This window comes from Anas acuta, chromosome 3 (genome assembly GCF_963932015.1).
Source record: "Anas acuta chromosome 3, bAnaAcu1.1, whole genome shotgun sequence".
Classification (NCBI taxonomy): Eukaryota; Metazoa; Chordata; class Aves; order Anseriformes; family Anatidae; genus Anas; species Anas acuta.
In genome coordinates this window covers 2,207,262-2,495,619 of record NC_088981.1, presented here as the reverse complement: position 1 = coordinate 2,495,619, position 288,358 = coordinate 2,207,262, and the positions used below count along the sequence as shown (strand labels likewise).

Below are 288,358 nucleotides of genomic sequence, written 5' to 3'. Positions count from 1 at the left end.
AAACGATAAAGCTACTATTTTTAGAACTAATAAATCAATGTATACTCCATTAGTGTATTTAAATGAGGACTCCTTACTGCCAAAAAGTTGTTTCAGGTGGTTACAGTGTGCATGTATACTGGCTGTTGAATGCTGTGACAGACTAGAAGAGATAGTAGCAGATGATCTTTGTCAGATAAACAGTTTGAAACACCTTCAAATAACATTCACGTGTGGTTATAAACAGAAAATCCAGAGTTGTAGCAGCTGAAGACTCCATGAATCAGTAACCTATCTGTTTGCATGCCAGTCACTGAGAGATGCCTGTTGTGTTACTGTGTCATACAACTTGGAGTGAACTGGAGCAGAGTCCATACTAGGAGGGGAGGTTTCACAAGCTTATCATGAAGTGGTCATTGTACAGTGTGAGAATCAATAAATTGAACTGTATTTTTTTAAAAAAAAGTACAAGTTATGGTTCATCTTCAGGGTCTCAGATTTGCCTCACAGTAGGTAGCATGGGTATATGTTAGTGTTGTAATTATTCTAAATACTTCTGTGTCAGTTACCAATTCTGTCCAGTTCACAGTAAAACAGAAACTTAAAAATGGGGGGACAGGAAGTGTGGTAATCCTTTTTAGCAAAGCAAAGGAGAAACAGAATCATAGAATCACATAATGGTTTAGATTGGAACTTACCTTAAAGACCATCTAATTCCAACCCCCCGCCATAGGCAGGAACACCTCCCACTAAACCAGGTTGCTCAAAACCCTACCCGTAGCTTTACTATAGAAGAGATTTTCATTTTAGGATAACACCTTTATTTATATGATCAAATAGGAATACTCCTATATGTCTGATGCTTTATTCAGCTGGCAAGGATACTGGTGCTCACTGAATAACACCAGTTTCTTTATGTTTATTCTTTATTTAGAGATTGGTATTTTTTCAAGGAATACATGCCATTTCATTGCCCAGTCCATTCTGGGCACTGATAATTTTTGTGGACTTAAGTCCAAATTTGATTAGTTTAAGAATACCCCAAACTTAGCGTTGAATAGCTGTGACTATATAAGACTTGCTTTAGGTACAGAGGTGTATGTAGGACTTCTAACTTCTTCTATTGCAGAACTCATATTTTTCTATTAATATTTTACTTTATTAGACTATCATAGAACTCTCAGAAGAACGGGACTCCCTCCGTTTTCTACCTCATGCATCAGCAGCACAGTCACCTTGTGGATCTCCTGGCATGAAACGCACCGAAAGCAGGCAGCACCTGTCAGTAGAGCTAGCAGATGCCAAAGCAAAGATAAGAAGGCTTAGACAAGAGCTGTGAGTACATGTAGGATACAGATGTGTGTTGAGAGTTGTAGTTTTAAAATGCTTCTGTCATGCAACAGTAATGCTCTACAAACAAATTCTTCATTTTTTCAAATGTTAAATTACAGTTTAGAATGCCTTTTTAAGTTCTTGCACCCCACAACGTGTATTTCTAGCATGTAAGCTTTTTTTGTGGACCACTGTGACAAACGCAGCTTTTCATCTGAGTGCCTCTTAACAATGCACAACTAATCTAATGCGGTGTTGCCTTTTTTTACATGGAGTGTCCGTACTGTTTGAGAGACAAGTTCTGTGTGCCTCCTCTGTTCTTGTGGGTCAGTAATGTGTGTTTGACTGTGGCTTTAATGTACCTGTACGCATATATGTTTTTTAAGAGAGTATTTTTGCAAGGATATTTTAGGGGGCAGGCAAGTAAGAGCTGAAAGTAAGAGCTGTGTCCTTGATCGCTCAAGGAATAGTAGCAAAAACATCATACTTAAAAGGAGAAGGTGCTGTAGTGTTTGTTGTGTTTATGCTGCTTGTTTGCAGCATAAATAAGTTACCTGTTTGTTTTTGGAAATATAGTAAGAAATGCTCACCTGATTCATTCGTGTTTTACAAAACATTTTAATTTGTTGCAGATAGGAAAAAATCACTCATTAGAGTAATTTTCAGTCCCTACTCTCTTCAATTCTTTCTGTGTGGAAGACTTTTTCTGTGGTTGTCTGCACAACCCATTTTTTTTTATGCCTCTCAATAACTGTTCCTTACTTGGAGTGGCATGCCACTCTAGAAATTAAATGAAGCAAATCTAATTCCACTAAACCTCTTTACCCACTGCAGACCTAAACAGTAGAACAAGCTTTGAGTTCAGTGTCAGGAGGTGGTTATTTATGGCAATGGAGGATGTAAATTGCAATGTGAGTAAATGTTTTAGGTGGGGTTAGGTAGAGTTTCTTAGTTTCCAGCGTGCTAGGTTCATCCAGTTAGGGAGTGCTGCCTTCTCCCTCTGGTGGTGACCCTTTAGCTAAGGGGTTACACCTTCCTTCACCTAGTCCAAGTACTGAGAAAAATCAGTCTCACTGTAACAAAGATCTGTTTCCTTGTTTTCGTATTCTAATTAAAACCTTCTTATTCTTTCTGTTTTATGAAGAAAACAGATTCAGGGTCCTTAGAATCTAGGAACAAACCTGAGCTATTGGGAAGAGTTAAACAGAAAAACAATAGTGGGAGAGTGGGAGAATTTGATTTTCCATATAGCAATATGTTACTGTTTTTTTTTTTTTTTTTTTTAACTAGAATGAAAGGTGCAGTTTGAACTTAAAATTACAGAAGCTAAATTTAAAGAAACTTAATGTGTATGTAAGTAACTTATATAGAATGGAAACAGCCTAATTAGAGATTTTTATTCCAGTGTATCTAGTGGGAGACAAGACAGGTAAAATTAAGAGTTGAAAGTAACATAAGTTAAAATTACCAGCTCATCAGTCTGCCCTTATCAGTTTGTTGATCAGATAATCTCTGGCTGGCTGGATGAAGTATCTGGCTGATTTACTCAGAGAATCCCCTTCCCCCACTACATCTTGGTTTTTATGAAGAATAGAGGACAAAAAGATATAGCTTTTTTTTTCTTTCCCCCTGATGTCTGTATTATTATGTGTCTACTGAAATGAGCCCGCCCAGGATATTCTATAAACAGCTGCACCAAGAAAATTAGTGAAAAAATTGCTGTTATTAGTTTGATTGACAGTTAATAGATAGCCTAAACAGTGAACACTGGTATGTTCTGTATAATTTAGTACAATCCTCTCTAGTCTGTAGCTGAAGCATGCAATTAGGGCAACAGTGATGGCTCGGAACATTTCACATTTTGCACTCTATTTGAATTCAATTCGTAAATAAATTTCCTTTATGTGTAGCAGTACATTTAAAATACTAGATTTTGGTAAATTAAATTCTGTCTGTAGCATTTGCTATTAAGTGTTGTTGATACATTTAAAAATAGGTTCATTCCAGAGTTGAAAAATAGTCAGCTTAAAATTTACTTGCAACATCATTTTGGCAGTGAACCTTCCTATCTGGTTTAATATGCACTGTAGCTAATACAGTTTCATACAAAAAGTCTGGAAAGATGAGTTTTCTTTGTGATGCCATATACAATGTTTGGATGCATGGAGTGATTTGAGGCTTGTGGTCTAGAAATTCCAGAATTAGAAGTTAACACAGCTAATTTTCTATATTAAGTCCTGTGGTTTTTGATATAAAGCAATAATATTGGACCATGAATGTTAATAGTAAAGCTATAATAACCTAAGGTAATACAGAATGCATTTATATTTCCTTATTGTTTCTGAACACCCGTGTAGAGGAAGACCTTTGATAACTGCTGTGGACACTGTTGCAGTCAGTGAGCCATATATAGACGAACCTCTGCATACCTATAGGCTGTCAAAGACCTTTTTGAAATAATGCGTGGTTGCAAAAAGGTCATTCAGTGTGAGATTGACTTATTTTTCCAAGCCAGATTGTTTCAGTTCTGTTTAAAACAAGTGTTGTTGTTTTTTTTATTTTTTTTTTTTGTTTTTTTTTTTTTTGACAGGGATACTTCTAGATTGTATTATACATTTCAATTTACTAAATTCTTATTTTCCCCTTTTCTACTTCTTTATTTTGTATTTCTGTATTTTCTACTTCTGTAATATTGAACTTTACTTATTCTGTCCTTGAAATAATTAAATATTTCTTTTGCATTTACTTGTTGTTTAAATAACTCATTTTCTGAGCATTGAGAAATTAGCATTAGCTGGAAGTTAAGAATATGAGTCCAAACACTGCATTGTTTCATAAAACTGAAATTCATTCTAAAAGAGGCTGCTTTTCATAAAATCAGGTTATTGAGCAATATCTATTTTTAGTGAGTAAAGACACTTGAAAAGCTTAGTTCTTTTCTTTACAAACAAACAAAAAAAAACAGAAGTATAAAAGTGCTTTTTAAAACTGGATTGATTTACCTCGTCTTTGGCATGGTGGTCACTGTGGTGCTGCTAGAAAAATATCTGGACTGTTTGAATAAGTATTTTGAAGTTATTCCGAGTTTACTTCTGGAATCTCCTGGTGCACACTCATTTGTGTTCTCCTGTTATTTTTTTTTTCTTTTAAACAAAGATATTCCTTATCACAAAAATAATTGCATAAGTAAGAAATAGTGAATAATTTAAAGAACTACAGAAAACCTGTCTGAATTAAAAAGATTAGATATAGGCTATAACCTGGAGAATACCTGCAGCATAATGCATACCTAAGCGTGTTACACTCTGATGTCCATGAGATACTTATATTCACTGAGACTTCGTTTATTTAATCCCGTACCTTGTTCTCAAACAAGGTGATAGTTAGGAAGTTTTGCAGTCATGTTTAACTGTGTTTCGTATTTTTTTAGTGAGGAAAAGACTGAGCAGTTGCTTGACTGTAAACAAGAACTTGAACAGATGGAAGCCGAACTAAAGAGACTTCAGCAAGAGGTATGGGCTTTGTAAATCTATTGTTTGTTTGTTTGTTTTTAAAAAAAAAACGCGGGCTAAAACAAATTGCCGCTACCAGAACAATATTATTTGTTTCTTTTATCATATATGGTATTAAGAAGTAGTTTTCATGCTTTTTAAAAATATATTTTGTTTTTATACTCTGAACATGAACTTGTATAATTTCCAAATTTATTTAGACTAGTACGCTGGTTGAAAATTCTGAATTGGGTTACTGCTTCTTCTCTAACTTTTTTTTATTTCCGTGTTCAAGATATTTACCACCACCATATCCTGTAAGTGTACATGTGCGTAATTTTTCTCAAAAACTGTCCACTCAAATTTTGGCTGTTTTCCTTTATACTTTGAATCTGTGTAGGTAATGAGGGACAGCACGATTCACATTTATTTGACAAATAAATATTCATCCAGGTTGGTGGTCAATACTCATCTTTAATTATTGAGCAACTAGAGATTAGAATTTCTCCATGCAGGTACCTGAGGTTTGAACAGGAAGTCAGAAATAGTCATCTTCCTTTCAGTGAGAAAAACATTTGTAGAAATGTTCTGTGGCTGAATTCCTAAATTATGTTCAAATTAAAAATTTATTAAATTATTATTAAATTAAAAATTAAAAATTTGTACATAATGTACAGCAAATGACTTCACTGGGATGTTAGTGAACCTCAGCTTGGTAACATACTTTATTGTTTATGTGTGTAAACAACGGTTACAGAAAATAACAGTTCTGGACTCAAGTATTTTTCTCTGTTTTCATAGAGAAATATTCCAGAGATTTAGATTTACAAAGATTAAATCTTAATAAAAGTTGATTGTCATAACACTATTTACCAAAGGTGATTTTTTTTTAACCTAATTTTTTATGGACTTTTAAAATCCTGCTTTGCTTTAGTAGCCTGTAGTCAGTAGTCAAGAGATACTGATACTTTTTATTATGAAGTCGCTGTGGTAAAAGTCAATTGCTGTGATGAAAGTCTTTTTCATGCAAGATACATTACGAATATTAGTTCTTAATGTAATACATTTAAAGTAAAAGCATACTCCATGCTTATATACTTCTAGTACATGTGCAGAATGGTAGTTAGAAAATAACAACAGTCAAGTCTGTGAAATTTATCAAAATCTTCAAGGGATTTTTAGAATTGTGTACTTGTATATTTCTGTGACCACAGCAGTGCTATTTTAAACACTTTTAAGCATTGTGAAGAGGTAAAGGGTCTAACCATGTATCAATGAGCATGGAGAAAATGTTCATGGGATTTAATACTCTTCTTTAATTTCTATGTTTTCTAGAACATGAATTTACTCTCAGAGGCCCGTTCTGCCAGAGTGTACAGAGACGAATTAGATGCTCTTCGTGAGAAGGCAATTCGAGTCGACAAGCTTGAAAGTGAAGTCAGCCGGTATAAAGAGAGGCTGCATGATATTGAATTCTACAAAGCTAGAGTGGAGGTATATTACAGAAAATACTGAAGAGCCATATTTTTTTGTTTACTGTGGCTTTTTTAAAGTTACTTTGATGACTTAAACATTGGGACGTGGAAACAGTATCATAGCTTCTTACTCTGGGATATGTAAATAATCAGTCTTTATCATAAATTACAATTCTTACATAAGACCCCTGTGTCTAATCCCATGCAGTTTCATTTGAAATCAGCAGTATTCACCGTAACTCCAAGCTGTCAAGACCAATCAGAGAACCTCAGTTTAGGAAATATACTACATGATGAGGAAGCCAGAGAGGGAGTTGGTTAACAATATACTGTAAATATAATAATTATTTTCTCTTGTGTAAGTCTTCTCACACAAGGCAGATTTCTAAATAAAGTGTTGAAGAAATAGTGGCTCAGCAAATACTAAATGAGCATAGAATGACAACATTCTGTGGATAAGCACGCTAAAAAAGATGCACTAACCAGACAGGAGATTGTTAAATTCGTTGTGAATTAATTAAGAAATCATCAACATGCAGGGTTTTATTAGGCATTCATTCTGTCTGTAAATAGCAAATTTGTTGGGCAAATGTGAGGATGGTAGGATTTGGGAATGAAACAATTACTTGTGGTAGTCAAAGCTAATGAAAGTTTTAAGGAAATTTCAAGAAATGTATTAAAGAAGACGACCCCTAGAAAAGTGGGGAGAACCTGAAATGAATGTTTATTGGAAAAAATAATTGGTATGAATAATAACTAGTTTGAAGATCTTTCTTCAGGGAAAAAAATGATCCAAAAGCAGACAAGATACTAGGCTAAACTACGATGCAAAGTTGCAGAATATTATTTTATGCAATTTTTACATTTAATGTGGATTCTTAGAGTCACAAGGTTGGATGGGTGTCTCAGGAATTCATTCAGTCCAGCTTTTAAAAAATTAGATACTTTTTATATACCTCTACCACTCCAAACAAAAGCTTGGCATTAATCTGTTTTAAGACCTGAGTGGTGAAGTATCCACAACCTTTCATAGCAACTTTTTTTCTTCTCTGAAGACTGAGACATACCACATGAAGACTGAGACATGTCACATGTCCTCTCTCCTACTTCTTTATGCTCTACTGCCCTACAGTATTCTGCCTTATAAGGTGTGTTTTTCTGTTTTCTGGGTTCTGTCGTAATTCATACCTTGCTTAAAACTCAAGAAGCAAGATCAAAACATTGTGATCTGTGGTAACCTCCAGATCTTCACAATACAGATCTGTTGTCTAGCCATGATATGATACAATATCCCCAATCCTATCTTTATCGATGAACTGTGTGAGGTTCAACAAGGCCAGGTGCTGGGTCCTGCACCTGGGGCACAACAACCCCAAGCAGAGCTACAGGCTGGGAGAGGAATGGTTGGAAAGCTGCCTGGCAGAGAAGGACCTGGGAGTATTGGTGGACAGTCGGCTGAATATGAGCCAGCAGTGTGCTCAGGTGGCCAAGAAAGCATCCTGGCTTGTATCAGAAACAGTGTGGCCAGCAGGGCTAGGGAGGTGATTGTCCCCCTGTACTCAGCTCTGGTGAGGCCGCACCTCGAGTACTGTGTTCAGTTTTGGGCTCCTCACTACAAGTAGGACATGGAGGTGCTCGAGCAAGTCCAGAGAAGGGCGACGAAGCTGGTGAGGGGCCTGGAGAACAAGTCCTCCGAAGAGCGGCTGAGGGAGCTGGGGTTGTTCAGCCCGGAGAAAAGGAGGCTCAGGGGCGACCTTATTGCTCTCTACAGATACCTTAAAGGAGGCTGCAGCAAGGTGGGGGTTGGCCTGTTCTCCCACGTGCCTGGTGACAGGACGAGGGGGAATGGGCTTAAGTTGTGCCAGGGGAGGTTTAGGTTGGATCTTAGGAAGAACTTCTTTACCGAGAGGGTTGTGAGGCATTGGGATGGGCTGTCCGGTGAAGTGGTGGAGTCACCATCCCTGGAGGTCTTTAAAAGACGTTTAGATGTAGAGCTCAGTGATACGGTTTAGTGGAGGACTGTTAGTTTTAGGTCAGAGGTTGGACTAGGTGATCTTGGAGGTCGCTTCCAACCTAGATGATTCTTTAAATTAAATAACTTCTCAGTACATGTAAGCTTTTTCATCTTAGCAATCATAGTGCAATAAATTCCACAATTCAAATATGTGGTATGCAAAATACTTCCTATTGCTGCTTTTTTTTTTTTTTTTTTTTTTTTTTTTTTTTTTTTTTTTTAACCTCAGACCTTTAACTTTCATTTCAAGTCAGCCTTTTAGTTGTAGTCCATGCACTTGCAGTGCATCTTTCCAGGTTACATCTCAAATCACAGAGATATTTATGGTTTCATAGAATAATAGAATGGCTTAAGTTAGAGAGACCTTAATGATCATCTAGTTGCAATCCCTCTGCCATAGGCAGGGATGCCACCCAGTAGATTGTTCGATTGTGATTATTGACAGTTTATTTATTCTTAATGCTTTTCTCTCTCTTTTTTGTTTCTCTCAGGTTATGTAAAGTTTTCTGTAAGCTACATTTATATGAAATTGCTGTAAATCTGTTTTTAAAGTGTCTGTTACAGCTTTGAAAAGAATATTTCAGCATTTCTAAAACCAGGTAGCATCATATTGTGTTAATTATTGTTGTTGTTGCTCTCTTAGGAGCTAAAGGAAGACAATCAAGTGTTGCTAGAAACAAAGACAATGTTGGAAGATCAGCTGGAGGGGACACGAGCCCGTTCAGATAAATTACATGAGTTAGAAAAAGAGAATCTACAATTAAAAGCTAAATTACATGATATGGAGATGGTAAGTGTAAATGGAGGATGAAAAAGACCATTGATATTCTATGCAGTTTATTTGCACTTTTAATAAAATAAGGCATTCTGGTTGAAATGGCGTGGGAGAAGAGGAAGTTCTGTCCTAATTTAAACGTTTTTCACGTAGGCTTTCCTGCATCAGTCTTGGTTCTGCCTAGGGAGGTAAAAATTGCAAAGACAATACAGTGTTTAATAAGATAGCTAAAATATGATGATAAGGCATATAGAGACTCACTAGTAAGAAGGATGGGATCAAATCTTTTGGAGCTGAAGATGGTTTGTTGTCACTTAAATACTTGGATAAAAGAGATAATTTGTGTTCCAAATTCTAGCAATATAGTGACGTATTTTTCAGAATGCTTGTCCCAAAATAATTTCTGTTTTTAACGCTTTCTTCCACCAGAAGTAAATATTGTAAAATACAGGATTGTGATTTGCCAGATTTGTGGGTGGGTGTTTACTTTTGTATGTTGTTGTAGTTGTGTTTAGTAAGTTCTCCTTAAAGGTCAAGAGATTGCCACCCCCTATTTGCTTTTATTTTCTGGAATTTTTGAGATTTTTATAGCTACAATTAGTTTCTGTAAAAGTAGCATGTATTGGGAGGGGGACTGGGAAAGAGTTGGATGAGACTCTTTCATTGTGGACCTAGTCCTGTTACAGCTTTTTGTATTATAGTAGTATTATGGTAGTCTAGAGAAGATTAAATTTTGTTTCTCTGTATGTGCTTGTTTTTTGTGTGTGCTACCAAGCTGTGCTTATTATGTGTACTTTTCTTTCCTAATACTCTGAGAGAAGTGAACTTTGAAAAAGACCAAATGGAGTCATATCTATAGGTTATGTTGAGAAGTTCTTCTCTGCATATTTTACTGTCATGCTGTTGTTCTAGGTCCTTCATAATTTTGTTTTTCTTCCCTGTCTCACTGTGCATTAACAAATCACTTTGCATTTGTCTGTGGTATACTTGATAGTATAAAAAATGGTGCATGTTGAGACATAGCTTTTTCTGAAGTTACACATGAAATAATTTTTAAGGAGCGTGATATGGACAGAAAGAAGATTGAAGAACTCATGGAGGAAAATATGACTCTAGAAATGGCTCAGAAACAAAGTATGGATGAATCGTTGCATCTCGGCTGGGAACTTGAACAGATAAATAGGACTACTGAAATTTCTGAAGGTAAGCATAGTAATATTTGCAAACTGCTAAAAAGTGAAAAAATTTAAAGTTGGAAGTAGGGCAGTATTAGGAATTTACAGCTCCTGATCTCTGTAGTACAGGATTTTTGTCCTCTGGAGAAAGGTGGCAGTTCTAGGGTTGTTTCATTTGGTTTGTGTTTCATTTGGTTTGTTAGCTTTTTTTTTGTTGTGATTAGTTGGTTCTTGTTTGTTTACTCAGTCATGTATATCCATGGAGATGGACCCTAAATTAAAAGTTTCTGTTCCTGTAATTCTTGTTCACTTAAACAGAGATGTATAACCCATAAAAACGGTGGACTTAAAATGGGTTGCCATTCAAGCATCTATACTCTGTAGTATAGGTTGGGAATCTTCTTGCTTTACTATTCTCAAAGTTATGAAAGATTTGTTAAGGTTTCTCGGAGTAGTTGTTTGCAGAAACATCTGTGGAAAAAATTTTGACCCTTCCAGTATAGAATGCTTGGTCATAACTGGATTGCATATAAAGGATTTGAGGCAATTTGGGAAGATACGTTCAGTTGCAGGAAATCTCTGTCGTGATTAGGAACTGTAGGATGTGTAGGACATTTATTTCTATGCGTATGTAGTATTATCTGTTGGGTAAGGAAAATGGGTCATTGATCCTAACTAGCCCTATTCAACAGAAAAGCATTGCAGGATCATCATAGGCTTCTAAATCCCCTAACTCTAAAAATGCAAAGTCTGTCCATGAAGAACTCCAGGTAATAATAAATATTAATTACTTTTTTAAATGGTGTTTTAATAGTGCCACAGAAATCACTTGGTCATGAAGTGAATGAACTGACATCAAGCAGATTACTGAAGTTGGAAATGGAAAACCAAAGTTTGCTGAAGACAGTGGAAGAATTACAAAATACAGTGGGTTCTGTAGAAGACAGTAGTTCAAGGATTCTGAAAATGGAAAAGGAAAACCAAAGACTTAACAAAAAGGTACTCACCAGTGTATGTTTGAATTATCGTGTGTTAGTTGCCTACTGTTGCTTGCTGTTTGACTTCTAACAGGTAACTTTATAAATTGCCATTATTTTGAATAAAGCAAATATTGCTAGTGTCTAAATAGTGTTATGGTGCTAATAAACTTAGAGTAAAAAAGAATGCAACTTCTGCAGGATCTTTTTTTCTATTTTTAATTGTTTTTCATTAATACATGATCACTTTATTCAGAAAATGCTTAAATCAGTAAGGAAGAAAATCAATGTGTTAATGTAGGGACAGTGAATAATGAAAATATTTTATGACGCTTAATAAAAATTATTTCTAACTTTGTAATTATTAAGCAGGGGAGAGTGCGTTTACATAGAGATATCAGCCAGTATTCACCTATGCAGAAAATTTGGTCATGTCTTTGTGCATTACTGAGAAAAGAGAGAAGATGGGCCAAGCAATTGATGAGCAAGTGAATGAAGAAAACTACTCAGATATATCTGTGCTGGTCTACAGTATTTTACTCTACAAATCATATATCAGGTCATATAATTCAGTCAATGATTATTATAGGGAATCAAAATTGGGAAAAAAAAAAAGAGACTACGGTGGAGTGAAATGTCTAAAGTTTTTGAAATACCGATGTCAGACACTAGATTATTGTTGAAGATAGAAGAAGAGGTGGTAATAATAATAATAATAAAAATCCCTTCTCTATTTTATACTTTCACGCTATTCCTAATTTCTTAAAAATATGCTTTTTTGCAGCAGCAGCCTGTGTGCTGCTTTGAGATTTTGTACAATACAAGGAAGACAGTTAGGAGAGTACAGAGAAAGGGAACAGGTTTAAGAAACAAGCAGTAGTAACTCTTCATAATTGTCTGATACTGTTCTTACAACTTCGGATGTCTGGCAACGTCCTTTTTCTCAGCTGACCCTAAAAAACATTGTTCTGCATTGTGACTACTTCAGCAAAATGTGTGAAGTTGAATGAAATGTTTATTATGGATCTTCTGTGCATAGCCTGTTGCTATTTGGACGTGCTTTCTCTTCAAGCAAACTGTTAATACAGAGTCTACACTACACTAAAATGAGCTAGACAAAGTGACCGCAGGAACTCTATCCTCGGTGTTGAGTTAGCAGACAGACCAACTGAGACACTTGGGCAGTCTGTGGATAAATTTGGTTCCCACAGGGTGTCTGACTGCATCTCTGCCTAGGTGATTGAGCCAGTTCCTTCTCCTTTGCAAAAAATCAACAAAGGCACCAATATCCCCGTAAAAGATGCATTGCTCTGTTAAGCAGGGGATCAGGACAATCTTAATTTTGGAGGGAGAGGGAAGACTGGTCAAACATTAGTGTTCTCATCCTAAGCAAAACTCTTCAGGTTCTGACTTAACTGATGTCGTGCTTTTTGCCTACTTGCAACAAATAAATTCTTCTGTGGAGTAACAAATTCTATTCTGCCATCTTTCTGTGATGTTTATTTTTCACTATTTTTTAACAGCAAATTAAGGTATAACTTAGATAATTTCTTTCTAGAAATACTGTGCCCTGCTTGTAGTCTGATTTACGTCTGGACTCCTCTAGCATTGGGAAATGTGGAGCGTGGGTTGAAATAGAATATAATCTTTCCAGCAGATGATTGTTTAATGTGTACGTTGCTTCCAAGTTACTAATTTTGACTTGGATGTGACAGAAGAATCACACTTGGTGACTTTCACCTGTAAACAAATTTGCTGTCCAGTGGCATTATGGGAGTTGTAACCATTTGACAAAACAAACCTGTGTATTGAAGTCATAAGTAATCGTCATAAGTATCTCTTGAAGTGTTTAAGATGAAATAACATACAGCTCAGCCCTTTTAAATTGAAAGGGAGGTTGAGTAGCAGCATAAGCCTCACTGAAATATATTTTTTTCTTTTTTAAAAGGATGCTTGGGGAAATATCCCAATCCTAATAAAATCTGACCATTTTTTAAAATTAACAAGTTACTTATAGATATATTTTTTTCTAAACCAGGAGTTAGAAGTAATTTTTTGCTAAAAGAGATGGTTTCAGAGAATAGAAGGTTTCATGTTATTCATTCCTTTAACTTGCTATACTCATTTTTAAAAGACTCCCTTCAACCCAGCTAAGAGTAATGCTATGATCATTTTCAAGTAGGTTTTTAAAAACTTATTTCTTTTCCTCTAGCTTGAAGGACTAGAGAATGAAATCAGCCAAGAGAAACAAAGTCTGCAGAACAGTCAAAATTTGAGTAAGGATTTGATGAAGGAGAAAACACAGCTTGAAAAGACACTTGAAGCACTTCGAGAAAACTCAGAGCGACAAGTGAGTAACAGAATTAAATGTTAATGGAGCATTGTATTGTTCTCCTTTGTACTTCTCTATAGGCATAAAGGGATTGCAATTGTAGCAGATTTGCCAAAAGGATTTACCTGCACCAAAATAGTTTGTATAAGACCTGCAGCCAGGGAGAGTCATGACTCATTTTAAGCTGAGGCTTTACTGTTAGTTTTAGGACTTTTTAGTGTTTAGTAATGCTTCTGTGGTTTTCATGGGCTATGCATTTGTTGTAGTTGCTTAGAGGTTGTAGCACAGCCAAAACAGAAAATTGGGAACTTTGAAGTTAGGCCAAACACCTCTCAGTGGAGGAAAACAAATTCCAAGCAGCTGGTCAGTGTTTGAAGTAATGCTGGAATACTACTGAGAACTACAGCAGCCTGTCCCTTGAAGGGACCTGAGAAAGACCAGTGTATCCAAGCTGGTTTGTCTGTTCCGCTGCTGTGCCACTTACCTTCAAAATTATCTGAGGCACCTTCCTGACAGTCCTTTACATTAGAATGTTTGCTAGGTGAGACTTGCAGGTAGATGACAGAATTTATTTTGGTTGTCCGAAATAGGAATTTGTGTCTTTGTAAAAGATTTGGGCTGTATTTGGGAAGTACTAAATGTCACTGATGTCTGCACTCACTACATAACAAATATAGAGCTTTTTCAGATTAGAAGTATATTTATCTTTTTATGAATTCTACTGATATTTCTTGGTCAGTTCAACAGTTTTGGGCTGAACTGAAAATTTAAAAGTACACTATTTTGGAATACCGAATATTATAAAAATTCTGAAAATTTTTGCAGGACCAATTTAATCAGAAAAATCAAATTCCAGCCATAACAACAACAAAAATGCTCATTATTGAAGCTTTACATTCATTTAAAGACAAGTGGGGATAACTTGAAAGCAAAACTAGCTTGTCTTGTTTAGATGTTCATTATCACAATAATCGTAACATTTAGACATCATATTTGAAGTGTATTCCAGGGAAAAAGGGACTAAAACTTTATAGAATACTGTAATAAGTTGTAAATCCCAGTTCAACTATTAAGGATACATATGGTGTTTTCAATGTGTTGATGCAGGACTGACACTTCAGTGGGGATAATTCTATTTTAATTATGTACTTAGGAGCTGTGCTGGGTTAGCAGCATCTTTTGTGTCTTTTACAAATCCTATGCTGAAACTTCTTGGGAGGGGCTCTGAAGTACATTCGATTTTTGTCAAAAAAAACGTGGAGGCACTGATTATGATTTTTTTTTGTTAAGTTTGAATTATGGAAGCTGAATTCATAGAAAGTAATTATGTATGTTCACTAAGATAGTAATTTATGTAAAGAACCGTTTAAAAAAAAAAAAAGTGGGCTTAGACACCTTTTTAATAATTTTAGAACAGATGACCATTTCCAGGACCCAAATTGCAAATCCTGTTATTAATAGCTATATTCAGACTTAAATATGAAAGAACAGTCTATAATTTTCTCGGTCGCTGTTTTTTATTGCAGCTAGCACTTTCATTTTTCTCCAAAGCAGTTGAAATGCCCCTTACAATACGTGATCTGTGTTTTCCTGATAAAAAATCAGGAATTTTTTTCCTGATAAAAAATCAAGATACGAAAGCTACATTTGTCCTTAAAGCAGGTCTGGAAATATGTTTCCTAAGAAAATAATTGAGTCCTATCAATGATTAACTTTCTTTGGAGGCTGTTTTGAAGCAGTATGTCCCTTCTTAACTGAAAAATGAGCATAGCTTTGTGTTTGTTCCCAAAATGTGATTTACTATGATCAGGATGCCTTCATATCCCACAGATCAGTGCTGTTTTTTCAAGTGAAATAAAAATAATACTTTTGGAGTTCTCTCACCTCCTTTCATCTGAAGTTTGGTTTAGAACTTGACAGTTTTGTTTTTTGTTTATATGTTTCTAGGAGAGCACTCTCTGGAAATTACAGAGTTTAAGGAAAATAAACTAGATCTGAATAAACACAAATGAAAAGGAAATTAAGCTAACAAATAGATACAGCTTTATTTTGTTTCATATTTTGTTAGTTTTATTTCTGTGTCGTCTTCTGTCCAAGAGTAAAGTGTTTGAGGAGTCACGTTGACTTAGGATTTTACTGTCAAACTCTCACTTGGGTTCATATGCAGTGTTTGTAAGGCTGCAAATAAATATCAGTAGTGTAAGAAGAGAAAATCTTATTAAAAAAAAACTACAGTAAAAGGGAAATATGTTGTAATCTTAGTAGTAATCTTAGTAGATTTCAGTTTATGTATGGGATTGGTTATTTGTTGGCATGTTGCTTACCAGAATTTACATTTTTCCCCAAAATTAGATTAAGCTATTAGAACAAGAAAATGAACATTTGAATCAAACTGTAGCTTCTCTAAGACAACGCTCACAAATCAGTGCTGAAGCGAGAATGAAGGAAATTGAAAAAGAAAATAAAATTCTTCATGAGTCTATTAAAGAAACGAGTAGTAAGTTAAATAAGATTGAATTTGAGAAAAAACAAGTGAGAAAAGAACTGGAACATTATAAAGAGAAAGGGGAGAGAGCAGAAGAACTTGAGAATGAGCTGCATCATCTGGAGAAGGAAAATGAATTATTACAGAAAAAAATTACTAACTTAAAAATTACTTGTGAGAAGATAGAGGCCTTAGAACAAGAAAACTCAGACCTGGAGATGGAAAACAGAAAGCTGAAAAAGACTTTGGATAGCCTAAAAAATCTCTCTTTTCAATTAGAATCCTTGGAAAAGGAAAATTCACAACTTGATGAAGAAAACTTAGAATTAAGAAGAACAATTGAATCTTTGAAGTGTACAAGCATTAAAGTGGCACAACTACAATTAGAAAATAAGGAACTGGAGAGTGAAAAGGAACAACTTAAAAAAAGCCTTGAACTAATGAAAGCCTCGTTTAAGAAAAGTGAACGCTTAGAAGTCAGCTACCAAGGTCTAGACACAGAAAACCAAAGGTTACAGAAAGCCCTTGAAAACAGCAATAAGAAAATTCAGCAACTAGAAAGTGAATTACAAGATTTAGAGTCTGAAAATCAGACTCTGCAGAAAAACTTAGAAGAGTTGAAAATCTCTAGTAAGCGCCTAGAGCAATTGGAAAAGGAGAATAAGTTGTTAGAACAAGAGACTTCTCAACTGGAAAAAGATAAGAAACAGTTAGAAAAAGAAAATAAAAGACTTCGACAACAAGCAGAAATTAAAGATAGTACTTTAGAAGAAAACAATGTAAAAATAAGCAATCTGGAAAAGGAAAATAAATCTCTATTTAAAGAAATAGTTGTGTATAAGGAGTCATGCATTCGCCTGAAAGAACTAGAAAAGGAAAATAAAGAACTTGTGAAAAGAGCTACTATTGATAAGAAAACCCTTGTCACTTTACGAGAGGTAAATAGAAAGTAGTTACCATTCTTAATGTAATCTGTATTTTGGGGGGGGGAGGGAAAGGTATTATGCATTCTTCTGTGTATGCTGTTAGTGTCTTCAGTGGTTACAGTAGGGATGGAGTTACATAATAATAAATACATAATAATAAATGCAGTCACGTTACATTTAAATCTGTAAGGATGCATACAGGCAGTCATGAAGCCTTTGTTAAATTAATGTTTTTCATATTCTTCATCTTAGTATTTGTTTTGGCTGCAGTGTTGCCCCTTGATCCTAATGCTCAAGACCAAATCAGGGCAATTCTTCAGAGAGGAAAGGAGTAAAGAGCTATGGTGAAATCATACTTATGCCTGATGCTAGCTAAAAGCTAACACTTGGAAGGAAAGGAGAGTTAATGACAGTTAAATTTTACATAGTAATAGAAGACTTGTACATAGGCGAAGAAAATTAAGACTGCATTATTATAACTGTATAATAACACTGCTTTTTTTTTTTTTCTGTGCAAGGACTTGGTGAGTGAAAAATTGAAGACCCAACAAATGAACAATGATCTAGAAAAGCTTGCCCATGAACTTGAAAAAATAGGCTTAAACAAAGAGCGTCTCTTGCATGATGAACAGAGTAGTGATGACAGGTGAGAATGTCAAGGCCTATCTACTCAAGGAATAGTATAGAATTGAGGGTCTTTTATATTCATAAAGATAAAACAGCTTTACAGACTTACTGTGTATATGCTTTGGTTTTAATGCACCGTAATAAGCCCAAAATGGAACTTGAAATTCTTTTAAATTTATAAGGTAGCTGATGTGCTTCTGTGTTCTGTCTCTGGAAATGAATGACCACTTCTTACTACTAAGAAGTTTCTTGAAGTATGTCAGTAGATACAGTTAATATATTATTAAAGCTTATATTGTAGTTAGCAATGGAACAGTAGCAGTAAAAGAAAACAAGCCCATAGTGAGGCTTATTTCTTTTTGACTGATAGAAATGTTATTTACACTTCCGTCACATAATGGTTAGCTTGAACTCTCACACTTTCCTTGACGCTATTTTCTTCTATTTTTTTCTACCAAAAAAGAAACCACTTGTATTCCCTCTTATACATGCTGGGATGTATCCAATTCTTGAGTGTCTCCAAAACTTCATACTGGCTCTATCACTCTGCCACACCTGCCGGTATAAAGCAGCTGCTATCCTGACATCTGTTTGCTTTACTGTATGTTGTGTTCTGTCTTATCCTGCAGGGATTTAGGGAAAAATTGTGACTGGAGAAAAGCAGATTAGTATGGGCTTCTAGCCAATCTTTCTTTCATGATGCTATTCAGTTGTGCCCTTTTTAGAAAGGAGAAGGGGAGAAAAAAAAAACTGGCGTCATGATCTGTTATTACCACTGATTGTCATGAACATGTAGATTGATTTGGGGCCTTCTATATCAAAAGAAAACCAAATGATTTTTTTTTCCCGTCAGTTTCCCTTTCATGTTGCCAGAGCTGTGTTAGTGAGGTGATGCCAAAATCCTGTATGGAGAATCTGTTGACACCTCTTGTTTTTTGCTGGGGTCTTTAATCTACCTTTCTCAGCTCACAGATGAGAAGTTCAAAAAAAGCCCTCAGAGCTTTGACTAGTATGACTTCTTGTGGGGAAAACGTGTTATTCTGTAAAGGTGCTTTTAGAAATTACACTCTGTGAAAAGATTTATGAATCTGCATCTACATTTCAGGCAATGCCGTTAGTCTCTTGCAAGTGCTTATACTTCTGAAGATTCAGATGTTCTGGGTTCACTTCTCATTGGTTAGTTGCTTTGGGCAGCTATATTAATTACGACTTTGGGTCATGTAAAGCTAGTGTTTCCATCACATTTTACAGCATGATATTATTGGACCTATAAATTGTAATTCAGAAGAAAATTTGGAGTTGACTTATCTCCATGGAATTGGGAGTTTTATTCACGTTTAATTAAAATATAAACTGGAAATGAACTTCTAACATAGAAGAGGTCACTGTTGTGACCTCTTCCATTTTTGTGTGCGATTCCATGTTAGTCAAGAGTGGGAATTACACAAATAAACAGTTCTCAATTGCCGTACTCCCTTTGGTGTTTTTTTCTCTCCAAGGAGTTAGTGCATTTTTTTTTCTGTGTATATAATGAATATTACTTGTTCTTGGCTTGTTTTCTGCTGGCCTTGGTCAGGCTGATTGGTGGGAAGGTGTGCAGTAAAATTTATGTCTTGAACCTTACTTACCCAGAACATTATCTAAAGCCCGCTTCTGAGCTCAGGCTTGTGACAAATAGTTTTAGATGTGAAGGAATTAGGGCTAAGCTACTGTTTTGAGACCATTCTACGATCAAAATGTAGACTGACCTTTAAAAACTGCATGTAGAGCTGGAGGACTCTGAGTGGGAAACACTTGTTTGAAAAGTGGAAGGGTTGATTGGTGTGAATTTGTGCTCTGCGACTATCTTGCCTTTCCAGTGTTCTCAACTTTTCACGTATCCAAAAGGTGAGACATTAGCAATTATTTGATCAGGTCTGTAGAAAGCTAAGTTCGTTATGGCCAAAATCACTTCTTGGTGTATTTTTGGTCTGTCTCTCTCATTTTGGTGACAAATTTAAAAAGCACCATTTCTCTTTCTCGGAGAGAAATAAAATTGAGAAGAATCTCCTCTTTGCTGAGGCTTAAGCCAACCACTTTTGGTGAGTTACTTTCAAGGCGTTCTTCATTTAGTCTTATCTTTCAAATGGCTGTTGTCTTTAGACAAACAGATTTGCAGATTCTGACCCTGAATTTGAAATGCCCAAGTCTTAATGGGATTAGAAAGTTTAACCATTTTTTGTAATCAGGTGTTTAAAAGGAAGGCGGAGAATGGCTCTCTGCTATTAGTCTTTTTCCTTTTCTGCATAAGTGTATAACTTTGCAGTAACGAAACTTCTCATTTGCAGCTGAATATATGCTTCAGCTCACTAAGATAAAATTGTGTCTGTTCTACTGCTTGTAGAATGCCTGTATTTCTTAAATCCCTGAAAATTATTTTTCATACCCTAAAATCTAGAATTCTCTTACTACTACATAATGTTTTTGGACATCTTTCTACTTACCGTTGGTCTTCTGCTCCAGTTCCTGCCTAGATATAATGCTATTGTCAGTTCAGGAGTCTCTTGCAATCTATTCTCTTCACTTAGCTGATAGATTCTTTGGCAACTGAGATTAGGAAGGGGAATATTTATGGCTTGTTTTATTTTATCCTACCGCAGGCAAAAGTGGGATGTTTTCCAAATTTTTAACACATGTACAATGATGGAACTGTTGAAAAGTGATGAATGAGTGTAGAATTCTGAAGTAATTTTTTTCAAGGACTAATAATGCATTAGAATATTGTACAGACAGTTTCAGGAGATACTGCTTTGAAATAATATATTCTAAATCCTTATCACTTCTCTCCTAAATATGTGGTTCAGGTTTTCTGTGTACCCTACAATATTGTAAATACGGTAAAAACTGGAATCATACACATCAGGAGTGGTAACAGTCTTAAAATCCCAGCAGCTGGGCTGAGCGAGCAATTCGCACACTCATGCATCAAATGAGTATGCACCTGCAAAGAGCTGTATTCTTCTCCTTCCCTATTGCCTCCTCTATTTAAGCAGGCAGGAAATGGAAACTGATGAAAATCTTGCTCTCTGAATACTTCACATTCGAATTTAGTTCAGGTCCCTGCAGGATTCACTGGAGCGGAGCCAGAAGGAAGAGTGCTGTCATCACGCACATGCTTATGATCCAGATAAAGCCAGTAGATTACTGCTGTAGTTGAATGTTGCTTTTTATATACCTGATGTTTTCAAAGAATGAAGGATTAAAAAATGTTTTGGACTGCTGCCTTCTGTTTGCTTTAGAAAAAGAACTTGGTATTAATACCAAGGTGTCTTCATGCTTTTGAATAGTCAACATTCCTGTGTTTTTGAACGTAGTTTTAGGGCTGCTGTTTCAGAACTCTTTAAAATGTAAATACCTGAAATAATTTTCCAAAATACTATTTTTCTTTCTTTCTGGGATGTTATTGATCAGTAGGTACAAGCTTCTGGAGTCAAAATTAGAATCCACGCTTAAAAAGTCTCTTGAAATAAAAGAAGAAAAAATTGCTGCTTTGGAGGCTCGTTTAGAAGAATCAACAAATTTAAACCAGCAACTCCGTCAAGAGCTTAAAACAGTAAGGAGAATGACATTTTTTGTAAGACTAAATGATCCATATATCAGCTATTGTTGTTTCTATACTTTGCTTGACCTTTTCGTTTTAAGAAATGAAAGGGAAGAGAAAAAAAAAAAGGGGGCGGGAGGGATAGAGTAATATAAAGCAGGGCAAAAGTATGACTGCTTTTTAAAACTTCAGTAATACAGGCCTGGTTTTGAAATCACATGAAAAGGTGTGGTGGAGTTGATTCAATGGTCGTTGAATATGTCAGGTAGATTAATAATCTGAAGTTTATTTGATTGTGGAATGCCAACAATAGTCATTATTTAGTGTCACATTTTCTGGTCTGCCTTAAGCAGCCTGAGTGGAGTGCTTAAAAAAAACAACAACAACAACAAAAAACAATCTTGATTTGTTGGACTTCATAAAAGTTGGGGGGTTACAGTTGAAAGCACTAAAGTAAAATACAGACTAGAGGCCTCTTTGTTGGTCTCCTAGTCATACCTGTCTTAAATGTTTATTATGGTTAAGCTACAAGTAGCCATATGTTATTTGTACATCATCTCATCAAACATACTCAGAAAGCAATTTTACAAATACAGTAAGATATGTACACATTGCACTTTCTGTTCTCTGAAAAGTGTTACGGTCATGTAATAGGATGTTGAAAATGGAAAATTTTAAACCTAATCTAAGTTGTTCTAAATAATTTTAGGTGAAAAAGAACTATGAAGCCCTCAAACAAAGACAAGAAGAGGAAAGGATGGTTCAGAATTCTCCTCCAAGAAGTGGAGAAGAAAATCAGTCTGTCAATAAGTGGGAGAAAGAAAATCAGGAAACTACTAGAGAATTACTGAAAGTTAAAGATAGATTAATTGAAGTTGAAAGGAATGTAAGATGATGTGCTTTTTCTATTATTCTGATTTTAAGTATTTGTTGTGAGCTGCTCCAGTAATACGAATGAGAATATTCTGAAGGAGGTGTGCAATTTATGACCTAGTTTATAGACTAAGCATAATCTGTATAAAATACAGTGTATGATACAGCTGAATTCTGCACTGACAGATGCCATAAAGCACTTGACCGGTATTTAAAAGGAAAAAATATAAACCTGGATTTGACTTTTTGAATCCACAGATACCTCACAAATCTCTCTTATATAATCTTTGTTTACGTTAGTAATTGAGATTTCTTTACTCTTTCTACATAGGTCTAATGTTACTTGCGCATTTTTTAAATCAATCTATAGCAGTATCATTATATGTTACTTTGTTATATAAGGTGACACAGTTTGTTCTCCTCTGGAAATAACTGTGAATATTTTAAATCCTTTTTCTCTACTGAGGGTAAAGCATAAAGAATCATAGTAGCATAAGTCATGCTGCTTTATCTGTTCTGGAAAAACAGTTCTACCTGAAGTTCAGTAAACAGCCATGAACTCAAATTTTCTTTTCTTTTCTTTTCTTTTCTTTTCTTTTCTTTTCTTTTCTTTTCTTTTCTTTTCTTTTCTTTTCTTTTCTTTTCTTTTCTTTTCTTTTCTTTTCTTTTCTTTTCTTTTCTTTTCTTTTCTTTTCTTTTTTTGTTCAAAGAATGCTACACTGCAGGCAGAGAAACAAGCACTGAAAACACAACTAAAGCAGCTTGAAACACAGAATAGTAATCTGCAGGCTCAGATTCTTGCACTTCAGAGACAGACTGTTTCTCTACAAGAACAAAATACAACTCTACAAACTCAAAATGCTAAGCTTCAGGTAATATTATAATATTTTATTTTTAAATACAAAATTAATGTTTTTTCAAGTGAAAGTTTTAAAGCTAACAGAAATGCTACAAATCATGTTTTGATTCTGGTACAGACATGGAAGAGGAAGTAACGTACAAATAATCCACACTACGAGCAGTCTAATATTTTGTGATGGCTGATAAAGAATAAAATTTCCAGAAGTTGCTTTAATCCTTTGTGTTTATCCTATTTAAATCCTTGATTTCGTAGTCAGGAGTAAAAAAGACTGTTACCCAGTTTTGCAAGATTTTTTTTTCAATTTCTTTTTTATTTCTAAATTAGGTCAGGAAAGCGGTTAGCATCTCCAAAGAGACTTAATAAATCTATTTTGTCTATTTTTATAGATATAATAATAAATAAATAAAAATCATACATAAAAGGAAAATCAAGATGTTAGTAATTACACAGCGTTTGCAAAAAGGTTGAAAATTGAATAAAAATAAATATGCAAAGATGTAATTCAGATAATGTAGAAGTAGAAAAAAAGGTAATGAGTGGCCGTGGAAATTATAAAAATGTTTGCCTGCAGAATCTTCCAGCCATTGTGGCCAAAATTCATATATTATCCTTCATGCTTCAACAGTGTCAAACACGTTTTTTTTTCTCTGATAAATGAAATATTCTTGTTAATGAATCAAATCCTTTTTGGAGCTGTAAGAATACTTAAAGAGGAGATATGAAATCCACAGTTCAGCACAAATAGTAAACAAAATGCCAAAACTGATGAAAAACAGACATCCATGAGTGAAGGAATCTTTAAAAGGGTGAACAAATAATGCATTTCATGAATGCCTCAAGTCATCTTTCTGTCTCTTGCTGGAAAGCAGAACCCAGTTGTACCACAGATGCACTTTCTGTCTACCACATTGAAATCTAATTAGTGCACAGTACTCCCCTTTGTGTCTGTCAAGCCTGTGAACAAAACAGAACGTTTGTGCACGTAGTGTGCCTCATCTAGTTGTTAAAAATTTAGTGGACATGGGCATCCTTGACTGTTCTAGACAGATTAGGGTATATATCTGGGGTTCAGAACTCTTTGAGTATTTTGTAATTATATTTGTCAAAATAGCAGGAATATCTTAGAGCAGTTTGCTTTTTTCATGGATTGCATAATAGCAGAGGCCTTTCCTGTCTGATAAAGCTGGAGAATAAAACAACCATAGATAAGTCAAAGTACTGGGACAATGAGTTAGAAGGGGAGGCGTTTTCTGCCTTTTTTTGTGTGTGGTGAATCTCACCAAACAATGTAATTTTAATTGCTGGGGATGACAGGAGGATGTTGCACCCAGCAGTCCAAGAAAGGGAGTTCGACTTGCAAGACAACTCTCTATTAACTCTAAATCAAAATGAAAGGTGAAGTATGCTCAAGAAAATGTGTGACTGTTAACTAAAGCCGAAATGTGAACTAAGACAGTCTACGTAGACTGTATCAAGGCTATTTTTAGGCAACTGTAATTCTAGTATTCTTCCTGATACCCATAAAGAACAAACAAGAGAAAGGATGTCTTAAAGGGTGACTGGGAATTCTATACTAAAGCGAACTTGGAATTCAGTCTGAAGTTTTACAGTATACACTTGCCATCAGACATTACTTCATTTCCAGTGAAACGTTCAGCTTTGTCACTGTAGCAAAGAGTGCTGCAGTTCCAACAGAAAGGGATTTGTTCCTTAGTAACAGCATGCATTGCAGTGATAGTTTTTTTTTTTTTTCTCCTTAGCAGATATCCTGAGGGTATTAGAAGCCTTAGTAGTTGTTGTTTTTTTTTCCTTTTTTTTGAATAGGAAAGAGGAGGAAACTAGACTATTACAGGTCAGATGACAAACATGTCAGGTATCCTTAATTCCTTAAGATATCCAAGGATTAGATGATGTTAATCTTTTCTAGAAGCACGCAAGTAAAGATTTTTATATGTCATATTTTGAAAGCTTGAATGTATTAATGGATGTAAATAAGATTCTGACATAACTCTTAGAGAAATGGTACTCTTCCACAGGAATACTTTCTGTTAGATCTAACAACATGTACAAATTGGAGTTGTCTGTAAGGATATAAGAAATAAGTGTTTCCATTCAAGGCTTTCAGATGATGGAGTAATTAGAAGGTTGCGGAGATAATGAATCGATCATTCAAGAAATCCTTCAATAGAATGATACAGACAAGATGATCCAGTCTATGAAATTAATGTGCAACTTTTGTCAAATGTTTATGGTTGCAGGTTGAAAATTCCACCCTAAATTCTCAAAGTACATCTCTTATGAATCAGAATGCTCAACTATTGATCCAACAGTCTACTCTAGAAAATGAAAATGAATGTGTGCTCAAGGATCGTGAGGATCTGAAATCCTTGTACGATTCACTTCTCAAAGATCATGAAAAACTGGAACACCTACATGAGCGCCAAGCTTCTGAGTATGAATCGCTGATTGCTAAACACGGAAGTCTTAAATCTGCACACAAAAATCTGGAGGTGGAGCATAAGGACTTAGAAGATAGGTAAATACTAATATTCATGACTATAATTAGAAGACTGATCCTCACTAAACAGCAAGAAATGCTGTATAGCTATGATGAATAGAATCTGTATTCCTGAAATACAACACTAAGATCTTAAAACTTGGAAAGATCACATTTTCAAAAACAAAACAAAAAAAAACCCTCCATGTTTTCTTGTTCAAAAAAAAAAGAAATGTAAATACAATTCTTGTTTGCAGGTACAATCAGTTGCTGAAACAGAAAGTGCAATTGGAAGAGTTGGAGAAAGTGCTCAAGATAGAACAGGAGAAAATGCTTCAGCAAAATGAAAAACACGAAACTGTAGCAGTAGAATATAAGAAACTTCGTGATGAAAATGATAGGTAAAGCAAAACACTGGTGCAGTCTGAACAAGCATTGCATCCTCTCATGTATCTGGAAACCTGATGCTGTGCCCCAGAATATTAACGATCCATACCTTACAGAAACACACTCTTTTGTTCTATAGTATAATTACTTTAGGAAAACTGAAGAGGGAACAGTTAAAAAAACAAACACACACACACAAAAAAAAAAAAACAAACAACACCATAAAGCATAATTATTGCATGCTGACTATACTGAATTCCACATAGCATCTTAAGAATGCGAGGCCATGCACTGTGCTGTGTGGATGTGGGCTGTAGAGGGAGCAAGCCATTCTCTGTGAGTTGCGTGAGGCAGAATGACTGGTTAACGCTGGTAGGAGTAGAAATTCAGTGTTGTGAGTGGTGAAGGGCAGTTTGATCCCTACTACTGAGGTACAGCTTGCCCTAAATAGTCTGGTTGAAATTAATATTACTATTACTATTTACATAGTACAATACTTACCCACCTGAAGAAGAGGCATTAAGAGTTGTTAATCGGGCAGGGATGTTTGCAATGAAATGTCTACTGCCTGTGGTGTTGTATGAGAAGAATTAGTGGGAACTGGAAATTGTTTTTAGAAATGGACGTGCCAGAGCTGGGCAAAGGGAGCCTAAGAGTCCATACACAGCTTATGCAGTTACCAAGATTTGGACCATTCCTATTTACTTACTGTTTTGTGTTGGCAAGAAATCTTAGCTATTTTGTGAGATTTTCATATTTTGAAAAGTGGCATCTTAAAACTAGTTTTTATGTCCACATTCAGAAATCCTAATTATTTTTAAAAATCTGAAGACCCAGACTTGGGTAAAGATTTGATACATACCTAGGAACTTTAGATTTACAGGTAACTTACCTACAGCATGTGATACCAAGAAATTCTTAGGTGTATTTCGTGAAGTAGCATCAAAGCCTGGAAGTTTCATGTTTCAGGAGCAGTGTGGGGTCATGAATACCTTTTACATGCGTGTATTCTTTTACATTCTCTTAATTCCAGGCTTGCTCATACATACAGTCAACTCTTGAGAGAGAATGAAGTTCTGCAAACTGATCATAAGAATCTGAAAACATTATTGAATAATTCCAAACTAGAACAAACGCGATTAGAAGCTGAGTTTTCTAAACTTAGAGAACAGTACCAACAACTGGATATTACATCTACCAAATTAAATAACCAATGTGAGGTATGTGACAATTATCCTGTTTTTAGGACTGGTATTGTTGCAATGTTTGTATAAGCTTATTTACAGATTCATAAAAAATGAAGTGCTTGAGAATTTGACATTTGGATTATAGATAACGTCGTGAGTCTGAAGACAAATGAATTTGTCTGTTTTATATGCCATAAAAAATTGCAGTTTGTGTTAGGTAAACTGTAAGTTATTTAAAGCATCAAAGAAGATTTTACCCACTGAGTCATGATTTTGTTAATTTTTTTGTTTGATTTGACTTTCTAAATACATTGTAGGCCTAAGTTTCCTTGATAATATAATCTGTATATGAAATATGTTCACATATACTTATGTACATACCATTTCATTTATTTTAACAGCTGCTTAGCCAGCTTAAAGGAAATCTGGAGGAAGAAAACAGACATCTACTAGATCAAATTCAGACATTAATGCTACAAAATAGAACATTACTTGAGCAGAATATGGAAAGCAAGGATCTCTTCCATGTAGAGCAAAGGCAGTACATGTGAGTTTTAAAAACAGTTAAATTACTGTGATTAGGGCAGTTACATAATATTAAAAAACAACAAAAACAACAAAAAAAAAACACTTTCATTGTATATAGAAATTAATGTTTCCGAAGTAGCATGTGTTTCTTTTCTTAAAAAAACTAATTATGTGTGAAAAGCAGGTAATTAAAACTAAGAGCATTTTATTTTTAAATCTGAAAGATGAGTGCAACTGCATTCATTATTGGTGAAATATCTAATAAAAATGTTATTTATTCCCCATTTGAAGATGATAGATTTGTTTGAAAACTGTAACCCTTTTAGTGAATTTGAGAGAAGAGAAAATATGCTTGTGTAAATGATTCTGGTATAGCCTATGTGCACATTGTTACTTAAAAAAAAAAAAAAAAAAAGGCAAACTTCTGTCGTATAATAAACAAAGCTAGTGGAAATATTTATAATGATATATTGTGGCGTTAAACAGAAGAATACTTGTTTTCTTTATCTCACTTTCTTGATTTTTTCCAATAAGAAACAGCTGTTACGTAAGAATTTCTCATGAAAACCTACAGTTTTCGGATAACATATCCAGAGGATCATGTTACTCACATATACATTTTCCAAACATAAATTATCATTAATTTCTCTTTACAGTGACAAGCTAAACGAATTAAGGCGACAGAAGGAGAAATTGGAAGAGAAGATAATGGATCAGTATAAATTTTATGAGCCATCTCCACCAAGAAGGTAGTGATGAATATTGTGTAAAAAAAAAAACACAAATCTAAAGCACGATTACCCATTCTGTTCTGGCTGAAAGACAAGATTTTGTTCAACTTCAGAGGAGCAGAATCATGTCTGTTCTTGCATACAAATTGGGAAAAATACGAAGACCTAAGTAATGTATTATAAATGCAATAAATGTATTGTCTTATTGATAACAGAAGGGGTAACTGGATTGCTCTGAAGATGAAGAAGCTGATAAAATCCAAGAAGGATGCCAATCGAGAACGTTTGAAATCTGTGACCCTTACGCCTACCCGTTCAGAATCCAGTGAAGGATTTCTTCAGCTGCCCCACCAGGACAGTCAAGATAGTTCTTCTGTGGGCTCAAATTCTCTTGAAGATGGCCAGACCCTGGGAACCAAAAAGAGTAGTAGTGAGTACAGCAAAACATTTATTCTCTTTTAATACTTCTCAGCTAAATGTTTTTTTATTTATTTAAAAATAAAAAGGTGCTGAGAAAACCTATGAGTTCTTGAGGTTTTTTACAGTTAATTCTGAAGGTCTTCAGGAAATGAGCCTGGATTTTCTCATCAGTGACAAATTTATACTGACTTCATGCAGACTTGAGTGTATGGGCAGATGCTCTTTTTTTTTTTTTAGCATTTCTGCAGCTATAAAGATGTCAAAATATGTTTACTAAGGTATGGTGAAGTAGGTAGTGTTACTGCATCAGGTGAACAGAATTTTGTATAGATTGTCAGATACCACCACAAGCACCATATTTTGTTTCTCCCTCTTGTCCCAGCATGCATCCTTCCCCTTGTCTTTAAAAGTGGTTTCCAAGCTGTGGCTGTGCTAACATCCTTCAGATCCTAAACAGATCTTCTGTCTGAAGATGTTTCTCCAGCATCACAAAAAATAAGTGATGAAGTTTTTTGATATTGAATATGCAATAGGAAGTTCTTTATGTCTTGGGTTTCACAAGACATCAGATCAATATTTTTGAGCCAGGTATGAATTTACTGTATTAAAAATGATTAAAGCTATTATGGTGTATTTTTTCTTTTAAGGTTACTACATAAACATTTAAGGCATCTAAGAGCGCTATTTCAGGGAAACTTTAAATCAGATTTGTGATTTATTTTAAATAATAAAATTTAAGTTTGAGGGTAAACTATTGCTTTCATTGCTAACTTGTCAGTTTTGGGGAGCTTAACATTTTTCAGCCTAAGGGTGGTTGGTAAAGATTCAGAACAGGTATTTCTGAATAAAGAAACACAACTGTGGCTTTTGGAACGTAAATTGGAAGTCTTGCGGAGTTCAGGACTGACTGAAGCTATAGCAGATGTTTACAAGTGTGTATGCTTTGGATCAGGTCAGGTGCATCAACGATTTTATGGTCAGGACAATTTTATGTGACAATATTCTTTGCAGTGATACTTGGGACCTTGTAGAGTGCAGCTGGGCATGCTGCTGCTACACTCAAAGCACTTTTCCTCTTGTTAGAGCCAAGGTTGAAGTTAGTGGTAGCTAACACTCAAAAGAAGTTTGAAGTTGTTCAGACCTCATTAATTTTGTACTGTATGGGCCTTGTTCAAGTTCCTTTTAATCCCAATGTATTTATGCGCAAACTGGAAGGGCTAATCTAATTCTGAATCCCAACCTTCGTACATTTCACGTCACCACAGAAACCATATTTTTGGACAGAATTTGGATAAATTAGGTGCCAGTTCAGTGCTGACTGTCCTTCTGAGACAGTCTGTGTCTCATGGAGTTAGGACTAGAATATGTCAGTGTGAAAAGAACCAGTAGTGGCACACATTTTGCAGTCTATTTCTTCTTCTTTTAGAATGATTGTAAATCCTAAATAAAAATCCTGTGAAACTGTGGCTACTTTCTATTCTCTAAGTAGTGGCCTCCACACACACGCACACACACACACACACACACACACACACACACACACACAAAACAAACAAACAAAAAAAAAACTATAAGAAAGGAAGTTGCCTCCTGTCTAAGCAAGTACTCAGGTGTTGTAGCTTTTCACACTGACTGAAGGCAGTCTGCACCAAGGGAGGGGACAGGTTCTGGTCCACACTAATCATCTGTGTCTGCAAATGGAGGTGGTCCCTGCAGGAACTGTTGAGATGGAAAATCCTCCTGTATCCTTCAGGAAGCAAGAGAAGGTAATTTTCATTCCCCAGCCTGCAGCCAGTGACACAAATCAGTGGTGCTCTCAAAAGCTTTGTTATTCTTTGTCCTCTAATGATCTTTTTGACATACAGGTTTCCTATCCCTTACCCTCTGTCAGAGGAGGTGAGGAGATACAGATGTCCAAATGTATTGCTCAGTTACCACGACTGACAAATAATTAGCTATGTGACATCTGTAGACTTTTTTTTCTTTTGCAGATAGTGGAGACAGAGTGTTTTCCTAATACAGGACGCTCTCATGCAGATGTTTTCAAAAGACCTGTTCTCTTAGAAAGACAGGTGATCTTGGTGCAAAGATCAGGTTATGCTGTTGAAAAAGGAAGACAGCACCTGAGATTTTCATCTGCTCACAGAGCGCTTGAAGCTCTTTGTTTCCAGAGGTACTCTCAAATGTGGGGCTGCCTGTATGGCTGGGAACATTTGCAGCACTGGTAAAATCCTGCAGGCAGTGTGAATGCTGGATGCTCCTGACTGCAGAGTTTCACCTTTGCTTTTCACATCTGCATTCAGTGATTGCATCAGCTGAATACTGTGGATCTGACATCTGCTTTCTGCAGAGCCTTTCCTCTTGGAGGGGATGGATACCATTCTGAGTTTTTGCATAGAAAACTCAAGGCAAGCAAGTGGAATCTTTTTTTGTGTGGAGAAAAACGGATTACTTTTGTGAGCATCCACTTCAGGTGTTTCAGATTGTCAACAGCATTCCAAGGAATTAAGGCTGTTACTAAGCCTGTCGTCTTTTAATAGTACCAGTAGCAGACACATCGCATCCTCGTGGAAGTAATAGAAATATATTGGGCTGCCCAGCGTGGTATTGCTGTGGTTTGACTTGGGCTACTGGATGCTGCTTGAAGAATACATGGCATTGTAGACTGCTTGTTCTAAGTGCTAACACAGAATAATGTGATGGAGAGGGGTATTTCCTTCTAGGTAGTTCATGTGCACTCGTAAATGTATATGTATATATGTACTCCTGTGTAAAATCAAAATGGCTGTATAACAAGCTGTTGGCTGAGTAGAAAACAAAGGCAAATGACAAAGCATGTGTCCTGAAAAGTCACTTCAAGGAGGTAAAATAAGCAGCTCCTGGGCTGACAGATTGCTCTACACTGCTTTCACATTTGCATAAATACAGTTTTCTCAATAATTCCATTTTTTGTTTCTTCCTGGATCTTTATATCCTAATTTTTTGCATGTGGCTCCTGTATACTTCACAGTCAGCTGACACGTTTATCTGATGCTTCCAGATGCAGGTGTCTGCCAGTAATCAGTTACTAATGGAGAACAGCTGAACCTAAGGACAAGATTAATTGTGATTTCCCACTCCCCATCTTTTATTACTACTTAAAATTTTAACTCCTATGATTATGTTGTTTTAACTTTACTTGATCCTTCCTAAAATTTAACAGTAACACTCACATTTGGATTTTCTTTTGCTATTTTTTTTTGAATCTTGGGTATTCTTTCAGTCAAAAATTTGGTGTATATCATTCCTGCCAACACATTTTTATTTTATTTTTCTAATTACAGGTTTGATTTGATTTACAGATATTTCAGTAAAATACTGAAATCAGTGTGCAAGTAAGCATAGTTATTTGAGTGTGAGGTCCATGTAATTTTTCAAGAAGACAGTAAGTGATCAAAATTAGTGATGAGCAAAAAGTACAACAAAAGAAGATTGTTTCCTGCTGTGGACAGTGGGAAAAAAATTACAAAAGTTAGTCTCAAAAACAGCGATATGTTCATATTTTAAAGTATAGTTTATACTTGGTTACTTTCATTTTAAACTTTTTCTGCTTCACATTTTTCTTTACGTTCAAGAAATACATTTTTCACAGTAAAAAAAAATTAGAGCCAATTTTTGTGATCTGCAAAGCACTTGCGTTTAGTTTTTTGTGATGGTAGTTAGGACTTTCAAACTGTGTTACACTCTTCACCATTATTTTCGGTGCATTTCTGAGTATATTAAAGTTTTCATAGTGTAGTTTTCATATTTTGGTGTAGTTTTCATATTTCATTGTCACACAGAAGCATGAGAGTGATAGTTTTTAGAATAGCATACATAGCTTAAACTCAGACATTCATTTCTGTCCTTAGTTTCAACATTTAACTTCCATCTGTTCTTCTCCCTTTTTTTCTTTCATTTCCCTGTTTCCGTTTTTCCTCATGCTATGACATAAAAGTGGTTGCACTGAAAAGACTGCCCTTTTTGAGGAACAGACCGAAGGAAAAAGACAAAATGAAGGCCTTCTACCGTCGCTCCATGTGTAAGACTTTATGACAGTTCAGCTTCTTTTAAATGGCTACACTGGCTTCCATTACTAATTTTTCACTAACCTCTCCCTGGACTGCGCTTTATTTTTCCTTCTATTTTGCAATGTGCAAGTCCTGCTACTATAAAAGGAGCTGGAGCTTTTTCTTTTTTTTAAACCTTGGCACTGAATACCTTATATATGTGCATATGTGCACACACTCGTACCCACACATTCACATGCACAAGCACACACATATACATATATATATTCAGTGCATTGTGATTACATGTATTTGTATACATATTTGTCTATATACACATTTGTGTATATAAATTTACAGTGCACTGTGTTAACATTAGTAGTTCTAAATTACACATTTCATAAGCCTTCAAAAACTGCTGCAATTTTTTTGTTTAAAGAAAGTGTAGAAAAAGTAGTGCAAGGCTGTATGGTGGTCTGTCACTCTTCAAGTATTCATCAGTTGTTGTTGCCAAAATGTTGTATTGATTTGTTTTACTTTATTTTACTTTTTCAAGAGTAGTGGATAATTTTCTCTGTCTTTGCAAAGTAAAGGTGAATATCATCAGAAGTCATCTTTTTCAGATCTTTTTATTTGTTATGTAAAATACAATATCCCTGCAGTAACCTGCACTGTTCAAGGATCCCGTGTCATTGTTGACATAGTTGTGTTAGCACCTTGCCCGTTTTATCCTTATTCATTCCATCTTATCATTGCAAACAGTATATCAAGGCTTCTAACATATATATTGCATATCATTGCAGCACAAGCATGATGACTATACCTAATAAAATCAGTTTAAAGAACCATACTGAATTCAGAGAAGTCTCTGACTTACAACACTTCTCATTCATTGAGCTGATTGCATGTTATAACATGGATGATCTTGTGCTTGTACCTTGCAGTATTCTATATGCTATAATGCTTAGAAAACTGTCAAAACATTTTGCAATACAAGATAAGAACAAAAGCAAATACATTGACCATGCTGATCATTTGCTTTCATTTGCATCCCAGCCATGAATGACCTGGTGCAGTCCATGGTCCTAGCAGGAGGACAATGGACAGGTAGTTCTGAGCATCTGGAGGGTCCTGATGATATATCTGCGGGTAAAAGGAGAAAAGAATTGGGAGCTATGGCCTTCTCTACTACAGCTATCAACTTTGCAGCTGTCAACTCTTCTACAGGCTTCAGATCCAAGCAGTTGCTAAATAATAAAGGTATAGGTAGAAGCTTTTTGCACCATGATGTGTCTATGTGTAACAGCAATTTCCTGTAAATCTTCATTTTACTTTTATTTTTTTTCTACAAAATGAAAATATATAATAAAAAAAAAGGCAACCTGAATAATTGAGTTACAGTGATAAGATACTGAACAGGTTTATTAACTGCAATTACAAAATGTTTCAGGATTATTCCTACAGAATGTTACATAAATAAAATTCTGACGATTATTTTAATATATTTTATAGACAATGAAAAAAATACACCTATAATCTATTTTATTTTACATCTGCTTTTATGTCTCTGTGTATAGATACTACATCCTTTGAAGATGTAAGTCCACAAGGTATTAGTGATGATTCTAGTACAGGATCAAGAGTTCATGGTAAGATGTGAATTTTAATTAAATGACTTAAGGATATATTATGTGAATGTGAATAAGGTCTAAAAAAACGTGAATGGTTTAATTATGAGTGAGCATGTTTTCTGTGATTTGCATACCTCTTGAATGTATAGCATCATTTCTTCAGATTATTGCTTGTACTATCTTTTCTTCTTCTTAAATACTATCAGATATTCTCTAGTAGAAAGTATTTATGAAGTGCATCTGAACAGGATCAAATTTTTTTGCCTTTTAAAAATATATTTGGAGTTGATAGTAAAATAAAATCAGTTATTACAATTCCAATCTTAAAAAAAAAAAAAGAAATCTGGCCAGCTTTTCCAATGTTTATTGTTCAGTGAAATGTAAATTTATCATCTCGTGATTTTATAAAATACAGTATGTGTTCCTTCAAGCAAAGCTATGAAGTGAAAGCTGTAATAAGTGAAGTTTTAACTCTTCTAAAAATACTTGAAATTAGTATGAGCAATAAACATTTTTTAAGATCATAACAGTGCATTTCCCTTGTATTGGATAGGAGTACAGGACATTAACTGTGCAGATGCTCTTGCTCCTCCTGTTCGTGGCATTTCAACAATGTGCAAGGTTCCTTGCCAAATCTGTTGTAAGTGACCTAATCACAAGCAACTTTCTGCATGCCAGTCCTTCCATCTGTAAAATCCTGGTTTCCCACTAACCAATCTGTTTCAATTCTAAATGTACACTCTATTTCTCTCTTCCTCTCCCTTGTACCTTACTATTCCTGTAGTGCCCTTTTCTAAAGTGTCCTCTTGGACTGCCTGGAAATCCCTTCGCTTTCTGATCTGTAAGAAACCACTTTGTTGACAATGGGCATGCTCAGCCTGTGAAATAGTGCATGATTCCTGCCTCAGAGCATTCTGTGATCAGAATGTAAAGGTACCGTGTCATCTGCTAAAACTTTGTTCATCATGGTGTCTCCTAATTTTCCATTTAGCTTCCAGACCAGCCAGCCTTGATAGTGGCAGAACATCCACTAGCAATAGCAATAACAATGCTTCACTCCATGAAGTCAAAGGTATGCTGTAGGTGAATTTACATACATGCTTCATTTCCATTACTCTTTGTAGGATTGTCTATATGGGTTAAAAAACAAACAAACAAAAAACATAGCATGCTTTTTTGTTTAGGCATTTTTATACCGCAGTCTTTGTTTTTAATAGATGTTCAAATGATGATACTGACGTGACTTTCAAACTATTTGAGCCAAAGCTTACCAAGTAACAATCTTGCAGAATAAGAATTCCCCCCTCAGATTATGTTAAAATATTGTATTTCTAAACAGAGAAGTTACTCTGCTTTTTCTCCTAGCATCCAAACATCTGTGCACTGCTGCTGTAAAGTCGTGTGGTATACAACACAAAACACACAAATGGTCTATGTAATACTGTCCTGCAAATGGTTATGTTTTGATTTTAAAAGATTAATAACATTCCTTGAAATTTGGAAAATATTGCCAAATCATATATTATTAGCCTTGACATACTTTTTTGTAATAGACATTCAACAAGATTTTTAAAAATTACTGTTACTTGGAGACCATTGTATGTAAAATACTGCCAATTTGAGATCCATTTAATGTTTGTGATTTACATTTTTTAAACAATATCTGTTTGGAAATTGAGAGGTGAATGCTAGCTTAAAATTTTTAGTCATTTATGTTCTGTCTGTCTGATTAATCCCTTTTACAAAGAATTCTTTAAGGTACTCCATGCCCTAGTTCATATAAAGTATTAGAAATTTCTTCTGTAAACAATTTATCATTCTTCAAACTTTACTTCATTTCCTAGGAGTGACACGAAATAGGAATACTTGATTTTTTCATCAGCATTTTCTAAGCAATTGGCAATTACTGAAAAATAAGCAGAAATGGTGTTGTAGAATTTATTGTGCATTTAATGCCACATGCCTTCTTCAGGTAACAGCTGTAATAAACTAGAAGTAATGGCAGAAACTGTTGGAGAAGGAACATTCTAAAATTGTTCTTGTTGAAGAACTATGTTGAAGACAATACTTGTTTTGCATTCCATCTTTTTTATTTCATTTAATGTAAAACTCATTTATAGTACATTAAAATGTGTACTTCACAGTCACGCTGAACAAGAATGGAGGCATACGTTTGGCCTCACAGAATACAATGTTATGTAGATAGTGGTTCACGTTGTAAGTGAAAGGTAGTTTTTATTCAAAAGTTATTCTGTCATGTTGAAAAAGCTGTAAGAGGTAAATCAGGGGAGTGAAATTGTACTCATATTTGGTTTGAGCAATATAAGACAACTAGATTTCTTTTTTTTTTTTTTTTTTTAGTATTCTAAATTGAATTGCCTTTAGCTGAATGTGAAAGTGTTCAAATTTGGGTAAGGTTATACTAACAGCTTTCATATACTTCTGTTATGGGATATTTAATACTGTTTACTCCAAAAGCAGGTGTGGTTAACAATCAAAGCAGGCCGCAGAGTCACAGCAGTGGAGAATTTAGTCTGCTACATGAACACGAGGCTTGGTCTAGCAGCAGCAGCAGTCCTATTCAGTATTTGAAAGGTCATACAAGGTCTAGTCCTGTGCTCCAGCAAAGAACGCCTGAAACACTGGATAGTCGTGGAAAACAGATCAAAAACGGTTCTCCTGGAAGTGAAGTTGTTACCCTGCAGCAGTTTTTAGAAGAAAGCAACAAAAGTACCTCAAGCGAGGTTAGTTTAAAAATTACTTCCTACGCCATGTATGGCTACAGAATGAATAGAGTACTTAAAGCATGTAGAATTGCTTTAAAACTTCGTAGAGATTCTGGTTATGCTTGTATTTAGTAGTAGTGTGCACTGTATCCCGATAAACTCTACTTGTTGTATTACATAAATATCAGTTTGGAATTTTGCAGCTTCACTCTTTCTAGGATGCTGAATTAGGTGAGAAAATCAATCTCCACTGCACCAAATTATCCGGTGTACTGATGCATGATACACTCACCAGAGTTTCGATGGAAGACCATAAACTCAAAGGAAATTCACTTCTCACCTTCCAATTCAGCCATTGATTTCAGTAGTAGCTATTGTCAGATCTATCTTATATTAACAGAAAGGATGATATATACAGATATATGTACAGATAGAGATAAAGATTTTTTTAACCCTGTTTGGCAAAACACCTAAACAGCTGACCATCAAACTGATTGAAATCTGGAAGGAATAAGACGATGTTTATCTAAATTACTGACAATTTGTTAGAAGCTCAGAATCAATCGTGTCTCTGCCAGTATTCTAATTTCATCACTAGTTCTCAAGCAGATCTGTCCTAAGCTTAGAAGTCCACTAGGGTAAAGCAAATTAGTTACTGTGGCTAGGGCCTATCGAGAATAAGGATCAGACTCCATCTATTTTTGACTACACAATTATAATGGAAACATACATATTCATAGCTGAATTGATTAGCATAGTCTGTGACTTGAATCTGGAACAGGTCACTGGATTTTTTGATAGCTACTTAAAATTATGCATCGCTTGTGATTTCTCTGGCAAGAGAATTACTGTTATTACTTTTATTACCCGTTAGCCTTAGACAGTTCTGGAAGTAGAACTAAAAGAAACGACCTGAGTCATCAAGTCAGTCCACTGCTGTTCAGGAATCACAAAATCGCTTTCATAGCATCACAGAATAATTCAGGCTGGTAGGCTGCTCTTCAGGAGATCTCTCTTCATCCTTGTGTGGAGCCTTTCCTTAATAATCTTAGCTTAAGATTTTTTTCCAAATTGTCACCTTCACCATTTTGAAAAAGACTGAAGTCTTTCTCTGAGTCTGTGAACAGTATTCACTGACAACTTATTTTTATTTTTATTTTTAATTTCTGAAGTCTTTTCTCCAAAAAGAGAGGTTTGGAAAGCCAGCTGATCAAATTTCAGGCACCAAGGTTATGTGTTTTGTATTACTTCCTAAGATTCTTGTCTTTATTATTTGAATATATAGAGAATGTAAACTTTTAGCTTCGTATTATCAGTGTAAGTTAAAATAATAGCACATACGAATCTGCTTAGCAAATTATTGATTGGTGATGGCAGAGGGAAAGTGGGTGAGAAGATGAACTTGAAGTTTTCAACTTCTGAATTACTGGATTATTCAGTATTACGGGAGCTAATTCCAGGTACTTATGATATCTCTTGACACCTAGTTTTCAAAGTACTTGCTTGTAGGTAACCTGTACAGAAAACTCATAAATGTGTACTCTAAACATTTACGTGATAATACCACTTATAGTTCTGAGAACTTTAAAAATATTTTAGAATACTTTTTTTATGTCCATGAAGATTGCTTAAGGAAAAGTCAAAATTAGAAATTATAAATTTATAAGGCATTTCGTATTTTTGACAGATGAAATCTGCAAGTGAAGAGAATCTTTTAGATGAAGTAATGAAAAGTTTATCTGAGTCTGCTGAGCTGACAGGAAAGGAAAAGCTAAGAAAACAGGCATCTGCTGGTTGTGGTATTGTGAGGTCGTTAAGTGTAAAAAATACAGTTGATTTCTCAGATGGACGATCCATTAAAACAGAACAACTTGTAAGGCCCAGCTTCCGTAAAACTGAGGATGCCTACTTTACTAGCTCTCCAATAAAATTTACATCAGGCACTCAAGGGAAGACCAAATCAGTTAAAGAAAAGATGCAAGCAACTGTATCACAGCGACAATCAAGAGATTGCAATCCTTATGCTACCTTACCTCGTGCAAGCAGCGTAATTTCTACAGCAGAAGGAACTACTCGAAGGACAAGCATTCATGATTTTTTGTCTAAGGATATTAGGCAACCTGTTTCAGTTGATCCAGCACCATCCACCGCTGACAGAAGTGTTCCAGCAACATCTAGTGAGTACTCAGCACACCAGTTATCCCCTAATGTTTTGCACTGTGTGGCTTACAGAGTAGATTGTGTTCCACAAAGTGATGCAACTAATACAGTTAAACCACGTAATTTAGGATGTAACTTTGATGTGCCTAAGACTTCAAGGATGGAAAGGTCAAATTTTCATGAGAAAACTTTAAGCACAAATGTCTTTAATGATAAAGTCAGTGCATCTGGCAATGATAGCACAAGATCATTTACTGTGGCTCATCCATTTTTATCCCTTAACACTGAATTAGTTAGTAATATAAGTGGATTGCCTCCAAGGTATGCATCAAAAACTGATCAGGTGAACCTGTCAACATTTAGATCTGTACTGAAAAGCCAAGAACAGCCTTCAGCTAATCAGAAATCTGATCATAGTGACCTACGGTCAGCTCTAACTAGTGAATTTGCTCCTACCACTTCTGTAAACACTAGTGAGGCTGAATCCCCACTGCTTGTTTCTGAAGATAATAAAACTGTGTGGTATGAGTATGGTTGTGTATGAAAAGAAAATTGTATTTTTAGATATATAATCATATATGACATGTAGGATTTCTTTTCAATGTCCACTGGATTTATAGAAAATTTCACTACGATGAAAAAGTGATTTGCTTTTAGATCTATGGGTTGTTGTTTTTTCTGAGAACAATGACACAGAGTTCAGCTGTGTACTCTAGCATGTATTCGAATGTAAAATTGTAATTTCACCAAAGTTTGCATGAAACGTTAATTGCACTGTGTATATTTTGCATGCCTTTAAAATTCTTTATAATACAAGCTATATTTAATTTGTCATCCATTACAAGTATTTTGTTTTTTTCTTTTTTCTCCTGTATGTAACTGAATGCATGTTAAACCAGTTGCATGCTGCATTGCCAAAAGCGGCACAGTGAATTAATTTTTGGTCCAAAGCAGTACTTTTCAGTTGTGGTCGTGCTTTCAGATGCATCAGTAACATGTTGGTTATGTATTTGGAGTAGAAATGCATTTTTTTTCCTTCTTTCAAAAATACTTTGTTTCATTAGCATTTCATTTAGAGATTTCAGGATCTCACTCCTAACATTTCTGCCACGTCCACTGTGTCACTTCGCACATGGAACAAGTTATATCCCAATAATTCAGTGACTTACCTTGCACAACAGATATGCATCCTTGTTCAGATTAACATTCAAATATTTTAATAAGTAACTACAATTAACATTCATAATCCTGAACATAAATGATAATTCTTAAGAGGTAAACAGTGTGCAGCACTTGCAATGAAAAAATGACCCTTTCCACCGTTTCCCTTTCATATGCATTGTTTTTTCCACGTCTGTTGTACAAATGTGGTGAGGTATGCTGTTCAGTAGGAGTCAAGTAACACAGTTATCTGAGACTCCGGGTGATGTATGGTAATAAAAACTTGTACTGATTATGGTGGAAATTCATTTTTTCTTCTCACTCAAACACTCATGTAATAGGAAACAAGGTGCAACAATAACAGAAACTGTGTTAAATATTAGTGCTGCAGAAGCCATATAATTTAAAATTTGCTTACCCAATTATAGGAATATAAGAATGCTTAAGTGAATAACTCATTACTGTTTAGCTGCTCATCTGGAATTTAATGTTGAAAAGTAATTACTTAAGCCACTATTTCAAGCAATTGCTAGAAACTTTGCAATGATAAATATAAACAACAGATTAAAATTGTGCCATACTCAAGTTACAATTCCATGAGGTTTTAGATGTTGGTGCTTTTTTTGAGAGGAAATAGTTACTTACAGTTGCAGCTCAAAATCATATGGACTATGAAAAAAAAATAATATATATATATATATATATATATATATATATATATAAAGGAAAAATACTTAATTGGAAATAACAAATATCCTATTCTGATTTTTCCAATTAAATTTATTTTGCCAGCAGTTTTGCAGCAGTCATGGTACTGCTGCATGAGTTGCACTTCAATTTCTTCACATTTAACTAAGGAGGGGTAGAAGTACTGCAGAAATACAGTTCCTTGAGGGAAAGCAGCAGGCATTGTGCGTGTTGTTAGTCTCTAGGATCTCCATTTCATATAGCAGAATTGTTAACAAAGTGCAGAGGTAAACCTTCCCTGAGCTTCAGCTAGTTTTCAAGATGGGGAAAAAAATGAATGTTTTAAACACGTTCTGTGAAGGGCAAACTCATTGTTTCAAAATACAGCAGCTATCCTTTACCATGTTTGCAGGTATCCATTATTATTGGGCTGAGAAATTTTTCAGTTCATCATTGTCCACAATGTGCTGCTAATCACTGCTGTGTCATTGCCTCTAAAATCATTTCACCTTTTCAAAAAACAACAAACAAAGAAGATTCAAAATCTGAAGCAGAATCTTAGTTTCACATGCATTTTACTCTGATCTTGGGTCATATCATTCATCTTCATTTCTATTAATCCACAGATGAGTTTGAATTAGTTTTGAGATGAATAGTGCTCTTAATCTGAAGTGACACATTCATACTGTATTTCATAAATTGAGAAATTAGAGAAAATCTTCGTAGCTCTGACAGTACGCGCTATAAGCTCATGCTTTCAGTATCTTTTTTCTTTTTTGGCTTAACTGATTGCAAGGTTGTGCCTTGCAGCAAAACTTCTCATAATGATGAGAACAAGGCTTGTAGCTAGAGACAGTATCTTCTATTTAAATCAGTTGCTGCTGTTTGAGGAAATCAGCTAAATTTTCAGGCACACTGTTCTCTCTTGTGTGCAAGCCTTACCTTGCTTAGGCCCTTAGACTATCACAGCTACAAAAAATAGCAATATCGTCTCCAGATACATGTTTATTATTAACTTCCCAGCACAAGCCCTGGTCCCCGATTGTAATGAGCAAGGCCAATCTAAAGAGAAATTTAACTTCATGGGGAGAATGCTTAAAAGCTTGTTTTGAGGGCATCAAAAAAGTGTTGTTTTTTTTTTTTTTTCTTTTTCCTGCCACTGCTCACAGAGCACTTGTTTGCATCGTTTCATTTCTTTTCACAGCACTAAACTTCCACACACAAAACAAGTCTGATAGCGTTTGTTTATACCTGATAGTGAATGCCTTTAAAGCCTGTGTCTTGCATTATGCCAGGGAAGGAGGGAGCAGCATTAAAACAGCTGCTTTCACTAATACAAAGGGCTTCAGTATAACTGAACACTGGTGTCATCGAACACTGGTGCCTTGTGTCCTCTTACAGGAGTTCTTGATAATCTTGTCCAACTCGAGCTACTATTTGGAATTGTTTTATAAAGTTGTAATGAATTACATTTCAGTTCTGAGGATAATAATTTTTGTGCTCCTATACTTGCACCACTGCAGCACCAAAAGCATGGGCTTTTTTTCATGTCTCTGAAAAAAAAAAAGTCAGCTTTTGTTTATTATATATGAAAGAAATATTCTCCTGTATAACAAGGATTATTTTTTGTCCGTTTTTTGGTCTTTACACATTAACAATGCATACATACGTTATGGATGTCTGTTGGTTTCTGCCTAGGTAGTGGAAGGGTCTGTGAAATTCCTTTCAGATCTGGTCACTGCTGCTCTGTGGCCATTCAGGTGGCTAACTGTAAAACCAAATGCACTTGCTCATTTCTTGGTCCCTGTTGCCTTTAAAAATGATGTCAGGGCTTTGCATGGTAATTATGAACACTAAATAGTGGCTGCCAGCCAAAGAAGGTTTTGTTGTTCAGGTTCAATAATTTGCTTGCAGTTAAATGTTTGCTTGATGCTTTGCTTTAAGTGAATAGTAAATTGAGATACTGCATTTTGCATGTTCAGCTGTTGCATGCAAAGATAATTTATGGCTTTTCTGAATTGAATGTGAGCATTTCTGTAAACATTTAGCAGATAAAAAAGGCGAAGGAGTTCAGTTCTCAGCTAAATTCAGTCAATCTTGATTAAATGTGATATTTTTCCTTTTCATACAGACAGAAATGTAGTGTTAGCATATATCATAGTTAAGTATATCTGATTGTGGCTTTGAAAATAATACCTGATTATTCTAAATGCTAAGATGAATTTTAATGAGTATAATTGAGTAGGTGCTTCAAATTATTCTTCTGTCCCTCTTGTCTGTCCTTTCCTCTTATAAAAAAAAAAAAAATGTTTGTATATCCTTTTGCTCTACTAATAAGTAGAATGTGTTTTAATGCATGAGGGTTTTTTCGTGTCCTGATAAACACAATGAATAATATGAAATGCTTTTCTCTGCAGATGTGGAAGCTATCCCAGAAAGCAGAAATTCAAAATGCAGGTCTAGGGAGCAACAAAGCTCCTAATTCTATTACCCACTACATGAGATGTGGGCCAAGTGGTGAGTTTCCTGCCCAATATGTAAATGAGATTAATTTCATTTACAACAAACTAACAGCATTACATATAAGAAAAAGTGCACATGGCATTAACCAGATGTAAATACTGCTTGCTTAACTGGCATCTATCTTGCTTATTAGTTAAGCCAGAACAGGTTGTTTTAGAGCAGTTATTTTGCCTATCTAGATAGGGAGCTTCAGTCCGTTTATCCTTTTGCTTGTAAAAATGCCATTTATTTTTATTTTTTAAATTTCTCTTGAAGAAAGTTCAACAAAATCGGATTAAGAAGTAATACTGAAATCAGTTCTTAGATAAATCTAAAAGAATAGTTGAACAAAACATTTTTGTTTCATAAAGCATTCAATAGTATGAGGAAACTGCCTTTTTATAAAGCTTGTCTTTGGCGTTCTGTCCTTCTCTTGACTTCATTAAAACATCTTTAATGCATGCTGTTAGTGCTGTTAGTTCTGTTAGTGACTTAACTCTGTATTTTATATTTCTTAACTTTAAGCTTTTCTTATGTTCTTTTCTCTTTCTACCTTTTAACTGAACACAGAGAGAAAAGTGTCCTTCAGTATCTCAGTATGAAGCCTTTATTTCTGAAGTAAACAAGACAGCGACTGTAGGAATCATTAATAAAAATTAAGGGAATTTTTTACATTCTTCGTGACTAGAGCAGGCAAGAAATAAAAACCTACCTACCTTCCTTCCTTGAATCAAGGAGCTCTACTGGAGTCTACTGCCGAGAATTTGTAGATGGTCTTAGGAATTATTGCACATTGCACTGTTAAGATCTACTGAAAAAAGGACAGTTCTCATCTCCCTAAGGACCAAGAATTTTAAGGTCTCAAGAATTACTCCAGGAAAAAACAAAAAACAAAAAACTTTTAATCTTCTGTTTATGAAATTAGCCACTGATTTGCTTAAGCTTCTGCTAATACTTAGCCAAAAAACATAACTTGCAGTTTATATTTACTTCTGTAAATTTAAAATAAATGCTGTAGTATTTTGTTGAAAGTGACTGTATATACAGATACAAAAACCTCACAGCTTACTGGCACTTCACTGCCTTATTTGGTTAGCATAATCTGCATGAAATTGCTCTTTAAAAAGTTTATGCTGATTTTTTTTTTGTTGCATACTGCAAGAGAAAAATTTGTTTACATACGTGAAAACATTTGATAACTAACAGAAGTGGGAGTCATGGGATAATCGTATTATATTGAAATTGTTTGTCATTTGTGTTTTTCACATTCCCAAGTTATTCTGCCTATGTACGTTCAGATTTCTTGACAGGAAATTGTCAGGTATGACTTTTCTGTAACTTTTATTTTAATATAAGGCTGTTCTCAACAAACGGCATTTCCAGGATAAGACTGTCTTACAATGTTTATGTATTGACTAATTTTTTCTTTTATTGTTTATCTTTTGACATGAGCTGTTTGTGGCTTAGGAGGTTTCTTGATGGCAAAAAATAATAATATCATGCATTTTTACAATCACCTCCCCTTAAGGTTATCTTTTATTAGTAAGATACATTTTGTTCATTATTGATTCATATTAAAGTCAGCAAATGTAATTGGTACATTCAACGGTTGTATACATTTGTTGTCTTAAAAGCATTTGCAGGGAGCTCAAAGGAAGCATACATGAACTTAGAAACAGATACAAAATCAGTGTAATTCTATTATATTACAAATCAGTAGGTACATTCATATTTATTTTCTAAAGGGTTATGTTAACTGTGTAACCTCCTAGTGCCAGCTCTTCCAAACAGGCGCGTAGAAAACGTTCACCTCCAACTTTCTCTGTTGATTTCCGGTAAGCATGGCTTGAATATTCACAGAACTTGGGTTGCAGACTGCTTGGAGATTGATCACACTGCTGCTTAGGTGGTGTGATACAGCCACTGCAACTTCTTTAACTTCATAACTTTTTTTCTTGAGGCTTACAGGTTTTATCATTATCAAGTCTCAAGCTTTCAGGAACAACTGAAAACGAATCATTTTCCACTGGAGAGAGAATGTAGTTCAATAGGTTTAAAAGCATATTGGAAAGTCATTTTTGGATTTTACTGAAATTATGTCAAAAGCAGGGGGGGGTAGGGGAAGAGTTCAATAAGGTTTAGAATGGGAATTTGTCTTTTTTCCTCTAAATGACTTCTTTCTGAAATACTTTTTTTATGACAGTGTTAAAAGATCTAGATCAAAGCATCGGTTTTGCAGTATAAACACTTCGTTCAGCCTGAGATTGTTTCCACAAAGAATTTTATTCCCCCACCCCCTTAAGTGAAGATAGGATGAATTTAGCAGCTTTCCACCATATAGAATTTCCATTCTTCCTCTAAAGACGTTTTTGGTGTTTTATTAAATTCATTAGTTTACTTTGGTTACCAACTCATACTAGGATCTGTTTCTGGTCCCCTTATTCTCCATGTCCAGATGTTGTATGAACAGTGTTCAGCAGCTCCAGGAGTGATCTGAAGCCTAGAGTGTTCCTGAAATCCAGTTCCACAATGTTTTTGTAGGCAGGCTGAGCTCAGTTGCACGTGGAATAATTTCCCATGCTGTAACTGGCAATATGACCTTTTGGGGAAGGTTTCAGAGCACTCCAGACTGTGCAATGACAGCTACCAGATGTCACCAGAGGGGCAGGCGGGATGTATGGCAGTGGCCAGAACAGGCAGGGTGTGTCATGGCACGTCTGTACTGCAGGTAACTTGGGTGTTCCTGTATGCACTCAGAGCTCAGGGCATGGCTGAGTTTCTCCCACAGTACCAAGTGAGCCAGGCAGAGCCCTGGTGTGCTCTAGGAGAAAAATACTTTAAGCAATAAGAACTTGGTCTCAAGCCTGATCTCTGTGCCATTCCTGTACTGCAGTAGTGGCACAGCCATAGATCCTGAAGGGACACTTGCCTTTACATCATTTCGTAGACATGAAATTGGTAAAGCACAGCTCTTTCTGAAAGAGAATTGAAATATGGTAAATGTTAGGAAAGCATCTCCTATTCTGAATTTTGATACTTTTCAGGCTCGTTTCAGGGTCTGACTGTTGGTGGATTCTTCCAGAAGCTCTCCTCAACAACAGAGGACCGATGCATTTCAAGCTATTAAACCCTGACTGAAGTAGCATCACTATTTTTAGAAGAACATGTATCTCGAATTAACAGATTTAACCTCTAGTGCCAAATGTTTTTTGTATTCACAGAATCTGTGCAGTTGTATGTGCTTAGGTATACCATGTACTCGAAGACCCTGGGAATGTGTGAGAGAAAGGTGTGTTGCCATGACTGATGCACAGCACGCTTCTCTGCAGGGAACATTGTTGGACACACGTAACCTTGTGCTCTCACATGTGGCTGTGCCATTTCCTTCACAGGGGCATCTCCTGACTCTTCATTTATTAGCTTTTTTTTTATATTCCTGAAGTTGTCCAAGATACCCCATCACAGCTTCCTACGCTTGCTTTTTGTATGTTGTCACATCTTAAAGAATGGCTATGCAGTCACAACCAGGATGTTTAGTCACAAACATCACAATTACTATTCAACCGATGACATGTGTTGGAAGTGAAATCCCCTTACCCAAAAAACTCGGCAAATCTTCCTTGCCTGAGAGAATCAGCAGGAATTTGAGGGCGAGACAACAGAATGCATCCCGCTAGGTCAGCCTAGCGTAGGTGCATCTGCATGCCAGAGGCCTCGCTAGGGTCCATCTGCGCCATCATGAGCAGGTTTCAAGGCGCTCAGGCTGCATCAGTGCAGAGGGGATTTTGGTTTGTGTTGACTGAATTATCCAAAAGCAGCACCGGGGTTATATTCCCAGCACCTTCTTCTGCAGAGAAGTTTCAGAGCAGAAGAGCTGTCCAGATGTTCCCTGTGCTCTGATGATGATGATGATTTTTTTTCCTTTCTGAATTGGTACAAAACTTACATAATGCACTTAATCTTTCCAGTCTGTGCCCATAAAATTAAAAAACAAACAAACAAACAAACACCAATGTAATTTGGGAGCCACGACCCCTTTTTTTGAAGCACAGACGCCCAGAAGAGTAACACAGCAGCTGGTGGGCAGCCTACAACAAGAGTACATAGCTGTTTTCAGCAAGAGTTAAGAGTTGCCAAATGTGTTCCTGTTAGTTCAAGTTTACAAAAGATGTTTTAATACCGTACAATGTGTAATTTTCATTTGCTTTGCTGGTAGTCTGCTGAGGATTTAGTAACATTCCCACGTGTATTATTTTTAAACTTTTTCCAAGACATGATGCAGCCTAAACAAAGGAGCTCATGTATGATTCTTAGAGGTAGATGATAATGTATATGTAAATAATGCTTTGATATTAATAAAACTGCCTTAAAGGAATGTACCTAGGTGTGAAACAAAACTTAAAAAGCTCTTATTTAAAACTGTAATTTCCTTTACATACTGATTTTTTTAATGTTTGCCATTGTATACATTTATTAATGATGTTATTAAAATGCCGAACCAAATAATTTTTATTCTTATTTTGTGTGTACATTTATGCACACTTTTTCTGGAAACTGATGTTACTGGAAGAATATTGGTGTTAAGTAATGGCGTTGTTGACGGTAATGTGTTTAGTGACTATTTCTTCTGGAAGGAAACCTATAAAACTGTAGCAGAAATTTTCTGGACAGTGTGTAGTTTGTTTTTGTGTTGCTTATTTGTAAAAATCTGTGTAGCTTTTAACTATACATTATTTTAATATTATTTAAAAAAAAACAAAAACAACACTAATTTCATACAATAAGAACTCATTGCATATTTGCCAAGTGCAGTATTTGATACTTTAGTTTTGCTTGGTCATTATTTTTGCTGGAACAAGTCTCAGAATCTCTTCTAAAGATGAAGGTAGTTGAAGTTTAAGTTGTACAGATTTTAAGATTCGTGAAGCATAGTAAACGGCTATTGTGCATGTCTTTTAAACTCATCTTTCACATTTAAATTCTGTGTTTTTTTAAACTTGACAAGTTGCATTTACTCTTTTTTTTTTTTCTTCTTGGAAGTGATAAAGGATTTTGGGGGTAGCACGAAGAAGAAACCCTAAAAGGAAGGGAGAGTGAGTGGCAGGCAGAGGGTAAGATAAATTTCACTTTTAAAGATACCTAAGACTGTATCTTAATATCTAGGTATTTCAGTAACACATCTGTCAACCCAAAGTTCCCCAGGCAGTCCATTAATCAACCCAGTATTTCCAAACAACAGATGTTCATTTTAGTCTTTGATTTAACAAAAAGTATACAGCCATGTGTATCTGGACATCTTTTTGTGACTCTTATACAGGTTTCTATCTATATTCAGCATTTTTAGGTCGCTTCTTTCTCATTTGAGCCAACTGCCATTATAAATGGGATCAGTTTCTGTCTTTCCAAAGTAGACAAGGAGAACTTAAACTGCTATATCGTGAAGTACGCTGTAGTTCTGTTCATATCTGTGAGAACAGGTGCCAAATATCTCTGAAATAAAGGAAAACATGTTAACAATGTTTGAAATACCTTGTCTTGTCCTAGAAGCAGCTTTTTTTTCTTAATTAACTCAGTTAATGGAAGTTATTAATTTTCAAGATTTCACTGGGGCCTGGGAGAACTGTTCATGTTCTCAGCTCCTAGAATTGCCTTGGCTATATATAATGAAACTGAGTCAAATTGGGTGATTTTTGCCTTTTGTTGATTTAAAGTGTTTCCCTTGATCACTATTAGTATTGCATCCTTTAGCATGATACGGTAGCAAAAATAGTCCTTTTATATAACTGGTTGGTTTTGTTTTGTTTTGTTTTTTCATTTTTCTCTGTGCTCACCCTATTGCTTGCCTTTAGGCATTGTTCTTGCACAACAGACACTTTCATCAGGCTGTGTTTAAAAGCCCTTTTCCCTGTCATCTTCAAATTTCACACTTTCACAACTCCTGTGTCTGGTTTTTAAGGGGTACTCATTACCACAGTATTTCTGCTGGACTCCATGGAGTTTCTGCTTCTTCTGTCTTAATACAAAAAAAGTCTTTTGAAGGGAGTTTTATTTGTTTAGGTAGGAGAGAGGAGAAAGATTAGAAATTCAATGTTGAGAATGTGCTGGTCTTGTACTTGTGATAGTAGGTACTCTTCTATACTAAATATATTCTGTATTTAAAGCAAAATCAACCTCCCCACAACCTTTTAAACATGGGGATGTTTGCATGTTCAGTCCCCTTCTGAAGGGAGAAACTCAAGTATGTCTGCTGTTCCACTGTTCTTTCCACTTCTGTAGGCACCTGATTAAAAGGGCACAGTGGAGCAGAGAATATGCACATCTTCCCCGTGAACCAGTAGAAATTGCACACAAAAACACAGTGCCAGGCTGTATTTACTTTCCTCCCAGGAATCTTCAGGTAACACTGCAATTACAGGAACTTGCAATAACACTGTTCCTTAAAGCTCTTTTCCTTTGTTGCACCCCTCTCTGCTTTCAGACGTCTCCTTCTCGTTCTCGTTGCCCTAACGCAGCCGCTAGTAGTCACATCATCTGGGAATTACCAGAAGACCTAGTAGTTAGTTCCTGAAGGGAGGATACTGGGAGAGTGAAAATGCAGCTAAAAACGTAGACAATCAAGTACATTTTCTGTAGTGCAACTAAGTTACTTTTTTCTAGATTAAAAATAAGGAAAAAAATAAAAGGTAACATAGTAGGGGATAAATGGATATAGTTTAAAAAAAAAAAAAAGCACATAGGACAGAAGTGTCAACAAATAGTTTAGACCTGCTAACTCATTATTTCTTAATTTAGATCTTCAAGCCCAGTACCACACACAAAAAGTTCCACAACATAAAATTCCGTTTCTACTTGTTTACTTACAGGTACATCGCAATCATCTTTTCTTTGTAAGAATATTCTGTTAAAACTTTTAACAGCTGAAATACCGTATTTTTTCCTCACCAGATTATACAACATAAGAAGGAGGATGCCTATTTTTTCAAATTGTATTTGTAATAAAAAAATTAACCAGTTTTGCTCTATAAAATCTTTGCCGAGTAATAAAAACGTCAACTTCTCCTATTTACTGTCTTCATCAAAATGTATGATTATGGGATCGTGGCCTGTCGATTTCACAAACTTCATGAAGTCCTCAGGGCTTAGGCCCATGGTTGCAGAGTTCGTCATGGGATGGAAATACACCTTCTCGTGGCCCCCCTCCAGGAAGCCAGCATCCAGCACGAACTTCACGTCTCCTTGGTCGCAGAAGAGGGCCAGCGGCGTGGCGCAGCCTTGGCCCACTTTCAGTTTTTCCAGCATGGCGTTTTCATCAGCAAACCTCAGGTTTCCGCTGCCAACGCCCAGTTTTTTGGCAAGCTCGTTCAGGTTGATCTGCCTGTCGTGCAGGACGGTCACCAGCCAGAAGCCTTTCTTCTTCTTGTCTCTGAGGAAAAGGTTTTTGCTGTGCCCTCCCTTCAGGTGTTGGACGTGGGGCATCATCTCCTCAACCGTGAACACCTGCGGAGCACAACGAGCGTCGTGTGAGGCTGGCGGGTGAGGCAGCCTCACCGGCAGCTCTTGTTAAATATTTACCAAACGCCGCGTGTCCCGCTCAGCCCCAAAACCCTGCCTTTTGATGAAGAAATTCCCCAAGAACCCGAATAAAACGCGAGGCGCTGCTCCCGCGCCCTTTCCCGTTCCTTTCCCACACGCGTCCGCGCTCGCTCGAAGGCGCCAGAGGGAAGCGGCGGGGGCCGGGCCCGGTACCTGCGGGTGCTCGGCGGTGAGCGCGGCGATGCCCAGCTCCCGCAGCCGCTGCTCCAGCGCCGCCCGCAGCCCCGCCGCCGCCATGGCCGCCCCGGGGCCGCCCCGCTCCGGCGCCGGCACCACGCAAGCGCCGGGCCCTCACGAGCCGCGCCTGCGCACGGCGGGGCGGGCCGCTGGGGACCGTTGGGGACGGTTGGGGGCCGTTGGGGCGCCCGCAGCGGGCCCGGCTGTGAGGGGCCGCGGGGTGTGAGGGGAGCCCGGCGCCCGCCCGGTGACCGCTCAGGGCGTTTGTGCCCTGCGAGCGTGTCCGGCTGTTCCTTCAAGTGCTCCTTAAGGGGGGAAAAAAGGAGCTGTGGGTTGGTTACTTCGTCCTCTGCTCGCTCGCTGTAGGCGCTGTGGTGCAGGAGGGGTTTTAAAGCGACCGTGGGCGTGTGGAGAGGGACTGAGGATAGCGCCTGGTCCGAGTGCTGCTTGGAGGATGGTACAGCACCGCCTGTGAGAGCACACAAGGTACTGGGAACGGGCCGGGGATGCAGGTAGATAGGAGCCACGAAATAGTGAACTGAACGAGAAGGGTAGCTTGAACAGGAGACTCTGCTACAGGGTAGGTAGCAAAATGACTCAAAACACAGTTAACGTGGTTAAAAGATGCGGGAGGATCTGACAGCTAGCTTGAAAAGCTTAATTGCTAAGCCAAGCCTTAGCATAGAAAAACGTCTCCGTACACGCAATAACACTGTTATCATGGAATCGTATCGTTAAAACAATGTCATTAGAATGCTGCAGTCTCTTAGTGGAGGTATGTGCTCGTGTAAGTGGCATTTTGCAAATTTGTCTTACTGGCAGGAGAGGTAGGTTGCACCGGGTGTCTGTCAGTATGGTACAGATGTCACTTCTTTGAGGTAGTATCAAAGAACCTCGAGTTAGGATTTTAGTAATTTCCATTAAAGGTCAGCAAAGACAGACAGAAGACTTGTAAGTTATGGCAACATCAGTAAATCCGTATGTCTGAACTGGAATAGTGACAGTGGCAGAAGGTGAAGTGCTTCAGGAAAATTAAAAATGAGCAGATCTACTAAGTAGTTTAACATTGTCCGTATCAAAAAACCTGCTTTGAAGCATTATAGCGTTTATGCCTTGTTTTTCTGTGCATATTGTCATAGCAAAGAACAACTTCCAGCCTTGAGACTGATTTCAATGTGTCCTTTGTATTTTCAGTGAAGAAATGAATCGAGGGTTGATAGCGAAGTTTGAAAATCTGGTCCAGTTACGTGGTGCTTGCCGACAGCTGCGTACTGTTTCCTACAGGAAAGTCAACAGAGCACAATGGAGGCCTGTGCAGTCATCTGTGTATCCCGTACAGTCCGTTCATCTGTATCCACGGTTCTGGCAAAAAGACAAATCAAGCAGTGCCACCTTATCTCAATACAGATATCTAGCTACAAAGGAGGTAATTAATAAAATCCAATAATATCTGATTCTGTGTGAAATTTCAAAGTACAAAAAATCAGTTTGAATGCTTTATAACAAAAAAGGAGAACTTTACAGAAGCTATTCTAAGTTTATGAGCCAACATGTACTTATTTGAGACTACATTGTTACTTCTCTCAAATATTGACTTGAAGTATTTGTACCAGTAGCATCATGAATCTTGAAGAGGCAGGAGAACTTTTTTTTCCCCTTGTTTTGAACGAATATGGAAAAAAAATTCAGGGCATAATGCTATACATTTTAAATATTCAGTGTGATGTTTTAAGTCATTAATTTATTGTAATTCATTCATATTATAGACAAAAAGATGTGGCTTCAGACCATTGTCTCTTTAATATTGTTTTTACTATTTCTTAGTTTATGCCAGCTATATGTTCCTATATACATGTCTAATTCCATATAGGAGAAGAAAAAGAACAAGAAGAAATTGCCGCAGACCAAAGGTGAAGTGGAGATAAAGCAGCAGATGACGGTTGAGGAACTTGCACATGCAATGGGCAAAGACATAGGTGGGAGCCTGCTTTGTTACTTGGGGTGTATTTTAACTGTTGTGTTTTAGTCAGTCACGACGCTTCCATGTGTGGTCAAGGCAAAAATGTTCTGAGATGGTGCTAGTTGTTCCTAATCCTTCCCTTGGCAAGGTGGATTGTGCCCATTACCAAAGTAACTCCTTTCATCAAAGATATTTAACTGGAGAAAAAGAACATGTGGGTAGGCGTGATGCCAGTCTAAGGAGAAAAAATGTTAGGCCATCCAAATTATTGGACAGGACACTATGACTGCTCCCAAAATGCTAGATTACATTGCGGTAGGAGAAACATTGCACCCTGGTTTGTTAAGCTGGATGAGAGCTGCTACGTAAAGAATTCGGGGCTAAAGAAAAGGCACAAAAGACCTTCAGCCTGAGATACTTGTCTGAGAGCAGGATGTTGGGTTCGGGAGCAATTTGTGTTCCATTAAAACAGTCCTATTGCCAATTTCTTCTTCTCAACCATGTATTTTTTCTGGCAAACTTCTTTCTCAGTAGGAAGGAGAGAAACAAGAGTCTGTCATGTCTCTATATGTTTCAGAGGGAGATTGGTAATGGTGCTGAAGTCAGTGTGAAACAATCTTTGACTATTTGTCCTGTATTTCTTCTGCCAGAGAAAGTCACAAATGAACAGATTTATCACATTTTCTTCCTCCTTGAATCACTTCTTAGCTATTTAGTTTAGACGAGTTTCAAGTAGGAAAGTAAGCTGTGAAAATTTGAGTGAAAAATAAGGTTGTAGCAACTTCTAGATAAATCTACCTAAAGCAAAAATGCTTCGTGAATGAAACTTACTGTTACAATATAACCTACTAACCCAAAATCTTAAATTGTATTTAACAATTAATAAACAGTGTGTTTCTGTCCCTTGTGTTGTTTTCTTGTGGTTTTTTTTTGGATGAGTTGTTAAGTATCTTTCTTTCTTCCCTAGATCATGTTTATGAAGCCCTGCTGTACACAGATATTGATCTTGGTTCCGTAGAACCAGATTCCATTTTAAATGAGGACTATATTAAGCTAATTGTTAAAAAATCAGGAATGAAGTATAAGTCAGCAAAACTGAAAGAAGAGAAAGAAAGAGAAAATACAGATGCTGTAAAACGGTAAATTGCAAACTATTCTTTTTTGCTCTTTTTTATCCTATTTGTTTCTGCATCACTTATTGATATACTGTGTTTTCTTTCTTCTAATGGTATGTTGATGATACCTGATAAGGTCATAATGTGTAATATTTATAAGGTAGAATTTACTGTTTTGATTTTTGTGCATTAAACTGATGTTCCGGTGTGATTTGCTTTAGGTGAGTTTTTTTCTATGTGTTTTTCTGAAGAAAAGCCAACTTTATCTTTTGATGCAGCAGGAAGATTGAATACTAAGAGGGCAAACTGTGTTATAGCTAGGATTTGCAGTTACTGTGGGGAGAAGCTAGGCTTCATCACTGAGTTCTGGTAAATGGCTTTTCGTTAGCCACACTGGGCATGATGGTGGCTTGGTGAACTTTTTTGGTATTTATGAAAGGTGTTTTTGTTTTGATTGCAGACCCCCTGCAGACCCAGCTTTATTAACCCCACGGCCCCCAGTTGTTACTATAATGGGCCATGTTGATCATGGGAAAACAACTTTACTTGACAGCCTACGAAAAACTCAAGTGGCATCAATGGAAGCAGGAGGCATTACACAACACATCGGTGCTTTTCTTGGTATGATCCAAGTGTACGTGCGTGTGTGTAAAGCAATTTTCTCTTACACAATGGGCTGACTTGCTGACAGTTCGTTGGGGGAAATGTTGCAGCATACACGGTTTATATGTAAGCAGTGAAAAAGGAAAGCATAACTTGTGATAACTGCAATGGAATCGTTCACTTGGAAGGGACCTACCAAGGTCATCAGGTCCAACTGCCTGACTATTTCAGGGCTAACCAAAAAGTAGAGTATGTTATTAAGGAATATCAAGCACCTCACAAGGAAGGCTGTTGAGTGTTTGGACTGCTCTCCAGAATTTTTTCTTAATGTCCAGTCCAAACCTTCCCTAGTGCAGCTTTGTGCTGTTCCCACATGTTCTGTTATCGGTTACCAGGGGGAGGAGAACAGTGCCTCCTTCCTCCACTTCCCCTCCTCTGGAAGTTGTAGAGCAATGAGGTTTGCAGTTAGCCTTCCTTTCTCCAAACTAGGCAAAATTCTACAACTGTGTGGATGGAACTTTCAAGTGGATTGTATAACTGAAATAATTTTAGACTATTTTGGATTATGAAGGATTCTAGTGTGCTTTTTTCTTCCCTGAGAAGAAGTACCTTTAACCTCCATGCCAGTTATCTGTCTGCCTTAAAAAAATCTGTGTTTTATATATAAAAAAAGTCATCAAATGACTGACTGCTTTGTTTACAGCAAGTCAAATAAACCTGTGTGAAATGTATTGTTCACAGTGCATCTGCCTTCTGGGGAAAAGATAACTTTTCTTGATACTCCCGGACATGCAGCTTTTTCAGCCATGCGAGCAAGAGGTACCTCTGTAACTGACATAGTCATACTGGTCGTAGCGGCGGAAGACGGAGTGATGCAACAAACTGTAGAATCCATTCAACATGCTAAAAATGCAGGAGGTACAGTGTTTGACTTCTTAACATTACATTTGGAACAAAGTGGCAAGCCCAGTGCATAAAGTTAATCCATGAGATGTGTGTTACTGTGCAGCTCAAATATGGAGCACCTTGCAATTGTTTATCTGCCTCTCAAAGGAAACTCCTTGAATTAAAATCCATGGACTTTGTGAAGTTGCTGTCCTATCCTGCCTCCTTCTGCCCCAGGAAGGTGTCTGAAAATACATACCAAATATTATATCAGTACATAAAAATATTAAGAAATTTTTGCAGGAATTGTGGTTTTGCCAGAAAAGCATGAGTAGTGTGTAGGTAGCTTTGTTTTATTTTTTTTTTTTTTCTTCTATATCAAAATAACAACTCCAAGTCTCTAATTAAGGTTGCTCAGGAAATAGATGCCAAGAGAACTGATTTGTTCTAAGTGGTCACAAGCTGTTCTAACGTCTTATTGCAGCTATTCTAGCAGCACCAAGTTTTTGTTAGGTCAACAATATGTTTCTTCCCTTCTTTTAGTTCCTCTTATCCTTGCCATTAACAAATGTGACAAACCTGAAGCTGATCCTGAAAGAGTGAAGAAAGAATTGATGGGTCACGATGTGATCTGTGAAGAGTTTGGAGGGGATGTTCAAGCTGTAAATATTTCAGCACTCAAGGTAAAGTTTTGAAACAAATGATGGTGTTCATGGATGCCTAAGATGTGCATACACCCACATTTTTGTTTGGTGGTTGGAATATGAATGCTTATCTTTCTGGTATTTGACACCTTACCATGAACTAAGTGCTGCTGCCTCTCACCAGGATCATTTGAAACATAATCCTGTCGTATCTTGAGGCTCAGCCCTTCAGTGAGCACTAAAAACTGTTTTTCTTCCTTGGGAAATGTAGTGGCTGGTTTTCAGGTTAATCCTAGTTTTTGTTTCCTCATATGTTCCCTGATTGTTTATTTGTGCAAAATCAAGGTCAGTGATAATGGCAGGTATGAAGAGAGAAATTCAAACAAAGGTAAATATTTTTATAACACATGCCTTATTACAGGAACATAGTTTTGTAGTGAACTTGCAAGGATAACATAGTAAATCATGTGAACAACTGATAGCTTAAAAAATAAACTATGTTTGCTTATAGTTTTATGGTGGCCAAACTAATGCAGCAGTATCTTAGGCTTATTGCTGTCCTTCTACATGCATTCCATCAGTCATCTTCTAAAATTTCAGCCAAGTTCAAGACTTTTGATGTTGTTCCGTTATGCTTTTTCAAAACAGTTATGCATAAAAATGGTTTCTCCGTTCACCTCTGTAGCAGAATATTGCAATTTGCAGTTTTAACTCTGATGCTGTGAAGAGGAAAGTAAGGAAACTGTCCTTGCTAATGTTATCTTGTATTCTGGACCACCAGTCATAGTATTTCATTACTTTAGTACCATTTTACTTTAAAAGGTGAAGGAATCCGTGGTGTTGGATAGTATTGCATTGTTAGAAGTTCTGAATTAAATGGGAGATGTTGGCACTAAGATTTCAACTTCTGATCTTTTTTTTAATTGGGCACTTCCTATTTATTTTTTTTTGGTATGGTTTTATACAGGGTGAAAACCTGATGGTTTTGGCAGAAGCAACTGTTGCTTTAGCAGAGATGTTAGAACTGAAGGCAGACTACACAGGTCTGGTAGAGGGGACTATAATTGAGTCTCGCAAAGACAAAGGGAAAGGGTAAGTTATTTGTTGTCTTTACAACTTCAAGGAAGCAATTTGTAATAATGCAGCAATACTGTTCGCGTGGTTTGTAGTACTTAGGTTTAATATTGTACTTTTTTTGTTTGGAATTAGATAAAAAAACCTGCAGTTTCTTTGCTGCACTTGTAAATAAAGTGTTAAAACATTATTTTACAGCATGACATACAGAAAAAGAGGTTATAAACTGATACAACACAAGTTATATCACTGAAATGAAATCCTGTAAGCTTAGGAAATACTCTAAAATGTTAGAATGGATGTATTTTTTTAACGTCATTTAAAAGTAAAGGTGATGAAGTTCATAGTCATAATATAATAAATAGATACAATTTGTCAAAAACTGCATGACATTTTACACTTCAAAGTATTTTAGCCCTTTTGCATGTCCTCTGTGAAGAAGGCATGTTCTGCCCTCTTTAAAAATGAACTGAAGGCTGGAAATTTTGGGGGGAAGATGGAATGGGGGTTCGCTTAACATGTGAAATCGGTCTGTTGCTGAGAGGTTCAAGATGCCAAATTTTGTATTAATCTGCAGAAATGAAAAGTATGGTACAGGTTTGGGGCTTTTTGCACTTCAAAATTTTCTTTGCATGCTGATGAGAATGAGTCACAGGAATATTGTGCCTAAGATTGATTGCAAGTACATCATGTTTTGTGTTTCCTTACTTATGCTAAGCCTGAAAATGGTCACTTTAATTTTATTATTTTCCTCTCTGCTCTTTGCTAGTCCAGTTACCACAGCCATTGTCCAAAGAGGAACCCTGAGGAAAGGCTGTGTTCTGGTTGCAGGGAAGACCTGGGCAAAAGTGCGTTTCATGCTTGATGAGAATGGAAAAAGTGTAGATGCAGCCTCTCCTGGCATCCCTGTGGAAATCATGGGCTGGAAGGAAGTTCCTTCAGCGGGAGATGAAATCCTTGAAGTAGAATCTGAGGTACAGAAAGAACTGTTTAATGGAAAATTCATACTGCAGTAAGGTAGGAAGGAAGGAGCCAAGTTTAAAAATAATAAGTAAATCAAAATAGAATTGCATTTCATTCTAAGTAACCAAGGTAAACTGATGAAAGATGAAGGCTGAGCATGGGTATTAAAATTCCTGAGCTAGGTGTTCTGTAAGAGGAATGAGAATTTGCATGTTGCCTCTTTATTTCTCTTCCACTGCCCCCACCTCTCTCCTGCTGGACTGTTATGTCCTCTCCTCTCTTCTCCTGGCATCCAAATTAATCTACTTCACAATCGCATGAAGAAAGCAGGCTGCCACGGGAGATAAAGAGTCGCCTTTTGTTCATGCCTTTTACTTCTCATGGTCATCATGCCTTCCTCTATGATACGTTTGCAATGAATGTAGTCTGAAATGGTTGCTCCAGGGATAACCTGGGACACATTCTAATGTATTTCCTTTCTAAAGGCACGAAAAGCTGTGTTCACTTTCATATAACAACACTGTGACCCTACCCGGAGAACAATCCAGTACTTAATAGTATCAGTATTGTAATTTTATGAGAGAATGAGTTTCTGACAGAAGACTGCTTAAAAATTTAGCTTGAAATAGGTGTTGTGGGGGCTGGACAAATACCACTTGAAAAAATAAAAAATAATTCTTTTCTCTGATGCAGAGATGCCTTGAGTTGTGCTGCTGTAGCATGGGGAGGAAGTCATTGTGCTGATTCTTTGTCATCATAACAGCAAAATCTATTGATAAATGCTAAAGAAAATGAGTAGGATGGTAGAGAAGAAACAGAAGGATAAATGAGAGTTAATGTGGACTTTTCTATTGCAAGATTGTTTCTTTTTTTCCTGACCAGCAAAGGGCACATGAAGTTGTGGCTTGGAGAACCTATGTTGAACAGCAAGAGAAGATGAGAAAAGATGGGGAAGTTATTGAAGCAAAGCAAAAGGAACACAGGGTGGAATATGAGAGGAAGCAACAGCAGCTAGCCCATCTGACCTGGAGACAGAGAAGGGCGTTGCTCTACAAGGCCAACAAGCATCTAATGTTCTCAAAGCCTAAAGAGAGAACAGAAGTGGACAAAAACGTGCTGTCAGTAATTGTTAAAGGTACTGTTCTGTTTATTGCTGCAATGTTTCCATGCTTCTCAAATGCTCAGTCTGCAGCATAGTTCTAAATAATGAACAAAAATGTTGTTAGCAGAAGTTTGATCAATTTAAAACTGAACAAATTATTGAATGCCTCTCAGGAAGGGGAGGGTCATCAGAAATCATCCCGTGATCAGAAGAATGTGCATCCAGAAGGGTCAGAGCAAGATGAAATCTTAGGGGCCCAAACCCTTACCCAGGAACTCCTGAATAAAAGCCATACAAGTGCATGTGTGCGCATGTGTGTAAGTTATATGAGCAGCAGTACAGCATTAGCAGAATGGAGGAAAAGAACAACTGTGTATTAGTTAAAGTGGGGCAGGAGGAACTTGGTTTGACCTTACGTTCAGTGGTGTACGTGCAGTAGTAAGTGAAAAACTACGCAGACTTGACCTAGAAATGGCAGCAGATGTGGAGCTTCTGGTCCTGCTGTCTTTATTCACTTCACTTTTGTAATAGAAAGACTTCTCAGATGTGTTGTAATATACTGCTGGAAATATAAAAAGAATGCTAAATATCCAAGCTTTTGATTATATTGCATAATGTGGAATTTTCATTCCCCTAATTCTTCTTCTTCAGTATCACTTTGATTCATACAAAGTCAACAGCACTACCATTTATATACCCAGGTGATGTGGATGGATCTATCGAAGCTATTCTGAACATTCTGGACAGCTATGATGCTGATGATGAATGTAGATTGGATATCATCCATTTTGGAATGGGAGATATCAGCGAAACTGATATAAGTCTTGCTGAAGCATTTAATGGTGAGTGTATGTTTAAAAATTAATTTACAATTAGTAGAAACTTCTCTCCATTGAAATCAGTAGATCTCATACTATTTTTTTAATGATTAACAGCATTGATAATGTAAACTTATATGTATATTAATAATACCAAGTAACACCTTTAACATCAAATACTAATGCAGGTAGGGAAGGCTAGAAATATCACAGAAGTAGGACTGTGACAGCCATTGTCAGTAACTGAATTATTAATGGCAGATAATGGTTGGATCTCAACTTCTCACTTAAGTTGCTTTATGATGTTGAGCAGGGCAATGCCAGAAAAGCAGCACACAACAGAATTTCCTTTTGCTCGGGGAGGTCACTGAAAAGAAAGACCTGTATCAATAGTTGGTCCCCTTTTTGCTCCATGATTCTCACCTGCTCTAGAATGTGGGGGGGGTTGCAGGACCTAACACGCTCCACAGGTGGATGAGAATGTAGAAAGTTCATTTCCAGCGTATACCAGGCAACCAAATTGTTTTCCCAGCCCAAAAATGGGGGAATTTTTAAATTTTTGTGTGTGTGTGTGGTGCCATCTGCTCTGGTGGGCTCTGTGTATGCAGTAATTTCTGATAACTTCATCTCTGTCATGAGGGAACTTTCTGTGAGGATTTTTGAGCCCATTTGTTTTGATATGAGGCGAGTAGTAGTGGGTGTGCTGACTGCAGTGATAGTGGGGGAGGTACATGGTCCCCCATTAAAAGGGAAGCAGTGAAATGATGTTTCTTGTACTGCTGACTGGTAATGCTAATTTTAACCTGTGCTGCAAGTTCAACATTTCAGGAGATGCCAAATGCTTTCACTTATTGTGTAATAATTTCTTATGTTATCAGTTGCTGATTATTATATTTGCCAGGTGTCATTTATGGATTCAGCGTGAAAGCCAATGAAACTGTTAAAAAGCTGGCTGCTAAAAAGGGAATAAAAATAAAACTTCACAATGTCATCTACAAACTTATTGAAGACTTGCAAGATGAGCTAAATAGCAGACTGCCTCCATCTGTGGTGGAAAATACAGTAGGTGAGTTTTCAGGGAGCATTAAATTACATTTTTGCTGTGCTGTATGGCTTTAGGTTTGCACTCTGATGATGCATTCCTCCTGTATCAAGTAATTAATGTAGCTGCCTTTCTATTTTGTTATACAGCTTAGTAGGTGGAAGAGCATAGCTTGGTTTTTCTTATGTGTTTGTTACTTTCCTGTACTTCTTAGAACTCTACTACATTTTTTTTTTCTTTTAGGGACAGCTTCTGTTCTTGACATCTTCTCTGTAACAGTAGGAAAAAACAAAATTCCAGTAGCTGGGTGCAGAGTACAGAAGGGGCAACTTGACAAAAAGATGAAATTTAAGTTAATCCGTAAAGGGGATGTTATTTGGAAAGGTAAGTAACGGGCTGCAAAACTAGTGTTTGTGCTCAGTGTTACAACATGACTAGTTCGTTCCCGGTGAAATTAATGCAAAAAGTGTGCATCTAATCACAAGGCAATTATGGGTGCTGTTTAGGATGGAATCGTTTAAAGCAGAGAAAGCTGTAAAATGTCATCATACTCCTTATCCAGACCTCTTTCTAACCCCCACTTTTCTACCAGAAAAGTAGTTACCACAGCCTTTGCCTATGGAAAAGGACTGATGCTCGACTTTAATCAGCCGCAGCCACTTGCAATCTCCAGGTTGTCTGGCTTTTGTTTTGTAACTATGTGATGAAACCTGAATTGTGTGAGAAGGGGAAACCAAAACACATCCATACTCTGTCAACTGGGTTTCCTTTCTTTTTCCTCTCTGTAGGATCTTTATCATCACTGAAGCATCATAAAGATGATGTCCAGGTAATAAAAACAGGTATGGATTGTGGATTAAGTTTGGACAAGCACATAGAATTCAATATTGGAGATGAAATTGTCTGTTACGAAGAAAAAGAAGTTCAACAGACAACTTCGTGGGATCCAGGATTTTAAAATGCATCTGAATCCCCAGCAAGGACATGTACTATTCCTGGCCTTGAACTCTTTACATTAAATGAACTTATGAAGAAGCTTATGTGCATCTCTCTACCTGATGCTCCTGTATTCTATGTTTAAACCTCATCAAGCAACCAGCGTACCTCACGGGAGCACCAGATGGATGACCCTAACTGCAAGCACTTTGTGTGTGTAAAGCCATCAAGGTGTAAATACTTCCAAATTTATTGATTTCAAAACAGCTGAGCCCTCTTTCTCTTCCGCTACAAGGGTGCTGGTACTATTTTTTCAGTATATGGTCTTCATGGTGGGGACCCCACTTTGCTCTAGTGCTGATTTCACATATGATTTCAAGCTTGTTGGTCTCCCAGGCTTCCTGATAAGAATCGCAGTGCTGTCTACTCATGTAGAAATAAATCGCTTAGAGTTCAGAGTTAGCTATGGCAGAACAACAAAAAAAGCAAATACACCCTGCTTCCCTCAAATACAGTTGCAGGAATACTTGTTCATGATTGAATAATGCTGTGAAAAGCAGGTCAAAATCAGACTTTCATGCCTGACCGTTAAGTGGGGAGAATTGAATATTTTTGAAAAAAAAAAAAATTAGGAATGGTGCTTGCATAGTGCGTATTTGAAGTACTAAATCACTAAATATTCATGTTAAATGAGTTTCAGAACGAAGAGATCTGAAAAGGATTCTCCTGCAGTCTTTGCAGAGCTGTTTTTTCCCTTTTTCTTGGTAAAAGAATTTCGCCCCCAAAAAGAGGTATAGAACAAGACTTAATAAGTCTTCTTCTTACCAGTGAAGAGGAAATACAGTGCAGAAATAAATCTCTAAACAGTACAGAACTTCAGATTTTTATTGTCTGGTACATTTACTTGTCCTCTGGCTTATTGAAGCAGTATGTCAGACAGCACTTGCCACAATAGTGTCTGTCAAAGTGGCTAGCCATGAAGACTCCTGCTCCACACTCCTCAGAGGGGCACTCTCGGCGCAGACGACTGATCTTGCCGTTCTCATCCACCTGTCAAGGGCAAGAGGCAACATGTCATACACTCACCACCTTCTAGCACAAATTATTTTCAAGTTCTTTTCTTTGACAAAGCAGCTTTTGGGATTGCTTTCAAAAATCTGACAGAAAAACAAAGTTCTGAAGTGCCTGACTGCAACAGTCAAACTTCTGTTTTATTTAACAGATGGGGTATTTGCAAACAGAAGGACTTTAAAAACGCTGAGTGACATGTAGTCTAGTCACAGGCTTTGTAAGCTGTAACTAGTCCCTTCCTGGTGAGAGCAAAGCATTCATCAAGCTTCACTGAGTTAGTTCTACGTACCTTGTAGTACTTGAGCACTGCAAGTTTAACCTTCTTCCTCTTATGCTTGTTCTTCTTGGGAGTAGTGTAAGACTTCTTCTTCCTTTTCTTAGCACCACCACGAAGTCTCAACACAAGGTGAAGGGTTGATTCCTATTTGTAAAGTAAGAAAATTAGAATACAATTTGAAAGACTAAAAATGCTTTCACAAGCCAAGAGTAGTATTTGAACAGGCCTTTTATCTACAGCAACTACTTAAATAGCAGAATTTCAACCTCCAGCCAACTAGGAAAACTCTTAAAGGGTTTTTCACTCCGTAGTCTGCAAATGAGCAGGCATCAGAGAATTGTGTGCTGTCACATCCCAAAGCCTTAAACGTTCAAATACTATTAAAAATATTGTGAATGTATTCCTCAGTTTTAACTAAAATTGCAGAATACAGTTTCATGATGTGACTAAGCCAATGTATCACCAATTTGTTACTGTAAAAATAATCTTCTGGTTTCTGGTGGCACTGCTGCTCCTCTGACCGAAGTCAATCGCCCTCCCCATCCATTTCTTTCAATCTGTTTGAAGCACTTTTTAGGCTCACAGCCTGCAGCCGGCCTGCTCCTGCGGCAGCAGCCGGCGCCGCGCTCCTCCCAGCATTTCCCACTCACTTTTTGGATGTTGTAGTCCGACAGCGTGCGCCCATCCTCCAGCTGCTTGCCAGCGAAGATCAGCCGCTGCTGGTCAGGAGGAATCCCTGAGGGCGACACAGCAGCAACACGTGAGGCACCCGAACCGCGCCCCCCCCCCCACCACCGCGCAGAAAGCATCGCGGCCTCACCTTCCTTATCCTGGATCTTCGCTTTCACATTCTCTATGGTATCGGACGGCTCAACCTGTTAGGAGACAGAGCAGCGGGGCCGTGAGGCAACCCCGCACCCGCGCTTGGCCGCCACGAGCCGCAGGGGCAGCAGCCATTTGGGGCACGCCGCCGCCATCCAGCCCTCCGCAGCCCCAGCGCCGCGGTGTGCGCGGTGCGGGGGGCGCAGCCTGACCTCGAGGGTGATGGTTTTCCCCGTCAGGGTCTTCACGAAGATCTGCATGGCGAAGCCGCGCCGCGCCGCGCGCCGCGCCCCGCGCCTCCCCGACCTGCTCGCGGAATGGCGGCGCCCCGAAAGAGCGCCCCTCCGGCCCGCACGGGGTTTCCAGCCGCGCCGCAGGAAGGGGCGGGCGCTGCTCGGGACTACGGCTCCCGGCGTGCCTCGCCGCCGCCAGCCGTGCTGCGGCATGCTGGGAGTTGTAGTCTCGCCCCCCCCACGCCCGAAGTGCGCCATGGGAGTCGGAGGCGGAGGGCGGGACCGCGAGGGGAGGGGAACTGCAGCCCCCATGGTGCACCGCGGCTCCTCTCGCGCTGTGGGCGCCAAGGGCTGGGGGCGGCCGTTGGGCGGCTGAGGGGCGGTGCGGAGCCGAGCTCGCCTCAGGGCGGGGCCGTGCGCACACACACACAGCCGGCGCTTCACGGACCGCCTTTCTTTCTTTTTTTTCTCTTTTTTTTCTCTTTTTTTCTCTCTTTTCCTTTCCCCCCAGGTAGCCGTGTTTCCACAAGGCGGCGCTGCAGCGCGAAATCCCAGAAATTTGGGCCCTCATCTCCTCCTAGTTCCGTGAAGGCAGCTTAAACGCCGACAAATCCCGCCTGCGTTTGCTGGGCAAATATCCGTAGAATTAGAAAAGTCTTAGGTAAGTTAGGTACGGAACAGTACTGAGAGTCACGTTAATTTGGAAATCCCTGGTGCAATTTTAACATTTTCAGCTTTTCTTCCAGGTTTTGACCTGAAGCACGCGTTAAATAAAGCAGGAGAGAGGTTTGGATTCTCTGTCAGAAAGGTGCCACGTTGCCATGCTAAGCCATGGAGGGGCAGCAGAGAAACCCTCCCTTCCTTTTGGAGAAGGACAGGAGGTTTCTGGAGAGCATTCGAGGAAACATATTGACAGAAACTGAAAAAGTGGGCTGTGCTGAGCCAGGGCCCTCTGAGGAGCGCTACATTATATACAGTAACGCTTTTGACAAGGTAACATATTTCTCAGGTAAATGAACAAGACTAATAGAGCTCACACTAAGCGTGCTTTGCTGCTTTGTTTTCTGAGGAAGAATACATAAACAGACCAATTGTGAACTGTAGGTATCACACAGATCAGAGGTTGGTGCATTCTTACCCATTTCTTTTATGCCCACTATGTACACTATAGTCAAATAGAAACCATTATGATGAATTCATAGTATCAGAAGTTATATTACAGTAGGGTTCATGCTTGATAACCCCTTTTCTTAACTTTTTTTTTGTTTGACTATAAAGACCCATGACATTTACCCCATTTGCCCCATACGCCCTGTATGAGCATCAGCTGCTCTTCAGTTAGGCTGAAAAGTTGTCGCTGAAGCTTGTGAAGGACTCCTGCCTGCCTGATTCCATCTGCCTTTTTCAGATTCTGACTGAAATGGAAGATGCTGTGAATAAATAAATAAAGCACCCTTGCACACCTAGCTTCCTGGATAAGTAGGAATGAAAGCTCCTCTGTCTACTTTTACATCTTCACTTATTTTAGCATACTAACATGTGGCCCCTGTACCTTTGGTTATCCAAGCCTGTTTCTGAAGCTTTTTTTTTAATTATTTTTATTATGTTAATAATATGTTTTATTATGTGGTGGTGTAAAGCTTGATCTAAGACGTATTGATTTGTCTAGCCATTTTCTTTTAAAGCTATTGTGTATTAGAAAGTTCCAGAAAGATTTTTGTTGTTGATTCTCTTCCCACAAATATTGCATCCAAAAATACATTCACAGATAATAGAGTATGTTAGTGCGTACAAGAACATCCTGACTTCAATCAAACAGGAATATGAGGCATTTATTACAAGCATTAAGAATGGCCAAAGGAATGTGTTTTTTCTTCGTGGGAGATTAAAAGCTCTGGAATCTGAGTCCACAGCTCTGTTATACTATAGGAAAAGAGCAATGGAGCTTGAAGACAAGTAAGCTCTCTCTCATGATGCTTAGAACAAAATATGTTGTTTTAATTAGGACGTAAATAATTTAAGTGTAGTTGACTTTCACACTTTTTTATGTTTGTGAACAGTCATTGCTGAAATGGATTGTCTGATGCTGAGAAATACAGAAAAGAAAGTGAATTGCTAACAATTCACAGTTTACAGTCTTATATTAAGAAGGTCCTATATAGCTGCATTTATCTAGTAGAATTCTGCAAAGAGCCAATTATCTTGCTATGTGCAGTCTGAAATAGAATATGGCAAACAAGGGGGCAGAAAACAGCAAAACAGTGTGAGACCAAGCAAGTTCAGAAGCTTTTGGTACTAATATTCTTGCAGCCTGATGTATTAAAAATGACCAGGTAACAATTCCTGTTTTGTTTGCTTGGGGTTTTTGTTCATTTGTTTTCCCAGAATAAAAGCTATTGAGAAGAATTCTGCAAAAATTGAAAATGAAATAATAAAAATTAAAAATATAGGAAAGGTGCCCTCTGAAACCTTTGGCACACAAGAGAAAACAGTACATCCCGCTAAAACCATCCCAGGTAAATCCAAGGTTCTGCTATTGTGAGCATTTCTTCTACATTAAGTATGTTTTTAAGTAATAATGATTACCAAATGAATAGGCAAGCCACCCAGAATACTGCAGTTTATCAGTGAGATGCCAATCAGCCTGTGTTCCTGCCATCAGGCGGCTTTACTATTTTTTGCCCAGAAAAGAGGGAGTTACCACCAGCTCAGCCTCTCACTTATTTGGGATGACAAGCAGGAGTTGAAGACTTATAAGGGCTAAATCTACCCCAGGGCAGGCAGAGAGAGAGTTGGTTGTGCTTGCTGGATCTGCGGCAGCTGATTGTTCTGGTCTTTCATGCAAGCCAGGGCATTCTGTAAAGCTCCAACTTAAACCCGTCTGCAGCAGATCTCGTTGGCATCTGCAGGAATGAGGACTCAACAAGGCAGAAGGATGTAACTGGCCCCATCTCACACCAACTGAAATGTGTCCTTGGGTTGCTTTATGGTGTTTTATAGGCACCTCTCAGTAGGTGGTTATGGGAGTATGCAGTTTGGCTACTGACTAGGTCCTCTGAGGACCAGAAGGTGGCAAATCTGATGCCTGTTGGAAGTAAGGATGTGAGATTCAGAGAATTACAGATCTGCAAGACTAAAGTCCAAATAGGAAAAATAATAAGAGATGCAGCCTAAGTGGATGTGTGCCTAAATACAGCTTGTTTGGAAAGAGCAAACATTACCTTTGGTTGGGGGTAGTCCGTCCATTTTTGGCACATCATTTTTTGAAGGGAGGTACAAGAATGTGGGTGGGGTGACATGACACAGCCTTGACTTTTCAAAAGGCTTCAGGTAAATCTTTGAAGTAAGTCAGACAGCGTAAGAAGCAAAGTCTTTCCTTGTATAAATATTTGTTTAAAAGATAGGAAATGGAGAGTAGAAACAAAAAGTATCGTCTTTCCTGATGGTGCTGAAGTATTCAGGATGGCAAGGATGTGAGCCAAGTGTGAATTGCAACAGGAGAACCTTATAAGACTGAGCATCACATCTGAACTCCATGAAAGACAAAACCAAAACAAACAAAAAATGAGTGTAAGGAATTACTTAGAGGAGAAGCAGAGAACGAAATAGAATATATAATCAAACCTCTGTATCTTTTGTGTCTCGTGACTTGAGAAAGTCCAGCAGAGTTGGACTTAATGATCCCTATGGGCCCCTTCCAACTCAGCATTTTCTATGATTCAGAGTTATTGCTGGACTTCCTCAAAAGAAAGACCTGGAAGAGATTTGCAAGGAGAGCTCATGAAAGGCATTTTGTTCTCCCACAGGTCTGAGTGTAGAGGAATCTCTCAGCTTGGATTCTCTTTCTAAACATCTCGCTCAGTTAGACAGACGGTTGCTGGAATTGAAAAAAGATGGGGATGGGAAGTACGTCCCTCGTCAGAAAAAGACAAAGTTAGAACAAGAACTCTTGCACTTACTGGCCATAAGAGATACAGCTGAAGCAAAGAGGGATAAGCTGAAGCTCAGGTTCACAAGCATCTGCAACACTTCCTTTTGATATGTTCTTTCTGTCACATGGACATTTTTTAAAGTCTTACAGATTAAGCCTCAGTACATGAATCAATTGTTAATACAGATACCGCAGATCCTATGATGAGTATTTCTGCATTCATGAAACTCTTCTGCTAACATACCTGTTTCCCTCTTCAACTATCTGTAGATACACTAGAATTTCACTAGTTGCAAATGCTATTTCTGCCTGTGCAAAATCAGACAAGACTATCACCCTGCAAAATGTCCTCTCTCAGATCACGAAAAATGATGAAAGAGGTAAAGTCATTAAAATAAAATGTCAGAACAGTCAAGAATGAGAGTGTGAGTGTAGACAGCTGTAGTGAACTAAGAGTTTGGTCTTTAAGATAGTATTTTCTCCGTCTTTCCAGAGAGATATTTAATTTTTGAGGGCACTGGCGGGAAAACTGTCTTTAGAGTTTAACTAATGTGGCAAAAGGTGTGTCTTAAACTATCATCCACTTAAGGAGATTGTTTCAATTCTTTAAAAATACATGAAAATATTTTCAGCTTAAATTATATGCCTTCATATAAATGTATCAGTTGATTGTTGTTGTTGTTTTGAAATGCTTTAGCACTTTTAATGCTGATTTGCTTGTTGAGGTAGTACTGTGATTACCTTACACTGCCATATCTTATATTTCAGCTCTTGATGTCCCTAGTAAAATGGCTGAGGATTCACTTGAATATTTTGAAAGGTAAAAAGAATATTGTTATTGTGCTCTGTATTAGCAGTTTACAACACTGGAGCTAATATATCATACTGAATGCCTGAACGCAGTCCTTTTTTTTTTTTTTTTGACCCTTTTGGAGCTTGTAAAAGGTGCTGCCATTTAGACACAGACATTAAATCAAAGGTTTGTCCACTTTCAGAGGCTCTTTGGTCCTTTTTCTAAAGGGACTGACATTGAAGAGACCAGATGTTGAGGTGTATGATTAGCTTACTTCCTTGTGTTCTGAAAGCTGACAAGCTAATTTTAAATATATATGGTTTTGTACCTACAAGTGAAAATGTAGGCTTTTTTTCAAAATTGAGGGTTTGATGAAAATGAAGGTTTTTCAAAAGTGTCCAGATACCTGAAGGAAATTGGACATTACTGGACTTTTCTAAAGCATCCAATGCAGAGATTTACTTCTAGATGCCTTGCCTAGATCTCATCACTTAATAACCGCTTGATCTTAAAAATAGGAATTAGTTCATCAACTGATCTCATATAGCCTGCTGTGTAACTGCTAAACAGAAGTAACTCACTTCTGTTTCTGGCAATTGATTAATTTTCTTAGTCCCTCCTAAATCACAATCTTTTACAAGCCTTATATTAAAATGCAGTTGATTTCTCTTTACAATTGTCCAGATAACTCCCTCTTATATTTCTCAATTTTCATTATGGACGTTTTCAAAAGTGCTAGGTAGTGAGGCAGAAGAAACGTAACTGGATGTGCAGGGAATGAAAATTGCTGCTTCATGCTGGAAAACGCGATAAAGATGTACTAGGTTAAAATATATATGTTTTAAGCTGTGTATTCTTAAAGTTTAGGATTCCTGACTGGATTTCTATTTAAAGCCAGCCATTTTGTGTACGTGTATTTATTTCGTGTTTGCATAGCATATACTCTGTATTTTTTCTTCCTTTTTACTAGTTTCAGTGAATTATTTTCAAGTGGTCAGTATGATGCTGCAGCAACTTGTGCAATAAATTCTCCTGGAGAAATTCTCTGTAATGAAGAGGCTCTAAAGAATCTTAAATGTAAGAACTTGATAATTGGATCCATTCTTACAGGATCTTAGTCAATGTCAAGCTAGTTGTTTTAGTGCTTAGGATCTTGGGATTTATCAAACAAGATTTTTTTTTTTGTGGGGGTTTGAGGCTTACATTTAAAATTCCAAATTGAATACAAGGAAGTTGTAAGGCTTTTTATTTCTCCTTTGTTCTATGTTAAGCACATGCCCTGAAAGGCAGGAAAGGAGATAGCTAGCTTACAACACTTGTTGTTTTGTTTTTGTTTTTACTGTTGGAGCAGCACTGGGGTAAGCAGTGGGTTATGGAAAAGAATGGAACATAAACAGTCAGGTAAGCTTTTCAAAAATGTGTGACTGGTGAAATTACAACTAGCTAATAGACTTCATTACGTTACAGGCAAGGCCTTTTCCATCACTCTAGGACTCAGGGTCTGCAGAAGTATAAATTCCTGTTACCATGGTCTTAAGGTCTAGTGTAAGGCTGTTCCTAAAGCTGTGCTGAAATTGTTTCTGTTTCTACTGAGGGGTGACATGTAGCAGACAAGAACAAAAGTCCACCTGCTAGTTTGGCTGTTATGTGTGTTAACTACTTAAGCCTAGCCTTTTGAGCTGTAAAGCAATGTTCCAGTTAGCTGCATTAAAAATAGTTTCTGAAATCTAAGATACATAAAAACTGATTTTAAATTTCCCAGGTAAATGAAAAATAGTCTATATAATTTTGTCTTTGTCTCAATGTTTTGCCTTGTATTTGGAAATACAAAATTCGGTGGTATTGGTGGTATCAGAGATATGAGCAGCTGAAGTCTTAATCTGGGAGGAATCATAGGGGTGTGGTCGAACTTTACAAGATCAACATTTGTTTTTGTGTGTGTGCATATTTTTATTGATTTTCATTCAATTTTAAAGAGAAGAACTGCAATAAGCTAGTATGTGGGATCTGAATTACAAATTTACTAAAAAGTAGTCTTAGCAGATCTTATATTCCAAAAGCAGTACAAAGGCATTTACAATGTTATTTCATGCATTTTCACCTGAAAAACTATATGGCTTAAATACCCAACCATCTCTCCCCCTGAGATTTACCTTTACCTGTCACTGGTAAAATACTGTCATGATTCCTGTGCCTTCAGTTCTGAGCAACCTTCATTTTGAGTGATTAATGTAGCATCGCATATGACACAACCTCAGAGATTTGCTAAGAACTGTGTCAGAGGCCTTTGGCGTGTGTCAGCAAACAAAGACTTAGGAAGTCTTAAATAGTGAAAGTTACTTTTCTCTTTGTGCTTTTCTGGGTGACTTTTGTTTTCAACCCTTTAGCTCTTAGCTGTCTTGAAGGAAGAAATCTGCCTTTGCTGAAGTATTTTGACAGTCTCATAAATGCAAGTACTGCAGCTGGACGCCTTCCAAATTTACCTGTAACTCTGGAAGCAATTAAATGTGCATTGTCTGAAAAGCAATTAAACCTGGTAAACCATTGGGTTACACAGCAAAGGTATGTGGTTCTTCTGCACTGACATGCATGAGGCTTTTCCTTTTCTTCAAACTAAACCCTTTGAAACAAAACACAACCAAAAGTACCAGTGAGTGTCCTTTTTGATTCTGCTGTTAAACTCGCTGTTAAATCTTAAATTCAATATGAGCATAGATCAAATAAGTGTTATCAACAGCAAGTTCTGAAGAACACATTTTAGTTTCGTTGCTGTCAACCATTCTTGCAGCACTGCAGAGCCCAGTTTTGAGACTCTTTTCTCTTATGCTGTAGTTAAAAACTATACAGATGCAAAGTTTTCACACCGTACTGTGGATTAAGAAAACTGTAATTACTGAAAGATGGGTTTCTTTCATTCTACTCTTGATGTCAGAAATGTGAGCATTTCCCTTTCTCTGAAAGCAGTCTTGAATCTCCCATGTTCAGGAAGAATGTAAGAATGTTCCTCCCAGCTGCCACAGCCTGGAATTGCAGTAATCTCTAAAAGACATGTCCCATTGGTTGCTATTGCTTTCTGTGGCAGTTGAGACATTAAGAAAGAGAAGGAAGAGGCTACTTTTTAAAGTGTAGAGAATTAAGGCTGCAAGAGAGGCAGAAAGAAAAAGGGGAACAGTTTAATTGTTATACATGCAGAAATATACCCATCTATACAATCCACTTATGCTGGAGGTCATTTTGAAATATTCTGAAGTTACAAAGCATATTAGGAATGCTGTTTTATTGCCTTGTCTTCCTCAGGCTAACTTTTTCTGAGGCAGTGGGAGACCTTATTTATGATTATGGGAAAGAGGAGCCAAACACCATGTTGGAATGCCTGGCTTTGGCTCAGGCCGCGTATGGTCATTCTGGTGCATACAAAAAAGTTGCGTTGTGCCTGTGTAAACAGGGCCGAATTGCTGGAGCAGTGGATTATATTCAGCAAGTGGAACGTTTTTCTTTAGGTAAATAATAAGGCGCTTGTATTGCCTTTGATGATTGTTCTACAGTTTATTTATTTTAGGTTTAATGATGATGCTTTGGACCACATTTGTACAGAAGGAATTTGAAGTGAATCAGTCTGAACTTGTCATCATGTTTAAGTAGACCTCAAGAACTCTGATTAAAAGACCCTGTCGGCTTTATCATAATATCAATGCGTGATCTTCTGAAATAAGGAATTTCTTTTTGTACGCTTGTTTGAAAATCACTGGAGGGATTTCCCAAAACCCCAGTAGGAGGCCTACAGGAAATCTCAGAGATTTAGCCTTCTGTTGGATCATGAGTTTATTAATCCAGCAATGAAAGGAAAGAAGGGTGTCCTATGTTCTTTCTTAGGCTCCTTTCTGCTTAGCTTCTGTGACTTCTGGCTGTGTCATTTTTTTCTTCTATGTGTCTTCTTGCTTTGAATGTTATTGCTCAGTTAAGTTACAGTTTTTCATTCTTATTTTCTTATTTTTTTCTTATTTTATTCCCTGACCATATTCCAAATCATTTTAAAGGTGGATTTTCAATATTAAGTACTTTTCTTCTGTGTGCACATTTTCTCATTCTGTGAGATTTCTAAAATAATTACAGAAAAGTTTTTTTTTTTTTTTTTTTTTTTTCCCAAGTAAATGAAGGTTAGATTTTAATCACATACTAGCTTTTCCACAGTGTTTAGGAAAATCGTTGTGTTCTTTTATAGTGAGGAAGGGGAGAGGTGACCATGTGCAAATTTATAATAATCTTGGTGTTTTATTTTCAGATGATTACTTCTTCTTATTGGACAACTGTCCTAGCACTGCATTAATTCGCTGTCTCAGTCAACAGTGGATTAGAAAACCACCGTTTTCATCTATGGGGGCTACAATCCTGTCTTTTATCTCGGCCGAACACAAAAAGCATGGCTTTCAGCTGTTGGAGGAAATGAACAATAAAAGTAAGCACAGTAAAATTTGAATAACAAACTTTCAAACTTGACATTTTAATTCAAGTCCAGTTTCAGCCTATAAATTACTTTGGATTCAGTGTTCCTGGTTTATAATGGAAACTAAATAAAAGCTTTTCCTTCATAGCAAGCTGAACTGTGCATTCTTGCATCTTCTGAAGCTTCCACAGGGATGAGGGTCACTCATGTCAGATTTCACAGCCTATCCTGCCTGCTCTCACACACACAGGTTCAGTCTTCGCTGTTGCACAGAGCACCCCTTGGGGCAACCCAACCACTGAAATAATTATGCAGGCACTTTGCTTGCTTCTAGCAGAGACTCTGTAGACTGCCTCTTGGACAACCAGTAACTTGTTTACATAAAAAAGAAATAACCAAAGTCCTACTTTGATGTAAGATTTGTAAGTTCCCAGAGCATTTACAATGCCAGGTGCAGAAGCTCTTCAGGCAACGTGAGCTCAAGCCAAAGGCACAGAGCTGCAACAAACCGCATGGGCAGAATGTGCTGCAGACTCTGCAGGAAAAGTAATGCTTATTTAGCTAGAGTTATCCAAGAAAAATGCTTAAATCTAAAGATAATGTTTCTGCAAAGTAGGTTATCTCCATTCAGGAATGGTTATTTCCATCTATTGTATATATTGTATCTTACCCTTAACTGCTCTTAACTTTGGTGTCTGCCACTTCTCTGTCATTCTATTGCTCTTCTGGGTTTCAGAAAAGATTTTGAGTTTAATCAAAGATTTTAGCCTTTAATCCTTTTAAATTAAAGACTGTTTTTTCTTAAAAGCCTTTAATTTGATCAGTTTTTCTTTACTCAATCATAGGATTTATAATCCATCTGAAAAAAATGATCCATCTGATTTGTGCAGTATCCCTAATATGATTAATACAAAGCTTATTGAGGCAAATGCAGGGTCTTTCCCTTTCCCTTTCCCTTTCCCTTTCCCTTTCCCTTTCCCTTTCCCTTTCCCTTTCCCTTTCCCTTTCCCTTTCCCTTTCCCTTTCCCTTTCCCTTTCCCTTTCCCTTTCCCTTTCCCTTTCCCTTTCCCTTTCCCTTTCCCTTTCCCTTTCCCTTTCCCTTTCCCTTCAATTTTTTAATTATTTTTATTTCCTTTAGATGCTTTGGAAAAGATTATTCTAAGTGACACTGTCAGCACTTTGGAAGACTGGAATAAGATAGCAGTTACCTGTGCAGAAAATAAGCATGAAAAGTTATCTCAGAAAATCGTGTCAGTCCTCACCTCACAGGGTGGAGCGTTTGATAATTCACGACTTGAAGATGAAAAAGACACGAGGATAATGGAATAGGTTTTCTGGTAGTTTTCCTGCGTAACAACAGAGGGAGCTCTTACAGCAGTCAAGTGAAGAGTCCATTTAGCTCTTTGTATGAATTACAGTAAACAGTAAGCATGCAAAAAACAGTGCTGAGAATTATTTTACGAGCAGGTATCAGTTATTCGTCGCTCTTATTGTGTCTTTGTGGCAGTGTTTTGTTTAACTGGAAATGTATCCTTAATGTAGAAGAAAGTTGGCATATGACACTCTGGAGTGGGGTACTGCGGTAATGATACACATTTCTTTTATCCACCCTGTTCTCAGCTTCAATACATCACGTCTGTCTTTCAGGACAGTGCTGGAGGGAGATACTGCACAGGGTTTGGAATCAGTGTGGGTAAGGGAAACTGCTGTTCGTGGATCATCACTCTGAGAGCACTGTACAATAGGGCATTGTGCAAGGCAGACACACCCTAATGCCTTTTTTTTTTTTTTTTTTCTGGTAGGCCAGAAAGGTCACCATCACTAGAGTCATAGAACAAGTTAGATTATCCTGATAATCTAACAAATCCTGTCAAAATGCAACAAGTGCTTACTTTGAAGTTAGTTTTCAGTTATGCACATCCAACTGCTTCTTGGATTCCTGTGGGAATTAAGTGACCATATTGCAATGTAAGAGCCAGTACTGGAAGTCTTACTTAGCTTGGATTGATTATTAAGAGGTGGGTGATTCAGCCTTAGAGAAAGGAAGATGTCCAACTATAGTCTTATGCTGGGTGCGTGTTGGCAGAGCCTGTTTTTAGCTCTCAGCCCACAACCAGTATAAACAGGAAGAATGCTGAATGTCATCTATTGCTGTCACTGTGCTACATGTTCCCAAATAACAGATATCTCTATAATTAAGCTAGATATGACTACTGCTTTTTTCTTTTTTCTTTTTTCTTTTTTCTTTTTTTTCTTTTTTTAATTTAATGCATTTTTGCATTTTAAAAAGTTAATAGGAAATATTTGTTATATGGGTGAATCCAAAGAGTTAGGATTCACAAGAGAACTTTCTTTAAAAGAAGAAAAATATAAATCTGCAGATATTTTAAGTATTGGGTGTGAATCAAGAACAGAGAGGGGTATCCAATTTCCATTCTTAACATTTAGAATAATGACTTCTAAATATAACCCTTAAATATATAAATATATTGATATTTTCTGAAATAAATTAGTGTTAAACATACACACACACATATATAATGTATATATATAATAATTCCTGGCACTTAATAATGTGTTTCCAAATGTTTGTGAATTATTACTGCTCTGAAGAGCTTGTAGTTTATGAAGGTTTCATTAGGGATACAGTCTTTATAATGAACATTACAACTTTTACCTCAAGTGGGTCAAATCTATCAAAGATTGGCTGTTTTAGTAGCTCTTCAGTGTTGTAGAAAAATGTAACTTCTGTGATGCGAAGGAGCAAGGCCTTGCCAGGACACCTTTGTAGTTGATCACATCTTTTCAGCTGATCACATCTTTTCCCAGGTAGGATATATATTTTTTTAAGCTAATATGTATATATTTTGTATTACATCTGCTATGTTGACAAAGAATTCCAAACATTTTTAAAAGTCAAAAGGCATTTGATAAAATTCTGTTTGAAGGAAAGGGGGGAGAAGGAGGTGAAATTTTTAGATGAAAGTAAGGAACGATGAGATTGAAAATATTTATTATGGCACCTATTTCTGAGTGTGTTCCGGAAAAAAATTACTTAGGTGATGTTTAATTCACATACCATTGCAGCTGAATTTTGACTAACATTTGAATACATTTTCCCAGAATTATGAACATGCTTTGGGGACCACTTGGTTTTGTAAGAAATGCAGGGTTCACAAAATGCTTATTTTCCAGATTGAGATAGTTATTTCTGTAACAGAACTGATGCATTCTTTACTGAGACCTGATCTTTTCCTGAGCTAAGTTTGACATCCTCAGAGTGACCACAGACTTCTACACTTTCTGACTGTGAAATGCAGAGCAGTTGATGATGAAAACAGATTCATTATTAAACGTGACTGTGCCTACTGAAACTTCAGGTTCAGTTTTCTCATTGCATTTTTTGCTGGTGTGCATCTATTAGTTTCAATGGTGCTATTTCTCATGTATGTAATGAGTAACAAAGGATCATTATCTTAATAGTTGTCACAATTATTATATGATAAGGTGGGGTGAGCATTTATCTTAGATATATTGTATGTATTGTAACCTGATTTACAGTATAGCATAGATTGGAATGTAACCCAAAAGATGAAAGTAATGAATGAAAAGATCACTGACATTCTTTCTGCATGAAAGCTGACATCATACAAGAAAGCAGTGCAGATATAACTGACGTGCTCCCCCAGGTGACTTCATGGTTCTTGTTTAATATTTGCAGCAACTGAAAAATGAAAATGCTGGTTAAATAAACATGACAGTGATGGGCTAAACCCACAAAGTTTTATTCTTTTTCTTTATAGCCATTTTTACTGTGCAGGGATGGTTTCTAGCAAGGCCTGAGGTATGTGCCAGTTTTGTTGTCCTGTTTACCTGCTATTTTGTATTAAGCATTCTGTAGAAGTTTTAGAAATCATGCTACATAAGAAAAACAATGTAAGGGTGGAGTTAAATGTATACTCTTAGAGCAGACAAAATTGTTACTGGGGAGGAGTGTATGGGGAGGTATTGCATTATATGCCTTATTTTCCTTCAAAGGAATTTTGTGAGTCTCCTAGTCCAACAATCATTTGGTAATCATCTTCTCAGGCTTAAAGTGATTTAGACCTGTGTACTTTATTCAGCAAGATAAAGAATTTACAATTACTTCCTCTGGGGAAAAAAAAAAAAAAGCACACACACACACAAAAAAGTCTTAAATCTCATGGACATTCTGGACATTCTATTTAGCAGTCAATATACTTTTACCCAAAGTCTCCATAAAAGTGAAATGGTATTTTAATAGTACTCAAACATCTGAAGTTACATTAAAAAAAAAAAAAGAAGAACAAAAAAAGACTTTCAAAAAGTTAGAAACATCTGCAAATGCCTAAGCAACTTTAAAGCCTACCCCTAAATTGCTTACAAAGCTTTACATCCCCAGTCCCCGATGGAATTTTCAATGTGATTTACCCAGTGTCACAGAGAAGGGAACTTTGATCACCTGGCTGTTAGGAGATTCTGAAACACTTTGGATACTGGCAATGCATTTCTTTCTTGTTTAGTTATTAATCAAACTCACTATTATTAGGTTACCTGGTGTTTAAACAATTTTGAGTTAGATAAAGCCATCTGGCTGAAACATAATTGTAAGAAAGTAGGTGTGAATTTTAAAAGTGGTTGAAGAATGAACAATGTTTACAGGTAGACATCAGCACAGTCCTATGCAATTGTTTATTGCCAAGCTCTGACTAGCTGACTTTATTTCTGTCTCTAGTTGGTTGGTATGCTGCATTCACCTCCCTCAAATGCAGACCTGACAAAGGTAAGCCACAGATTTATACTTTTATTTGATGAAGAAATTAAGCTCTTTCAAGACAGGTGAAACATTTTTTGACCCCTTGTGTAGAAAAGAATATGAAATTAAAGATGTCAGAATGAGAGGAAATGCAAAGTTACATAGCCTAGTGCCCAAGATGCTTACTGGAAGGAAGAAATTATAAGCTGTGCTTTCTGCTTTATTGAATTATTTAGACTTTAAATACATCATTCACTGGAAAAATACAAAGCTCTTCCAAGAACCACTTCCAAGGTGAGTGCCCTTACTGCATATAAGATGTTTTTTCTCCAAATTCCACTGAGAAATTTCACAAGGGCTTAAAGAAGTGTTAATACCATTGTTACTGCATTCTCATCTTGGTGAGATGATTTTTTTCTGATATTACTCCAGCAAGTTTTATGGAAAGAAGGAGATGGCTACAAATGTAGATAGCTTTTTGCATGCTTTAATGACAAAATCAGTTGTGATGCAAGAGTCATGTTTTCTGAAGTTACCAGAAGCAAAATAAAATGTTGTGGTACAGCTTTCACCACACGTAAATCACAGGTGGTATGTTATCTGTGTAAAAAGGTTTGTTTTGATGAACAGATAAATGATGAAGATATCACTAAAGTTTTATGTTGATAGGAGTCCTTCAGTGGTATTCACAGTACCTTTTAAGGAAAACTAAATATTTTATTTAAATATGTTATATAAATATTTAGATATCTTAAAAGTTATTTCTTCAGAATCTTCCCATTATTTCACTTTTTTTTCTTCTAGCTTTCTTGTATTCCCATAGTGCAATTATGATCGTACTTTAAACCGTAGAATGGCAGGGAACACTCTTTCACTGGCAGGCGATTAATGATATTAGTATGGTGACCTAATACGATAAATATGGTCTATTTCCATCCTGCTGTAATCCCATTGAAACCTATGAGTCACACAGAGGATGTTTAGCCTTATGCCTTTTCCTTTGCTAAATTTTAAGACTCTGTGAGTCTCCCTTCTGTCTTTCAAAGCTGTGTGTGCAGTCACCTGATTTGCATCATTACTGAAGCCTGTAGTCAGAAAGAACTATAGAAGAGGCAGCAGTGGGTTTACCTAACCAATCAACTGAGCTCTCCCAAGTACAATTACGTGAATCCTAGACGCGATAGCATTGTTTTGACAGATGGCTTCAAAACTCCCAGAGACATTGAGAAATCCTGATCACTTTATTCAAAACTATTTGGAACCTGCTATCTAATCACAGTGTTCCAGACTTCATTAATTCAACCTTCTCACTACATGTACTAAGCCATAAATTCTGGATTGCATTTTGCTCCAGTGATACTCACTCTGACGGTTCCACTGGGTAGGTGAAAGTGCAAGTAGATATCTCTGCAGATTGCAAAACGCAGCAAAAAAATGAAGTGTTAGTTACTGAGTTTTTGTGGCAGGGTTCTGTCAAGCTTAAACTCCAGTTGTTCACTATCTTATGTGCAACAAAAATAAACATAGTACCAAAAAAAAAAAATAATTTAATGCTATAAATATGCTGTAAGGGAGAGAATTAGCAAGCATTCAGCTGCTGAAGGCAGATTTGATAAGCTGTAGTAAATTCATTTTGCATGAATCTTGCATTGATGAAATGTAAAAGGTTAAATCATTTTCAGTAACTCACTGTTAACCCCTGATGTAAGTGGAACCTCTAACTATATTTCTACCTCAGGAGTAAAAATAATAAGAGTGTGAAGTGCCATTGTAGCTACAGTCATTTAGGCCTGCAGTTCCTGATGATTTTTTTTTCACCAAGACTGATGTCTTTTAAGAAGCATGAATGCAGATGAATCCGTGCTTTATGTTTCAAAGTGATACTTGGCACAAATGCAGGAAAAACTGCACAGCTTTCCCTTCTGCAATCAGCAGAGCTACAAGTAATCAGTTACAACCATTTTGATCATAAATCATCTTGGAAGGAGGGAGCAACCCTTAGTGTTTCATATAAGCTTTAGTGTTCCTGCAGTATAAGAATGCTGAGTTGCCTTTTTTTTTTTTTTTTCCAAGTAAAAGGATTTTTTTCAATAAAACAATATTAGAAAAGAAATCTCTGCTGGGTATCTTGCAAAGATTATTTGTTTTATTGCAGTAGCACTGAGACTGCATTCTCATTTTACTAGATATTGTTCAAATACCAAGTGACAGACAGCAAAGATAAAAAGAAAGCAAAGGATAAATACTCAAGGGATCTGGAAAGGTCATTGATAGATGCTTTTGTTTTGGTTACTTTTCTGAATTCTAAAATAGCCAATGAAAAGAGTGAGGAGAGAGATTCGTATCATATTCAGCTGAAACTTCTAGAGGGGAGCATTCTGTTTCTAGAGATTGATTACCAGTTTATTTGCACTCCTGAGTTCTGTTAGGACTGGAATTAGAGTGTAGCAAACATGGCTGCTTGGTGAATACAATCCAGGTCTGTGGATGTGCTAAAATACTTGAAAGTCTTGAGTTTTAGGCTATTTTATTCACGCTTGAACAAAAATGTAAGGTGTCTGCCAGATACCCAGCACCTTGTAAGGATGTTGCACCCAACTCAAGGTACATAATTCAGCTGTGAATTTCCTGAGGCTGCTTCTGTAGGTGTCATGCGTACCAGGGTTAGAACGCAGTGCTATTGCACATAGCTCACAACTGGGCGAGAGCTCATCTCAATCCCTTCCTCAGCTGCAGTTGCTCAGGCAACAAGCTCCATCAGCAACAGAAAGGCATAGAAGGAAACTGTAAGGAGTGGGAGGAGAGAGGTGTCCCAGGGGCTAGAGAGGATGGAGGGCAGAGGAGGGAGAATAGTGGTACCTGTCTATTTGCCATTACTGTTGCATAGACAATGGAGAGAAAGGGTGCCAGAGATTGCATCAAAGCACCTCAATTAAAGCTGCTTTCTAAATCTCCCATTTGGAGTGTATTTTATTGTTGCTCTCTGTTAGCTGTTTTGACCCTCCCCCCCCAAAAAATAAATAAATAAATAAATAAAAGCTTTACAAATGCTTTACATTGTCTGACAGTACACAGCAAAAAGAATTTTTTTTTTTTTTTTTTTTTTCCCCAAAGCCTAGATTTTTCTTCTTAATTTCATTGAATGCTATAGTTTGGGTCCACCAGTTTGTTTTCATAGTCAGTTTTGGAAAGCTCTGAAATGAAAGTTCTATGGAAAGAACAGGAGATGAGAGCTGGTGAGAGGTAGTGATTATGCCACAAATCTAAGGCAGTTACTTGCGTTTAATGTCTTATGGCAGAGCATCCAGGTTTTGACGGAAAGCTGCAAACTTGTACCAGGAATGTGAGAGATTATTCCATAAAAATGCAAGTTTCACGTAATCGGGTACATAAATAGTTGCTTTTGATTTGTTACCCTTTTGGTGAGTGAAAGAATGAGTGGCTCAAGAAAAGGAAGAGTGGAGAGGGAGTTTATATTGCATCCAGAGAAGAAAAAGCAGCTCAGGAAGGGAAGATGAAATAGGAGACTCAGACCAAAGTGAGGAAGGAGGAAAGATAGGGGCAAATTTTAATATAATTTCCAAGCTTTCATTTCCAAGCTTTTGTTTCAGAAAAACAAAAAGGGAGAGATCCTTAGGGAGGATAAAAGATACAAAAATTTAAGGAAGCATGGAAAGTCTTTGAGCTGGAAGGAGAAAAAAAAGTACATGTTTCTGTGTAAATGGTGGGAAATGTTTGAGAAAGCAACCACAAATACTGAAAAATATTGAAAATACTGAACGAATGTCAGAAGACAGGCACATCTTTGTTTTTCAGGTAGAAAAAGACTGTCACCCACTGGCCCTTCAACAGATGGATGTATAGCTTTTGTATTTTATTTTGAATTCCTGTAGGTGCTTTCAAATAATGATGTAACAAATACGTGGAAGAGGGGAGCCCTATTTTTTTGTTTGTTTTTGTTTTTCTCGTTGTTTGTTTATTTTTGTTTTTGAGTATTCCTTACTTAGGAACATACTTCTTCCTGAACTTTTTAGTGAAAGGAGATATAGAAACCCAAAGAATGAATGGAATTGTTTACAGTCATATCAATATTGAAATGGATTGAAAAGTCAGAAAAAAAAATAAATTATGCTGATTATGAGGAGGTAGTTCTTAGCAGAGTGACTATTATGGAAGTGTTGTCCATGGGAGATGATAGTTCGATCCTTTGGGATATTTGAAACTGGGTTGGACAGAAGACTGCTGGTTAAGTAAATGTCTTGTGTGTGTAAACGTGGGTGATGCAGAATCACAGGGCAGTGTCATGCATAGCTGAACCATTGTACTGCTATGAAAGTATTGCTTGCCCTGCATTTGCAGTAGGTCCATTTCTTAAATTAGACTCACAGACAAGTAACATTGCATGAATTTGAGTCCCAACAGTTATATTCTAGGCTGGGATCAAGTGCAATCAGGAACTGGCAGCTGCTCATGGAATATCTGAATAGGGAGGTCATATTCAGAATTTTCCTTCAGCACCAAGTATGGGCATAAATATTCTTGTGCATCAGGATTTATACATCCCTCATTAGTTGCATGTCTAAATCCTCTTTACATTGAGAAACTCAGAGTGGTGGTTTTAGTCATTCTTAGAGCTAATCCTTGGGCAAAAACGTATTTGGGAGGGTATAATCCTTCAATAGTTTTAGACTTGCTTCTGCTGTGCCCAGCTATTAAGAATACTTCTGATTTCCATTCAGTGAGTATACTTAATTTGTCTTCATAGCTGTGGGTGTGGGAACGTCTTTGTATTTTTCATTAGCTGATGTTTCCAAATGGAGTTTCACGTCATTGGCAGAGAACGTCAGAACTGAATTTCTTCCTCATTCCAGAGCCTACATGTGGCAAAAGTTTTGTTTGAGGAGGGCCAGCTAAATGTTCTGCTCATTCTCAAATACTACTGGAAATCCCCTCCTTGATTCATACATTCATAAGTTTAGATTCTGTTTGTCACACATGAATAATGCCTTAATTTTCTAGAGCTTACTGGGAATACCACACTCTTAGAGGTATTTATTTTGCTGGTTTTTGCCCAACAGAGACCTGTACAAGCAGCAGTTTGTTCTTTCTAGAAGTGCCAGGTGCCGCTGTCTGTATGTGTAAAGTAGGAATAGGCGTGAAATGAAATCTCATGTCCATGTGCTTCTTAATTGCAGGGAAATGGGGACTCCCTGAATTTTGAGTCCAGGTCTTGGCAAATAGATGCTTTTAGCTCTTACTAAGAAGGTGAATCATAGTCTTCACTGCTCGTCAGAATGACCCCAGGCTTAGAGCCATTTTCATAGTCAAGACCAAGTCATTTTGTGGCTTAGGATCAACTGTTGTCTAAATGTGTCAGACGTACAGTAGCTTAACAACAGCAGTATAAATAGAATATGTTATAATTTTGGTAGCGTGGACAAAAAGTCCCGTTCAGCTGCTGTGATGATTTGCTGTTGGTGTTAGGAAACTCTCCAAACATGGAGACTGGCACTGCTCAGTGTTTCCTCTAGAGCAAGGGAGTAAGAGGCAGGGTGGTTGGCTGCAGGCTCCAGGCTTGTAATGAGAGGCCAAGGTGCTGCCTGGAGTTTCTCCAGCAGTGAGAGCTTTGTCCTCTGCTTTCACGGCACCTTTAGCTGCCACCTGTGGGGGTGAGGGAAGGCCGGAGAGGTCTGCGTCCCAGATCTTTGCTGGAAGTTGTGGGGGGACATCCTGCCTTCTCCGGAAGAAGATAAAACACGTACAGAAAGCATTCAGCTTTCACCTGGCATTTATGTAATTAGAGATGTTGATAATTAATACGTGCCAGCAGATGGCGCCCATGAATGCTGAGAGCAGGGAGCAGGGTCAGTGGGACCCGCAATCTTTGCCTTTTGTGTATCGCCAGAACAGTTTTTATGTTTTTTTCCACGCAGCTGTTAAGCAGCTCGGCATCGTATGCCTTCCTAAATTAATTTGTAAACCAGCAAGTAATGCATCAATATGAGAACACCCGTTGCTTTGTGTGAGAACTGAAACTGTCTGGAGGTTGGCTGTGGGAAGAAGTGTCTGCATTACTGGTGACGGAGGAAAAGCAGCACTGCAGGATTCCAGAGAGGAATGGCCATGGCAGGAGGAAAAAATCCCTTGTTCCAGACGCAGCTTCACTTTAAACATAGTGACTTGTCTGAAACAAATGTATACGGTAAATAAAACCCTTATAAAGCCTTGCAGAAGGCTCGTTAATTACAAATAATTGTTTGGGTGGGTGTAATTGGGGTGGTATGTCAGGAATGAGATTTCTTGCTTAGTCATGCTTTGCAACATATGTTCAAACATTTTTTTTTCCTCTCATAAATATTGGAGAGAATAAGATGGGATGCTTAGAAGTGAGAGCTTGCTTCTCCTGCTCTCAGCACTCAGGTGAAACTGAGAGAGGGATTAAAAATGGATTAAATAAGCATTCCTGAGGGAGTAGAGGACTCTGGGAATAGTGCTACAGTGCTCTGGCCTACTAATTGTGAAGAATGCAAAAAAAAAAAAATCTGCCAGGTGTTTTTTCAGATTTGGAAAAGCACAGTATTTGCACTGGTTTTTGCCTGATTTACAGCTCCTTTCTTTTTTCTTTTGTTTGTTTGTTTCCTCTGGCTTTTTAACTGGTTCAGGTATCTGATGTGTCTTCACAATTCTATTCAGATGTCCTTTCCTGATGTATCCCAGGTGCCTTAAAATGTCAGTAGGACTGGAAATAAAACTGTGACCCATAAAACGATACTCAAACTCTTGTGTAATTCCAACTTGTTGAGATACACCATTTGAATTTTAGGCAATTTATTCTCTAGGGCAATGTTCTCTGCCTGACTGCTTTGAGAACATTATAGTTGAATTCAAGGGGAATACCATAAAGAGGTGAGGCCATGACATGTATATACTTTATGTCTATGTTTAGTTATTATTGTATGCTTTCTAAATGCTGGACAAGGAGACTAGTCAGCACATCTAATTATTACATGTTAATTAGTACCCTAAGAACAGCGACAGATCACAAATATTCCTGAGAAATGGATTTCTCTCTGGGAAGTAGGGCTGTTGCAGTACTGCCTCCTGAGAAACTGGCAGACTGGCAGTAGGCGCTGTTCAGCACTTAAGTTTCTATGGCGAAAGATAAGACCACTGGTAACAAAGGGCAAAATGACAGCGTCTCAGTGTTAGCAGCTGAATCTATTCTGTCTCCTGCCAAAAAGCCCATTAAACCTTTCAGCATTATGCTGTCTGTGACACTAGGAGTCGGTCCCATTTATACTAATAGCTTTACTGTAATGGAGTAGCATGCATACCCTTTGTTAGTCCTACAAATACATTTCCAGACAGTATATGGGACATAAATCACTTAAAAGATGTCCTTAATGAATTATATATAACATGTAATATATTAACTATCTATATATGCTTAATATGTAGCACAAATCTGTATCGCTATTCATAGAATCGTAGAATCATAGAATGGCCTGGATTGAAAAGGACCTTAAAGGTCTAGTTTCAATCCCGCTGCTCTGGGCAGGGCTGCCAAACACTAGAGCAGGCTGCCCAGAGCTGCATCCAGCCTGGCCTTGAATGCCTCCAGGGCAGAGGCATCCACAACCCTATCCCTGGAGGCTATTCTGTGAAGTTCTGCATTGGATTGGAAGAGTAGCATTGGTGTGTATCATTGCCATTTATTTCATAGCTGTTGTCAAACTAACTGACTCTTTACTAGCCTTTTTGTCTTTTTTATCCTGTTTGTACTCTTTTGACCTATGCTCCATTTTAATGCAATGGTGTGTTATCCTTTCATAAGGTTTGCTTCCCTACTCAGCATTCAGGAGTGCAACATGCTACGTGCTGATGCACCATGAATTGTTTCACATAAAATGCTTTTGTTTGTTTGTTTTCCACAGATGCTAGTAAGAAGCCAAATTTAGGGACCCAAAGTACAAGTATTGTTAGAGGCATAAGATTTACTGTATTGTTTAGAAATGGATCACAAAGACCTACCCTACTCAGTTCAGACTCTGAGTTCCTACAAAACTACAGAATGCAAAATAGGTTGTAATCTGCATGAGAAGCTTAAGCAGACAGTGAACTCTCATTCATGTTAAAACACCACACTGTAGTCATTCAAAAAAACAACCAAGCAAAAAAAAAAAAAAAAGAGGTAGATGCGTAGTCTGTGAACGTGTAGTAGAAATTAAAGAAAAACTTGAAACAGCAAAACATCTCAACTACTATGCAGTGTTGCAACTCACTGTGCATACTTAGAAGAAACTCTTGCAAGACAGTTGCTTTGAGTAGCGTATGCTTTTATTGTATCTAGAAGAGGCATTCTGCTGAATAGTATTTTGTAATATTATTCCATAAACAGTGACAACGACCCTGACCTCTAGTAAAACAGACCTATGTTCTAGATTAACAGAACAATGAAATTTAAAAAATAAAAAAATAATAATAAAAAAATGAGAAACAAAGTATGCATGAGTGAGCAGAGAGAGAAATTTCCCCCAATTTGCCTATGTAATTTTAGTCTACCCTCCTGTGTACGTGGTTATTATACAGCTTTTCATCATGTAATCACATACTGTGGGAAATAGCTGAGCAGAAACACATCATAATTTCTACAGTGCTTTGTCCATGCTTGTGATGCTATGCTGTGCAAGCGCTTACATTCCCACCCATTTATTTCATGTATTTCCTTTCTCTTTAGTTTCCTTTTAAAATAATTAATTAATTAAACAGCTTATTTCCTGCAAAGATCTATGGAGTACTATGTTTACTTCCAACCTTATTATTGTTTGGGGCAGTAATTGCTGCAGATCTGTGTTTGAAGTCTTATGAAAGAGTTGAAGCTATGTTTCTTTTTCTTAGTTTGGTTTCTCATACACAGTTGGTGTTCTTATGCAGTATTTGCAGAGACAGTGCTGCTCCTATGTCTTTGATATGTCTTTGATATCTTTCTGATTAAATGACATTGTCCTTTGTCAGGCTTTCCAGTCACCAGACACTAAAGAAGCAGCCCGAGCAGACTTTGTCCCCAAAGCTACAGTTAGGGGAAGCATACAGTAAGTTTCTGGTCCCCATGTGCTGTTATGCAGAACAACATAATGTTTTCCCATTCTCACTGGGGAGCAGTGTTTGTGTATGTGAGCCCTTTCTGTTGCTAAGATGGATGCTTTTTTGCTGGGCTTTGTACACAGCTACTTAGCTTAATATTACTTTCAGGCTTTGATTTTGTGTAGAATGAACAGATCTTGAGACTTCTAGGAAAAATAATACAACAGAAGAGAGAAAATCAGTGTTAGTTAAGCTAGCATACTTTTAAAGAAAAGAAGATATGCAAATTCTCTGGATTTCTTTCTGTCAGACTGCAGATACAGCTAACAGCACATTTACAGTGTGCTGCTGCTGGCTGCTTTTTCATGCAGCATTTTGCTCCACGATGAGCACTGCAATGCAATCTTAAAATACGTGTAGTATTGTTATAGTCTGTGTATCATGTGTGTTGATTTGGGTTTTCATTTTCAAAGATCATTATGAATTTTCTTGTCACAATTAAGGCTTCTTTCTTAGTTTTGGTGAGAAGAAATTTCACAGCTCCTACTTAAAGGCTTGCAGAAAGCATTCTTGCTGAAGCTCTAACATTTCCTGTTAGGTAACTGAGGTTAACCTAACACATTACTTGAGGGGCATACAAGAGAGCAGACTTCATCAGATATTCCAAAATAAATGCTGACACAGTTTTTCAGTTAAAAAAAAGTTTGCCAGAATATTTTAGAAACCAACAATTATATGCTAATATTTCTAGACTAACAGGAATCAAAATTAGAATTAATGAGTTCTCTCCAGGTACATCTGTCACATATTTAATGATAGTAGGCGCATTAATGCTCCCAGCACTCTGCTAACATTATGCAACCCTTGCAATAGCTGTCTGCAGTAAATACCGGTCTTGATTTGATGCTAGAGAAAATGAAATCTCGTTTACAGATGTGACACCCTGAGGTGTGAAGTGTGTTTCCCCTATGAAGTCAGTGGATGTGAACATTACTTGGAATATTTTTATAAAGCTGTGAGCCAGGGGAGTTGGCGATATTACTTGTGACTGAAAATGTCCTTGTTTAAAATATATTTACAATTTAGGACCTCTGGCTGCCATAGTTTTGTACTGCCCAGTTGGGTGCACCAGTTTGCAGTCGGTGAAGCCTTGAATTCAGAGAAACAGCAATTTGTATACATACCTCTTGAGCTGCTCATATCTCCTGGCATAAACACAAAGATAAATGATGAGTAAATATATTTGCTTAGAGAATGAAGTTTTAACCTGCCAAATTTTCTGTGGATGCTAATTAAATGACCTGATTTTTCTCTGTCGCCATTCTCCCCTGTGTAAAGTCAGAATAATAATTGCACCTATCTTAGAAGAAGGTGGAAGAATAAATTTTCCCTAGCACCGAGAACAGTGTTGCTCTAACAGAAGTATTTCTTAATCCTTCTTATGATAGAGTAAGAACACCTAGCTAAGGTGCCAAACACCACTGTGCTTGACATTGCACATACGCTGACAAAGGCATTGTCTGCTTTTGGCAAACTGTTTGGTCAAAATAAACAGGTAGATATTGGACTCTTCACTTTCAGTCTCTCCATAATTCACTATATTGCCACAAGCTAATTGTGTCTGTGATTCATTTAACTTGCAATTTATAAAAGAAAGTACCTATAAATGGGAATTGGTTTGAAATTCTGCTGCTTTTTACTCGTTTGGTTTGTGCATGTTTTCATTCACAAGTAATGTAACCAACTAGTAGTAGTCTTTAATGTAAAAGTTGGATATGAGGAAAAGAGACGCGGCAGTGTCATTAATTGCTGCTGCAGTTATACCTTTGTGCAAGGTTGGTATTGACAGGGGTTGAATTTAGTCACCAAGACTAGAGGACCCCCTCTCAATTGGTTTAACTGTGGTCTTTGGAGTTGTTCATACTTTTTGAATTACCACATTTCAGGCTAGGATAGTGCTAGGCGTGTGCAGAGCAGGTATCTTCAGGCAGACCAGTGGACCTAAAACAGAAGTTTGGCTCTTAACTTTCCTCATCTAGGAGCTGTTTTAAGTTTGAAGGTCTATGTGAATTAGGCCATTGTAGGCCTAATTTATAAATTCAGTTCTAGTTCTATAAGCTAGAAATAAGGAGGATTGTCTTTCAGTCATGATGTCCAGCATATATTCTGGATAGTTGTGTCTGTGTATTTGATATCACTGGTGGCAGACTCGACAGAATAGAAAACCTTTCATTTTGCTCATTAATGGAAATTCCACTTACCCCAATATGATTAAGAAAAAAAAAAAGTCATGAATATAGGAAGACTATGGCTCATGCTTTTGTTCCTGCATTTTGCGTAATAAGAATAATTTGCCTGATCAAGGGAAATAGAGGAATGGAGTACATGGAGATATTTTGGTTTCCAGAAATATCTCATGCTGCACTTGAGTTATTAGGCCTTCCTGTTGCCATGTGGGATAACTAGCACATACAGCAACATGAAATAATACTCTCTCTTTCCCTTCCTTTTCAGTGCATCAGTATGCCTGCCATCTCATCTCTTTGCTTTAAAATAGGTATCTTCTTGAAGGCTAGTGTCCGGCCTGAAGGACATCTTGCTGGCAGATAGATCGTCTTGGCCACTGTGTAGGAGCTCTTCAAACATGTGTCAGTGACAAAAATTATCCATCAGAATTCATTCGTTCCTACACAAGGGCTTTTGAAGAATAACGAAGTTTCTTTTCATTTTTAAGGATGCAGAAATAAGAACTGTTCGTGTCTGGCCACAGTGAGTCTCCCTGCACTACAGAAAGTGGTGTACTTCTGCTGCTGTTCTTACACTTAATTGTTGAGCCACAGTATCTGAAAAGACTGTTTTAAAAGCAAAAGTAAATCAAGGGGTGGTGTAAGCCGGATGGTATGGTCCTGATGACTTATGACTGGGCTTTGGCAAGTCGCTGTTTTTCTCCCTCAGGACATGCCTCCACTGGAGATTGCAATGTAGCTTAGAGGTATCCAACCTGTCCTTAAACTAGATTGTCAGGAAGCAGGGCAAATTAGTCCATGGCAGCCTCCCTTCAAAACTGCTGTAGCTGGAGTGCTGCCAAGTCTCCACCAAACAAGCTGGGCTCATTTAAAACTGGTTTTGGTCTCCATACATTGTATTTTAGGCTTTGGTAAGGATCTAGTTCTGGTTTTCCCCGTTTAATCTAGTGAAAATGTTACAAGTGCTGTAGGAAAAGCTTTATCAGATGTGAATAACAAATGCTAGGAGGAGCCAGCAGTTTTTTGTAGAATGTCTTTAAGTTTCTAAGGGCTGCACCAGAATCAGCAGCAAGGCAAGAAAGCATACTAAAGTCAGAGGATTGTGTCTTGTATCCATTCTCCTTCTAAACTGATGTTGAAATTGTACTGAAAGATGTTGAAATTGCTCCAAAGATGTTGAAATTGCACCAAAATAGAAGTAACTCTGCTTTGGTACTAATGAACTACTGAACTAAGCTCCTGGGAATGATGAATGAGGGAAATGAAGTATTTTTAATTCTCCTGATCTAATCTGTGGGGTTTAATTAGGTATCCAGTTTTAAATCCAGTTGTGTTTGCATATGGTTTTAGCATTTCCTCTTAATTCAAAGAGTAAACATGGCCATGTTCTTCTCTTGCAGATTTCTCTGTAAATGTTCTTTAAGGTTGAAATGCCTGTCGGAAACACTGATTGCTTTTTCTTGTGACCTTTTTTATTTTCCTCCTGAAAACTTGCTTCTAAATAATATACAATACGTGGGTAAGCTTACTTTAAAAAAAACAAACAACTAATTAAACTAGAAATAAATCTCATAACTTTTGAGGTTGAGAATAGTTTACATCTAGAAAGAAATATGGTATTATTGAGATGTGGTTTTGGTGGCCTTGGATCACTGTCTACCTGCCACACTCTGCAAGGGAGTGAGCAGATCCTCCAGACAAAATATACAAGGCCCTATTTCTTTTGCTTAGGGCTTGTGTTTCTTAAGATTAAAACTTTGATTCCTGATGTTTTGTATCCCCAGCACTTGATTGAAATGAGTTAATTACTTCTAAACTGAAAAGATATTTTGGAAGAACAACTTGTGAATTGTTGGACCTGGTCATCTTTATATAACTACTCCGGTTTTATGTCTCAGGTGACCTCTGGATATAACCTTTATTTTTTATTTTTTACCTTCCAAATATCTACCTTTTTTATTTTGCTGATATTTGATTCTGGATCCTAGGGGAACCATACGCATATCGGTGTTGCCAGCTATGTTGTACCTATCCAGGTACACAATGCATAAGTTAATAGTGTATCGTACGTTCAAATTCAGCTTTCTTCTACAAATTCATGCATCTCCTACACGAATTTGGGTATGTGGACTGTATATTTTATAAGAGGACTATACATAAAGATCCTTATTGATCAGCCATGATGTGAAGAAGTGCTATTCAGACGTAGACTAGAGTTAAGCATAAGTCAAATCAAGGACTAGGCTGGCAAGTATTCAGGCTCAGGCACCACAATGCTGAAATCTGCATTTATTCTAATCTATTCAGCTACGATTTCTGCAGTGCAGCCAGCATCTAAGTTGACCTTAAACCCAAAGAAACATTGATTGCTGGTCTGTTTCCAAAGGCTTAATCACTTTTTATCTTGGGTTTCTTTTGTTCTTCCTTATGCCCCTACCGACTTAAATGATATTTCTGTTGCTGTTTTTATGGATTATCAGTATTTCTGCACTTTCTTATTGGACTACTAATTTCACTTGATCCCACTTCTCCATGCTATCAGAAGGGTCTTTAGGAGAATCAGCTATCCGTTACTGTGCAGGCAAGACAGTTTTTCCCATTCTGCTTTTTTTCTTCATGATGTCCTTGTGTCAATCCTTGTGTTCTGTGTGCACTCTGAAGGAAACTTCTACCTTCTCCAGGCTGACTGTGTGCTGAGGAAAAGGTTGCTGGACAGGGAAGTTCCTGCCCTCAGTTTGTGTCCAGCCTTCTAGCATCTGGGTTCGGCAGATGGAAGTCCTTGTGAATCTCCGGAGCTTGCTTTCTGAAGGTGGGCGGTGCCTGCAGTCTGATTACATACAGAGTTGTAAAAGGTGTTGGGATCTCCAAAAGTTTAGTAGCTTCAAGTTCTAGAAAATCTAACAAGTGGAATTTTTCTGAGGATTGTAAGAACATTTTCTTTCAGGAATAGCAAGGTGCACACCTTACCAGTTATATGCTCTTCAGGATTAAAACAACAAAACCAACAATAACAATCACAAACAAAAAAGCCCACCCACCTGCCCCCTCAAAAACAAACAAACAAAAACAACCCTCTGAAGATTTCTTTTTTGTAATATAGTCATGACAATGTTTTTTCTCTCCAACTTTCTTGGAAACAGCTGAATCATTTCTTGCTGAAATGCTCTCCAAAATGTTCAGCCAATGACATGGAAAATTTTGACTGAAACGTTTATTTAGCAGCTGCAGTCAAGTTTTTTTTAATGGGCAGTGACAGGCTGGTGTGGCAATGTTGCATTCCGTGAGCCCAGACTATAATGCAGATATATATAAACACAACCTTACTGTTCAGTCATCCGATCATCCAAGTGAATAGAACATGAAAGACTTTTCTTCTGTTAAATGGACATGAAGTATTTTAAAACAATTTTATCATTTTTTCACTGATAGTAATTGTGTGTAATTGTCATTGTGTATGAGTAACAAGGCCAGCATATTTGTAGTGCATGTATTATGGAAATCTGACCTTTCCTGTAAATCTGAGCAAGATAACAGGTCTTTGATTGTATCTGGAGTGCAGAGCTTGTATCTGCTTAGCACCATTGCTGGAAGCATTTCTGATTGTAGCAGGCAACTGTTTTGCCATAAGTTGAGATTCCGTATCAATACTCAGTAAGTTTCCGTCTGATGGAGTTTGTGCAAATTGAATTACACTAACACCATCTATGGTTCAGGGCTATCTTATTTGCATTAAAAAACGGTCTAACAAACAGCGTGCATACTGCACACTCGCCAGTTAGGCTTTCTTTTCAATCCTCTTGGTTGTTCATAAAAAAGGAAAGTTTTTTTTTTTTTTTTGGGTGGGGGTGTTGCAAAGAAAAGCCGCTAATGAAGGAATGATGAATGGTCTGATTGTGTTACTGTTTGTATAGTTTCACCTTCATTTGCATCAGTACCAGGCACAGATCCCAAGACTCATTTTTCACTTCTCAGTACTCTTCTTCTTTGGCCCCTGTCTGCACCAGAACCAACCAAACAAGCACATTTATCTTTGCCTCCTAGAACACAGAATAGAAATATTTCCCTTCTTACATTACTGGGGCCTGCGTGTACCAGAGTATGTGCCTCTTCCCCAGCACATCTCCTGTCTTCAGTTGCAGGTTGATTTGGAGATCTGCCACCTGTAGGAGGTTACACACAGTGTACAGGGAGCCATTGCTACTCTTTGTCAGGAATGCTGAATGCATCATCTCCAAGTGTGTGTCCATTTCCTGCTCCAAGTAATGGATCTCTTATTTAGTATGTTTTTCCAGCGGTTTCCACAGTGTTTGGCACCATAAAAATAACTTCTTTCCCCCTCCCCCAAAAGAGAGAAAGCACACAAGCAGAGTGTCAAATTACTTACATAGCCACCCCATAAATGATTCAAATCAGAAGTCTGAGTCTGTTCTGCAGAGCAAACAGTGGAGCAATCCCTTTCTCCCTGCAGCAGCAAATGAGTTATACGCAACCCGTAGTTGACAAGTGACCCTTCAGTTATGGAGTTCTCTTTGGGTGTTCCTATTTTTCCTGTCATTTTGAAAATATATCAACTGCTGAAAAATAATGATTTTCTTTTCAAAAAGAAAATAAAAGAATGTGGCCCTTTGTTTTCTATATCTGGTCAGGGAACAAGCTTCATTTGATTGAATGCCAGAAAGAGGATAATACAATCTCCCATTAGGCTTGTTTGCATCTTTTTCCAGGATGACAGTTTAAGTCTGCTGGCTACAGATGGCCTTTGACAACTGACAACACTTGCTGTTATGCCAGTGTATGACTTCATCTGTGTGACACTGCATGTGACTGCAGCTTTCTTCCCCTTTTGACTGCAGAAACTGGTCTCCACTTCAGTAGCACCAGAATAAGAGGTTTCCCCTGCACAGAAGAACCAGAAACCTAAAACTGCAATGCTGCTTATGTTAGAAGGTACAGGGAGCTGGACAAACTTTAATGTTGGAATCTGGCTGTTTTGTATTTTATTTTTATATTTAACCAGCCACTCTGAAATTAAGTTGGCCAATTTTGCTGAAGCACATTACAGCTTCCATACTTTTTTGAATGGTTTCCAATTCTGTTAAGGTCTGTGTGACCTGTAATAACTAGCCCTCATGCATGAGAGTGCTTCCCAAGTAAAGAAACACCAGGCTTTGGAGAGCTGTCTTGTTCCGGGGCAGAGCCTCTGGGTCTGTGCTGGAAGTTGCAGCAGTTTTTGTCTCCTGAGTCTTGGCAAACCCTGGGAATGCTACAAGGTGGATGGATGAATGCAGTCATGCATTATCTAACAGTGTCTGGAGTAAGTGGAACTCATTCCCATTCTGCCTCTTGCTTCAGAAGCTGGAACAAAGTAAGATTTATCTTTTAGACTTCTCTTTTTAGCACCTTTGAAAAGGGCTCACGATTTTCTGTATGGTTAGTAGCTGTTTCTCCTAATTTTGGTTATAACTTATGGTCTAAACATGGCCCAAAGGCTAATTCCAAGACAACTAACCTAATATCGTGAAAGGAAAGGAGATGAGAGGAGAGGAAAAAAGAAAAACAACAAAAGAAACAAACCCCAAACTTATATCTTTTCCTCAGTATTTTTTCTGATTTTTGTTCCAGGCAACGAGAGAGCTAAGATATACACATAGCAGTGTGGCTTATAGGCAGTACATACACATGCTGTCAAAGTAGTCCATCATAGGCCTGGGCTGGGCATGAAGTTTAGCAAATATTGTGCCTCACAACAGAAGGTGATAGACAAGAAGTTAAACACCGTACAGGAATGGAACTCCTGTACTAACAGAACACAGCAGTGATGTTATCTGGCCGTACCTGCACTGCAGCTTGCTGTAGCAAACATGGAAATATTTTGAATGCCAGACACGTGGCCTCTGAGTCCTGGGACATGTAGTGCAGAAGCGACTGTGAGCCTTTAGTCTTCTAGGAAGTTCTCTGTCGCCTCTGGGAAGAGGAGGTTGCACTGGTGTGGCAGAAGTAAATGCTGGCCTGCGGGGGTAAATCTGCGTGACCAGCTGGAGCAAGTCTTGATCAGTACAAATATTCTAGGAGTGGTATTTTTCAGTCTTTTTTATTTTTAATGGAACTACAGAGAGATTCTTCTGAACTATATTGTGCAAGCATTTCAAAGTCTTTAGGTTACTCATTCTGTTTTATTGAAATGATGCCTTTTTGGATATCCAGAGACCAACAAAAAAAAAAAATCTAAATTTTTTAAAGATCACATTTGAAACATGATGCTGTTTTCACCTTGGAGCTAAACTCCTATGAAAATGCCACTGTCGTTAAGTCTGTGGACCATGCTAAAGACGAGGAAAATGAATACCTACTTACCCGTTTTCTTTGATAATGTCCTTGAATCCATCTCACTGTAAAAAACAACAACAAAACCATGGACAGCCTGTGGGGTGTTAAAAGTTAACATCCAGCGAGTTGTATTTGGCATTACTAAGGAGAATCCTGCTTCTGCAAATCATGACGAAATTGCATAAAATTTTCATAAGTTTATGAAAATAAAATTGAACCATCCTGCTTAAGTGATTTACCTCAATTAAATGGAAGTTTTGGAAACAAACTGTTCTGAGAACTTGATTTTTGCTCCAAGCTTTAAGCAGCCTGAATTAGCCAAGAGAACAGGTCTATGACTCTCTTTACAAGATAACTCCTTCAACTTTTACTCTTAAATTTTTATATACCCCACATCCTGCTAAGAAAGGGTGAGACAGAGGCTTCAGATGTAAAACTTTGGCACTTACCCCATCTGGCTATATGGTAATTTAAGAGATGACAAAATAGAGGAATGACACAAGAAGAATTTCCATCCCAGTTTCCTTAGTCATGCAGTGAATGTGTTAGATCTACAGTCAGGGTGACATCCATTGTGCTGGAAGTGCTGAGTTACAGTTCCTGTACTGCCCTGAAATCCATCACCTCCTCTGTTACGCAGTGTTTGATCTCTTGAAGCTGACAGGCTTGCAGCCAGCTAGATACCACCTCTGTTTCTGCTGTGATGCTCAAACCACCCTCTTCACAGACTTGGTTACCAATATGTTAGTGTTATTTCTCTGGAGTCTTCTAATACAACTCCTCTTCCAAAATCTGAAAAATTGCTTGATTCTTGTGCCCTTGGTCCTTGTAACTGTGTATGAATGTGTCTGTTTGTTTGGTTTGGGTCTTAAGAAGAACTTGTACATTTTCCCCTTGTTTAACCTGATCTTTTCTATCTAGTGACTGTGAGGCTGAGCCCTTGGAAAGGACAGAGAAGAATAGCAGCTGCTTGGCTGTGAGAAATCACTTTGGCTGGCGGTTTGTGAAAGAACACAGTCTGTTGACTGGTAGCGATATAAATATTCAGGACTGAATTGACGGTATGCAGGACATAAGCCTGCTGGGGATAGTGAAACAGACATGGCTTCTTTCCTTCTTTTGCACTGTTTCTGTGAAAGCATGCCCAGCAACAAGTTTTGTTCCTTCCCTAAGATAAACCGTTAGGGGGCAAATCTGAGCAGCGAGGAGTTGTTGGTGCTGTTTCGCACTTCATTTCAACTCCTGCAAACAAAGCTGGAGCTGGTAAGTGAAGGCAGTTTAGATAGCTTGCTGGACCCTGCCAAAAATGATGAGTCTCGAGGCTGCTTTTTTTCCTGCTTCTCCCAGGGTAAAGGAGGGACTGCATAAATGACAGAGCACTTTGGTGTTGGCTATATTGGGCAATTTATTTGTAATTCACCTCATTGCCCATCAGTTTGGCACTTGATGCAAAAGATAATTAATTTCAGTGACAGTGAAAAAGCAGCTCTCAGTGACAGTTAGGGGGCTTCATTTAAAGGCTAATTAATATGGTGACATCAGTACTGAGGAATGTTATTTGCAGACAAATGTGGCCAAAGAGACAGAAGGTTCTACTCCATGATATAAACATTTAAAAAATATATATAAAAGTATTTTTTAAAAAAAGAAGTGTAATTGTCTTTCTAGCATATGAATTCCCAGAATCACAAAATTGATATATAAAGCCATTTTTTAATCTACTCTTGGCCCAGATTAAATCAGTATGATTATTCTGAAACACCCATAATACTCATGTGGGATGAATATTAACTTTAGGCTAAGAAGATTCGACTTATCAATAGACCTAAGAACACATCAGGTCTGAGATTTTCCCAATAATACAGAATAGGACCTACGTCTGTTGTATGTATTATGTAGGTGCATGTGCAATAGAAACATTTCATCTATGTACTTAGATTTATGACCTTTCTTTCCCCTTTTCTTTTGGAGCATATTTTATGTACGCAGCAGAAGCGCACCTGAGACAAGCTCTGAAAATTGTTGGGTAATCTGTAAGCAAAAAGCATAGTAGGGGAAATACAGGAAAGGAAAAATACCAGATCATGAAAGGAAACCAAGACTGACTTTTTGCTTTGTTCTTAGTGACACATGCTGTTTCTGCTTCACATTCCTATGTTGCTGAGAAACCCTGTCATCTGTAAACAAAACCAGCTCATGCAGTATAGAGCTGGGCGTGCACAGAATGTAAAGAGGGAGATGGCTGTACTCAGCATGCAAGAAGTTGCCACATTATTTCCATGCACACAAAAAGGTACTTTTTGGCATCTGATGTACTACCCTAAGTGGCAACTTTTCTGCAGTTAATGTATTTTATCAGGAAGTTTTGTTGCTGTTGTTCTTAAGACTCGACTCCCATATTTCATAAATAGTAAATAAAAAGCCAGGGTCAAGTTATGGAGTATGATCCAAAAGATCAGTCAATATTTTATTAAAATTGCAGCATGTGGGATTACTGTTATGTAGACTTTTAACCAGGAACACCTGACTCAGGGTTATTAAATAGCTCTCCATACCCTTGAAAAGACAAGTAGTTTTAGTACTAGATTTAGTAAATTCTTACAGAATTTCTCTATTTAATAAATGTTTTACTGATAATAGAATTTGGTCCTATAGCATCCTTAACATTTTGCTTTCTGTCCATATTTTTGTGCCCTGTCATCTCTTTATTATATTAACTCTCTGGATGGGAAAAAAAAAAAAAAAAAAAAGGCAAAAAAAGCTCAGTTGTGGATTCCTTTTTGAGCTGTTTGCCCATTAAGGGCCAAATCTGCCCTTGGATTTTTAGAGGTGTAGCTCTAGCTAGGAAATTCTATGACTGCAAGATTATATCTGAAATAAAAAATTCGTCCCAGTAGTGAAATAACAGTGTTTTCTCAGCCAAAAACTGCTTAGTCAGACAATCTGAGAGTAATGGACTGGCTATATTTGTATTGCTGCAGTGACACGTTGCAAGACAAACCAAGAGGGCACAGCTGGCTCAAGATCTTTGATCGAAGATATTCACGGTGATGAAGCATTGTTAACAGTAAGGTGGTGGTAGGCAGGTGGCTGTGCACAGGCTGCTGCAAGGGGACTCCTCACACTCAGATTCCCCATTATATCTGCAGGGGTCTTCTGTCCTTACTAGGGGACTGGGTCTAGTGGTCTCTGACTAATGACTAAACAGGAAAAAAAAATGGAGAATTAGCTCCTTTTTTCTTTCTTTTATTCATCCATCTTTGACAGGCTGCAAATGGATTTTCTGTAGCTGTTACATTTCATGAGGAAAATTAGCATGGTATCTTTTAGATGTTTAGTCTTTATCTATAGGGTTTGTGCTCTGTTCTTGCACTGTTACCATGTGAGACCAATAGGTAACAAGAAGATCTCTCAGGTAACAAGTGAGAATTCCTGCTGGGGTGTCTATGGGAAAAAAATTGCCCCAGTGCTGTTCATCCCCAAGGCTGTAACAAGACATGGAGGTCTTCATTTCTTCTCAATAGCAGGCTCTGGACAGTTTCTGCAGGTGTCATGACTGCCTGGCTCCTCTCTAAGCAGCTGCATCTGTGCACACTCAAACACGCTGTGGAGACTTCACAGACAGAGAAGAGACTGCAAAACCTCATATTTTCTACATTGTTTTAGATCAGCCTCTGCATTTTTAGAAGGCTTCAGATTTCCAGATTCTCATAATCTAGAACATGAAAAATGTGCAGCTTTTTTGTTGATAGGGTTGAAATGCAAATTTTTAGTTCATCCTTCATGCTCGTCATGTAATTCCAACTTCAAGGAAAAAATGTATGGAGCAAGTTCCCTGATGCCCCCATGTTTGCAGAAGGCTTGGCACGGCGATGTCACCATGTTTGCAGGAAGCATGTTGGGTCAATATTTCACTTATGGAGTGCTGAAGAAGAATGAGAAAGATCCATGAAGAGAGAATACTGCTTGCTGTCTACATAGGAAAAGAAGAAACAAACAATACCTTATAATTTGAGAAAAAACTGACCATATTAACAGCATACATTATTTCATTGAGGCAATAATACTTGATTTAATGCAGGAAAGGAAATTCCTTTCTTTGCAAGCAAGTTTTTTTCAAAGCTGAAGAACCTGAGAAGATTTGGGCTTTTTTTTTTCAAGATAAGTGGAATCCCCAAACATATGCAGCTATCAACTTCTCCCACAAGTCCAATGTGGTTAGGCCGCTACACTGTGCTAAAAGAGATTATGTGAGTATTCTTACTGGGGTGTTTATGGAGGAAAAATTGCCCCAGTGTTGGTTTTATAAAAGTGCTTTGGCAGGTGAAAACATGTGGGGTGGGAAAGAGAAACCTACCTTTCCTGGGGTGTAAATGTACAAGCCATTTAATCTATATTTTTTTGGCTTAGTACATCTGAAATATTTGAGAGAACTTTGCACGGCATGTTTCTTGGAGCTGAGTGGTATCCTGATGTGTGGGAATGCTTTTTAACAGAAAACATTACATTTGTTAATAGGCTGTAATAAGCTTATTGCCAGTTTGAATCTCAGTCCAAAGAAATGTGATCTGTTCTTCAAACAGGCAATTAACTGAGCACACTGCAAGTGAGAGAGAATGTCCCCTGACTAAATCCCGAAGTGGCACAACCGTTGGGCTGTCACAGATACGTGAAGCTTTAAAAAGGAGCTCTTACAGAAAGCCTATCTGTGGTTTGCCAGTGTTGCAGAGGCATTCCATAGGCTAGTTGGGAAAGGAAAGTCATTTCAGCAGTCTGCAGAGCATGACTTGGTGTTTTCAGAGCTGAAAAAAAGCTTCTTATAACTGCTTCTTCCTTGGCTTCTGTTCCCCCTTATGTGGGATTCTGGTGCCTGTATATCCTTATTTTAAATGACTCAGATGCTAATGCTTACGGTTTGAAGACTTAATTGGTCTGAGAGCATAAACGTTGGCTGACTATGTAGAATGAGTGTCATGTAAAAGTTTATGTAATATGGAGTTGTCTTACCTAATCATGAAGGTACAAGAATTTATAGATCTCACAATGTCTTAAGTTGCCAGTAAAATAAAAATGAAATCGGTAAATACCTGTTGTCTGGAAGCGGCCTCTCGGAGCGCTTGGTTTCAGTAGGTATGCCACAGCTGATGGAAAGCATCAGACATCTGTGAGCTGTCATTCTTCCCTACCTTCCTTCCTTCCTTCCTCCACAAAGGTGTGCCTGTTTGGGCACACAGGCCAGTTTGAGCCTTCCTTATCATCTCTCTTGGCACTGAAGAAGTCTTAAACAGTACATTGGTTTGGTTTAACTTGGTAATGTATGAAGATTAACTTTGTGATTGCAAAGGAAAACAAGTAGTAGACAGAATATGAATACTGCTGTTGATTACTCTAAAAGTAAGCCAGAAAGAACAGTAAAGTGTTGTAGTTTAGAATCATGCCTTGTGCATGTCTGTAAGTTGTCCAAGGCAAGCTATGATGATGTGATGTCTCCTGAACTCATCGGAAAGATTCTTCAATCTTGTTGGATTGTCTGGCATTTAAAGCTAGGTGAATAGATTTGCTGTCACGCCAAAGCTCTGTGTCCTTTTTACTATCCACCAATGAATTTTATCACTATTTCATTCCCAAACATTTTAAATGGGATTTTTTTGTTGTTTAAAATACATGAAAAGATGAGAAGGTGTTTGAAGGAAACAAGCATAGAAAGAGGGAAGTAGCTCTGGAGGAAATGAGGAAAATGGTGAGGCCCTAAGGGAAAGAAGGCAGAGGGTGCTGAAATTAAGTTAGAAGATCCTTTTAAAAATGTTTTCTTTTAAAGATTTGGATGCATGTTTGTAAATAAATAAATAAATACATAAAAATAATAAGATTTCTTCCTAAAGAGAAGAAATGAAAAGGCAGAAGTATTTTCAAAGTCATGGCTAGGGATTGGCTATTGTTCCTTCCCCAGAGGAACTCGTTTGGACGGTTTGTTTTATTCTGGGAAGTTGACAAGCATACTTTGCAGACAGTGGTGGTACAGCAAATAAAGTTTGAGTTAGCAAAGAAGGCAACTTCCTCAGATGTAATGGCTGAGAAGTGACAGCAGCAGAAATTATTCCCAGTGAGGATCAGAGTTACTCAGCATTATTGTGTGACTGTGCTAAATCTGCTCCCTGACACCATTTTCAGAGATTTGCTGGCGAAGGCTCAAGGTGGAGAAGGCTCTGCTTTGACTGTTGGGAAGGAGGAATGGTTTGGGAGGTAATTTATACGGAAGCTGACTGCAAGATGACAGCATGTTCCAGTTTGGGGGTGTTTCTTCATAAAGCTGATGTGTGATGGCCAGCCAATAATAACAAAGAAATTAAGAGGTTCCAAGCTCACTCTTTTGAACTCTGTTCTGTTTGCATTTATAATTAATAGTTCTACCTCATCACAATTAAACAGCGTGTTACATGCTCCAGTATATAAATGTAGAAAAATCGCAAAGAGTTATGTTCAGTTGGCCTAAATTACATAGGTTAATTAATATAATTGAGGTTTGCTGGTTTATTCTCACCTGTAGCACAACTGTAATTTACCTTCAATTAACAGAAAATTAGAAACATTTTCCTCTATTATTTCATAATGTAATTGGTAGTATGTCTGGTAAACAGCTGAAATAGACTCAATCATTCATGTCTATTTGAACTCCATCTGTAATAAGCAATAACAGGTTTTCTGAATCAGATATGGAAAGTGGCTGTGATAGCTTTTGTTCAGCCATGAAATGAGACATTCATACAACATAGATCACCCAGCAGCTTGGTAACATGAAATAATGAAGGAGTAAAATGCTCTCAACACCCTATGAATTGGTTGTAATGGAAGTAAATCTCCCTGGTTGAAATTTCCATAGTGGAATTCTTTAGATAGGTTTCATTTGCTTCTATTGGTAGTTATTCTGGTATTTATTGGATTGTATGGACAGGAGAGTGTTAGTCAAAAATTTTGAAAGAAATTTATGCTCATCAGAATCCTTATTAACGTAGCCTTGATGCTGTTTAATAAGGTGGTCCAGTTTGAACTCGAAAAACACTTTTCCAGAACAGATGCAATTCAGCAAGATTAAAACAGCAGCTTGGATGAGTGAAAGTAACCAAGCATTTGTCCCCTCTGACTTGTCATATTTCAGCATGAGCATTCAGCCTAATGCCACAAGGCTTGTAAAAAGTAACACAAAGCAAAGCAAGCAAGCAAGCAAGCAAGCAACCCCAAAACCCTGGCAGTTTACATTAACTGAAGGACTGGCTCACTGCTTTTTGCCTTCCTGTGTGCAATTTGTGTGTACACCCAATGCTAATGCTCATTAATAAGAGCTCTGTGAATTCCACCACAGGGAGAGTTCCAAAGAAAGGAAACTGCTCAGTGAGTGCCTTTGGAGAAGGAGGCTGTCCAGAGACTTACTGCCTAAGGAGACAGGTTTGTCTATTGTCCAGTAGCTAGCAACAGGTTTTCCTATTTTTCAGTGAATATAAACAACTTGTGGTTCTGACAGGTAGATGAGGTACAAATTGCTTTCTATATTTAGCTTCAGGCATAATTTTTGTTTGGGGCAGGTTCAGGTACCTAGCGTACACACAGACTACACAAAGGAGAAAACACACAGCTCCCAAGCAGCAACATGAAAGAAGAAAAAGAAAAAAAAAAAAAAAAAGAGCCTTTTTCAAAGAGGCTTTCATTTTATCTTGTAATGAGAAAAGAAAAAAAACTATCTATGTCTGCTATTGTTGGGTGGGGACAGAGAAAAGAATGACTGATAAAGTGCAGAAACAAACATGAATAACTTAGTCATGTCAGTGAATTTTTTTTTTTTTTCTAACAGAAAGAATTTGGTTTTATTTCATGTCTTCCTTCTGGCTGTTTGTTCAGTATTGTCCCTGTCCGTGGCAGTACTTTCACTGATTGTTTCTACAGAAAGACATCCACATTTCTTCTTTCTGTCTAATGATAAATATTGATTATCTTACAGTTCAGATGGTTGCTGTCCAGGTATAAAGCGGGAAAGTGAGAATTACTGAATTGTTAGTTTTACTTGGTCAGAATTTAGTGTAATAATTCTCTGGTTTACTTGCTGCTTGGTATGTTTTATGCTTGAAAAATAGTTCAAAATGAAAGATTTAATCAAGTAGTGTGGATAACTGTTGTGAATCTAGTCCTTATTGAATATTTTTCCTATCCATCTTCTTCTATTTCTCTTTAATGTAACAGATGTTAAGCAGGATAACATTTGGAACAGTTTGAAATTGAGATATGTTTCAATTATACTGAATTTTTCTTGGATTTTTGGTATCATACTAGGGCTAATGTTACAGTCCCTTGAGGATGCACACCAATAATGGGAGCTGGAGTTTAAGCATGTTTTGAGGGTTACTTCACTTTATCTCTTTGGAACATATTCTTCATGCAGATTAGTATTGCTGTTAAGCAATGTAGGCTTATTTCATTGAGTAAAAATTGTTCACGTGTTCAGGTGAGGCTCATTGGATATTATTAGCTTCTGTGTAAACACAAGGCACTGTAAATCAAACTAGGCTGTAAATCTTTTTCATCATTGTTGCAGTCTTGTTCCTTCAATACACAAACAGTAAAATGCAATTTAAAGGAAGCTAAAAACTTTAGAATGGGATTTGTTGAAATACTTACCATTACAAGGGCCCAATCTTGATATCTTTGTAATGATGTAAATTACTAAAGCCTAACATAAGTATCCGCTAGACGTGTGAGGCCTGGAAATAACTCGTTTTGCATTTATGAAGTCAGAGGAAATTTATTTGGCATAAACCATTTCACAAAAATTTAAGACATCATTGCCTGACAGCCTGGTTTATCTTCAGTGTATTATGGACAATACCAATGTTTTTTTTACTCAGTGCTATCATCTTTTTGGCTGAAGTCTGGAAGACTTGTACACATGAATAGTTTTGTTTATGTGAATACTTTTACTGAAGTAATGCATGTAAATATTTTCAGGGCAGAGACTTGGCCAGTATAAGTTATTCGGAAAAGTGATTACAGTGCCTAACTTCTGGGTTATTGTAACAGAACTGATAACTTAAACACATATCAGAAATATATTTATTAGAACTTAAGTGACAAATACTTTTTGTAAAATGGGTTTTGAGAAAGCACTTATCAGTTACCAACAGTTAAGAAGTTTCAACGTGAGTAGAAATAATGGATTTACATATGTTAGTGAGACAAAATTTAAAGTTTTCAGATAAACCTATCTCTGTAAACATTATATTTGTATTTAGAAAAAGGAAGATTTTATTTTTAACTAACTACATAGGAAAATAAATTTGTTGTAAAGACCATGGGCCAAATGAAATAATTCCTACTGAGGTTACGGTCATACTGACTAATATCAGACTGTCAGCCATTGACCTGTTTTTGTTTTGTTTTGTTTTGTTTTGTTTTACAATAGGGGTTACTTCAGAGAGTGCATTTTGGTGCATAGTAACATTCAAACATCTTCTGCCAAAAATCTTGGGGCAAATCTTGCATGTTAATTAAGTCTATCAGGATAAAATTACAAAGTCAGATTAGTTACTTTACTGAATGATTTTCACCAATATAGTAATTAAAATGTGTTTTGTTGCCTAGGATTTCCTGCTACAACATCTGTCTTACTGAAATCTTACCTAATAGAGAGAAAAACTACTGATTCAGGTATGAACATTGATTTTTGTCCTTTAAACACAAAGTACAGGCATTCAGAGACACATGCATAAAGTCTTGTAATTCATATTTTCCAACTCTGCTATAAAGTGTAAATGGCTTCAGAAGCATCTCTCTGTGCCAGGATGGAGCTTATTTTCCATGCCTTGTTTTATTAAATGTGAGAAGCTCACCAGCACTAGAAATGCCTGGCTGATAACATGATGCACTTTTTATCTACTTGGAGCCTGACTGACATCATTGAACACTGTTATATCTAAACAGCTTGAATAAATGACCTCATTCTTTAAATACCGTCACTTGAACAGCTCTTGTTGCTAAAATAAAAGCACTGTTGATCCCCTGTTGTGCGAACTCCTACAGACCCTCTGACAAGCACAAACTAAACCACACCTTTTTTTTGTACTATGATAAAAATGATTGCTTATTTGTAGCAATTGCAGTGTACCTGCAATGGCAATTACAGTGAAGGTATTGCTCCTGGTTTTTATGACATTCACTTTGTGTTAACCTCTGACTGTCACGGAAATCTCTGTCGCATGGAGCAGGATTGGGGAACAGACCTCAAGGAAAATGATCCTGGGAAGGTAAAGTGGCTGAATAATTTTGTTTTCTTATATGGACAAGTAGTTTGTTAACTTACGGCTTAAACCTAAACTGAGGGAAGATTGGAGTTGAGCCAGACTTCCCAGTAAGATAAAAAAGAGGCCAGGATCAGCCTTCTCATTTTACGCTGTGTTTTAATGCTGTGAAATAAGCCTTCTGCAATGTAGGCCTGAGTCAGTGCTTTGTAAAGTATAATCAGGATTTTAAAAACACAAGCCATGCCCTCCATTCAAACACAACTATGTGTTTCTCTGGAAACAATGTTTGTGATTTTTTTCCCAAGAGGTGATATTTGGAAAACTGAACTTTTAGTGGGAAGCTGAAGTATGGTCTGGTTAAAAAGAAGCTTTTTTTTTTTTTTTTTTTTTTTTAATCTATGAAAACCATCTTTGTGGGAGGTCTATGTACAAGAGAAAAAAATCTTATTGACTGTTGTTTAAACAGTCTTTTCAGTCAGTTTGAGCTTGTTGTTTAAAATGGTATTCTGAAACAGAATAGTGACTACATATTTGCATACAGTTGTGTTGCAGATGCATGTGTGACTATAGATACAAACTCTGTTACTTGCTATGCTTTGTTATTATTGGCAGTATTGAGGCAAGTGCCACAAAGGCCAAAGGGGTCAGCCGCTAGAAAGGATATTCAGATAACTACCACATCTTTAGCGTAATCTAGACCTTTTCCCCCAAAAGCTGACAGTAAATTGTTTTAAAATTGTGTTTCATTTTCAGAATATAAACTAATTTTCTTAAGGTAAAACCTTTAAAAATATAAATCCTGCTCTTAGGTCTAGTCCAGCAAATGGACTACTAAAAACCAAACTACTACAAAACTACTAAGCAGTTTTGGATACGGGGTAGAGCAGGTTGTGACTATGCAGGAGGAACGCACGTAGAAGTACTTGCAGAATCAAAACCTGCCAGTTGGTGTACAAGCAAATAAGAGAGCTCCTGTTTTTCATTTGCAGGTGTGAGTCAAAAGAATAAGGAATTGGTGTTGTCCTTCCATTACATATTGCATACAAATTTACTACTTACTAAAAGTTTCACTGGTTTGAAATAAAGTCAGATTATGTGGATTGATTTATACTAATTATACCACACTACTTTTAATCTTTTCATCCAGTGTTATGAATTGTCATCAGGATCAGCGTGTGCTTGTTGCGTATTTCCTAAAGCTCTGTATTATTTTGGTAAGAGGAGAGTGTAACCAAGAGCAACAACTTCAATTTTTATCATATCATATCATATCATATCATATCATATCATATCATATCATATCATATCATATCATATATCTTATCTTATCTTATCTTATCATATCTTATCTTATCTTACCATATCTTATCATATCTTATCATATCTTATCATATCTTATCATATCTTATCGTATTTTATAACAACCACATATAATATTTACTAAAAATAAAGGACTTCAGCACAGCTTTGGATGCCAAACATGCATTTATGGGGAAAGAGTTAAAAAAAAAAATGCCTTGAGTGCAATCCGTGTGTAACTGCGGTGATCACAATTAGGTGGATGTTCCTGCAGGAGAAAGGCACTAGGGGCAGTTAAGTTGCAAGTTGGCTGGGCACATTTGTACACCTGAGGATGGGACAGGGAGGACTCAGTCAAGCCTGTTTGGCACTCGGGAAGGTGAGGGAGGGAATTTCTGTATTGGAGAACATGCTCGGACTGAGATTCCACGAGGCTTTAAAGGTCAAGAGGAAGCACCTTGAGGCCAGTGTTGAATGTGATTGGCAACCAGGGTAACTAAGCCACGGAGAGAGTTATGTGCTTACCCCGTCTGCTGCCAACAAAACTCCTGCCAGCATCTTTTTGTAGTAGATGAAGTCTATTAATTCTGCATGCATACACATCGGCAGAAAGGGTCTAGCATTACGCCGATCTAAATGGAACAAAACATAGGCATGAAGGACAGTCACATCCGAATGAGGCAAGGAAGTGTATTGGCAATGCTCCCAAACAGAAGGGGAAACATTTCACTCACGTGAAGGCACACTGGCTGCCTGATGGACCAGAGTGCAGCTAGATTCCTAGGGTTGAGAAAGAGCAGCGTGAGACATTCTGGAATAAATGCCAAGTTTAAATTGTACCTAGATAACATACGCATTTTCTGTGCTCAGATTACAGAAATTTGAAGGAGACTTCTTAATGCTCTGCATACAGAGGACTCAGGTGCAGTGACAGTGCACAGAAGTGGCAGATGGAATAGTGGTGATGATTTTTAATTACATCTTTTTGATACTGGCAGATGACAGAAAATTAAGCTTCCTGATGATTTTATTAGATCCATAAGTGAAAAGTTTACGGATTGAAGGAAAGAATAAAAAACAGAGCTGTGAGAAAACCCATAATGAATGATTTAATGAAGTAGTTAAATCCACTGTAGAACACAAGCTGTTTTTAATTGGAAACATTGGACGGTTTCATCTTTCAATCAAATGTTCAGAGGAAATCAAATACCCCGTTGTATAAAAAGCAGCTGGGACAAGGGGAGAATGGCACTTATATCAGTACTCTGTGAGAGGTCAATGACAATTTTAATTGATGCTATTTCAGTTCTAGTGGTATGGTTGATAACTAGAATAGAAATATCTGAACTGCTTGTTCTTAGAAATATGTAGACTTTATTCAGGAGAATCTTCAGCTGATAATCAAGTGCAAAAATGAGATGAAACTTGCAGATACAAGAAAATGAGTGCAGCTAAAGTTGCAGTTAAAGTTTGTTTTATGGGTACATCCCATTCCGTTAGTTTCTGAAAAGTATAGGGACTGGCAACATTCACTTATTTTCAAAACAAGTTAATAGTAAAGCCTCATGTTATAAAAAAAAATATGTTACTCAAAATCTCATAGACCTAAAAAAATAATTATAAGTAATAATTGCTTTAAAGATTTTTTTCTTGCCTTCTTAGACCTTACAGAGCCCTTTTATGGCTTGTTCTTTGTCAGCCTGAGATCACAGCATGGTCCTACTAAATCCGTCTCTTGATTTCTTTGGTGTCAGTGTTGCATACCATCCCAAATAGAAACTGGATTACTAAAGTAGTGGGAATATGGACTCAAGTTTGAACAATAGTAGTATTCCCAGTTTGGTTTTGCTTTTTCAAATACAAACAGTACGATTGGTATAGGGCAACAGAGACAATAACAGGAAAAAATGTTGCTAATTTTGGCAGTAGAGTATTTCTGTAGTTCTGTAGTGAAAAGACCTACTTATTGTAGGGTATTGGGAAGTCTTTTTTGGCTTGTGCTGTAGGGATATGTGAAGAGCAGATGGTCATTTGGCTCCCTGAATGAAGCACTGGGAAGGTGGACATTGGGAGTCAGATGGTCCAATCTACATCCATGTTCCTGTGATGCATGATGGATTTGGTGTCAGACTTTAGCTTGGACTGTTACTTTTCTACACAGAGATATCTTCTGATATGTTGCTTTTCAGAGAGCCCGTGTTTCATTTAGTTTTGAAGTACTTAAGCCTAACCGTAGCAAGCCAGATTCTCAGCTGACACTAATTCCCAGCAGTGTATTGATCGGAGTGAAACAGCCTGGATCTGTAGAAGCTGAGGAGCTAATTCAATGATTCTGCACAAGAAGGTGGTGTCTGATTTTAGTGACAATTCTCTTAAATATATAATGCAAACTCTCTAGACCTATTTTTTAACCAGGTTGGTAAAAATTAAGGGTCGCTTTACTTTTTCCTGAAGCAAATACACATTTCCAGGGTTATCTTTTGAAAACAACGTAGCCTACAAATGCCACGAACACATAAATCTGCCACAAAGTGCTGTGGTAGTCTTAGAATGAGTTTGTGCTCCTTACACTGCAGAGCAGCGTAGAAGAAAAGCTCCCTCTGGAGAAGGATGGGGGCGATGATTTCTGCAGGGCTGCTTCAGCTAGCGATCTGCAGCTCTCAGACAGATGCAGCAGGGTTTCAGGTTTATCCTTGTGACACTTCAAACCCTTGTGGGCATTGAGGATTACATTAGTGCTTGTAACTTCGGTAACCTTATGCTGGGATAATGCCAACTTCTTTTTCTTCAAGTATTCTCCCCCCTACACACTCCCCTCACTGTGGTTCATGCTGCTCACATTCCCAGACCCCTGCCAGTTTAGCTCACTTGTGTTTCTTGCTTCATCATTCCAGTCAATTGACATCAGACTTGCATCATCTGAAGAAGCGATGTTATTGCATGAGTTAAATAGCTGCATCTCTTGAGCTGCTCATTTCCTGGTTTGAATACCTCTTGATACTTTTTCCCAGCTCTGTTGTGCTTTCTAGGTTTTAGGTGGAATCCTCAAATGCTTTCATCACATTAACTTTGTAATAATGGTTTTGTTTATTATTATACATTCAAATGTCTTTTCAGCTTATATTGTGGGTGGGTTTTTTTTTGTTTCATAGTCATTTGAGAATGAATTCTTAGTCTAAGAAGCTTAACCTGAATGGCGTGCATAGATACAGAGATTCAAATTTGCTATTCTTCATTAAACAAATACATGGTTGTTTCAGAATAATGTCTAACTTAGTGTAATATCTTCCTATTTTAATATCTGTACATAATTAGAATGAGCAGTATGGACGGTGAAGCTGTAAAGACAGTCCTCATCTTATTAAAAATACTTTAACTAGATTTGTCTTGCACCACATTTTTTAGTCTTCTTGCCTTCAGATACTCATAAACAACTGCATTGTAGCGTGGTGACACTTACATGCACATACCTGAGAGAAAACTCCATCAATACATTCAGTACAGCAAGAAAACCTGAAGTTAGATTTTTCACTGTTTTTCTACCTCATTTATTTTTGTGACAGAAAAGGGATTTCTTGCCCTTTCCTTTTGGTCTTCATTTTTTTTTTACAGTCTCTGTATATTGCAGTCATGATTCATTTCACTCTTCTCCTAATCCTCTCATGTCTGGCCACAGGCCATTCTTTCAGAAAACGTAGGGGCGCAGGTTCCATTTTGTTCTGCCTGTTTTCTTTCTCCTCCAGCTGCTGCTGCCTGACACTGCTTGGCTTTTCCTCCATGCCAGGCTGGAAAGCACAGGGAACTTGCTCAGCTGTCATTCACAGTTTCTGTACATAGATTCCCACCTTCCCTTTTTTGCCATTACAAACTCTTCCCCACGTAACCATCACTGGCAAGCCCTCAAACTCCTCGCTTCAGTATTGCATTGCTTCTCCTGTGAAAATGACTTAATTCAGGCTCACCAGCAGGAACAGCCAGCCGTTCTTCATGCTCGCTATATTAGATGGCCATTACTTTTGGAACAGTACCACACAGCTTATGGTGGCGTCAGAGTTTCTGTGTAGCACCACTGAGAATACAAATAGCCAACATTATCTCTTGCAGGAATCTTATGTGCTCCTTATCCGAGTATTGCCAACCCCAAACCCGCCTACCTTGTCGAATCCCACATGATGTTGCCCCAGGTGATATGGCTACATACATTGCCTGCACATGTTCCACACAGCTATTTGTTGCCTGTACTCAGGATTTTAAAACAAATCAGGCATGTGCTGACATGGAGCCTGATTAAAGCTGAATAGATAGAAATTAAATTGTTCCACATATTGTGTTGTTAACTTCATGGGCACAGTGATTCTTATGAACTTTACTGGGGGTTACTGGCACCTCATTCAGCTGTGCTTTCAGCTGACATGTTTGGCTTATCTATGGAGCTGTGAGAAGTCTGATTAAAAAATTAAAATATAAGCCCAGCCTGGCAGGAGGTATTTGTAATATCAGTGTATGATACAGGGGCTGTGATCAGGATTGTGGGTTTGTTGTGGTATGCTCTGTAAATAAGAGTTTATGCAGTCTTTGTCTTAGAAGCTTACAAATGAAGAGAGCTCACAGAACTGTGTGCAATTAGCTATAATATATAGTGCAGAACATATATGCTATATGTTCTGATCTGCCTGTGTATTCAAATTTGACATTATGAGATGCTGTTCTTAGCTCACTGAAGATCAATTTTTTTTTTTTTTTTCTCAATGCATGTATATATTTTCTTGCTTCCTTCTAGATCTGGTTTGCAAATCCAAAACATCTGCAAGAGAAATCAACTAACCAATAAAGGTAGGTGGCAAACTGTTGCTTTTCCACTGACCTCTTTGGTTTGTTGTTGCCTCATTTTTCCAAAACACCCCGGCGCAACGTCTTTCATCCACCTGTTGTATTGTGCCTTGTGAACTGTGTGTAGGAGGAACCAACTTTTTAACATACCAGGACATTGCATAACCCAGTGAGCCTTGATACTTGGCTGCAATGCCTGGGCATTCTGGAAGAGTAAACATGAACCTAAATAAACAAAACCAAACAGCCCATCAGGCTAGAGACAGCGTATTTAACTTTTTTGGTTCGTATTTTGCATATGCATTTATAAATATATGCATATATATGCCACACACAATTATAAATGCATAAACACTTAGGGTGAAGGAATAGCATGATCTGAAATGAAATTTCCAGGCAGAGGTAGACAAAATTGCTAACATACTATGTTTAAAAACTGCATATTTTTAGAAATGTGACAAAAATTTAAATGCCATTCAGTTGCCATAAAATGATCTAAAATTGAATCAATGCATGATATATTACATATTTATATGGGGGCACCTGGTTTTATTAAAAAACAGTTCAAATAGCACTTGCTATTTCTGAAAACTCTGAGAGATGATATCACGTACTTTTAGGAATAAAAAGATTATCTTTATTTGGTTGGAGCTGGATGGATGATACAAGAAGGAGTAAGAATTATCCAGTCCTGGACTCTTTTAGTCTTGGGGAACTAAAGTTGATAGTTTTAGATTGTGCCAGTTGCCAGTGCTGATCTTTCTATTCTGTGCATCAGCAGCTGGAGGTCTCATCCATTTTAGCATCAGTTTTTGTCTTCTCCCAGCTGTCTTTCCTCTTATACCGCAGTGGGATGCGTGAATTACTTGTACAAGTTCAACATCCTGAGGCAGCCATAGCAGTAGATTTTCAAATAAGTGCCTTAGATCACGGCAGAGAGACTGAGACTGCAGAGATAGCAACCATCACCCAATCTTCAGAAAAAAAAAAAAAAAAAAAAAACAGGAAGGAAATTTTGATGAAGTATTACATGTAGTTAATATAAAATGCATATGCATCTAAATGTCTTATAACCTTTCTTTCTGCTACATTATGGAAGAAAAATAAAGGATACTTTGCCTCAGAGAAAGAGTTCAGTACAACTGTCGAACATCTGTATGAACTTCAAGCTGTAAGGGCTAAACCAAGTTGGATAAGAAGTGACATGATACCAGTGATGATCTTGGAGGGAAATTGGCTAGAAGTGGGCTGAATTTGAGGATTCCTCTGAGACAAGAATAAAAGGTAAGGATCACACTTGCATCAGTGTTGAAAAGAGACCACGAGTGATCAGAGGTACATCTTGCCATCATATCAGTTACGTGAACATGCCATAGTATGGGGAAACTGTCTATGTAGCATCTATGATCACACAGTATTGAGCAAAATAGAGGAATTCTTAGGCTTAATGAATAGGAACAGGGAGGATATCTTCCTATCATGGAAAAGATTTATTTGAAATGTCAATCAGCAGGCCTGTTGTTTTTGTTTAATTATTTTTTAACTGGGGTACTTACAAAATAGTTTTACACTGTAAGAAATACTTTATGTATGTCTTATTTACTTTTCTGCCCCTAGGTAAAAGAAAGTACTGTGGTGTAATATCAGAAAGCTGTTAGTCATCACACAGTGAGGTTGGCTTTGCAGTAGTTTCTGAGGGTAGACATTTGCCATCTTAGATCATCTATATTAGCTTCAGAAAGATTGTAGTGTGCTCCATCAAACAAATCTGTTCAATACTCCAATGGCCCAACGCAAAATATACGAGAGCTCTATTGAACTGATTTAGTTGGATAAACAAATAACAAATAGCTACCTCTCAAGTCAGAATATTATTTTTTTTCAGTTAACCCAGGTACTTCTGCCCAGGATATGGTCAAGTTATAATTATTTTCAGGCTCATATATTAAAACTTGCACTGTTCAGCAACCTGTTTCTAACTGATGGAATGAAAACAGTTAATTTGCTAATTAACTGTACTGAAGGAGTAATTTGAACAGATATAACAGATATATGGTATTCAAGTAGTTGTCTTTTACTGAAATATGTTACCTTTTTCACAAGTTTCAATGAGAAAAGTAGAAATTATCTTTGTACTAAAAAAATGTATTTTTAAACAGCTTAGAATAAGTAATACCTGCCTAGCATTGTGCCCTAGAAAACCTGAAGAACCTTAGGCAATATTATTACCTTATTGCCTATTACCTTAGGCAGTAAGATAGCCCTATGTAACTTCTTTAATGTGTTATTTTTTTTCCAGATCTTTTCCTTTTGCTTCTATTCCTTTTCACGGGATATTTCAGTTAGAATTTGGTCTACAAAATTTATGTTCCTTTTTTTTCTGCTCTTGCCAAAACCGTGGCTGCACCTAGGTAGTCTTCACCACAGTTACACTGGCGTGACTCATGTAAAACTCATCCCTGTCTACAACAGTCGGAAACCAGTTCTAAAACCAGTAAAACTAGGAAAATCAGGTTTCCCATAGCTTCAGGTCTTACAGTGTATGCTGGAATATGTTCAGTTGTTCTACACATCTCTTATCCTCCTTTCTGGTTTTGCCATCTGGGTGAAAGACAGACATGCTTATAAAAACTGCATACTGGCTGGTGGCTGCCAAACACAATGGGCAACAGCTGAGTTCTCCCCAGCTCACTCTCCACAGGAGAGCTTGTCACCTCTTTGTATGCTGCTGAGTTTTGCAAAGCTGTCAGGAATTTAATAGTCTTGAATTTTCTACCACTGCCATAGTTAAGCGAAATTGTCCAAAGTGTTCAAAAGCTCGAGGTGGTGGTGGTGGTGGGCTTTTTGTTTTATGTGGGGAAAGGTGAGGGAGATGAAGGGCTTCCGTGTTTGATCGGCTCGGTGTGGTACTCAGAAAGCAGGGTAGTCATGTTTAAATTTTTTTTAGCCATCCTATCTTTGTCTGACCCAGATAAAAGGAAGAGCTCCCTAAACGCTCGTAAGAAAAGATGCAGCAGTCACAGTCTTGGAGTTGGCTTCCAAAGGTGCTATTCCATCTGTCCTTGGAAGTCAAAAATGCACCGGAACCCCCATACACCACTGTGGCCTGAGTGAAGACTCCAGCTGCTATGGTTTGATAAAAGCAGTTATGAGGCATAAGCTATTAAGCACTGAGCAAAATGCTAGAAGATGCCATGCTGATTCCTTTCAAATGTGAGGCATTTAAAATCAGTACTGTTGTTTCCAAAGCAAATTTTCCCCATAGTTTATAGTTCCAGTAGCAGTGCCATCGGTTCTGTCTACAGTAATGGTGACAATGTTGCTGCTCTCAGTCTCTATACGCCCTGGGCATATTTGGCAGCCAAAGGAATAACCTACGTGTTGGTTACCAGACTGTTTCTTTCCTAAGCAGGTAAATATTAAGGCTTAAAAAGAGCAAAAAAAAAATGATTTCTAACTTAAAGTATACATGCTTTCCCTTTAAAAAAATAAATCCAAACTCCTATAGCTTTTATGAATTCCCAATATTTTTTTAATTATTTTTGTTTGAAGCTATTACAACAGTGTGATTAAATCACTATATTTTCAGATAGTTCATGCTTGCTGTTGGAATTGTAAATTCAAGTCACTGAGCTAGCAGAATCACAAGCTCAGCATCTGGAATCAGAATGGTGGGGCTGCCAGGTCAGCCCCTGCCACCTGTGTCTTCCCCTGAAGATGCAGGGAACACATTTTCCTCAATTAGTTTGTTCAGCTAATTCAGCTCAGTCATTTGTACACTCCAAGTTCAGAAATCAGTGGTCGAGCAGTGTTAGATACTCTGAGCCTGCAACACGCCATCCAAATTCTGTTCCTGCTCTAAAACTACAGCTGTAGCTTGTAAAACTGTTCTTTCTGTGTTCTAATGTGTGTGGTAATGAGTACAGCCTCGTTTCCTCACTCCCTGGGAACTGGACATCACAAATACGTCCATCCAAAGGACCTGAAAGGTACTGGGCATCAGTGGGCTCTTTCCTCCATTGAATCCCCAGGCACACAGGGAAGAAACACTTATATGTTTGCATACATTTATATGTTTGCATAAAATAGAGACATAATAAAGCTCTAAAAAAAGGCTAAGAATCAAGGCTGTAAAGTTTGAGTGTAGACATGTGCATGGGTACAGATTTAGTGAGGGATGCTGAGACCTAAACTTGATAGTGATTTTAAGCATTTATGCTTAAACGTATATCATGCATTATGATACAGATATCATAATAAATGGATATCTTGCATTATAAAAAGTAATTATTATACTACCTTGATCTGCTTGCAAGAGTCACTAATAGGGAATGGATTTTTTGTGTCTAGGTCCAGTGAAGCTTGTTGTTCTTATGTTCCTTGGGAGTCTGAATGATTGTGGCCAAACTGGTAAGTGAATAATTTAATTTTATTTCTTAGAGGAGTGAGGGACTGAATAGTAGCAGTATTGGAACTAAACTGGGGAATTATCTATATTCTGGATAATTTGAAAAATTTGCACTATTCATTCTGATTCCTTAGAGAATTTTATGAATGTTCACAGACCGTCTCAGAGGACTTCACATTCTTGTATGCTTAAATTTTCTACAGTGACCTGGTGAATTTTGATAGTGTTATTGAAAATTGTTCAACGCACGTCATTCTGCCACACTTCCATGGTTTTATTTCTCTAATACACTATTATTAAGTGTGAATGGATACGTTTATTTAATTAACTTTCTTATTAATATATCGCATTGCTGTAATAATGAGATGTAAGAATGTAATCATTGTTTTCACTTAAGGACTTTTCAGATTCACAGCAGCGTATTCCCTTGAGCGTCCAACCCTCACCTCCCAGACTGGGCAGAGAGGAGAGGACTTTAAGGAAAATACTTATTTTAAATCCCCATTATCTGCTTGTTGAGAACTTGTTAGTCATGCAAGTGAAGTAGCCTTAGCTGGGGTCAGTACTTAGACAAAAGGTTATCCAGGAACATGGAAGTGCTACAGTGTTTGGAATGGTTTTGCACAGAAGTCGCATCTTTCTTCAGTGTACACAGTGTCTTATTTGGCTGTGGAAGGACATCACTGCTTAGGGTCCCACAACATCAGTAAAGCATAAAATTGGTATTTTAGGCATAATGGTTTGTTTGCAAGGGAAAGAGTAGTGAGACCAAAATCCAATTTAAGTTGAATTTCTGTGCAGTTTTAATGAGGTGAATACTTCAGGTCATAGCCTTGTTTGCTGGAGAGCATTGTGCATTATCATTGGTATGCTTCATATGTTGGTATAGCTTAATGGTTGAGCAAATAGATTCTTGTCCTCCGTTGCAATGTCATTTTTAATGTTGTACATCAGCTGGTTCCTTTGAATGGAAGCTGAAATAAACCAAGTTGTGGCCTCGGCAGAAATTACCTGGATGCAGGAATTTAAAGCTACAGCTGATGGTAACTTTGCACTTGTGCCTGCTGACATAATTTGGAGCTGACCTCAAACCACTCTCATCTATGCAGATGGAGTGATGCAGCACCCCGCTAGCTGGCTGGCTGAAGGAAGTTTTAAAGCATTTTTTGTGACAGATCTAAACCAGAATACTGTATATTGATGGGGCTATATGGACCCTTCCTGTAGAAATGGGCTGCTTTGATTTTTCAAGATGGTATTGGAGGGGAAAAAGCAGAAAAATTGGCTCAACTTAAGTCAGCTCACAGTAAAGTTACAAGTGCAGAATAGGAAGTGCCTGGAACACAAAAGAACATAAAAGGTTTAAAAAGTGACTGTCAAGAAAATATTAATTATTGCAGAGGACCAGGCTGAAAGGCAGGAGAGAAAATTCTGATAGAGTGAACCTGCCTGTTACCATCAGGAGCTGGCAATCCATTCTGTGCTGTTGTTTTAACACTTTTTTCTCTTAGTATGCTGCATTTGTATTAGTAAACTAAGGAGTGATTTTGTAAAATATCCTACTACTGATCTTGAAAAGAAGTACAGGGGGCATTCAAACCAAGACACAAGTGCTAGGTAAACATGCTTGATGCCCAAGGCATGGCAGCACAGGCATAATCTGTAAGCAAAGGCACTGCCACTTTTTATCCTTCCAGAGATAAAGAGATGATGTCTGAAACCTAGGGGATCGTATTTCGAGCTTAAAATGAGGGACAGAAATCCAGCTGTCGCTGTAATGTTAACTCCAGGTTTTTAAATTGCTACTTGAGACTAAATGTTTTTCCTGTCGGAACCCGCTGTGACGCAGCATAACACGGCGTTTGTCCCCTCACCATTATGCACCTAGTCGATGCTATATTGTGATACCATATTGCTTCTGTGTAAGGTCAGGCAGAAGGTCATGGTGGACAGATGAAAATACAGCTAGTCCATGGCCATTGTCAGCTCTGCTGTGGACATTCAGAAACACACCAAACTGAATGGTTTTCTTCCTAAGTTTGCTATGTGAAAACATCTCATGAAAATCTGTAAATTAGCTTGCTCAATATCTGCAAAGTACTCCTACTTGCTGACAATCTTCACGTAAGAATGGTAAAATATTTTTCTGAGAGCTAAAAGGGTATTTTGCGGTGTACGTTCAGTACTGGAGAGCTGCGTTTCCCTCTCACTTGTTAATTTGACTTGCCTAAGCAATCTGGAACTCCCTTCCTGTTTCCCTCCAAGACCTTTAGTCACTTCCTTTCCCTAAATAAAAATCCCTTTCATTTCTCTTTAACTGATGATGGATTTGCTTTCAAGCATTCTGATAAAATCAACTGAATTATATATAGATTTTTCCTACTTGTAGAAGACCAAAAAGCACTGTGGCTAGATATGTTAAAGTTACTTTCAGCACTGTGTCTGCATTCAGAATTTTATGAAGTATTAAAAGTACTTTGTTGCCTAAAAGTATATTTTAATGGAATGTTAACATTTCCATTTTCTTGTTTAACTAAGAGATGTGAAAATGAGATTTTCTGGTGAAATTATAAAGAGCTTACTCAATCAAAATATTTTTATTTGCTATACAAAAAGTGCAGATTTACATTGTTTTTTTTTTAAAGTATACTTTCATATTATGTAATAAATGAGTACGCAGAAAAGCTGAAGTTTCCTTTTATGAAATATTTCAGGCTCAGTCATCTACCAGTGAATGGGGTAAAATGCCACTGAAGATCACAGACTTACATTCATCTGTAAAGTCATTAAATCCGGCCTGGTATTTTCATAGATAAAAATCCTCACCAGATTGTTACTAATTTCTTAATGCACTTTAATCTTTTTCAAAGTGTTAAAATGTTCTGAGACTCGACGCTGCCCTGAAGCAAGCGCTTTCCCCCGCGCATGTGCTCTGCATTGGCCAGCTGGGAGGAGGAGCACACCACTGCTGACATCTTCTTTGCTTGCACCAGCACCATGGCAGCTGCTGTAGGACACGGGGTAGATATCTATAGGTAAGTAAAAAGAAGAAAAGTTTATGCCTTCATTTTCCTGGGCCCTTTCTGGCTTTAGTTCTGTTGATGCAGTCCACTGGCTGTAACAACACAACTAGGAATAGCATTTAGCCACTACTGAAACTTCCAAGTTTTACGTTTCACAACACATTTATTTTAACTGCATCCATCCATCCCGCTGCCACTGCAGCATCCCTTACAGCACCGTAAAAAGGTCTGGTTTGAAAATGTATGCGGACAATTTGTCGATAGAAGATACAAAATCTTAGGGGGAAGAAAGGAAGAATGAAGTCTGAAGGTCTTTAGTTAAGTGCTTATTCACCAGCTGTGCAATTTGGTATCCCCATGGTGTTGCCTTTGCTGCTGCTATACAAATTCTTCCCATTTTCCTTCCAGCTGTGCCTGGTAGAGGCAGGGAACACCCATGTCTTTGTGCAGCCTCCTAAAAAACTCACCTGGCCCCAACTGAGCTGAAGGAGGCAGGGGATGGACAAGGCACATCCCTTCAAACAGCTCAGGAATTAAAATTCAGATTAAAAAACAGCTTCAAGTGAAGGGAATAGCGGGAAAATGCGGTGCCTCGAACAAATTGCGGCTGGGAACGAGGCACCCCCGGGAGGCTGCCTCCAGGCCCCCACACGCCTCAAGATGTCCGCGCTGCGCCCAGGCGGCGCGGCGCCAGCACCGCCTCACGCCCTCCCGGCCGCACCGAGCGCTGCGCTGAGGCCGCGTCCCCCAGCACCCGCCCGGCCCCGGGGCTGCTCCGGCCCAGCCAGCGGCTCCCCCGCACTGCGGAGCCCGGGGACGATCGCTCCGGGCCGGCCCCAGCCCCGGCCCCGCCGCATCCTCGGCGGCAGCGCGGGGCTGGGGCTGGGAGCGTGTCCCGCCCCTTCATGCATATTCATGAGGCGGCCGCGCCCCATTGGCCGAGCTGCGCCCCCGCCGCTTCCCACTGGCTGCCGCCCACGTCGCTCAGCCGCCGCGCCCCGCCGCCCCCCCAGCGGTGAGTCACCGGGGCGGGGAGGCCGGGCCCGCAGCCGGCAGCGGCACAGCCCCAGCCCCAGCCCCAGCCCAGCCCAGCCCCAGCCGCGCCGCGCTCATTGTTCCGCCCGCTCCCGGCGCCATGGACGAGCTGGACCAGTCGCCCCTGGTCTCCTCCTCCTCCTCCGGGCCCCCGCGGCCGCAGCAGCCCCAGTTCAACTACCAGTTCGTGCTGGACGACGAGAAGGAGCAGGAGGAGGACGAGGAGGAGGAGGAGGAGGAGGACGAGGACTTCGACGAGCAGCTGGAGGTGATGGAGAGGAAGCCGGCCCCGCCGCCCGCCGCAGCCCTGCCCGAGCGGCCGCCGCAGCAGCAGCAGCCGGAGCCCGGCGGCCCCGCCGAGCCGCCCCGCCCCGCCGCCCCCGAGCCGCCGCAGCCCGGCTGGAGCCCCGCGGCCGCCGCCTCCTCCTCGTCGTCCGCCGCCAGCACGCCGTCCCCCGCCCGGGAGCAGCCCCCGGCGGAGCCCCCCGCGGCCCGCAAGCGAGGAGCCTCGGGCTCGGCCGGTGAGTGCCGCGGGGCGGGCGGGGGGCGCCGCCTTTGTCTGCCGGGCGCGGCCCCGCTCCTCCGCCGCGCCCCGTGCAGGAAGCCGGCTTTGTGCTCTATCCCCTTTGTATTATTTTTTTTTTGTCTTTTCACAAAAAACCCTTCTTTCAGCCTGCGCGCCCCTCCCCTCCCTTCTTTCTCATGCTCGGGGCGGGAGGGCGGGGCGCCGCCCGGCCGCCGCCTCGCACATGGCAACGGCCCGGGAACGGCCGCGGGACCCCCGCGGGACCCCCGGCCCCTGGGGGGGGCAGCGCGGCCCCGGCCTCGCACAAAGGCGGCGGCTCCGCACGGGAGACCCAGCCCCGGGCCCCCGCCCAGCCCCCCGGAACAGCCGCGGCGCTGCGGGTCCCCAAGCCCGGGGGCGGCTGCGCCTCGGCCCCTCTCGTGCTTAGCCGCAAGTGCGAGGCTGTGGAAAGAGGCTGTGGAAACAATGGGAGCTGGCGAGGCGATGCCTCAGCCTGGCGGTGCCTTGTCTGAGTGCCTCCTGCCCGGTGTCGGTGCGTTATACACGCCTGGGAGGTGCAGGGTTTCGGTAATAACGTCAGGAGCGAATGTGGTGGTCGGGATTTAAGTGAAAAAAGGTGCTGGAGAAACAACAAAAAGCCCCGTTAAACGTGAACTGCGTTTGTGGGGGATAGGTTCAGAATGCGTCTCATCTGCACGTGTGCCAGGACTTTGTGGTTGGCTCTGCTGTTGTCTCTTATGAAGCCTTCTGATCCTGTGCTTTCGCTAGCTCGCTGTAGCAGTATGCTGAGGAGATTGTTATTTCCACCCTTTGGATGACGGATAATGACAACAAACTTGGAACAGATTTAACTGGAGGGATCCTGTCTGATGGGCGAGTGTCATTTTTTCTTTCTAGGCAAGCAGCTCGAGTGGAGCCATGGAGGCTCAAGCAGAACAAAATGGAAGAAATAGGATCAACCAAAGCTTGGTGTTGCTTTGAAAAGTGGGGCTAAAAGTGTGATCTGTAGAGCTGCATTTGCTTTCTGCTCCTTAACCCTGAGGGATAAGGCAAGGAACACGGTAATTCCCGAAATATTTCTTCTTTCTTGGAGCTGAGGAGGCACAACTCAACTGGGTTGAGTTAGGAGGGCTGGGTAGTGTAGCTGAGGAGTGGTGTCAGAGTTATTTTGTAAGACCTAACTGGAGGGGACGGAATTTATCAGTGGTGACTAATTCAGAGCTCTGAAGTGAGGAGGCCATCTTTGGGAGGCCTGGCTCCCAGAGACAAGGTGTGGCAGATAAAATGCTCATCTAATGATGGGTTGGAACATTACAGGTTGTGTTTTAAGCACTTGAAACTACTAGATGAGAACAAACTGTTTTGATAGAAGCACTGTCTAGATATGCCATGAATGCTTTGGTCCTCTCAGGTGCAGGAGTACTTGAAACAAACAACAGCAACCTGGTGTAAAACCAAAAAACAGTTGATGTTTAAAGGGATACTTAACATTTCTCAGTCAAAATGTTTACCTTGCTTCAAGTGAGTTCACTTCCAGTCTTGCTGTGAAATTGGCAAAATCAAACTGGTGCCTGCAGCTTGTGGTGGGGTGTCTATGGGATGGATCACCCCGTGTTTGTGGTGGCTCCCCCTCTTCTGGAGGGTTTTGGTTTCATTTACTTTCAGCTCTGCTGTGAGCTTACGATATAAGTGAAAAACTGCAGTCTATCATCTAGAAATTTAGAAGATGTTCTCTTCATACTAAAAATCTAAGGCTTTGATTTAATGATGTTTTAAGACAAATAGCTTTGAAATTTTATTTCTGAGAAAGTAGTATTGCCTATAGCAAGTGTGTGAAGAATGCTAGGGTTTTCTTTTTATATCCAACAATAAGGGCTAGTGCTGCTTTTTGTCAGCATAACAATAGAGAAAATGTATAGACAACTTCTTGGCCCATTAAATTTACTATTTATATCTGGAGGTGCTTTAAAAAGTAAATCTTTGTAATTAATATCAGCTACATACTTATAAGTATTCAGTGTTGTTGTAAGAGACTGACATAATTATATGTAATGTGAGTCTCTGGCTGTGTGTCTGCAGCCTACCTTCTTAAGAGCTAATATAAATATTTGCTGCAGAAGAAAACAAGAGGGCTACAGTAAAACTTAAGCTGTCTTGGGCACTTCTTTTTCTTGCTACTCACTGTTACGTAGGTAGCAAAATTTACTATTCTTCTTGAGCTTTCTACGTAAATCTTCTCAATTACCTACATTTACATACAAAGAAAAACAGGTTTGAGGTGGTCATGCGTGGTAAAAATGAATCCTTTTTTTTTTTTTTTTTTTCCCCAAGCTGTCTAAAGCAAGATCAGCAAGTAAACTAAGATGAGAAGATACCACTTTCTGTCCTCAAAGCCCCAGATCCTAGCCGTGCATCCTGCTAAAGGCAGGCTATGCAGTGCTTTGCTGGAAGGGGAGGTTGTGGTAGGCCATTTAACCACACACTTAACAAGAAACCCATATGCGCAGCCAGCCAGCCTGGCCTCATGGGATGGCAGACCAGCATCCAAAGCGAACAAAGGTGACGACTTGCATGCAAGCAGCCTGCGACTCGATGCATATGCAAATGTTCTGATGAATTAGTTGATGAATTAGTTTTGTTTTCAATTTTTTTTATTTTTTTTTTTTAGGACTTAGTTTAATTCATCAGTGTTCAGGAGAGATTTCATAAACAGTCTGCCTGCGTGCCAGACTGCGTCAAGCAGAGGTCAGCAGGGATGCCATCAGTAGCCTCAAGCTACCAGCAGCACAAACTATTCTGTGTTAGAGTTCATCCTCACCAAAGTGCCCCCAGCTGCGATAGGAGGGCAGTTATATGTAGTGGTCTATACCTGCTTCTGCCCACTTCATTACAGAGTGTCCCTTTTATCCTGCAGTGGAAATATCCTGAGCTCCTGTGACTTGCATTTTACACAAATTCTAAAGCAGCGTATATACTCTCTGGCTTTTTTCCACATTGATGAGTTTTTCCAGTGTGCTGCTATGAATGCACAGAGGAGTTGTGTGGGGCCTGGGGACGGAATGCAGCGTGACTTGGAAAAAAATACAGCTATCCTTGAATGCTGCTGCTGGTGACTTTCATTTGCAGCCCTTGGTTATTAAAATATGTTCCTGCTGATCTTCAGCATTTCTTTGAGGCGTATCCCCTCCTGCCTTCCCAAAAGTAGTCAGTAAGGCTGTAAGGGAGGTGGTCATCACCTGTGTATATCAAAGCTGGAATGTGACTTTTTCTGGCTGTTACCAGTGTCTGTTTTAGTGATGTACAGAGGGGGAGAGTAACCAGCGATTTGACTGGTACAGTCAAGCCAGTATTTTCATTTTTGTATTCCACGTTCAGTGAAGGATCTTTCTATATCATATTGCTGTGCACACGTGCAATGTCAAGCGCTGTGGGACCAGCTGCTTTAAGAGATTCTGAAGCCCAGACCCCATATTTCTCCTGTTAACCAGATGTATGTGCAAGGATGGCCCTGCCAGGTTTGATAGTATATCTGCTTAGCGCGTAGGTGTCCTTTGACTTGCTTTGTGAGATAAAACAGCACAGCTTCCACCTACCGTATAATGAGGTAGCCCACAGGGAGGCTTTGAATTGCATTGGGTGCTTTCCCTTGGAGATGAAATCCTGCAAACCACAGAACTGCTGGTTGGTTGTCCTTCATTCCCCTCCTCCTTACCTTTACTTAAGGGAGTTTGCAGCATGTCTACAAAGTGACAACTGGTGTCCACGCTGTTGCATCGCTGCTGGTGAGCACCGAACCTCTTTGTTATCTCCTGGATAAGCACTGATGGCAGTCCTTCTAAAGAAGAGGCAAGGGCAATGTTCAAGCCTCCAGGTCAGTGGTGTTCCCTTGCTCTGGTTGAGAACACCTAGAACGTTGCTAGGAGTGTCGAGTCCCTTTGCAATGAGTGATCTACCGATGAGTTAGGAATGAGTGGTAGTTGGAACATAAAGGTCAAAAGATTCCAACTTTGCAGCTCACAGGGAGAGAAATAAACAATTGGCATGGCAAGGAGGCAGTCTTAAAGTAGAACTGTTACTGGAACATTGAAGCATTTTGTGTTATTTCAGTAAATTGCCATGCATTTTTCTAGCCTAAATTCTGGTTGGTGTGCTGTGAGGAGGTTGCTTTCCCTGTTCCTTCCTCTTCTCCTCTTCCTCCAGATGGGAAGGATGTGGATCTTGCAGAGCGTTCCATCCAGGAGCCTGGCTACTTAGCAGAAGCCATGCAGTCTTCATTCTCCTAGCCCTGGAAAACAACGTTTCCATTCTGGTGCCATTCTGTGCAGATCCTGCTGCTTGCCACCAGGTTTCAGTAGGGCCAGTAGGTCTGTGTCATTCAACATCTGTTTTGCAGCACCAGTGACTTCCTTGTTCTCACTGGGTTGCTCTAGCTGTTAACCTACAGGGCTGTTAACCTACAACTCAAGGCATATCTGAGTGTGCTCATTATCTTTCTTTGTTTTGTGTTAAAACAAGGTTTTGAATGAAAATGGCTTTTTTTGAGCTTACATGTTACTATGGTAACTATGAAACTGATACAAAAATTAGGATTGCTTAGTTAGTCGGAAAATGTCCTTCAGGTTCTAGATACTTTATAAGCAAGGAAATACTTCGTGGTGTTTTACTGTCCAGAAAACATAAAGCAGCGCATGTCGCTTACAGATAAATTGTCCTGACATATTCAGGAATGTTTATATACAAAGTAGGAGAAAATCATATAGCTGTTGATTGAGCTGCATTAGAAATGAAAGAAAAGAAGCTATTACATATATAAAGTGAATTGGGAGTCTAAGTAGAACAGTGAAATGTTTTCGTATTTTTTTCATATCTTGTTTTATGGATTGAAATAGAAATGGCTCCTATCACACTTTGAAGACACTATATGATGTTTTTTTTTACTTTTTAAGATAGCTTTTGGGGCAGTAAAGTACAGGTAGCAGTGAGATCACTGGACTTACAGCTGTTTGACATTTGGAGCTATGACAGTAGCAATAAATTAATGGGCTTATTAATATTCATAAAGTCAGAAAATGAAATTACATTAGAATGTTTTTATCTTTCAAGTGGAAATAATCTGCTGCTAACTGTATCTGTCAAAATAAGACTATTTCTGCATAGAGGTTTTCTTAAGACTGCTCTTCCCCATGGTTTTTAATGGCTTTGTCTCTGTTTAGTGTTTTCCAGTGTATAAAGGGGACATACCTTTTTCAATACAAAAAATATTACTTTGGTGTTGTGTGGAAGTGCTAGGAATACCAGTTTGACCTTCTGTTTTTGCTGGAAGGCTTGCTTTTTGTCTTAGGAATGTATTGTGAACTTTTACTTGCAGCTTTTTAATGAGTGGAGCAATCATGTCATCAACTTCATCAGCAAAGAAGAATATGTTAATTGAGAAGTCTTTAAATAAGACAGCAGACTGAGATAAATATAAACTTTTCTGTTTCCAATTAAAAATGCTCTTGGCCCATTAGATGCTGTTGGTCTGATGTCAAAACCCTACTGCTTATCCAGTTAGTTATTAGTGTTTTGTGACCAGTTTTCTTGAGCTGTGCTATAGTCCCTCTTCTCAGAGAAGAGAAAAGCCTGTAATGCCTGTCCATCTCTGTCCTTTGTGATAAGGAAATGAATGCCGAGCAAAATGGTTAGAGCATGTGTGAGGCCTTTAGAAAGCAGGTCAGAGCTGGAGAACCGTAAGGAAAAGGAACAAGAGCTGGAGAAAGTAGAAGAAAGTATGTGGTAGTGTTGGAAGAAAGGTCGTTCCTTGGTCTTCAGCCTAGTCTTTGAGAATTCATGCCTTCAGCTTGAGAAATGCTGTTCAAAGGGCAAAGGGAGGAATTTCCAGTGTTTTGAACCCAAGTTTTGTTTAAAAGATCTCATTGTTAGATCAGAAAATCAGTTCTCCTTTGTATGTGAGTGGTCTAAGTGATTCAAAAACCCAAGTGGGCAGTTAAAACCTGTATTGACCAAAATCTACTGCAACCCAGGATTATAGCCCTACTTGATATCTGAACATATTCCTTTAAAAGGAGATTATTGGGATAGTATATTTAATGTTTTCACACCGCTTCATCCATTTCTTTAAAAGATACTCTTGCATGATGGTAATGGCTTTGTTGAACCCTCAGAATATCCGTGTTTTTTCCGTCTCGTGGCACGGACTTACCTTATGCATCCATTTGTTTTTATTTTGCAGACTACAAATTCTTAAGACAGAGGCTTGTCACACAAGGTAATGTGTTGGGAATAGATGCTGGAAGAAATTGGTAGCATCTCTTCTCCATTTCTGAAAGATTAATTTAGCTAATAAGTGTATTCTGCAATGATAAAGTAGCTAATCTAAATATTTCTTAATTTCTTTAATCATGGAGCAAGCAGAGAAAAATTCCATCTGTACAAATCAGTGAAGGGGACTCTTATGATTGGTATAATCTCTGAAATTAAATTGGATAATGTCTGCGTAATTATAGGGTTTGCATGGCTCTTTAGACCTCCTGCTTCTGAATAAGTTTGGATGTAATTATGTTTTTCTGTTTTGTGGCACTGCCAGAACCCAAATTTGTGTGTTATGCCAATGTATGGTTAAAGAATCTGGATCTTATGGAAGGCTTATTTAGTTTTTAGATTAATTCCATAAGTTTTTGGTTACAAATACTGCCAGTGTGAGTTCTCATCTATAAGGTGGTGTAGAGCTGGATTTGTGTTTGTAGCTGGCTAGATTGCTTCTTATTTTAAATTAAGTATATTAAAATAATTTAAATCCTTAAATATAAATCCCTGACCTGTGAATATTCATTCATATCTGAGATCTCTAGATTCATTCTAAGCCTTGCTATTAAATACTTGCCTTTATTTGTGATGAAGTGGGTATTTTCAGGCCTTCACAGGTGAGCTCTGAACAGTTGAAGCTGATGTTTGTGGCCACCTGACGTTAATAAAAGGAGATATTTACCCACCACCTGATGCTACTTCTGTAAGAAGACACTTTGTGGTTAGATCAGTTGATACAGCTGGGCAAGGAGACAGACTTTTGGTTAATCTAGGTGAAAGTTATTTGTTATGTGCTGCTTATTCTTAAGTGAACTTATTTTTTTTTCCCTAAAAGCCAGATAAAATTGTGTCCCTGCTCCAGAGAGATACAGGGATACTTGTACTGGTGAGAGCCTGGAGATAGGAAGTGGCGAAACAAGCGTCTTCTGTAACGCCCCTTGGATCCTGTCCATAAAATTATTCATCAGCGTTTGATGCAAGACCAAGGAGGGGTTGGCAGCTGTGTCAGAAGTATTTAAAGGTCTTTAAAGGAAAGAAAAAACAACAAACAAAATACCAATGCTCTTACAATGGACATTCATTTTGGCAGTTTGGCAATTGTAATGGAGGGAATCATCATACAGCTGGCATTAACACATCTTCCCTGTACCCCGTTCCTGCTTTGGTTGGTAGATGAGTATTGCAGGGCTGGTATAGTCTCCCTTTTTACTCTATAGCTGACCAAAAGAAGGTGGACTGCATAGCTTACCTGTGTCCTTGTACCCTGAACAGTATTTGCATTGAGGAGCAACTCCCCTCAAATGTCACTTTTTGAAAAGAAGGAAGGGTGCTGTGAGTTGTACCATGCAAATACCATATCTGAAGGAGGAAAAAAAGCTGCTTAAACCACTCTGGTTATAGATTTATTAAACAGTAAGATGACACTGCTTCTGGCTAGAGACTTTTTTCCATAAAACAGAGTATCTAAAGTGGCAAACGTTCAAAATGCTTGTTTGGAACTCATTTTCTTGATCTGTTTCAACTAATGTAAAATTAGAAGTCTCCAATGCAGCATAGTGGAACTTACTCTGCAAATGATGCGTGGTGCCTCTTGGCAGTAACTGAAGTCCCAAGAGGACTCCCAGTTGCCCTTGCTGATGATAAAATTCTTGGATCCTTTTGTGATCCTACCTCTGATACATCAAGATGTTAAAAATAGGGCTTCTGTTTTCATTTGAATCTGCAGCAGTCTGTCTTCTGTAGCGGCTTGTATGTAAATACTTTTCTCTGAGATTTCCAAGTAGTTTACAGTCTAATTTACTAAACTGGAAATGTCTGTTTATAGACTACATGTATGACTAAACAGTGTCGAGTGAGAGAACCTAGTTGTTTGCTGGGGCCCTGCAGCCGGATCTAATGATATGAAAAGATGCTATTAGCCGTTGAATCCTCATCTTGAATTGCTTAAATATTTGGTGAAATACTGTATTTAGAACAACTGCATCAGAACAGGAGGTGATTTAAATGGAGTCTGTGTAGGCAGCTGCTCTTTTCAAAGTTCTTGCGAAGTTGTGTGCTTTTGTGCACTGCAGCACAGAATTAGGCATCTGAGAACTTGACTCTGCTTGAATATATTTAAATTAACTTTCTCAAATGGTCAGATACAGACTTTGACACTTTATGCCAAGATGTAACAGTTTACTTGTAATAACTTGATACAGGCACATGGCAGGGGAAAGCATAGCACTCTGTCCTTGTGCTTATAAAGTGTGAGGATTCTGCATTGCTCTGCAAAGACCTGGGGGGGGGGATTTGTGGTTCCTGAATCTGTAAAAATAAATAAATAAATCACAAAACAGTAAGAATCACAGAATGATAAAGAATAAAACTTTAGCAGTAATGCATACGTATATTCTCTGTAAATAATTTGAGATCAATAATGCAGCTTGGGGCAGTCTTTGCTGTGGGCAAATTAACAACTTGATGTGTTGAAGAAGCAGGCAGTTTCTTTTCTTGTCAGCCCCACAGGAATTGCTGTGGATAAAACTTTTATGCCACATGAGACGCCACTTATTTTGTCTGTTCTTTTATTGTTACATATTTGTATTAACAAGAGAGGCTCTTCAGAATCAGTGTCCCATTGTGGTGGGTCTGTCTTACTAGTACTTTGTCTTGCTAGCAGGCATTCTGATATTTTTCTTAAAAATGCAGAGGTGAAGTGGTTTCTTAAAAACTATTCTTAAATAACAAAGAATAGTTGGCAAGAATAATGTACAATCTCCAGTAAACTAATCCAGGAAATGTTTTTTATTTTCTGAAGACTGAAAATGCCATCTAGCATCAGCAAATTCCCTCATGCAGTCCCCTAATAAAGCTAAGCTGTGCATCAGGATGAAGCATACTATCAATGTAAGGAAAAAATATTTTTGTCTCTTTTTTCAATACTGAGCTCGTACATAAAAACGAGGAGTGTATCAGAACAACAGACCTGTCTTACCATAAACCTGATGCTTGGAAAGTTGTGTGAGAGAGCAGGTAGATAGGTGCATTGGTTACCAAAAATTCAGCAATGGGGGCAAAGCATGTTCTTCTCAGTTCTTTTTTTTCCTGTGACTAGACTTAAGTCCTCTGCTTGCTGCTTTCTTGTGGCAAGTATATTTTGAAGAAAATTCATTTTTTTGGGATAATTTGTTTTCACAGGAACTGTCAGTTCACTACTTTTTCATTTTAAAATGTTTTTCTCTTTCTCTGGAAGTGTTTTGCAGCTAACTTCACTTTCTCTTCGTTGTCTCAGAAATCTTTCTCTTCATTTAATTCTATGCTCTTTTTCCAAAACTTTGGTATTAACCAGTTTCAGTTTAAACTGATAATAATGGTTTCCTATGACAACCCTGGTTAGCAGGGGAATTGGTACAAAATCAGAATGTGAGTTTTAGATGATGCTTCATTGGTATGTTGCCATCTCCCTTTTTTATTTTTAAACAAAACATAAATTAAAAACATAAATCAGTTTTATGTTAGTGGAACTTACATTTTAGTTGAAACAATTTTACAGAGCTTTTGAGTGTGAGGGTTCGTGCTAATGAAAGGAAGAGCTGCACTTTTTTTTTGGGGGGGAATATTTTGTATAAAGTCAAGGTAAAATTTGCTGAGTCATTTAAAGAAAGATCAAAATGAATCACTTTGTGCATTAATGTGTTAACGTTCTTTTTCTCCTCTCCTCTTAGGGTGATATATTCACATACATGGGTGGTTGTTTTTAAAAAGCTACACTGATGCTTAAATGAGACCATAAATAAATTTGCACAGCTCCTTGGCTGGATATGTATGTGCATAGTGAAATATTATATTTTAATCTTCAGTTTGACCTGCACAATCCCATTCTTAATTTACAGCTACCCTGTATTCTCTTGATTTATTGCGTAGCTGCTAGCCTGTGAGGATGGGGGGTGTGATGGGAAAGCTTTTGAAGTCTTGTTCCTGTCTGGCTGTTCCCCCTCCCCCAGTATTTAAAAATATTTCTTAGGGGTTTGTGAAACTAAAATCTAGGTAAGAATGTTGTTCTTAATGAAGCATGCTCTGGATAGTACCTGATAAAGTCACCTCCAATTCCTCAGTCGGCTCAGGCATGAGCTCGAGTCTGGTGTTTGAGCAGAACAAAAACACCCGGGCAAATCTGCAGTAAGGGCTGTTCAGCACGTGATACCACAGGTCTGTATTACATGCCCAATGCTGATGGGCTGTCATAAAGTTATATCTGAGCTCCCCTGTGTTCCAAAGTACAGGCTGTGCTGGAACTTCTGTGGGACCGGCCCCTGCTTCCAGCACCCAAGGCAAAGCACCCCCGGAGTTGTTTCTAAAAGGTTTCTACCTCCAATTCTTATATCACAGGTAAAGATTCTTCAGTGCAAATGTCAGTGCTGGAAAAAACTCGTTCCCTTCAGTCATTTGAGCTACAGTTTGAAGAGAATGGGTGGTTCCCTCAGCAGTCATGCAGATGTGGGAGTTGTAGAGGGCCTACTCTGTTCCCCTCCACATGCCTGGAGGTGTTAGACAGGGCCAACGGCAGGAAATGGTCCTCGTGTTATCTTCCTTTTGGCAGGAAAAATGCTGCTCTAATGTGGATGGAGGGCAAGTGGGTGGTTCTCCTTGGCTGGTTAGGAAATACTGCTTTTATATAATCCCTTTTCACACTCCAGCTATGTGTGAAAAGTAAAGTATGGGTGTGGGCATAATATCCTTCCATTAAGAGAAGCTGGGAGTTCAGTGACTGGCGTGGCTATTGTGTGTTTGTGTTGAGTAAATGGAGGCCAAACCTGAGAGTTCCCGTGTTGTGCTGTCTCAATGCACCACATCAGGGATCACATTGCTAAAATCAGTGTTCCTCAGCAGAAACCTCTCTCGCTGGGGTTGTGAAGCATTAAAAAGATTTCCTCTTCACCTCCTTACCCCAGCAGACTGTCTTCTTTCTTCACCCTTCTATTTCTAGATTTTCTGCATCCCCACTTCTTTGGCTTGTGCTTGGTTTCCCCGTGGTGAGATCCTTTTCTTCCAGTGCCTGTCTCTCTCCTGATGCTGCGCTGTACAGTCTCTTCAAGTCCATCCTGCTTCCCTTCCCATCTCCTCTGCTCCCAAGTGTAAATCCTTTCCAGCAAACATAGATTTGCTGTTCCAGCACGGCCTGGAGGAGATGGATGTGTGTTTTTGGGGAAGGTGCGCACTGAGCAGTGCTCCTTGTTGCCAGCTTCCTGGTGAGCTGGCACGTGGCAGCTCCCTTGAGGCTTTGGACCTGGTGTTTGTGTGTGCAGTGCTCCAAGGGGAGTGTGTCATGGGCAGGGAAGAGGTGAGGAGATAAGAGATGTTGGCCTTGGCTCAGGGATATGCAGGCACTGCTGATCCATGTAACCAAGTGGTATGAAATGTTTCAGTAGGACCAGCATCTGGCACGCAAAAAGAGGGACAGAGCTCCGTATTTACGGCTGGGAGGTGCTACTTGCTCAGTCCCTCTAGGCATAAAGCTGGGGAATAAGAGAGTGCTGCTTCTTGGTGCAAAGGGAGAGGCCAAATCTAAAGCTCAACAGTGGCCCTTGACACAGTGGGCACGCTAGAGACTGAAGGAAAATACTTGATGTTCCTGCTTTTGGCATCATTTTCAGGAAAGCAGAGCAGCGCTCTGGGCTGATGGCTCAGGCTGCATTTTCGGTGAAGCCCCCGTGTTTCGCTCCAGGCCTGGTGGCGTGGCTGGGCAGCGGGTCTGCAGGGGGGGCAGCACCTGGCTGAAGAGATGGCTGGGAGCCCAGGCCTGCGGGTTGAGCATCTCCCGAAATAAAGGCCAGGCGGTGTGTGGGTGGGTGGCGCAGTTCTGTGACCTGTGGTATCAGATTGGTCAGCTGTCCTCGGGTGTGGGTTTGATCCTTAAAAGCTTTTGCTGCCACTGAACTGTCGCACTGTTTTAACAAGTTTTAAATTGGGAATTGAGGTTGCACTCTGTGGTTCTTAATAGGAAAATGTAATTTCCAGAAGACGAAACAGAGGCCCTCTTTAGCCTGGCAGGAGTTAAGGAAGCTTCTAAATACTGAGTCCTATGCTCCAACTTTATTACTCTTGCCATGGTTTGTGAATTCTAAACATCACTTGAAGATAAGTGTTCTGCAAAACAAAAATGACTGGCTGTATTGTGACAGGAAATGTAGGTTGTGCAAACACTTCTGATTTTTGGAAAACCGCAGTTGGGAATAATTTGAGTAAGCCAAACAGGTCACGAGGCTCTTGAAGTGGCATTGCTTTTGGAGAAAGTCTTTGTTCAACTCTGAATGACCATAATTTCATTGGATTATTCTCTATATTCTGCTGGACTCACCATGTTTCTCATTCCTTGCCTTTCATCATTTGAAAGCAATTGATTCTATTTCGCTTTGCTTTTAATTACGATATGTGTTCTCAGCTTCTTTATACTTGATCTTTGTCCAGGCAAATAAAACTAAAGATTGTTGATGTTGTCTACACTGGAAATTAAAAATCTAATTGAAATGCTTTGAAATAATTTTCAATTCTGGAAATGCAATCAGTGCAAACTGCAAATACTCTTTAACACTCTCATTCTGAAGAGTGTATGAAGTTTTTGAATTAAAAGATAGTTACCTAAATGTTACTATTTTCACATCGATGTAATGCCAACAGGCCATGACAGATCTGGGAAAAATACTGCTGCTGACTTGAATATAGGGGAAGACTGGTCTTGGTTTGTTTAGTTCCTACTGACATCACTGCTTCTAAACTGGGCTTTCATTAAATGTTTAATGCAGCTTTGTAAAATATAGTTATGCCTTTATTTCAGGTAGTGTAAAATCTGAACCTCTGGGATCCTCTGGCTTCTTGACATGCATTTGTGAAGCAGAGTGACTATGAGTGACTATCGTACCTTCGGAGCACGGTGCCCTTCCTTATATTTACTTAGCTCTTTGGGTTGTAACTGGAGGTCTGGAACTTTCTCTAGTGAAATATTAAGGTTAATACTAATTCAGAAAAACAAATGGTCTTCTTGACTCAAGACAAAGAAAGATTTAAGAATGCCTTCATTTGGAAGTTTGTCTACATTATAACATAATGCAAATAGTGACTAGGAGTACAGGCACTGTTACCAGATCAGCACTCTCTGGAGAGTTTCAGAGCTTTACTCCTTTTAACTTTTCAGAATTTTTGGTTGAGTCTTGTTATCCCTGCTGTTCTCACAAATATTAGGAGCTAGGAAACCCTCTGACAAATGGGGTAGGTTAAGGACAGTGTGTTAATGGCAGATGATTTTTCTAATGATGGAGGTAGTAAAACTGCTTGGTAGTATGCAAGTTTGAATAACGAAAATAAAAAAAATGGTTGCTGGTGTGTATCTTATCCTAAACTGGACCTTGGCTTGAAGGGTGGAGATCCCTCAGTTACCTCAGTAAAGATCCTGTTGCAAAGGGAGAACTCTGAACATTGACTCTCCCAAATTACCTGGCTTGTATCTAGTTTGGAGGTTCTATGTGGGTGTTGGCTACGTGCCTGTCTAGGTACTGGGAACTACTTGCTCGCTCCTCCCTCCCTTTCCCCTTCCTCTCCCCCATCAAACTATTTAGCCTTTATTTCTGCTGAGGTTATTTGTTTGTTTTTCAGATGAGACCCTTTTTGCTCTTCCTGCTACATCTGCGCCTCTGATGCACTCCTCTGCAGGCAAGTTCTTTCTGCTCACCTTTGTCTGAATACATCCTGCATTTCTGATCTGATCTCATTAACTCTTTCCAATTAGTTTGCCTTTACTAAAAGTCAGCATGGGTCCAAGAATAGCGCCTCTCATTCTTTTTCAGTTTTGAATTTTCAGTTGATCTGTTCAATATTTTAATACGCATTCATTTATTTACATGGTAAACTGTTCTGTAAACAAACTACAGCCATCTGTGAGTTCTTGGACCCTTGATGTAAGAGAGCAGTTGATACTATTAGCAGGTTAGCACATTAAAGCATAGTTGCTTTATTGATTTAGCAGAAAGAATTAATCCATAGTAACTTTCTGCAGTACTTCATATAAGTAAAATTTTATATATTTTTAGTGGGTTTTGTTAGCTACATTGTCCACCAAATTCCCATTGTTTAAACAAAAAATGGAAACAAAATCTTACTGGCATGCACGTCTGTGCATATATTTATGCACAAGTGTATGGACATACCCTCTTTCTGTTTCTTTTCCCTCTGCACTTTGACAATATTGCCTGCTATACTTGGATGCTCTGTACTTGTCTGGCATCTTCAGCTTTACTGTGACCTTTGCACTGCAAAAAGTTGCTGCTTCTCTAGCCTACTTCCTGCATACTTCTCTGCTAGAAGAGATGAAATAGAATAGCATACTTTAAACGATACTTTGTTTTTTTGGCTAGTAATATGTTACAGAACTCAGAATCTCTGCATAACTAACATCATGTGAACTTGTCATGAAAATTTGCATTGACTTTAAGAGCACTTGCATTCTCTAACTTTCCTTTCTGTCCACGGTCACAGAAAAAGTTATGGACTTGCAGGAGCAGCCAGGTAGCGCTAAGTCACTTGGTCAAGAGGATTTTACTGCAGTCCCACTTGATACTGCTGCTTCTCTTCCCTCCTTCTCTCCTCTCTCAGCTGATCCCTTTAAAGAGCACACAGCCTTTGATAAACTCTCAGATGGATTACCTGCAAGAGGCATTTACAGAGAAAATGCAAGTGAGATTTGTAAAGAAACAATGGAAAACATAACAAATCCATTTCTTGCTGAGGGAAACAAAGACATTTCTAAGATGAAATACTCAGAAATGGAACCCCCATTCGCTAAAGCAGAAGCAGCCATTTTATCTCAAGCTGAAGAAGAAATGCAGCTAGAGGGCCCTAAAGAATTATGTAACCTGGAGAAAATGCCTGCACAGCAGCTGAAAATGTCTCCAGAATCTCCTGAAGATTTGTCTGAGAAAATTGAGGAAGATATCTTCTATAACAAAGACAAGTACAAAGGTGGTGATTATGGTGAAAAGGGAGCATTGAAAAAAGACACTGTTCAGAGGGAGGAATATGTAGACTTCAAACCATATGAGCCAATATGGGAATTAAAAGGTCCTAGTCATGAACTGAGCAGCTTGAGAGAGGATGTTGGAAGTAAGATAGATGGCACAGTGGAAAGCAGTTTAGATAACAAATACGGTGTAGATAAGCTGGTGGTGCAGAAGGATTATGAAAGAGAGAGTGAAGGCAGTGCTGAAGATCTCTCTTTCCCAAGTACCCCAGAAGCTGTAAAAGAGCCTCCTCAGACTTACATCACTTGCACTAAATTTGAATCCTCTGTAACTCCTGATGGTGACAAAGTCAAATCTCTTTCTCCACTAGAGGAAGGCACTTCAGAAAATAGAACCGATGACGAGAAAAAAATTGCAGAGATGAAAGCTCAGAACACAGAACAAGGTGATTTTAGTACTCGAGCAGTTGGCAAGCAGGAAGGCCAGGAAGCTGACTATGCTGAAACAGATAGCACTGCTGATAGGCTATCTGACATTGCAGCGAGTATGCCTGAAGGTCTTACTCCTGATCTAGTACAAGAAGCATATGAAAGTGAAATGCATGATGTGGCATGTACCAAACTTGCTTATGAAACAAAGATTGATTTAGTTCAAACCTCCGAGTCAGTACAAGAGACTCTGAAACCTGTGACGCAGCTCTGCCCCTCATTCGAAGGGTCGGAAGCTGCTCCATCACCAGTATTGCCTGATATTGTCATGGAAGCCCCGCTAAGCAGTGGGACTGCTGGTACAGAAACATCTACTGTGCAGCTTGAGGCTTCCCCATTAGAAACATTTATTCCTACTACTAATTATGAGAATGTAAAGCAAGAGGCAGAAAAACCTCCCTTATACCAGGAAGCAGTGAATGTACCATCGACAAAGGCCCAAGAAGCAAAAGAGGAATTGACACTTAAAGCTGATCGTGAGAGTAGTGCCAGTCCTGAAGATACAGAGACTCCATATATATCTATTGCATGTGACTTAATTAAGGAAACAAAGGTCTCTGGTGAATCTACTTCTTCATCTTTAACAGATTATTCAAAGATGCCAGTAACAGAATGCATTTCTCAGGATGTGCCTGAACACAAAGAGTTTGTTGAAAAACTGTCTTCACAGTTTGGAAAATCTGACTTGTTTAATAGCGAGGTGATATCTGACTTTCCTGAGAAAGAAAGTGAAGAGCAGTCTCTCAGCTTAAAAAGTAAATCAACCGAGAGCATTGTAACTGATGATGAACATGAAGAACAACTTGTAGATTCAGTAGCTGCCCCAGGCAAGCCTTATCTGGAGTCTTTCCCAGCCGAACTGGACTCTTCCAAAAGTGTGGCCACGCAGCCATCTGAGCCAACACCTACAAAAATAGCTAAGGCAGAGAAGATTCCCCTTCAAATGGAAGAGCTGAATGCTATGACTTACTCAGCTGATGTATCTGTTGCTACAGAACCAAAAACAGGAGACAGCAAAGGTGTCTCATCCACAGAGTCTTCCCCAATCTCAGTAGCAGAAGACTTTGTGATGGTAGCTGATCCTAAAACTGTTCCCGAATTTGTGGCAGAAGTTGCTGACAGAGAAATAATGCACAAAGATGAAAGCGAAGATATCAGTAATGAGATCAAAGATGAGAAGAGGCAGTTGCCTTGCCCAGAGCTACCCTGTGATCTGTCTATAAAGAATGTAGAAGTTAAAGCTGAAGAAGATGCTCGTGTCTTGAAAAAGTCCTTGGAGGCAGTGGACAGAGAAGTGCCTGAAGCATCCATGTTGTCCTTACCAGCCACAGATACCTTACCTGTATCCACTGAAAAAGAGATAGTCAGTGTAGTAAAACCAGAAGCTTTTGAGAAGGAAGCTGAGAGAGAAGCTGCTTCAATTAAAGAAAAGGAAAAGCCTACTGCTGTATTTTCAGCAAAGCTGAGTAAATCTTCAGGTAATCTGTGTACACTGTCTTGCAGTTCACTAATCTTTGTAATTCTTTAGCTACACTTAAGCATGTCATGATTTAATCTTTTTTAAGTCATGTTCTGCAAACTTCCCTGTATAGGTTGAGGGTAACAAAAAAGTTAGTGCCTGCACTCTTAACTTTTTTATATTCTGACTGCTTTAGTACTTTTTTTTTTCCTGTTTATCAGGGCTGGACTCGCTGTCTTCAGGTTTCTCCTTCAGTTCTCCTGCTGGTGATCTGTTGACGTAGAAAAAAGTCACTGCTCACTGCAAGCTCTTCTGTGGTTGTCTGCAGGCTGGGCATTAGATGGCCTTCCAAATTTGCTCTTACTACATGATAGTAAGCAGAATCTGGTGTCTCAGTCTGCTCCATGTGCACAATTTGAAGGGTGTTTTTCTTTATACAGAATTCAGTTAATCATCAGACTTTGAAATCTAGGACAATATCATTTTTGCTGTGATATGTACAACTTGTGTTTGGAATATGGAAAAGGAACCATACAGCTCCACTCAACATGACTTGCAGCTTTTATTAGATCAAGGCCAGTGGTTTAAAATAAACAGCACACATGAGGGAGTTACTTGTTCAGGTTAGTAGGAAAGTGGCCAGTAAGAAGATCAGTATCCTGCAAACATTAAAATTGGTTTACATACAGCAGAGATGATAACTTTCATGTGGGACTTGCATTTCAACGTAGTTAATATTTCAGAGAATTAAGAAAGGATAAGACTGCTGTCAATTTTCCCTTGCGTTCTACACTGAACGGATTGTGTGGATTGTGGAGCTCCAGCTTCTTGTAGAGCAGAGGAGTACTTTGCTTTCTGGTGTCACAGTACTCTGCTGCTGCTTTACAGTCTAGCACCAGAAGCTTTGCCACTAAAACCTATTACTGCAGAAAGCAGAGTTAAGTTTTTATAATAAAATCAAATGTTTGGGCAAAAAGCCTTATTGCAAAAATGTTAGTTAAGAGATTAAAACCAACAAACAAAAAGAAACCCCAAATGTTACATGTATATATTTTAGCTTTTTTGTTAGTTCTTTTAACAGGAAGTTTTTGGGTCTGACAAGGACACAGCTGTTGCTGTTCTGTCTGTATGGAACTGCGCATGAAAGGAGAGGAGGGAGTTGAAGACTGTCTGCGTTCTCCTGTCTAGTGGCACGATGCTGTGACAGGGCACCCATCTGTCCTGCTTCTATGTTAGCTGAGGGGCAGGAGCTGGGTCAGGCAGGGGGCTGGGAACTGGGGAGCTGTCTGCAGTCTCTGTCAATGGAGGTATTCACCCTATAAAGCGGTTGTACTTTTTGACGTGCTGTATTGCTTGGGAAGAAAAAATAATTGTCTTATTATAGAGGAACATTTTCTTAAAGTTTAATAGATGAGAATACCAAATGAAAATCATCCTTTTTTTTTTTTTTTTAGATTCATGTTTGCTTTTTAAAGTATGTGCTGTTTTTTGCTCATGTTTACTGTGTTATGGAACATGGAACTGGGCTTCTGGGACCTGCCTCCAGATTCTGACCACAAGCCTTGAATAAAATTTAATCTTAATACCCAATTACTTAAACACAAAGTAGCAAACAGAGTAACAAAGCAAAGAACACTTAGTTGCTTCCCACTCTCTCAGAAAGGAAGGGGGTCATTCACAGGGCCAGGAGCGGATCTGTGTGTGTGTGCTTCTGAGTCTCGCTGTACTGTGATGTTCTCAAGTACCGCTCCTGTTTGTTGAAAGCTGACCTAAATGCAAGCATATCTCTGTGCACCTGCAGCTGTAACTTCTGCCTGTCCCAGTGGACTGCAGGGAGCCAACAGCAACCCCAAAATGACTGCAGATTATGTTTTTTAATGAAAACCATCACCCCAGTAAAGCACACAAAGCTTTTAACAGCCTGGCCGGTAGCACTGGGTTTGTTTAATGCTGCCTGACAGAGCTGTGGGCTGCCTGTTGTGTTCTGTAATGGTGTCAGACCACAGGGGCCGTGTACGTCATGGCGGCACAGATTTTAAAAAAATTGCCAAAGTAATTCAGAACTAAACTAAAGAAGCCTATCTCCATTTAAGATGGTACTACTGAGAGTAGTTTCAAGGGCAAAGACCACTCTGCAACACCAGTGCCTACGACTGTTGAACACTCGAGTGTCACCTTAAGAGATCATGAAAAGTGTGTGTGTTTGTTTTTTTTTTTGCCTTCATTTTTCAATTTGGGCTTTAAAACCTGTATTTTCCATCTCTGTAAAACTGCTGTGCCCTCAGAGGGGCCCTTCCCTCCTTGTCCCAGTGCTGCCGCCCGGCGCCCCAGCAGCTGCAGCTCCGCTCAGGCCTTGTCAGGCCTTGTTCCCGTGGGGGTGTGCGTAGGCCTGTGGTGCAGCGGGGGCTGTGGGCGCTCCTTTCACAGCATGTTCATTAAGGAGGGCTTTGATGCCACCTAGTGTTTGCAAAGGAACAGGAGGTCAACATGACTTCCAGAGGATTGCGTTCAAGGTTTGGAGAAATTCTGCCATGTTGAAGTTCACTTAACATTCGCAGAGTTGGAGCCTGTTACAAAGCTTAGCCCTTTTGTTGTGCAGGCTTTCGTCACTATAACACCTAATTACTTCCGGATGCAGGCAGTTAGTTCGCATGAATACGATAGAAAAACACCATTCCATAACCTTTTTTTGATGCATGGCGCACAGAGTTCTTTATTTGACCAAATTGCAAACTCAAAGTATGCCGTAGAGTCCCCAAAACCTAAACTCGTGTTCGTGACACGTGGTTGTGTACCTCAGTGTAACTCCGCAGGCAGTTTAAATACTCAGACTGTTCGTGCCAAGTGTTGCAGGAAGTTTAAGAAACGGCTTTGAGAAGCTGACTGTCAGGCAGTCAGTTTCACAGGAAACCCATGTTTCGTGGTGCTTTTGAAAAATCATTCTCCGCAGATGTGTTTGGATGTGCTGGGGTTAACACTAGATTGTACAGGCTTACACAGCTTTCATTTGTACGTGCTAACAGTGCTCAGTACTTGAATTACAAAAATACAGCAAAGTACTGATACCTTACATATTTCATATCTTTTTGAGGGGGCGCATTCATTGTGCTCTGAGAGGGTAGCTGAGTGGTAATCGTGGCAAAGCTTTTCTTTTTACTCCCAGACAGTAAGGGCAGAAATAAAATACATCCTGTGGTTCTGCAACAGCAAGCCGGGTTGTTGCTGTTACATGAAGTGTAAAAGAAATTCGAAATGCTGTCTTGCACCAGCGCTGCATCCACTTATCCACTTGGTTTATTTCTGTTTATTTGTAGCTCACTTAGGTAGAGCTGTTCAGCAGATGGGAAGCATTGGTTTTGTTTTTTATTTGACTGAGGGAAAAATACCCTAGAATGGCTCGAATCAGTTTCCTTCGGGAGCAGGTTATTTGTAAAATACCATTTGATTCAACATAAAATCTTGATTTACTTTCACCTGGTTATATTTTTAGATTATTTGGCTCTTGAGGGCATCATAAATAAAGACTTCTCTTCCAGTGCAGAGACTCTGGGGAGGAGCAGGAAGAATTAAAAGCAAAAACCTTGAGTGAAGTCCTTCTGAAGGAAAGCCCTAGACCTGCTGTGTTTCACTGGAGCTCAGGTCACCCCTGTTGAAAGGTAAAGGCTTTTGCAGAGTTCAGAGCGAGGCGTTTTGGGTGTGGAAGAATTATGGAGAAAATGGAGTGTTTGTGGTAAATTATCAGCTTTCCCAGAAGCACAGATGGGTGGCCAGCACTGAGAGCCGTGTCAGGCGCGAGCAGAATCAGGTAACCATCCAAGTGTTCCCCTGCTCCAGGTCAGGAACGTAACAGGCAGCTGCTGGGGGAGATTTAATGACGGTTTGGTGAGTAAGGCACCCGCCCTGCAGCCGTGCAGTCCCTTTGAACATGGGTGCATCAGCAGAGGGACGCGCTTTGAACTTGATTGCATCTGTCTGAGTTGTCTGGGTCGCTTGGTAATGTCGTTCTGTAACCAGCCTGTTGGTTGGGGAGCTCTAGCCTGGATGTTGGGGCAGAAACATGCAGACACAGAGAAGCTTAGGCAGGACTCCTGGCACAGTGCAGATGCAGAGTAGCGTTACAGGGGGGTGTGAATCCTGCCTGGCATGGGAGATGTGAGCGCAGGGGCATTCTGACTTTGTTTTAGGTATCATTGGCGTGGAGTGGTAGCAATGAAGGCTGAGTACGCAAATAGTGACGTGCCAGCTGAGGAGGCCAGGGAGAAATTCCTGCCCAGGGAGATGGTGCCCCTGTGGGCTGGGAGGCAGGGCTGGCGGCGTGGCTCAGCGCCCGTGCTGCACGAGCCTTCCTGGAGAAGGATGTGGGGAAGGAAGGCGAAGGAGAAGCGATGAGGTTTTGGTCGTGTGTCTAGAAATCTGGCAACTGACGGAAGGAACTTTCTGAAAGCATGAAGATTTAATTAATTTAGTGACAGTGCAGCTATCTGAAGAGTGAGGGGAGAAACACAGCTTTTGGTGGCTTCTAGTCACTATTGGGAATTTCAGCTCAGAGACAAGCAGGTTTTTAGATATGTTTTGTACTTTTTCACTATAGGGTGAAAAGTGTACGTTTCGCATGCCCCTCTTATGGTCTGGGTTTTGATTTGCCTGTTGGAATTGAGAATAAAATGCCTATCTTCTATAAATTAAAAATATACGTAACCAATCATGCCATAAAAAGGAGTCTTTAAATCTGTGTAGTAATTGAAGCAATATATAGGGTTTTCAGTTAATTTTGTGGTAATCTTTCTCCACGTGAGATTGTCTTCTCTACTGGAAAACTAAAAGTGGCTCTTTATGGAGCGATCAGCATCCCCATCCCAGCCATTCTGCAGGATTTCCATGGAGATGTCTGAATGCCCTTTCCTCATTCTTTTGAAAATAGCTTATCATTTTTTTAAGAGGTTTTAGAGCAGCACTGGGGAGTTTTTAGTGTCTTTTTCTTCTTGACAGCCACAAGTATTAAAGAGAGACTCCATGCTAGAGAAAAGCCATACATTTTTCCACATGAATGGAAAACAGAAGGACAACATGGATCTCACAGCTCTTCCAGATTTTGAGTTTCTAGTTCCTGCTCGTCTCGTGTCTGTGCAATACTTTGTGTTTCTTCTTGCATGTTAGTAGTATAAACCTATGGGTTGTTCTCATTTTTATTTAAGCGATGGGATAATTTAATTGTCAGATCTGTAGCTGACAACATAGGATGTTGATTTAAAATAAAAAGCGGAGGTGTTAGTCTGCAGGCATTAGGCAGGGGGCAAGAGAGCTGCTCTGTCTGTGCTCCACTGAAATTAAATATGTCTGACACGTTCATGACGACTGAAGATACCAGCAAAAAAGACTTGTATTCTTCATGAGCCCCTTGCTTTTATTACAGGCATGGGTAAGGTCCTACCGTGTTTTCCTTTAGGCTTTTTTGTTTTATTTAACAGGAGAGGTGCGTTACAAAGATGTCTGTTAGTCACACATGCAGCCAGACAGTTGTTTTTAAAACGAGGGAAAAGCCTACACAGAGCAGATGTGTGAGTGTGCTTTAACCATAGCTTGAAAAGCAATCTGTTCGTGCTCCTGTGTTGGATTGCCACTCGGAGCTCCACGCCGTTGTGAAAAGCTGCTTAGGGTGCTCCGGCTGCTGTTAGCCTGCGCTGAGCCTCGCTGCACCGCTGCTGCTCCCGCTGCTGCTCCGCGGGGTCGAGCCGGCTGCTGCCTCCCTTCGTGCGGGTGCCGGCGCTCTCGTCCTCCGCCCTGCATCTTTTCGGTTCTGTTGAACGGTGAGAAGCAAATGGCTGCAGCAGCCGGGGATTGCCTCCCCGCCTGGGTGCCGGAGCAGCGTTAGCAGCCTGGTTACAGCTCGCACTGCGTCAGCCGCGCTCCACACCCCGCGCCGTCAGCTGACCGGCCTCCTGCAGCACCAGTGCAGCAGCAGACTGCAGACGCTGCTGGGGAAGCCCATGTTTGCCATCCCGGGCTGTAGATTTCTCCTCTTGCAGCTGTCCTCTTGGTATGCATAATTGATAATCACAGCTGGAGGGTAGATCGCTGGGAGAGATGGACAGTCAGCCGAGCAGTTGGAAGGATAAGGGTATTTGTTCTTTTACCTTTTTTCCTTTTTTTTTTTTTTTTTTTAAGCTAAAGATGCTGCGGGTTGCTTTTAACAAATGGTATTTGTAGCATGTATTTGATGGTGAAATGTGTCTGAAGATGTAAGTTGTGTTTGTAGTATATGTAAAATTGTAAAAGCTGTAGGTTAGAATGGGTAAATATGAGCAATGCAGAAAGAATAAATTATTTATGTAGATGAAATAGCTTGTGTGGCACTGCAGATCTTCTCCAGTCCTACAGAACGTATTAAAGAACAGCTTATTTTGGTATGCATTGCACAAATACCAGCATAGTCTGATTTTAGTTGTTGAAATTCCTAGGTTATTAATAATTTAATAATATTAACCATTAGCTCGAAAGAATCTCATGTTTGCAGGTCATGCAGCTCAGTAATTTTATGAGGAGAAATTGCATGCAGGCTATAGCAGGCTGTTGTTTTTTTTTCCCTTTGGTATATACCATGTTTGGGGTCTACTGTTAATTGTGTTTGCTTAGGATTTTTTGTAATTCTGTTGGATTCTAGGTAAAACTGTGCTAGATTTTGAGAACTTAAAGGTCTAATATCAAATTGTTTCAGGTAAATAAGTAGCTAGCCTTAAATTAGCGTGGTGCTGACCTTTGTTCCTGTAACCACCAATGGGAGATCACCATTGTAAATCTCTGTGGATCTCTGTGATTAGTGCTCAGTGTGTAAGAGTTTAAGCCTTATTCAAATACATAATCTTCAAACTTTATCAACAAGACAAGCTTTGAAAAATTTTAATTATCTCTGGATACTAAACTTCTTAAAGGTCCCTGTCGTGCTTGGTACTTGTATTTAGGAAGCTTTCCTCTTCTTTAAAACTATTGTTTCAAATTTGCGTGTTTTTTGTTTTTGTGTGTTTTTTTTTTTTCCCTCAGGCAAAATTGCCAGCTGTCTAAAATCTGTAAAATGCTCTATCAAAATTTAAATATGTAGAAAAAAAGTGCTGCAGGTGAAAAATCTTTGCCCTGAAGACAGCCATTCTCAGTTGTAAGCTTTCATTAAAGGGCTGTAAAATATTAGGAAAAAATACCCTGCAGTGTTTTGTAATATGTATTAATGTGTAATTATTTTAAATGTTCAGCGCTCCCTATGTCAGGCCTGAAATTCTTGGGTTTAAAAAACTGAAAAGAGGGTGGGGTTGGAAGAATTCTGTGAGAATTGAACGAGTTACCTTTGGGCACTTTGGCCCCATTTTCAGGCTTTCTTTTGCAACCCAACGAGCAGGATTGGCTGTAGTCCGTCCCTCACTGCAACCGAAAGCAGGCGTTTCCTAACCCAGAATTCAAGGCCTTGAGAATAATAGAGTCTTTCTTGGATTAAAATTAATGAGTTGTCAATCATGAGCGTGCCTTCACGCACAGGAGGGTACTCAGGGGGTTACGCCAAGCCCTGTAAGCTGTGAGCTGCTACTGCATGGAGGGGAGATGAGCTGTGGGGAGGCCAGTGGCCTGGGGGCTGCGGGCTTCTATGCAAAGCGTGGACCCGATGAGATGAGCATGTCCTGGGAGTGGTAACAAATGGGCAAAGCAAAACCGAACCTGTCCTTCACGTATGTTTTGTGCTGGTTTGAAGAAGTGTTTTAAATCCCTCTTCCCCACCTCTTTGTTCTTACAGAATGGCATCCCGTTAGGTGGAGGAAGCTGTTTTCGTGCCTGTTTCTCCCTCCAAGGAAGTCCCTACTGCTTTGAGGTTTAATTATAATACAACTGGTACAGTCAGGGTCTGTAAGAAAATGGAAGCAGAGCAAGAAGGTTTTCTGGGGAAGCAGAACAGTCTGGTTCCTCTCCTTTTGTGACTGTGCAGTGTGGTTTCTGTTGAGATTTATTTATGAAGAGATGAAGAAGTCCTCTTTCATGTTTTCTTACTTTGTTAGGTCAGGCTCCAGCGGCGTGGAAAATGATGGGTAAAGTTCAGGGATCGATGACACTATTCGCCTTGCCACAAAATAAATATGGAAGCAAATATTGCAACATGCTTTTTTCCAGGCTTAAAAATAAACTTAAAAAAATGAAGTAACAATCAAATCTAAAATCAGAGAAGAGCCAAAAGTATAGTTTATAGATTTTCCACCTAGAGCACTACTTTCTACTTAAAATAATCTTAAACTTGTTTTTGATATGCATGTTTCTTCTGGTACAGCTGTAGTAATTGAGAAAGAAGCACAGTGAAAGTGGTAAACTTCCCTAACCTGTGCTATCGATCATTGAGATAAGCAGGGTGAAATAAGTTTACCCTGGGGATGGCAACACTTTTATTTTTAGCACATTTAAAGACAGCCCCCATGGAGTAATCAGTACCGAAGTGTCTAGAATGGATTATTATTTTTTAATAATTTCAATGGGTTGTCAGGTTTTAATCTCTGAATAATGGTAATATAGGATGAACGCCACAGCTGTACACACAGGATATCCCAGGAGTATTTTATTTTATTATTATTTTTGATTTGTATACTGAAAGTATCTCTGAGTTCTGGTTTAGATTTCATAAAAGGTGGAAAGGGTTGCATAGGCTCATGCAGCCTTTGATTTTTAAAAATTTCATGACGAGTAAACAGGACTTCAGAATGGTTTCCTCAGTTGATATGTTGTGTGTGAGGGCATGCATCCATGGGTGTACGATTAAGTAGAAATGAAAGAAAACACACTGCATTGGCTCAATTAAAATTGTTAGATAGTCTTTGCGTTTGGGGGGTGGGTAACCTGGTAGTGTTGGACTTCATTTTCATTCTAGCATGTACTTTGTGGAATCTGTATCATTTTTTCATTGCTGGGGATTGTGGGGCTGATGTGCCAGGTCTGAAAGGTGTATATAATCCAGGCTCACCGACTGACCTTTGGGCTGCAGGTAGACACGTCGGTCCCGCTGGACTTGGTGCTCCTTTGTAGTGCCTCTCCTCAGGGCAGGGAAGGCTCTGTGGGTTGGAGCCGGCCCCACAAGCTTGGCACCACACGCAGTCATGCCATGACCACACTGTGTTTGCAGCTTGGGGCTGGTTTGGTGTTTGCTGACTTGCAGCAAGGTGGTCGCAAGACCCATCTGGCTCCCAGCATCTGATCAGGGTGAAGCAGTGCCCTCTGTAGCTGCTCCTGCTCACAATGGCAACCACAACTTGGAGGGAAAAAAAAAAAAAAAAGGTAACCCTGTCATTCTGATGTGGGAAATCTTAAAAATGTGAAACTCGAGTGTGCTAATGGTGCCTGTGCTTGGAAGGCTTTGACCACCCGTTGAGACACATTTAAGACCTTCTCTGTAGTATGATTGAAATTGCCTTCAGGTGGGGTATTTCAGTACGTAGGCAGTATCTGGCTGGACTGTAAGGTCAGGGATCTGCTCTGGTTTGGTTACGTGGGTGTAACATCACTCTCTGACTGCGTGCTGCTTGCAGTGCCTCCAGGTTAGCATTCCTGCCACTCCATCACCAGCAGCAAGCAGTGTCCTCCTAGCTGCCCTCCTGCAGCAAGGAGAAGCACAGGCTTCCCTTTCACGCAGATGGCTTTTCCAGCAGGCCCTCCAAACTAACGACCAGTTTGTTGGGGTGCCTCTGGGTCTGAACCTGAGCTGCTGCTCAGGGGTGAGTGCTCTAGGGCTCTGCAGGGCTCTGGGCTGGCTGCTCGCTGCTCCGCTCCTGGCTTCTCCCTGGGACTGGGGTTTTCCAGCCCAGTCTGCCCCACAGCTGCTTGATAAAGCTTGGGAAGAGAAATATGGCTTCAGACCTCGCCTGCCAGGTACTCTTCACGAAGGATCTGTGGAAATGTGAAATCACTGCCATAAGTGAATAAGAAGTTCAATTAAAGGAGCTGGAAAGTGCTGCTCTGAAAAGAAATTGGCAGCAATTTACCTACTGTGGTCCTAATGCTCATGATGACAGTTGTCCTTTAGCACCATAGATGCGTTTGGGAGCTGCTTGTTCTCAGTGCTTGTATTCAACTTCTGTGTTCGCACAACGCTCTTCTTAACTTGATCCAGAAAAGGCTTCTATTTATGTGTCTAAGCTATTTTGACTATTATTTGAAGAATATAAGGATTTTCTGCTCGCGTTTCAGATTACAGAAAGATTCTAGTGTAACGGCTGTTGTTCACCCAATGCTTGTAAATCACACGCTGCTTGCGTTTTTTTAAAAATCTTCATTCTCCCGTTAGACAAATAGTCTTTATATGGTGCTGAAGCCCTTTGTTTGTTTGTTCTTAAAGGCTGCGTGCAGGGTAGTTGTTCATTGTAGGCACGCATCTCTGCCCGGCAGCTGCGTCCCAAGGGCTCGGAGAGGGGCGGCTCCTGGCTGCGGGCTGCCAGCCTCCTGCTCCTGCCTGCGAGATTTCGCGCTCGCAGCGAGACGCAGCCAGCAGGCAGGCAGTTGCGTATATCTGCTGACCTTTGAACGCCCCAGCAGGAAGTGAAAAGGCGCTGGGTAGTCAGCTGTACAAGATCTGGGTGCATGCAAGCAAACGCAAGATGGATGCCAAAATTGGTTAGTCCCCCCCTGTTGTTTTTTTTGGTTCGTTTCATGCGTGTGAGTTAAGCTCTGTTGTAGATCTAGAGACTTTTAATTTCTCTTTCTAAAAAAAGAGTGGATTACTCGGTTCGTTTTTTTTTGTTTTTTTTAAAGAGGATTGTCAGGTTAAATATATTAAACCACTATTTTTTGTCATCAAAAAACTGTATACAATGATTCCGTTTTAAGATAAATGTCTGTGAAAGAAAGCAGATACTTCAAAAATACAGTGATAAACCTGCTATCACGGCACTTGCTTTATAAGCAAAATGTAATTGGATGAGTTCTGCATGTAAGGCACGGATGCTAGCAGTACTATTTTTAGATATGCCAAGTGACAGTTCGTGCTTACCAAATGTAGGCAGCTGTTCTTGCTTTAGAATAGGCCTGGAATACTTGCATTAAATGCATGAGATTATAGTTCGTGTTGTATAAAATACAGCTTAAAACAGTTTCAGTGAGAAGAGGCATGCTCAGCAGTGCTGTTCTTGGGAGTCAATTTTTTTTTGTTTTTTTTTTGTGTTTTTTTTTAATCTGCTGTGAATATTTTATGTTTAAGTTAACACCAGAAAGCTGCTTGTAGTAATGCTTTTAACCTTTTCTTTTACTTTAGAAAGAAATGCAAATACCTGTTTCAGATCAATTGGGAAAAAAAAATAAATCAATTTCACCATTTAGTCTCTGGACTAAAAATTACAATTCCGTTTTTCAGGTGATATATAACACCAAATTTCCCTTTGAAGAATTCACGATGAAACAAGATACACATGTCGTGACATGGAGGTTGATTTGGTCGTTCTCCAAATGGAGTGGAGACAGAGTGACGGGGAGAAGTCTTCTTGTGCAGCTTAGGTGTGGTCTGGGAGGTCCTAGCTTGGGGATTTTTCTTGTTACCGAGAACAAAAGACTTGAAGATAAGTTGCTGAAAGCCATTTGGTGTTTATGGTGTGCTTTAATTCCAGCAATTTGTCTTTATTTCTCCCATTTTGGAAACCGTCATATAGATGAATTATTGTCTTCACATTTTTATAGCTGGGTTCAGGTATAACACGCTACCAGTTGTAACACATGGTTTCCTATGAAGCAGGAAGAACCATCTACCAGCGTAGATGCTTTAAAATGGTGTTACAGAGAAGGGAGTATGGCACTGATAGAGCTAATGCCATCTGCAGAAGGAGAATATGGCCATGCTTAGTGTGTCACATGAGAGTCACCCTAATATTAATGTATGGATGCTCAAATTGCACCGTTTAAAACTAAATACAGTTTCAGTATCTGAAGCAAATACTCAGGGAGAAAAGTCAAAGATTTTTGCATGATTTAGGAGCAAAATGTCCACCAATGTTTTTTTGTCAAGATGATTTTTGAAAATCTCACCCAAGCATTGGGGATACTTGCGGCTCGGTTTTGGAAGGGCTCTTCAGTTCCCAGTGGTTTGTAGGTCATGCTCACAGCTTCATCCCTTGCCAACTTCTGCATGCTGAACTCGCTCGTGTAAGGTGTGCAGAGACCCTGGCAGACACTTCTGTGATTAGAGCCAAACAAACCAAATAAAAAGTTGTTAAATGCAGGATTTATAGTTGATACCAAAGAAATTTTACCGAGACTTACTTTTTGTTGGATTGATTTTTACAAATAGTAAAGAAAAGTACTTGTCTTGCCTTGGCTTAGAGCTTCATTTGTTTGGCAGGGCAGACAGCAGTGCAGCTGTGCGGCACGAAGAGACCCAGATGAGTACCGGGTCTCTACGCTGGGCTGCAATTCGACGAGGACTTTAAACTGATGCTGTTCTGAGAGCAGCAGTGTCACCTCCTTCGGTCGGCTGCTCTATCTCTCACCCCATATGTCTGCGGGGTCACGTGGTGAACCGCATCCAGAATCTGATCTGGCCGACTGCTTCGTTGGTGTGTTGTTGTATTTGTCCCACTGGTTGTTGGCTGCGTGCAGAGAGCCAGGCTGGTTCTGTGCATGGCCCTGCAGCAGAAAGTAACGGGACTGAGTGGTGGAGGGCTGAGACCATTTCCTTCAAAAGCAGTTCTGGCTTATGACAAATTTAAAGTCTTCGTGTAACTGTAACCTGACTGTAGAGCTTGAGGAAATTTCTACCAATACATTACTTAAAATATTTAGATAAAATATTTAGCATTACGAAAATGGCTTCCCTATGTTTCTCACCAGAGTTCTCGTTTTTGCAGTGCCTGCTGCTCAGTGTGGTTTCCCTACAGAAATAATTAAGAAAGGACGTCAGCTTCTGAAACACGTGAAATTGCTCCAGTGGCGTTGTTGTGTTGTACCTACAAAAGGATTATGTAGTTGTTGCCCTAAAGAGGCTACTAAGTTGTTTAATGTTGGTGCATTAGCACACGCTCATCCTGCAAGAAATAATAATCGTACTGTTTTTGAATTGCTTTGTTTACAGTAATTTAGAGTAAGAATCCTGTTCTGAACTGTGATACACTATTTTACAGTTAACTTCTGCAATGTCCAGGACAGGATTACTAAGATTGTGTTGTAACAGTAGTAATTATTCGTAATTCGTCTTGAGTTCTGCATTTAATAGCTCTTACATTACCACTATTAACAAGCAGTTTTGATGCAGAAGAGGAATTTATTCTCATGAAGCCTAATCAGCTGTGGAAGTAGAAACCATGAAGAGTGAATTCTGTTGTGTTATCTCACCATGAAGTACAAAACTAGACCAGACTAGGTGATCCTGCACAGTTGTGTACAGTGGAGAATGACGTTTGGTGGATTTCACGAACAAATTTTTTAACAAAAAAACCAAAACCAAACAAAAACAAGCCTGCAATCAATGCACTAAGCCATTACCTATGACTTACGCAATGGTGTAGTTTGCTTTAAAAGGTGATGCTGAAAATGGCATAATACAGCATTCTCAGCTGACAGTCACTTAGGGAAAAAATAAACTTGGTTTATAAATGAGTATTTTGCATTTGTAGCACAGCAGATTTGTCCTGAATTGAAATTAGAGTGCGGTTAGTCCCTCTTAATGGCTCATTCTGTCACAACACCATATACTCCCAAGGGAACTTCTTCAGTCAAAAGGAAACAAAACAAACTGTTGATGCCTTTGCCTCTGTTGGACTTGCAATGATACCATGGCGTAGGGATCTGTTAATGTCTGTGTCATTTGTCCTAACAGGGAATCAGAATTAACCTCTTCAGTAAGTGGCCTCCACAAAAATAAAATTAAATGAAGCGCAAACTGCTGTGGTTCTTATGCGCAGCACAGCACTGCAGGTGAAGAGATTAATTCTGACATCGCTTAGGGGCAGAATTGTTCTTAAATTTTAGCAATTACATTTCAGGTAATCCTAACATCAATAATCCCAATAATCTGAAGTCCAATGCAAAAGCAGTGCTACAATAACCTATTTCTAGTTGTAATTTCAGCTCTCATTTGATACTGAGATTGCGAGTTCCATTCGTGATGACTCTCAGCAGTCAAGTGAATGACATTCTCTGTTTTCATATGGATGCAAAAGGTATCTTGTACTAATTTCTTACCTTTTTTAATTTTTAGTTGTTGACCTCCTTTACTGGCGAGACATTAAGAAGACAGGAGTGGTGTTTGGTGCCAGCTTGTTCCTGCTGCTCTCGTTAACAGTGTTCAGCATCGTGAGCGTGACTGCTTACATTGCCTTGGCCCTGCTTTCTGTGACCATCAGCTTTAGGATATACAAGGGAGTCATCCAGGCAATCCAAAAGTCCGATGAAGGCCACCCGTTTAGGTGAGGTTTTTCTTATAATTAAGAAAAAATGTGTGTTGTTTTGGGGCGCGGCACTGTTGGTGCTGTTATGAGCAGTAAATGACATATGCCATACTATGTTGCATAATAATGTAAATAGCCTCTGTACCGAAAAATCTGTCACCCAGCCTACGACTACACTGCTTTCAGTTTTTCTCAGGAGGCAAACACAGTGGAAAAGCAAATGAATTGAATGCTTGGTACAGGGGATTTTCCTGGCACTGCTAGAGTGTCCTAATTTGCATTTAAAAAAAAGAACAAAAAACCATATTCCAACCTAATGGAATCATGTGTGCATTTTGGAGTGGTGTAGTCTTCAGAATGTGAACCAGTGGCAAATGATGTACAAAGTGTAAATATTACTTCAGCACTTCCAGTGCAATTTATTTAGCAAAAAAATAGAATAAATGTAGTAGGGGGTACTTGTATCTTTTTGAAACTTCAGGATACTCTTTAAATTATATATTAGCATGTAACAGCAGAGCTGTGTTCTCCATATGCAAGGCTGCCTTGTGATCAGCAGAATCCAGGTTCATTGCAGCCTGCCCAGATAAGAAATCCAGAAACCTGGACTCTGAAGAAATTTCTAAGGATTGAGGAGTTTAATCGTAGGATTAAGTGGTTTTAAGTGGTTCTGAGTGATGAGCTAAGTCCTTGGGGTACACCATGTGTGCACTTCCCTGCAGGGGGGGATGCAGCATGCTTGGTAATCATACTCCAACTGTGTAGAGTACAGTGGTGCCCATTATTGCAGAGCTGCATCGTAAGAGACATAAATGTATTGGTGGGTTAAACTAATTGCTAAGAGTGCATGCCAGCCGTAACCCACACTGCTCTTGCTTCTCTCCTTTTTTAACAAGTTAAGTGGCTCAGTCTGAATTTCCCTTGCATCTTTCAGAAAATCCTGCTTGCCCTCCTATTTACAGCCCTCTTACTCATTTTGTGGTGTTTCCAGTCATTCTTTTTCTTCCTCTCATCTTTAGTAAGATGAAGTAAAATATTTTCTCGATTTTTTTTTTTTTTCCCCTCTCTGTCTACATGTAGTGGCTCATTTAGCCAGTAGAAGTCAATCTCTACCTAAAACAACAGTGGGACAAAACTCTGAGGGGAAAAGTATTTGTTTTCAAGCTTAGATCGAGCTTAGAAAAAAGTACATCTGGCCAATTGACAATAATATTCAGAATAGCAGCATGACATATATATCTTTTGCAAAACAAAACAAAACCATCAAGGCCTTTGTTTCGTATTAGGGTGAATAATTCCCAGTGGAAATCTGGTTTGCTCTGTGCTCTTTAAGCAGTTTATTTTTAAAAATAATGATATTCGTAAGAAGCTTCTAGACATTCTTTTCCAACATCCCTGGTTGCTTTTCAACTGCAGGAAGAACGCTTCTGCTTGAATTTAGTTTGACAGTGAAGAGACATCCATGAGATCGATGTACCTTTTGGTTCAGGTACCAAATCTCCTGCTGATGAGCTACTAGTATATGTAGGAGACTCCATTATATGTCTCCTGTGCATAATAGGAGATAATCAAAACCACAAAAATAACCTCCCGCCCCAAAGCAGAATCCCCAACTGGAAGTAATCGGTAAGGTGCAGTAACTGTAAAATGAGCACCCTGTGATAGTTGTGCTGCATTACTCCTTCTCCCTGTAATGCACAAATCAGATAAATTACTCTTCATTTAAAAGGTCTAAATTGCCATAGCCACAAAAACTACAGATAAATGTCATGCTGTAGTGGAAAGAACACTTAACCAGACACAATTTTACATCTTTCTGTTAAAAGAATTGCTGTCACTAATTGTGAGAAGTTATTTTGAGCAAGCAATAAAAAATTCTCATTTTGCCATGCCTTATTAGTGTACTTGTCACAGCGTGATGCTGATTTCAGAAGCGTCTTCTGGCAGTATGAATGGATATGTTGATTTTGTAGGACATGGTTTCTGTTTGAGAAACGTAGAAATATCAAGTCCAGCAGAGTCTCAGGTTGCCTTAAGAACTTTCTTTTTCCTAATGCAGTAGCAAAATCAGTAAATGATCTCCTCCTCCCCTGCCAGCCTGTCCATCTGTGTCTCTTATTTTAAATGTACGTTGGCCTTATTAGCATGATAGACAGCAGTATACATGTCAGAGGTGCTGGAAACTGTTTTGGCCACTCGCTAGCCTTGTCTGTTCATTCGTGTGTGCTAGCCAGTGTGCCTTTTTGCCTGGGCACTGGGTAAGACTGCATGTGACTTTGTAAATACACTAGCACAGCAGAGTAGTGAGAGAGAAGCTCTTTATATTCTTTTTTCTTTAAGAGGATATGGGTATGTTTTTCCTCTTTTGAGATTTGCTTTTACCTTCCAAGAATAACTTAGGTTAGCTCTGTTCTATACCTCTAGCATGCCATGTATAGTGAGGTTTCTCTCATTTTAACATGCTGTATGTTGATATTGTCTGGCAGAGCTCTTACAGTACAGTTTCATAAGCTATTCTGTCTTGCAGGGCTTACTTGGAGTCTGACGTAGCCGTGTCTGAAGAACTTATTCAGAAATACAGTAATGTTGTGCTTGGTCATGTTAATGGCACAGTCAAAGAGCTGAGACGTCTCTTCCTAGTCGATGACTTAGTTGATTCTCTGAAGGTAAGTCTACTTCAACTGTAAATGTGACAGCCTTGTGTAAATAGATTCCTTGCTGACCTAGGTTAGCAAAGCCCACTTGTCCTTACAACTGTGAATGAACAATAGCATCTTTGGCTCTGTATCGAGTTCTAGTTTGCTTGCTGGAAGTACCAATTTTTGTTGTTTTTCAGGAAGTGCAGTATTCTCTTAGACACATTAAGTACTGAATGCAGTCATAGAGTGGTTAGCTTTATTTGTACTTCATTTTGACAGTACTACAGTAAAAATGAATCGAAAACTGAAATAAACTTTGGCTGCATACAGTTGAGCTATTACACCTCCTTGCTGGTGCTTAAAAGCAGAAATCTTAGAACAAGACACTGCTCCAGTATGGGCATTCAGAATGCATCACCACCACCTCTCACTCACTCTTAAAAAAAATAAATAAATCCATTTACAGCTAGACTGGCACAGTCTGGCTTATGTTTTTCATTTTGTTTCTGTACAGAGACTGGCAAGTGGTCAGTTAATGTGCATTTACTTGCCTTGAACAGCAGGAGTTTTCTATCCATTTTTTTACTGGAAGAATGGGGACTGAATAATGCCTGTGCTTTACTGGGAAGGTAGACGCTTCTTTCAGTCACTTGGTTTGGGTGTAAATAGTTGTTTTTCTTAGCATTACAAATTAATGAAATGTTTTTTTGGAAACAACACTGCATAAAGCATGCAAAACAGCCTAACAGATACCTAGCATATGTTGAATTTAGTATTGAATAGAATTTACTGACTGTTGCAGAGCAAAACCGAGGTGCTCTTTACTGAGGTGGCAGAGCAAGAAATGGCATTGAAATGGCTGAAAAACCTTAATTTTTATTCTGTGAGAGTTATGCTCTCTCCTGCCAAGCTTATCACATTTCTTTGTTTTTCAAACAATTGTTTCCTTTACTGAGTACAACGTGTTGTCCATTTGCTTTTCAGTTTGCATAATCTTCTTGAAATAAAGTTGCATTTATCCTCCAGTTAAATCTCTTGCTTATAAAGTGCTTTGCAAAGGCCTTTGAGTTGTTGTGAGGATGAGGGAAGGTGTTTGGAGAGAAACGGAATAAAATAGGAAGGCTGTAAAAGTCCTTGTTTTATTTGTGGAATAGAAATTGAAGATAGTTCTCAGGATCTTAGAGTTTCTAGATGCAGTTTCTCATATAGATGCATTTCTCTTGCAGTTGCTCCTATATAAACACAGTGAGGAGTTGGTACTGTGGGCGTTGTAAGATGTGTAAGGATGTTGGGTGTTGTCACCTATTGTCTGGTGCTCATAGAAAAGATTCAGGTTCTCAGAAGGAGAAGAGGAGATGAAGGCTTAGCCCAGGGGGTTGTGCAGTATTCTTCCAGCTCCTACAGGGCTGTGCAATAAAAGTACTTTTGTGAGGTGCTTGTGCATTTGTATTTTCTGGTCACCTTTCTGTACACGATTGATACTGCTGTGGTCATTTTATGGCAGCACGACATAAATGAGTCTGTTTCTGTCTGTGCCTTGCTGGTGTTCCCACTTGGGGCTTGGTTTGGATGGCTAAATCATGTCAGCCCTGCCCGCCGCCTGTGAGAAGCTGGTTTGCCTTTGCACTTCAGTGACTGCGTGCTTGGGGTGCATCTCTGCAGCGCTGTGGCCTCGGTCACAGGAATTGTTGTTCTGTGACTAGAACTGCGTTTTGATAACATAAACTTGGAGTGTGAGGGAGGAAAGGAACATATTCTCTGTTTATTGCGCTTTTTAATGGCATTGATTCTCAGTGTTCAAAAAGGTTATTTTGCTGAAGTCATATTTGGATCTTATTAAACAACTGGATACATCACAGAAAAGCCTTGTAGTCACAAGGTCACTTGTATTTCTTCAGTAATTAAGGCCTTTGTGGTATGAGCCTTCATCTGAGTTATGCGAATTTCCACACCATTTGTTTAGAGTTCACAGTCCCTTGCAGTAAGGAAGGGGAAGCAGCGAAGCCAACTGCTGTTCTGCTTAGCACTGTTTGAAGAATTAAGTCTTCCAGTAGTAGAAATAATTCCAGTCAAGATGTCTTCAAGGCACTCTAATCGCTTCTAAAATAGTATGCTATGTAGGAAATACATTTTTATTCAGATGAAATAATTCACTTCCCCTCTATTCTGGCATTTAAAACATTTTATGTGGGTTAATTAGTCTAATTTATGGTAGTTGGGAGCAACCCTCTATAAAACCAGTGAATGTCAGGACCATTTACAGTTGCTGATTTTGAAGACTTTGCGCTTGAGGAGAACATTAAGATGCTGAGGTTTTATGTAATACAGCAGCTCTGGTTTTATTAAAAAAAAAAAAATACGCCTGGCTCATGTAGTTTAAACATCTTCACCATAGGAAACAGCATGTTTGTATATAATGAAAGCTAACGAGCTTTGATGTAGAAAATGTCTGCAGGTTAGTTTATTGTGCATAATAGTTCTGGCTGTAAAATCTGTCTTGTTAAGATCTTTTTCTTTTTTTTTTTTTTTTTTTTTTTATTAAACAGTGCTTCAGTCATGGAAGTCTTAAAATGTACTAAATATTTATGCAGCACAAGGAGAAGTTCCTCATAGCTTTTCAGGGGAAATTTCAGAAGAGCTTTTGTCAAGAGTCCCAGGAGGAGCTGCACTTTGTCCTGACACACAGTAATTGAGCAGCTCACCCTGGGCTGCGCAATCAGGAGCAGTTCTCTTCTGCTGTCGGGGCACAGTTGCTTTCAATTTGTCATTGCTCAACTGATATTTTGAGAAATAGAGCTCTGTGCTATATTTGAACTGGTTTATAGTAAAGAAACTGATAGATCTGTTTATTATCCTTTCTGGATTTGCCATTAAATTGCCTTATGCTTTGGGTACTAGGGAGTCTTACTGAAGGAGGTAGGCAAAAACTGGATGCAGTCCATCAGATACACAGTTTTGTTGCTGGTTCACGTATCATTGTAACGTGCAGGTGGTGAGCTTGGGCCCCGTGCCTTCCTTCTATCCTGTTCTGAGCATCTGGGAAGAACAATGTTATCTTTGTAGGTCACTCCCGGGTTGCTTTCAGCTTTTTTTTTTTTTTTTCCCCCATCTTAGAGCTTTAAGTGTTCAGGCATGCTTGAGGTAAGCCTTTACACATTTGTACGTTTGTGTCATTTCTAGGAAAAAATAGAAACCATAAGTAAATGAGGGATTGAGATTGAGTCCATTAATTCCTGGGAGCCTGGTTTTAACGGTCAGAAAGGTGTGAGGAGGGAGAGGCAGTGGTTTGGGAGAGGGCTTTGGAAGGTTTTGCTGAACATCATTTGCTTTGGTGGCCACATCTTAGAAAACAGCTGTCATTTACTGCCAGTTAGCAGTCAGCAGGATATGGCAAAGAGAGGCGGCCTCACTGGGGTCGGTGGTTCCCTCTCCTGCCTGGAACAAATGGGCAAAGTGGACAGAAACTTCACACACGATAGGCTTTGTCATTAAACCCTGGCACTGCTTTGGACAGACTTCAGGACAAGCAATGCCAGTGTCAGTCAAATGTTAACTTCAGGAGTTTTATATTTCTCGGACCATAAATTCAATGCTCACTACATGATATTCCATTGTTCTGATGGTTGTTGGATTTTCGGATTGATTTTGATTCTGTTACCCCGCTGCTTACATGAACTGTGTTTTCTGACATGGGCATAGTCTTGAGCTCTGTTACCAATGTTTACCTGGGCAGGGTGGTGCCTTGCTCCTGGAACTGTGCTCGTGCAGGGGAGAGCTCGGAGAGCAGTCAAAATGGTTCACAGTGCGTGCTTGGAGCCGGCTGATTTCCGATACCGAATGCACGCTTTGTGAGAGTCATTCTGGGCGTTCACAAACTTGGGGGCTTTTTGCTGTATAACAGTTGTTGGCTTTCCTCCTGTCTCTCAGGCAGGGGACATGCTGCAGGGACGGACTTGCTCAGAAAGTGGAGATTTGCTTTGGTAAAGTCGCTCTTGTGCAAAGAGGCTGGCAGCCAGCTCTCACCCTGGCACTGCAGAGAGCAGAACTGGGCCAAGGTTTGAATGAATCATGAGGGAGGTTAGAGAAATCTGCTTTATTTTTCTTGATAAACCTGCCAAATTCCTTCAGTGGGAATGCATCTGATGGTAACATTGCAGCCTTGTCTGAGGGTTAACTTTGTGCCTCCAGTGCTACTTGCGTCACCTCTGGAAAGAGCTGACAGATAAAGAACTGCATCATTTGCAATTAATCCTGCTGAATTTTGAATGGGACCAGCTTTGAATGAAGCTCTTGAAGTAAACTTCCTTCATTACAGGGGTTATGCAGCTAGACCTGTCTATTGCCCTGCCCTTACTTGATTTTGCCCTTACTGTTGATTTTGTTTGGTTTGGACATTTTGCGTCTTATGATAAGCTAAAAATGGACGCCTGGCTGCATAACTTCTGAGTAACTCAGCTGCAGACTGCATCTTTTGCCCACAGTCCTTCAGCATTACGTTCTTTATTTTCCAGTGCTTTGTGCCCACCTTTTGCCTTTGCATCTCCTGCTTATTGCAGTGCTTCACCTTCGGTTGCTATCTGTGGATTCTTTGGATTTGGATGTATCTGCAGCCTCTGCACCACCTTCCGCTGTTTTACAGTGTCTTGCCCAGAAAATAACCAGACATACTTAGCTGATTAGAGTGCTGGGGTCTTGTCTGCTTAGCAAGAAATAAGTGCTGCTAAATCCACTAGATCTGACAACCAAATCCTGGCTTCTGCTCTGTTCCTTACGGGCTGTGCAACACTAGAAGAAATGGGCTGGTTTTCCTCAGGGAGGAATCCTACACAGAAATAGAGCTGGCAGCCTGCAGCCTGCTCCTGCCCTGGTATAGGTCAGAGGTGTGCTTGGGTCACTCTGCACCTGGCGGAAAGCTGCCGGGGTTTAACTCCCTCAGAGCTGTGCGAAACTGCTGAGGCAGGGTTGAGGCCCCCCCGATGGGGCCTGTGCAAGAGCGGAGTCAGCAGGGCAGGGGGGGCAACAGCACGGCCAGTGCTGGGGCAGGCACCACGAGCGGGAAGGGAAGGGAAGGGAAGGGAAGGGAAGGGAAGGGAAGGGAAGGGAAGGGAAGGGAAGGGAAGGGAAGGGAAGGGAAGGGAAGGGAAGGGAAGGGAAGGGAAGGGAAGGGAAGGGAAGGGAAGGGAAGGGAAGGGAAGGGAAGGGAAGGGAAGGGAAGGGTGTGCGTGAACCCAGCTTCTCTTTGGAGGTTGTCTTTGACCTGCAGCCATCTTCCATTTTATGGCACTGACGACTTCTTTCTTTCCTGAATATTGTAGTATTCTAAGTCCTTGTGTTGTTTAAGGGAAAAACGTCACCCAAGCCAGCCTTGCCGCGTTCCCTGCCAGGTTTTTCAGCCAGTGTGGCAGAAGCCCCTGCCTAGCAGTCAGTGGTTCATGGAGACCACTGCGGAGCTGCAGTGTGGCTGTGGTGGGGCAGTGCCGCCGGTGGCTTTGCAGCCCCGGGGTTGATGTGCTGATGTGTTGGCTGCTGGGCTGCCATGCAACCAAATGACCCGCTTTCCTTCTGGCTCTGTCCCCAAGGGCTGCGGTATGTGCCAGCCCTTTCACCTCCCTGCCTGTCCTGTTCCTGTCTTCTGAAGGGTGGGAGGTAGGAAGTGTTTGCCCATCGTTCTGAAATGCCGTATTGGAAGTGCTGTGCACACGCAGGGGGCCTTGAGCAACCACCACGTACTGACAGCCTTTGGTCACTGCTGACTTGGGCCGAATTCAGCCCAATGACCTAGACACAAGAGGCCACATATCCCATTACTAAACCCTTCAGCCATCTCGTCACTCATCTATAATTACATTAGGTGCACACGGGTGGAGTTTGGGGTGTTCCAGCTTCAAATGTGCATTTAGAGAAGTTATCTTGCTTACTGGTATAACTAACGTTCTTGTAAGACCAGTCACAGGCTGACATGTGCTTTTATTTTTCAGTTTGCAGTGTTGATGTGGGTATTCACTTATGTTGGTGCCTTGTTTAATGGTCTGACATTACTGATACTGGGTAAGTGTTTGAAATTGTGTTAAATACCTGGCATTGCAAAATAACCCTGGAAAAGCAATGAAGTCTGCCCGATACTCCCAGGCTATTCCTGTGTTCTTGAGATTGTATCAAGATGATGTAGTTGTGTGTCCTTTCTCTAGGACATTGATAACCCTGCAGAATGGACAATTTTGAATTGTGTTGAATTCTGTGAAGTTGCACATTTTCCAGACACCCTATCTCCCTGTCAGGGTTAGCTTTTCTTTAATATCATTGCTATATTGTAACTTTGGTGGAGGTACAAAATCAGCTCTGGTCACCTCCCACTGAAGATAGTTTGTTTCTTGTAGTCCAGAGGGCGATGCCACTGACCTAAGCACTCTTGCTAAGAATGTGTCTAACCCACAGTGAAAAAGTGAACTGTGACCAGAGTTACTGTACCGTTAACAAGACCTGGAGAGCAGCCCAGCTTCTCCTTAGCAGGGTTTATTTAAATTACCAGCCAACAATTTTTGTGTGTGGCCTAGTTATTTCTTTTTGTTGTACCCTTTTGAAAGAAATGTTAAGGTGTGAAAGCAAGTCTTTGTTTAACTGAGCACCATTCCTTCTGTCAATATTTACACCTTTGATCTGTTCTTTTCCAGCTTTGATTTCGCTCTTCAGTGTTCCTGTTATTTATGAGAGACATCAGGTGAGTGTTCAATAAGGTTCATTAAATACTCCATGAAGTTAGTTCTATTGAAGCAAAACCAGGAGAAAATAAAAATTCATTTTATTCTTCTAAACTCTTTAAAGTCTTTAAAATGGTGGCCTTTAATCAGGAGTCACTGCCAGAGCCAAGAGAACCAAGTTCACTTGGAAGTCCAGGCCGTGCATGCTTTCCCATCCTCCTTTTTGGTGGAAGTGTAAGGTGGCTTCCCCAGCAAACGATTATGGAAAAAAACATGATTAACCTTCTCTTCCTCTCTTCTTTTCCTCTCATCCGGATTTATTCAGGCCTGCTGCAGCAGTAGGCAGGGTGTGAATCTTGATATAAGTACTTTTAAACCAATTTCTGGGAAAAAAAAAAAAAGAAAGAAAAATAACACACTTTGGAGCTGGTATTCAGGATTTGTGTCCTGAAGCCCCACGGAATTTGTAATTTGGCTAAAACAGGCAGCAGAAGAGGCTTGGTACAGTCTAATACTTCTATCAGCAGACTATTGTAAAGGAAGAGGCGGTAAGAAGAAGCCAAAGTAAAATGACTATGATTAAATAATAGTAGAGCTTGAGCAGGGACTGTCTTCAGCAGGTTGATAGCACAGGAGGGGGGGAAGCCAGCCCTGGCTTAGCAGTTCCTTCTCCTCTTTCCAAAACAACTCTGATCCTGAAGGTCAGTCTGGGATGTAGGAAAAGTGGAAGAAATGCTCTAAAAAGATGAGAGAGCTTTTTGGGCTCCTCTCCAACCTCTGTATGACCATAGAAACGAGCTAAATACTGTGCAGTGAAAGGAAAGATGATGGACAGTTTGCATGGCTTAGCCTGGGCTCCTCGATCCTCCTGACAAGGCTGCTCTCGGAGGGCCTAAGCTGTTTGACAGGGAAGCAGCTTTCCTTCTCTGTGGTGCCCAGAGGAGAAAGAGAAGCTGACTGCTCACTTCTCACCATGGGCCTTGGTTGTGCGTGCTTGCGTTGGAGCAGCATCAAACTGGGAAATAAGCACTGTTGGGCTGCTTCCTTCCATCAGTGGTCATTCCTGCAGGGCGTCTTAGTGTGTGTAACTGCCTGCCAGGCAGCAAAGGAACTGTTGGTAAGCCTTGGTCTGTAACATCTCTCACCTTACATTTCAGGCCCAAATTGACCATTATTTGGGACTAGTGAACAAGAATGTCAAAGACGCAATGGCTAAGTGAGTTTTTTGTTTGTTTTTCACTTAAACATAAATGTTTAGTTTCTTGGCATGCATGCTACTTCTGTATATAACAAATGCGTTATATATACTAGTTGTGGGAGGAGAAAGTTCTTTGCTTAAAATGGAATGGTTATGAAATCAGCTCTTTTCTTGGAGGTGCATTTAAGTCCATCCGATGTTATTTTTAATAGAAATCTGTGTATTAGTGAAACTGTGGGCCCACAGCGGTTGCAGCTGTGGCATGAGCAAAGGAGGCCTTCAGCAGTTCAATTTCTCAGTGTAATAGTTGGTTTGCCATGATAATTACCTTCACAGATTCCTGTCTTGAAGGCTTTTCTACCTACTCTTTTTTCCTTATTCAAATGCTGTTCTTTTTCCTCTCTTGTTCCTTTTGCAGGATCCAAGCAAAAATTCCTGGGTTGAAGCGCAAAACTGAATAAAAAGCCTGAAGCAACTTACTGATAGGAAGTTCATCTTTTAAGGGGGAAAATACTTATTTGGATTTACATGGGGAGGGTCAGGGAATAAGCAAAACCCTTGACATTGCAGTGCAATTTCACAGATCTTTATTTTTTAGCAACGCAGTGTTTGAGGAAAAATAACTGTTTTGACTGCCATGTGTTTCATCATCTTAAGTATTGTAAGCTGCTATGTATGGATTTAAAACTAATCATCTTTCTTTATCCCATGTGCAGCACTGGCTAATACAAAAAGATTTGAGAAAGCTGTACATTTTGCTTCATCAGAGGTAGGCGCTGCTGCGTTCCAGAAGAGGTAGTGCAGGTGGAGCGGAGGATAACACTTCCCAGTTTGTGCACTGTGTATGGTCTGTGTAGATTGATGCAGATTTTCTAAAATGAGATGTTTTAGAAGAATATACCATTTTAGCAAGTTTTGAAAAATCTTGCCTTTTTGGTATGAGTATAGCTGTATTGTGATTTTATTGTTTTATCAATTGCCAATATATATATATATATATATGTGTTTCACAAAGCTTAGATCTTTCAGCTGCTCCACAGTGCTTCGTACTTCAGAGAATTGACTGATTTCTGGACTAGCTCCATAGCACACAAGCTTGAAAAACTAAAATGTCTCTGTAAACACTAGCATCTGTTTAAAAGAAACAAACAAAAAAAAGTAATGAACAAAGGAACCTCCACATATATTAAAAGATTACAGCATACACTTTGTTGCGCAAACATGCAGTAGTTGATTTTGAGCAAGTAACTCTACAGTCTCTCAAACTCTGATAATCTGTGGACTGAATATCTAACGCTGCAAATGTTGTTTGGAAACTTAAAACCTTGTTATGCAAGAAATTATAAATGAAAATTTATACACTTGCAGTTTAAGCTGTATTGAACTAAGTCTGTGGAATGCATTGTGAAATGTAAAAAAAAAAAAACAAACAAAAAAGAAAAAAAAACAAAACCCCAAGTATCAATAAAGCTTATAGACTTAAAATAATATCGGTATTTTGCTTTCTTGAGGTAAGTTTAATATATTTGTGTTTATTTTAAGTTCATCGTGATTCAATATCCATTGTACATGGTGGTAGAAGTAGTTTGTCAGATTTATAGCAATGTGAGTAGATGGATTTTTCATGATACCTTTTGTGCAGCGTGAAGCAGTTTGTTCAGTTCTAGTTACAGATCTGATGTCCTGAATAGCTGTGTTGGTGGGTGATGCTCAGTTTGGCGCGTAGTTCTCGTAGAGCAGATGCTTTCCTGCAGTGAGGAGGCCTCGATGCTGAATACTGAAGGCCACTGTTGTTACCATGGCCAGCTGCACTGACAGCTCAGTGACGTGGGTGACTGTCAGTCTTGTGAGTTGGTTGGTGGTTGAAAATTGTTCTTGAAAAAGATGAAAATTTAGATTCTGCTAAAAGAAGTAAATATCCTTGGCTTCTTTTATGTTGAAGACAGTAATGTACTAGTTTGAAGGAAATTGTTAAGCGAGTCCAATAATTTTTCAGATGTTTTCGAGCCTGATTTAGAAAGCTGGACATTGAAAACTTGTATCCGAGTTTATTTGAGACACAGATTTTAAATTAATGGCATCTTGACCATTGAAAAATAAATTCATGCACTAATATTTTAATTTACAGTATAGTACATCATCACTTCTGAACATTTTATACATAAAGCCAAACCATATAAACATACAAATTTTTAAGTGTTATCCTGACAGACGCTATTGCTCTAAGATATTTTTAACATAGCCATTTAATAATTCCTTCTGCTGTGCAACTGGTTTTATTCAGGATACAATCAATGTGAAAGGCAAACATGACAACATAAGCAAAGAAGGTGCTCACTGACATCACCACCTAACATGATTACAATATTTGATCAATAAGGTTTATTTAAAAAAAAAACTGCATAGGGACTCTTATTGTGTATCTGACAAACTGATCTGTATAGTAATATAAGGCATTAATAAATTCACTTTTAAAAAAAGGTGATTCTTGGAGGTTGCTGAAGCACTTTTGTGTGTTAAATATACATGGATCCACTCCTTTAATTGGATAGTTGTTTCATTTGTCATTTTTATGATACGACATTTTTATGTCTAACAGCTATTGTCTCACTTACGTAGTGGGAATCAGAAGTGGTTTGGCAGGATGGTTCCACAATTAATCATTCTATTAATCTGAACTGAACTGGGACTAAACCACAATTCAGTATCTCTTTTCAAATACTACATGTAAGTCAAAATGTTCTATTTTGGCCTTTATTTCTTTTGATTAAAACCAGTCTGTTTAAAAGGAAGCTCGTTCCAAAATACGGAGGCATTCCACATCAGAACTCTCCGAAATCTTTTGAAACTGCCCATGTTTTCTGTTCCTTTCTAAGATTTCATTTGAAAATTTGAACTTTCTTTTCTTTCTCCAATTCCACTGTCCCTATCATTTTTGGTTTTCTAAGAAGTTCAGTAACAACTGCTGAAGAGCTCTTCTGGCTTTTTGTGAACATCTGCTCATAGTCTCCACTTTCAAGTGGAGAGATCTCATATTTCATTTCAGCTGCCTGCTGCCCTCCTGCCCCATGATCCCACAGCCTAGTCACAGAGCAGGGGGCTGCACACGGTGCAAGAGAAGCAAGGATGGGGAGAGGAGTTCAAATTTAGCAAAGACTTTGCTTTTCTCCGGGATAGGTAAACTGTCAGGTACCAGAGTTATTTATTTTCTATGCCTAAATAGCATGGGCCTAGCTGCCCACTGAAGGGGTCACAGCCCTCATTGGTTTCTCTCATTTGTCTCTCTCTCCAGAGGGCATAATGGGAAACAAGGATTCCTGGTGGCTTTCAAAATACTTTAATGCACTAGATGGTCACTGCTTGGGATGGCAGTTAAATATGAAGCATGTTTTCCTGCCAACAGGGAGATTGCAGGAACACTTAGGGAACAACTTCCTCATTATTTGTGTTAAAAAAAATCTTTCTACTTCCCCCACTCCTGTCCCCACATTGAGTTAAGCCTCAAATTCTGGCTGCAGCCCATCTACCATCTGAACCGATTGAGTATAGCTTACCAAGAGATGTCACACCACCAGTTTTGTCCTCATAATGATGCATAGGTTCCTGCTCTTGGAAACATTTTGGAATTCATTTCTGAAGGTATTAAAAACCAAAGCACTAAAAAGGGATTTAGCGGATAACGTAAGTACATGTCTGGAAAAGTGTTGGTGTTAGCCCTCCTCTGTGTGAAAGTTATAGCACCATATGTTGAAAACAGACATTGGTGGGAGGCAAGATTGTAGCCCAGACTACTGGAAATATTGTTCAAAGGCACTTCATGGATAGAAAATTTTGCCAAATAAATACATTGAAACAAAAATTATACTTTGCTCCTCCAATTCCTGAAAGCTGAAGCATGAACCCAGCGTGCTCATTAAAAGCTTGTGACTTAGTGCACTAAATTTGAGTTTTAAGCAGGTATAGTAAAAACACTTTTTGAGTGAATGTTTAAATTTTGAAATTATGCAAATTAAAGGGCCCTCTGTGTCCTCCCTTTTCAGATGTGATTTGAATAATACAGTATTAGGCAAAAGCAGCTTAGGGTGTTAACTGTTCACTTTAGCTTACCCCTCTTACAAAACATGTCGCTTTCAAACTTCAGCTTCCTGCTCAAGGATGTTGGTCTTCACATCGCAAGATCGCATTCATGGTCAGTAAAGTCACGAGTAATCCAAAAAGGCGTAATCCACACAGCAGCGTGTGGAAATTCCAGCGGCTGAGGGTAGAGGCATTCATGGCTGTCCAGTCCAGAGCTGTCACTTGGTGGTTGCAGTAACAGCAGGAAAAGTTGTCTTTCAAAGACATCGCCATACAAATACACTACAAAGAAGTTAAGCGATAGTGTAACATTTATTTATAAGTAAATTAATGATAACCTTTAGCATATCATAGACAGACTACTCAAAATACGTCTGTGTCTATAAATACCTCTAACTGCAAGCCTCCAGGTAAACAAAAAAAGCAAAAGGTAAGCCCTGGCACTGCCTTCTGTTGTGCACACGTTGAAGCAGTCTAATAATACACAGCCACTCCCCCCAACACAGCCAGTCACAGCCACACACGTACACCTGCAAACATAACACTCACAGACAGCCGCACGCAGATGCGTGTGCAGCTGCACATGCAAACCATCATGCACGTGCAGCCACACACACCCAGAGCCAGAGAGCCAACACCCAGAGACATGGCCATGTGCATGCACACACCCACACAGAGGCATACAATCCATGCACCCACCCACATCCACTCCTTTTTTTTTTTTCCTTTTTCCTTTTTTTTTTTTCCTTCAGGCACCTTTTGAGAAGCCTCCTGTTACTTCAAATGTTTTTCTAAATCCGTCTATCCTTCTGTTCAGCTGGAATTTCTGTCCTACCCCCTTGCTGGGTGGGAGATACTCAGTTATTTTTGTGTGACTGACACCCTCACCAGCTGTCTTTATCTCATCTAAATGTTCTTCAGCCACACAAGTGGGTCCTGTGCCAGCAGCCAGAGCTCCTTCACCTACCTCTTGTCACTCAAAGGCTCCGTGTTCCTTGCAGGCCGTGCAGCAATAGGCAAGATCGGCCTGGTCTGGCCTCTCTCCAGGAGGAAGGCAAGACAAGGGACCTAGAAGCAGATGCTGGGTGCTCTGGTGACATAAACTGAAGGCACAGATACCTGACTTCATGATTACCCGATGGCCTTATGAGTGTGGCCAAGGTAGCAGGAGCAAATCAGGTACAAGTAAGCATAAAATACAGCAGTGCAAGAGTAAGAAAAGCAAAGTTCACACTTCAGCAGGTACCAATGAATACAGAGTGAGCCAAGAAACGTGGTACTTGCATTGCTGTGCGTTTGGCACAGAAGTTACACAACAAAGTTTTTCATCAATCCCATCACCATAAAAATAAATAAGCAGCTACCTGCAGTCATCTCCTCCTGTACTTATCACATACTTGTCATCATGAGAAAAGCGGATGTTGGTAACATGCGCAGAATGCCCAAAATACCGCTTGTGTTTGGCCTGTTGGAAAAGGAAGAGAAGTTCAGGACTTAGGTACACTAGCCCACCACTAAAAAGTGACAGCTGCCTTGTGAGTGCATGCATAACCACACCCCCTGCAGCACTCCTGTCAGAGCTCCTGGTAATCCAAACTTGGCACCCAGCTCTGGGAGCTGTGGCCTTCCCAGCAGCTGGAAGGTGGCTACCCTGCCACCTACGAGCAGCTCTCCTAGGGACAGCAAGTCTGCCACATGGCTCCCACGCTCCTGCAACCAGCGCTGGCTGGGAGCAGCCTAGAGCTGACCTGTTGGGCCGTGCACTTTGGACTCCTTAAAAACATACATTAAGGAATTTGGACACAGGGAAAAGCAAGCTGCTTAGATTAAAATAAAATATCTACTTACAAATTTTTCTGTGCATGGGAAATCAAACAGTTTCACCAGACCAAAATCATCGCCTGTGACTATATTTAGGCCAGCATGGGTCACACACGCACAATTGACATCTGCTTTATCTGCATTTCGCGGCCAAATTCCAATGACTTCGTCTCCAAGAATGCTGTTCAGAAAGGAAGTTAAAAAAACAGCGTTAGATCATAAGACGTGTGGCTGCTCTTGTCCAGAGCATGGTGAGGCAACAGCCTGTTAACTGCCTTCTTTTAAAATCTTTTCCCTCTAAGCCATTGCCTGCATTCTCATAATGGAGAGCATCACAAGAATATATTTTTGCTGCATGGCACCTAAACCGTCTCTAAACATAAACTCTGAGGTTTTGTTCTGTGAAACCATTCCCCTTGTTTTATACAAGCAGCTTGAACAACTATGGGCTTTTCCCTTCCACATGGGCATGTACTGTACCCTCCCATTGGTGATTTTTTTTTTTTTTAAACAGTAATACTCTCTTTCCTTAGCCTGAGTTTTTGAATGAGTGAATACTTGTTTGGATCTGAGTATTTCTCAAAATAGCTTCCACCCCCCCCGCTTACCTGAGGTTTCTTTATAATTATTTACCCACATGTTGACTGTCAGGTACACCTGTCTCATTCCCAAAAGCTGTGAAGAGCCCTTAGAAATGAGTAATTTGGGGCAGAATTTTTATGCCTAATTACAGAGCAGTAAGAGTGGGAGGATCCTCACTTATCTTCTCCTAAACATCTGCCTGTACTATCATCCCACTGTTTATTGTCAGATCTGCTTCTGGCCTGTTCCACATTCTACAAGTGCACAACCATGGTTTTGTAATCACGTGCAAGGGGGTCCTATGTAAGTCCATGTCAATAAATACATTTTAATGGTACCCACAACTGCTTTCTATACAATCAGCTCATGTTTCCACGCCTCCCATGCTGCTTGTGCCAGCATGCCAATAAAATGAACCTGTAACAGCACAGAGCAATGTGAGGGGCAAAGCACTTCACCACTGGAAGGCTGGGACAAATGGCAACAAGCCAAAGTGGATATAAGACAGTGATACATGACTATGAATAACGTTACACAGAGACAGCATGACACCAACCAGCTTCAACCACTGAAAAAGGCACGTAAGAGCTTTAGGGAAGGGGAGTGTATGATATTTTTCTTTCACATTTGTCAAACCCCAGGGACATTTCATGTATTTGGTTTACACAGTCTGATCTTGTGCACTGTATTGTATGCAGTACTGTGCTCATCCCCAGTCAGGTAGAACTTTGTTCCTCAATTTCTCACCTTGTCCATGTGGCCCATGTAATCTTCTCTATCATGGCAGGATCCGTTATTTGCTTTCCTAGTGGTACCTCATGAACTTGACGCTTATAGGCACCAGTTGATACCTGAAAGCAGGAAAGGAAAAAGCTAGAGATTTTGCCAGAAGTGCATCAATTTATCTTTCAAAAAATTTTCCAGCAATAATCGTCTTAGCGAGTAGTATCAGCAAATAAACATCACAGATAACCATTGTGTTTTTTTCCTCATGAGCTATAATTGTATGTAATATAAAGTAACAACTATGCTACAGGACGATAATTGAATGAGGTGTTTGTATGCATTCTACATAGCTGATGAATTTCCTTTTACTCTCTTGCTTATCTCGACCCAATTTTACTAAATTCAAAAGGAAAACTCACATGTGAATTCAGCTATGATATGCATCCCAACCTAGAGAAAGGTTTCTATATTGAGCTTATAGTCCACAATTTTATTTTAAGGCAATGCATATGACACTGGGGATAAGAGAATACCTTACCCTCAGCACACTGCTAATCTTTTAAGGGAACTGAGCTATATTGCTACTGCAGGATATGCAGAACCCAGGGGAAGACCCAACTATTTAGAAAGAAAAAGACAACTTTAAAAATAGCTCTGTGAACATCGTAAGGGCAATCTAAGTTATCTGATTTGCATCAGAAAGTCTCCCCTACTCTTGCTTACCTCCACCTTGTTATTATGTTTGACAGCAAATAAGTCACAATAAATAGAAATAAGCATGGTCCTATGTGAGATATACCTGTATGTACTTGCTGTCCGCAGAAAAATCCATCTGGATGACAAAGCTTGCAATGTCTTTGCAGTAGCCTATTCGGTTTAGGGTTGTACCTTGAGTGAGATCATAAAAATCTACAGTATGTTCTTGTGAACCCACAGCCAAAAACCTGTTATCCGGGCTGATCCTAGACAATAAAATATGGAATTAAGATATAATTTACCGTTTCTTCTGCTTCCTATGATAACGCAAAGGGACAAAATTACTTTACTGTGAAACAAAATACCTTTTATCAATAGTGAGTTTAAATCCAAACCAAACACTGCTTAATGAGAAAGACTGAGGATGTTATACATAGTGAACTGGTGTTAATGTTGCACTTGAAGAAAGTGCGCAGCACAATATGCAGAGTAACACCAATCCTCTGTGAGAAAATGAGATTTGCAATTTTATAATGTGTTATATTAACTTCCAGAATTATTGCTCCACAGTATACAAATTACTCAAGTGGATATAACTGAATTATATCAGTTTAAAAAAAGAATGTGCTATATAACGTGTATGTATATATAAGCTTAAGGTATCTGTCAGTCAGCCGGTAAATGCATTTCATGATTTCATGCAAGTTTCAACAAATATGGAATTGCAAGAAAAATGGAAAACACCTCTGAACTGGGTGGACTATTTCCTGAGCAAGGGCCGTGTATTTAGAGAACTTCAGTTGAAGTTTTTGACTTACCTAATATCCTGTATTGCAGACTTCCTGTCTCGCTTTTTGCCCCAAACCTTAAGGCTGTTAACAAGTAAAATAACAAATTCTCCATTCTTCATGCCGATTGCAACCATCTCACCATCAGGACTATATGCAGCACATCTTGCTGGATGGCCTAGATTGACTTTGTTCAGCAGTTTCTGTATTAACGGAAGCAACAGTATCATACCTGTACTGTAGAATGCTGTCAAGTAAACAGAAAGTTTCCAAGCAAAACGTATAAAAGCCACTTATTAAAAACAAATTCTGTTTCGTTTCCTCTAAATATAAATCTGAAGTTGCACATAAAAATAACATCCCACAAGGCATATGTTGCTAAACAGAATTCAAAATATAGATCTATCTTGTTGCAGGATGACTTCAGTTTTGACACCAGAAAGAATACTGTTTAGCAAAAAATGGTGAAAAATCAGTTTCCTATTCTATTTAAGTCTTTTGTTAGTGTCCATACTGGTGAGCAGGATGGGGGGGAGTGTAATTTTATTTGCTACACGTAAACAATAAAATTTTCTTGCAGTTTCACTTACCTGATTATACTAACCGTATATTCATTTTTCACATTAAGAATTATCCCTACTAGCTTAGGTAACTAGCTTTTGAAAAGGCTTATGTAGCCTAGCATAACAAGAAACCCATTTGTCATTTTTAAAATTCATTGCTGATACATACAATTTGACATTGGAAAAGAAAATCCTGATGTACATATATGCAACATGATCAATTCTAAAAAAAAGTCTCTAGAAATGAGGAAGTCATGCTTGCCAGTGAGGCAGGCTTATTGTCAGGGTCTGTGTATTAGCCAATGATCTGACTTACCCAGTGTCAGCACAGAATTAAAACGCTCCCTTAATGCATGCCAGTTTGTACTTTTACATTAAAATCTCATTTTTTAATGTTTGTTAAGCAATAAAAGGCACTCCATCAGCGTAAATGCTTTTATGTAACTGCATTTCTCTGCAAATAGCTTGCTTTTGGAAAGTGCAGCATGCTACTTCACCAAGAACTTACCTTTTCACATGGCCACAAAGAAGGAAAAGAACAGTACTAAAATAGAAAAAACACACTGGACTTTTTATGTGGCTGCTCAAAGGTGCATGTGGCTGGAGGTGTGCATGTTGTACAGTTGGAAAAATGCGTGGGTATATAAAATCCTCACTTTTAATCACGTACTTTTCAATTAGTGATACTCACTTTGTCACACAGGTCCCAGATTCTTGCTGTTCCATCATTACTTGCAGAGATAAATATGTCTTTTGAGGGGTGAGTTGCTAAGCCCCAAATTTCCCCTTCCATGTGACAGTCAATTAACAAGTTTGAAGCAGCATTTTTTTCCCCTACTTCAAGGATTTCTCCATCTTTCGTTCCCACTAAAATTTTCCCCTGTCCATAGGGAAAAGAGAAAGAGAGATGGTTTGTCAATATAGCAGATACAGTATCATTGGCAGTAAAATACCAACATATTATAGATACGTCTGTGATAACTCATCCTGATTTATACTGCTTGTCCATGCAGCATCTTAAAAACAGGAGAGTAAAACACATCTCAAGACCTGATGTCATGTTCAGGTGTTTCAGTTGAGTAATGGCAGTGGACTGATATTGCGCCATGAAGGACTTTTATTCAGATCAAAGTGTTTCCATACCGGTTGGTAAGGTATTATTTTTATACCTCTGAGGTGACTTAGTATCATTTTGGGGCAGTAACAAAAATCTAAACAAAGTGTTAGATTCAGTTAGACTGTCAGAGAGATCATCTACTCCAGCTATACCGTCACTGTCTAAACTGCAAGAGTTTTCTCAGCAAAAACTTGGAAAAAGCATATATTCATACAGTTTAGAAGAGTCTCCTCCTAAATGTTCCCCACCTGATCTTCACCACCACCAATACCTAGTGATGCATGACAAATTGTGGAATCTGCCACGTTGGCTCACTTACTTTTCCTCTGCAGACGGAGCGCACACACTCTATGAGCTGTCCTGTCTCAAGCTGAAATGCTCGGCACCGTTTCATTTCTTGATCCCATAGCTTTACAGCTCCCCCTTCTTTAGTGCTGAAAAGGAGTATATTGTGTTACACAGATGTCTCCTGCATGGGCTACAACAAATCTCATCTGTAAACTTGTCAATATTCTTCTGATTACTTAAATAATATAAATACAGTACAAGGTGATTCAATGTAAGGACACTTTGCTACCTTGTAATATAAAGTAAATAATACAAATATGGTAGATAACACTCACACTTCATGTTTTAAACAGTAGCATACCTAATACATAAAAAGCAAATTGCTCTCTTGTCACTTAATCTCAAGTCTGTTGCGGAGATAAGGTCTGCAAAGATGATATTACTTTCAGTAAATAGAAGAACTTGCTACTCACAAAGTCTCTACTGGGAGAGGCAGTCTGTAGGTTGATAGAATTAAAAAAAAAAAAAAAATTGCCAGTCTGGCAGAAGGTCAGGCCACAGTGAGATCACACAGGTGTTTATATCACTTCTAATTTGAAGTTCAGTACATCCTTTGTGGATGTATGCATTACTGTGACCCTCAAGAGTCTTACCTAATAGTCTTTTACTTACTAAGACTCTGGGCATGCTGTGTGTCATTTAGATTGAAATTCCTACAGGGCAGACATGATTTATCCCTGGGAACCATTCATTATTTCTAGTGCATTAGTTATATTAAAATAATATAAAAGAAAAGAGTTGTGCGCTTTAGGAAGACTGTATGTCTTACGGTCTCTCCTTGCCTCCTGTAACAATGAGTCCATCCCGAAGAGTTGTGTACATTGTAAACACTGGCCCTGTGTGAGCTTTTGCCACAAGTCTAATCAGAAAATGGTCCTTCCAGACGTAGACATCTCCATTTATGGCACCAGTAAATGTAAGGTTATTCTGCAACAAATAGCAATGATCTTTGATATAATAAATATCTCAGCATTTTTGGTCAGCTTGAATTAAAATTATTTTAGCTACTGGACTTCCTGAGAAAATTCAACTGTAATCAATGTAGGAATTAAAACCACATGCACTGAAAAGAATGAATTTAATGACTGCACTCTAATGGTGTTTCTTTGAGATGATTAATATGGATCATAATATTAAGGATTTTTTGATGACAAAGTCACTTGTTTGGGCACCAGCATGAGGATTTGGAACCACAGAATGCCTAATCATGGAAGCCTAAATGTATATACTTACATTTCACACATTAGTACCATAGTCCAGGGAGTGGATGGTTAGGGAAAAGGATTTTTTTTGAATTGGTGATTTCTGTAATTTATGCTTAATTTTTGTGAAGGTAATTTGTATGGAATTTCTGGATGAAGCAGAAGCTATTTCAGACCATGGTAACACAGTAACACTGCTTTTTCACTGTTAATATGCATTGTTTTCCATAACTATGAAATCTAAACCACAGAATTGCGGTTCCTTACTGAACAGTTGGGGTCACTAGCATATGTCATACCAAACAAAAAAAAAGGTTGCAGAGCCTATACACAAAATTACAATATAATGCACCGTCATTAATAAAAAATGTTCTCTGACAGAGAAACCCAACCTGGTTTAGAAAACTTACATGGCTATCTAAAGGTGTACAAGTATCACATTAAAAGTTTAAGTACTAAGCAAGAACTCCCATGGTTTTGCACAGGATTTCAACAAAAGGAAATTGACACTTGCAGTTTTAATAAAAAGGTATTATAAAATTTTGTAACAACTAATTTGAACTTACTGCTCCGAAGGCAACAGAAAGCATGGTTTGCATTTTGGCATCCTCCATGGAACCAATGACTCCTTTCTTGTAAAGCAAAGCACTGCCAGCTAATGTCCAGAACTTCATGTGTTTTACTCCAACAGACACAAACTGAGTGTCTGAATCTGGGCGGAACTCTACAACAAATATCCTCTCCAGGTGTCCTCCCCTGCTAGCAACTTTAGCCCCTGTATAATTAGGAAAGGATAAAAATAGTTAATTTTATCTGCAAAACTAAGCTCTGATACGATTTTATAAAATAAATCGACCTGGCATTGGATTAGAAAACTGTTTCAGATGCTGCAAGCTAAGCAAATCCCAACATTATTGTGTATGAAACATCTTAAATTCATGCAATGTGCTTCATCCCTGTTTATTCCATTACATTTGGCAGTTTTAGGACCATAATAGCATGACTCATCTCCTTTGTCACTGAAATAACAACACAGAAATTCTGAGTATCATCAGTAAGTTGCCATCTGGTGAAACATAAAGGGAAGCTGACACTCAAGAATTAGTGTTTCTGACTCTTTGAAAACACCTAGGCACCTGCATGCTGGCAACATCAGGCCAACAGCCACTACTAGAGCACTTTCAGAGATCTGGGCTCAAAGTCCACATGCACGAATTAAATCCAGTTTTTCTGCTGCAGAAAAAGCAGGCCAAAAAGATGAGCATTGCTACCACTACTCTTAAAAAGCCTTTAAAGCACAGTAGGACTACTGCATTTCCTGAGAAACCTGCTCTGTTCAGGGACACTGGACATTCTTTAAGCACATCTTTTTGATATAACTACTCACAGCAATTAGGAAAATGTAACGCCTGCTCCTGAAGTGGAGGAGACAGGCAGTAAGCACAGGTATGTGCAGGGATAACTAAAAATCTGTGGAATTTTTGAAGTAAAGCAGGGAAACATCTGGTGAGCTGAGACCCTCCCATTCTGCCCTCCTGAATTTCCAAAGGTGATAATTCTTTTCTGGAAATGACTTTTCAAAGGCCTAACTACTGCATACAATTTCAAGTTCAAGCAGTTTCATAGGAAAAAGAAAATAGTTCCCTTAATTTTATAGAATTTTATATTAAATGTTCTTTCCTTAACTTACTTCTATTCATAACAGAAATTTAAAATTCATTTTCTTGTTAGTATATTCTAGCACATTGTTATCTCATTTCAGTGAGTTTTTAACTTTTATGGAGCCATGACACTTGGAGTAAGAACACCAATGCCAAGGGCTTGAAAGGAAAACCAAATAATTGTACTCAGATCTGCTAGGCTGAAGGAATGTGTTTTCAAGAGTTACCTTCTTGCCACCTCCACACTGTGATAGTATGTTCTGGATCAACTCCCACTGAAACCAGAAGTTTGCCAGTTGCACTGAAGTTGACATAGTTGACCCCTTTGGTATGGAAGCAACGTAGCATTGAAATTGTTTGCTTACTCATAGCATCCCATATATGAATTGTGGGAGTTGTACCTAAATGTAAAAAGATGTATTAAAAGAGAATTAATTCAGCATGTCAGAAGCTTCAATGCAAAATACGCATTTTTGCAAGAACATTCAACCTAAACAGACACTTATTATTATTAAGATTAACACTACTCAAAAAAATCATAAGAACTTGCAAAAAACACGGGGAAATTATTGTATTTCATGAAGACAAACTCTAAAAGAACAACATAACATTTATGAAGAACATCATGCAAAAGAAATTGTCTGTAGATGTTTCGCTTGTATCCGCGATTCACACAGATACAATGAGGTAACATGAGACTTTTACATAACTCTGCTGACCAAGATTCACAAACAAATCAGCCTTACCTGTAAATTCTGTCATATCACCTGCATTGTGAGAGCAATGGCAAATGAGGAAGCACCAAGGGAAAACAATAGGTGAAATAAGTCATGTTTCTAATGCTGAAGTGCCAGCATCAGCACAAGAAGGAAAAAAATTAAAAAAATTGAAAATGGATATGGATTAAATCAACAAAACAAATAAGCAGGAATATTGTTGAACTTTTTTGGGTATATTGTCTTTTATACACAAATATAGCAACAATATTTAGTATTTTTCATTTTAAAATTGGCATTTAAAAGAAATGTTAAAGGCATGCAGTTTTTAAAATTTACTAACTAAATCTAAAATGAATCTACAGGTATACAGGATATCAACGAAAATCAGAAACACTGATTTCATGGGCTCTTACTGACAGAAAAAGGGGCTTTAACAGACATCTGTTCTACATCACAGAAATCAGTATTTTGAACCACAGCTCTGACTGTCTTGATTTTTGTGTTTACTCGACAATCAAATTGAAAGTGACAGCACTCAGTACAGGTGGCAAAGATGGTTTGTCACGGTGTTCATCTACTACCATTTTTCTGTCTCATTGTTAAATTACTTACTACAGAAGTTATGGACTTGAGCATCCTTCCAGAGTAAAATGACTCCATTATTTTTCATTAAATTAATTATCCTATTTGGGACAAATGATCCTGCATATTTCTGCATAGTGTTTACACCTGGAAAAGGACTAACGAATTTAACAGGACTCCTTATTTAAATAATAAATTCTTCAGTACTTATGGTTTTAGGGTCAGCCCTTATTTGCGCCATAAATTCTGCAGACATTTCACTCTAATTCTTTCCTTTTCTGTATAGCTTTTGTAGTTCTGCACAGGAAATGTTCGTTATTGTATTTTCACAGCTAAGCATTTTACTGCTAAACAGTGCCTTGGATACAAGAAGGAAAGAGGGAATTCTGGAAATCTTATGATTACAAATTAATGAGTTGATTTAGTGCAGTTTATAAAAACTTGCTTTCTGAAATAGCATTTCATTACAGTTAACTCTAAAATCTAGTGACTCACAATCAGAGATGAAACTATTGCAGGTAGACTCAAATCATAAGAAAATCCTGAGGCTTTATTATCTCTTTAAAATCAAATTAAAAAAATTGAGGACAGTAACAGTGGCAAGTCCTGGTAAAATTCCTACACAGAAAAGCCCAAAATAAATCAGTGCCCCTGATAATTCTTGAGTAAAACTTTATTATATGGAGAGTCACCTACCGATCTGGCTGGTTGCCACAATATTTTTATACTTTGGGTGCTGATTCACAGTTAGGCAGAGAATGTCATCAGTATGCTCCAGGTAGAAACTCTGACTACCTAATAAAATTCAAACATGGTTTTATTCATGACAGTATCAAAGAAAGAACCACAACTGAAGCCAAGAACATTTAAGCAGCTTGATGCTACGCTCATACTGTGCTCTCTAAGGGATATTTGGAGGGAGAGCAGTAAGTATGTTGAAAACTGCTTTGCTTTCATTCCCAGGCACCATTACCAAATGCACTATGAATGTAATCACTAACACATACATATAAAAGCCGTATTTAGTAAACTAGCTACGTCCAGGAAACCAGGACTCAGTCCAAGAATCATCCTGTAGCCACCTGTAACTGCAAGAAAAAAACAAAACTGGCAAACACACAGACCAGGTTTCCTGCTTAATTGAAGTAGTCAATGGGAAGCGAAGAGGAGAAGAAAACCCTGGGAAGTTTATGCTCTGCACTGTTCTCCCAAGGGGAATGGCCCAGAAAGAAAAGCCGAGACCATGCTTCCCAGCTCTATGGGTCAGAGGCTGCGTTAGGGCAAGAGTCCCCCAGGGTCAGCAGATGTGACAGCTTTTCTGTCTCTGCCTCTCCTCGGCAGCAGAGCCGCTGAGTGCTCATTTGGTTCACTGTTGCACCAAGAGGGAAGAGAATAAAGCCAGAATTACTGGCTTTGTTTCTTAAGATATATGGAGAACATGGAGTGGTTGGTGCTACAACTCAGAACTAGCTAAGTTGTGTGGTGTTTTTTGTTTGTTTTCCCATTACCCAAAATGTCAGGGAATATTTCTACTCCTTCCAAAGAACAGTTTACTCACATTGCATTGCATCAAAATGCATTCTTCCCCAGTGTATGCCTTTGCTAAAATAACTCAGAATGAAACAGTGAATTTTATCGCTCCTAAAATTTTAAGGATGATCAACATTTCACATCTCAGGCGCTCCCCTCTGAGAAAACAATTCCTATGTCTTCAGTGTGGATCTTGGCAAGGCCTAACTGCAGAAATAAGACAGTTTTCCTCACGTTTCCGAACAGAATCTCATACCTCCTGAAAGGAATAGGATAGCTCTACAGGATGACCTGAATAGCAGAACTTGTCAGATGGAGAAATAGCCATTGAAATTACTTTGCATTATTTATCGAGATGCAGAATGTGAAAAACTTGCAGGAACGTTAAGAAACTATGACTTTCATACAGAAATGTTTCGTTTTTACAGTAATTTTTGTCTCAAAGTACTGTTTCAAGTTGAATTACCAGTAGAAAGATTTTGAACTATGCCTGCTGCAGCTGTGTGGAAAATAATATCAGCACCATCATTTAGGTAATGAAGGTTGTTGCGACAATCAAATCCTCTGTATCCAAAAACATGGTCTAAAGCCAGCTCCTAGTCAAATGAAACAGAAAGAAAGAATAAGAATGAAACACAAGAATAAACAAGAAGGTTAGAGAGTTTGAATCACATAAGTCCAGAAGTCATTGCACAAGACACAAGTATCTTGTAAAAGCAACAACAACAAAAAAAAATCCAGTAATATCTATCCCTGATAAATATATGCGACTCTAAAAAGGGTCCAATTTTATTAACCTTTGCATCATAGTTTCATATCTATATAGAACATCTGCTATTTACAAATGTCTTCTAATTGAAGTCTTCAAAATAGACCAAATTCTGACATTAAAGTCCTTATGAGAAGCAAAGACAGGCTATAAGCAACTCTGTAACTAAAATATTAACCAGAGGTGTCTCAGACATTTCATCTTACAATGAGCATTGTCAAGGAAATTTCCTACGGAAAAATACTGCTGGTCAATGGATTGTTGTTAGATTTGCTGTTATAGCAAATGGATCTTAATGGATCTGTCCCAGACACAATTACAGCTTACTTTGAACAATGTGAATGACAGTGACAGACCAAGCAATTGTAAATTGTTCACACGGTCCAGAGAATATTCCTTGTTCAGCATATTTCATGGACATTCCACATAGCTGAGGGGAGTGGAGGGGAGGGCCTACAGTTTGAGGAAGATGGTATGTCCCCAGATAAATAAGCAAAGTTCGTAATTCAAAATAATGCAATTTTTGTAATTCAAAATAATGCACATGATTTTGTATGTGCAAAAGTGCCATTTCTGACTGGATTTCCATTGGGGTTATTTAGTGAGTGTGAGTTCTGCTGCGGATGAACATACGCATTAGCTGTACATGTCCTTCAATATAATACACAAATTTTGGGTGTGGAAAGATCTGTTGTTAGAGGTAAGCTTCAATACCCTGAATCCAAGTTTTCTTTCTGCCAGAGGTTGCTGGCTATCACGTCTTCTGGTGTTTGCTGTCAGTGCTGAGAACACTACTTAGAAGTTTCTTTCCCTTTTCTTTTGCCTATAAACAACTTCAGCTGTGCTCAAAATAGGGATGAATTTCACCCAGCGCATATTACTTCCAAAGCAAATTAATAAATACTAAGTCTGACCTCAACCAGTTTCTTTTTTTTGTTGATATTGTTCTTTTGCAGTTTTTCAGGTTGAGGAGCAGCTCTGCTAACTGGCGGCCTGAAACAAACATATGTAAAAAAGACCATCAGTATATTTGAAAGCAAAACTAATCCTGTAAAACCATAGTGTATGTTTTGCAAGTGAACAAGAAATGGTCAATTGCAACTACATGTTTATTGCCTAGATTTTAGAGTTTCATAATAAACTAACAAAAATCATACGCATTTTGATAGATGGGAGCAGAAATAACATTCATGTAGATTTTGTGGATGAGTGGCAGAACAGACCATCTTACAACAATTTTCATTTTTAAATTCTAATGATTTAAATCCATAGGAAAGTCCTAGAATACCAACAGATAGTAAATTTTTGCTTTCAGAAATGCTCTAAAAGACTTTCTATATCTGAAGTTAACCTTCCTCCAACTTCGCTTCTTCTGAGAAACCCCATCACAAAACCTTGATTTGACATTATTAAAATCTTCTCAAAATCACATTAAAGATACAACTATTACATTTTAGTCTGTGTAAGTCATTTATCAGTGTGAATTTTAAAAAGTCTAAGGCCAGTGAAGCATCTTTATATAATTACAGTTGCTGAAAGTAACTAAAAAGACAACACAGACTGAAAAAAAATAAATTGTGCAAACAACAACATCTGTTACAACATCAGATAACACCTACTGCTATGGAATATACTAACTGGAAGGGAACAGGCTACAGTTAACAGAGAAATGATTATATGGGAGGCAGCAAAGGGTGTATTTGACTTGATGCTTCCGAGAAAAAAGAAGAGCACAAACCTAACAGGAGTAGAGGGTGCTCAGCCTCTAGTAGTTTAGGACCTAACAAAACCAAATGCCTGCTGCACTGCCTCCAATCTGGATGACTATTAGGCTAATTTGAGCACAATTGTTACCCTTTTGTGGTAACAGAAATTCAGGAGGCTAAATTCTAACCCTATCAACAATAGAACAGACCCATAAAAATTGTACTGGATTATCAGAGAATTTAGCCCGTAAAATTTTGGCCTAGATTTTTCATCGTGTTTGATCAACTGTTAGTTAGAAGATGGGTCTTGCTAGAAGTTTGGAATAGAAGTGGGGATAGCAAAATAATAAAAACAGGTATTATGATTAAATGCTTGCTTCAAGACATCACTTGATGGCTACTATTATTAATAAGAAAAACAACACTGCATGCCTTTAAACTCAATTGCTGATTCCAGAGACAGGGTTAACCAACAGGGTTCTGTAAGTAAAACCAAAACAAAACACCTGGCCTCAATTTATTTAATCGAGGCTTGAATCTGGAAAGTATTTTTGCAGTTTAAGATTTCAAAAATGAATGAACTTGATACACATTATAAATGCTGTGAAGTTTTGATTGTTCTTGTCCTTAAACTGTAACTGCTACTAATTTATTTTTTTTTCCAAAAATCATTTCAGAAGAGTGAAATACCTTTTGCTTAGCAGGAACTGATTTTTCTACAATTGCGTTTTTATCAAAGCTACTAAAGACAACATTTGACAAAATGCATAGCTAGAACACATTGCTAAGTAATTAGAATACTGATTGCAGGAATAGGTAGCTTGAAAATCTGAGCTCTGAAAAAGACACAACAGAACTGAAAGTAAACAGACTAACCCACTTCTCAAGCAAACAAACCCACTAAGTGCTAGCAAAGTACATTATTAGATCTTTTGACATTAAAAGAGTAAAAGAGTTAGTTACCTTGATCCCCTTGTAAGCAGCAAACAAAGTCAAGTAAGAAACTTAATACAGTTTAGGTGTACTTCTGACCACTTTACTCATGCACAAGCATTTTTAGAGTTGATCAGTCATTCCCGTGTGGCACAAAACATGCTATTCAAGCATGCCAGCAAAAACTAAAACAGAAATTAAAGAGTGCACCAGTCTACAAATTCAGAAACATCATTCCCTGGCATTACTGGGTATATTCTTAACTCAGGATCCTACAGGACAGGGAAGGGAAAAAAAGGAAGCTACATAAATGCTTCCTGCACACTTTATGCTGAAGGAGAATGTGATTCCATCTGTTTCTTTATTTACAGGTGCCTAACCGGAATGGCAACTGGTAGAACTTTCTTATAAGCACTGTTAAAGAGTTTCACACAATGGATGTTTGTTCTCTATCCTAGTTCAGCTTGCAATTTAGCCTGATAATTGTTTTGTGGTAGGCCAACTTATGTACAGGGACAGCTTGTACTTTTTGTTCACAGGGAAACAAGTACCTTTATTTTCTCTGGAAGTGGTCAATCAAGTTGTGTTACATAACCATCAATGGTAATTGGACCAAATAGCAGTGCACTCACCAGTAGAGAAGGGATGGAGGAAATTATTATAAAACTTAATTCTCTTGCAAAATAAAACCACTATGCAATGCTAGAACAGAAAAAGCACTTTCAGCCCAGATTTACTAAGGCCTTTGAATCAACACATATAAAAATAATGATTTTTTTTCCTGTATGCCTCCTGCTCTTTTTTCTGTTTTAGTGTAATTTTAAAATGGATCATTTTCACAATTCTTTACCTTGGCATCTATTGAAGTTTATGACAAGAGCAAGCCAAAAACTTTTATGAAAGCAAGAGAACACTACCACTATGGCATGACTAATAATCACTAGATAGTAAACATGAGATTTAATTTGGAAACGTACACACACACGTACTTTTATATATGTATCTATTCACAGTACACATAAACACAAATGTTGTGTGCATTCATATATACATACACATGTATATATATACACACATACGCATTCATTGCCTTATTATCACCTTGATTAAAGAAACATAAAGCAGCATCAATTTGACTTTTGTTTTTAACAAGTCTATGACTAGACCTAATTTATTTTGATAAATAGGATGGCAGTGTCAAGACAAGAAATTTGCACTATAGGACACTGCATATATTTACCCTTTGTGGCCTACACAATCTACATTGTACATTCACAGCAATCTGTGCTTTTTCTGTGCTGTGTGTTGTTAGTACTTACTTGACAATTCCCTGCCTCCAAAGGAAAGCAAGTTAAAACATAATACAAGTATTAACGGTTTCTTTCCAGTAATGTAAAATAAACGTGCTTATGTTATGTTATGGGGTGAATGAGTTCCAGGAAAGGTAAGACAGTCAGACATTAGAGGGGTTTCAGTCCTTAAGATACTGTGAATACAGCAAACAATATTTCTGTTACTGATGATTACCTTATTATATGCTTACACAACTATGCATGGTTATAAATCGGTGAGCTGCCTCCAGATTTGATTTAAGTTGACCAAATCTCACCCACTCTCTTTACAGGTCTTAATGCAGAAACATAAAAAGGTGCAAGTGACAACTCACTCACTCTCACCTGACAAGTAAGGCTATCTGAAGTGGCCAAGACCAGTGAGTGGAAAGAGCCTAAATCCTGAGTGGGACGTACAGGCAGCACTAGGACAGAGAACAACAGTTGGACGTACCAAAAGCTGGGCAGGGGACTTTTTGAGGAGTGGGGCACCTTGAGGAAGATGCAGTGTTTGAGAATAGGATGTCAAAGTACACGAAAAAAGCTAGATGCATTTAGATAGAAAATATAGGAGAAAAAAAGCAAACCAACAAAATTGTTATGATAAATTCCATGGGACAGGGATAACCAACATGTTTTTACAGCACATGGGGTAACTGCTCTCTGAAGAGAGACGCCTCCTGCATCTGTAGCAAGTTGGAAAGAAAACAAAATATTCCCTTCTGAGGCCAATGGGAACAGAATTGGACCTTCAGAAACAATGCTGCATGAAAGCAACAAACACTGATGTTTGGAGAAGGGACAGATGGACAAAAATGCCCTGACACTGAGAAAGTGACAGGTGGGGCCCAGCAGGACTGGGCAGAGGAAAAGCGTAAGAAAGTTTGACTAGGAGGCTAAGCCGTGCATTTAGCTGGCTGCTAACTGCAGAGGGAACACAACTGGATGCTAGACAAAAATAAAAATGAACAAGGACTGCTCCCAGGAAGAGAAAGCAAAGGTCAAAGTGAGGTAAGATGATCTACTAGTACATTTGCTTGGATGAGAGAATTAAAAACCCGAGATTCAAAAAAATGAACTTCATTTCCGAAAAAAAAATTGCAAAGGGCTTTGGAAAGCACGTTTCCACCAGCTAACAGGAAGGGGCCTCCCAAGAGCTCTAAAACTGCTGCAAAACTCCTAGCTTTAACAAGAGACTCTGTGAATTCTAAACCTTTGGATTTTCCCATCTCAACATACACAGTAGTTTCACATATAACTTTTCCTGCTTCTGCTTTCCTTTACATTTTGTAAATATCATGAGAAAACAAAAAAAAGAACAGTATTCAACATGAAGGTATCCTACTTTTTAATACAGTGAATCAAAACAAAACTGAAAAACAAAATCAAAAAAAAACTAGAGGGAAATATCAATTGCAATCTGAATTATTTTTAAAAGCATAGCACTGAAAAAGCCTTAGTGTGGTTATATCTATCATTTCACATGTATGCTGATGCACTCTTTAAAAAAAAAAAAAAGGGTATTGCAGAACATATGGTGGTGATAGCCATTTTCAAGTTTCTGTAAGGGAAGCTAGTCACTGCATTCACGTGTTATTCTAGTCTCCAAATGTGAAACAAGCAGAAAAGCAGATTAATAAGTACAATCAGTTCTGAATGAAATCTGAAGGCCTTTATTTTTGAACAAGCTCATTGTTCTAAACATCTTGTGAAGTTGTTATTTTAAGTAACTATTGCAGATAGTCTGGCTCTAGTGCACAGAGATGTGTCATACACAATGCCCTGCACAGACAGGACTGTCTGGAAGATCCCTCGGCCACCTGTTCACCTGTTTGCCAAATCGAGCTTCAAGGAACACACTGTAACACGCTTTAGGCAAAATCTAATTTTCTGTCTTAGAGCTAAAAAGTTTAGAGTACCTCATATCATGAGGCTTCGGCAGATCTCTCTCTCTATACTACCAAGGCTCCAGCACCAACCCAATTTTACCATGTTCTGTGAAGTCTCTCTTTTCTCAGGCTTTCCTCAGGGTTTACGATCAAGTCTGAGCAGAAGTCTTTTCTATGTTTCATTTTTCCTTACATAAATTCTGGCACATTTTGCAGCTGTGCTCACTACGTAAATATAAACATTCAACCAATAGCTTATGGAGAACTTTGGGGCTGGAGGTAGAACACAACAGGTGGACACATTAGCATCCTTCCCCTGTGTAACATAACATAAGCTGTATCAGAAACAACACCTTATCAATCCTTCCTGGAATACAACCCCCACAGCAAAAAGCCCTCAAAACGCCTGAATATTTCACATCCACCTCGCTGTGGAGAGCATTTCTCACGTTCAGACAGAGAAATGTTGGGAACATGCGCACTGCAACAGTATTGGCATCCTGCAGTTCCACACTCACCAAGTGTCACACAAATGCAAAAGACCTCTGGGCCAGCTTTGTGCTGACCTGTGGGAGAAGCAAAATTGACCCCAAGTTCAATAGGTTAGCAGGAACTGTGAAAATATCAGGCACGATGTGCTCAAGCCTTGGGGACAACTGTGACGAAATCAGCATGCTGCCAAAAACATTTAGGATGCGTTACTTGACATAATGCTGTGAGAAAGTAAAAGTGAATATTCCAAAGGATGCTACTCAAACAGTGGTGAAACTTGTGCTGAAATAAGCCAAAAGTTATTTTCTCCACCCCAAAGATGTGTTTTTCCAGACACATTTTGCATCATTCCCACCTACACATAAATACCACACAGATTCACATTCAAAGCTTTTACACTGCACCTGCAAAAGTGTGCATGTAAAAGTGCATGAGCAAATTTTGTAACCATATGCCTAATACTTCACTTTATGATACAAAGGTTTGTACCGCTTGGAGGCAACTTTGGAAGCTTACATAATTTGGCTCATGTTGTTGTAAAGAAATAAATAATCAAAATAAAAATTTTTGAAAAGAAAAAATCCAAGTTCTTACTTCTTATCAGAACATATGGTTACAAATGATGCACAATAACACACTTTGGAACAAGCTCTGAGACAGGTAACTCACGGAAAGTGAGACAACCCGTATGTTAAGGAAACAGAAAACTAGACAAACATGCTAATGTTGCTTTTTGTTTTCTACACATTCAACCTGCTTAAAAGGGTTTTCCATCACCAGGTATGTTACAAGTTTTCAGTTTATGTAGAGTCATGCAAATCAAACTAAATGAAAGCTGCAAACACAGGACATATGTTGGCGGTTAGTAGAATGCAAAATGCAAATATATCTTTGTCTTTTGTATTAGTAACATAAATACAATCTTTATGCAAGCTTGTTTTACTTCTTATTGTATAAATTCTTTGCCAGTTAATATGGTCCCAGTTAAAAGGTTAGCCCTTATCTGAAATAAAGCACAATTCCTATGTAACACACAGTATAGCTTACAATTGTCCTGGATTGTCTGAGACAGTCCCACCATTGACCAAGTGGTCCCGCGGTGTGGGAGCACTGCTCTTGGAGCTCCCACACCGTGAGACTGCTCCTGCAGCACCTCTCATTGGCACCCTGCTTCTGTATCATACAGGCAGAGCAAGGAAGAGGATGCCAATCAGAGGAGCAAAAAAGGAAGAGAAAAAATAAGGGTGGGGGGAGGATAGGAAGACAGACATGGAAAGGGAGAAGAAGAAAAACAAGAAGGTTGGGGAGAGGAGAGAGAAACAACAATCAATTAATTATCTTAACCAAACGCACAAACTAATACAACTGCAAGACATTTAAATACTGTTCCTCAGCCTCATCACTCCTGTAACTGCTGACAGGGACAATAAACCTTGGGTTCCTCATGAAAATACCAGAGCACAGTTAATTTAAAATCCTGTGGATAAAAATTTTCATGCAACTTTTACATTCGTGCAAGACATCTGCAGACTGATTATTATTTTCTTACATAAACAAGTAAGACAGGACAAGTACATTTGATAAAGAGCTCTCATTTTCTCTTCTAAGGTGGCACCTTAATATTATCTCCAAGTTTGTCATTTTTTTGCCCTTTATAATAATGACATTTCTCCTCCCAGTTTGCTTTGGGGCCCAGCACTCTGGAGATCTAGAGAAGGCCAATGTCATACTGATTTCGTTTATTTTGCAGGATTGTGTTAAGCACTGAGTACATGCTAAGTAGTGAAAGGGAGAGCACAGCAGCTGCTCAGAGTCACAGTTATCTTGTATCAAGTATTATGTCAAATCTGTCCTCCAACCCTCCTCCCCATGATGGGGGAGAGCAGAGACAAGAACTGCTGGCTCCTCTCTTTTGCCAAAAATACAGTAGAGTAAGTCTTTGTATTAATTTACAGAGAGTCATTTGTAAATCACTGATTCCTTTCCAGAAGGCTGTTGGTTGCGTTGTTGCAAACTTTTTTCTACACAACTCAGCACTGTGTCAGCTCTCAACCATATGCTTCCAGCTCGGCAGGTGACACAATACAGTTCTTTTGATCAAACTCATCTTGAGTTGTACAATGATTGTTATTTCTATAGAGGCTAAGTACTTTGTGTTTTTCTGATACACCATTCTTGTTATGAAGTTACAGTCCTGCAAGCTTATCCTAGCAAACCCCAAAGTTAAAATTCAGTATTATAAAGAAGAAAATGTAGCTACAATAAAGAGGAAAATAAAACAGTAATCTTGCACAAAAACAGTCTACTATGTATCACATCACATGTATCCCATCACATTTGAAGGTTATTTGTGTTTATAAGCAGGGAATTAACTGGTAACAATTCACCTTCTAAATATTTCTATTTAAAGAAAGAAGCAGCATGAGCTTAAAGTCCTTGACCCCAAGAAGCAGCTCAAAGCTATAGTTCCAGCTACTCCCCTCTGGTTTTGGAGTTGGAGCTGGAAACACTCTCGTTTTGCCTCTCTCTTCTTCTTCTTCTTTTTTTTTTTTTTTTTTTATTTTCTTAAATTAAACTTACTTTGTTTAATTTTGTGGTTCTATCCACCATACCTATGAACAGCTCACAATTTTCCCTTCTTCTTTCTCAGACACATAATGAAAACACTACAAGGAGGACACATCTTGCAGCGTTATGCAATGACGTAAACTGGCAGTTTTTGAGGTCTTGTGATTCACTCACTCCTAACTTAAATGGCCTTTCAGCTTGTAACATAATTTTCAAAATTTGCATAATGTTATCAATCTGAGAGCATGTAGTTGCATTTATTTGCAGAGTATGCAAATCCCAACAGATGCACAACCCTTGGTTCATTTTCGGGTCTTCATACAGACATACGACACTATTATTAAGAAAGATTTAAGATTTGTTACTTGGAGTATTTTCTCCAGACAACCTTCCCCCTCAAGACTACCAGGTTTTCCCACGTACCTGCCTGAAAGAGAATAGAAAACATCCTCTTGGTTCCCTTCTTCATATCTGAAGGGACTGGGAGAGGCTACTTCAGCAGTGCCTTTGCAGAAAATGTAAAGCTTTTCAAACTGGCTTCAATATTACTCGTTGCCATCTCACTCAACCCAGTGCACAGAGATTTCAAGACTCCATGTCCTGAAGACCTGCTGATTTAGAACTTTTCCTGGACTCTGACAACTGAGTACTTGTAGGCTTTTAATTTTGTCTGGCTCAATCAGCTGTCACTTTAAACCCTTGTAGGTACAAAGAAAAGTCAGCCAACTGCTTTCGGGAAGCTTTTAGAACATGGTCAGACAAATCCTTCATTAGCTGCTGCATTCTTTTGTATTGTCAGAAAAGATGAAATCTGGCACAGCTATGAAACTTGCTTAATAATTCAACTGTCTTTGAGAGAATTCAGCTTCATCCTGAAGCACTCATAATTGGGACTGTCAAGATTCTGTATAAATTGCACACATATTAGTACAACAGTGGCCAAAAGTTGAAGTCTGACAATTGCAGTAACCAACACATTAACCTCCTCCTTCTGCATCCAAAACCCAGCACCTCTCACAACTCCAAGTCTTATATCAGCACAACACCCTCAGCAACTGCAGTTTGCCTGTGTTTCACCACAAAACTTCTGCTTCTAATTATTTGGTCATAAATTCTAGAAATGTATATGAATCAGATGAAGAAAGGTAAGCAAATGTATTTTTGCCTCACCAGCTACATATGAAAAGTATGACATCTTTTGACAAACTTATCAGAACAGCAAATTCCAAATACTGATGATGGCATTATGTTAAAGTAACTGAAACTGAAAGAGTACATTAAAAAAAAAAAAAATGGGAATAATAATTGTGACCCTTTAGAAGAATACATGGTAAGGACAGTAATAAGGGCTTTTTCCAGCCATTTAAAAATGAAATACAAAACTGTTGATTATATAGCAATAGTACAAAGAAAAAAAATACAGAGAACATTTAAAGCTACCTTCTTGCTCTCTTCAGTCCAGAGTTTATGGGATTGATTATTCCTTCAAACAGGCTACAGTATTTTTGTGTACAGTCATTATGGAAATCGAAGGCAATCTCACTGTAGAGGCGGTGTCTACCCATTTAATTAGGCCCACCAGCTATAAGCAAGAGTGGGCAGTGAGGAAACACTTGGTCATACTAGGGCAGCTTCCTGCTTAGGTGTTGGTTTGTGGTTTTGGATACAATGAAGCACATTTTCCTTGCATTATGGATTATCAGTGTGACAAACAGGAGCCTGTTTCATTTGTCTCATCATGTGCTACTTTACTATATGTTTTGTTAAGAAGATTGAAAAAGGCAAACTGCCTGTTTGTTTCAGGGTGTGCCCTCCTCCACAGCAATGAAGCATGTTCAGCTGAATCAGCTTAGACTGTGAAAGCAGACAGACTCAAAATTTAGGAAGCCTGAAGTGTTTGTAACACACTGAGCTACTCCTCTGAGAAGCAGGGTACTTGCCTGCATCAGATAGCAGGCCCACAGCCAGGTCTCAGAGCAGGAAAACTTTTTAAGGGTTATGATTTTTTGTCCTAATATGAAAAAAAAATAATGCTTATATTCATATTGTAGATAACTCACCAGTAAAAAACAATTGTAAGCCTGGCTTAATTGGTCAATTTAACTCATTCTACATTTGCTTTTGCATCATCAAAGCAGAATAAAGCAGCTGCAAGGTACAAAGGTTTCTGGTGTAAAACATCTGGCCATCCTATCAGTGGCACTTGTTATTTCATGTGTAATAACAATTTAGCAGTACTCTCCCCCCTCAAAAAAAAAAAAATCATTTTTAAGCTCAATCTCAAAATAGATAGATGTAGATAATGTGGTAGATAATATTCTTTTTTTTTTTTTTTTTTTTTTTTTACAGAAAAAAGTGAAGGAACAAAGACTATATGAGTAAATGAGAAAAAAAGAAAGAAATGTTTTTAAAAGAAGGGAAAGAAATGGTTATGGACCAACATTTATTGAAAAAGGCATTAGATGTCCTACTATATGTCTTTGTTAAAATGTCACAATGAAGAAAATAAAAGAGGGGGCAACATTTCTCACCTCATCTTCCAGACCCAACATTTGTTCTCAAATTATTCAAACACTGAGTGCAAAATTATTAACTATTTTCTGTCCCAACATTAGACAAAAGCAAGAAAATTCATAACAGAAAAGAACATTAACCACTTATAAAAAGAAATTCCATTGAAAGGAACTTCATGGATTCACAGTTTGAGTCATCAACTGGATACACACAGGTAGCCTTAGTGTACAGGTTTTTTTATTCATGTTGTAACTGTCATCATTCAGAGGCCCTAAACTTTCATAAAACTCCATGCCAAAAGGAAAGTAAGACACCCACATTACCAATAAATGTCATAGCTCAATATGGAGCAAACTTTGAACAGACCTACTGTGCCTAGATGCAGTTCCAAATTACGAAGCAGAATGTACTTTACTGGTTATAGATCCTCCTGTTCTGTCCCAGCAGTGCTGTACCAGTTGGAGCTTTGACTCACTCACTCCCCTAAATCTCTCTTTCACTGGACCTCACCCTCTATGCTCAACTCTTCTCTCTGTACTGTCTCCTCTCTCCTCTTCACTACTCTTCTTGCAGCTTTTTTTTTTTTTTTTTTAACACTATAACTCAGCCTAAGGACAACATGCGCCATGGGAAATTTCACTTTTAACCTGACAAAAGTATAAGCAACTGAAAATCTTTTAACGAAAATGTCACCAAAATCTTTAACTATATAGAATTATAGAATCATAGAATGGCTTGGGTTGGAAGGGACCTTAAAGATCACCTGTTTCCAACCTTCCTGCCATGGGCAGGGATGCCACCCACTAGCTCAGGTTGCCCAGGGCCTCGTCCAACCTGGCCTTGAATACCTCCAGGTTATGGGGCATCCGCAGCTTCTCTGCGTAGCCTGTTCCAGTGCCTCACCACCCTCTGAGTGAAGTATTTCCTCCTAACCCGTCATCTAAATCTTCTTTTAATTTCATATCATTCCCCCATCTTGTCATTAGCTGACTGAGCAAAAAGAACAGCAATAAAATGGTATTTAAGAGCTCACGCTTTCACAAATGCCCTTTTGAACACATGCATAGCTACACACACTAATTAGGAAAGAAAGTAACTGCTTATGTGAATAACAGAAGAAAACAACACTCACAGGTGTTTTACTTACGTATATATTCCCTTTACCATCACATTAACACATATTGTAGCTTACGAACAGCATTTCAAATGTTATCTTGCGAATTTTAAAACTCTTGTCATATTTCTAAAGACTAGTTTTAGTTGAAGGAAAGGAAATTCAAAAAAAATGCAATCCACATTTGGAAATGAATGCCTTTGTGTGACATACCTCTCTTCGACTGAAACTTCCTTCAGCTGTTGATGTGGTTTTGTCCCTTCCATTTCTCGGATGCTTACTGCGTATATCTTAGTGGTATAGTCAATTGCTTTTTCTCTTGCAACATCACTATCATACCCTTAGAAAAATAAAACATAAAACACATTAACAATGTTTCATAGTGGAAGACTACAAAAGAAGATCCACACCAACAGAAGAAAACAATCCTACCAAACTCTCCCTATACTGAACTTTAGCACGTGATTTATTTATTTTTTTCCCACTTCAAGCTAAATATTTGTGTGAGTTCTGTGGAATGAAGACCATTAAAAATGTGTGTTATATAATCCTTTTTACCTCCATCTTCTTCTGCATCTGTGTCTGATTCTTCACTATCAACCAGCTTACTCTCCTGAATGCCCAAAAATTCTCTGGTCCAGATCATTAAAGCTGTATCAGCACCACCTACAGTCAGCAGCACAGAATCATTGTGTAACCACCGAACATTGGTTACCTGTGCACTGTGACCCACATACTTCTTGAATTTTGCATGTTGGCCCTGTAGTACAAAGAATTTGTGTATTAGCAGTCTGGTGTATTATGAGCATCACCTTCCCTAATTCCTTTTCTACTACAGTTTCTAATCTGAGAAATAAATACACTCATTACCTTTACTGGATATGAAAAAAGCTTCACAAAACCGAAGTCATCTCCCGTAGCTAATAGTGTTCCATCTTTTGTAAGAGTTGCTGCGTTTACAACGGTGACATCACTGTGCATAGGCCAAATTCCTTCACAAGTAGGACCCAGAACACATGTCCAGGTGTCCCACTCAATCTTCTCTATCTGCAATCAAAATTTCACCCAAAGACGTGATCTTAATACACATCCAATACACACTGTTTTAATGCTTATGTTTTTTGTGTGTCTGATATAAACTATTTTTAAAATGTTTTTTAGAAAGCATTCAGTGTTTTCAGCTAGATAGCACAAATTACACTTCTTTATCAAAAGGCTTAAAAGCAGCTTTAAACATTCTCACTTTCCCTAGATAAACATGATTTGGATACAAATCTTACAGATTTTCTGAGGCACTAAACATTGGCAATTTTGTAGAACATTTATGCATCACAAATAATCAACAGGATTGAAAGCTAGGTCATACCATTTAAAGGTGGTTTATAAACTGCATGCACACTCATTACATAAAAAACAGGTGAGTGTTCAGGAAAGAGAATTTGGGGAAACAACTGCTATTAAGCAAGCAAAAATAAAATTTAGAGATACAAATAAAAACTTTAAAATTCTACCGTTTACAAATCCTATGAAAGACACTACAGAATGAGTAAGTAATTCTAATTCTAAACACTGTAAATATAGTACTTTTAAAGGAAAAAAATCCCATTTTAAAGACAAAATATGTTAACTTTCAACTGTCTAGAAAAGTAACTGTTGCAATAAGAAAAAATATAAAAAAAATAAAAAAGAATCCAGTAAGCATAATTCATACCTCTGCAATTCTTATAATATGCCTTTTCCCTCTTGGTGCTTCAAAAAATAGTTGTTCCTTGGCACCAGAATTGACTTGCAATAGCTTTCCTGGATATGAAATAAGAATTTATTGTGAATCTTATTCATTATTATGAGTGTTACGAACTTTCTTTTTATTGAACGAAGAAGTTTCTGGAAGTAAGCAAACAAATTATCCTCCAGAGAGTTATTCATAGCAAAAGTAAAGACAGACACTTAGAATCACTCTTGTAAGAATTCTACACTCTCGATTTCACTGCAGAGACAGAGTTTTAAATACCATCCAACAATCTTGAGAAATTAGTCTTGCAGCAAATGGCTATCTTTTGAGAAGAAATACTTCATTTATGTTTTTATCATCGGAACAGTGGGAATTAAAAAAAATGCGCGACTATTAATTTTCATAAAAATTTTATAAGCCAGTTCTGCCAAAAGTGTAAAACATTTTAGACTCTTATCTATTTTGCTCTGCCTAACTAGTATGTAGTCCAGCTACACAAGAAAACGACCTTTAATATGAAGTTTACCAGATCCACACAGATATTGTCATAACACGAAGATAATCTTGCATGTGACTGATAGTACACTAGCAGCATTTGTGCATGAAGAAGCACAAATTGCTTTCAAATTTACTCTCTGTATTTATATACATTTATTCTCACCAAAAAAAAGAGATCTGAACAGATTCTGAAAGGAGTTTAGCTCCTGTCATTGTCAGTGAACTTCCACAACACTTGTGTTAACAGGGGAAGTAGGGCTCAGACTCACAGGTGGTTTTGAACAGAATCATATTATGTTCAGGAAGGCTTATTTGCATGAGCTCATTATCAATCCTGTTAGACTTAATTAGTTGTGACAGTAATGCTCTCTAATTTCATTGCACTGATTGCCACGTAATGCTCAGCAAAGAAAAGAAATTGGAAATAAAAAGTGGGGGAAAAAAAAAGGGCCACACAGTACAAAATTACAGAAGAGCAGGACAAAGAAAAGCAGTATTATGTTCGTAAGTGACAGTTTAGTCATATGTTGTTATTAGTGAATTACCTTGTACTCTGGCACAAGTGCTAGAAGTGAGGATGAATTCCCTCAGCAAACGTAATTGCACTGAACCCATACAGTGTTCGATGTTGATAAAGTATTTGCCTTAATAGTTACAATTTGTTTTAGTAACTGGTACAAGAATGGTTACCACAGAATCACCTAGGTTAGAAGACACCTCCAAGATCACCCAGTCCAACCTCTGACCTAACACTAACAGTCCCCACTAAACCATTTCACTGAGCTCTACATCTAAACATCTTTTAAAGACCTCCAGGGATGGTGACTCCACCACTTCCCTGGGCAGACTATTCCAATGCCTCACAACCCTTTCAGTAAAGAAGTTCTTCCTAACATCCAACCTAAACCTCCCCTGGTGCAACTTTAGCCCATTCCCCCTTGTCCTGTCACCAGGCACTTGGGAGAACAGACCAACCCCCACCTCGCTGCAGCCTCCTTTAAGGTACCTGTAGAGTATGATAAGGTCACCCCTGAGCCTCCTCTTTTCCAAGCTGTTTGTTTCCAACAACCCCAGCTCCCTCAGCCACTCCTTGGAGGACTTGTTCTCCAGACCCCTCACCAGCTTCGTCGCCCTTCTATGGACTCTCTCGAGCACCTCCATGTCCTTCTTGTAGCGAGGGGCCCAAAGCTGAGCACAGTACTCGAGGTGCGGCCTCACCAGAGCCGAGTACAGGGGGACAATCACCTCCCTAGCCCTGCTGGCCACACTGCTTCTGATACAAGCCAGGATGCCGTTGGCCTTCTTGGCCACCTGAGCACACTGCTGGCTCATATTCAGCCGACTATCAACCAATACTCCCAGGTCCTTCTCTGCCAGGCAGCTTTCCAACCACTCCTCTCCCAGCCTGTAGCTCTGCTTGGGGTTATTCCTCTCCCTAGGCATCCTCCTGGGTAGACTTTTGACCTCATCCTCACCCACCAGTCTCTCAAGCCAGGCCTCAAACCTGTTGTGTAAGGGCACCTGGGAAGGCAAGGCCAGTAGGGAGCGAGGTTGCCTGTGATGCCGAGCAGGGACCTGCTTCCATTTCTGTTTGTCTCCTAGGTCCCCCTCCCTCCGCTCAAGAGTGACAGGGCTGAAGGTCCACCACTTGGGTGTGTCACCCTGCTGCCTTTCCTTCAGGCCTTGCAGGGAGTTGCTCCACCAGTCTATCTCCTGCTCACACTCCCTGATGGCAATTCCGATATTCCCTCTTGCAAGAACTTTTAAAACTGAATCTCTGGTGAAACATTTTACCTCTTGAATCCCAGTCAATGTGTGTGATATAGCTAGATGCACCTTTACAAATGCCAACTCTTTTGCTGGTAAGCACATTGTAAATATCCACAAAATTATCATGGGAAGCCACAGCCAGGTATTTTCCTGATTCTGTAAAGAAGAGACATTGAGGTTATGAAGGGCATACATGTTGTAATTATTATTGCTATGCATTTTTATTACTGCAGTTGACCCAAAGCCCCAAGCAGGTGTGGACCCCATTATGCAAGGCTACATACAACTATACAGAATTGTAAAGTATTTAAAGACATGAAGCACACAAAAAGTCAATCTACTTTCTGAACATTCAAACTTATGTCTAGAGTAGACAAACAAACTCCAAGATAAACACTGCCCTTTCACTTTGCTATCTAATTATACCTCGTGAAAACTTTATATCTGAGATCATTTCCTTTCTGTGGTGAAAAGATACCATATCTTCAACAGTGTCAGCATTTACCACCAGAAAACTCCCATCATTCAATCCTACAGCCAAGGCTTTCCCATCAGGAGAAAAGGCACAGCATCGTCCACCTATCAAGGAAAATGAAAAGGAGTATCTTAAGGCTTTTGAATTTGCGATTGAGAAACCTATCACAAATTGTAAGTGAAAGGTTTTCTGCATCAAGTATATGCTTTTAAAATGTGTTTGTTATTTATTAAAACAAGTTTATCATGTGATAGGAGAACTATGATTAACATTTTACTAAATGGTAATGTACACCCTTGTACAGGCTGTTCTTGAGTTGACAACGGTGATTTCATCAGTCCAGAAATCGGTTTAGTTGCAAATACCTCATTTCATTCTAAACACATCAATTATATAAATATATAAAGAAAACATACAGAAAGGAAATTCAGATAAAAAATTCAAAGACTCATTGCAGGTAACATAATTATAAGTCTTTCAGAGATGCAACACTTGGAAGCTTCTTTATTTCATGATTGAATAATAGTTATGCACGCAGGTGGAACACATTTAAAACAGAGATGTACTACATTTTCTTCACTTACTTTTTCTACCAAACATTATTTTTGAGCATACAAATCTTATACAGCCATCCTCATCCACCCCTCAGATCCCCTTTCCAAAACATTCAACTTTGTTTTCCCTCAGCTAGTTAAAATTCCTCTGCTCTGGATCTGTCACCAAGAAAGGAGCACATTGAATTTACAGCATAAAATTTCCTGAAGGTTATGAATTGAGTAAATGAAATGAGAGTAAGGCAGCATTTCAAAACACCTCATCTAGTTTTATGCAGAAGAGAGGGCATGACAACTGTTCATTTTCAGAGAAGCTAGTAATAACACATGAAGTTTGTGTTGTCACTGAAGACTGATTGTGCTTAACACGCAAAAAATTTTGTATTTGTCTTTATAAGGAAACTTTTTAATGTCAGCAAATGTGCTGGCTTTAAGTATTCTTAGGAAGGAAAATGATTCTGAGGTCAAATCATTCCCCCTTGGAATAAGAGTGAAACAGATTAAAATTAATTTTATTATTATTCATTACAATGGATTATAACCCTTTTTCTTTCTACACTTGTCATAGACTGGACACAGGCCAAGGACAATTTACATCCTATTTTTTGATGATTATGTCCTCTTCCTACCTCATTAATGTTTGTGATGTGCACTGAGAACAAAGATGGAGATGTCACAGAAAGTGTCATTATTATCACAGTATGTGACCAAATGAAGCTTACCTTTTTTGAGTTTCCTAACTGCCAGCATGCGGTGCTGGGAAGAAAGTTCCCAGATTCGAAGCGTTTTATCATCACTCACTGTTGCACAGACAGGCAAGAGAGGATGAGCTGCCAAGCCCCAGACTTCTCCTTCCATATGTCCCTAGAGGAAAACATTTAATATAAGGAAGTAATCCATTTGTGTTTATGTAACGTGTTCTAGCACTTGATTTATCTCCCTTTAGTCTCAGACAATAAGGTCTTCACCATCTCCTTTCATACATTTTCCACATTCAAAGAGACCTGAATGTCCGGTCTGGTTCCTCTAATAACCACCTGAAATATTAGTTTCCTTCACTACTGATAGCTGCAATTCCTGTTATACCAATGCTCCCTCTTCCAGACTTGAACTGAACAGGAAATAGTTAAGCCCAAGACAGGACTTTAGCCCATTTCAGGATTTCAGGATGATCCGTCTACAAGGTTTATGTAACTTTTTTTAGAACTTCTCTGGCCAATGTACACAAACTTTGTTCTTTTAATTTTTCCTCAGAACTCACTGAAACATTTTAACCACTCTTCCTGCATTCTGTAGATTTCCTTCAAGTTACATACAACTCGCTGGCACAGCATTTAAAGATTAAATCATTTCTCACTGTTCTCAGTCTGAATTTCAGCTTGGTAACTAGCTTTTTTATTGAGACAGAAAAATACCATTAAAACAAAAAAGGAAGGAAGTGTCACGGTCTCTTGATTACATCCTATCTATTTTATACTTCTGCTCAAGTTGATGCATGAGAGCATGTAATTTAGTCTGGATGACAATTATAAAACTTCCCTTTGTCATAAAACTCACAGCAAAGAGGTAATTTTGAGGTAATTTTACTATCAGATCTCCTTTACTATATTTTTACCTTTACTATCACATATGCCCTTACTATTCACGTGAAGGGAACTATATTAGGATGAGATTTTGAATTGCAATTACTGTACTAGTTTAAAATAATTTATAAAATAAAACTTCTCACTTTTAGGTTACTAATGCTGTCATGCAACCAGTATAAATCTGGAAGATTACTTTATGTGATCAGAACAAGCTGGAAAGAAAAATATCAAAGATAAGAAACATTTTTTGTAAAAAACAATTTATTTAGCTACAGAAAACAAAAAGTAAAAACAAATTATGATTTAGTAAATGATACATGCAATTTTCTACATATAGATAGCATGCTTATTAAAGAGACTAAACCAAAGCAATGTTAGATATATCAGTGGGCACATGCACATCCAGAATTTATAACTTCCCCAAATCGTTTGTCTTGCAAAAAGATATTTCTATACTTTGAAAGACATTCAATGACAAGTGCATGTCACTGTAGAAAGATGTTAGAAGTCTAAAACATTTTTTCACAAATATAGGATCTTTCAAAATACACTATATTATTCCAATAAAAGCAAATAAACAGATCCATACTGTCAAAATAAAAAAAAATATATTGTGTTAGCTCTGCTCTTCATTTTTCATTTTTATATTGGGTCCTGAACTGAAAAGCCTAAATCATCCATTAAAAGTCTCATAAGCATTTGAACTTAATGGACTCTCGGTTTTCGCTTCAGAATTCTGTAATCCACAGTGAATCTCAAAGTCATTTACATAAGAAAGCATCAACTTCTGTCTGGGCAAGGAAAGGAACTGCGGCCAACAGAATTAATGAAAACAAAGCAAATGAATGGGGGAATCCAATAATGTCTTGTACTTCTACAGGGACTGTTTTGAAGGAAGATCCATATTGTACCTGAACCAGTAGAGTCATAGGACCACTTTTATCAATTTCAAGTATCTCTCCATTTTTAGTTCCCACTAGTATATGTCCATGTCCTAGACTGATGGCTCGAATAGAGGGATTGTCTTCTAAAAGTAAACCTGAGGAATAAAAGGACGTTCATTTTAGGTTTTTCTTGTGAAACCAAAAAGAGCCTCATCTCATCTGAAGTTTATACAGCTTAAAACCTGCTTAAAATCAATCATGAAATATGAGGTACATTTACCTAATGGATTTAATTAATAGTTTGAAGGAGAGGAGCTTGTGCTAGTCTATATTGTGGCCTTGTAAAGACATTTTACTGATTTAACAATGACTGTGTACAAGGGGTTTAGATGCTGCAGCAACATAGACATTATTTCTGTGATTGTCTGTGAATACCACTTTACACACTGATGCCTGGGGAAGTACAATTTAACAGGTCTTTCCAACTTATCAGGACCCCAGTCCTACTATGTGAAACCTGGCCACTTGAGGAAGTGAGTTGCTAAATGCAGAACAGATTTTCGAACAGTCAAACTCATGTTTGTGATATTTCTTTTTAAAATAATTTCTTTGGTGAAAACAAAGCCATATGTCAGGGAATAGAGGAAGAAATAGCAGAATAAAATATAAAACGACAATGACTGGGTGAAATACAAGTTATTTCAACGAAAATAGAAAAAACCCAGCACACAGCAGTAAGTAGTTTAGTAATATTTCCTTTGTGTTCTGGTAAGATTTGGCATCTACTACTGCCATTTTACTAGCCTTCACGCATGTAGTCCTTATTAAACACACTGAAAAATAATACCTTTGGAACTAGAAGATAGTGCTGCTCTTTTAATAGCATACGTCTTCAGACATCTTTCAAACATATCATCCCAAAGTGCCACAATTCCATCTTTTCCACCAGTTACAAACCCCTGTATGATCACAGTACAAAAAACATTTATAAACATCAGCACTCTCGTATTAACATACGCCCAACTGTAGTGTAAATTCTCCTGTGTGCTTGGAATTTGTCCAATTCAAACTTCTGAAGCCTCTTCTTATGAAGAAACCATTTAAGAGGAGAATGATGCTTTTATTTTTTAAGATGCTTTTCTAGGGTTCTATCCTGTAAAGGCTGATAACCACACAGAGTGCATACTACTGTAAACAGCAATGCAATGCTTGTTCATAACATTTTTCTGCATGGGAACGTAAGCTATGTGCTTCATCCTTAGAAGAAGCAGTAGATGATAATACTAGCTTCTCAAGTTATTGCAAACTCAACAGACTTCACTGATGTTTCAAACTGTTCTAATAATGAATAGCGACTGGTTCTTTGATCAATTCCCTTGGTAGATTCTCTTCATCTGTACCAAGTGCAAAACACAGCGTAAATCACTAACCAACACAAACATAAGTGAAGAGGATGTTCAGAGGATAAAGTACCACGATCAGAGAGAAAAATTGATGGAAAAACTAGCAGCAATCAAGTAGGGCCAGAAAGGACTAAGCTGGAGGGATCTTAACTGCCTTTAACACATAACAATGTTTATAGCTAATTTTTATTCTTCTCATGCTAGAATTTTAGAGCTGAAATGAAATTTTAGAGCCTTTCATCTGAGAAAGGATATTCCATTATCAACATCTTCAAATTGCCAGTGGATTTCCAGCAGTAAAACCTAGCCTCAGTCTTCAGAGAAAGCCTCATGTATGTAATATCAATGATATATTTTGCCACAGTTTCTCTTAAAGATTTATTGAAGCATCAGAAGAAAAATACTTCTGCTATCTGGAATAAACAACTCAGGAAAACAAAACCTTTGGATACTTAAAGTCTTGCTTGCCTAAGACACACTGATAGTACATATAGAAATAAAAATAATAAAGATGAATAGATCACAAAAGAAGACAAATACCTTATCCAACGCATGCATTGCAAATACAGGCCCGTCATGAGCTTTCACTGTCTTAAGCAACAGCGTATCCTTCCAGATGAAAATGTCTCCAGTAGCAGCACCAGAGAAAACTAAATCTTCTATTCGCCCATATGAAACGCTCATCATAGTTTCCAATTTTCCAGTACTTCCAAATGTTCCTCGTTTTGATGTAAAGCCTCCACCTGCAATATAAACATATGAAAGTCCTTTTATACTTTTGTAATCATAGTGCTGTAAAGGACAAATGTCTTGACCTCATCATCTCTTGTGACTGCCTAAGACATAGTAGATAACAGAAACACTGAAAACTTAGCGTACAAGGGAAAAACACATTAAAGGAAAAATCAATCTAGTAATGACAGTTTTGAAGCAGTACACCCTGTATTCTTGTTACTTCCATGAAAATGATAAATTTTGGTGAGGAATTGTATAGAAGAAATAACACAATGGCAGGCAAAACACTTTTCACACAGAACAGCATGCCGAACTCCCTTTTTCTCTTCAGAGGTGACCGCAACAACACAAAAGATAGAGGTTTGCTTTAGTTGACCACTGGCCACCCGACAATTTGACGGCAGCTTTGCAGAATGAATGACAGAATTTATTCCTCTTCTGATTGCCAGAGAGCCTAACTTTGCCACTGCCACGTACTTTACTTTGGTTCAGAAAGTAGGAAGGAGTCATGTGCACCCATGAATTAGGTGCATATAGACAGAAATAAATTTACCAATTATAAAATAATATATGCAGCAGTGTCCTTGCTTCAGTCAATTCTATTAAGCAAATCTAATTTCAAAATATATTCTTTTTAATGCAAAGAGATGATTCTTGGAGTAAAAAACTGCTTAATGCAAATGAATGTAATACAATTTGGCAAACAGTAATGAAGTATATGTCATTACTACAAAAACACCCTAGCTCTAAAAAATGCAGAAAAAAAAGAGTAAATTTTATTCTGAGGGCACCAGTACAACTTGAATCCCTTAAGTTATGGTGTAAGCCTAGGAACTTCTTAAATCTATCTAATTATTCATTGTCTTGAGTTCCATTTTTAGCTGCCCTTGTGCTGCCTACCTGTGCTGAATTTTACACAGTGAAGATGTTCTCTAAGACCTTTTTACCCATTACTCATGTTGTGTGTATATGATTAATAGTCGTGAAGAACAAAAATTCCGTCCTGAATAAAAAATATCCTTAGTCAGAAACAGAATCTGTTTTTAAAGAATGAAAAACATTTTTGCTTTTCATTTTTTATGAATAGAAACAAAATTCTTGCATCTTACAAAAATTGTATTATCTTGACATCATGATTCTTGCAATACCACATCGTGATTCTTAGCCTAATGGATAAAATCTAAATTTCTATAACAACTTCTGCACAGTACCTGTTTATCTATTTTTTGTTTTGCCCAGGCAAGTATTTTAAGGTCTGTCCTCACAAGTTACCTTTCCAGCCTGGCACCTTGCAACCTGTTCTTCCATATCTGGAAGACATTTCTGAAGACTGAAAAACAGGTGCAGGTCCATCCTGAAGCTGAACGACTGCTGGAGCGTTCCATCAGTATCTGAAGTGCACCAAAGGCGTTTGAGATTCTTAGTTACCAGCTGGCATTTTCACAGTCAGGGCCATATACTGCTTGAGTAAATGAAGGGACTACGTGTTTTCTGTGAGCCAAGGATGTTTATTCAGGAGAAATCCTTAATACCATGACTACAGTTAAAAAACAATTAGCTGGAAATTACTTCCAATGAGAAAAGAATACTGTAACATTTACAGAATCAGAGGTAGGTTTTGGCACCTCTAGTATTTTGGTAACTAGAAAAATCCTTTATAAATAAAAATATTATTAAACTGAGAACATGATGTCCCTGTATGAAGGAGATATACATCCTCAAATCAATTACATTGAAAACATTCAATATGATACCTGTTTGCTGCCAAAACTTGATGTGCTTCATCCCAACCGTGACTAATTTGTCTACATGATGTGGATTACACTTCACTACAAATATTTTATCTTTATGACCCCTGCAATAAAAATAAAAATAAAAATAAAATAAAAAGCATAGCAAGGTATTACTTAACATTTCAAACTGATCTGTTTTAAATAAGCATTTCATAGTATCAGACTAACCAAAAACAGTCTTTAGCAATGAGAATGTAATCAACACAGCTGTCATACTTGTGGCACAAAAACAAGAGTATGGATCTGTAACACTATGAGGTCTGGCAGATGAGTCACAGAGGCTGTCTACATTCTCTCTGCCATCATTACACCCTATCAAACAAAAAGTACAGAGCCATATTTTGAATCCGCAAGAGTTTAGCCTTGGGAGTCTGACCAACAGAGCTATCAGAATGTACCTGAGTATAAAACACGTATGAATTAGACTACAGAAATATGGTGAATAAAAATTGTCTCCCACTGAATTTCAGTTAAGTCATGATGAAGAGGCAGGCAACAAAGGTCAATGCAATTAAGAGAAGGTATAAAGGGCATCATAAATAATTAAATGGATAAGAACTCAGTTTATAAATCTTTAAAATAGTTTATCAAAAAAAAAAAAAAAGCAAAGAAATCTCAAAACTACTGTGCTTCCAAAGGAAAATTAAATTATAAAATTATAATTTAGAACACAGTTCATTCAGTAGCATATACACCTTCAAATTTAGTTCTTGGATAACGTTATCCTTGCTGGGATATATGCTTATGGAAATCTGCAAGATTAAGTTTTACCATTACGAAAATATTCCCAGATAAAATTCAGTAATTATTTCTATTTCAGTATTTTATAAAACACCAAGAGCAAAAATTACTAGTTTTTCAGCCTGAATTTTCACGTTTTGATCATAATATATGTGATTTTTGTCAGACAGGTTTAGCCAAAAAAAAAAACAAAACAACCCACAACTCTGATAACCTTCTTGTTTTGAATATTTTCTTTTTCTGAGTCAGTCTAGACAAAAGCCAGCCCTTTACTCCTTTGACATTTGAAGTGCAATTTCTTGCAATTCCTCCTTCTCCTGGTTCTCTACTTTGCTATAATGATGCCTTTCAGCTCAGGCAGGTCATACTGCCTCTTACAGAAGCATCTATCATGCAGGCAAAATGTCCAAAATCAAAGTAATTGCATCCCAGTGCAGAAGTCGCCTGCAAAATGACCAGAGTGTGTCTGCCCATGTAATAGGATGAATATTGCAGGCACATGAGACCTGGGTTGTATGGCCTACATTTGCAGCTCAATTTCCCGCAATGGTCAGACCAAACCAAGTATCCAAGGCTGTGTAGTTTTTGTGCCCTTGTGTTCCAAGGGACTGACAAAGGACATTTGCTCTTACAGAATGAAGAAAGTAGGAGAGCATGTGATTCACTGATTTAGACCCTAAATAAATTTGACAGTGCCCTCCTCAGCTCCCTTAGGGATTCTGCTAACACAAAACACTACGATCAAATAGGACCAGCACTGCAGCAGCATATAAGGCACGGTAAGATAGAATCAAAACATATCTGAGCTTCTTTCACTAATAGGGTACACTTACTCAATAAGGATTTTAATGAAACTAGACAGAAGATTGTAAACCCAAGATATATAGATAGGGAAACAAGCTAGCGAGCAATTAAAACAAATAAACGGGCATATACTGTGAACATTGTCTCAAGCAAAGAAAACTGGGAAGTCATGCAGAAGTAAATCACACTAAGAAAATCAAGGAAAAAGAATGCAAATAAGTATTTAATAAACATAATGAATGTTTGTAAACAGTGAACAGACACTTAGTTTTTCAGGTTTAGTCCTCTACATGAATTCTTCTTGTGGGTCTGTATGACTGTAAGGAGACATCCTTCTATTCTTCTTGCCTGCTAAGGGCATGTGAGGCTTAAGTCTAAAACTTAGATGTAAACTCTCCTGTCTTGGTTTTTGTCTCTCTCTTTTGTATGTCTTACTGTGCTTTCCAGAATATGGGAATTGCCTGTAGGGACTGCTAAAATATAAATACTAATTTAAATTGGAATTCTTTAGAACATAAACGATTATTTTATGATCTCTGTGAGGAAACACCTGAGTATGGTCAAGAGGATATTAGGGCTTCTCCCTCCCAAAAGGTGGCCCAGCTGAGGTGAATTTACACTAATGCATGCAGTATGGATAACAAACAGGAGGAGCTGGAAGCCACCATGCTAGTAGGAAACTATGATGTAGTTGCCATCAACTACATGGAAACCTGGTGGGATGATTCCCATGACAATAGTCCACAGGATTTCCAAATACTATACTGTAGATCCCAAGTGTTTCAATCTAGATGGATTTATTGCTCTAAAATACCATTCTGTTTTCAGAGAGGTGTTCTCTTTTTTTTTTTTCCTATAAAGTAATACATGTGGATAATAGTACTCAGAAAACTGTAACTACAGTGCACATTTACACTGAGATCCATTCTTACCTGGTTGTTGCTAGCTTTTCTCCTTTTTTCCAGTCCCAAAACACAATGGCATGATTATCATCAAGCCCAACAGATGCCAAACATTTTCCATCAGCTGTACAAAAGCAACACTTAATGTTAAAGGTGCTAAGGTTTTAAGTGAAAATACAGCAAGCAACGAACACAACAAACATGCTACATAAATTGGTATTTTAGAATGTGAAAGAGACATATAGTACCAATACCCCCAGAAGTTATTCTTCACCTACAGTGTGTGATGGAGGGGACTGAGGGTGGTGAATGCCAAAAAGGTGTATTTATACTGTGCAGAGGGTATTTGAGACACATGCAGAGACAGATGCTTAGAGGGAGGCATCTACTTATTCTCTTGATGAGACACAAAAGCTGAAAATAAAGAATAAAAAAAGGAAGTAATAGGTTGACAGATTAGGATTCAGATTCACTGATGGCCTTGAGTTCCTAAAGTAGGCTACAAATAGAATTGTACAACTGCAAACAGAAAGACAGTCAACCTGCCAAACCTCTTCATATGACTGAAGTCTATACCTGCTGCAAATTTCATTTGAGTGGTGGACTCATGTTGTAATACTTTGCCCCCAAAAGTGTACCTAGTAGGTGATGACTTATCAGACTGAAATCCACAGATTTCACAGAAAACTCTCTTAATCCATGACCTAATCTTCCTCTTTTTAACTAAAGTGGCTTCAAATACAGTATCTCACTTTTCAGACAGAAAAGGTTGTGCTCTAAATCACAACTATATTTTCCTGCTCAATTTTTTAACTGGATGATTAACAGACAGCTGTTATTTTATAGAAAAGGCATCCTTATTGAAAAATGAATCCTTCCCAAAGGCAGGCAGAAAACTCTCCTGTATATATTTGATCAAACAAAACAATGAAAATCAATTTCATAAAGTCCAAGTACTCCAAAATCATGTTGTGTTTGAAATATTTCTGCTGAGATGATCATTCTTTTATTTTACTTGAAATGATGCCAAGAATTATTATTGTTGTATAATGACATGGATGGCTACAAGTTAATAGGAAATGTAATGAAACTATAAATATGATGAAAATTTGTAAGGCTAGAATTAACGGCTAGTTAACATCATAAGAAACAGCCCGAATGAGAGATGAGAGTAGAGAATTTCAAACATAATTCAAAAGTACCTAGGTATCTTTGCTATATGTATGAAATGATGATAAACAATACCATTGTTAACAAAATTTTAGAGCAAAATACTTTCATTAAACTAAAATAAATAAATAAATAAATAAACCTAATTGTTGAATTATGTAATAACATGATTTTCAGGCTGCAGCAGGAGCTGATCGCATGATTTTTTTTTACTGAAGAAAAAATCAAGTTGGAGGAAGTAGAGAGCTGGTGAGATGGCCAAAAGGCCGAAAGAGAGAATGAAAGCAATTATTTGACAACGTTACTTCTTCCAGAAAGTAACAGATGCTGAATACTCTGTCATTAAGCATATTTAACTTAAAGAATAGAAAACATTTGACTGGCACAAATGACTCTATTAGGCTGAGCAGATCCTCATATCTGGACTGAGCTCACAGTATTTAGCATCTTACATGACTGAGTTCTATCAGAAGCAAGCCAAGAAGGAGAAGGGAAATTACAGAGTTCACAATTGAATGAAATGGTCCTAGAAGGATGGAGTCTAAGTAGGCAGGAAGGAATGAAGATAAAAGACAGGACAGGACAGGAAAACAAAACTGAGTTTATAAAACAAATAATGAAAATAAAGATACAAGCAAGAAGACACAAAAAGTTAATGTGAAAAGAAATGAAAGTAAAGGGAACCGTAAAACCATTCTATAGAAGCTTTAGTGAGATAGAATTCTATGAAGATATCTGATATGTAAGGTAAATTTGCAGTAATACGTACTTTTTCTCTAAGAATGATACATTTGTATATTTCAATGACAATAAATATTTTTAAGGGTAACAATTATGTGAAGGGAAAATGGCTGACAAAACATTTATGGTAAGAATACAACTTTAACTTTACCCACTTGAACCATGAGGCTTGATGTATTAATATGGGCTATACATTATGATTAATATCCAATATTATAGACGTTAAATTTGCCACCAGGGGGCACAATCAAACATTGCATGAATACAATTATAATATTAAAATAGTGAGATCATCAGAATAGTCCTACAAAGTGATCCAGCTCTGTACTCTGACCAATAGTATGTGCTTTACAAAGTGAGTAAGGACAGAGAGAACTAGTAGTATAGAGTCAGCCACCAGATCAACTACAGCCAGAAACAACCTACCTTTGGAATCTAGGGCTTCTTTTTTTAAGCTTCAAGTAGTGTGACCTGAAACTAACTTGGAAATATCTTACTAACACAACAAAAACTGCCTTAACTGAGTCAAACTAGCACTCCGATCCTGTTATGAGGTACACATTTGTGCAACCATTTGTTCCTCTCAGTGTCAAGAAGATTAACTAAAGCCAGTTAGGAAATGGTGAGGCTCTATGTTTCAATATATGCTTTCTCAGGATCAGGTCCTAAAGCAATACTATAATGATACCAGCAACTGTTACTTTTTTAAAAAGCTTTATTATTTTTGTACAAATTTATGTCCAGAAGAGTCCAGCCTATTCTTTATGCTTTTATAAAGGTACATGGATAAAGGTACTTCTTCCATATATTCCTGTCTAATAAATGTGATCTATGTCATAACGAATTCTTACATTTCTGAGAGGAGAATATGAAACAGATTATGCTGAATTAAAGTCCATACAAAAATCAGAAAAGGATAGAACAGCTAAAGTAATGGGTTGGCGCATTATCTGTGAAAATTTATTTAAAATCTCCTTTATAGTTTGATGTAAGATGACTTTAGTCTAAAGGTAAACTGGATATACTGCACTAAGGGTCAGGTCCATGAGAGGAATTGAGCACATGAAGTGAACTGAAGTAGAATTTTAGAATTCTACTTAATTCCAAGATTGCAATCTTAAATTTTCTTACATGGCTGCTTTGCCACAGAGAACCAAAATGCCCTGTTTTTCTTGTCCTTTCTTTTCCTTTCCTTTCCAAGTTTGAGAATACTGAAGTGACGATGGTTGTATCTACATGCAATCCCAGACAAGCCACACTCTTGTCAAACTGAGCAATTTAGAACCTATTCCTGTTTAGCAGCATGCACAAATTAGACACAGTTTCATGAATTATCCATAAAGATTTTATCTGATAATACACAGCATTTGAAGTACTATACAAGCACTCTCTACAAGCTTTGGATGTGCAGGTAGCTAAAAGGAACCATAACAGTCACTGCTTAAACCCTGTGCTAGATCTGACTCTTTTGTGAAAATATAGTGCTTATAGATAATTAAAAAAAAAAAAAAAAAAAGCTTCTGTGCTATTTTCAGAAGGGAGTTAGGTTCATGTAAGTGTCCAAGTCACTTTTGAGACTGGAATTGAGACTCTTAGCAAGACTGAAAGCAGGAAAGAGCAGACCGGTACTCTAAGACTAGCATTCCTTTCTCTCTTTGTCTTTCATATATGAAGAATATATTGATGGACAAACAGGTATGAAATCTATTCATCTAACGTTTTTAGCTTTGCCCTACTATGATATATAGTGTTTTCTCTTACTGTGTAATGTTACAAGTGTTGGACCACTGCACCTTCAATGGCATGACACGCAGCATGGGAAACTATCCACTCTACTTTTAAAAAACAAAACGTCCTTTTACTTAAAGAGCAAAAGGGGGAATAGGTTTGTAAGCACTTTTCTAAAGACACGCATGTATGTATATCACCACCATATGGGTGATGTTTTTCAATGCTAAATATAGGAATTATCCTTTGATAACTGAGACAACTTAGGTCATCAGTCTCAGAAAGGCAACTATGAGAAAGAGCAGACAACTGTTCATATTTACTTCTGTAAACTCACTGAAAAATGTGGACATGGTTAGCAAATTAGAAGAATTGTATGACCCTATCGATCATAACGCCACCTCATTTCAAGTGATCGATCTGTCTGCTTTTAAATTGTTATGCCAACATGTATACAGCCATTTAAGTCCTAGCTGTACACTTGGTAATATGAATTAGACATCAAAAAATCAGTTAATGATTGATTGAGAAAAAGCCCCATGACTAACTTTACCACACAAAATTTATTTATCAAAACTATTAGCAGGCTTCTATATAAAATTTGTATTGGTTGCAAAATGGTCCTTTTACCCTTTTACACAAAGAAGAAAACTAACTGTCATAGCTATTCAAATTAAAATTTTATCATGAGGATTGCTTTTTAATTAATAATTTCAAGAAATGTACCTGAAAAATCCAGCGCACACACTCCTCTTTGATGCTGGCCTTTGAGCAACGATAAACACTTCAGCGTCTGTGTGTCCCAAACATGAATAGCAGCATCTCTCCCAACCTAAATCAGAGGGTTAATCAGAATATCTACTCATAAAAGTTGAAAGCACACCACTATCAGTAATTAGCATTATCTCATCTTCAAAACACTCCAGAAGTAACTACTTCTCTACTTGTCATGTTTTATCTTTTTCAAGGTCTCTTCTGCTTCACAACTCATTTCAGGCACGTTGGGGTGTAGAACTTTTAACATACTGTGTTCATGGAAAAGTATACGAAGAACCTTGTGAAAAGTTAACTACCCTGTCAGTTGTGGTATGAGAAACATTCCTGCCTCCATGTTGCAAACTGGAGCACAGGAGCAATCTGACTTAAAGATAGTTTTCCAAAAGAAATCACTCCTTTTGTCTTGTTCTTTTACCAGACCTTAAGTACCCCTTCATCCTTCTCTCTCAGGGATCCTAGCCTAATTAGAAACAATAGCTGACATAACCTCCCTCATCTCCTTTTTTTTCTTTACCTCTCTCCCATCCCTTCTTTACAAATCCATACATACATCTATACTCTACCCATACTCTATGTATCCATACATATAGTCCCCTTTCTCCCAGTTTGGCCCCACTCACTGACACTGAAAAGTTCTCACTGACTGGACACCTACAAACCACAAAACTCATGAAATTGGACATGAAAAAGTGAGCTTGGAAAGACACTGATAAGTATGGGTGTTCTTCAGTCCCCCTGGCATCAAAAGAACAAAAAAATATTTGACCTATTTCACTCTGTCTGAGGGAAGTCCCTTTCTCCCTAGCACATTTCTGTATTTCACATTCTGTAAAATTCTGCAAGAGTCTGAAATCTCTCACCCACGCATACTCTTGCAATCTTATTTCTACCTTCCCGGAAAAAAATAGAACCTTCTTGCTTACAATGCTATGCCCTTATGCTTCTGGGCTTCCTTCGTCCCAAAGGCCCATCTAGGCCACTAGCCTTGAAATCTCACCTTCCTGTAGTTCGTGTAACAAAATTTTCTGAATTTTCTGAACAATCTTCTTTCCTTCTAGTATTTCTTAATGGAATTCCAGCTATCAATTTAAATTCAACATCCTCAGTCAAGCTCTTTTAGCTTATCTGTCCTACCTCCAGTTCTCACCAACACAATGTCAGCTACTTTACCACTCAGACTGCGAGCATCCCTTTGTATTCAGATGCCCATCATCTTGCCCCATACAGCTATTCTGAGTCTAAATCTAAATCTGGCAACTTATTTGCAAAGAAAGTGTACAGCACCTGATTTTTCTCTGCAGTGAAATCACCAAATCTAATCCATTATCTTGATTAATAATAACAGCAGTGCTGGCTTCCACTGCAGACACTTTTCCACTCAAATTGCCATTTCATCATTTTCACTAAAATCTTTCCAGTAACTTCCTTTGAACTTTCACATCTTCATCGCTAATTCATAATGAAATCCACTGCATTTGTTTCTCCAGTATTCCGTCTTAAACAGCTGCTGGCCAGCTTCTGCTTAAACATTTCTAAACATTTTTTCTGTCACTCCATATCAGTAAGAAATCTTAATTTTTCATTTCAAAGCCTGCATTTTTCAAAATTGTTTAAGATTCAACTGTCTTCTGGTATCTATAAACAGCCTTATAATATTGCTACGACTAAGGCATTTGCTATACTGAGAAACTGCACCCACGACTACTTTTAACTGCTGTCTCTTCTTCCCTTACTCTTGCCATTCCCATGTGTTTTTATTTAAAAATATTGGCTTTTTTGGGAAAATCTATCAGGTATCAGTAGAGTGACCTACATAAAATATCTGAGTAAGGCTTGTGAATGATAAATACTGAGACTGACTAAGGAAGCATCAAGAACACCCAGCATGTGGATAGAATGCAGTTCCAGCACTTTACAGATGAAGGCAGAGGTTCAAAGTGAAAATAAAATAAAATAATTAAAAAACAAACAAACAAACATATTTTTTCTAATTATGAATTGGAAAAGATATTTATTTCCACGTTTTCGCAAAATTATCTCTTCTAAACACCTACCTGTCCAGTAGCAACATAGTCTTTCACTGGGTGAATGCATAGGCTGAGGATGTCATCATCATGACCAAGATACAGCCTTTGAGTGTGTTGTTGTCTATTATATACAACAGCTACAGCAGCAATATGATACACTACTTCTCCAGTCTGTGTGTAGAACAAGTTATTTCGACAGTCATAGCCCCTGTAACTGAGGTAAATATAAAACAAGTTAGATTTTGTTTAAAAAATATCCTGGTACTTTATGTAACAAATTGTGCAAATAATCTGTGCATTAACTTGAAAAGGGTACAGCTGGGGTATATGCCTTGCTGGCTCAAAAAAAAACAACACAGCACACAGGCAGAGAGAACCCACCAAAAGTAGGCATTCATAAATCTTCATGGTTTACTTTGCACCTAGCTCCTAAATTAACACTGATTTCACAGAAATAATATGTAATGCACATAAAATTATATTCAGGTAAGTTTTACAAGAACTTGGGTTCAAGCATAAATCTATCAGGCATTTTTAGAAATCATGGCAATCACAATCAACAAAGAATCTTTGCTCCAGAAAACATAAGGTGTAGTCAGTAGCTATTTAAAAGGTAATTCTGTAAAATGCAATGCTAAGGTATTATTTATTACATGGCTATAGCATTATAACCTTATCTTGTTCCTTAATAAATGCAACTGAAAGAAGCAAATCTATGGCTGATATTCCAAAAATTCCCCAGAGTAATGAAAAATAAATTAATTATGATTAAGCACTGAAAAATACTTTGCTAAATGCTCTGACATGAATTGATTGAAATTGTAAGGCTGTTTTCACAATCAGAAAAAAAAAGAAAACAACAAAAAAGTATGATTAAATATTACTCTACCCATGTATAAACTGCAATTTTAAACTGTCCTCAGGTGCTCGCTCTCTTTTAAGGAAGGGCACAGAATGGTTTTTCTCTTTACTTTGTTGTTTCAGCTGAGGTAGATCTTCTTTGTAAACCTGAATAATAATTGTTAAAGTTAATTGCACAGCTCTAGTTTTCTGAATATTTATATATATACAAGAAAGTCACTGTTTCAAGCAAGTATTACAACTTGATATACTGTTAATGTGATGTTCATCTGTTACAACAAAGAGCAAGTCATTATCCATCCCTGCAGAACTTCTGATAATAAATGTTTTCCAGATAGGAAAACATTTCATGTGCCCAGACACATGAGGGGCTCAGAACATCACTCTGGAGTAGCATCATAAGAACGTACTTTTTCTACAAGATGCCACTTAATGAAAAGGATTTAAAATACTGACAAACACTTTTTAAGTCTCTAAGTGTCTTTTTAACTTCATATGTATTTCAGTGTACACAGTCAAAGCTGGACATAATGAACTAATTCTAGCTAGGGATTATGGTGAAATACACACAAACCAACAGCACTTAAGTGATTTGCCATTGTGTCCAGAATCGTGAAGCAGAATTACAGCCCTATAGACAAAACTAAAGTCACAAATTACCATGCATCTACATTTTTCAGAAATTATGACATTCTTTGAGGATGCTGAAGATGTTTGAAGCCTCTTGAAAGCCGTGGCACTAAACAAAATCCATTATAACGCTGACATACAGCCTTATTGTTTGTTTTCTGTCCCCACATTTCTTTTTTTGTTTGCCTTTTTTTTCTCTTCCCCCAAAAGGACAATGAAAATTTCAACTCCACAGAAACATATGTGACTGCAGAGATAGAGTACCAGATATTTACAAGAACAACGTTCATATAACTTGAGATGGGTTTTTGATATGGTAGCTAAATAGAACCTTAACACATTTTGTCTGTCACTCATATGAAATGTATTTTGTCCTTAGTGTTCTCATCCATTTACCTCCTCAGTGAATGCTGCCAATGAAAAAGAATACCAGGAGTATCATTTTCTAATGCATCTGAATACGCAGAAGTCTTTACACTGCTTCAGCCACAAATTTTTTTAAAAAGAACAAATCCACTTCTCAAAATAAGATCCGTGTTTTTAAGTCTCCATGTGCTTTTGTAAATTAATTCCTCTAAAGAGTGATTTTCTTCTAAGTGCAGCTTATATGCTTGATGTTGTCTCACATTTCCTGTATAAATCCTATTTTAAGTTGCTTCTAGCTTTGTCATACATTAGCCTGTGTGAAATATTACAGTTTAACTGCCTAAAACTATTTTTTCCATTTTCAGGTTTTAATTCCAGACGTCCTTTTTGACACATAGACAGTGTGGAGGAGGATGATGTCTGATTTGAATTCAGAGGGAGAATCAGGAGGAGGAGGAGGAGGCTGGAACAAGCACTCCAGACAGACTTGGAGTAAATGAAATGGTGGAGAGAAAATTTGACAAACCTCTGCTTCACTTGGCAAGCAAAATAGATCTCTATAATAAACAGGTAGAATAAGCTGCTGTCTGAAGGACCTACATCACATAATACAGGATCTAGAAAGTGTGGTGAAAAGACAAAAGATAGCCCTTTTCCTAAAGTCTAGAATGTTAGAGGGTGACCCCATCAGCGCTCTAGAGAGCAGCTACATGCAGCCATGAAATCACTCAAACAAACTGGAAGCTCGTTGTGTATTTTGCATGCTTTGGCCACTTAGTCTGAGATTCTAGTTCTGGTCTGTGGAAATTTTGACCTTTCTCCATTGAAATTGATAAGGTAACATGTCAAGGCGATAATTAATAGTCTACTCACAATGATAATGACTCCTGAAAAATCAGGTCCCAAGTATTTTAAAATGGAAGCCAAAATCAGGAGAGCAAGCAAACCATTTGGTATGAATGTTTCCTTGTCTTCAAAACAAAGATAATAGCACCCTCCGACGTCACAGACTGATAAAAAGATCAGTGCTTACGAAGCACTTAGTAAATTCAGCCAAGACTCCTGATCACCAGACAAGCCTACAGTGACAATGCAGATCCAAGGTCAAGCTGACACATTGAGTCAGCAAGTCAGAATCTGGTCTGGAGACAGTAACCCGGGACAGCTACTATAACTGACTGCCAGAGCTCACAAAGCCACAGCCCAGTAGTTGCCAGACACTGGTAAATGTGATGTAGGAGGCCCTAAATCAAGCCAAGACCCAAGATCCAAGTCTGGATCAATTGGGGTACATGGTCAGGCCTTTATCAGAGTTGAAGGGTATTGGGAGACATCATTTATTCAAGATGAATAGAAATTGTTACGATATTTTTAAGGTATAGAAGCCACTATTTGAAACACGGAGCTCATATCAAAACAGGAAGAAGTTAAGCTATGTAACAGAACATTTTCATTAAGGACTGAGGTCGAGTGAATGGCAAACTCAGAAGTTGACAAATTATCAGGAGAGAGATCAACAGGAGTCCATCGAGAACGTAAGGGAAGCACCTGGAGCATGATTGCAAGAGATAGAGAACAGTGAGTTTTGTTTTTCTGTTGTTCACTGAGTAGAACTTGATACTTGAAGTGAAGATGCAACATTTTTGTTCAACTGTGTTAATGAAACAGGTTTTTATATAGAAACAGTACGTTGTTTCAACTTGGCAAATAAGTGGATCTGAATCAGACAATTCCAAACTCTTATTTGTTTCTCCTGTTAAGGAAAGTAATCAACAGGATTCTAAATAATACTTAATGACACTGGCCAAAGCAGAATCAGTTTCATGCACAGACAGAACATGAGCCAGGATAAATCATTCTATAAAGTTCAATTAAAATTTAACAGAATTCCAAACGCTTTAAAAATCAAAGCTAAAGGAATACTCATTGCATTTTTTTAAATTTTAATTAAAATAATAGAACATGTGTTATAAATCAACATCGAAAGATCAGGTTAAAGAGTGGAACGTCATACTACAGTTCCTGAAAAAAATCAATGCAGAAAAGACTGCTCATTTGATTTGTTTTTCTCTTGCATGGAAGCAATCTATTTTAATTTATCTAAGAAAGTAGTTGTATTGAAAACAGAAAGAAAATTCAGTGTATTAAGTGATCAGTAAAGACTGGGTTTACTTTGTTCTCATAAACTAGAGAGATTTTAATTCTTGGACATTTTGTCATTGGTAATAAAAATAATCTGTCATAAATAAATGTATTGTACAGGCTTCATATTCATTAAGAGGATTATTCTGCTTTGAATATGCAGAAGTCATAGGAAAACTCCATCATCTCTATTTTACAAATTAAATTTCTGAATCTGATTTGAACTGTCTTCATTAGCACACATCATAGGAATGGAAGTAGTGATAAGCTCTCACAAAATGTTTAACTTTGTGCTCTATATTTTCTTATTTCAATATATAATTATATATACACCAATGTATTTTTCTTCCAACCCTTTCAAATTCTCATCCACAGATAAATAAACTGGTTTTATTTATATTTATTGCATAATCAGCAGAATACTGTCAAAATAATCTTCTTACAGTAGGCTCATGAATTAGCTGCAAGCTTCTTTTACTCATCTTTACTGAATACTCATGATAACTTATCAGGCAATTGGCACAACGTATTAATTTCTACTCACCTGGCGATCATAGTTGATTTGAGCTTCCTGTTCAATGTCAGAATCTAACTCTGGCACATCAGATAAATCTGAATCTGACTCTTCACTGTAGGAATCAATGCCACCCTCTGCATAAAAATAATTCATATATAACAGACATCTAATTACAAGGAAATAGTATGTGATGTTTTTATTATAATTTAGACTATATGCAAACTAGTATTCAACAACTTTAGAAAAATAAGCAGCTTGTAAAAATCATATGGGCTGACTGAGTGCATCAGGTTTCATTTCTGTTTCTCCTATTTCAATGCCTGGGACGGGATGGTGGCAGAGGGAAAAAGAATAACTAAGTTGTTACTAGCACATTTCCATCATCTTAAAGAATGTGTTCTTAACAGGCACTGGAGTGAATACATACAGAAATGGTAAATAAAATCTTTCAGTGTGATCACTTTCCGTGTATAAAAAGATTTGCTATAACATAAGCATTTTACCAATTATGTAGGTAGAGTGAATTTTTGCCCTTGTGTTGAGGGCAATCAAATTTTCAGCAACTGCCATAGTTTGTATGGCTTTTGTAAAATATTTTAAATATCATGGATATAGCAGGAAAATCTATCACATATAATAAAAGAGTGAATTTGCATTGCAAATGTAAGTAACTCAATGTGTGCAGTCAGGCTTCTGAAGGCAAGTTAGATGGCTAATTCTGAAAACTGAATTTGATCTAGTTATCTCCGTCTAAGCTGTTTTTTTATACGCTTTGGCAAATACTACTTGTGTATTCCTAAACATACAACATAGCAGACTGCAGAAAGAAATGGTTGCCTGTAAGAAGTAAAACTGTCCCAGACATACTGAGTCGATGTCATTCCATGGAATTGCAATAAAAAAAATGTTTTTCTGCTAAGTCAATAAAAGCTTTTGTATAATTGCTGCATTCTCTGTTATCGTATTTAATAAATAATTTAGAAGAGATCACTTTTACCTTGTGGAGCTGTTTCGAGGATGCCATTTGTTATCCCTTCAGGGATAAATCGCCACTGAAAGACAGAGTGATCAGCACCTCCAGTACTTAAAACCCACTGAAAGTCATGGGACCATCGGACATTCGTTACATGTGCTGAATGGCCAACATATTTTCTAAATTTAGCTCCTAAAGTGAAAAATAGAACTGTTAATATGTAAGAAGAAAAACAAAATTAACATGGTAACTAATGAAGGCAGGCTTTCCAACTGAAACTGAAAAGAAAGCTACAAAAAATACTTAAATGTCTGTTTTGATATTGTGATGCTAATTATAATTTTAATATAAAATATATGTTATAAAATAACAATATGGTCACTTCAGTTTTCAGAAAAATACTTAAATCTTGGCAGGAGGTAGTAGCTACAGATAGGGTTAAATTTTCATCTTTATGGACATTAATACTGGTATGAATTATAAAAATAAACTACATACATTTATTCAAATGCACTATCAAAAAATAATACTTATATAATATCAACTTAAACACTGAAGATCACAGAAAGCCAAAAGGTTATTATATTTAGTTTTATTGGCTTTATGTGTGGTACAGTGCAATTAACGAGGAAACAACCTATGTTAAAAAATTCACAGCCTACTACAAATATGAAGTAAATAGCTCACACAGAGCTACGCTGACACATACTAATAGACAGTGAAGCCCTACTGGTTTCTGAAATTATTACTGGCATAAATTTGGATGACAATATAGTATTAGCGTAAGCACATGCTAAACTAGATATTCTGAACAAGTACATACACACTGACAGGAAATTGCTAGATACAAAGCGGGTTAAAATCTCATAATTATGTCCAATAATACTAATGTGAATTGTACTCACACTAACTTGAGTTATACACCTGAATTTAAAGTCTCTCTCAGAAAATACACTGATACGGCATTAAACAAACATCACATTCTTCAGAAATACAAAATACTGTCTTACCTTTCTTTAGGCATGGAAATCTGAACAACTTAACCAGTCCAAAATCATCTCCAGTCACCAACACTGAGCTATTGTAGTTTCCATCCACAGAGTTGACGTCTGTAACGTTTGTATATTTTGGCCAAATACCATTTACTTCAGATCCTATCACACAGGTCCATGAGGCCCAATGAATTCCTTTGATCTCATCTTTGCTAGTTAGATGCTTCCCAGCTGAAAATACAGAAGTGAATATTCTGTTTAATCATTTGTTTTTCAGTAAATAGCATTTCCTTCAGTACACTTATCTGTATATTCTTCTTTGTATTATTTTTTTTTTAACATCAATAAATTACAAAGATTCTCCATTTTCTTTAAATGAGTATACTTAAAATTTGAATATTTGCTCAGTCAATCATTTTGTGGTACTTTGTGGTACTTCTGGTACTTTTCATTTACAGAGACTGCTTCGCAGTTGACTAGATATACTCTGACTTCGTGATAAATTTGAGCGCTATTTATGTAAGGAAATATTTTTAATGTTTTGCATGTACTTGAAGAATGAGCACAACTGGGGAAATAACTAGCCGATGAATATGTTCATTGTCTGTTTCATGACGTAAGTAATGTTATTTTTAGTATCAATATGAATATAACAGCAACAAAGAACAGAAAGTGACTGTAGCATCATGCTGAAAAGCAAAGTACTGTGCAAGAAAAAGCATTATTACAAAAAAAAATGAATAGTTGGAATTATCAATTTAGCAATTCTATAGAACAAGCAAAATTGAACATTTTCTTTAGATATATTAAAACATTTCAAGAGACATCAACTAAAAAGAAACCAGAATCTCATTTTAAAATTTGACAGAACTGCTGTGAAATTTGAACAGGGTCAGGTTTAGATTCAGCATTTGATCCAAGCTTATTTAGGTAGGCCTTAGGAAATTTACAGGCACTATTGGAAGATAACTAATTTTAGCTTTTTGTTTCGATTTCATAACGGCTAAATATAGAAAGCACCTTTAACTTTAATTCTTGAATGACACAAAGCTATTAGAGATACACATCCCAGTCTAACCAGATTTTCTTGGTTAGACTACTCCAGGTTTTTTAATCCAAATGTTTATCAAACACAGTTGCAGATTCATTCTAAATATGCAATAGATTTACTTAATTTAATATGCCTTGGAGTTTATCTATGTGCTACTCATTAATGTCATCAGAAACACCATAATTTCTTAAAGTCCACAGAGAGAAAAGTAAAGGGAAGATGCAAGTTTGGAAACTTTAAGTGAATCCAACTTGATCTAAACTGTCCAAATTTAAATTATCACAGTAATGATAATGAAATAAGGCTTAAACAACACTTTGATTACTTTTGATGGTGATATTATTTCAACCCAGCGTCAATGGAAATTCAGATTTTGACTGAAACTGAGTATTTGCTAGGAGCCAGAAGATATGGCCACTGTCAGCTAAATTCATAATTAACCTCCAAATAAGTTTGGATAAGAAAAATATGATTTAGATTCCCTACACAAGAGGGTTGCCAAAGTAGGTCAGATGAGAACAAAATCTTACTCCTAAGGCTCTCTTCTGCTGACACTTTTATCTAAATATTAGAAAGCATTCTCAATTATGAATTATAATAAATCATTTATCATACTGTTGTAGATGAATTACAAATATTTTTACAGGACAATCACAGAATCATAAAATCATAGAAAGGTTTGGGTTGGAAGGGACCTTAGAGGTCATCTAATTCCAACCCAATCACCCTCAGAAGTGACAAGTTGGATTGCGAGGAAATTGTACAGGGTATATATATATTACCACAGTTGAGGTCCCAAAAAAAAAAATAGTGTGTAAGTATATTTGGTACTTTTTTTTTTTTTTCTCCTGGTGATGTGAATATAAATCTTGCCCTACAATGCAGACAGTTTTTACTTAACCACAGCTGAAGGTGGGTATATACTGTGAATGCTGATTTTAAAAATGAACTACAGTATTTATGTAAGTTCCAGTCAAGCAGCTCTGCTTGCAGATGTACTGTTTATGTCATATTTTTGTTGTTCTCTTCAAACTAACACTGAAGTTTGTTTGTTCATACCACATTCATACTTGTAAACTTACAAGGCATCTTGTAGAACAGTCTGTCTCCTGCACCATCGTTGGTTTGCAAGAATTTACTATCCACAGACCAGTCAATGTGAGTAATAAAACTAGAAGATTTGTTGCATTCTCCTATTTTTTTGTATCGCTGAGCAACCGCATAGATATCCACTGGACCATCGTTTGAACCCACAGCAAGGTAAGAGCCATCTGGTGAAAATTTCATTTCATGGATTACTTCTTTTCGGTCTTTAATATGAACTACCTCTGTCATGTCTCTGCAAGAACCAATTGTGAAAATATGAACTGTAAACTAGTGGAAGTACAACCCACAAATATTTAAGACAAATATGAAGACAAATGCACTGAATACCTTGTACAACAAGAAACAGTTTTAACAAAGCAATCCTTTTTTTTTTTCAGAAGCTCCTATTGGTTTCATTGGCTATAAGAATGTTTTAAAAACAAAAAATAGAAACAACTTTACCCATCAATGATACTCTTCATTCTACTCACCTAATGCTAGCTGTAAAACAGTTAGCTGTCTAGTCTAAACTAGACCAGACTTATTTTTTTTTTATATTGTAAATAAAAAAAAGAGTTCCACCTTAAGAGTGATTACTGCACCTCACAAGACCGTATTTGAATGGCCTGTGGGAGATACCCATTTCTCTACACTGTCTCTTCTGGGGAGGCAGACAGTTTATAGTTATGGCAAAAAATTAGGATGGTAAAGTTAGATATGACTACTCCCCCGTACTATGACCAGTTAGCTACATCTTTTGGGGATCCAGCAGCCCTCTCTGTCTGCAATGGAAAAAGAAAAATTAAAAAAATTGTAAGTTCTGCCTTATTGCTAAAAACTGGCAACCTAACTATTCCATAGTAGTAAATATTGCTACTGAGACGGGCAGTGAGTTCTTTATATTATTCCATAGATTTAGATCTTTCATGTCCGAGGACTCGGAAGGAGATCAGAAAGATTCATTCACTGAGCCCATACAATTGAAAAAATAAATAAATAAATAAGCCAACAAAACATGCCATAGTCCAGTCTTCCTGCATCAGGGGCTGCTGATTTGTTACCCTGGCAGAAGATCTGTCACGGAAAGTAACAGATGGTGAAGCAATTGCATTCAGGGCCTTACACAAGTGTGTTGCCACTCTTTCAGGAATAACGCTGGGTTTATCATTATCGGTCTCCACCAGCTGAATCATGAATAACCTTAGGTATCAGACAAATTAGCAAAGACAAGATTACTGCGAGACAAAGAAGATTAACTGCTTTAGAAAAGGACTGGTCTTTGCAAAGGATTTTAAATTAATGTGAACAGATCACTTAAGATTTATGAAAGTCAGTATTACAGCAGTTTTCACAGATCTTCCATCGATAACATGCTTTTCCCTCCTATCAGCTACAAGTTCAAAGCATTTTAAATATACATGTATGCTTACTAAATAGGCAACAATGTTAAAGAAGTGGTAAACTCTTCCAAGTATCAATTAAAATAGCTTCTTTCGAAGTCATACTATTTTTGCTGGTTATTTCACTCCACGGCCAGTTTATGCTTTACCTGCCTTTTTTTGTCTTTCATAATATCATCTCAGACAGAAAATGCCCACTGGGTAAGATGCACCATGAGAAAAAGTCTTGTAATCTAATAAAAAATCTGGAATTTCTGTATATTTAGCATATGCTTAAAAATGTTTTTTAATCACTGATTATTTTGGTACTAGCTATTCTTGTTTATGGCAGAAAACTTATCAAGGAGATGCTTCTTAAAACTGTGTTAACTCTGTTATGCACATTTTTTCACAAAATATTCGTGTAATTCCAGAATAAATTTAAAAAAAAAAAGCCAAACTTGAAAGTCTTAAATTGTATCAACCTCATTACTGTGAGCTAATTTTTTGACTTGAATACAGCATAGGTTTGTTCCTCACTGTCAAACTAGCACCTTTTAAAACATCAAGTAATATTATGGAAGCATATCCTCAAATTTTACTTTTTTAATGAAAAACACAATGATATTACTTTATTTTTAATAGGAAAAAAATTTGTAATAGGGACTTAAGTTGCTTGGGGGGGGGGGGGAAAAAAAACACCTCACATAAGAAGCCAGTACCAAATTCTCTCATCTTACCTTACTCTAAGAACAATAAAGGAGCCATCTTTCATTCCAAGTGCTAACTGTGATCCATCAGGACTGAAAGACACACTCCGCACTGCTTCCTCCATATTACAACGAGCTATCAAGGCATGGTCAGCAAGACTCCATAATCTACATCAAAAGAAATTGAAAACAGTAGCATTTTTCCTGATTGCACAATAGTTCAATATTATCAAGAGTAAAAATTACAAGTCTAACCCAATTGTAAGGGCCCATTTGTATGTACACCTTATATTAAGATTTTAGAATGCATTAACTTCCTTTCCAACCACAGAATGACGATATTTGCACTGACTTGAGCCAACACTTTCATATACGTAGTTTTTAAAAATTCAGAAGTGCTTATCAATCTAGAAGAGAAAAATAGTATACAGTGACTGCCTGATTCAATATATGGAGACAGAATTTTCTGACAGTGGCAATAAACCTCTTGGTAAATAACATCAAATGACATCCCAGGTTTAAATTTCTTCCAAAATAAAGGAGTCTTTAATACTCCCAGTCCTAGCACGGATGGCAGCTCAGACCGGAACACATATCTGTGACAGCAAAAAGCAAGCAGGGTGAAGAAAGTCGTTCAAGCTAAACTACAAGCATTCTGTACGAATGACTCATTAGCTAATAGAATTCCCCTAGATGAGTAACAAAAGAATGCAATTTTCTGTAGACAGATAGGGTCCATGCAGACGAGGGTGAAATTTTCAGCAGAAGTGAAAGTAATACTCAAAGTAAATATTCCAATCACAGGGAAAATTTTCTTGTTACAACCTTTAATAAACTAGTATACAATACTGCATGCTGATTTGGTCATTTACAACATTTTAAATAAAATGAATCAATAAATATGCCGTAAGATGGGGAAAAACACTGTACCTATATTTTAAGAAGGAACAAAGGGAGTTTCCCAGATCACTACAAGCTGGTTAATCAGATCTCAGTATGCAAGATTTAGAAAAAAATTAGCGAAAGGAATAATTAAACATATGGAAGAAAATGCATAAAAGACCTCTTGGGGTAGAAAAATTAAGTCAGCAATACCCAACTATATTTTGAGGAAAGTGTCAAAGATCTAATGTATTTGTTAGAGATTTATAAAATATTAAGTAAAATATTATAACACTGGTAATGTAGTTATTGGCTAAACTTGAGAAAACGTTAACTTATATGGGAACTGTAACATGATATTGGGTAAAGTTTTATGCAAGCTTTACAGAAAGAAACAATTAGGCTGGATGGAAGATACTGCCGAGATTTCTACGAGCTTTGGAATAGTACATTTAATATTTTTGCTAAAAACACCAGCACAAAAGATGAGAATGCTAATGAAATTTGCTACGGACAGCAAGCTGGGAGGCTCTGTGAACCCAGAGGTGGATTTATCAAATTGGAAGAAACAGAGGATTCTTGATGATGAAACAAACAGACATGGAATGAAATTTAACTGAAGCCCATATTCTCAGAGTCTCATATCTAAAATTGTGCTGTAAGCTTGAAACATAAGTGGAACCAGCAAAAAGAAGTAAGATCCCACACTGTTTTTTCAATTATAGAATGACTATGATCCATGAGTGAGTTGCAGACAGGAAAAAGGAAATCTGATCCTAAAATGTATCCTGGGTGCTATTACAGGAGGTACACAAAAACATTATCACACAACACATAGTGACCTCATCCAGCATGTTCTTTACAGAGTCTCCCAAGAAACTTGAATAAAAACAGGAACAGATGCAGTGAAGGATTATTAGGATGATTAAGAGAATGAAGACTGTATCACATTAAAGAGGACCAAAAGAGTTAACTTTTATACCTTAGTGAAACAAAGGCTGGGAAGGGATAGTATTGCTTCCAAAAATACAGCAGTAGGATAAACATCAAAGAAGGAGAAAAAGTTATGTTGAAGGACCATGTTGGCACTAGAACAAATAGGATAAACAGAACATGAATATACTCTGAAAATGAGAAGGAAATTTCTGACCACACCAGCAGTAACATTTAGATGCATCCTTGAAGTAAGAGTAACAGGAGAAAAAAAAATAAAGACAGAGTTTGATAAATTTAGTAAAAGGATTATAGTATTTGACGGCCTGTACTGAAAAAGGACAGCACCCTGTGATCTCAGCATTTCTTTTTTTCTTTTCAATCAGAAACCCTTTGGAACTTGTCAGGTTAATGTTATTAGGGTCAGCCTGGTTTCCTCTTAGTCTGAGAGAATTCAAGGATGAGAAAGAATTTGAAAAGATGTCTTGGCATGTACAATGCCGAGTGTGGCATTTTTCACCTGGTGAAAAATTTTCGTGGGATGCTAGGACTGTTTTCAAAGACAAAACAGAAGTAAGGATCAGATGCAAGATTCTTAAGAGCTATGCTAGAAGTCCTAGAACCAGAAAGGATTTCGAAAGATTTCAAAAGAAAGACCAGGATAGTTGGCCTCCAAAATTGTTGCTTCTAAGTGGATCACTTTGCTCAAAATGTTAGGAGCATAACTGCAATTAAAAAAAATAATAATAATACAAAAACATCTTTTTTACTTTCTTGAATTAATGAAAACTTATCATTTTTTAACAAATAAGTAAAAAATAAATCATTTTGCACATGTGCAGGCATTTGTATGCACAACTGAAAATGAAAAGCCTGGCTTTGTTTATGAAAATAAGAAAGGTATTTTTACTGGCAAAATGCTTCTGTACATTGTTCACGTTGTTTTGGAAAGAGCTAGATAAACAAACTACTTCTGTTTACAAGTGCCTCTGTTTTCAAATACGGCAAAGATGTGTTTTTAACATTCTTTAGAATGTTTCCAATGTGTTTGTTTAAATGACTGAGTTTTAGATGCCAAAACAGGCTCATGAAACATGATTTTATTAGTAAATTTTCCAGTCTTTTCTGTCATACAGCTGACATATGAGTTTATTTTTTGGTGCACATACTGATTACAGCCTCTCAGGAGGTTTACTAGCAACCACTTCATATGCAGGAACAGCCAGAGCTGATGGCAGAAGCTTAACTGCTGGTTTGTTCCATTCACTGGCAGAACAACACTGCGTTAAAAACAAACAAACAAACAAAGAAAACCACAAATATTTAGATAGATTTGTATAAAAGTAGGATTCTGTATCAATCTTCTCACAAATGTAGGAGTAGAGAAAGAGATCATTCTAGAAAGACAGGCAGCATAGCTGAGATGTTCTGCCAGAACAGCAGCTATTTGTGGTCCTGCAGCTAGATGTTACGCTGCTATGCTGCAAAAAGACAGGTATGAATTCCATTGAACAAATATAATAAGTAATTCTGCATGCGTCCACTGGTGTTCAGATGACAATGAAGTCTTTTCCCTATTCCTGTTGTAAGAGATAGGAAACAAGCAGCATTCCTCATTGATACGACTTTGAAATTTAAAATGGAGGAATCCTATATTCAGTTAGTCTTCTCTCAGCTGTGCTAGGGAAAATCTAGAGAAATTCCCCTTAATGCTTCTGAGGTCCTTTTCATTTAAACATGTCATTTGAGAATGTAATCTGGCCTACTAAATAATTTTATTTGCAAAACAATTTACTTTATACTATAGCCATTCTTCTCAAAAAAATGTGGTCATCAAATACTAAGAAAAATTATGTAATAAAGTAAATGGCAATATAGAAACATTCCTGTCAATGCAAAATCATTACTAAAATTCATCTCATAACGTTAGGGATGCACGAAGTTTCTAGGCAAACAAATTCAAGATGCTTCATTTCCCTACTGCAATTTTCTCTGGTTTGGGACTGATATTCCCTTCCATTGTGGAAAATCCTTTTACTAACAGAATTATCTTTCAGATTCTAAACTATTAATCTATTTCCTTGCATTCATTGCTAAGACCACACAATTGGTCTAAGCCTGCAGCCCAAAAACATTAATGAAAAAACAACATAGGAAAATCCGTTTGTGTACATTTCATGTTACTGAAAACGAACAAGCATTTATGTATTTCTGTGGAATTCCTCACATGAAGCATTTGCATATAAAAAAATAGCACTGCCTGAACTAGAATTCAAATCCTACATTCCCTAGTGCCTAACCAGCCAAATGAGGGTATGTTGGAATGCAGCAAAACATTAATTTTAATAAATGCACATTTTATAGAATGGCGATGTTCAAAGGCATCAGTAACACAATAAGAACTACAACAATAATAAACATAAGAGCACAACTAAGTAAGGCTTTATGTGCACAAAGAACATGCTTTTGTAGAAGGGCACAAGTTTGTTCCACGCACGCTGAGTCAGCGGTATGTTATCCAGCTACAAACCAGAATGGTATTAACACACTATACCAAAGTCTTAGTTGGCATAGTTTATTAGCTTCAGGCCAGTACTACTCTAATCCCAGCATTGCAGGTCTTGTTTCAGAATGGGCGTGCATCCCACTAGAACGAAGGCAGTGTGAATTTGTGCCTGCCTGTAAAACTGTGAAGAAGAAAAAAAAAAAAAAAAAAAAAGCAGAAGAGACCATCCCTGCATTTTTATGAACTCAAAGAAATAATACTAATATGTAGGAAACATGGCGATTACATGATTGTAGAGACTAATTGGAGTTTTGTTAGTTTCATATTTGAGGGTTTAATTATAGTTAGAACGAGATGAGGAATGGCAAGAGTAGAAAACCAGTAAAAGTACAAAGGGAGAAAGGAAAAGTGAAACTCTAACTGACAGAGGCATTAGAAATTAGGACAGGAGGAACCCTAGGACAGTAGGAAAACCAGAGCTTAGAAAACCAAGTTGTCATGAACCCCAATGTATGCACTCTGCATACAGAGGGCAACAGAGAGCACCATTTCAGGAAAAGTCTCAGGAAACTGCCATAACAAAGCCAGGATTCTCAGAAGTCTCTCCTGCACCCATGTTTACCTCTCCCAGTCATGAAAAAGAAAGCTGAGGAAAAGTTTTTTAATCCCAGGTAAGTAATTATTCACAGTGGGCATTGTCCATGTCCAGTTGAGACAACATACAACAGCTGTGTGGGTATAGAACTTGTATTCAGTACAGCAAGCATCTTAGCTTAACTCCAAACATTAATCTAAACGTTACTGTAATATCTTAACAAGCATTAAAAAATATATTTTTTTCATCAGCTTCTCAATTGGTCAAATTTTAAACATCTGAAAGACCTTTTTCATTAGGGTAAACCATTGCATTTTCATTAACCTCATTTTCTGGGATTTTAATTTAATTGGGTTTAGATTAAATGTTCTAAAATGGCTGAGTCAGACACCTGCTGTGCCAAAATTCAGTCAGTTATTTAGGCTTTCGGTTTATCGCATGGTATTACCTAATGAGAAGTATGAGGTGGCTGTTGTATTTTGATACTTAAACCTGCTGTTCAGAACAATAATGAGCACTGAAAGAAAAGTACTCCAGCACGTGTTAAACCTATTTGAACACAAATTCTGATTACTTTTACATGATGCGTGGAGCCCAAACAGAGAAGAGGTTAGAGGTTGAAGACAAGAAGTTGCTAAGAAAAACATGGAGAAAAATGTTGTCTTAATAGGGTCTTTACATGAGGCCAAAAAAGAAGTAACTTACAAATATGTCAAACTGATATTGGTTAAAAACAACGTGTACATGATTAAACACGTAAAAAAAAAAAAAAAACACAAAAAACACAGATGTAGCCTTACCGTACAGATCGATCATCACTGCCTGTGACTGCTAAAGGCTTCTTTGGATGGACTGCCAAGGCCCAGAGCTCTCCCTCACAATGTCCCTGCATAATCAGCATGGGTTTATCTCTCTCTCTTACTAACACCTCAAATATTTCACTGTCCTGTGTCCCTGCTAAAAGTCTGTCTGCTTTCCAACAGACACTTCGGATGGACAAACCTGACAGGGGACAAAAAAATGTTATATTAATGGCAATGACAAGACAAAGTGATAGTACAGTGAAAATCACTATGACTTTAAGAGTTACTTTATAACAAACATCATGTTTTGAAACTATGTCATATCATAGTTGATTAAATCACAAAACAGTTCTGTTAAATTATCTCCATTTGACAGAAAAAGACGAAGTTCAATCCTGGGAAAATGCTGCCTCTAATATTCCTGCTGCCAGTTTGACAAGGAATTAAGCTTTTCTGCTTTGCTTACACCTAGGGAATTTACTTGAAAAATAATAACAATTTGATATGATTGAAAGATGTAAATTTTCAATTAGGCAAGATTCATGTGTCAAATACTGAATCACAGAATCACAAAATAATCCCTATGGGAAGGGACCCATAGGGATTATTGAGTCCAACTCCCGGCACCGCACAGGTCTACCCCAAATTTTAGACCATGTGCCTAAGTGCACAGTCCAAATGCTTCTTAAATTCCGACAGGCCTGGTGCAGTGACTGCTTCCCTGGGGAGCCTGTTCCAGTGTGTGACCACCCTCTCGGTGAAGAACCTCTTCCTGATGTCTAGCTTAAACCTCCACTGCCACAGCTTGACACCATCCCCATGGGTCCTATCACTGGTGACTAAGGAGAATAGGTCAACGCCTGCCCCTCCACTCCCTCTGGTGAGGAAGCTGTAGACCACGATGAGGTCTCCCCTCAGCCTCTTTTCCAGGCTCAACAGGCCAAGTGACCTCAGCCGCTCCTCATGTCTTTCCCTCTAGTCCCTTCACCATCTTCATTGCCCTCCTCTGGACACTCTCCAACAGTTTAATGTCTTTCTTGTACTGTGGTGCCCAGTACTCAAGGTGAGGCCGCACCAGCACAGAGCAGAGCAGGACAGTCCCTTCCCTTGACTGACTAGCGATGCCGTGCTTGATGCACCCCAGGATCCGGTTGGCCCTCCTGGCTGCCAGGGCACACTGCCGGCTTATAGTCAACTTACTGCCAACCACAACCCCCAGACCCCTCTTTGCGGGGCTGCCCTCGAGCGTCTTGTCTCCCAGGCTGTATATATAGCCAGGGTTCCCCCATCCCAGGTGCAGCAACTGGCACATGCTCTTCTTTTCTCCCTTTTTTCAGCATTTAAATTTTTCCATATTTAAATAAATAAAATGGTGATCAAACTTTTAATGGCAAGTTTAAATATAATTGTTTATGCCCGAGTTATCAGTTCTCTGCTTTTATCCAAACTCATTATTACAAAAAAAATTAAAAACTGAACCTTGCTTTGTATACCTTTTAGAGAGCTTCATCTTATTCCATGGATCTGATCATAACTTTGCAGCTAGAATTTTACTAACTACAAGCTTAAAAATACAATCTTAACAGGTTGAGCAATGAATTACAGCACTGAGTACCCCAACATATGTGACTGTGTTTGAGAACTAGTGTTTTGTATTCTAAAACATCTTTTAAAGTAGGGAAGTCTGCTAGCAAATATTTATGAAGAACTCTCAAAAAGTAGAACAGCTCTAAGACTGAATTTGGTTTAGTTACCCTTAGCTGAGAAAGAATGCTTCAAGCCAGAACATTAATGAATTGATAGCATTCTTTGGCTGACTACCTCCAGGGTTTGTATCTTCTATTTCAATAGATGAAAATTTCTAAAAGTTTGGATAATGGGTCGAGATGCTGTGAAGTGTGAATGAATAAAAAAAAAAAATCATTTGTCATGTAATCAAGGTCAAACACATCACAATTTTATCATGTTTGGAATTGAATATTCAATGCAATTAACTTCTAGTCACATAAATAAAATTTACTGTAAGCATTTTCTATCATCTCTTGAGAAGGGCAAGATAATCTTCATTTATTGTCTTGTCCAGTTCCAGTACCTTTTAATTTTAACAGATCTATTCTGTGACCCAGCTAAATTTCAATGGAATTTTTGACTCGAGTTTTCTTTATAAACACTAAAGGCCATACAAGCAATGAAGCTCGGATGTTAAGTACAAAATTGATATTATTAAGAGTTAAACTATTAATGACAACTTTTGATGTGGGAGAGGTTTTTTCTGTGATGTGGTGCACATAAGGAAAGATTACACACTATAAGAATTTTTACTAATATTCATGTGTATTTAAATAGAAATGGCAAGTTTATGATCTGATTTTTACTGGTGATGCATCTTATTTTAAAAGCATTTAGTACACCTCTGTACAGGATGACCAATGAATGAGTGTATGCCAAAAAAAATATTCCTGCTACCCTAGAAAGGAGTTTTAAGTTTGAATGTTGATGTCTTTGTAAAATGCTTTGGAAAAAATGTAATTGGAATGGAGGAACAGAAGGTCATGGGTAAGCAACTAAGGCAACCACCACTGCTTTCAGTTACCTATATGCTTAAACTACTGGATGACATACTGGACAGACACAACTGAAACAGCAGGCAGGAACTGTATCACACTGAAAGAACACAAGAGAGAAGAAAGGCCAGAACAAGGTGACAGGGATATAAGCACATGCTTGGATTTTAGGATTTTATGACCAGCAGTCATCCCCAATGTCCTTTTATTTATTTATTTATTTGTAAATATAGTTGTAGTGATACAGCAGTCACAACATTTCACAGATAGTCTAAATGATAATGCTTATGACCACACCATCTTTGATTAAGCTCTGGTAAAATTTTGCACACTTGCTTATTGCTTACATCAGTTTCTTGCCATTAATGCAGACAATGTTTTGACAGACAAACATAAAACCTGAAGGATTTAAGTGCTTTCAAGATAAGATTTGGACAATGTTTTAGTTTTTAGAAATCAGTTAATTTATTTATTTTTAATTTATCGTTTACATAAAATATGCACTAAATAGCAACATAATACACTTTCTAGAAATGATTATTTTTACTACTTTTGCCATGCAATAAGATAGCAAAATTCTTTATTGACTGTCACTCAGACATACAACTGCTGTTACGATGTCTGGTTCTGTTTAGCTACTCCCATCTAAGAATTCTATTTCTTTTAACATTTAGCAGATAGCAAAAATAAAGGCATAAAGTTAGAATCACCAAACAGCACATCTAATGGGAATTTTCCCTCACTAAGCCCTTTCTTGATTGAACTTAATCAAGTCCCAAATCTCTTTTTAGGCAAGCTGTTGAAGGATAGCCAGTTGCTTTCTGCAGACAGACAATGACCTTTATGAATAATTACAGTTCTGTAATGTAAGATATTATTTAGTAGTTAAAATTTTCCATATAAGTTTTGTTAACTACAGTCAATTAAAAGTAACTGAAGTCAGATAAAGTCTGTCATGCCCTAAGTGTGGACACATCCCAGGTAGTACTAAGACCAAAAGCTTGCTTCTACTCTGGTTTCATGAATGTATGCAATAACATTCATGCCCAGCATCACTTCATAAGGAGCAAAGGAAGATGACCATGCACGTTTTGTGCGTCAGCACTGCTTTCTTTGTGTAGCCCTTCATATAAGTTATTCTGACTTTTATTAGGAACAGACAGCCTGCAAGAGTGCTATTAGCCTGAATGATCTTCCTAACTCACAGTGCAGGCAGGCTTATTTCTCCACCATTTTTATAAGGTATTTCTAAGTTGATTAAAAACTGATGTAAATTATAATAGGGTACTGCAAATGTTTTCTAGGAATTAATATTAAACATTATGGTTCTGCCTGCAAAAACCTACATGAAGCCAGAATTATACAGCAAATGGACTACTGGCTGGGTGTTCATGACACATTTTTTAAAAGACAAATTTTGCAAGTTTACACTACACGTAGGCAAATTGGCAGAGCAGTGTTCATCCAAGGCTGCTGGCGGTTTGCTTGCTGGATGAGCATAGATATTGCAAACTTACAGATTTCACAAGAATTAGAATCATCAACTGATCTGGTTTAAGTAAATTGAAAAAATAAATGTAACAAGCTTGTTACTAGATCATAGGCCAAAATACATAATTGAGAAATAAAATGTTATCCTCCTTAGCTGCCTCCTGACTATTCTGATGGTAATTATAACATGCAGATTGTTGGAAAATTTAAGTTAAGAAGCAGGGGAAATAAACCATTACAAAGCTGGCTGCCAAAACTAATGTAAAGCCTACTGCAGGCAAGCAAACAGACTGCTGCATTCTCAATTCAAATGGATGTGTACAATTCCCAGAAAAACGAGTTCTTGATAAAGCATGCATTGTAACTTATGAAGATTGTAAGTACTCTTAAAATCTTAATCACAAAATAAAGAGATGATTCGTAGGAAGCATGATTAGTTTCAACAAACATGATGGTCAAGAATTTAATAGTAACGTCTCCACTAAATATACCAAGTGCTACCATTCCAAATGAATCTAAATGATGTGCTTAGATGCTCAGCATCTATTAACATTAGGTTCCAAATATCTCAGTTAAATGAATTACAATTAATAAATTACAGTTTGGCTAACAATTCAGCTTCCTGTGATTAATCAGTTTTTATTTGTTTTCTCATATTTCCATCGTTGGGAGCAACAAAGATAAGCATCCTTCTATTTATATGATGAAATACAGAAAACTTCATGCTACATCACTGACAGAATAAAAAAGGAACACAGATCTTAAAAGTAAATACAGTCATTAAGGAAGGAATCAGCAGTATGCAGAGACATTTATGCTTGAAATTAAATTGTGTCATAACCCATTAACTAGATGTGCAAAAAAAAAAAAGTAATAGCTCCTTACCTTTGTATCCTTGTTCAGTTTCCCTGAGATCAATTTTAGTAATTGGTTTGAAATCAGTGTCCCATAACCGAATGCAACCATCTCTCCCTCCAGTCGCAAAACCTTCCTCACAAGCATACATACTAAAAATTCCAGCCTGTTAACCAATAGTATAACAAGTTTCAAAGTTCTGTACGGTCAATTTAAACACATGAAGCAAATGTTTTTGAATAGATTCTTGTTAAAGGCTAGGAACTGCTAGGCAGCAAAATGTTGTCCCATCCACATAAAGCAAACCAGCAAACACAAGGGGACACTTTTATTTCAATTTCTCTCATTCATAGTGATTTATGTACAAATTTGCATATAGATAATAGTGATATAGACCACTTGCAGAACTTTAAATTTGGCTTAGTTAATATTACGATGGGAATTATTAAATGAATAACATGGAACACTTAAAATAACTAGTTACCCTGAATAAACAAAACAAGCAAACAAGCGATACAAATATTCTTACAGGTGCAGAGATGACTGAGACATTCGTTCATGAATTCAGTTCAGACGTCATTTGGAATCTGACAGGAACCGAAATATTGTCAATTCATTCTCACGTTTACTCCCAGTTGAAGCTTTTATGAAGAATAGTCTTGAATGTTTGGAATTTTAGTGGTAAAATTATATTTAAAATAAGACCATTTACTTACGTGAACTGATCATACCTGTAGCTATTCAATATGTGAAACTTTAGCTTTAGAAATTTTAGGATTAATAATAATACTTCAGAAACTTTAGACTTAGAAACTTTAGTCTGCTTGCTAAATCAGTGCTAAAAATATAAGTTCCGTCATTATCAGTTCAGCAGCTAGCACCTGCTGACAATATGTAAATAAAGTAAAAAAATTACAGATAAGTTCTTAACTGATGAACTGTCTTAAACATGCCTGAAACAGAATAAGACCTTTGAAGATAAGCCTTCATGAAGTTTTCAAGTCAATGAACAGGTAATTTCAGAAATTGATGTTAAAACAAACAACTTACACTATGTGCTCCTTGAATCGTGCGAACTAAGTTTAGCCCTTTCCAAACATAGATGTCTCCATTTAAAGCACCAGAGTACGTGATATCTTCTTTTGCACATGCTAAGCAAAGGATAGTTTGCAGATCCCCTGTTTTACCAAATATTCCTCTTTTTGCTGTCAGTGCATTTCCACATAGTGTCCAAAACTGAAATATAAATGGCATATTAGGAAAAATTTGAGCAGATTTTTTTTTCATATTAATGTGCAGATCTCACAGCTGTACATCCTTACAGACACTTCAATGACTCCTGTAGTGCTATGAGACTAACCATGACTTCCCATATTGCCTGTTTACCAAGAACAGGAAACCCTGAGACAAATGCAGTGTTAAGTCTAAGAAGAAAACAAACTGATCAAGCTGCTTGGGAAACTGAGGGAGCATTCCGCCTCGTTATTACTATACTACCTCTTCCCATTAACTCACTAATTTTTATCCTACTCTGCTGGGTGAAATCTATGAATGTGAAAGCACACTTTCAAAAGCCAGAAACATCCAATTTTTCTTGTCTGCAAAACTTAAAATAAAGCTACAGCTCTGGAGCAATAAAATACTTAAGCTTCTAGATGAGCTGAAAATACTTTTCTGCCCTTTAGTAATGTACTGAAAGAGATATGCCCCTCAAAACTAAATTTGTTGAGAAACCACCTGTGGGCTGGAGGGCTTGTACGTGAAACTGAACTGCAAAGTAATAGGATTTTCTAGCTGTGGAATAGTGACTTGCTTCACTCTTGCACAGACAGTAACGTTCAGCCGAGATTATAAGACTGCTGGTGAAGAGAAAAGGAGCAAAATAATCTAGACTTTGTCTTACAACGGTGTTGTTAGGGCTGGGCTAGAGAAATCACACTCATACTTTTGGAATCAGTTCTGAGTGTAATTTTTTTAATAGACATAATTTTATCAAGGAGAGACTGTGTTCTCAGCTCCTCCTCAAGGATCGGGCTTCCCAGTGAAGGAAGAGTAAAGAGGATCTCACTTAGATGTGTAAGAGAAGTATTGAAATTCCCCAGGCATCCTAGATAAGGCAGCACTATGAGGTTCTGAACACATGCAGAAACAGAACAGTAAGTGTGTGTGGGGTATAGCACAGTCCTGAATGGTCTCGTCAGCTCAGGTCTTTACTAGATGAGGCATTTATGCTCTGTGGTCCATTTCACAATAAGGAGATACTCTGAGAGACTGAACAGGAATATTGAAGTGTCTCACATAGGTGCATAATGTCTATGTCTCACTTCATATGCCTACATTTTTTTTGTGACCTTAAACCCAATTTTTAAGTCTTTGTCTTTTGCTTGCTCCTATACGTTTCCTAGAAAGTTGAATTCAGAAGATCCTTGTATCAAGGTTTTTTATTTCAGATCCTTCTCTACTGATAATTATTTTTTTCCATAAGTCAATTTATGAGCAGGCAGTGGGAATATTTCCCCTAGGGCTCTCATACTGTGAGAAAAACATATGCTCTCCTCACTTCTGGTTAGCTCTAGAAAGGCAACAGAGAAGGTAGCAACATTAGCAAGTGGGTGGAGGGTGGATCCTGAGCTCAATCTGACATGCCTTAGCACATAGGCTTTACCACCACTTTGAACTTTTGCTCAGCCAAATGACCCAATAGAACTGAAATGCTAAAGGAATAAATGGGTCTATTAGTCCCTATTCTCAAAGTGATACAATAACTTCAGAGCTGTTCTTTTCCTTCTTAGTAAGTTAATTATCATATTTCCATAGGCTTATAATGAATGACAACTACATAGACTGTTGCCTGAGCATCACTGAAGGTGCACATATAATCATAAAGCATTCCAACTCCCCCCACCCCCCTTCTCTTTTTCTTTTCTTTTTTTTTCTTTTTTTGGCATGACTTTATATGTATTGACTTTGCTGGTGTTATGCCTGTTCAGGGCAATTATGGCCATTCTAAACACAACACAGGTGCCAAACAAAGACAGGTTTTGGAAGACAGCTTGCAGAATACAACAGATGGTATCACTTCTGCCAAAACCACCCACAGTTTGAAAGCAGTGGTGGTTTAATGGGCACAAGCTTCTCAGTAACCAGAACTAGAGATATTAACTGGTTTCTAAACTTCTAGTTAAAGCTCTTCCCACCTCAGCCATGTGAAATAATTGCCATCTGTTAGGAATGCTTTTGATGAGGCAGGAAGAAAACAGAAACCTTCAGGGAGTATGAGCAAACAAGGATTTCTCTCTAAGTTTTTTATAGGTGCAAGAAGTTTTATCCTAAACTTAGGCTATATATCTAGGTTCATATTTAAGTCAATTCCAGACAAGGAGAATTAGAGGGAGCAAATAGTGGGATCCATGTGCTTCCATCTGTTCATCTCTGCAAGTATTGCATACCTTCCCTGCAGTGTTCCCACAATTCCTGGTAGCATGATAGGCCAAACAGAAGTTCATTCAATTCATACTTCTGATTTAATTCATCCTATACCTGTCCAGTGACCCCTTGTGACACTTGTCAAGAGAAATCACTGAAGGGTTTCAGAGACAGAAAGAAGGCAGAGAACCACAAAATTAGAAGTAGATAATGAAAATTACACCAAATGATCTTCCCACTTTGCTTGTTAAGTTGCACGTCAAGTCACTGCTGAATGCCTAAACTGGCACCGAAGTTTTGACAGTGTTCACAGATTAAAAAAAGAAAAATAGAATACCTCTTACATCTAAGCCCTTCTTTGACAACTGTAATTTACTTTAAAAAAACAAAGCAACAACAACAACAAAAAAAAAAAACAACAACAAACAGAACATAAAAGCTATTACCTTTATGTGTTTTACTCCACAGCTGACAATTCTATTCGGTTGATATTGATCCCAGGAAATATCAAATATCTGTTAAGAAACATAGAAAGCTGATACTTTGCATTATATGGTAATTGCATCTAGGCTCGGTTTGCTTTTACCAATTTTTAGGCATAATATCTACTGCAATCTACGACTAAAAATGAAAGCACAACATACAGGTAAGTCTGGAACTCCTTGTAAACAATGATAAAGCCAAATAAGGCCTTCTCACCCAGTTCTGTCAACACACCTCATTTCTGCCTTCACACCAGTAATCTATTCCAGCTCCAAGATATTCTTGAATAAACATATTTACAGTCTCAAATAAGATGGGAGTCATGTTGTGAGCAAATGTTCCTCAAGTTTAGGGATAAAAGACTGGTACATTTGTCTTTGTTCATTATTTTAATGTGAGGTATGATATGATTATTTTAATGTGAGGTACGATATGCAGCTTAACCCAATTACAGAAAGACCCAAGTGACAAAATGAATACATGTATGTATAATATGTATACATATATGTATGTATAAATGTATACATGACAAAAGGTATACATGTAATTCATCTAACTAATCTGTACAGATAAAACTGCATTATTCATTTTGATTAATGTTGCATTTATAACAGCATACATCAAAAAAATTAGCATCAGATCCTGTATAGTTTATCAGAACAAATTTACAGTGTATTCTATGACTATGGGATTATGCCAAATGAAAAATACCACATAAAGTTTGGAAATAACAAGTTTATATTTCTGCACAAATTTTCAACAGCATGTCATTTATAGACTTGACATCTGTGGCATTCAACTTTTTAGTGTCTGAGATGAGAACCAATGAGGTTACCACAATCACTAGTTACTGCAGGAAATATACATCTGTAGAGAAAGACAACGGGACTTCTTGCTAATTCCAGCTCTTCAGCTGTTACTTATAAATCATCTGAGAATTTCAAACAGCTTTCTAGTGCTGCCCTCCCACAAAATATTTATCTTCTTTATAAAAATCATGACTTACGGTAGTTCAAGTACTATTTTATTTATTTTCTGTTATACAAGCAAGATATTTTGTTTTCAGAAATGCCGTATGACTCTGGCAGACTAAGTCACTATAATTTGTGACCTAATTAGACATGCATTCTTTACCACTCCCTCTTCAATGAAAAATCTCCCTTTTTCTGGTTGTGAAAGTGTACAGAAACTACAATTTTAGTACTTCTTGCCTGTCCTGGCGTCTTCTGCTAATTCAGAACCTGACCTTGTGCCTACTGCAGTTAGTAGCACAAGGTGGTAGCAAAACTTCCACTGACCTAACTGGGAAGTGAATCAGTTCTGAAAGAATAAATTTAAACAAAGACTAAGAAAAATTATGTTGTGTTGTGAACATAGTAAAAATAAATTACTGATTGAGGGCGGTCAGGCACTGGAACAGGCTGTCCAGAGAAGCTGTGGATGCCCCATCTCTAAAGTGCTCAAGGCCAAGCTGGATGGGGCTTCAGGCAGCCTGCTCAAGTGGAAGGTGTCCCTGCCCATGGCAGGGGAGCTGGAACCAAATGGTCTTTAAGGTTCCTTCCAACTCAAACAATTCTGTGATTCTATGATTCATCTGATAATACATAAGAAGCAGATAGATTTGTACATACAGGTATACTGTAAGGAAGGGTTTAGTAGGCTGCTCTGCTTGCATATATTCTATCATAAATAAATACTCCTTCATATGAAGTAAAACATTCTAGTATTTCAATATTGTAACATTCTAACTTGTTATAATATAATTTGCTTAAGAAAAAAAGTTGTCAGAATGTGTCCAGAACTTATTTTATCATATACATGTTTGTGCTTATATATGGTTGGGAGTTATTTCGCATATGCTAACCTTGTTAAAAGATTTTTTAATCCTGAAAAATAATCTAGACTTAGGCCTGCTCAGTTCTCCTATTTACTGAGGTTATTATGACCCCTTACTTGAAGTTAATAGCTAGAAAAAGAGTATTTATCCTAATTATAGTTCACCTATAAGTAACTATCTTAAGCAAAAATAAAAAGTGAAATAATTAAGCTTTCCCTCAGGATAAAATGTCTTTTTGATGTACTCAGAAAGAATATTACCCTCATCCACTGAGCTAGCATTTCATGTCTCATATAAACGCCTATAAATCATCCTAATCAGTGTATAATTGCAAAGTATTTCCTCCCTAGGCTTGCTAGACAGCCAGCTCAAGAATCCATCATGTTCCTCTTTCACTAGCACTGTGCTTTGTTTGGCATAATGAGAAGAAACAAATATCTTATTTGGTATTTTAAAAACTGGTAGAATATATGGAATTACCTCTGCATTGACCTGATGGAAACAAATGAATAAATAAATAAATTTAAAACACTTTTGTAACTCCCAGACAAGATTCAATAAACCTTTTATACAATTACCCTGTCTGAATGGCCTGTAGCTGTTGCCAGTAGTTTTCCTCTCTTCCAGTCCCAAATACACACTGTGTTTTTGGCATCCAGTCCCACTGAAGCTAAACGCTAAGGAAAAACAATAATAATAATCTAGTTAAGAGAGAATCAACACAAAAATCAGTTTACTGTACTTCAAGTTATTGTGTGTACAAATGTATCTTCCCATTTGCCTTGCATTTGAACTATACTGTTAAAGGCACCATCAAGATATTCTTGTTAACCACTTGCTCACTGGAGAAAGCACTGAAATGTCTTATCTTGTCTAGAGTCAGGTAATTAATTCCATGTTACCAGTGTCTCAAAAAAAACTCTTATCATGAAAGAATTGAAGTACTCATTTGAGGTGAACAACACCAGCATTTTGATTTATTAACCTGATAATAATAGTGAATTATAGAAATACAAGATCTCACTATCCCAAATACACTTTTCTTCATTATACTTGTTTTGCTGAGGTTTAGAATCTGAATTGGATATACTTTTAACAACCACCTAACCTAGTTTTTATTGGATAACCTTCCAGTGATTGTGCTCATTATGCCCAACTTTACATGATTTCCAGCAGAGTTTCCTATTAGGTGGGAGATCTTTGACATCCTGGAAGTGTTCAAGGCCAGGTTGGATGGGGCTTTGAGCAACCTGGTGTAGTGGGAGGTGTCCCTGCCCATGGCAGCAGAGTTGGAATCAGATGATTTTTAAGGTCCCTTCCAATCCAAACAGTTCTATCAGTTTATGATTCCATGACTGATGGGAGCAGAGACTGCTGTGATCTGTGAAGACACATTGTGATGTGAAGACTAAATTAGTGCCAAACGTACTGCAACTGTACATCCTGGATATGATGCCAACCAACATATGCTGCATAGGGATATATAATGGTTACACATGAGTAACTTGCACTGCAGGAAGTGTCTGAGAGACTTTTTTCATGGGAAACAATCTTCTAGTTCAGTAACACTTTTTAAAAAGTCACATCTGTTGCATCAATACCGCCTGTCCCTTACTCTTCTCATTGTCCCATCCACAAATGTCTTATCATAAAGACTGAAGAGTCCAACTAAAGCTCCTAAGCATTCTGCTCTGTTATAGGAAAGCCTGCACTTCAAGAACATGCAGTAAATGAAACCTTATTTTGGCCTCAAAGATGAGCAGATGAATCATCTGATCCAAATGGGCATATGTTTCAGATATGACAAGGACCAGATCTTCTCCTTGAAGATTTGCTTTAAGAAGATAACTTGCAAACTGAATCTCTGTTTTGTACGTTTCCTTCCATTAAATGTCCACCGTTTTTTTCTCAGATTTTCAATAGGCAAATTCATTAAAGTCTAGAGATTTCTGAGTTAATATAAAACCAGTGTTAAAAGAAAACAAGTGCAATTACCAAAGATTCCTTTAAAATACTATATTAGGAAACAAACAAACAAAAAAAAACCTAATTGTTCTAAGGCTACCAACCACTATAGAATTGAGAGAAATCATTATTTGTAAAGAAACAGAAGGCTCCACTTATCGTTCATTAGCAAAATAAATTATAGACAAGATATTCCATACCTTTTCACATTATTTTAAAGTGTAAAAACAGTGTACATCTTCCTTAAATTGGCCACTTCCAAAAAACTCTAGATTAAAGGCAGTAGATACACATGCACCCTGCACTGCCTCCTTAATAGTTACGGTTCCTGTATTTTAGAGCAATCAGATAAATCCTTTTTACATTTGGTTGCTTGGGAATTGACATAACATACATTACAACCTAATATAACAGCTGAACTCTGCAGTAATGCAAGATCCAAGCAATTCTTACAAGCAAGTGTACTAAGCAATATGGTATTAACGAAAAAAGCACTTGTATATTTTCCTCTGAGTTTCTCCAAGTCCAGATTAGTCTTTATATGTCTCTCACTGACAGAAAAATACCTGAGGCCTTGTTAAATTCACCCTTATGAGAGTCTACTGCAGGCACATGAAAGGAGGAGTATTGTAGCAAACATGTTTTATTTGCTCTTGAATAATCTACACCTACCCGGGGGTTGGATGTACAGATCAAAACACAAGATATTTTTTCATGGAACCATCACTGATTCCAACTTTTTCTCACCTTTTTTATACTGTTCTCTTCACCATGGAAACCATGGCAGTACTCACAGAATCTTTTAGATTCATGATTTTAACATCAGACCTAAACTGTAGCTCCCAGTCAGGAAATTACCACTATACAGTAGATGGACAGTGAAACAACTAGAGGATAGTAACTAATATTTTATATTTTCTTTTTTCTCTTCAGTTTACCAAGGATGGTCTCCTGCTGGCAGAAGAATGATAAATGCTGAGTTTCCTTTTTGGTTGAAAGGCTTTTACTTTTAATACTCCTTTTGGGAGGGACTTTGACAGCATCCTGATTAGAGAATTCACAGAATCAATAGAAGAAAATATCTGCCAAGTAGCTTATGCACATAATTAAACAATTATTTTTGAATCTACGCAGACTTAGAAGATCTGGCTAAAGAAGCCTACTGCAACGTAATGCTGAATTTTAAAACGTACGTATGCACTATGGCAGTACTCTCCTTACTCTTTTTTATTATTATTATTTTTAAAGAAAGTACACAAAAGGATCCTTATAAAACAACTCAGAACAGAAATTGAAATATGAAGCATTACTGAAATACTTCTACATAAAAGACATCAGCTTTGTAGGTAATTCTGCAAAGTGTAGATGTTACTACTTTCAAACTGTAATTTGTTCCTGGTTCAACAAAATATATTTTTAATTATATACAAACTGACAGCTCTTCATCAAACATCTGAAAAATGTGCAGCTTCCCTCCCACCAAATGTCATCTCCTAGTTATACAGAAAAAGTCCCAAATATCTATTTTTAAATAGCAGCTGTTCAGCCAGATATTCAGCTCCCATCAGGACTTTTAAAATACAGTATTAATTACAAATAACATTAATAGGAAATTTACTTTCATATATTAATATCTAAATATCAGAGTCTTATTGAAAGTACATAAAATAAAGGAAGCATATAAGCTATCTTTGATTTAAGCCACTTATCTATCTCCTCTGTATATTAAAAAAGACAACAAATACTGTTCACTCTTCATTACCCAGTTTGTGGTTAATTATGCCAGGGAAGCACTCAGAGACACCTAAGCTGTCTCCATGCAGTGTCAGCTGAATTCCAGCAGGAAGTAATATTTCAGAACTAATTCATTTGAATACCTGAAAACACCCCAGAGTTTCTCATAAAACAGGAGCTAATTAGCATGACTAAACTATAAATGCAGTGTCACTATTTTGGGACCTTTGCTAAATCCTCATATTGGAGCCACGCGGCCCTCAACACAGCATAGAATGCTTTTATATCTGCAGAAAGATCAATGCTGGAAAACATAAATATGGATAATGTATCTTGACAATCAGAGTTTGTGCATAGCAGAGCGGGAGGAAGACAAGTTGATTTTATGGGAATCGAGCCCATTTTTATTTTACAATAAAAAAAGAATAAAAGGCATGCACTTGAAGGAAAGGTGTGAGCCTTGTGCGTGATATGTATTTGGTCCAACCACAAGATGCCAGCTCCCTGAGGTGACTGTGCTGACTAAATAAACTGGAACTGCTAGCAACTCTGAATTTCATATACTTAAAGACTTCACTCAAAGCCCTTTAATTTTGGTTCAACACAGCACCTTGCTCTGTAAGCCAGAAAGGGCAGCAAAAAGCCAAGATACATCATCCATATTTATGTTTTCCAGAATTGGTCTTTCTCCAGATATAAAAGCATTCTATGCAAATTTTCACTTCCAGAATAAACTGCAACTTCTCCAATGTTTCCGGAAAAAGAACGTTGCTGTTTTGCAACATCAACACGGAATTAAGTTCAACTCTTAACTATAGGTAGGCACCCAGCAGGACTTTCAGAAGAGCCTCCAACTTTAACTCATACTGACTGAGCTCTTGGCCAACTATTTAACTTTTCAGGTGTTTAAGTAGGGTTTTTTAAAAAGTTTACTCACCTGTCTCAGAAAGTAAAACATAAGAGAAAATTTTAATAACATATTTTTGAAAAAACAATATCTTTAAAATATTATAGCATTTGAAATTTTCTTCTGTTGATTTGGGGGTTTTCTCACTTCATTTTTGATTCCACACTTCCCAGGAACACCTTTTTCTTTAATTAGAATCGACACATGAGATTTCAGAAGAAATGGCTTTACTTTAAAAAAAAATAATGGAGGAAGATGGTTGAAAACTAGGCTTAAAATAGAAACTTACTTCTAATTTCTAATGAAGAAATACAATCCAAAGAGAAATAAAACCACTGTGTGGTCAATGGAAGAGTAATTAGGCACATGATAGCAAAATGCTTCTCTGTAGACATCTGTCTACAACATGATTTTAAGAAAAACATTTAAAGGCAAATCTGCCCTTTTCAGTTTTAATTCTGATGTATGCAAGCAAGCAGAAAAATCAAGGATGATCTGTGCAAGAATCTGGGAATCAGCTAATCTAAGCATTCCTAAAAATATTTCGGCAACCAATTATAAACTACTACCTCAGTTTTACACCAGAAGCCTGGACATCAGTAATGACAAAATTGCACTGTTAATTTTATAGACAACTATGAATATGAAGTAAGTATGAAGCATTTCTCACTTTTATATAAATTGTGACCGAAGAAGGAAGAAAATAGATTTAATGTTTTTTACTAGCTCTCCTCCAGGGAAAAATTCAATGCACTTAGCTGTGTATAGCCCACCATTTACTCATATTAATATTGTCTAAAAATATCATATAATCATATAATAGTGTACAAAACTATACACTCTGTGTTCTAGCCCCCTTTTTAAATTAAATATACTGTGTATCATAGCCAATGAGACTCTTAGCAGTGAGATTACTGGAGTCCCTCTGCCAAAAAAACTGCAGGATTGTAAAGACTCTGCCAGGAACTGGTCTCTTTAAACAGTAGGTGCTAAGTATGTGGTGAAGCTATTACATGTGAGCCAGGTAGGGCCATTTCTTGTACAGGTATTTGTCCAACAACCAATGCATCTACTTGAGTTGAATTCTAGGTTGAGGGTTTTGGTCTTTGAAAGAACTATATTTGCAGTCCTTGCATTAAAAAAATTAGTCGCAATAGGAATTTCAGTACTACAGCAACGCAGCTACCTACACATACAATACTAATATGTGCATTATCTCCTGGAATCAGAAATCAAACTAAATTAAAAGCACAGAGAAAGAAGGTATACAAACCTGGCCATCTGAATCAAAAGCTAAGCAGGCGACTCCATGTGTGTGTGCATCCTTAAGAACAGAAACAGTCTGTACACGGTAGGAATCCCAGATGCAGATGTAAGGGTCCTTTCCAACCTGCCCTGTAGCTACTAAAGTTTTATCTGGATGAACTGCAAGGCTGAAACAGAATACAATTTAAGTTACAATACACTTGTTCAATCAGTAAAACAGTATAAAATGCAAAAATGAAACTAAAAATTTTTCATAGTTCTCAAAAACAATCCCCTTTTGATTTATTATATAAATATATTGAATTATCATATCAACTGTCTTCAAAACTCAGTCTATCCCATTATCTACTTATATCTTAAAATAATATGTTTGAGATTGACTTGGTGACTGCAGAATACAATTTATCATGCAATAATGTTTTAACTACACATTTTAAGGAAAATGTAACCAGAAATGTTTTACATGGGTTTTTATCTTAGTCTTTTATAGTTTTATGAAGTCAGTGGGTGATTTTCAAAAATTTATTCCACTTCTACACATCAGCGTAAATATTCTGAAATATGGATCAGCAGCTGAATAAATAACATTTTTCACAATTTACATGCAAGAAATCCTCTCATAATTAGAAGTTTAAAAATGGACTTACAGGATACAAAAATAAACTTTCTCCTGTATTTGAAGAACAACATTTGTTCTATCGAGAGGAAACGGGCACAAACTGAAGCACAGAAGTTCCAGGTGAATATGAGAGGGCACTTCTGCCACCAGGCAGCCCACAGTACCTTTCTCATTCCCATGCCTAATTGTGAACTTCAATATTTATTTCACAGAATCACAGAATTGTCTAGGTTGGAAGAGACCTCAAGATCATCGAGTTCAACCTCTGACCTAACACTAAGAAGTCCTCCACTAAACCATATCGCTAAGTTCAACATCTAAACATCTTTTAAAGACCTCCTGGGATGGTTTCCATCTTGAGCTGGGAGCATTTCTCTTAGATGTCAAACATTCTGGAACCACGTAGTAACATCATGTAAAAAAGAAATATATATATATTTCTTGTCACACACAACAGATTTTCATGGTAACATGAAAAGACAGAAGGCCACCATTTAGCAAACTTCACCCCACATTAACAAAAGAGTAATGCAGACTATCAGTAGTGACACAGTAGCAGAAACTACTCTTTGCAATTATTCTGAGCTATTGTCAAGCTATCCTTCAACCCTTAAGATATTCTCTTTGGCAAAGCCCAAAGGATCTAGTTTGAAAATCTAGCCTGGGGATGTTAATAATAAAAAACCCTCCCTAAGGTAATAGGAATACATAGACAGTTTCACACTGTTATTCAGGAAACAAATTAGAACAATGTCTGAATATGTGAGCTACAGATGGAATTACGAAAAAATATTCTATTAATAAATTGGCATTCAACAGATGGCTTAGGGCAGCTATTTTTTTTCTATTCCAGTAGTAGATAATACTAATTATGGAGAAGATTCTTTTAAAAACAAAACAAAAAAAGGATGTTTCAAAAACGTACGTACTCAATTTTTCATGTTAAAGAACAATTCATGCAAAAAGTACACGTATAGCATAATGTCCAATAAAACTATTTTATCTTCTCCTGCACTTGTGCATTTCTCCTTTTCTTCTTAGGCTTGGATTCTACATTTCACTGTGTCAACTAGTTCACTAGGGGAATAAAGGATGACTCCACCATATTTAAGTTCTGCTACTTAGAATTCAGTTAGATTACTTTTCTTCAATGATAAAAATAAAAACCAGATGGAAAAGATTAATTGAACTTATCTATCTCACTGTTAGAACAGAATTTCAGCTTAATTACATCTACCACTGGTTTGTACAGTTTGGCTTCCACATACTAAAGCTTCCTATCTTACGCTTGGTATTTCTGTTCCTGGATATGAACAACAACACATTCCCTACAACCTAAATACGTCCGTACCAAACATATCTGTTATTTGCTTTATTCTTTTTGATGCATGGAGTCAACTAATGGTGCATCTAAAATTAGGACCCAATATCAGCTTTTGGCACCTAAATACACAGCCTGATTTTTCGGAACTGCTAAGGACATTCCTTTCCCGCTCACAGCCTTGACAATGCACTACAGCTGCCTACGTTCAGTCTGGCTGTTAGATAACCAATCGTTCTTTTTTGGCAGACAGAACAGTGGATTAAGGAGTAAGGAAATGGAGCCTAATTTAAAGAACAAATCTTGGTGACTGAGTAACTGTATATATGAATTCCACGTTTGTTGCAAATTAAAATACAAAACCGGTATGTGCGACTATTTTATTTTCTCTTCTGACCTCCGGATCATAAGATTTCCTACTGGCACAGGTTCTGTGCCCTTCTACACCTTTTAAAATTGAGTATAAACCTCACTCCTTTGTTTCCAACTGACAGGTGCATTTCTTCCACTTTTCTAAGCAAACATCCTATCTTATATTTAAAGCATTTTTAGTGAAGCCACATCACTATTTGCACCACTGGAAAGTACTGAAATACTATGATAATTAGTGCAAGATAAAAGTATGATTAGAACGGATTATGTGTTTAAACAACTGCCGATTATGGTATAGAAAAACACTGTTAAAGAATTATTTCCTGTTCTTTCCAACAGGCAGAAGAGCTAGGAACAGACTAGGCTTTATTACACAACCAGACAGTTTTCTGCAAGCTGCGGGCAATAGGCCTGCAGATACCTGTTTGAGATGCATTAGTGTAAATCAGAGTGACTGCAGCACGGGCAGTGTCCTCACAGACCAGGGCATAGTCCCTCCCACAGGACCTAAGCAGGGTGCACAGAACAAATTTCACACGAAAAATTCTCCCTACTTTCCAGGTTTGTGTGAAGAGGAAGTTGACTTAGTCTTGCTTTATGGGCAGTTCTTCCACCCTACACAAAAAGCTAAGGCAGAATATAGGCAAGGCAAGAGTAGCAGTTACTGCTGCTGGTACACCTGCCCGGTGGCGGCTGTCACTTCCGCACACATCTCAACCTTCTGTCTGTGGGAACAGTAACAGGAGCAGATGCACGTGTAGGGTACAAGGCAGAGATGACTGCTTGGGACGTGCATGTTCCCCTCCTCCCAAGAAGGTAAAGAACACGAGGAGTGTTCTGGCAGTCTGCTCCTCTGAGCAGCTGAATGCTTTTGTGGATGCATAAAGCTAACTGAATTCCCAAAGCACTCTGATGTGTTTGCAAAAAGAGATTTTTCACAAAAGCACCATAATAGGTATTTTTTTAACCAAACAATCCAATTAAGAAGAATCAATAAACTTTATGTAGTATCTTAACATTATACCTTATTAATAAAATGACCTATAAGGAAAAAGAGATTTGGGGGAACATTTTCCTTTTCTTCACTTCCAAGATCAATGATTACAAAATCTAGCATCCAGGGCTGGAACCCTGTTAAATTAGGATAATTAAAGATGCCAGTCATGTGTTCCAACAGAGTCTGATGAAATGCTTTGCAAAAGTCATTAGTGGATCCATCTGGTCTGAGGGCCTTGCCAGATGGTAAACTCTTCCTACCTCCACAATTTCTGTTGCAACAATATCCTGCTCCAAGATTTTCTGTTTCTTTTATACCCACATTAGAATTTCAAGGGATTGGATGTATTTGCTTCTTGTCTATAATGTATTTTTGTTTGTTTCCTGTAACCGTTACTATAGATTTATATACATATAATACAGATCTCAGGTTTAAAACTCAGAAGTAGAAAAGTTTATGGAAGACAAACCACTTCAACATCTTTACATTGAATATTAAAGTGTGATTTTTACATTTAAATTATTCCCAAACCACCCATAAAGCATTTTTTTCCTTTATCAAATACATAGGCAAGGAATCAGAGAATTACAGACACTAGAAACAAAGAATGACTGGGAAGAACAAAAAGGGGATGAGAGAATTGATCGACCACAGTTACGGAAGAGATGCTTCAGAAAGAGGAGGTTCAGAATGCATTTGATGTTCTTTCAGTACCTCAAAGGTAGTTACAGAGAAGCTGGAGGTACAGCTTTCATGAGGATGGATGGTGGGAGGAAATAAAGCAAGAGACACAAGTCGTTTCATGGAAGATCCTGTCTGGATATAAGAAAAACACTCGTCACTGTGGGAAGAATTAAATGTTGGGGTAGGTTGCCCAAAGAAGTGATAGAATCTCCCTTGCTGGAAATGATTCCTTAGTTTGACAGGACCCTGGATAACCTAGTCTAAGGCTGTGCTCTCAAAAGAAAGTTGGACTGGATGATCTCTGGAGGCCCCTTCCAAACCACTTTTCTATGATTCTACATACCAAAATACATCAAAAGTCTGAAGTAATCAAAGTAAAAATGCATTTTGGCTCACAGCAGTTTACTTGCATTAGCTAACTGATCCTTGATGCTGCAAAAATAAAGCTACTCCTGTTATCTTTAATACATACAGATGAAACTGACAGGCTCACGGAGATCTTGGAAACGGGTGTATCAGACAACAGACAGAAGTCTGAAGCTCACTGTATCTTGTGTCTTTTAATGAATTATTACAAACCCCATCAGGTAGTCAAAACACTTACTCACTGAAGCAGTCAAAGGATGAACATTTGCTTTTACTGTTGTGAACATATAATTTTTACTATTTATGAATGCCGTACTAAATTGAATCTTTTTATAACCATCCTATTAACTGTTCCTTGACTAACACTGATCAAGCAAATAGACTTTTTAGACAAATTACAACTACTTTGCAGAATGTCTCACCTAACAGACAAGAATTGCTTTTGGAAAGATGGTTAGCTTTGTCGCCCATCTCTCAGTAATGCAATCCATTCTCATTGATAGGGCTTTTTTGCACCTTAAAGCAGCCTGCTAACTTGACGCTATTCTAAAATAAATCTAGGTAGATAGACCATTATAAGTCATTCTCTACTCCAAACTCATCCTACTTTAAAATTGGAATACTTTGCATGTTCAGACAAACTTTTAGGAATTATGCAGTCTTATGTTAACACAATGCTACACTATGTAGAACGTGAGGCAAATTTAAATTCAAATTCCATAGCAATACAGATATTGTCTGTGCATGATTAATTTGCAAATAAATGAAAGATTTGATACTTTCTTGCTCAAAGTCTGATACAAAATCTACAGCTTACCAGAACAGAGAACACAGTGTTTTTTCCTCAGAATTTAGGTCAAACTTCTTAGGAAGTACTCAGGGCACTGACTGTGCTACACTTCAATAACAGACGCATAAATAACAGAACCATTTTCTTAAGACTTTTTTGCTGTAGTAAAAACATCTCTGAATTTTTTTTTTCAAAATGCTTCAAGAAGCTCCAAGCTTATCCTGAAATAGGCCATTACGTGCCAGTAGGTATTTTCTTCTTGGTTGCCTCCTTCTGCTCTGCACTGTTAGCTCTCAGTGCAAAATGAAGTGACACTTTCAAGATCCTGACAGGCCAGCAGGCATGTCTGAAGACCACGGATCTCTTCAGCTTCATTTTACTGCTCATACAATGCTAAGGACAGAGCTGCTTTCACATGTCAGCAAAGAAAACTAACACTCTTTCTGGAGTACCTCATTTCACAGGAAAAAAATTGTTTCTCTCCTCAGCTGTGGGGCCAAAAGGGAGGTCTGTAATTCACTGTACATTGTACAAAACTGTACAAAACAGACCAGTATTATCAGAAAAATAAGGCAAGATGCTGCCTGACCCTTATTACTGAACACAATACAAAACGTAACCAAGCCCAATTAAAAGAAGCCACAGACGGGCAGTTAAGTGAAAGCAAATGTGGTGACCTGTAGGAGCATGAAAACAACAGGAAGGAAAGGGAAGCCAGGGAAAAAAGAAGTGGAAGGAGTGAAGAACAAAGCAACCTGCATACACCACACTAGATCATGCTAGGGAAAAAAAAATAGGAAGAAAAGTTTGGAGGAGTTTGATGGCCTCAGTCTGCATATAATCGTATAGTCTCCTCTTAAGTTACTTCTGAAACACAAACAACATAAATATCCCTCCATGATAATCAACCTCTTGATCATGAAGGAGATTGCTACTCATTCACAAACACAGCTTGTGACTTTTTGCCCTTTAAGTGCAAGCTTGAGAACCCTGGGTGCAGAAAAGAGCTGGCTGGCAGATCCCACACCACACAAGCAATTCTGTATGGCAGGCACCACTGCACAAGTGACGGGGGCTATGTGAGTGTATGGCATGTGTATGAAGCAAGGTTCACCGGGAGAAAAGGGACTGCAGAGATCTGGTAGCTCTGATACCCCGAGCCTGCGTGTGTATGTGCATTTGTAAGTACGTATAATACAATTAATGCACACACATTCAATTTAACTACTTTTTACACATGTGAAAGTATAGCTGTAGTAATACTTTTCAATACACAAAATATTGCCACCTACTCGTTGCAAACAGAGGCACAGAACATATTTGTTCTGAAAAAATATAAATGTTCATGGAAACACCTCTGAGTAAGGACAGTGACAGAACTTTAATTCACTGCCTTGTTTTTTTATAAGGTAATAATTTGCCCGTTCAGAACCCAGAAGAGCGGATGCATACAGAAACATGCATTTAAGACCATCTGGCAAATAATTTATATTTTAGGTCTAAGTACTTACTAACTATTTTACTGCTTGCTTTCCCCTTTCATGTTCCATGTGTAGGAAGAAGAGTGATACAATTAGCTGTTTTGGCATTTATTCATAACTCTGCACTGGCTTCCTACCTAGAGCAAGTCATTGCAGGCTAACTTTCTCAACAACCGTTTCTGAATCTGGGGGCCTGCCTCAGACAGTGACCATCTGCTTGTCAGAGGAAGCGAACACCTACATTTTTGAATGAAGTCTATGCAGACTGTGATTGAAAATCCCTATGTTAGTTTGGCATTCTGAACGGCTCCTGGACACAAACTGAGCCTAAGTGTAATCATTTATAAAGTGTAATCATTTATAAAATCATTATATATACCTGCAGCAGGTACATAGAGTCAGGTTAAAGATTAAATTGGTTTTGATCAAGTGATTAGAATGTCCCCCCAGTAACAGAAGTGGAAAGAAGCAAGAGAAAAAATCTCTTAAAATGTAATTGTCACTTTTTTTAGCAAAGATGTTCTGCACTTTGAGGCCAGCTGTGATTTATAGTCCTATGCATATGTACAGACAGAAAAAATGGCGGATTTAATAAAAGGGAATGGCACTGCAGCACAGTCCTGCAGCACCATGGCTCCTCATCACATATGGCTGCAATAGCACAAAGGTCACATGGTTCTCTGATGGCATATTTATTTTGTACATATCTCACAAGTACTTTTCAGCTCCAAGTTTCTGCCAGTGAAAGAAAGTCTTAGGGGATTTTATCCAAAACATGTTTAATAAAGGTCAATGAAAGGTAAGTATGAATAACTGTTGATGTGCTCATGAACTGTGTTTTTTGAACAAGTGATCTGGGAAAAATATGCAATATTGCTTATTAGCTGCAGTATACCAGACACATGCTACTGCATAAATCTCAAATTACACTACCATATACCATTTCTAAGTTTCCATTTGAGTGTAATATGTTTGCATTCATGCTTATTATTTCAGCATTCTGCAAATATCTGAAAATACCCCCCCAAATGAGAAAAGTATAAGAGTGCTGGAAATTTTCATATGTAACATGGTATGACTATTTTTTCCAGGAAAGAGCTAAAGATAGTGGAAAGAGAGGGTCTTGGCCTGGATTAAGAGAAGGGCAGAGATGCTGCTAGACAATCATGAACTGACTAAAACTGCACAGATGTGTGTGGTTTGGCTAAAACAGCTACTGCACTTCTTCTGGTCTAAAATAAAACCTTTTTTTTTGGGGGGGGGGGGGGGGGCTTGGGGGGTGTTGTTGGGTTGTTTTTTTTGTGCATGTGCTTTGGTTGTTTGCTTCTTTCTGTAGAAACAGAGCAAGAGAAGCTATTAAAATTATACATTAGAAATGAGAAGGAATAGTTTTTTCAGATAATTGAATGATTTATGGACAACCTCTTCTGCAGTGTTTCATTCTTTGCTCTGCTTGAAAGTTATGGATATCAAAGTGTAAAAATCATAGCAACCACAGCAAAATCAGATATAACATTAAGACTGAAAAGACTCTGGCCAAAAGACATGAAAATAAATACCAATGATAGATACACATGGCACTTTTTGATATAAATATTGCCATTTGGCAAAATCAGTAAGATGAAGCTGAAACAATCAGTGTTAAATAAGACCTTCACATTCGTCTATTATTAATGATTCTAAGGTCAGTCTGAACACTGTGACTGCAAATACAACTTATACGTCAGATAAAATCTGTAACTGAAGAAATTATGACCACTGTCTCATGGTTTGGCCTCCTTTATTTCCTGTGTTCACCGTATTTCAGTTTGACTCTGCTCAAATACCAGATTCAAAGTGCAGCCAAAGCAGATGACACCAACCACACAGTGCTGCTAGCAATCAAACTGCCTATTTTTCTGATTTCATCACACTCTGGAGCTGAAAAGTCTAAAAATGGACTGTAGCTGTGCCTTTTATCTGAAAAGTATGGATGTGAACATAATTCAGGCAAAGATTAAGCCAGTCAGCTCTAAAACTGGTGGTCACAATGAACAGTAAATATCTGTGCACTAATTAATTGCCCAAAGCATGATGATGTCAATCAAGTTGCACTATAGTTGCTACAGATGGGTCCTATGCTTGACAGCACAGCTGAAGGTATTCTTTCCAGAGGCTGATTCAGTAATTAACTGCTTTGGGATTTCCTGGATCTATTCTACTTTCTGTATAGCTAGCAGTCATCAGGGAATATAGCTGTAACTATGCAGATCACTCAAGACACAATCCAAGTCAAAACATTTGCAGATACATCTGAGAAAGAGGAGAGAGGAAATCAGAAGAAAACCTTGGGAACAGGACAGACAATACACATCGCTAACAAAAAGAGGGATCAAGAGGGAGCTACAATATGAATAAAACATCGGAGAAGACAAAAAGAAGACACAATAAGAATGGGCAAGAAAGCCCATAGACAAATGGTCAAGGAGAAATATCATGGAGAACAAGAAAAAAAAAAAAAAAGTGTCACTCTCATAGTTTTTGTGGATTACTCCCACTTTAATTTTTAGTTTAACAAATTTCATCTTATCTTGTTGAAAATCCCTGGGTATATTCACATCCATGACAAGTGGCGTGAAATGACAAAATTCATAGGATATGCTTGCCTCCAACTGATTAGCAGAGATAAGGATTTCCCACCCAGGAAAAGTGTTTTATTTCATGTGCAATAAGTTACATTACTGCTGTTTCCTACTCAGGCATTCTACTCATGATAAACCTGTCACACAACATTTTGAGTTTAAGCACTTTAAGGGAAAGAAGTAGGGAAGAATGAGATGTTGTCTCAATATTATGTCAAGTGAACAAAGGCCGAGCTGTATTTGATCAGCTGGAAGCAGATGACAGCTCTTTTTTTACGTGGAAAGAAGTCTATAGAAATGATAAATGTGGTAATACTAAGTGTGGCTGGAGGAAAACATTAATTTTAGCTGCCCTGAAAAGGCTTTCTCTTCCTTTGAATACAGCCAACTGACATTTCTTGTTATCTCACAGAAACGCAAAGGCAAGACCATCAATTTCATTACTTTTCAAAAATGTGGTATGGTACAGCAGATAATAATCAGATCACACTGAGGGAGATAAAAGAATTCTCCCGTAGCAGACAAGGTATTAGATTTAGGTTTACTTCTGTACTTTCTGAATGACACCAGTCCATGTTCTGTGGCCAGTTGCACCTCTACATACTAATGGACTTCTAGGTATAATTAATAGCAGAATCTTGCACAGTACATGGGAATTGGATGCATCTACATTAGCCAACACCTGCAAAAAAAACTGTTAATCTTTACTGATTGTGCTGTATTGGAAGACATGTAACGAATGGAGTGATGCATTGGTTGTATATATGGAATATTCTCTAGTTTTAGGACTTCTGCTAGCAACAGAACTATCAAACTTATAACTCAGCATGGTTAGGTGTTTTAGGTTGGCTGTGCTCTTCTTTAAATCTGATGTCTCTGCTTAGGCCAAGTGGAAAGAGAGATGTCACTCCCAAAGAACTGTAAGGAGGACAAAATTGTTTATGCTGTTTTGTAGTAATCAGCTGAAAGCTCATGCTCTCTCAGGTTTTCAAAGAGGCTATCGTTCCCCATACTTCACAGGCTGAAAAATAACAGCAATAGGAATGCGAGTTTGGTATAACTGTATAGAAATTTTACTCCCTGTTTGGTGTGCTAAAGCACGTATTGACAAAGATTACGTTGAAGCTGAGAACATAGCAGAACATATAGAAATTACATTCAACATTAAATTAGGTCTATCACCTAAATTTCTAGTTACATCAGTCACAAGGTCAGAAGTATCACTTTTATGAGTACTCGTTAGGCTTCTGAAATTCTATTTTACCAGCTAATTGTGTACAACACAAATACAAACACTATTCTTAAAAGACTTGAATACTACCTTTAATAAGTACATATTCTAATTCCACGTTCCTTTTTCCAAGCAAATCAAATTTAAGAAGCTTTTATACAATAAACCATGAATTTTTTTTTAGGAAGTGCACTTACTAAAATGAATATGACATTTGTTAGCTTATTTTGTCTGAAACAACCTGAAGATTATAAGTATCAAGTGTCTATTGTGCATGAGATTACATAAAGACTCTGTACCTCAGTTACCAATTACCACAAGATTTTCAAGATGTTGCTAGAGCACATCTAACAGCACATTTACATGCTAAACTTCCTACATTACAGAATTTACCTAGTTACATAGAGCCTATCCTAACTGCTGCAGATGAAAGGCATATCACTCAGCTCCAGATTATTAATAAACAATTAGCAGATAAATACCACTTTTTATTTTAAATAATAATAATTAAAGATTAAAAAGAAAGCCTTGGTTTTACCACATTGTTATATTTCCAATGATGAAGCTTCCAGCATCGTAGTAAAAAACAACCAAACACTTCACCAACATATCAATACTTGAGATATAGAATCTAGAAAGGTAAGCACTAGAATACCAAAGAAACAAATTCATAAAGTAGTATCAGCATTTCCTCTGCTTACCTTTAGCCTTCTCTCCTTTCTAGCACAGGTTCTATGAGTCATTGCAACTCAGCTGATTTCAATCACTGCTGATTTGAAACAAGCTAAGTAGAATGTTGTTTGTAACAGCAATGTAGGCAATAAAAAAATGAACTAAAAGGCAGGGAAAGATCATACCTTTAAAATAATAAAAATATTAAAAGATTTGAGAAATTAATTTTCAATTTCTTCAGCAAAGCTAGAAAATAAGGTACTTTCTGTTGTTGTTTGGAAAAGCATAAATAAGCTTAAGAAGTGCTTACCAAGCCTCTTGAGCAGTTTCTCTGAGTCCAATCTAACAATTTTGCATCTAACCCCCTATTTTTTTCCCATCCCTCTTCCAGCTGATCTAAATTTGTTACAAACTGACAAACCTGGCAAATCCAGGCATGGGTATTTTAAGAGCCCATTCCTATTTACAACATCTGATTTCTTTGTCTAAGGAAAGTTAGCTCATTTTGAAGCTTTATACTGAATTGAAGTCATTACTTAAAAGTGATCAAAGGATGCAATTTTAAGAGAAATCTGTCTTATAGTGCTGCCTGTAGTTATTTAAAATACTTCTAAAACTAATTTGTTCAAACTGAAGTTTTCCAAGATTTCTCTCTCAGGGTCAGATATATTTTGCTCCGCTTATGAAAATGTGCCTGCATACATCCAGCTCACGTGCCTTAGAAAATGACCACCAAAGCATATCTGTTTGATTCTGGAATACGCTCTGAAGATCCCATATGTGGGCAACAGGACTTCAGCTACCATTGCTCCTGCCATCTCCAAGTAATACTCTGGATGCAGGAGCTGGGAATGGGGAGACGGGAGTTGAAAATATCTGATTTCTTGATTGTAGCAGCAACAGAAATCTATGCAAATATCCAGATTTCTATCTTCTCAGAACTTTAAAGTGAACACAATTTCTCCAGCTGCTGGTTACTGCTACCAACTGGATGGAAGTTTACTAGCAAAGGATGTATCTCACCTTCTTCTAGCTGTTACTCACTTAAAGGCACTGTGAAGGTTAAAGGACTGTAGGTTAAAGGGCCTAAGTAAAAGATGACAAAACATATGTACAGCTAGCTCAGTGCATTCCTCTTCATCATGATAAATAAATCACCCTTTCTTCCTAAGTGCAGCTTATATAAATATTTCCACTATAAAGAATGGCAGATACCAAATGTATCTGCAAAAGGAAACCTAAAGTTACTTCTTCAACAACAGCAGGTGAGTGGTTCTATAGACATTATAACTTGCAGCCTTTGTCAATTTGAGAACTGTATTTCAAAGTATTTCAATAAGCTGTCAATTTTCCAAATTTATTTCAGTCAAATTCTGCCAAGTTTTTGTAATGGTTGTATTTTAGGATACTGGCTAACAAAAAGCATCCTAACACTCATATATTTTACTGAGAGACCCATGTTTCCATTAAAATTACTAAAAATACTGTAAGAACTACATAAACACATTGAAAGCCCTTAAAAGTCTTCCTACAATCAACACAGAAATATTGCTGAATATCACTATGAAGTATGAAACTACTACCCTCTGCCATAGAGGTGTAAAACCCTAAAGATATGTGAATTAAGCAAGTTTCTCTCACTTGTGTCTGGTGAAAGACAGAAATTCATATTGGTCATTTTTAGAATTTAAATAACTGTATATACAAATTAAAAAAAAAAAAGCTTTTCCTGATTATCTCTCTCTCTTGGTTCATTGATTCTTTTGTTGTGTTAGCATTATTGTACGATGCTTAATAAAATTTGTACAGTCGCTAAAAAAAGGTTTTAGTTTCTCCACTTTAAATTTCAACTGCTGATATTTTCCTATGATATTATTGAGTATTTTCTCTAAGCCATTTACCATGATGTTATATAAGTACTTTTATGCTTTCCTTTAAAAAATGAATGAATGAAACCAAGAAAAAAAAGTAAATGGCTTTATTAGTCTGTACATCAAATTCACCCTAGCACAGTGGTCCACACAAAAGCTGATTGCCTGAGGAACGAGAAAGTCCATTTCAAAGTCAATTTTATTACTTCATCAGCCCACTGTATAACCAAGAAAAAAAAAAAAAAACAGCTTCAAATGTAAATGTTAATACTAATTAAAATGTTAATACTAATTATAAAAGCCAAAGTAAAATCTTTCTTTGCTTTTGCCTCTTGGAGTCTCACAGAAGACCATATATGCTCTAAAAATGTATTTTTCATACTACTGTGGGCAGGAGCAGTGCTTCTGGATGAGAAACTAGTTCATCAGCACTAGAAAATCAAATGACTTCTTAGACACTTATGATATAAAATCTTGTTCTTGAGATTACCATTCAAAAAATCAGGAGTTAATACTAACATAGTATTTTAATGATATTTAGGAAGTATACGTGTACTCTTGTTAATGTGAGCATTTCTGGAAAGCCTATATATACATGTGCATAATCTGTATATACACCACAAAGAGTAAGCGCATTCAAGCTAGAATACATTCTATGTCTGACAAAGCCCACGGTGTATATCCTGGGGACTGTACAAAAGACAGATGCAGGTGCACCAGGCATCCCTTCTCTCTGCTCTGCCACTGAGATTCACCAGCTCCTCTGCTGCAGATGGCAGCAGAAGCTACTTCTACCAAATGTCTCTATTCTACAAATGGGGACATCATAAATGAATATTACTTAAAGCAAAAGAAATCATAAAGTTCAAAGAGGCTCAGGCTGTCTACCTTAAGGGCAGGTAAAATTCTGTAAAGCTTTGATGGCTTCCAAGTACCAAACACTACAGAAAATAGGCTTCTTTTCCCTTCTTTAAGTATAGAAGATAAGCATGAAGCATTAAACAATATCTCTTAAATGATTCCACTTCTTATTTTAGTCCTGTGAGGTAAGATTAGCACAATCAGTAAGAGAGTTGTATTAATGAAGATAGCACAACATATTGTGGGTGTTAACAGTGTCAATGAGCAAAACCCATTTAAAACTGTGAGGAGTAGCAGTAAACAAAAGCCTGAAGACAAATTCAGATGATCTGTGTACACATGAATGCAGCACTTCACAAATCTTATTACAAGCTTATCTTCACAAAAATCTCCAGAGAATAATTTCTACGATGCTAAAAAGAATCAAGAGACCTACATGATGCCTATTTCAAACAACCCTTGGGATGAAATTCTCTTTCACCTCTGCCTATAGAAACACCCTGGTCAGACTTACAACTGAAGTGTTTCAATAAACTGGCAAAAGGTAAAACATGGTCCTCCCCCTTATGATCAGTACAAAATTTAAGGCTGAACAAATTCTTAACTTTAATATCCCCTAATGTGGTCCACCTCCTTACCCACTAGGCCATGAAATTCTCTCTTTTTCAACAACTAATATCAAAATGTAAATAATTACACTTTCTTTGCAACTGACAGTACCAAAATTACAAAAATTGTTGTAAAACAATTGTAAATCCGTTGTAAAAATCAGTGTAAAATTACACCGATTTGAAGAATGAGCATTAGCAGTCCATGCTTAGTAAGACATCACATCATATGTAATATCCTGTTGACTTTCTCATTTTAGGCAACATTCCAGTTGCTTAGAAAAGAATAATCCATGTAGTATCAGACCTTCAGAAACCAAAAAGGTTATTCTGGGAAAATTAGAAAACTTCCACTTGAATTAAAAATTATTTTGCTTTCACTGTACTTATTACAACTTCAATAAGAAAGTAATATTACATATTTTTAATTTATATTAATTATCTTGTTCCACATGTTTCTGCATCTCATAGAAACTTTAATCAGTTTGATACTCCAATCACTGTTTTTCTACACTAGCAAGCACTCATACCTGACACCTAGTAAAACTGGCATATCTCCCTAAGGATTTATATAACTATGTACTTGTTACTTATTTTATCTCAAGCATGAAAATAGACTGAATGGCCACTTCTCCCTTATTGCCGAATACAGTCAGAGGATTCCCTTGAAGAAACATTAAAGGCCCTTTCTTAACTACCAGGTTTAGTTTATGTTTAATTAAACCCTGTCCAAATGAATACTTACTATAGTATTAACTATCAGATTAGGTTGAAATCAACAGTAGCTAACACAAGGTTCTGCTGAGTTTAGTCTTCCTGAAATAATTTCAAGAAGTGACAGACTGATTTCAGCAGAAATTATGAGTTAACTTTATTGCTATACTCAGAACACTTATTTTCCCTCAAGACTTCAACCTCTTCTTAAGTTTAATACAACTTGGCAGCATACAGCATAGGAGCGTTCGAAACTTCAGTCGTGATTAAAGCCCAAAAATCATCCTATAAACACGTGAGTGGTGGTACAGAGCAGCATAACAGAAGTGAATCTGTGGGAATGGAAATTAGCACTGGGGATGTGATGTCCACACCAGACACATCTTAATTCACATTAACTTCAGTCTGATCCCATGGATTTAACACCACCTAGCAGCTGCTAAGCAATAGCAGACAGAAAGCATGAAACTATTTTATCCAGAAGGAATCCAGTTTACATGCATTAAGACTGTTTATGATGCAAACCAAAATGTGGTACGAGATTTGGAGATTTGTTTCAAAAGCATGCTCTGAGTCAAACTAAACGACCCTAGCTAATGTGGATGAACTCAGTAGCAACGGAAGACAGCCAAACACCACTCGACACAAGGCACAGATGACGATTAAAAAAAAAAAAAAAAAAAGTGACACTATATGCAAAATTCTTTTAAAAAGCTTGATTTTAAAAATCTGGAGTGACCACAGTCATCTTTCAAAGATGTCAGGAAGCCTCTATGGGAACAACATTGTTCAAAATGACTTTTACAATGTTTCAGAGCTACAGATATAGAAGCTTACCCTTAAATTCCCACTTTAGAAAAATTACGATGTACCTAATAGGCTATTTAAAAGCTAATGCAAACAATTTTGTAGATGTTCTTAAAAATAAAGACTTTGAAACCTCTTAACACTAATTTACCTAACTGTAGCCTGAAGAGCTTTAAACTTGCCCAATTTTTAAGGTGGATATTGTGAGATTTAAGTTGTTAATAATAGGTTTATGTCATGTGGACCATCACACTTTCCAAGAACAAGCCAAAGAATACCACAAGTGTCCAGTGCATCTTCTCAAGAAGTAAGGCAAACATATGATTTGTCAGTGCATTCAGAAATGTGAAATTCCCTAAAGGAAAAGGCTATACGAGAAAGTCTAACATAATGTATTCCAAGCCTTGACTGCAGTGCTTAAAGAACTATATACAGATTTCATTCTGCATTAGCTTCAGAATAGAAACGTATCAAAATAAATGCTTTAAACAAATGATAAATGGTTTGGTTTACACAAACAGAATGCTTTCAATTGCATATTAAAACGTAATGATTGATTGCAAATTGATGCATCTACAGAATATTTAGGATAGACTGGGTACCACTTTTAAAATTTTGTGTCACAAACATCTTCTGGTCAGATTCAGATATTCTAATCTCCTGTTGTGCTCTCAGTAGAGGTATATAGATAAAATGCGAAGCAAACATTTTAATGAATGCTGCATCAGAGAATTTCCCAGATCTGCCATGGAAGATGCACAAGAAAAATAGTAAAATTAATGGTAAGTTTGCCCCTTTTGAGTTCCACACTAGTACAGCTAGACTGTTACTGGTATCACCAGGTAAGTTATAGTCTGCAGTACTAACCTACTTGCAGTTCAGCCTACAATGCTGTTAATACCTTCTGATTATACTTGTATTTTTGAAAGTAAATGATTAGTAAGTCCAATTGCTGCGTGACATTCTTCTCTCTCGTACAAAAATATCAGACCTACTGCATTGAGAATCAACTAAAATTTTAGATGTTAATCTGTGCAATGTATTTTGCATGAGTTTTATTTTTGTTTTATGCAGACAGCTGAAATAAAGTAAAAAAAAAAAAAATCAATTAAAAAAATGGAAAGCCAAAGCATTATTCCACTTCTGTGATTTAAATATCAAAATGGTAAAATAATACACTTCTGCTTTTATTATCCCATAATGAAATCATAAGTACCTTTAGAAGCATTGCATTTTTACTTTGGAAGAGAACTTCATAACCTGACTGGAACATACATTAAAAAAATTTCTTTTGACTTGTCATAGGTCTCAATCAGGTCTCTTATTTCACTGGAAAAGGGCTGAGATGATTGTATGTAACTTTACTAATATTCATGTTACCTTATTTTGCTGAAAATATGGCTCACCTGACCTCTTTCACAGACACCTCCCCACCCCCAACAACGGCAGAACAGCCTATCAACATTAAAGTAGGTAGATGTTCTACATCTAAAATTTATTTGAAACATACGCTTTTAATTTCATTAGATTTCATTAATCTTTAACAGATAGAATAATTGAAAGCGATATGTATTAAATGCTAATACATGGGATTCTTACAAGCAGATCTCCGAAAAGGTCAGAGTCTGCCCTCCTGAAATCCAGGATTGTGATCTTGCTTAACCACCTTGATCCCATCTCTCAGGAGCTTGAATTCCGTCACCTCATGGCTGCTGCATCCAAGTTTGCTCCCAACCTTAGCATCCCCAACCAGTTGTTCTTGTTTGTAAGTAAACGGTAGGGCAAGGTGTCACACCCTGTTCATTTTTTGATCGCAAGAGAGTAAGTCTATTTATTCAGCTATTTTATGCGCATCATGAACAAAGATAAACACCCTTTCAGATGCAGTTCAACAGTGTTAAGCAAAAAAAAAACATGAAGATTGTAATATACACGTATTTTTCCAACAGTTCCTCAGTTTAAAACCACCTTCAAAATCTACATAGTAAGATTAGAAAGGTGATGCTTTTAAATTTACATAATCTCTATACAAGTAATATGCACATTAGGCACAGTTCCTCCCAGCCAAATGTAAATAGCCTGTTACATACACAGCTGATCTCTATTACATTTCAGTTGAGTACTTTGGAAACAATCCTCAACAAGAGATATTAATGATTGTTTCGGGAGAAACAATTTTATTGATAAACAAGGTAAATGTTTCACGTTGTTGTACAACTGAATGTAAGCAACACGTATCAATACTGCAGAAAACTATACACATCCACAGAAAATAAGAACATTAGCAAATAGATAAAATTTTCCATTATTTCTTTGTGGTTTATACTAGTCTAGATAGTTTGGACAGAACAACTTAGCCACCAAAATGTGGGAGAGAATAACACCAATAGTCCCTGCTACACTCTTTGGGGAAAGCCATCTTTCCTGGCTACTATATAATACTACTGCAAACTACTTCCTGATATACTCTTATTTGTATTAAGTTTAAATCTCATATGAGAGCAGAGAAGAAGAGTAAAGAAAATTATTACACTCTGATGGTCTTTTCTACTGATGATTTTTCTACTTCTATATTTGTGGAAATATTGAGATGCCTAGCATGATCCTGACAGCTTCTACAGGTTTTGGAGTGGCTTACTGCTACTGTTGCATCCATCTTGGCTTATAGTACCTCTAGGACCTCTAACACTGTTTATTATCACCCTCTTCAACACGAGAGGTTCTTCAAGTTCTCAGGTGTATTTGTTAGCACTTTCCTGATTGGCTTTGAATATTTAGAGTTAGATATTTAATTGCCAAGCCTTCAAATTAACAGATTCATCTATAAAAGCAAATAAACTACTTTCAGAACAGATTCAACAGTGGCCAACTATCGCTTATGCTACCGAAATAGTTGCAGTTTTGGCCCTTGGTATTTAGTGCTTTCCCAGACAAGGCCTGGGCAAGGTCTGGAAGACAAAACATGGAATGGACTGTTTCTGTCATCTGGATGCTGTCACCCTCTTTTGGAGAAGAAAAACATGCAAGTGGGTGGATACAATTTGCACCATGCCATTTGGTCTCAGGGCTGGAGAACCAAATGCCTTTAGTATTTTATCTAGTAGAAGAAAAGTCAGTTGCCCCTTGCCCCAACAGTACTCCTCATTTTGAAAGGCTACAGTCAACCGAACCTAATTTGAGAGAAATAAACACTTTAAGCTATTTAAATCAGCACCTAATTCTCACAGATACGGTGAAACAATGATCCTGTGGTCTTATGTTGACAGGTAGTAACTATAACAAACATCTAGATGAACACACGAGTGAAAATAGAACAGAAAAAAAAATATATGCAGGCTGGACAGAAATAAAAGACAGCAAGGAAACTTTCTATGTATTAGGCAAAGAATGTCTCTGAGTCAGTGCAGAGATGAGAGACCTTTAGCCAGCCTTTAGGGAGGTGACCATGGGGTCATCAGTCTAAGCAGATTGTTGCAGCTGCGTGGGCGTTTGATTGATAACTATGAAGTCATCTCCCTAAAGGCTAACCAAAAGCACTATTTTATTCACTGTCTCAGCTAAGCTTGTTTTTTACAGCAATGTAAGAAGCTAAACTGTGAGTATAATAAGTTGGGGGTAAAAGGAAAAAATAATGAAATCAAGAGAAGTTTACCTAAAAATATAAATTAAGATTTTAATTAAGAAAAAGAAAGATTAAATGTCTAACAACAAATAACGTTCAAAGCTTATGATCTGCTGCCAACTTTTTCCCCACGAACTAAATACCTCAGGGCTTTCTGAAACTGCTGATCAAAGCCATACACTAAAATTTTCAAAATAAGTTAGGTTCATAAAATACCCCCATATCTTCTACAACTGAGACTGGGAAGTCCCACATCAGGGAGCATTCCAAGAACAAAATAGGAAAGAGACATACTTGCTTTTGGTTCCATTTAAGTTACGCCATTTGGGTTGCTGGATGCCAAACGTACACAGGAACTAGTTCTACCTAGCTGACTCAAGGGAGCCAGAAGAACAAGTCAAATATAACATTTTAGTAAGAGCATGCTAACAGTCACAGAGGAACAGCACATAGAACTGGAAATGCCATATGAAATGCTATATCTGTCTTCAGAAATGAGGGGCTAGATACCCCCATGATCTTCTGACCTGAATTTAATGTTTTATGCATATGCCAAGTGTTTACACTGAAATAAATCAAAAACAAAAGGGCTTTAGTATAGCGAGGGTGTATGATACTACCAATACGTTAGATTTGGACGTGTTATTATAAAGCCAACAGACCAAACCACAAAGAACAGCCCCTGCTTGTGACAGTCACTTTTTTGCCTTCATCTGGAAAAAAAAAAAAAAAGTTTGTTATCTAGGGTTTAAGTCCAGTACATTCACAAACTGAATGAAGGGACAGCATCACTCATCAGTACTACCACCACGATAAAATAGAAGGTACCCTGAAATGAAAGGAGTTATCCAAGGGTGGCCACAATCAGTTTGCACTTTTGAATCTGGTGTACTCAGAGAAGAGACCATAACAATCAAAGAGAGCACAATGCTTTGCAACGGCAACTACGATCTCATACGGGAAGGGAATTCCCATTCCCATATTAAGACATGTTTATGTATTTTACCTACTATTTGCTGCAATGCAGGCTGAACTAAAATTAAAGTTTTTACTACTTCATTACTAAATCATGGTAAAACTGTAGACAGAAAGCTTTCCACAGAGTAATGTTTCTCCTGAAACCTTCTTTAACATTGATAAAAATCCTGATGTCATTTTAGCCATACTACTTTTCCATATGTAGTATTACTCTAGCTGCCGTGTAATTTAACTGGCATTAAAAATTCTAATAGTGCTTGACTATGGATTCTGAAGTTGTGTGCTTGTTGGGGAAGGGAGAGGTTAAGAACATGAGACATGTATTTCATTCCAGTTATTAGAATACAATCTTTGCAATTAAATCACAACACTGAAAGTGTTCTGAAGATCTGTTATCATTGAATTTCTGGAAAATATTTTACTCACCTTCTTCATCAAGCATCCAGGAAAGAAAACATATGAAACTCTTCTATTTCAAGATTTGATGTGAAGAAATTCATCATCTTGATAAATTTCAGTAGGCCAGGTTTAGGAATACACTAAACAGTCTATATTAAAGTAGTTCTTATTCATTATGAAGCATAGGAACTGATGATAGAAAGGAACTTTAGTGAAGTATACATGAGTAACATTGAGACTCCTGAGGCCAAAACTTCACATCAGTGAATTTGGCACTAATAATGATTTAGAAGAAATATTTAAAATAATACCAATAAAAATAGACTGAAGTTTCTTAGTGTAGCAGAAGCTGCATTCAGTTGCTTTCAGGACATATTAAATAAAGGCAAAAGACAAACCAGAATCATATTTATTATAGTCGCAGACATGAATGAAAATGTGTCCTATTTCTAAAAGATGGCAGTTTAATCTTCTAATTCTTTACCAGTCCTAAAAGCGTATATTGCAGATGTGAAATTGTATGATGAAGCAAGAATACGCTGAAAACCCCTGCATACACAGTGGAAGGTTTTTGGTAGAATGAACATTATTTGTGCAGGATGTGCGTTTTGATAGTCTGACAGTGAGGAAGTCTTGCCTATTGACAAAAGAATATGACACCATGAAGCTGACTGTTGTATACTTTTCCACTTATTTGACAGATTTGTAGACAGGAGCATACATTCAGCATTGATTGGATTTGTCATGAAGCAAAAAATACTTTGAAGAAAGTTTCAGAATATCCCCCTCAAAACCAACATACACTAGGTTTAAAATTGATTTATTCTCCATTTCTCCAATAATTAAGGAACACAACTGAGACCTAAGGAACATTAGAGATTTTAGTGCAGTTGCTTTTCGCAGAGACCTCATTGGCTTGCATTATCCATCACTCAAGGGCAGAAGCAGATACCCATTCTACTGAAATACACAGCTATCACAAATTGGCATTTTGAGAACATACTTGGAGCTACAGAATCTAGTAAGTGCAACAGGCCTGACACAGATAACAACTGTTACTGTGTTGAATCTCAGAAGAAAAAAAAAAAGCCATAGCAGTCTTTCAAAACTAGGAATGGTATTTGTTAATAATGCTGTAATGAAGCTGGTCCTAAGGATTTAGTTTTCTGAGATCTAGAACAAAGTGTGTTTCTTATCTGCTAGTGACAGTTAACTACTTTCTACACTAAAAATAAGGAGAGACTGTGTTTAAGATTCTGTCCCCAGAGGGAAACAACACAGTGGAAGAAAAGAAGATAAATGAATCTCATTGCCAACAGTTCTAATGCTACTGGTCTGAAATTATGGTGGAGTAAGAATTTTTGGAAACTAGTTTATCAAAAGCAGAAGTGAGACTAATTCCTAGTCAAATTTGTTACTGTATGAACAGACATTTCTGGGAGAGACATTCCTGTTTATATAGAAAATACACATATTTGCATAGACTGTGGCTGTGATTAGCTCTATCATCCATGAATCAGGATACTATAATATGAAATAGAAGCATTTTTGTTGTTTTTTAAACACAGAACATTTATATGAAACTTCTACTCAAAACGATTTATTTAGAAGTCAAATACATGCTTTTGGTGTGTGTATATATAGATAGATACATTAAAAACACAAAATAACAAAGCAGAACACAATCCCAATGAAATACTGAGGTGGATAATTATGTGTATTATAATTACACAAAGCATAACTCAACTGGTAGTAACCCGTGACAGCAGCAGAAAATGCTTATTTTGAGGGGGTTAGGCTGATTAAATAGTTACATCTGATATGGAAGAAGGCAGAAAAAATTGTGCACTGTACTTAACTGTCATCATGTATAAAGTAACTCATACCAAGCTAACTGACAAGGTAAAAGAACATTTACCTCTAGGCAGTAGGGAGTCCCACAGATTCAAAACAAAAAATAAAGGATACCCCAGGGAACATGTGAAATGCAATACACTGGGCACAGAGCACATTCAGAACAATTCCATCGAATAAGTATTTAATACAGCAAGAAACAGTACATTCCAAAGAGCTGTTATTTTTTGTTGTTGTTGTTTTGTTTGTTTGTTTTTAAAAAGCAGTGTATTCATACTTGATTTAATCTGATCTCTGCTGAAAAACAAAAAACCACGGCTATGCCCAATTCATCTTATAAGCAATCATCAGGTCTAACAGTTAATTGAAATAAAATTGTGAAATTACAGAATCACAGAATTGAAGGGGTTGGAAGGGACCTCAGAACATCATTGGGTCCAACCCCCCTGCCAAAGCAGGTTCCCTAGAGCAGGCTGCCCATGCAGGATATGTAGACACAAGTGCCAACGTACTTGCCAGGTACGCTGATGTCAACACAAGTGCCAAAACATTTCTAGCTCAGATAAAGGGGCACTTTTCTCAGCTCTTACAAAAAAGCCGTATTATATGTCACATTGTGTCAACTCTGAGAAAAATACTACCTAACCAGATTAATATATTCTTAAGGTAGGCATTTACAAAAATAAACAGGTGTCACTGACCTATGAAGCTCTATGATTTCTTCACATAAGCATTAAAACTGTAGTAATTAACACAACTATTAACATAACTTGTAACTGTTAATACTTGTATGTAGACCACTTTTGAGATGGTTAATCTCTTTCTTTTACCGAATTTATTATGTCAGTTTATACAATTTGAAGGGTTTTTTGGCTGTTTTGAAGTCAGTCTAACCCGTCTGCTCCAGGAACACTGGATGTCACAAGCAGATAGTGCTATCACTGCTAACGAACACATCAAGAGCTACATAACACATATAAAGTTCAAATGGAAGTCTTTACATACACCAGGATTCCCAGCATCTCTCAATCGTACTTTCATCCCTGACAGTCTGATTTCAATGAAATCTTATGCTGATGAGACTTCAGGCTGCTCAGGGAACTAGTCAACAAGGTCCCCTGGGAAACTGTTTTTGAAGGCATCGGCGTCCATCAGTGCTGGTCAGTCTTTAAGCACTGCCTCCTAAAAGCATAGGATCGAGCAATTCCAAAATATCGGAAGTCAAGCAGGCGGGGCAGAAGGCCAGCCTGGCTGACCAGGGATCTTCTACTGGAGCTTAGGGGAAAAAAGAAAATGTACAACTGCTGGAAGGAGGGTCAGGTGATCTGGAAGGAATACAGGGACACTGTTCGCATCGGTAGGGAGAAAATTTGTGTGGCCAAAGTCCAACTAGAGTTGAAGCTGGCCAAGTCTGTGAAAGACAATAAAAACGTTTTTTTTAGATATACGAACTGAAAAAGAAGGACCAAAGGAAACAGATCCGCTACTTGATGGGGAAGGTTACCTCACAGACAATGACATAGGCAAAGCAGAGATGTTTAATGCCTTCTTTGCCTCTGTCTTCAACACTGATGATGGGCTTCGGGACCCAGGGTGCCCTGAGCTGGAGGACCATGATGGTGGGAATAATAAACTCCTAATCAACCCTGAAAGTGTGTGGGATTTGCTGCTCCACCTGGATCCATACAAGTCCATGGGTCCAGACGGGATTCATCCCAGGGTGCTCAGAGAGCTGGCTGATGTCATCGCGGGACCTCTCAATTATTTTTCAATGGTCTTGGGAATCTGGAGAGGTCCCAGTAGACTGGAAGCTGGCAAATGTTGTACCAATTTTCAAGAAGTGCAAGAAAGAAGACCCTAGCAATTACAGGCCTGTCAGTCTCACGTCAGTGCCTGGCAAAATTATGGAGAAGATGATCCTTGAAGTTACTGAAGCGCACCTGGGAGACAACGCGGTCACCAGTCCCAGCCAACACGGGTTCATGAGGGATAGGTCCTGCCTAACAAATTTGATTTCCTTTTATGATAAGATCACCCATATAGTCGATCAAGGGAAACCAGCTGATGTGATATTTATGGACTTCAGCAAAGCTTTTGACAGTTTCCCATGGGCTCCTACCGGACAAAATGTCCAGCATACAGCTAAACAAAAACATCATACGATGGGTGAGCAATTGGCTGATGGGCAGGGCTCAAAGGGTTGTGGTAAATGTGACCATCCACCTGCCTGACGTGGCCCGTAGTGGGGTCCCTCAAGGCTCCATTTTAGGGCCAGTCCTCTTCAATGTTTTTATAAACGACTTGGTTGTCGGACTAGAAGGTGTTTGAGCAAATTTGCCAATGACACCAAACTTGGAGGAGCTGTCGACTCTGTTGAGGGTGGAAAGGCCTTGCAGAGAGACCTGGACAGATTGGAGAGCTGGACGATCACCAACTACATGAAGTTTAACAAAAACAAGTGCCAGGTCCTGCACCTGGGACGGGGCAACCCTGGCTATATGTACAGACTGGGCGATGAGATGCTGGAGAGCAGCCCCACAGAGAGGGGTCTAGGGGGTTGTGGTTGACAGCAAGTTGAATATGAGCCAGCAGGGTGACCTGGCAGCCAGGAGGGCCAACCGTGTCCTGGGGTGCATCAAGCACAGCATCGCTAGTCGGTTGAGGGAAGGGACTGTCCCGCTCTACTCTGCGCTGGTGTGGCCTCACCTCGAGTACTGTGTGTAGTTCTGGGCACCACAGTACAGAAAGGATGCAAAATTATTGGAGAGTGTCCAGAGGAGGGCAACAAAGATGGTGAAGGGACTAGAGGGGAAGACGTATGAGGAGCAGCTGAGGTCACTTGGCCTGTTGAGCCTGGAAAAGAGGCTGAGGGGAGACCTCATTGTGGTCTACAGCTTCCTCACCAGAGGGAGCGGAGGGGCAGGCGCTGACCTATTCTCCTTAGTCACCAGTGATAGGACCCATGGGGATGGTGTCAAGCTGAGGCAGTGGAGGTTTAAGCTAGACATCAGGAAGAGGTTCTTCACCGAGAGGGTGGTCGCACACTGGAACAGGCTCCCTGGGGAAGCAGTCACTGCACCAAGCCTGTCGGAATTGAAGAAGCGTTTGGACTGTGCACTTGGTCACATGGTCTAAAATTTGGGGTAGACCTGTGCAGTGCCGGGAGTTAGATTCAATGATCCTTATGGGTTCCTGCCAACTCGGGATATTCTATTTTTATGATTCTATGTTTTAAGAGAATAGCTTCATTTCACATTTAAAGATCCACATCACAGTTCCCTCTGTGTATTAATAAGCTTTGGAAAGTGCTTCCAGAAATTATACCCACTGAAGACTAACTTACTTGTAAGCTTGAAAAATGATCCATCTGCATTAACAGAGCAATTCATATGCTAGCACATAAGATAGTACTCAGAGCCATCACAATAGCTGAAAAGAAAATACTGCCTTTGATAACTTTCCAGAAAGATGAGAGAAATAGCAAAAAATGAAGGAGGAGTTTGGAAATTTATTCTCTTTGAATCAGATTAACTTCCATTCTGTGCTGGCTATAAAATAGAGTTGGAAAAAAAATTTGAAGGGAAATCATTCAGTACCTCTACTTAAGGTTATTTTAGGCAATTAACTTGGACAAGGTTTGAATTGCCTGCCTGAAAACTGTTCTTCTTTGACAACTGAATTAAGTTGGGCTCTTGACTTTAGTTTCCTGAGCAGCACCTAAGCTAGGTAACTGAAAGAAACTATCTGAATACTTGAGAGATTGTTCAAAACTCACCTGCTGCACGTACAATCTGACTTGACAGTAACTTATCTTGAGGTAAGCAATGTCGACAAGACTGCTTTGTAGTTATTTGAAAGTGAATTGTTTTAAGATGTAAATTCAGTAAACTTCAAATTAAAAGTAATGCCATGTAATTAAATTCATGCTTTACATAAGCAGTGATAGATAAAATTTTCACTATTAAATTGCTGAGGAATCAGAGTTCTCCCTGGAACCCAACAGTATCTGTGCTTCTAAGGACGTAATGTTTTCAAAGAAATATGTTCTGTATCTGAACTTATTTTAAGTACCTTTATCTTTGCAGAACCAAAAACAAAAAAAAGGCTCAAAATATCTATCTAGGTAGGAAGTTCTGTTTTGCACTGTTGGATCTACTCCGTGCATCTTTCCAATCCACTTCCAAGTACCCAAATCTCAGCCAACCCTTTTTAGCATTCATTAATCTTTATGTTCTGGTGAATGACTAAGCACAAGTTTTAAAAAGGTATTCACAAACAGCTTCAGGTTATTGCTTCTTCAATAGAACTGGTGGCACTGAGCACCATCATAATATAGGACACCTCCTTGCCCCCAAATTTTTATGCAATATAGTTATTAATTACCCACATAATTACTAATTTTACCTGTTTTAATGAACGTGCAGACAAAGACAGAAATATGAAAAAGCAGGTGTTGGAAACATATTACACTCCAAAATCCACTAAATGCTCTATTTGAGAGAGATTATAGTTATCCAAAGGATTCATTTTAAACAGGACTTAAATGAAATCATGATTTTCTCTGTTTTTTATGCAAGCACTACGTCTCATTCCCTTGTCTACTATTATTTCTCTTTTTCTCTTGATTTCTTCGCAAACTATTTAGAGCATGGATTCTGAATCTAGAATTCTGTCCGCTGTGAAGTCTCAGAGCAGTTGGTGTAACCTCGGCTGAGACCTTTCTGCTGTATTTTAGGTTCTGTAGTGCAGGGGACACTGAAGAGTTTCACGCAGTTATGTAACTGCCTAGCAGCAGCATGTTGTATCAGACAGTTATAATCTGTTTTACTGCATGCCATTTTCTGATACTCTGTGTTTTCTCTCTAGCTTATGGTATCATGGATGCTATATAGGGCAGGGGATCTTACTAATGTTTACAAGTATCTTAAGTGTGGAAAACAGTGGGATTTGGCCAAACTCTTTTCAGTAGTCTGTGAGGACAGGACAAGGGGAATGGCCACAAAATGGAGCACAGGAAGCTCCACACCAACATGTGAAAGAAATTCACAGTGAGGGTGACGGACCACTGGGACAGGCTGCCCAGAGAGGTTGTGGGGTCTCCTTCTCTGGAGATATTCAAGGCTGGTCTGCACGCCTAACTGAGCAGCCTGCTCTAGGGAACCTGCTTTGGCAGGGGGGTTGGACCCGATGATCTCTTAAAGTCCCTTCCAACCCCTTCAATTCTGTGATTCTGTGACAAGCTTTCAAAAAAAAAAGTTACCCCATTCTTGGCATTCAGTGTTAATGCAAGTCATGGATTTTCTGTACAGTACATGGTATTTTTATTTATAATTTCTCTAGCAATAAACTATACTGTAATAAAGTGTTAAAATATACACTGAAATAACTGATCTGGCCCAAGAGTTGGAAACCGCAGGCTTTTGCCATATGTGCGTTTTAAGATTTATTATTTTAAGAACTCTTCTTTACATCTACAGAAAAGAAAGGGTCTGCTGAAAAGACAGCAAGAAAACACAGGAAAACACAGTAGTTGGGAATATGACCTATGTGAAGAAAGGAATTACCTTCTTTAGAATCTATTGTAACAATTCTGCTGGCTGCTTGTAAAAACTCTTTATTGCCTCCTTCATTTTTTGTAATACAACAGTGATGCCATGGAGGTGAGCAGTCAAAAATCAGTATTAGACCTGTGTTAGTATAGCTGGTAGCATGCACGCTCTATTCATTCTACAAACAAAACTGAAGAGAATATTCTTTCATGCTGTATTTTATTTCCTTCTCCTACCCCAAAATCAAGCTCCTTACAAGGAGAAAAATAAGTTATAAATCTGAAACTCTGATAGAAGCCCTGAAAAAAGTAAATAAGAAAACAAATAAACAAAAAGACACAACCCCTTCAAATTAAAGTTCTTAGCTAAAGTTCTATCTCAAAAGAAGAAACTAGTTCACATCTATTTTCTTAATATAGTCACTATTTATGAAATTGCTTTTGCTAAAGGTATTAGTGTTTTGCCAGAAAGGAATTAATTTTATGAAAGACTATTTTTAAAAGATACGATTATTTTTTTTAAAGGGTGCAAGTCATTTTAGCCTCATGACTGGCACATTAAGTCATAAGAGAAATGTTCTAGTATCAGAAGTGGTTTCATTAGCAGTTCATCTTCAGCTAAAATATAATTAATGGAACCAGTAATGAATGAGAACAGCTAGGCTGCTTGCTATTGCTGTTGTAGGCTACAGGAATATCAGAATAGTCCAAAACCTGTAAGCCAGTGATAGTGATACTCTAATGATACAAATTCAATGCTCAAATAAAAAAAAAATATGTTTGTGAGGATTCAGTGTCTCTGTACTCCTTCCAGTAATTAACATTTCTTTCAGGTGGCAGGGTAAAATTCCAGACCAATACATTTTCATCACAGCAAAAAGTTATCAAAAATTATGGTTAGATTCCTTTCTATCTTTAGGGTCCTTCAGGAATATAAGGGATTTAATGAAATGCCAGTTTCATTAAAATGTCAGTATCTGGAGCTCTTCAGATAGAAATTCTTTAGCACACCTCAGTTTTTCTTAAAACAATAGTTATTTTCTCCCTCTCTGTGCATGCAGGCACATGTCCCATTACTGTTTTTTTAATTTTAGTCTTTACTTTACAGGGATATATGGCAGGAATGCCTGAACATTTTCTTGTCTCAGTTCTACCTCTGATTTAATAATTTTATTTAACCAAAAATAGTAGCATGTATGGTAATAAACTCACGTAAGATTACTATCCTGAGTTTAGAAAGGTGTATGCAAGAGACCTATTGAAATCAACCTTACCGAGGAATAAAACACCTTTACTGAGCCACTGGATAAATTTAAACTAGAGGCTATGGAGAATATTCGTAGGGATTAATCTATATTCAGTGACTGTAATTATACAGGGTACATAACACTATATTACATTACCTTTTTTCATCAGTTTCTCAAAACACATTTAATAGCAAAAATGTAAAAGCTTTCAAAACTTTTACTGGATTCGAAATAATCATCTGCCCCCACCACTAATAAATTTACTAGTAAGTTTACTGCTAATAAATACACTAGTTATTCTGACTAGTCTGATTTCAAAATAATATAATTTTAAAGGTGGCAATTACAGCTAAATCATCTTTTCCAGATGTCTATTGCCAGCATAAGGCTACTGTTTGAAACATTTTGCACCTACTGCCTTTCTCAAACATCTGCTCAAACATCCCTGTCACTATCTTGCAAGCACCAATCTCGTACCAAGACCAAAAAATAAGTTAATGTTTGGAAGACCAAAACTGTATGTAGCAAACACATTGACACAGATCTCTAGTATGGCCTACAAGCAGCTTGCTTCAAAATGTCCCGTGTGAAGCAAAGTACTTGGCATTCACATAGGTGCTTTTTAGAATACTAGCAGTAACTCTTCTGAATTGTTACCAAAGCCCCAGCAAGCAGTTTGCAATTGGGCAGATTAAGCAACTTTAGGGCAAAGCAATAGCTGTATAACATTCATCAATTCAGGAAAAGCAAAGGGATCAGTGTACTGGTCAGGAGGTTAAAAAAATCAGAAATTAATTACATCCAAAACGTTAGCCTTAGCCCCAAATCACTTTGTTGTGATCGCAACTTGATCATCAGAAGTTTTGTTTGTTGTGGTTGTTTTTTTTATGAATACAGTAGGCTATCAGTGCTTATTTGTGGTATAGTAGGACAATTTAGACTACTCAGAGGTAAAGTTTTACAAGTTGATGCATACGAAATGAATATTAACTGCTTGACAGCAGCTTTATTACTGGTCTATCCTCTTACTCTTTAGTACTCCTAGCCCATTTTCCATTTATCCAAGATCACTTAAGTGTTCATCCTTAAACAGTGTCCTACAGATTGCTTTTCTCCCCCCACCTCTTTTGCTCCCAATGATCTTCAGCCTATACAGGTGTCACCATGACTCATTTCTTAAGCTACCACTGGATTTTTTTTAGTGTATATAGAAAAAGAAAAAAGAAAGCCAAACCCTCTTGCAGCTAGCATCAGGCCAGCTCTGTTCATGAAGGCCAGCTTTGGCGTAGCAGGCTTTGCGGTCCATAAGCTTCTCTTTGGCAGAGTGAAGGAGGCTCCTCTGAAGAGGGTGGAAAAAAAATGAACCTAACACAGATGTGAAGAACTCTGAAAAGTCTGTTCTTTTAACTTAACAGAAGGGAAATAAAGAGAATTAGCTCTCCTGAGCTAATTTTATTCCTAGTTTATTCCTTTTAGTGCAATATAAATGTCAAATTTCCACTGAAAATAAAACAGAAATTCTAATTTTCATTTGAGATCTGTGATGTAATTGATATCCAAAATTATGTATGCAAAAGAGTCCCATATCCAAAAGAAGGCCCCAAAAATTTTAGATTCTGAATGTTGTACAGAAACCAATTCAATTATAAAGCACGGGAAATGTAACAGGAGAATAAAGTGCTATGCATAAAACAATAAAAGTAAGCATAATGACATTTCTTTAACAACATTATTTAACAATCTTAAAGACTCAAAATTATTTTCAAGTCTCAAAGTGCAAAAATATTCATATCCTGAGTCTATGTCCACTAATCTTAATCTTCTAAAAACATCCAGGAAGGCTCTGTAAGCTTTTGGAAAAACCAACCTTTCAACCACTATAAATGCAATGTCTACGTTAAACTTCAGTGCATACTTCATTTCTTCTAGGCTTCTACACTCAAGCAAATGCATCCAGCAGGTTCCCTGAAACAGCATTACCTGAACGTTCTGGGAAAACCTGTTGTGAAAATATCACTAAAGGAATATGTGCACCTCTTGTAATAATGTTCTGCTTTTTTTTTTTTTTTTTTAATGTTTAATAAATTATTTACTTTATTTGATGAACAATACTTACACACCAGACCTATGGTGTTATGTTAAACTACCATGAAACTACAGAAAGTAATATTCCTAGCTGTGATTTTAATGGACTTTGAGCATCTTTTGTTAAAGGCTGTTTCCTGCAACCCTGTAGCTCGGATATAAATCTTTAAAACCTGCTTCCTGACTTAAAAGCGATGTAGCCAGTGCAGGCCCAAACTAGAATGTGTCTTCAAAATCAGCCTGAAATTAGTAATTCTAGGTTAGCACCTCATCTGTATCACACCATTACGTTCTTTCACACCACAGAAAAGAACCGCAGTTGCCTGAAGAGAAGTTGTGTCCCAGTCTACCTCCAGTGAAGGTGCCAGGTGCACAGACATGGGGGAAACAGAGGTACAGTAAGGCTACCTCCTAGATACTTCCCTAATCTGCTATTCCAAATTAAAGACTTCAGGTGGAAAAAAAAAAAAAGCTGCTATTCCAAATTAAAGACTTCAGGTGGAAAAAAAAAAAAGTACAAATTTTACGTTTTTGTTGTGTACTAAGGTTCCTGTAAGAGGCATCCTGCAGAAACAATTTGAGCTAAAGAAAACCTGTGGATACTACACCTAAGCCTAGTACTAACGCCACTGAGGAGAATTCATTGAAATATTTATGCTACCTAATAACTGTTCCAGCAGTTCATCCTTCTACAAAGGTTAACAGAAGTATTGCTGCTGTTCCTTCTCATCACCCAAGACTTTTATTTAAGAAATAACCTCCCTCAAGCTGAAAACCCTGCTTCTACTCTTAAGGAGACACTATAGCAGAGGAGTGCTCTTCTGCAATTCTCTGCATAAACTAAAATAATAATAATAATCCCTCTTCCATTTTCAAAGGCAACTCTTGTGTCCTTGAGAAAAAGGCTGAAGCGTGGACTACAGCAACCTACACCTCCGCATCTGCGAAGTCTTGGCTGCCAGTTCCTATGGTGAAGATGTAAGAAGGGCATTTGTAGCCCTTATCAAAGATGATTCTCTCTTGTCATATCCAGTTACAAACAAGTTATCCCAGGCATCGTTACTCTGCACTAAGTGCTGAAATACACAATTTTTTTTAAAACACAATGAAAAAAAACAAATTAATAGAGTTGTAGTTCCTCCTGGCAAAAATCAAATAAAATAATCAAGACTTGGAATCAAGAAAGTAAGTATCTGGAAACTGCCTATATAAATCTGAAATCTGTTTAGTCAGGTTAAGAAAGACGGAAAGAATAGTTCTTGGAGGTTGACCTCTATGAGACAGTTTGTGTTTATGAACTTATGTAAAAGTTAAAATTTGTACACTTTTTGCAGGAAGTCCTATTGTAGAAGACAGTAATACAGAACTGTCCCAAAAGCTCCCCCATCCCCATCCTTTGAATGACCAAGATAAATTCAGAATGACTCACAAAAAGGCATTTTCCTATGACTGATGGTAAATAGCAATTGCACACCTGAAGATTCCTAGTCATCTATGTTAAAATAGTAATTTAAATTTCAAGATAAACTAATGTAAGCAATGGGAAGAAGGTAAAATGACAGATCTCTAACTCCAAGACTCCAATATAAGATTAATGAATACCCAAACCTTGATCTTCAAAAAAGATGCACAGTTCTGTGTGATGAGTTTCTTCTCACAAATCTAATGGAAAAAAACTTAATACACTAGCTGATAAAGGCTTAAATGCTTGTCATTTTTCAACTGTGTAAAGACAGAAATATAATAACAATCCAAGCACTTTCTGCAGAAGAATACAAGTGCTTCCTGTTTTGTTGAACAAGATTTTTCTTTTCCATTTTGATAACGAGTTAAATCTAACTAATGATTTAAATGCTCAAAACTCTACTTGCAATTTTTAATAACAACCACCTTTTCACTTGTTCAAACAAACACACAGACTGCGACTGGGCAAGCAGTGAATCTTTCTTATATTCCTACTACTATATATCTGATGTCTCACTGGGATGTATAATGATTAGTCTGTTTAAATAACGTGGTTAAGTGACAACCATTCTCACAGACATATTGTACATGTATAAATGTCTGCTAAACTTTTTATCTTTTTAACTAATGCTTTTAAAATTATATTTGATAAGATGTTGTAACTATATATTCCACACCTGATGCATTAATATGGATATTTACGAGAAATATTTATGCCAACTCACACCTCAGTAAAGGCTTATAATCCTAACACACCATAGCAGTCAAACAGAGCAAATAGAAGAGCAGCCATCAGAATGTCCTGAAAGAACAGGCATTTTCCCGTTTTTTTTTGAAACTGAATGTAGAATAAGCCATAACCTGATAAAATTAGTTTCTTTTGGGCATTTCTGGGGTAAGGATTTCCATAATAAGAAAATCCTTTAACAACCTACAGTCTCAAAACACTTCCCAAATCACTCTGGTATACTCAGATCTCAGACTCTGCTTCACCCTAGCTGTCCCATAATCCTGCTTTTCAAGTTGCAATGGCTTTGCTTTGGTACCTGTATAGCACCTGCATAGGAAACACATCTGGAAATTCTGTTGTTAAAAGTCTCATTTGGCTTCATTGCTACTTTCCTATTTTTTTGGTTGCTAAGTTTCAGCTGTTCTGAAGAAAGACAGTTTCAGCCTGTCCTTCTGTGACTGAAGTCCAGGTTAAACACAAGCTACAGACAGTACAATTTTCCATACAATTACAAGAAATAAAAACATTAACTTGAGTATCATTTCATAGGAAACAAATGCTGTAACTTGCCATCAAGAAGGTGGCAATTCTATGTAAATTTTAATTATTTTAGATCCACTCAAATAAGCACCCTCTATAAACATAAATATTATAATACATAAATTTGAATAAAACTATTCAAGTACATTTTTGATATTTTCACTTTGGGGGTTTCATTTGCGAACCTCTGCCATCAATTTACTTACTCCAAAATTACATTTACTATTGTCAACAACATATGACATTGCCTCAAGCAATCATATTTCTTTTTTCCCCAACTCCAGAAAGACAAGAAAACAGTCACGTTCTAATAAGAATCCAGCTTCTTGAAAAGAGCACTCTAAAGAACAAACCAGGCCCCCAGTCATTCTCACAGCAAAGTAAATCTCATAACTATTGGCACATCCGCATTTTTAATCTCAATCTGTCAGCACAGTAGAACACGTACACCAGCATACTTACAGCAATATTCTGATAAATCCTACATCGCTATTACATCGTAAGCAGCCTTACATAAACAACATGCTTTGGTATCCACAGATAATAGGCTGGCTTTCCAGGTAACATGCCCAGGCAGCAAACACCACAGAGGTGCCTGAGAAAGGGAGCAGTCTCTTGTGCAGCTCCCTCCCTGCCTTACAGGTGACTTGTTTTAAGCCAGTTAGAAAGTGAAATGTGATTTTTTTTTAAATCACATAATGTGATATAACGTGCATAATACCACAACATATACCACATCCATACACCACACTGCATAATACCACAACATATCATATACATGAAGGTATCTGTCAAGTTAAACATAAGCGTCGTATCATTATTAAGTTGTTCTTAACAACTCACAATCTCGTTCAGAATGTAAGGTAGAAACAATGAGAAACCTACTAATTGTAGATGAAGTCTTCAGTACAATGTAAAAGGTGTTCTCTCAGTGAGTTTTTGCATATCCAGGAAAACTGTTCAATACTGCAGACATTATTGGCAATGAAAAAAAGGAAACATCTAATTGCTTGCTGTTATAAAAGTAACACACAATAAGAGTAAGAAAACCTGTTCTTTTTGCAAGAGTTCAATTACAGTCAAAACTTATGATCCAGTCTTGCAAGCAATAATACTAAACATAAATCCTACATGAATTTCATTGAAGGCAGTAACACTGCACGGATGCAACATTCTTGCTGAGATGTTAATTTACAGCCATTACAATGGCTTGCTGTAAAGCCCACTTCTAAGTTACTCAGGAAGGAAAAGTCTCCAACTTCCAAAATCTAATCCTGTAGAACACAAATGACCAAATTCAATGAAAATAAGTTATGTGCGTAATGACAATCTGTACTACCCTTTCTACGTGAAAATGTTGCAATAGCTAGACTTGGACATAGCTATTACACATCAGCTATGATGCTTCAGCTAGATCATGTTTCAAGAACAAAGAGAGCTACCATGCAAGCAACTTCAGGATTGCTTTGTGGTCTGTAGTATAGGCATTAGAGTAAAACACAGGGCTCTCAGCTTAGAGAAAACAGGAATATTCTGACCTTCACACCCCCAGGCTGCTAGGTCATGCTTGACCATCAAAGCTGCAAACTTCATAACTGGCATGCATTTTTAGGGTCCAAATAAAACTCATTAGTAGTCAGAGACCAGAACCAATTCTATCCATTTCAACCACATGCTCTCATGCTGTTTTATAATGACAGTACTTGATAAACAATAGCATTAGCTATTCAGAAATAATTAAATAATGTGCAAGAAGAATAACATTATATGATGGGAAGTAACAAAAGAATCATAAAATGCTTTAGGCTTGAAGGGGAGCTCTGGAGGCCAGCCAGTCCAACCTCTCCACAAAGCAGAACTCACTTCAAAGTTAAACTCTGCAGTCCAGAACTGTATCTCATTAGGAAGTTTAAAGGAGGATGAGCTCGGAAGTGCAGCACCTTGCAGTTGCCTCACACAAGAAATGAACCTCAGAACTCACTTGTTCATACCCTTGTTCACACCTTGAACATCCACCTTACTAGCCAAGTGCAGTGCATTAAGTCCCTTATACAAAGGGAACTTTTCATATATAAATCATTTCTCCATTAATCCAATAGCCTGGTCTATTATAGCCAAAATTAAATTACATCCAACTGCATTACCTTGATACAAAGCAAGAGATGAGACTATTAAAATTGTGAAAACAGTGAGCATACGCCTTTACATGTGACCTTTTCACCAAGGGAAGGTATCTGCTTTCATGGTTGTAGCAAACATTTTAAGGCAACGCACATGTTCTCAACCCTCTGAATAATGGCTTCATCATTTGTTTCCACAAACTTGTATTTGCTGAAAGCTTTCAGCATGGGACGAGCTAATAGCAACCACTGGAAGGGGTTCTGCACACTTCAAGGATTTACAGTCTTAATGATTTTGCAATCTTTTCCAGTCTGCAAGTTCTACTTTTTTCTTCCTTTTTTTTTTTTTTTTTTTTTCTTCTTTTCAGGCTTCTGTGAAGCCTGAAGTGTGATCATTTAAATTCCTGCACTTATTAGATATATCAGCAATACTCAATACAAGGAACCACTGACTTTACAGTACTGACAGTGATAGGATATTCCTCAATAAGGTCTACAAAGTGCATCAAAGGCAGAAGAGGCAAACATTAACAGATGCCAACAACAGAATATTCTAGCAACATTTTGGAGACACTTCAACGACAACTTTTTCCTTCCTTAAAACCCTTATGACAGCAACTTTTCTTGGCCACTAAAAATGGAAATCAACTGACATCTTGGGCCCTGTTCATGCTTTCTGGGACAAAACATTTCATCCTTTACAGAAACTATGGTCATCCTAGAGAATTCTCATCTTGACCTGGATCAGAAACAAAACTCTTCATTCAAAAGCATTAGTTAAACACTAACTGAACAGACAATGAATCCCCAAAACACCTGCTAATTTGAACAGGTGATTGCTAGTTTTCTTAAAAAAAAAAAAAAAAAAAAAAAAAAAAAAGTAGACCAAGCACAGTTAGTATCAAAGTACAAATACAAGGCACTCACAATCTTCCTATTCCCATTTTAAGCTCTAAATGTGACACTGCCGAAAAGTGGTGTCCTAATATGAGATGTTTTAAAAGACAAGGCACAGAAGTTGTCCAACACAGTTGGGTTTGGCAGGGAAATGTTATCAAGTATAAAAAAAATAGGGGATATACGCAGCTGTGTCTTGACAAGTTATCTTTCTAGTATTTATTGAGAATTCAAACACTAGCTTACACATACTGCTCTCTATATGGATTACACTTCATATCCCCTGGAGTATCAAAAATTATGTCCCTGCAGTAAAGAAAACTTGCATTTCATGATACCATGGATGCATCTGAAATAGTCATTCCTCTCCTAATTATCTGAACACATAATAGTCTGTTTGAATAACCTTCTGGAAGTGGTAACACCTTGGAAACCACAATAAACTTGTAACCACATGCACCGAATTTTCTTGAAATGGCACTGCTTTAACTCAGATCATAAAAGGGAGGAGAAAAACGCTACTAGGAGACACGGCAGCCAAGCTCTCACTGGGAAAAGTGGATGGTTTTCTGTAAACAAGACTCCAGAATGATTATATGACAATTATGTGATTTTGTTACCCAGTGTCAGAACTCTGACTTCAGCATATATTTCCACAGTACTACCACATCATGAGCCACCTGGGACTATTTTGATCAAGCAAATGCTTCATTCATGCTGAATTCAGGTGAATAGGGAGGGCAGCAGCTAGCTGTGCTCAGAGGAGTGTCATTACCATGCAACTCCCTTTATGAGGATATTCTAGTTTCAGGTTTTTGTCAGGAATAGAGCAGGAGTGGAGACAACATTAATTTTCTATTTACTGACTTAATTTCTATATTCTGAACACATTATTTAAAAGGCTATCTTGAGCTCTGGAACCACATTTTTGTTGTGTTACTCTGTGTGGTGCAATAAAATTAGTATTTCTGTAGTATGGTAACATCAATTAAATTCACTTTTTAAGCAGAAATTGAAAGAAAGAGACAAGAAATTAGCCAGATCAGTAGCAAGACCTGTGCTTTTGTAGCCATCTTGCACCAGCACACTTGGAATTATTTTGATTGGAGTACCAACAGCTCTACTTGATTTTTCAGGGAGATTTTCAGAACGGTATGTTTATGGCCAGGTTTATGGCACTCTTGTGCTGGGTGTAAAGAGAACGACACCTTCCTTATCTAAGACATCAGAATGGGTGATACAGGTTCCCAGCGCTGGGGAGATTAGCTGCTGGATCCACAATTTTGCAGCACTGTTGCACTAAGATCTTCCCACTGCATTTCTATATAGAAATAAGCTATTTTGCCTTTGGTGCAGTGCAACAGAAAAACTTACCTTCTGTGTTATGATAGCAACGTTTTGAAGCTGTGCTAATAATAATCAAATCTAGATACCAGCTTTTACCCAGACAGCTGATAACAAATCTGAGCTGCTTTAAAACGCCAGGTACAAGCGGAGCTGTGAGAGGCGAGGAGGGGGGTATTCTGCCAGCCCTACATTCTCCTCCCTTCCTTTTAAACCCCACCCCGCCCCACCACAAGAAAAGTCAACCCCCTTACCTGATAATATCGTCGTTGTGCCCTAGGAAGAATTTCTGGCTGTGCTCTCTGGTGTTATAAACCACGCCGACTCCAGCCACGAAGTAGACTACCTCTTTGCCCGCCGTGTAGTACAGGTTGTTGCGGCATTGGTGACCCCTGTACCCGTAAACCCACTCCAGACGGAGCTGGCATCTCGGAGCTGTCCGATCCGCCATGATAACCAATCCCCTCTCCCCACAAGCACGCACACAACCTGGCGCTGCCCCCTCCTCCCGTTAACTCCTTCCCCGGCGGGGTTTCCCCCTTTAAAACGTTAGCGGTCCTTGCCCAGCTGCCGAAGCTTCAGGTGGCACTTGCCAGCGACGACCGTAAACGCAAAACGCATTCGCGGATCGGGGCTGCTGCTACCGCCGCCGCCACCGCTCCTCCCGCTGCGCTGCCACCATAATCTGCTGCCGCCCAGGGCGAGCCGCCGCCGCTTCCCGCTGCTGCGCGGCCCCGGCAACTTCTTGCGGGAGAAGGGAGATAACAAAAATACACCTACAGAAACAGCAGACAGGGCTTTTTTGCTTCCCGAAGGCAAAGTAACTTCTGTGCGTCACCGCCACCTGCCAAAGGCTCCCCGCTGCAGCTCTCGTATTGCACCTTCGTGTTCTTCCTGCAAAAAAAGCTGCCCGGGTGTTCTTCTTGCTAAGATTTCTATCTTTGGATCAAAACTGAAAGAGAGGGGGGGCGAAAAAAACGGGAAAGAAAAAAAAAAAAAAAAACACAACCCTGTGTTTTCAAACCGCAGAATGCATCTGTATTTAAAATGCAGGGGGACTACTTTGACTGGGGGGGGAGGCACTGTTTGGACGTGTGCTGTGGCAGCAGTGAGGGGTTAGGGGCTCCTAAGCCTTTCCAGCAGGATCCAGTGCTCTCAGTCCTCATATAACGTACTATGGAAAGAGGATTTACATATTTACATACAACATCCAGAATAAATATGATATTACCCTATCTATCCTTATTCCCCAGACTCCGAAACTTGCTCTTTTTGGACTCTACAGTCTTCAGACAACTTCATGCTGTAATTTTTCAGTCACAAACCACTCCAATTTGCCTTAAAATAGGGTGGCAGGAGGAGGTGACGCTGCATGCATTTCTTGGTTTACTGCTGTCCATCGGAGCGGTATTTCCCAGGGACACCCTTCCTTGCTTTTCTGTTTCATCTAGAGCAGGATTTGTACTGTCCTCGCCAGGCGAGCATGGTGGCTGCACGTTGTGGCGAGCCACCCATCGCTTTGTAGTATCACCCAGCGAGAGCCCAAACCCAGCCCTCCAGAAACTCGGCCGCAATCGCAGGAAGGCGAATGCTGAATCTGAGGCGAGAACCCCCCGGCTCGTTCCGCGAGGCGCCACAGCGCAGCGCCAGATGGAAGCCAGGGATAAACGCCCGGCTACGAGGCTGACCCGCGCGCCTTTCCCCACACGGCACCGCCTCACGCTCGCAGCCTGCCCCGAGCGGAGCGCAGCGCGTCGATAGCGGCTCTCACACCCTCACAGCGCCGGCAGCGCTCCCCGCCCTCAGCTCCTCCACCCTCCAAGGGAAGCTGAGAGGAAAACCTCAGCAACAGCCCGCGGAGGGAACCGCAGCCCCCACTGAGGGCCGGGCGCTGCCCTCCCGCCCGCCTTTGGTTGCCAGCGCCGCGCCCCCGCCCCCGCCCCGGCCCTCGCGGCGCCTCGTGGGGATGCGAGTTCCGGCGGGACCCTCGCTCACCGCGCGGCCAGGGGGCAGAGGGCGGAGAGGAACTACAACTCCCAGGATGCCCCGCGGCGGCAGCAGCGCCGGGCGGTTGCCGTGGTGACCGTATTGCGGCGGGAGCGGAGGCGGCGGTGCAACGGCCGCGGCGCGAGGCGGGGTGGCGCGCGCGGCCCGGCGCCGCTTCCCGCCTTCGAGGCCACTCGCGTCAGGGGCGGCGCGCGGCGTCTCTGCGCCTCACGCGCCGTGTGTTGCAGATGGTGCAGCGTCTCATTTCTTTCATAACCCTACAGCAAGTTCTCTCTGAAGTATTCCCATCAGCAGCTTTGACCATATGATGCTTAATACAAGTTCAGCCAAGTCTCTGGAATGTTTCCACCCTTCCATCCAATCACAGAACTGTAGGGGTTGGAAGGGACCTCCAGAGATCATCGGGTCCAACCCCCCTGACAAAGCAGGTTCCCTAGAGCAGGCTGCCCAGGTGGGCGTCCAGACG

The 288,358-nt window shown here is 38.2% G+C and overlaps 7 protein-coding genes across 35 annotated transcripts in view; 4 read left to right on the top strand and 3 right to left on the bottom strand.

Annotated features, from left to right (window-relative positions):
- Window positions 1–48,216, top strand: part of CCDC88A (coiled-coil domain containing 88A) — an 81,220-nt gene extending 33,004 nt beyond the window's left edge. For 3 of the 13 annotated variants that reach the window (XM_068675241.1, XM_068675243.1, XM_068675242.1), the window contains exons 9-33: window positions 1,145–1,314; window positions 4,742–4,823; window positions 6,138–6,296; window positions 8,935–9,081; window positions 10,125–10,269; window positions 11,056–11,240; window positions 13,431–13,568; window positions 15,903–16,973; window positions 17,480–17,607; window positions 21,039–21,180; window positions 21,878–22,054; window positions 22,752–22,913; window positions 25,162–25,439; window positions 25,658–25,801; window positions 26,821–27,007; window positions 27,376–27,521; window positions 28,159–28,251; window positions 28,449–28,663; window positions 32,630–32,713; window positions 33,738–33,941; window positions 34,259–34,330; window positions 34,866–34,952; window positions 35,304–35,384; window positions 36,791–37,056; window positions 38,726–40,667. In XM_068675241.1, coding sequence (XP_068531342.1) covers window positions 1,145–1,314; window positions 4,742–4,823; window positions 6,138–6,296; window positions 8,935–9,081; window positions 10,125–10,269; window positions 11,056–11,240; window positions 13,431–13,568; window positions 15,903–16,973; window positions 17,480–17,607; window positions 21,039–21,180; window positions 21,878–22,054; window positions 22,752–22,913; window positions 25,162–25,439; window positions 25,658–25,801; window positions 26,821–27,007; window positions 27,376–27,521; window positions 28,159–28,251; window positions 28,449–28,663; window positions 32,630–32,713; window positions 33,738–33,941; window positions 34,259–34,330; window positions 34,866–34,952; window positions 35,304–35,384; window positions 36,791–37,056; window positions 38,726–39,742 — 5,580 coding nt within the window. In that variant the 3' untranslated portion in view covers window positions 39,743–40,667. Of the gene's footprint in view, window positions 1–1,144; window positions 1,315–4,741; window positions 4,824–6,137; window positions 6,297–8,934; window positions 9,082–10,124; window positions 10,270–11,055; window positions 11,241–13,430; window positions 13,569–15,902; window positions 16,974–17,479; window positions 17,608–21,038; window positions 21,181–21,877; window positions 22,055–22,751; window positions 22,914–25,161; window positions 25,440–25,657; window positions 25,802–26,820; window positions 27,008–27,375; window positions 27,522–28,158; window positions 28,252–28,448; window positions 28,664–32,629; window positions 32,714–33,737; window positions 33,942–34,258; window positions 34,331–34,865; window positions 34,953–35,303; window positions 35,385–36,790; window positions 37,057–38,725; window positions 40,668–43,463; window positions 43,564–44,118 lie in introns of those variants that run through there. The other 10 variants (XM_068675250.1, XM_068675253.1, XM_068675251.1 and 7 more) reach the window with 10 other exon arrangements.
- A 1,124-nt stretch (window positions 48,217–49,340) lies between these two features.
- LOC137853200 (prolyl-tRNA synthetase associated domain-containing protein 1-like) lies at window positions 49,341–51,423 on the bottom strand. The gene is made up of 2 exons (XM_068675284.1): window positions 51,295–51,423; window positions 49,341–51,045 (listed from the first exon to the last, which is right to left on the bottom strand). The coding sequence occupies exons 1-2, from the start codon at window positions 51,376–51,378 to the stop codon at window positions 50,608–50,610; spliced, it is 522 nt and encodes a 173-aa protein (XP_068531385.1). The 5' UTR covers window positions 51,379–51,423; the 3' UTR covers window positions 49,341–50,607.
- Window positions 51,424–51,665: 242 nt separating this feature from the next.
- Window positions 51,666–62,559, top strand: MTIF2 (mitochondrial translational initiation factor 2). Its single transcript, XM_068675274.1, has 14 exons — window positions 51,666–51,804; window positions 52,513–52,744; window positions 53,189–53,294; window positions 54,246–54,417; window positions 54,854–55,014; window positions 55,738–55,914; window positions 56,425–56,564; window positions 57,493–57,617; window positions 58,369–58,573; window positions 59,445–59,697; window positions 60,366–60,506; window positions 61,384–61,548; window positions 61,768–61,908; window positions 62,313–62,559. Exons 2-14 carry the CDS (start codon window positions 52,520–52,522, stop codon window positions 62,480–62,482), a joined length of 2,181 nt encoding a protein of 726 aa, XP_068531375.1. The 5' UTR covers window positions 51,666–51,804; window positions 52,513–52,519; the 3' UTR covers window positions 62,483–62,559.
- A 768-nt stretch (window positions 62,560–63,327) lies between these two features.
- On the bottom strand, window positions 63,328–65,019 carry RPS27A (ribosomal protein S27a). The gene is made up of 5 exons (XM_068675283.1): window positions 64,843–65,019; window positions 64,629–64,683; window positions 64,459–64,544; window positions 63,821–63,952; window positions 63,328–63,510 (listed from the first exon to the last, which is right to left on the bottom strand). Exons 1-5 carry the CDS (start codon window positions 64,888–64,890, stop codon window positions 63,361–63,363), a joined length of 471 nt encoding a protein of 156 aa, XP_068531384.1. The 5' UTR covers window positions 64,891–65,019; the 3' UTR covers window positions 63,328–63,360.
- Window positions 65,020–65,186: 167 nt separating this feature from the next.
- Window positions 65,187–106,152, top strand: CLHC1 (clathrin heavy chain linker domain containing 1). Of its 6 annotated transcripts, XM_068675280.1 has the most exons (14): window positions 65,187–65,524; window positions 65,610–65,856; window positions 66,632–66,819; window positions 67,249–67,379; window positions 69,563–69,614; window positions 70,558–70,664; window positions 71,975–72,149; window positions 72,885–73,087; window positions 73,870–74,043; window positions 77,835–77,875; window positions 78,788–78,835; window positions 84,742–85,010; window positions 87,824–87,900; window positions 106,093–106,148. In XM_068675280.1, exons 2-12 carry the CDS (start codon window positions 65,695–65,697, stop codon window positions 84,778–84,780), a joined length of 1,320 nt encoding a protein of 439 aa, XP_068531381.1. In that variant the 5' UTR covers window positions 65,187–65,524; window positions 65,610–65,694; the 3' UTR covers window positions 84,781–85,010; window positions 87,824–87,900; window positions 106,093–106,148. The 6 variants fall into 6 exon arrangements, with proteins under 6 accessions (XP_068531381.1, XP_068531380.1, XP_068531376.1 ...); XM_068675279.1 differs by lacking the exons at window positions 84,742–85,010; window positions 87,824–87,900 and adding an exon at window positions 75,170–76,860 and having other exon boundaries at window positions 106,093–106,132; XM_068675275.1 differs by lacking the exons at window positions 84,742–85,010; window positions 87,824–87,900 and having other exon boundaries at window positions 75,170–77,875; window positions 106,093–106,152.
- A 15,158-nt stretch (window positions 106,153–121,310) lies between these two features.
- Window positions 121,311–165,528, top strand: RTN4 (reticulon 4). 8 transcript variants are annotated; one of them, XM_068675258.1, is made up of 9 exons: window positions 121,331–121,867; window positions 135,811–135,867; window positions 136,690–139,137; window positions 153,316–153,523; window positions 156,033–156,171; window positions 162,123–162,192; window positions 162,816–162,862; window positions 164,000–164,058; window positions 164,459–165,528. In XM_068675258.1, the coding sequence occupies exons 1-9, from the start codon at window positions 121,447–121,449 to the stop codon at window positions 164,499–164,501; spliced, it is 3,492 nt and encodes a 1,163-aa protein (XP_068531359.1). In that variant the 5' UTR covers window positions 121,331–121,446; the 3' UTR covers window positions 164,502–165,528. The 8 variants fall into 8 exon arrangements, with proteins under 8 accessions (XP_068531360.1, XP_068531359.1, XP_068531361.1 ...); XM_068675260.1 differs by lacking the exon at window positions 136,690–139,137 and adding an exon at window positions 128,105–128,140 and having other exon boundaries at window positions 121,350–121,867; XM_068675262.1 differs by lacking the exon at window positions 136,690–139,137 and having other exon boundaries at window positions 121,351–121,867.
- On the bottom strand, window positions 164,971–287,772 carry EML6 (EMAP like 6). Of its 5 annotated transcripts, none has more exons than XR_011094311.1 (42): window positions 286,140–287,768; window positions 247,050–247,209; window positions 241,749–241,847; window positions 239,297–239,365; window positions 236,475–236,660; window positions 235,455–235,590; window positions 230,512–230,713; window positions 224,826–224,963; window positions 222,703–222,959; window positions 220,588–220,800; window positions 219,602–219,769; window positions 218,632–218,738; window positions 214,978–215,096; window positions 214,116–214,302; window positions 212,011–212,116; window positions 207,676–207,769; window positions 205,160–205,260; window positions 203,211–203,413; window positions 202,115–202,226; window positions 201,295–201,422; window positions 199,520–199,661; window positions 198,195–198,347; window positions 197,793–197,924; window positions 195,480–195,568; window positions 194,639–194,815; window positions 194,327–194,528; window positions 193,982–194,108; window positions 182,136–182,214; window positions 180,919–181,048; window positions 179,619–179,717; window positions 178,368–178,388; window positions 177,849–178,022; window positions 176,527–176,735; window positions 175,528–175,685; window positions 174,730–174,844; window positions 173,985–174,173; window positions 172,761–172,933; window positions 172,046–172,208; window positions 171,268–171,371; window positions 169,966–170,119; window positions 169,085–169,582; window positions 164,971–168,399 (listed from the first exon to the last, which is right to left on the bottom strand). XR_011094311.1 is itself a non-coding variant. In XM_068675255.1 (42 exons), the coding sequence occupies exons 1-42, from the start codon at window positions 286,334–286,336 to the stop codon at window positions 168,375–168,377; spliced, it is 5,898 nt and encodes a 1,965-aa protein (XP_068531356.1). In that variant the 5' UTR covers window positions 286,337–287,768; the 3' UTR covers window positions 164,971–168,374. The 5 variants fall into 5 exon arrangements, 3 of the variants coding, with proteins under 3 accessions (XP_068531356.1, XP_068531358.1, XP_068531357.1); XM_068675255.1 differs by having other exon boundaries at window positions 169,482–169,582; XM_068675257.1 differs by lacking the exon at window positions 286,140–287,768 and adding an exon at window positions 258,063–258,203 and having other exon boundaries at window positions 169,482–169,582.
- Window positions 287,773–288,358: the final 586 nt, after the last annotated feature.

Bases quoted from the DNA above. Each gene is read 5' to 3' on its own strand.
- LOC137853200 (XM_068675284.1), bottom strand. From the start codon at position 51,378: ATGGCGGCGGCGGGGCTGCGGGCGGCGCTGGAGCAGCGGCTGCGGGAG. The intron at 51,046-51,294 runs GTACCGGGCCCG...TGTGCTCCGCAG, and splicing joins TCACCGCCGAGCACCCGCAG to GTGTTCACGGTTGAGGAGAT.
- MTIF2 (XM_068675274.1), top strand. From the start codon at position 52,520: ATGAATCGAGGGTTGATAGCGAAGTTTGAAAATCTGGTCCAGTTACGT. The intron at 57,618-58,368 runs GTAAGTTATTTG...GCTCTTTGCTAG, and splicing joins CGCAAAGACAAAGGGAAAGG to TCCAGTTACCACAGCCATTG. The intron at 58,574-59,444 runs GTACAGAAAGAA...TTTCCTGACCAG, and splicing joins TCCTTGAAGTAGAATCTGAG to CAAAGGGCACATGAAGTTGT.
- RPS27A (XM_068675283.1), bottom strand. From the start codon at position 64,890: ATGCAGATCTTCGTGAAGACCCTGACGGGGAAAACCATCACCCTCGAG. The intron at 63,953-64,458 runs GTGAGTGGGAAA...CTTTACAAATAG, and splicing joins CGGACTACAACATCCAAAAA to GAATCAACCCTTCACCTTGT. The intron at 63,511-63,820 runs GTACGTAGAACT...TGCCCTTGACAG, and splicing joins CAGTGCTCAAGTACTACAAG to GTGGATGAGAACGGCAAGAT.
- CLHC1 (XM_068675275.1), top strand. From the start codon at position 65,695: ATGGAGGGGCAGCAGAGAAACCCTCCCTTCCTTTTGGAGAAGGACAGG. The intron at 66,820-67,248 runs GTAAGCTCTCTC...TTGTTTTCCCAG, and splicing joins GCAATGGAGCTTGAAGACAA to AATAAAAGCTATTGAGAAGA. The intron at 67,380-69,562 runs GTAAATCCAAGG...CTTATATTTCAG, and splicing joins TCCCGCTAAAACCATCCCAG to CTCTTGATGTCCCTAGTAAA.
- RTN4 (XM_068675258.1), top strand. From the start codon at position 121,447: ATGGACGAGCTGGACCAGTCGCCCCTGGTCTCCTCCTCCTCCTCCGGG. The intron at 121,868-135,810 runs GTGAGTGCCGCG...TTTGTTTTTCAG, and splicing joins AGGAGCCTCGGGCTCGGCCG to ATGAGACCCTTTTTGCTCTT. The intron at 164,059-164,458 runs GTGAGTTTTTTG...TTCCTTTTGCAG, and splicing joins GTCAAAGACGCAATGGCTAA to GATCCAAGCAAAAATTCCTG.
- EML6 (XM_068675255.1), bottom strand. From the start codon at position 286,336: ATGGCGGATCGGACAGCTCCGAGATGCCAGCTCCGTCTGGAGTGGGTT. The intron at 236,661-239,296 runs GTAATAGCTTTT...TTTATATTTCAG, and splicing joins GTGGAGTAAAACACATAAAG to TTTTGGACACTATGTGGAAA. The intron at 201,423-202,114 runs GTATTATTTTTC...TTTATTCCTCAG, and splicing joins ACTATCTTCTAGTTCCAAAG to GTTTACTTTTAGAAGACAAT.